The sequence below is a fragment of the Opisthocomus hoazin genome, chromosome 6 (assembly GCF_030867145.1).
Source record: "Opisthocomus hoazin isolate bOpiHoa1 chromosome 6, bOpiHoa1.hap1, whole genome shotgun sequence".
NCBI lineage: Eukaryota > Metazoa > Chordata > Aves > Opisthocomiformes > Opisthocomidae > Opisthocomus > Opisthocomus hoazin.
Genome location: NC_134419.1, coordinates 34,141,412 through 34,428,223, shown reverse-complemented (window position 1 = coordinate 34,428,223; position 286,812 = coordinate 34,141,412). Strand labels below are relative to the sequence as shown.

At 47.6% G+C, this 286,812-nt stretch overlaps 3 protein-coding genes across 8 annotated transcripts; 2 read left to right on the top strand and 1 right to left on the bottom strand.

The window, feature by feature from the left end:
* Nucleotides 1-12,336: 12,336 nt before the first annotated feature.
* Nucleotides 12,337-77,162, top strand: NIBAN1 (niban apoptosis regulator 1). Its single transcript, XM_075422714.1, has 14 exons — nucleotides 12,337-12,485; nucleotides 41,400-41,530; nucleotides 42,877-43,008; nucleotides 43,692-43,806; nucleotides 45,274-45,441; nucleotides 58,846-58,961; nucleotides 64,329-64,433; nucleotides 64,528-64,690; nucleotides 65,668-65,855; nucleotides 66,076-66,237; nucleotides 69,109-69,219; nucleotides 69,826-69,933; nucleotides 71,771-71,882; nucleotides 72,819-77,162. The coding sequence occupies exons 1-14, from the start codon at nucleotides 12,431-12,433 to the stop codon at nucleotides 74,528-74,530; spliced, it is 3,378 nt and encodes a 1,125-aa protein (XP_075278829.1). The 5' UTR covers nucleotides 12,337-12,430; the 3' UTR covers nucleotides 74,531-77,162.
* Nucleotides 77,163-77,623: 461 nt separating this feature from the next.
* Nucleotides 77,624-108,570, top strand: EDEM3 (ER degradation enhancing alpha-mannosidase like protein 3). Of its 3 annotated transcripts, XM_075422711.1 has the most exons (21): nucleotides 77,624-77,778; nucleotides 80,151-80,196; nucleotides 84,494-84,594; nucleotides 87,323-87,362; nucleotides 88,799-88,911; nucleotides 89,618-89,771; nucleotides 90,792-90,926; nucleotides 92,056-92,161; nucleotides 92,765-92,862; nucleotides 94,187-94,312; nucleotides 94,876-94,959; nucleotides 96,528-96,611; nucleotides 97,197-97,321; nucleotides 97,817-97,982; nucleotides 99,914-100,068; nucleotides 100,843-100,996; nucleotides 101,505-101,699; nucleotides 102,463-102,628; nucleotides 103,121-103,306; nucleotides 104,169-104,216; nucleotides 104,856-108,570. In XM_075422711.1, the coding sequence occupies exons 1-21, from the start codon at nucleotides 77,624-77,626 to the stop codon at nucleotides 105,260-105,262; spliced, it is 2,844 nt and encodes a 947-aa protein (XP_075278826.1). In that variant the 3' UTR covers nucleotides 105,263-108,570. The 3 variants fall into 3 exon arrangements, with proteins under 3 accessions (XP_075278826.1, XP_075278827.1, XP_075278828.1); XM_075422712.1 differs by lacking the exon at nucleotides 104,169-104,216; XM_075422713.1 differs by lacking the exons at nucleotides 77,624-77,778; nucleotides 80,151-80,196; nucleotides 87,323-87,362 and having other exon boundaries at nucleotides 84,506-84,594.
* A 3,996-nt stretch (nucleotides 108,571-112,566) lies between these two features.
* C6H1orf21 (chromosome 6 C1orf21 homolog) lies at nucleotides 112,567-221,734 on the bottom strand. 4 transcript variants are annotated; one of them, XM_075422707.1, is made up of 6 exons: nucleotides 221,619-221,734; nucleotides 172,862-173,067; nucleotides 152,352-152,446; nucleotides 124,845-124,921; nucleotides 121,956-122,016; nucleotides 112,567-113,329 (listed from the first exon to the last, which is right to left on the bottom strand). In XM_075422707.1, the coding sequence occupies exons 2-6, from the start codon at nucleotides 172,953-172,955 to the stop codon at nucleotides 113,291-113,293; spliced, it is 366 nt and encodes a 121-aa protein (XP_075278822.1). In that variant the 5' UTR covers nucleotides 172,956-173,067; nucleotides 221,619-221,734; the 3' UTR covers nucleotides 112,567-113,290. The 4 variants fall into 4 exon arrangements, with proteins under 4 accessions (XP_075278822.1, XP_075278823.1, XP_075278825.1 ...); XM_075422708.1 differs by lacking the exon at nucleotides 221,619-221,734 and adding an exon at nucleotides 216,681-216,736; XM_075422710.1 differs by lacking the exon at nucleotides 221,619-221,734 and adding an exon at nucleotides 203,281-203,299.
* Nucleotides 221,735-286,812: the final 65,078 nt, after the last annotated feature.

The following is a 286,812-nucleotide window of genomic DNA, read 5'->3' as shown; positions in this document are numbered from 1 at the left end:
ACCACGGAAGAGTGGGCATTGCTGGAAGCTTTGTGAGGTTCTTTGGTATGCTGTACAGAGCTGCCCACTGTGTTTCAGGACAGGGATGCTGAAGTAAATCATACAGCAGGCGGTTTCAATTCATGAAACTTTGTGGCTTCCTTCTCCTGCTACTTTCAGTGGTTTGTTTTGCAGAAGTCTAGCGGGTTGGTGTGCATCAGGAGTAGGGGAGGGAAAACCTAAATCCACAACACAAGTAGAGAAAGAGCTTTCACAAACTTCGAGGCTCAGCACGTCTCCTGATCCTAAACACCTCCCTCCGGCAGGAACAGTTGGAGCCACACTATCTTACTCACCCAGGAGATACAACATCTCATCGTGGGTTCGTCAGGCAAACATTGCAAGCGCAGTTTTAGGAGGCTTCACCCTGTCACTCAGCACTGGTCTAGGATGTCTATAGAAAAAAAAATCTGTGCCTAAAGAAGTCAGTGATATGGAGGTTTTGGACAATGAAGCTGTAGAGTACACACATGTTTCCACAAAGCAGCTGAAAACAAGTTTTTAATGTACTTGCCTGTGAGATGACTTACAGTGGTATTGGGTAGCCATTGATCAGAGAATAATCAAACAGGCCACCCTGCAGAAAGATTTTTCAAAGGCACCTGCAGAAAATGAATGGCCAGGATCTGTGAATTTTTGCCTAAAACAGGCATCTACTTCTCATCCCCAACCTACAAGTAAAAAGCCTTCTGAAATGTATAGATCAAATACAGCAAACATTGCAGCAGAGCATCAGCCAGAAGTCTGAGCATTCTCTGTGGTGTTCTCTAAGACATAATTTCTCCTCTTAGTTTCTTGCAGCTTTTTGATGATAAACTAGGGAAATAAGATAAAGAGAAGTCTTGGAACACTGAGTGGGGATGAGGAAGCAGTGTGAATGACTTGACAGAGTGTAAAAAAGACAACAGGGAGGAAGGAAACAGAAGAGAAAGTGATTTGGCAATCAGCCCCTGAGAGGAGGATGTAGAAACTGTGGTAATGAAGTGCTAGCCCCGTATTGTTTCCTATTATATGAATTCTTAAACTCCTCAGGGTTTGTGCCCCATTCCTTGCTTTTTGTGGGAGTCAGGACCATGGATTTTCAGCTCCAGATAGAGAGGTGTTCATTCTTTCTCACATCAGGGGAAGAGGACCCATGTGGGGAGCAAATTTTCTGTCTTGGAGCTGCTGTTTCAAATTGTTAAAATCTCTGCTGGATGACCAGAGAACCTGCCATCGGGAGGCAGAGGTCAAGTCACACCTCTCTGAACTTCCTCTGCTGCAGGCACAACAGCCCTTCTGTGCAAAACACTTGGATTCGGAACAGAGACACAAAATCTGTCTGCTTTTTCTTGCCTCTGCTGAGTGCAGGGACCATCACTGCTACCTGATGGCAGAGATGGAGGAGCGAGAAGGCTGAAGCGGGTGTGACGGCGGTGAGACTCGGATCAGCTGCAGCTGAACTCTGTGAGGGGCGAGGTGGAGGAGATAGAAAGATGATGTTGAGGAGGTAAATGCTTATAAATAAATTCTTATAAGTATCTTAAAGGTGGGTGTCAGGAGGACGGGGCCAGACTCTTTCCAGTGGTGCCCAGCGACAGGACAAGGGGCAACAGGCACAAACTGCAGCAGAGGAAGTTCCAGCTGAACATGAGGAGGAACTTCTTCCTTCTGAGGGTGACGGAGCCCTGGCCCAGGCTGCCCAGGGAGGCTGTGGAGTCTCCTTCTCTGGAGATATTCAAGCCCCGCCTGGACGCGGTGCTGTGCAGCCTGCTCTGGGTGACCCTGCTTGGGCAGGGGGTTGGGCTGGGTGACCCACAGAGGTCCCTGCCAACCCCTGACATTCTGTGATTCTGTGTGATTCTGTAAAGACACTAATATGCGTTCAGTGCGTTTTGTGGCAAGGGTAATTGCTGTCGATAAAGCAGAGACAGCCAGCAGAGAGCTGGCCCATGGTAAGCTGAGGATGCTAGGAGTAATTTTGCTTTGCAAAGAAAACGAATTTCCTGATAACTCCCCGTTAGCAAAGCGAAGGTTGCCTTTCAGAGTGTAAGGAGTGGCCACTACCTAGGTATCTGAAAATAGGGAGGTGAGGTTTGCTGGGTCGGGAGGGACCGCTGTAGGGAGAGCCCTTGCCGGAGGAGGAGGAGGAAGATGCTGTGGGAGAGTGTCTGTAGCCAGCACAGCCTACCCGAGTGGGCGTGCGGGAGAGGGCGCCAGATGGCCAGGAGTGACCCCGGGCCTGGTAACGGCTGGGTAACCTCGGAGGAGGGCGGCTAGTTCAAAGGCTGGGTTGAGGTTGTGTTTCATGTAGCCTCGGAGAGCTGGAGCGGACAACTGAGCACCCACGGCTGTGCTAATTAGTGCATTCAGCATCACTGCAACTGTCGGGATGTGAATATCGACCGAAAATCTGATTCCTGTCAGTCACGTCTGCAACTCCAGCCTTTGATCAGTGAGAAGTATAATCCTTGTTACTCCTCTATAATTAGATGTGTGAGAGCAAACGCGGTGGGAACTGTACAGCTTCCTTTGTTTTTATTGTGTCACACTGGTACTTCAATTACAGCCATGCGACACCGGCCTCTACAGTGAACTAGTTCCCTCTTAAAGTATACAATTCACTTACAAAGTCTCTAAATTGATGCATTTAGCATTGGCTGTCTGTGCTCCCAGATTATTGAATTAGACAACGGGTGATGAGGTTACAGTTTCAGCTCTGGTCATTTTCGGGCTGTAGCAGTACCAGGTGCCTGCGCTTCGCGGGCAGCAGAAACATTGAGGGAACAGGACTGCGGAGCACTGCTGGACAGGGTCTGCCGGCTCCTTTTGCAATGGCAAGCCCAGCATTTCCGTGAACTGCACGGAGCGGCAGGTACTGATACCCATCCTATGCTCAAACATAGCCTGCTGCCTAGAAACATCAGCACGCTTGGTGGACTTTTGCAGTCCTTCACCTAACTGTACAGGTTGCCACTTGATGCCAAACTGTCACTGGGCTCCCTTCAAATGCACGTATTCAAAGTTCTCTCCTGTTTCACTGCTGTGAAAGCCAACTGGCAAGAAGACCTTTGTGCACCACTACTGAAATTCTTCATAACACATCTCTGTGTCTTTCCACTGCTGCCTCCCTAGTAGCTGCTATTACAGTCCTGCTGAGCTAATGCGGTAGTCTTCCTCACCATCCCTTACAGAGACATCGAAACACAGCAGGCATAGCTGTCATTTGTGCAACTCGTTCTAGTGATAAATATCATCGATGGTGACCAGAGTTAAGGCTGGTACTTCATGTAGTTCATGTACATGAACTTCAGTTTATTTTTCCTTGTTTTCAGAGGATTTTCATTTTGCACAAGGCAAAACTCTGGAACGGCTGAAGATATCACTGGGCACCCAAAAGCTCTCTTTTTGCCGTTTATTGTTTTTGTCCATGCACTAACAATGCCATTAATCCCTTCGGCTGAGAGCCAGCAGCCAAGTGGCTAGCAGCGACAAAGAGAAGGAAGGAGGAGCAAGTGAGAGTTTGACCTCACAACCCTAGTTTAGATTGCTGGATCTTTTTAGTATTTCCTCTTGTTATTCTTTCAAGTATTTGGGGAAAGAGAAGGGAACCGTAGCCAAACCATTATGCATGCTTATTCCATAATCTAAACATTTTTATCGTCTCTTTTTTTTTGGCAGTTGTTTAAATAGCTATAGAAATATACCAGATAAATGGAGACTGGAGTCTAAAATTTTGCACGATTTTATTCTGGGCAGTGCGCCAAGTAACAGGTAATTTTTGGCAGGACTACAAGGTTAGTTTTGCGTACTGCTTTCAGTCTACAGCAGTGATGTGTGTGCACAAAATGAGGGTTGAATACAGGCCTTCAGGCAGTGGCTGGGACCTTTACAGCTCAATTATGCTATGTAGGCAAAGTCCTTAAAAACTGAATTTTAAAATGGGGTGGTGGCTGTTGTAGAACATTAATGCCCTCAGTTTCAACCTCCTGCCCACTTCTGTATCCCTTGGTTCTCTGCTACTTGATAAAGACCACCCAATTCTGTCCAGTGCTTGTGCAGGCTGTGCAAAGGGGACTGAAGACTTGGACAAAAGCTAGCATGCAGGTGGTACAGTTACTAAATATTCAGCATGCCATCAGAAGTGAAACAAGGCCACTGCTGTTTCTGCTGTTGTTATTTAGATGGGCAAGCACTCATTTGCGTATCTGAACACATCAAGAAAGAATGCATTAAGGCAAACAAATTGCTTCAAAGAGAAATTCTGTCTGGACAGAAGTAAAAAAATTTCACTGTGAGAACAATTAAGCACTGGAGTAGGCTGCCAGGGAAGTGGTATCATTTCTCTCACTGGCAATATTCAAGACTTGGCCTGGCAGAGCCATGGGTGACCAAATTCCATGGCCCTGCTTCCAGCAGAAGGTTGGGCCAGGTGGTCTCCAGAAGTCCCTTCCAGCCTAGATTTTTATGTGATCTATGATAATGCTTCTAGTCATCATGTTTCAGAGCTGGGATAACAGAAGAATGTTATTTTCTCTCATGTCAGGCAAATGAGGATTCCAGTGCCTACAGAAATACTAACTTTATTATGAAATAGTAAAGGAAGGAAAAGCAATAGTTGCACTTCACTTACAAACATGATTGCAACCAACTGGTCAAAACCAATCATCTGGTAAAGTTGAACTGTGTAGATAACCACGAGAATATAGGTTTCTGTTAAACATCTTCAAAAAAGTAATAAAATTATCTTTTCCTGCAGAGGGCTGCTTTACTGCAGTAAATATGCCAGTATGTTTAATGGCAGTACAGCAAAACTGCTGGACTTGCAGCTGATTACCAGTTAATTACATTTGCTTTCCTAAAGGACAATGAAAAACTCTGTGTCCAGATATTACTACCCAAATAAGTCTTGGTAACAATTAATTGCTAAGATTCTTGCTTCCTGCTTCACCGTAAGATGCCCGTTGCAACTTACACACCGATCAGCATTACTGGGGCAGATCCTGCGCCATTAACAAACACACCATGACACAGCGTGTACTGGAATGGGGGAACTGCCCACTGGACGTGCTGGTGCTGTCAGGTGGGTGATGTCCTTCTCTCGTCTGGGCAGATTCTTGTGTGACTGCAGATGAGCCAGAGAGGAGCGTGAGGCTAACAGGATTACGAGGATCAGCGGGTACCTCACCCACTGACACGATGAGTACATGGTGTCCTTTGTTGTGCAGGCTTGTCACGGCCTGGCTTTCCCATCTCGGAAGCTACGCTTGGATGGATGGGCTTACGCTCTGAGCATCGAAACTTAATGAACAGGAACACTTGTAAACATTTGGGATCCGTTTACTGGAAGTTAAAAACCTAGGAGTGCTAAGGTTTTTGTAAAATTATCTAGAAAGAAAACGAAGCAGACGAAACAACCACTTCTGAAGAGAGAGGGGAAAAAATATCAAAAATCCAAACTATTCAGCTTTCCTTTATGTATCTCCTTTTGAACTCTTTCAGCGTGCAAGATGGTTTAGCAAATCCCCTTTCAGTCACTACATATGCCTTCTTGGATAGGGTCCCGATGAGAAGCTTCTCCATGGAAAATGGAGACTTGGAACAGGAAGGCTGTGTTTAAACCCCGTGCTTAGTCCTAATGAATATACTCAGAATAAAAAGCAACCAAAACCATCTGTGCCAAGAAGCAAATCCAGATGTTGTAGGGATTTTGTCCTCTCCTTCATTAATCATGTCTGGAGGATCATTCAGCTCCTGCAGCATATGCCTGCTGTACTTCTGAAGGATAGCTAATAATACATGAACATCAGCTCACTTGGGAAGAAGGTTTCAGCCACATCTTTGTCAATCATATGCAAACAGAATTTCTTACTCCTCTAGGTAGAGTCACACTACAATTTACTTAATTAAGAAGAAAAAATGACAGGCCTAGTTTCTAGATTTTGGTGTCGTGCCTCACTAAAGCGTGTTCAAAGACAGTGGGATGCCTTGAGCCTTCCTCTGTTACCTGAGCTGAATCGCAGAGTCGTTTGGGATGGAAGGGACCTGTAAAGGCCAGCTAGTCCAACCCCCTGAAAGCCTTTAACGCTGCCTCCCACAAATCTCACCCTGTTAGCTCATTTCCACCACTTATGAAGGCTTTTTCTTTTTGTTTTCCCAGGTGGGTGTGGCTTCCCATTTGAGGCAGTAAAGAGTCAGTTGGTGACGGATGGATTTTTATCCTGGATTTTCTGCTGAGATCAACAGATTGAGCCCTGCCTTCTCGTTTGCTCTTCTGCAGCTGTGTGAGCACTAGGCAGTGGAAAGTGCAGTCAACTGTGGTTTCACTTACTGGTTTCTATAAGCCACCTCTGTTTCAAGGTGAGGGACCAAATCATTGTGTCTTGTTTGACAATGAGGAAGCTTGCTTCAACAATTAATTTGCAAAGGGCTGTACATTGCTTTGGCAAGAATGTCCTAACTAATGAAAATACAGCTTCTAATGGCAGCTGAGCAGGAATGATCAACTCCAGCTGTGTCATTTAATAGATTTCATAACCAAGTGACTAAACAGAGAAGGAAATGGCATTTGAATGTATCAAATATGGTTTATGTACTTAGTAAATAAGAAAAATTCAACATATATGATTTATTTTAATTTACATATATACAAAACCATGTAATTACTTGGCCACTGGGACAGGCAAATGGAGTATACAGCAGCTGGAGGCGATTCTCAGCTCTAGGATTCCTTAATTTATGGAAATAAAGAATTACGTCTTAAAGATTCTGAATTTCACATCCCTATTCAGAGTCTACATTCCTTTCCCAAATGCCCTTAGTCCCATGTCATGTCCTAACAGTCAGAGTTTCCTCCTTACCAATTCCCATTTGTCTTGGGTTTGCTACACCTCTTTATTTTCCTGTTCTTCTAGATCTGGCATTGCCCCTCCAACCTTCCAGAAGCAGACTCCAGCTTCAAAGAGTCACAAGGCTGACATCAAAAGAATAGGCTTCAAACAGCGTTCTCGTTAGGTTCCTGACATGGCAGGTGACAGGGCCAAGAGAAGACCAGGGGCACTTTTTACCACAGGGCTTGAAGAAAAATCATTTCAAAATTAAGGTAAGGCAAAGTCTCTTGTTCTTGTGCGGTTACTGTTTTCCGAGGATTTTTCTACTTGAGTACTCAATGGTGTGCAGAGTGTTTTCCCTTCTCCGCAGCCACTGTCTAGAGCTGTACTTGAGAGAATCTGTTTATTTGTAATAAATCGGTTTTAGAATCTTTTTTTAAAAAGCAGCCTTGAGATCCAAGTTGGTAATATGCTTGAAGCACTAAGAGCTTGTGTATTTTGTTATAAAGAGTATAACTTGCTTAGACTATATTTACAAGCTTTGTTTGTATTCCACGTTGAGCTGGGAACCTGAGACACACTGAAGGGTCCTTATGGATAGGAAAGAAAAGAACATACCTTCTCTCAAGTGTATACCATTAGCAGTGTTCTCCTGTCCTGATTTTTGAGAGGCAACTCTATTTAAGCAGCGTTCTTATGTTTTGCTTACCTAGAGTCTTTAAGGCTCAGCTGCCTAAATCCTCCCACTCAAGAATCTCAGGTGTCAAAAGAGAGAAAACCTTCTAGCCCTCGCTTACGGCGTAGCTTTCATGACCCCACCTCACTCTTTTTTCTTTGTTGTCAAAGAGGTTTTACCCCAAGTTTTCTACCTTTCCACAAAAAAAAATTATTTTTGAGGAACAAGATGTGTGATGTGTGCTGTTTGGATACCAAGGATGGAAATTCTAGATTTGTAGCAATGCTAACGTCTAGCTAAGCCTCGCCATGGACTAGGCATATATATATTTAGTAAATGTGTGTACAGAGCTACTGAACTCTGATGTGTCACCGTTAATGCATTATGGGAACGTTTCACTGCTGAAAAGATTCAAAATTCTCTCAGATTACGAATCAGATTTAATTCTGTGGACAAAATTGACATTTATGAATGATTTGGAACCAAGCAGGATAAAATGATGAACATTATTTATAATTTGTTATTTTATGAGCACTGGTATTCAATGCCTATTCAAACAAATGTCGAATGGCAAGAAAACATAATTGGCAAGAAAATGAGGGGTGAGGAAGGCAGCAAAGTCTCCTCCTGCATTACGCTGTGCACTCGGTGGCCTGATTGCATTTTGACCCATACCACCTTTTAAACCCTGTTCTTTCACAGAACCAGTGAAAGATAGAGATACAAATTATATAATTTTACCACCAAGATACCATTTGCTATTGAAATATGCCTTTTCCTTGCTTTTGCTCGCTTTCCCTCCTTTATGAGTAGTTCAGGCTGTCGTCCATACTTTCTGAAGTTAGAAAAATAAGGGGTTTGTCTGATTTCTTTCTTTGAATAATGACCAATAAACACCATTTTTAGCTCTTCCCTAGAACATAGCAGCACTTCATATACTGTATTCACATCATGCCTTTTCATTTCATCTTGATATAAGAAAGAATTTTTTTACAGTAAGAACAATCATTCGCTGGAACAGCCTCCCCAGGGACGTGGTGGAGTCTCCGCTGCTGGAGGTTTTCAAGATGCAATTGCACAGGGCGCTAGCGAGATCACCTCATCCAGGCTCCCTTTCCCATGAAAGGGTGCAGTGCTGCTTGCCGGGCTCTCAGAATTTGGGTAGCAGCTAAAGCACAACCAGCTCTTAACTTTTTTTAAGGCTGTTTTATCAAAATACTATTTTTGGCTCTCCAGCAAGAACAGTTGTGATTCTTTTCGAGAATCCTCCTCAGCTAGGTTTTAAGACTGCATTTTAACCTTTTGAAAATAAATATAACATTTTTCTGCGTTACTTAGATGGAAGGGATTCAGAATATATTTCAACCAACAGCCTGTCATGAGAAAAGGGCTGCTTTTATCTTCTAATATGTCTTCCCCGTACTACCTTCTGCAACCTGGTTTTGCCTTGCAGACAATAATGATTAACAGTTCCCTCTAGCAACAGGTAATTATTATTTATCCACGATGGTTTTATTGTATTTGCAGCTGTCTTTGTCAACAGCACCTTGTGATCCTGCTTACAGAATTCGGTGGTCTTAAAATGGCTGCTTTCACTTGGAGAAATCTTAGAAGGTAGTTTTGGATAATTACTTTTCTCTCCCAATGGGTTTCATACACTTAAATGATTTGGCTAGATAACAAGCTGTGTTTCTCAGGCAGCCAAGAAGGCTGTGGGAGAGTACACACAGGATGAACCCTGCGGTTCCCTCTAAAGCAAAGGGCGCAGCCAAGTGCTATTATGCAGCATGTCAAAGTAACTGGTTCCTTGGCATGTCTTATTTACCATTAGACAAGTGTTGGCACACAGGGGAAGCAGCCAACAGCATGGCAAAGGTTTTCTCAGTCCCTCTGAGGACACGTTTGCAGTTTGCCAGCCCTGTGGTGGCGTTAAGGACTGTGTGTTTGACGACCAGAAGGAGGCTTGTTACGACGGTATGCCCGTTTGCGCTCAGAATGGATCTCGTTGTCATGTCTGTGTCTGTGGCACACCAGGGTTACATTACGGTTCCCTCTGCAGGGAGATGATACAGAAAGGGTTGTGGAGACAACCTCCTTCTGCCCTCTGCGCAAAACAGAGTTGGAGGCTGAAACAAAACAAGGTGGTGTAGTGACTGCACACTGCACTTTTGGGTATGAGAGCTCCCAGTGCTTTCACGAGCTGGCTTGTGGGTCCACACCACGCGTGAAGCTTGGGCTCTGGTGATGTGAGAAACCACCTCTAGCCTGATGTCAGGCCACCACAAGTGAAGCCGCAGAGGCAGCGGAGACAGATCTTCATTCCTTTGTTGGGAGGAGCTGCTTCCCTGGTCCTGTTCACTCATGAATTCACTTTCTCTATGGCACGGAATTGCTCCATCGTGTTGTCCTGTAGGATATAATATAAAAGAAGTGGTTAGAGAAGGAACTCTTGGGGAGGGAAAAGGAAAAAAAAAATAATCCTCAGAGTTCAGGATTTCATAGGAGAAAAACTAGGGAAGTATTTGTTTTGCCTCCGGTAGTGTTTTTGTTTTGATACTATTACTTTATCTTTGATGGCTGCAGTGCGGCTCTGTTACATCAGACTGACACCTCGCACGGCCAGTTTCGTGTCTTAGAGAAGGATGGTCTTGTTGTTAAGCACATCAGAAATGGGATCATTTATATCTGTTCCTGACTTTGCTCACACTTCTCATGGTATCTTTTCAAGATGCTTAAGATGCAAACTTTGCCATGAAAATGCAGCATTTCCCTATCTTAAAAGGAGAATTGTGGTCTTTAATTAGCTAGCATTTGTGAAATGCTTGGGGATCTTGGGGATCAGGTATTACCGAAGTATAGAATGTTATAATTAAAAAAATTATTCAGTTCTCATTTTGTTTTTACCCTAGCTGTAATTAGACAAGGAGGTTTCCCGTTCAGTGTGCACACTGACATCTGTTCTCGGGTATAAAGCTCCTGGGATTTGGCACATTTTCATCTGCTAAATGATGAGACAGAATAGCAATCCAGTTTATGGCTCGTGAGTTTGCCGTAGCCTATCTCTGCGTGCTCCTGGAGATGACTCGCCTGTTACGTGTGACTGTACATTATGAAAGGCTTCTCAAGTACATTTGGTAACAGATACGCTACACTGAGCGCAGGCCAAATTCTCCTCTGGGTTAACGCCTTTAAAATGCACGGCAGTAAACAGTATTTCCTCACTGTTGTCTCCTCACGCAGCTCAAAGATGTGCAGCGAGCAAAGCACAGCATCCGCCTTTCCGCGAGCGAGTGCACAGCTCCCAGCAGAGCTCAGCACCCAGCTACGACGGTCATGGGGTCTGATGCATGTTTGACCTCTCGAAGTGCTGTTGATGTAGTATTGTCTGCTCAGCTGAGATGCCTACGGACTTGTGAAAGGCTGCGTTGGTGGTGCTGGGGATGAACCCCGCCTCCTCGGGGTAGTTAAAAACAATGCTCAGTTGCACTTTGGTACGACCAGCATGTGCCCGCAGAGGGTGAGTTGGTACTGCAGTTGCCTTCCATTGGCTTTCTTGAAGGAGGAGCTGTTTAGCACAATGCTGAACTTGATGTTACGTATCGTCTTCCATATTTCAGATCTGATGTGCGCTGGCAGCCCAGAGGGCCAACCGTGTCCTGGGCTGCATCAAGAGAAGCGTGGCCAGCAGGTGGAGAGAGGTGATTGTGCCCCTCTGCTCTGGTGAGACCTCACCTGGAGTACTGCGTTCAGCTCTGGAGCCCTCAGCACAAGAAGGACATGGACCTGTTGGAGCGGGTCCAAAGGAGGGCTACAAAAATGATCCGAGGGCTGGAGCACCTCTCCTATGAGGACAGGCTGAGACAGTTGGGCTTGTTCAGCCTGGAGAAGAGAAGGCTGCGGGGAGACCTGATTGCAGCCTTTCAGTACTTAAAGGGAGCCTATAGGAAAGATGGGGACGATCTTTTTAGTAGAGACAACAGTGACAGGACGAGGGGTAATGGTTTTAAACTAAAACAGGGTAGGTTTAGGCTGGATAGAAGGAAGAAATTCTTTACAATGAGGGTGGTGAAACACTGGAACGGGTTGCCCAGAGAGGTAGTGGAGGCCCCATCCCTGGAAACATTCAAGACCAGGTTGGACAGGGCTCTGAGCAACCTGATCTCGTTAGCGGTGTCCCTGCTCGCTGCGGGGGGGTTGGACTAGATGACCTCTAGGGGTCCCTTCCGACCCAAAACTTTCTATGATTCTATGATCAAGTTTTGTGTTGGTTTAAAAAGTTCGAAGATTCAATCCGAAAATTTTTAACCATCCTGTGATCAGCTGAGTGGCAAAGTATTAAGTGTACCCACCGCGCAGTTCACGGAACTTAGCAGTGTTAATGTCACAGCAAGTGACAGATGCGTACGAGCTCAGGGAGAAGTCCTGAAGTCGAAGATCCGTAACTTCCAGTCGCTGCGCATCCCCGGCGCCTCGGCGCAGCCCGTACTCCTTGCAGCTCGCCAGCGCTGTCCTGAACACGAGAGGCACCGTAACGCACGCTGCCCGCTCCCCGCCCGCCGCCCCCGCAGGGCAGACCCGCCAGCGCAGCGGAACCTGCCTCGGGGAGTCACGCAGGGGGCCAGCCCCCGCCGAAACCACTGTCCGGAGGCGGGGGGCGCGGGGCCGCTGCTCCCCGCCGCCTCACGCTGCCGCGCCGGGGAGCTGCGGGGCGGTGCCCTGCGCCGTGCAGGAGGCAGGCTCGGCCGCTGGGCAGCGGGGCGGGGCGGGGCGGGGCGGGGCCGGCGGGGGAAGCGGCCGCGGGGCCGGGCCGGGCCGGGCGGGAGCGCTCGGCAGCGGCGGCAGCAGGAGCAGCAGGAGCCGCAGCGGCAGCAGCAACAACAACAGGGGCAGCAGCAGCAGCAGCAGGATGGGGGGCTCTGCCTCCAGCCCGCTGGACGAGTCCAAGTGCGCCTACATCCGAGGTGGGGCTGCGCGGGGGGAGGCGGCTGCCCGCCCGGCCGGGGCTCCGGCGGCGCCGGCGGGGTTTCGAGCGGGCGAGGGTTCGCCGGCAGCGCCCGACCGGTGCCGGGAGCGGGTTGCGAGGCGCCGAAAAGCGGGCGGTGGAAGCGTCCCCGAGCGCGGAGCGGCGCGGCCGAAGGGGCCGGGGGGCTGCGGTCCCAGCGCCGCGGGGGCACCGGGTGTCGGGGCGAGACCCTGCGGCCCGGCTTGGGTTTGGTTTTCCCAAAGCCCGTTGCAGGCAGCGGAAAAGCTGCTAGGTCAGTGTTTAGGGAAAGTGTTCAAAGTTGTCTAGGAACAGTTTTTTGTCCCATTAAAACCTTAGGAGGGAGAAAACTAAAGAAAAATAATTGCTTTGAATTTACGCATATTAAGCTATGAAGGAAAAGAGCATCATTCTGAATTTCAGGGGGTATTTTTGTCATTTGAGTAGTTAAAAGATGAAATACATCTTGCTCTTGCCTGTCTACCTATGCTCCGTGTCAGCCAGGTAACAGGTAGAGTATTTACAAAGCAAATTTTAAGGCTAGAGACTTACAAGCAAACCAAAAGTTTGCATGTGAAAAGGAAGCCCTATTCCATTATATCGTGTATCGCACATCTGGAGCCTGCGAGCGTTCTAGCTGCTGGGGGCTGGGAGCTGAAGCTGGCGCTGGTGATCCAGGCCGTGGGGTGACTCCTGGGTGGTGCCCGCAGCCCAGCTTCGCCCGTTGCTCTGCTGGTTTGGGATTATTTTGTGGTGTAGAGGGAGGGCGAATGTTGAACCGCTCCTCTGTTAGGAGCCTTTTGAAATCACAGTGGATCATTCAAGAGATTCCCATTGTGGGGGGAGACGTCCAAATATTAAATGGCTTTCACCCAAAAAGCACTCGGCAAAGCTGCAGGCCTCGCATGTGGAGGTTTTTCTACAGTGTCTCCTCAGGATTGTCATTGTCTCCTGCCCTACTGAGGGTGGTTTCGGGTCCCATCAGAGCCATGTGGGTGCAATCCCCATGGATTTATTTTTTTAAATTACACTCATCCCCATGCTGCAGCCCAAATTGCACTTCCATGGTTCCGCATTTTGAGTTCTCTGGTTGTGAGTGCCTGAAAAGGCTGGTGTCTAATTAGTGCGAAAAAAAAAAAAGGAGGAGCTTCAGGGAGCTTAATAGCTTTTTCACAGCTGTGCAAGAGGAAATTGTTCAGGTCTTTGCCCTGGACATCATTTAGAACTGGGAACTCATGTCGGAGGGTTTGGAAATCCATATCTGTGAGGCTGGACTGGATGTATGTTATCTGAGGCTTCGCTGTCGCTCGAAGAGAGGGTGCTGTTGCCTTGCCAAGAGCTGCGCCGCTCTACAGGCACATCTCTGGTTTGCCTGTCACATCTTTGCAGAGGAAAGTGATGAAGCGAAATGATTGTGAAAAAAGAAATGAAAACATTGTGCTTGTCCCCTGGCTCAGGTCTGCTGTGCTTGGTGTGAGTGAGGATCCCTCACTCTGAACTCTTGCTTTGAAAAATAATTAATGAGGCACTTTGTATGGAGGCTGCCTGTAAATTAGTACTTCCAGAAGGAAAAGGAATCGGGAAGAGCATCGTAAATTGAAATAAAGGGTGGTCCAGCCAGCTTGTCAAACCTACTGCTCATGTTGAGGCTGGAGTTTGCAAGATTCAGACCTTGCTTATCTGTCTTACATGTCTTGGTCTGACGTATTTCCAGAGCGAACACCGTGGTGAGCCCTCCTCGTTCGAAGAGGAAGCGGGCTGAATCACTGATTCTGTAGATTGAATAAATGGCACATTTTTTAGCCAGCTTTGTAAAGGTTAGGCGGGTCTTACTGGGGGGCTGGCGGTTTGGGGTTTTTTTCCTCCAAAGGCGATGCAGGAGGGTCCTTAGTAAAAAGCGTAGGGAGATACTTGCTTTTTGACAGTAGAACTGTCAGTCCATAGTGCTTGAAGGAGACGGCTCTGGTGAGGGAGGAGGTCGTGAAACCGCAAGCTTGAGGACGCTGCCTCGCACGTCTTGCTCAGAGACTGCGGCCAGCGACATTCTCCGGACTTTGCGCATTTTGGAATGCTCACCCATATTGGCCCAAGTATCAGTGGACTCAAGACAGGAAATCCTGAGGGTTACTTCAAGTGAGGGTTTGGTCTAGATCATCTCTAGTGCTCTCTCCCAGCCAGCATTTCAGTAAACCCGTTAATATTTGCAATTTACGCATGCTGCTTTCGGCAATAGATTTTTGTATCTCCCTTAGCATAGCCTGGCAAAGTCTCATGCCCCCTCTCCATATCTGTGCAGCAGAAGCTTGCAGTGGTTGAACATTGACGTTCTTCGAGGTAGTTCCTGCCACGCTAACCTCACCCTGCAGCAGAGGAAACTGTTTGGGTGGGATGTCAGCGCTGCAGCATGCCAGGCTGAATGTGTTGCTGTATGGTTGTTGTTGTGATGGTGTAATTTGACTTCTTGTTGCTGTAACGGTAGCCTAATTAATCTGAAGCCCTGTCCCTGTGTTGTAAAGCCTTGTAGTTTATTTGGGCAACATTTAAGCTGCAGCACAATACAGTGAATGGAAACGAGGGACTGAGGGCTAAAGGGGGGGCTGCAGTCTTCAGCAATAAACTGATACAGTTTCTTCATCGCAATGTGTACGAATCTGCAGGTTTTCTGATTTCCAAAAGTCTGTTTGCTCCCATGGTTTGAGGGATGAGAGGAGAACAAAGCAAGGACAAAAATCATGTGATATGTAAAATTATGTAAAAAAAAAAATATGTAAAAACATACATGTAGGTGTCTATATAAACCAGCGAGGACATGGCCCTCAGCACAGGCACCCCTGGGTAGAGCCTGGGAGACGCTGTGCTCTGCGCTGTTCCCCGCAGGTGAATGAGCGTGAGCCTCGTCAGACTAGTTGGAGGAGTGGATCCCCGACGAAAGCATCCGACGCGGAGTCTCGGTTACTAAATGCAAAGGCTGTGATTTCCACCTAAACCCACTTCAACTTCTGTGCTTGTAAGGAAGAAGTGGTAGTACTGAACCAGCCCAATTGCAAATGGTTGAGTGTGCGCTTGTACATGGGGCAGTATCTGGAACCATACCTGAAAGTCAGCTAATACGATTATAGACACATTAATGTGTGTTTCCTGCAGCAAATAATGCCTAAGAAGAGACTGCGCGATGCCAATGTGTGAGTTTTCAGGTGGTCTTCACTCACCTGCCAGCGGTACGATAGACAGGAGGCTGTGTTTGAAATCGCAAGGGCAGGGATCATCCTCGTGGAGTCTGAATCAGGGACAGGTACTTCACAGCTGCCTGAAGACTTATTTGGGGATGGCAATGCTTTGCGAAACAATTTTTATGCTTGAAAGATGTCTGCATCGAAAATATATGTATGTATAGCATGAAGTTACATTTTGCAAGCCATCACACAGTGTTTTCTCTTTATCAAGTAGAAATTAGTGCAAATTGGTCATTACTGTAGAATGAAATTGTGAGTTAAATAGTGGAGACTCGATTTTCCTTAGCTCTGCCTGAAGGAAATGAATGTCAAAGTAAAGTGATAGAAAAATGAGAGTCAGCAGGGGCTCCTGCAAGCGCTGGGGAGAGCTTGTGTCCGCTGGGAGAAGGCTGGACAGGGGTGGAGGGTGCTTGGAGGAGGGTAGGAGGGCAGGTCGTGCTGGCAGGGAGGGAGGAGTGGGGCAGAAAGCCAGACCGCGTGCACCGCAATGTCACTAGTCTTGAAACCTTAGCTGTTTCAGAGGTGTCTTCTGTTCTGCAGAGCACGAGCTTGTTTTCTAAGCATACCTATGGAAAAATATTAATTTATATGAATATTTTATGAATATAATAATATTTATTCCATTAAATAAATGGAAAAATATTTTTTCCATTTACTTAATATCCTTAAGATATTTTAAATATAGACTTTATAAGCAGTAAAATTATTTAAAGCCCTCTGAAATTAAAATAAATTTTTATAGTAATTCCTCTAGGTTTTGGACTGAACCCTTAAAAAGGAGGAAACACTTGTGGAGGAGATAATCCTCCTATGCAGGATTTTAGTGGGACGACATGGGAATTATCCAGGATGTGAGTGAAATAGATGGGGTTTAAAAAATGGTAGTAACAATTAGGAGACTGGGAGTTGGTCATGTGAAAAGAGTTTATTAAAAAAATTCATGCTTTCAGTTTGATGAGGCATGGGCTAAACTTGTGACGGGAGGTGTTTGTTGCATGATTTGTCTAATGATATTTAATGAGTGTTACACCCACGAGGGAGCGGGACAGGGTGGTAGTGGGGAGTTAGAGACTCAGGGTGCAGTCACAAAATTGGGGAAAAAGATGAAAGTGCCTGTTAAAACAATTTAGTGGTATGCCCTGGAAGGCTGTGGTGGAGGTTTCAGGATTGCTGATAGAAAGTTTTTTGCTTTGGGTCTGTAATGTTAGACCAGAAGCAATCCAGGAAGCAGATCTCCCAGCGGGAAGAGGGGAGAGATAGCCCTGAGCGTCTTAATGATTTTCCATTTCTGTAATCTCAGCAGCACCAGTGGCAGGGGACCAAGCTCTGCTCTGTCACGTGTGGTCTGCTGGGACCAATTTTGTTAAAATTTGGAGAGGTGGAGAGATTTTAAGCACCCAGAACCAGGAATTTCAACAGGTGCATCTTCAGAAGAGTTCAGCATGCAAAAAAAAGAACTTCTTGTAAGGTGTTTTTGCTTATTAAGTTGCTCGGTGTGCTTGACCATATCCAGTCTGCCCATTTCTATAAAAGTAAAGCTGTTCAGAGGAGGAGGCTTTGTAATCGTTTGATTTTGATTTGTTTAAATGCAGTTTTTCTTCCTTCCCTCCCTTCTTTTCCACCTCTTTCCTCCCCGGGCAGATGGGACAGCCCAGCTGAGGGACGCAGCGATGGCACTGTGACGCTGCGGCACCCAGGGATGCACCCTGCGGGTTTCCTCATTGTTCAGGACTTTTTTTCTGAGCAGACCTTTCAGCGGTTCTTCTTTTCCTTTGGCAGTGAAAGCTATTACTGAAAGCCTGTAAGAAATTTGTTTCTTGTCATTTGTTTTGCCTGTGAATTTCAGTATGGCGCTAATTAAGACGGCATTTTTTTGCACAAGGATGAAACATTTTAGATGTGTTCCTACAAGATGCAGTGCACTTAGAAGAAACAGACTCCTCCTATTCTATAGAGTTTTAGAGACTGAAGAGAAGCCTGGTTTACCCTTTACTGAAGAGACAAGGAAGTCGGTCGCTAGCTTTACAGGAAACCATCTGACCAAATCCCATCGGTTGAATGGAGCTACGTCCTGCCGACTCGGAGTGAGGTACCCCAGTGCCTGATACAAGCCTGGGGTGAAATTCTTGCCAGCAGCCAGCCGGTGTGCACACAGCCGTGAGCAGGGTTGCTGGAGGATGGGAGAATAACTTGGAATTAGTTGTGGAAAAGTTGGCCTTTTTTGGACAGGCACTCAGACTGGATGTTGGATTTTCTGCTTTAAACTTCCACATAGCCCTTCTGGTTTTAATTTGGTGTAGGACTGCAAGTATAACAGAATTTTGTAAAGAGTCTGGCTGCATTTACTGCCTTTTCTCTCGGCCTGTTTCGAGCTGTGTCTTGCCATGTTTTGGAAATCCTTTCTCTACCTTTTCTGCAGGTGAGCGTGGCTGTGGCATCACACAGAGCAGGAGTAGGGTGTCTCCCTGGACTTAGCAGCACCTACTTTGTTGCTTTTGGAGGGCACTTTTCATTTTCACTTTCTGAGGTTTATGGTAAAAGCTGATGTGATTTTTCTGTGATTCCCAAAATCTCAGGAAGAGGCAGAGTAATATTTTCTTTTACAAACACGTATTGAATCCAGAATTCATGATTGTGGGTTAGCACTTAGCAAGTACTATCTAGTCCAGTCCAAAGAGGCATAAATACCCATGGAATGAAAAATGAAGTGAGATGGAGAGGAAATTCAAATTTCAGTATGGGTATGACTTTCTATTTTTCATTATATTCACCTTGCTAAGTGTCCAAGTTCTTGAAGACCTTAAGAAAGCAGATTTTGAAGAAAAATCCTTTTGGCTTTACTTGCTTTCTGGGAAATGTTAGTCCTCAGAGAGGTTGTTGCTGTTGGAGCCAGTGGCAGATTTTCATCCTGTAGTTTTAATAAATAGTGCCTGTCTGTGTTGGAAAGAAGAGGCAGCTTCTCTGTGGTTCTTATATTCTTCACTTCAGGGGGCCAGGCACTTTATCTTAGTTTTAGACTGAATGCAAGCAAAAGGCATCCAGGGACGTGATTGATAGGAAAGGTGTTTGCTGCCCAACTTGAAGAGAATTGATCGTACTTGGCAACTGCCAGGTTTCAGCTTCGGGAGATAAAGGCAGGAGATACCTGCTCTGTTCAGTTCCCATTGCTCATATAGTCCCATTTATTAACTGCTTTCCAAAGTACTGCTAGCGATTTTGGAAGTTTGCAGTCACGCTGTCTTGCAACAGGCATGGTCAAGGATTTCCCTAATTGAAGCGGGAGGTAAGATTTTATTCTTCAGTTTGTCAATAAAAGGATTGTCCATGATTGCATGCCGTTTACCTTCTGTAAATGGGTTGATGTTTTCATAAACCCAGAAGTCTCAGTTACCCGTTTTGTGGCATGGCCGTTTCTTCTGCCAAAGCGGCTGGGAAGCCAGGTCAGGCTCCTTGCCCACACAGCAGGATCATCTCGAGCTCCCTTACACCAAAGCAAACCACACTGCTAGCAGGAGAACTGACTTGAAAGATGATGTGCTACGTAACGCTCGCAACAGAGCCTTGCTTTGAAAACTGAAAGGTGGTTTCTTTCTGTGAAATAAGGTTGTTTTCGGGTAGTGCGAGTGAGGGGAAACCGCCGGGTGGTAGGGGAACCGATGTGGCATTTTTCATCTTTTTCTGCTGTCTGCATAGAAGAAACAACGTACAATGGTGAATTAAGCAGGGGTACCAATGAAAGAGCGTATTCTCAATAGAAAAAGTGAGAAATATGCTCACATTTGCACAAAAACCTGTGATTGTGATGCACATGGCAAGTGTGGAGTCTGCTGCTCTTTTGTAGTTGGTATTTTCCGAAACCTTGAAGATTGGATGTTCTTTAATTAGTGCAGCTTGGTCACAATTTATAAGACAGTCTTTGCATCTGATAGGAATTTTATTGATATGAAGGGGAGAAAAAGCAAGCTCTGAGATGATTAAAGCAGCTTTGTTGTTGCTGCCTTTGGGCAGTAGCAGCTGGAAAGCCAGTGTCTAGGTTGGGCAGGATGATGTTCATAAGCAGTGTGGTCATGGCTGCTTTTAAAGTAGAGCAGCATTCTTTGCTACAGCTTTTTCCTTTGTCTGTAATAAGCACGCTGTTCTCTTCGCACTTGAAGAGCAATTAAAAGTGGCTTCAAGTTTTTGAACATGCATGCAAGCGTTTTAGTTGCTTTTGCAGTCAAAGGACAGTGATGATGCAAAGTCAGCTCTTACATAAAAGCAAGATTAAAGCTTGTGGAAATGGCTCAAACTTGTATGAAGAAAGGGTTCACCTGTCTGGGTTTTCTAAAAACTTTATCCTGTATTTTTTTTATTAGTCCTACATATAAAAAAATAGTTTGGTGCTGATTCTATACTAATACGTCACTTGATACGCATAACCGAAGATTTTGGTGAATTATTTCCTCCAGGTATTTATATAGGCGTTAATTTTTTGAAATCATAAGCCTTTAATCTTCATGCTTCTGTGATATTAGTTAATACATTAGACACGAAGAGTTGCTCTTCCAATTTCAATGGTAATAAAGCTTTGAACCTATGTACCAGGCTGTTGTAGTGCTACCAAAATAATTATTTAGTTATTGCATCTGTTTTTTAAAACTCGGCAGATGTCATAGCTACTCCTAATATCAGGAAGTAGAAAACAAAGCAAGGCTGACTCTTGGGTTCTTCTGGTTAGATCATCAAAAAGTTAAAAGCAATACAGTTTTCAAAAATATGTAGATTGTTTTTATATGGTTGAAATTCTTCTATGAAATAAGGAATGGAATAGTTAATTTTCTAAATAAATTTTCTAATCCAAAAATAGTTACTAAAATAACTCCTTGATGTTGTCTGTGATGATCTTGATCCTCAGCCTGTTCCTCCGCCCTGCCCTGAGCAGCGTGGTTCCGAAGGAGTGTGTGGAAGCTGCAGAGGCTGTGGCCGGGGACGCCATGCTCGGTGCTTCCGTGCAGTCCCTGTGCGGTGCCAGCCCAGCCAAGGGTCTCGCCGGGGGTTTGCTGCTGCGTGTGTGGTGGCTGCAGTGCCGACAGGGCGAGCCGTCAGAGCGTGACCGTGGTGGTTGGCAGATGTTTGCCGCGGGCTGTTGCAGGTGTGGGGTCACGCTCGGGGATTTCGGAGCGTGCTGTGCCAGCCCTTTGGGTCAGAGCAGCATGCTCTCCTTTGGGACAACCTCAAACCAGGCCTGCCACCCCACTGCTTGACGGGCTGGCATAGTCGCAGCAATGGGGTGCAGCAATCCAGTCACTCCGGGTGGAAAATAGCAGCAGAGGTTTCTGGCTTGCTACCAGCTTTACATACCTTCCCAGGAGCGAGCCATGATCATAGCATAGCATAGAATCATAGCATGGTTTGGGTTGGAAAGGACCTTAAAGATCATCTGGTTCCAACCCCCTGCCATGAGCAGGGACATCTTCCACTAGACCAGGTTGCTCAGAGCTCCACCCAACCTGGCCTTGAAGAATGCTTGCTTTCTAAAATTCCCAAATGAGTTTTAGAGTCTTTGTTTTTGCTGACATTCTGCTTTTCAGATTCATGCAAGTGAGCTTGTCAGCTGATCTTCAGGTTGTGTTTGCTACATGTCATTGCTCAAACAGTGAACGGGGCGCATCCTCCCCGTTACGGTTTCTGGCCAGGCGGCATGCCGAGAGATGCCACCCACATCAGTGCCTAGCCTGTTTCTGAACGCTCCACTGATGACACCAGCAGCGGTGGTGCTTTTGCAAATGACAGTGGGCTTGTAAGGAGATCACTGGGAGCGGTGTGAGACAAGGAGGTCATAGCTCCCGAAAAATGCTGCTGTTTCTCCCAGGTTCTTTCTGTATTGTGCTGCTAAGGGCAATGGACGTTCTGACTGCGGCTCTCGTGCGTTGCAACAGGCAACTTGGAGAAAGGGGCAGCTGCGCCTGAATTGCACGTTAGATGTTGTGTGGGGGACGTGTTGGTCCTCACGAAGAGCGTTCGCGGTACAAACAGCGTCGGGCAATCTGTTCCTGGTTGGTTGCTGTTTAAGCAGGCAAAGGTCCAGAGAAACAAAGGCATGGGACCGGGGAGTGCAGGACCAGGCAGCCTGTGCCAACCCCTGGTGCCGGGCCAGGCCTCCCCAGCAGTGCCAGCTGCGCTGGGCTGATGTGTCCCAGCCAGGCAGAGGTGATGGCTGCGAGACGTGCTGCGGACCAGCTGCGCCTTTAAGCACTCACTGAATACTTTCACAGCCAACCTCAGGAAAAAATATTACAAAAACATCTGGGAGTTCCCAGGAAGGTTTATGTTCCCCAGGTCAAGGTAGCTGCAGGTTTTGCGGAGCTCGGAAGCCAGCCCTGTCCGTACGTACCATTTCTAAAAATCCCCTGCCTGCTGCTGGGGGGGCTCATTCGCTGGAGTAATGCCCTCCTGGATTTACTACTGGGTTTTAATTCTGTGTGCTTGGGATCCCAGCTAAAAAAAATTGCCCTCGTGTGCCGTATCTGGAGACTTACTGCCTCCAGGGAGCTTTTCCACACTCTTTTCAGAGATATACAGACATCATTGCTTCAAATTTGGGAAAGATGCCACCACTATCCCGCCAGTCTGCATCCAGCGGACACACCCCTGTCCTTTCAGCTAACAGGCTTCCACAGCCCCTCTCATCTCTTATCTCGGGAAGCAATTTTTAAAGCTTTGTGTGATATTTTCCTTCCGCTGCACAAAACCACTGTTGCTATTTGTGCTGTCATTCACTGCAGAGTTCTGTCGCGACGTTGATGACTGAAGACCTGATTCTTGAAGCAGCATTGGGGATGCTGAATATCTTAGGTGAACATTACCTAAAGACTGACTTGCTTTTATTGAACGTGATACGGAGGATCCTTGCATATTTTCACTTGATATTCCGTGTATTGCAGTGGTCACACTAGAGGAAAGGCAAGCTTGCATCATCCCCAGGCAAAGGTTTAATCGCCAGGTCTGTGCAAAGGAGAGAAGAAAAAAAAGAAAAGGCTGTTTTGCTCTTAGAGGTATCCTGTAAAGTAATATCATTGTCTGTAATGTAGTCTGCCAGACACTTTCCACTGTTTTCAGTTGTAAATGAGGCTTTGCCAGTCTTCAGCTACTCAGACTGAAGTTTCCATGCTGAGCGTCTGCCTCGAATTGCATTTTTGAGAAAACTGCAGCTAAAATGGCTGAGTTGTTGGGTTTTTGTTTTGTTTTGTTTTCCTGAGGATTAAGCTAAAGAAATGTGGTTTTCCTCACTTTGGATGTTCTGTTGAGCAGCTCAAGTGTATCCTGCATGAGGAGGAAAGGGCTTGGGGGCCGTAGAGCTGGAATAAGGGCAACCAGAGGCGAGTGGGAAGGGTTTCTAACCACTGCCAGCATTTACCTGCTGAACTAAATCCTGTTTTTTATCATGTTTGTTCTCTGTGCAGCCTAGCAAATAGCTGTGAATCCCACAGCTACCAGCAGCCTTTCACCCCTACAGACAAAGGCGAAGTCACAGGGCAAACACAGCTTTCTACCATAGAAGCTTGCTGTGTTAGCTGAAGAGGTCCATGGATCTGAAGCCCTGAGCTCACCGCTGATGCTCAGAGGAGGCCAGGGTGCAAAGGCAGCTTTTTGGTGTGTTTTTCTATTGGCTTCATTCAGTAGGAAGCCCCAGATTTGTTGTTCGGGTTTTATTTTTCACCTTCTGAGATTTCCTGTACATCCGCCAAGCTACAAAGTCCTGTGCAGACATCAATCAGCTGATCTTCCCGCTGAGCTACTGTGCTAGGTGGTGGTATTTTATTTCATATATGAGGAGTTGTGGCTATTAATTTGGGACTTGACAAACCTAGTGCTTAATTTTTGAGGGAATTGGCCATTTTAATTCTCTTTCCAGATTTCCAGCCAGGCTCTCGCTGTGTTCAGTTGTGGCTGTGGGTGCTCAGCCCTTCTGTAGACCAGAAAAAGGAGACAGGAGCCACCTGGGAGCTTCTCCCATATGTGACACGTATTGTGTCAAGCTTTACATTTTGTAGCAGACACAGAGACAGGATCTAGTTCTCTGGGGTGGCATTTACCTGCCTTAGATAGAGATCAAGTCAGGGACCTCTTCCACCGGACCAGGGTGCTCCAAGACCCGTCCAAGCTGGCCCTGAACACTGCCAAAGAGGGGGCAGCCAGAGCTTCTCTGGGCGACCTGGGCCAGTGTCCCATCACCCTTTAAAAGTGCTTCAAATGCACATGGAAGAGGGGACTGTCTGAATTAGAGACACAAGGAGACATGAGTTCTTGATTTTCAAATGCAGTCATGGTTGGTTAGTTATTTCTTAGTGTGTTTTACCAAGCGTGATCATTTGCAACGGGCTTTCCAGCTATGGCCAGGAAACAGGCAGTCAACTGAAATTTCCTTTACCCCTCTTGTGGCCCACAGTGAAGACCCTCATTTGCAGAAGACAAAATGATCACGTAATGAAATTGTGCTAGGAGCGCAGGTCTCTTAACCTGTCGTATTTTTAATGGAGAAGTAAGGGCTTACACTGAGACTATGCCATTTCCTACAAAGTGATGTTGAAAAAAAATTTTCCGAAACCAACCACTGCTGAAAAAAACAGAAGGAAAGCACACATGGTGAAGGCCTGCCCACCTCCTGTGCAGGCTGGAATTAGCAGAGAAGTTGTGTGCAGAGGAAGGAATGATGCACTGAAATGAAGCTGTAAACCCTTGGAAAAACCTATATGCAAAAGTAACGCAGCTGCTGGACTGTTCACGGGGAGTTGCGTCTTGTACAACCCGCAGAAGAACCCAGTCTCTGGCATTTCATGGATCAGACCTTTGAGGTGTCGCTTGGTATTATACCAAAGCGAGTGGTAGGTAGGTGCACATCTACCTGCTGTAGCTTCCTATACCTTGTATAGGAGTCTGGCTAAACAGGAGCAAAAAGTTGTTCCAGCATCTTTTGGTTTAAAAAAAAGGTAAACATATATCCCGTCTATATGTACTGCACAGGAGGATTTAATCCAGGGAAATCAACTTGATTAATCCAATTGTGTGCTCTGTGAAGGAGAGACATATATCCATTTGAATATGAAGCATGATAAATCATCTGTTTACCTCAAAAATCTGAAATTTTCTATCTGAAGCAGGATGGCAAGCTAGGTCAGTCTCCTTGTCCATCTATTCAGCCTGTGCTATAAATCAGACATTGCGATTTGAAGAGAGATCTTGAGCAGACTGGTGAAAGGCCACAGGACAGGCATCGCTCCCAGTTTCCGTGAGCTTTATTTGAGTCCGACCTATACGTGAAAGATATTTGAAACCCATGTCAAAGCCGTGATTCAGCCATCACAATGCATTTAATAGAAGAAATTGGTCTCTAGGAAGCTCAAAAAGTTTTTGAACTCTAGAACCAAATCATGTGCTGAGTAGAAAATGATGTTAATGGCTGCTTCCATCAACCTGTTGATCAAAACCAGGCTGAAGGAATGGGGAAGGATGTTGGTGTCTGTGTGGACCGGTGCGGGGTTTGAGCACCTCTCTCTCTCTGGATGCCGAAATCAAAGCATCTTGAAAACTTGAATCTGAATTAAGCCTTACTTGTAGATGTGTGATACCTCACCAGTCTGCTACATTGGCCACACTGCAGTTTTTGGGCCAGTATTAAGATTTGGCTCCGGTTTCTCTCATTCCTTTTTGAGGTAAGTATTTTAATTACGTGGCGGATGATTTCCTTAGGGAATGGTGTAGCGTGCATGCTTGGTTTCGTGGTACATAATTCCTGTGCTGCTGGAGGGACCATGGATATTTCTTCAGCACAGCAGTTCCTCTGCCAATTCGGCTGTCCTCAGTATGGGGTTTCCTCAGAAGCTGTAGAAGAAAGGTCCCCATGTTGTTAGACATAGTTCACCATTCTCTGCCAGAGCTTCAGTCCCTTCCTTCTGCTCTTGAGTCTCAACTGCTGTTAGCTGAGAGCAGGAGGGCCCAGCAGCAAGCTGCTTTTCAAATGATGTCCCATCAAACCCAAGGGAAGCGGTGGGGAGGAAGAGTGCCCGCAACAAAACCGAGGCCGTATTTGCTGTGAAACACACCCGAGATCTGCGACAAAAGAAGCTTCTATAGAAGACTTGGGAGATTGGGCATTTGGGACCTGATGTGTTTGTGATAATCCCATGGGAGCTGTGGCCAAGTAGTGGTGACAAGTCATAAACTGAAGCAGCACTGGGATTTGTTGGAGGATGAAGCTGGGTTCGAAGTGGATGAAGAAGGAAAGCACCGATCTGAATTTATTTCTGACTTCCCTTATGCATGGAAAGAACGTGAAGCTGCTCAGCACATCTCACACCAGAGTGGGGATGTCTAAAACTGATGCCACACTGAGATACAAGGGAGTTACCAATGTAAACAAACATACAGACACAGTGCGTTGGTAAGAGTAGCAAACACTAGGCGGTAATTTTGAGCGGGAGCTTGTGGTTTGTTAGTTATTTATCTTGCTACATGGTTTTTCCTTCGCGTGTCTTAAATATTTAGGCAGCAGGAAGTGTGGTCAGCTCGGGAGTTGCTGTTCTCTTGGCGCTGGCAGGTGTTAGTTTCGTCTGTGTAAACCGAAATCGGGCTTGCTTTGGAGGGTGCTCTGGCAGCCAGGGCTCGCAGGGTGTTGGGGCTGTACGGCGTAGGTGAACACCGGAGAAGTTTTTATTATTATCGTTTGCAAAAGAGCAATTTTTCAAAATAAAATCCAGCCCATCTGATAGCCGAGGTGTCAGTGTTCTGCTGTTGGAAGGGGCGCTGAACCAAGAATAAATTTAAAGCTGAATTTGAAGATGCCGTACAAAACATCAGGCTGCGTTTCTGTGAGCGTTAGGTATAGCAGTGCAGGCTGAATCGGTGCCAGGGATGTGAGTGTGCACAGCCCTGGGAGGATGTGAAAGCCACATTTCAGATGGGGCCCATCTCTCTATTCATAGCTTTAACTTCTTTTGGATGATGGAGACATCTGTAAAAAGTAAAACAGTCCCCTTTCCTTCCAGAAGAAGGCTATGAGTTTTCCAGCTGTTGGCTAAGACAGGTTTTCCTGTTGAAATAGCTTTTGTCTGATGTAAGTCAAAAACAATATGGTTATGGTAACTGAAAATATTTCTGTGTCGGTTCTGTCCCCTGTTAGTTTTAGTTGTAAATCCAAGTATTTCTGTTCATTGTTGCTTCTCATAGCAGCTGTTTGATTTTTAAAACCTTACGGAGTCTTCCAGTAAAGTGCACGCTGCTGATAAAATGCAGTATTGCTTATATTCTGCATTTTCTTTACTATATTGTGTGGCTAATTTTCTTTTATCATTGTAGTGGATTCTCACGATGACAAAACACGCTCTTGCTTTCCTTCCGAAGTCCTGTTGCTTGAATAATGCGAAAACAAGCCCATAACATTGATTCATGTGGTCCTTGGTTGCAACCAAAATAATATGGGCTGTGCCATGTATTTGTCAGCTGACGCCATTCTATATTCATAAAACACGCCTTGGGATCTTTTTAAGACCTGTAGAGTTTAAAGATTAGCTCATTAGACATCTCTCTGATGTGTAATTATTCCGGACTGTATAATATGTTAACCAGAAGATATGCAATTTATATACAGTAGGCGAGCAAAGAAGAATGTATGTTTAAAAAATGAGTTTTCCAGAGCAGTTTTGCAAAAGAGGCAGTTCTAATGCATTTAAAAGGCTTATTTTTATTTAAATCACTTAAAAAAAAAAGTACATATGTTGGCTAGTGAAGGAATTTCAGTTTTGTATCTTATGTGTTTCTTTATGTGCTATAATTCTGTATTTTCTTCTGATTTCAAGATACAGCATTTTACAGACTAGAGAAACCCTAGGAAACTAAGAGTTGAAAAAGCATGTTAGGATATCTGCTCAATCTTGAAGCCAGGGCTGCCTTATCTCCTCTGACTTGCTTTGCGTTGCTCTGTACTAGTCGTTCTTGAATGAGATAAGATCATAGAATCACAGAAGGCTTTGGAGGGGAAGGGACCTTTACAGGCCATCCAGTCCAACCTCCTGCCACCAGCAGGGCCATCTTCACCTGGATCAGGGTGCTCAGAGCCCCGTCCAACCTGGCCTGGAATGTTTCCAGGGATGGGGCATTGACCAACTGTTTTGAGCAACCTGCTCCAGTGTCTTACCACCCTCATGGTAAAAAATTTCTTCCTTCTATCCAGTCTAAATCTCCCTTCTTTTAGTTTAAAACCATTACTCCTTGTCCTGTGACAACAGGCCCTGCTAAAAAGCCTGTCCCTACAAAGACCTGATGCTTTCATGGTTTTCTTGCAGAAGGTTCTTCTGAAGCACACTAAGCAGACATTTTTAATACATCCAAGTCAAAATGGTAATTTTTAGAGCTTCAGCTGGCATTTAGACTTTCAGTGTGGCTTCAGAGGTGCTGAGCACCCACCTGGCACTGGGTATCCAGCAGTTCCAGGGACACGAGAAGTTGCCTCCCACTGGTGGCAGCAAAAGCCATTTTCCAAAAATGTCTGTGAATCTTCCACCACGTATGCTATCCTCTTAGCGACAGAGGCACTTCTGAAGTGAAACCATTACAGTACAAGGACCTGACCTCATTACTAATTCCAAAGAGTTGGTAATGAGCCTATCATCTCCTAGGCTCTGTATTTCTGTGGCTGTTAGCTAAGGCACACATTCTCAGAGGTACAAGCCTGCAAGCAAAATTCAGAATCAGTACGTTAAATCTGAGGCCCGTGTTTTGTTGTCCTGACCTCTGAATTTCTGAAACCTGCAAAGAAAACGTCATGACTCAATTTAAACCTTAACTTCTGGAGCCAGAAGGTTCAACCTGACTGGTGCATCTTTGCTACTCAAACTTGGTGTAAAGCAGAGACCATAAGACACACTTTTTCAACAGTCTCTGCCAGTGGCCATGGTTTTGCACTCAGAATTAGAAAGAATCCGTGAATCATATTGGCGGTTTTTGTGAATACAGTTTTCCAGAATTCTTGGCCCATTCTTATTCAATCATCCTTTTCACTGATCTGCTGTTTGGTTAACCCAGAGCCTGCCGGTTTGTGTGAAGCTGCTGGTCTTATGCAAAACCTGTAGTGAAACTGTTGGTGAAATAATTGCTCAGCGACGCTTGAAAGGGTAAATAGCGAAGGAGTAATATCCTGGGGTACAAAGCCGCTTTGCTGCTGCATAAATAGCATCTTATCAGAAGAGGTGATTGCACTGTGTAGTAGAGAAATGAAGAGGTCTGTTGGAGTAATGGTAAGGGATAGAAAAATCTCCAAAAGGGCACTGTGGATTCTAGAGCTCTTGGGGGTTTTTTGAAGCCACGCTGGATGCTGTTAGGGAAAATACTTTGTAGGAATTCAGTGCTCGCCCTGCACTTCATCAGGCTGGTGAATCCCATCAGCCTAAATGAAGCCAGAAAATGGATCTGTGCGGCTCTCCCTGCATTTGTTTCTCAGAAAGACACAGGCTGACTTTAGGCCGCCATCAAAGAATGCAAACACGTCTTGAAATTCAGTTGTAGTCAGTAAATGCAGACTGCCCTTGGAGGAATTTGCGTTTGGGTGGGATTCAAAATGAGCGTTACTCTGTTAGAGGCAGTTTGTGGATCTTGGCCGCTTACATGGGCTCATGGCAGATTTTTGCAGAGCAGCCCTGCAGAGGCTGAAGCGAAAACCAGACCCTCTCAAGGACTCTGCTTTGTCTCCTGCAGTTGCCTCACTGAGGAGCCTGGGGCAAGACCCGAAGAAAAACACATTGTGTGATTGTGACATTTCAAAGCAACACCGCAGAATGACAGTTGTTTATTATTCTCCCAAACCTGCTCTTGCTGCTGGAGACTGGCACGAAGAGAAACGCTTCATGTCCCCTTTTGCCAGAGAGGAGTGCCTTCAGCGTCCTCCCCAGCTGCAAGTTTGTCAGTGAGACGGCTGCCTGGCTGCCTCCCCGTGAGATGCGCGGCCACACCGCAGTGGAGTGGGTGCGAGCTAAATACTTTTACAGCAGCATTACTAATGGTTACTCCTGCATTTGGAGAATTAAAATGTAATCTGATATGCATAAATTTGCCAGATATCATGCATAAGCTATTTTCTTTTATTCTTATCAGCTCTTGCATGTTGCATTCTTAGGGATGCTTTTTTCTTAGTCCCCTAAAGAAAACATTTTACAAAACACAGAAAGATGAAGAATCTAAGCTTTGATATGGACAAACAAACCAGAGGACCACTTTATTCTGCAAAAATAGAGGAAGTGTCAGCATCCACGTTGACAGGAGCTCAGACTGGACTGATGGGGAGACCCATATGGAGACCCATGATGGAAAAACTGAGACTTAGAAAACTGGAGCTCCATGATTGATCGTACTAAGGCAAGAGCGATGAAAGCAAGCTGTTAAATGCAGTAATGGAGGTATTGCCACCATATATATAATAACAGGCCTTGAACATGTTCTGGTTACGCGTTGCCACAAGTCGTGGTGTGCAGGCAAGTACTTTTGGTAAGTCAGTACGTGGAGGTGCTGCTGAAGACCTCAAGGGACACAGGGTTACTGCAAACTGGCAGGAGAGCTCTCGCCAAACCATTGCCAAATAAATTCTCAGGAACAAATTTCCTCTTCTTAATAATAACCTGCCTGGCTGATTTTCTGGGCCCAGAAGCTCTCGTGATCCTACTGTACAAACACAACGCTGGAAGAAGGTGGTTTTGATTTGGTTTTTTCCTTTCAAGTTGTGTTGTGTTGTCACAAGCCCTTCTGATGTGAAAGATAAATGGAGAGGAAATGAGGCAACTTATACTTTTTTTTTTTCAAAAAGGAAGGAGCATTGAAACATTGAGGCGGAAGAGCCGAGCAGCCGAGGAGACTCAGACACACATTTAGCAAGAGAGACAATAGCTGACGGGTGCTTCTTCCCGGGAAGTCTTCTTAGACTTGGAAAAAACAAACACCAGCACTAACCCTGTTGTCTGCTCAGGGATGCTTTCATGAGCGCTTGAGGAACTGAAACGCATCCAGGCAGAAGAAGAGTAAAGTAGCACGCTTGGCGGACTGTCCGGTGGCTGGGCTGTAGCCCCTCAGAGCTTGGTGCTGCCGTGTAGAAGGGGGCTTTAGTGAACTCAGCTCCGTGGAGGAAGCCAGGCGACGTGGAGACCCCACCTGCGGAGCTGCCTGCCGCCACCTTCCCGTCACAGCCAGCGGCACCGTAGCTGCGCCCAGCTGGGAGGCAGTGGGGCTCTGAATTACAGCTGAAAATAGAAGCTTAAAAAAGAAAATAAATACTTCTTTTCAAGAGTTTGCTGGGACAAAGAGTAATTAGAGCTTAAACCCCAGCAGTTGTGCAGGAGGGACTGCAAGATAAAGGCCTTGTTTTGTATGTGTCCTCTGTTATATTTGCATCAAATTCTTTCTGAACACATTTCTTCTTTTTTCTTTTTTTCCTCAAATTCCCCGAACCTATGGCCTTGTGACGTGGGAGTATTTCTTCTGCCTCTGGTGATGTGCATTGCTGGCGCTGGCTGTAGGAAGAGCAGAGCTGGTGAAGGAGATGGCAGTCCTTCATCTCTGATACTGCTGTGACTGCAGAAACTTCGGGGTTGTTTTGCTTTTACTTGAACTCTTTTCAGGATAAAATTTATGAATTAATTCTGAGTTTGCTAGCCGAAGGCATACTTTTATTAGTCAGGTCCTAGCTTTAATTCAGAAGAATCAAAGGCATAGACTCTGTCAAGTAAGAAATGATTAATTAAGTTTAATGGGTCCTTTTAGCTTTGCAAAAAAAAACCACCCTAAAACGTTTGGATCACTTTGTTTCCTTCTTTTGCAGTGCTTTGGAAATACTGGGGTCTTGATTATGGCCTTGCTCAACTCTCGATGAGAGAAAAGAGGGAAGAGGTGGCCCCTGGCAGGCCTCCCACGGCGAGAAGGCCCAGGCAGCCAGAGGGCCATCTCCTGGCTGCTGTTTCCTTTTTCCCCTTGATTTTCTTTTCACGACCTCGTGCCTCAGTTTCCCTGCCTCTGCTGGTGGATCGTCCCTGGACTAAATTTAGCAGGGGCTCTTGGAGCCGTCGCATGGGTTTCGCAAGGGAAGGGAAGACGAGACCTCCTGCGCGCCATTGCAGTCAGTTCTGTTTCCTTTGCCCCGTTTTGCAGCTGGCAGCGGGTGGAAGGCTGCGTCCTGTCCCAAACCGGGGCTGTCGGGCGGTAGCAGCCGCTGCAGTAGAGCCCGAGTAAAGCCTAAGTGAGAAAACCAGACATACTCGTGCAGACCAGGATTGTTTGGAAGGGCGAGAGGAGGCTCAGTCGAGGTCTCCGTTTTCAGCCGAGCATCAGCATGTCTTCTCGCCGTCGTGTCAAACCAGCCATTTTGAACCCTTGATGCAGGCAGGTGATGCTCTGGCACTGCGGTAGTGAGCGGTGTTCTGCCGCGTTGCGGAGCTGCAGCTTCACTTCCCCATCTGCAATATTCACAGGAAAAGAGACCATTTTACACGGGGTTTGGTGAGCAGATTCATGTGAGAATTATATGCTTTTTTGTAGACTCTTCGCCTTAATTGATGCTTTTTTGCAGCTGTGGGAAGGAACCTCCTTCCCCACAGGATGAGGCACCAACGCTTCCTCCTGTCTGTTCTGTAGAATTAAAAATTCGGTGAGTGGTGTGGTTTTGCTGGCTGGGAGATACTATGATCCGCAGAGAAGTAGAGAAGGGTTTGTTTGTGAAAGGGCAGACTCTTATTCGCATGAGTGTAGACTCTTCAATGATTGGAAGTATTTCTTGCAAAGTGTGAAAGCAATAATTTTTTAATGCAATCATTTTTTAAATCCATTTATTTCTAACAATTTAGCAAACCTGTTTAAGGATATCATCTTATTTTTTCTGAAAGTGAGGACAGATTATCAGCGAGGAGAATTTGTCTAGTTTGGCTTAGCTAAGGCATAGAGAGATTAAGCATGTATTAGAAAAATCATTTAGAAATACCACAGCTAAGAAACATTCATCTACTGATTCATTTTCCCTGCTGAAGACCTCTAGTCCGCACTGGCTGCTGTTCTGCAGCTGCTGGGTGTGCGTATGCATGGCTGATATGATGGAAATATTTTTTCAGTATGTTTAATACACATGCAAAACAGGCTACTCCAAGTCAAGAGTGAATAATTCTGGCTGCACTAGGGCAAGCACACAGACTGTCTGCTGGGAGCAGGACGCTGCACCCTGCAGCGTGGTGCTGCGAAACCACCTTTTTGTCTTGTAGGTTGGGTCACCCTGAACAATCCCTACTGGAGCGTCTGTATTGCCGACACAGTCTGTGTGGCGTCACCACGCTTTGAAGCAATAAAATACATGATATACTAAAGGGGTTTTGAAAGTGATGCTTCACTCAAACTTCTCGGTTTTATAAAGTGAGTCCTCCCATCCTCTCCCCAACAATGTTTTGCTGTGACAACATTTCCTTGCATTCGTCTTGCAGTATTATGGCACGAAATTAATGAGAACCTGAAGCAAATGACTAAAAATGCACTACAAGGAAATATTTTCCCATTTTTGTTGTCCGAGCTTAATGTAAAGTGGGAGGTGGGGTAAAAAAATTCCTTAGAATGTGAATTGCATTTTACAATGTTCCTCTTACTGTAATATAAAGTTTCCGTAGAAGCTTAATTAAATATATTTTTTAATTTGCTCGCCCTTTTTTTAAAAAAGGGGAAAAGCAATACAATGGATTTTTGGTTTTCACAGAGAGTTGTCTCTTTGTCCACATAAAGACCTACGTTGTCTGCTACATCTAATAGGGATAAACAATTCTGTCTCTTTTGCTGTGTGAAATACACATCTGTTATTTTTTTCCCCTCTGCTTAATAAAGTTTGCAGCACAAATATCACTGTGGTTTTGACTTAAAAGAACTTCCTGGGATGCTGTAGCAGAGAGGCGATTTTAAAAATATGTATTTACCAAGAAAGCAACATGTCAAAAGACCACAAGAGGAGGTTGCCTGAGAGACTGCGAGAGCAAAAGGCTTTTTCAAGCTCATAGGCTGGCAATGGGAAGGAAGATGTCTCTGAGGCTGCTCCTCTAATGTACCCGTTCTGCACTTTGGAGGTGGGTGAGAACAGTTCGTTTGTCCAGCTGTGCGTCCCATCATTTCGTTGTCTGGCCTGTGCCTTTGTGGAGGTTCTGGAAGAGATCCTCTGAGCACCTTTCACTACTTGGGCATCCTTTTGGTTCAAGCCTCCCATTTAAGCCATCGACTTTTCAGTTTCCATCTTCTCTCCGGTCTGCAGAGGGTAAAAAGTTTTATTGGAGGGCTGCGGATGTCCCTGGTATGAGGAGATGAAAAAGTGATCTGCCAAATGTCGGGCACCTTCCCGGGGAGAAGATGCATGCGTTCCCTCCAGTCCCCCTCCGGGCATCCTTCTGCGGCTGCTGCCCTGCAGAGGACCAAGGGAAGGCCGTGCGGGCACAAGCTAAGAAAAATAGATGAAGCTGGGAAACAGTCCCAGCTGGCGTACCAGTAACATGGGTATGGCCTTGGGCTACAGACCAGTGCTTCGGAAATCTGACTGGTGCTACCTGTTTGAGTTTAAATCTGTGCATTTGCCCAGTTGGTACCCTTTTCCATCTTGTGGGGTTTGTGTGTTTGTTGAAGAGAAATGGAATAAAATATTACCACGGGATAACGGCCTTCTGCTACAGTGCTTAAAAAGTGATGCCTTCATGGGAAACGCGGTCCTCTGAGAAGTCCATCTGGGCTGACTTGCACCAGACTGGTGGTGAAAGGAGTTATAAGGCAGAGAGAATAAAGAGAACTTTAAGACTAACGGAAGATAATCTTGGGATAAATGAGGCCCTGCATAGAAAGATGTCTGTGTATACTCACAGCTATGTCCAATGCCGTAGAAGTCTTTGCCTAGTTTTGTAATAAAGCTGTCTCGTATGGCATGATTTTGGCAAAATAATAAAGAAAAAAGAAATGAGCAAAAACATCTTGTGGATCTACATGAGCACACTCCAGGAACTGCACAGAATTAATCTTGTGCAGGTGTATCTGTGGAAATATATATTAGTCAGAAAAACCTTCAACTAGTGGCGTGAAGGTGGTTATTTCTGTTAGCTGTGTCTCTGACGTGAGAATGGTTTTGGTGATTGTGTCTTGTGGGTGGTCGGGCAGCAAAGTAACTGCCTGCAACGCCTGTCACCTGCAAGGGCGGGAAGAGAGAATACATCATCCTGATTTAAAGGGTGATGTGGCATTGGCTTACATTTTTTGAAAGCTGTTTGAATGTTCCCAAGAAACATTCTTGTACGACCTACTGTGATGGGTAATGTGATGCTGAGGTCCGGACTGGAGAAAACTGCTCGAGACGCGCTCGGTGTCCGTTTCCCCATTACTGGCTCAGCCTGGGGTTCATGGAGCTGAAGAAAAACTCCAGACTTGAAAACCATTGCCCTTCACCGAAGGAGCTTAATACAGAGCGTATTTTAGCTTCTTGTGGCCCCCAGGAACGCGTTTGGGTTCATTTGTTTTATTAGATCCCTAGTTCTTCTGGTGCCGTGAAATAAGCTTATAAATAAAGAATTGTCAGACCTTATTCTTGTTGAATTTGACTGTAAGTAATTGTTTCTGGACAGGGTGTTGCTGCTTCTAACCCCATTACCAATAAAGGATAAATTTCAGCAGCCTTAAGGATAAGCTTGTCTGACACGGTGTTAATCAAACCCCTGGCTCATGTTGGGCTGGTTTCTGCTTGATTAACCACAAGCTTTGGCCTTTATGTAATTCGTGATTATTGTGGGGTTTTTTTTTAATCTGACAAGTGCAAAGGCAACTCGTGAAGTCTTGTTTCTCCTCTCAGCAATGATTCGGCGGTGGGAGTCTTGCAGGGGTGCTGGCTGGTGGCCCCCGCTGTTCGATACACGACCGTCTGGTCTCACCGGTTGCAATTCAGGCATTTTAAGGTTAAAACTGAAATTGTTCCCAGTGTTTTCCCCATCCCCTGCCCCAGCCCTGCTGCAAGCAGTTTCCTGAGGCTTGCTGCCTCTCCCCTCTGCAGTGGTGGTGGGGTGGCTGGGGCAGGACCCGTCTCTGGCCGGAGGGGCTGTCTGTCCATGCCCCCAGCACCAGAGGGGACGCGTGTGTGGGAGGAGGTGTGCAGGGGCTGGAGGGTGCGGGGTCCTGGGCTGGCACGTGTCCATGCAGCGCGTGGTCTACCTGATGGAGGCTCCTTCTCCTGCAGGTGGGGACGAGACCTGTGCCTGTGGCTTCGCAGGCGCGGACTGGTGCTAAGATACGTTTTCCTGGGCATTGCCATCTTAAGAGCAGCTGGTCTCAAATAAAATACCGGGCAACCTGTCGTGCCATGGGAGGGAATTGCGTGCCTCTTGCGAAGGACCTAGCGTGGAAATGGCGTGACTGCAATTGAGGGATCCTCCGGAGAGCTTCAGCTTATAGCAAGGCGTGGAAGATGCACTGTTAGGATAATGAGGGTTAGCTGTAGGTCAAAGCTGTGATAGCCCTGTCTCTGCGTTTCCCAAGAAGATTTTTCTTGATCCCAGTCTGCGAGGGAAGGGGAAAGGAAGCCCAGCTGGAGCAAGGAGTTTCTGAGTTTGACCCAAGAGATGGTCTGTGTTTAAGCAGGATTAGTGCTCTGTATTTTGTTCTGCATTTTTTAATAATGAGGCAGTATTAAAACAGCAGGATCCATAGTAAATTACAAAAACAAGCCCTATTTTTCCAGTGCATGAGGTCTGCGTCACTCAGGTCTGTCTGCTCCCTCTGAAATACAAGATGCTTATGAAGTTGCCTGAGAAGAACATTATAGGTATATAAACCCATTGAAATCTAGGGGATGACTGTGCAGCTCATTGTAAAATTTGGCCTCGTGTAGCGAGCACTTGAGGAAGAGCTAAGTACTCGAGTAATATTGTAGAAAGGGAGGTCTGCAGGGCTGGAATGGAGCCTGTTAGTTTTGACTCCTCCTTTGCTGTGGATCAAGTTTACGTGAACTTATAGACGTGTTTGCTTACCTTGCTCTGCGAGAGAAGCTTTGCTTCTGGTGGAGCACAAATTCCACATCCGTGGTCTCAACTGGCAAACTTGCTAAGAAATGTCTTTTTTTTTTTTCAAAACACAGCTTTAACCTTCCCACTCTTCCCACTTGTTTGGAGTGCTGGGTGTACTGGCGTTCAGCATGCACAATGCTTATTGTTTCTTTTAGGTTTTATTCTGTCTAGGGTTTGCTTTGATACAGCAGATCATCTACTTTTTTTACAGTTCATGTCCCTCAGGGCACAAAGTGTATTTTCCAAAGGGCTTAAATGGTTTAAGAAGAAAAATCTGCCAGATCTCCAAGGAGATTTATATCTACTGATTGTGGCGTTTTTTGCAAATCCAATTCAAAAGGTGCTGAGTGCAAGCAATTGTGCTGTGAAGAGGTCATCTTGCTACCCTTGGAAGGGTCATCTTACTACCAAACACCAATACTTAAGTGAAATAACAACTTCTATGTCAAGTTCTTACCTCTTTCTCTTCCTCACTTCCAAATGGCTGAAGTCCGGTGAGTGTGAGCAACCTCTCTCTTGTATGCCAGGCAAAGAGTGAGTTACTGTTTTCTGACCTTTTTTTGTCTGATTTTTCCATTTGGCAACACATTGCTGGGAGCAGAGGAGCGTGGCACGGCGAGCTAGTCGGGCTGTGCGTGGCTGTCCCATGGGGCTGAAAGCCAGCGGCTACGCCAGGAGAAATTCATGGCAGAGCTTGCCAAAGAGTGCCCTTATTTTTTAAAGTTGCATGGCAGTTTATTTCAATAAAAGTAGTGAAACCCAAAACGAAAAGCCAGGTATCTGAGGACGTGCTGCAGGTCTGATGACTGGGAGTTACATACAAGTGTCCAGCATGGGTGATGCACTGTGAAGAAGGTCAAAGGCAGTGGAGAAGCAGGAAGAAACAAATTTGGGGGGAGACTCCTGATTTTTGGTGGGGCAACTGGCAGATGTTTCTTGTTTCTCCATACAATGATATTTGGTTTGAGTCTTAAAAATGTATCATAACTTGTGCTAAACTTCTGTGATCAAGGGCAAGGGTGGTTCTGTGGAACAGGAGATGCATGATGAAGCATTTTAAAAGTTTATTCTACAGCAGGATCTAAACCCTCGGGAGAGAGTGTGGACCCTTGCCGTGTTAATTTGACGGGAATCCTTCCACCTCCATCGCTGTCGTCTTTTGCTGTGGGTAATGTGGGTCGCATGCAGGCTTCTGCTGGAGCTGATTACACTCCGTATTCCGCTAGGATAAACGTCCATCTGGCTGCTGGGTTCCAAGTCATGTTTGTACGGGCTGGAGCGGCGCCGTTGCCAGACCAGCCGAGTGGGGAAGCTGGCCTTGCTTCGTATAAACAGCTCTGATGAAGCAAGCCACGCTAAATTTGGAAAAAAGATTAGGGGAACCCATTTCTCAACCGCCCTGGAGTATTTTATCTCCAATTGCCTCTTGTTATCGTTTCATGGGAAGAGTTTCTATTACTCGTGACTGTTTCCATCATGTTTATTTTCAGATAGCATATTTTTATCTTCTGTAAACCAAAAGACTTTAAAGATCCCTTGGCGAACAATGGATCAAGGGTCCGTCCGCTTCTCTTCCCACCCGCAGGTAGCGTTGCAGTTCCTGCTGAGCCAAGCAGTGCAGGGCCGGGCCGTCGTGTAGTGCCACTCACAATCTCTGCAAAAACCCCTTCTAATTTTAAGAGAGGGTAGGACTTTTAATACGGAAACCCTTTGCTACGAGTAGTGCAAAGACTGGAATAAACAGCACGAAACGTTTACTGCTCAATTTGTGTTTTGGTTGATCGTAGATATATCCTGCACATAGAAATCACATTAATGTCGTATTTCTCACTTATGTGTTATGAATTGCATAGTTCCTTCCTTTTTGGTCATCATACTTTAAGCTGGTCTAAGAAATGTCGACACTGAAGAATCACACTTCTGAGCCACTTTAGCCATAATTGAAAGACTTTGCCAAAATTGCAGGCATTTCCTGCGATTGTTGGGGGTTTTTTCCCAACACCAGAATTTTGTTCTTTGTCCCACTTCCTCTGCAGGTTGTTACTGCAGGATACAGGCAGCAGTGGAGTGAGGTGCAATGTCCCAGAGCCCTCTGTAACAGGCCACTGGGAGCTGGAAGAGAGAAAAACACGGTGGCAAACAGGGCAAAGCCTGAGCAGGAAACTGCACCGGGGCTGGGGCCAACAACATCCTACGGCTGGCTGGGACCAGAAGGGAAAATAATGCTGTCAAGAAGGTTGTGGGAAGCTTTGTCCTTATTTGGAGAATAAGTTTATGCCTTTGCCCAAAGCAGGCTGGTTTTTTAAAGGCTGTCGGATGGGCATGGATTTTCTGCTTCAGCAGCGCCCGTATCCTGCTATTACACACGAGCACATTTTATAGTTAGTAGGTCTCAAAACACCTGGTCTCTTAAAACTGGGGGGTTGGAGTCCAGATTGTCACGTGGTGCTCTCCCACAAGTGAATCTGGGAAAAACTTACCTACCTGAGAACTTGCCTCCAGCTGAGCCATCTCCATGCAGCGGGCAGGGCTCAGCGGGGCAGAAGGCTTGTAGGGGAAAGGGCAGGAGCGGGGCAGAAGGGCCTTGCCGTTCAGCCGAAGGCAGCGATCCCGCTGATGCTGGAGAAGGAGAGCTGGCTGCACAGGAGCAGCTGGAGTGAAAGGTCGTGTCGATATTGGCCCTGAACTTGAGACATGCGGCAAATTCCATGCATCGAACTGAAAATAAAATTGCAGAAGCAGAGGAGGTGATGGAGCTTTTTCTTTTGCATCTGCATCCATGTAACTACAGCGATGTAATTATCAGCAATTTATGGAGTTGTTGAATACTGCGGCTATCTGAATCGATGACTTACCTCTGACAGCCTGGTAATGCCCCACAGTAGGAACAAATCGGAGCTGGGCCTGAAATCAGCATCTTACAAAATCCTTGTATGCCCATCTCTGCGAATTCCTTCGCAGACTAGCTATTTTTCCATGGCAGTCTCAGCCCCACAGGTTTGGTTTTTTTAGATGGAAACAAAGTCGCCACAAGTGGTAAATCTTGGACCATAGCATCTTCTGTGCCAGAGCATCCTATGCACTTTCTCCCGTAAAATCCGATGCGCTTCCTCTCAGAAGATCCATGGCTTTTCTCTTTCTTTAACCGTATTTAAAATTAGTTAAGATAAAAAAAAGGCATGAACATTCTGTGATTCTGGGAACTGCGCTGACATTTAAACCCCACTTTTTAGTGAGAAATGGCAATAAAATCAGTAGTACTGCAGGAAGTTTTGCATGGTTACTGTAGAAAGACTATGCTGATACACTTGAAACAGCAAATCCTTCGAGATCGCTCTCTGATTTCATCACAGCTGCTGCAGACTCACGGCCTGCTGTGTGAAATACAGAAACATCATGAAAACTCCCAGTGAATCCCTTTTGGTGGTGGTGCTGGTGGGTGGCTGGGAGGAGACTGCGGATCGGGGAGCATCAGCGGAGGATGGAGGTGGCTCAGCTTTTCCCGGGCTTCCGCGGTGCTGCTTGCTGGCTGCCCTGGATGGCCCTTCGGCAGTGCTGAATGCCAGCCCTGGTTCAGGAGCCCGTGTATGTGAAAGGCTTCAAGAAATCACAGTTTGGGAACCACCATTTTTTTGTCTTGCACAGAAAAATTGATTTTTTTTCTTTCCCCCCAAGCAGAACAGAATAAAATTTTGAAAGCATCAGAATTTCTAGAGGTGTGAAATTCTGTTTCTCTGTTGTATGTTCAGGAGAAAACCTTTGTCGTGGGGCTCCTTAACACAAGGAAGGAGGGGATCTCTCCAGCATCCAGGGCAGTCGGGATGCTAGCGAGATCATAGTGCAGGTTTTGGTTTTCACATTGCCGCAGACTCTTTGAGTCACTTACATGCACATGGCTTTAACTTCTAGCTTCACTTCCCTGTTAGTAAAGCATTACTATTTCTTTGATAGAGTTAATTGCCTGTAAATTGCTTTAAGATTCCCAGAAATGAGACTGTCAGTGTGTTTATTGCTGTTATTGCTACTGATGAGATCTTGATCACACCAAGACAATACAAGATTAGTGTTTATTGCTGCATGACCGAGTATCTGTTTACATTAAAACAAAGAAGAGACTGCAGTGCCCAAGCCTGGAAAACATCCTTTGTAGGAGCTTTGAGTCAGCTTTAAAATGATTATGTGATAAAATTGGCTAAACACTAGCCAGTATCACTTGTGTATACGTTTCTTTGACAAATTATCCGCTCTGGAACACCCACTGCTCTGTGGCAATATGTCCTAGGGAGAGGCAGATAGCATCTTTTCTTCGAGAAATGGATTTGGGGAGTGTTTTGCCCACTCCTAGAAGGAAAAACAGTGTCCAAAACCCAGTGTTTTCTCTGTATTGTTAAGACTTGCACAAATTCCCTCTGTGCTGGGGTTATCACAGCAGCTGACTGCATCTCCGAGGGTTTCCTGAGCTGCTGTGCAGCAAGCGGCCGTTGGTGCGCTTGGGCAATATTTTGGGTCACTGGTAATAACTGCTTTGGTTCCGCATTACAGTTTCTGAACTGATGTACATTAAGTACAATTAAATCTCTGTTTCTGCTTCAGGAAAAACAGAGGCTGTCATCAAAAACTTCAGCCCGCACTACACACGCCAGTACGCAGTGGCTTTCTGCAAGCATGTGCAGGAGGAGCTGGAGCAGCGCCGGGATTCCCAGTCCCGCTTCCTGAAAACCAAGGTAGGAGGGCACGTAAGCCCTTCCCCATCCTCTGGCTGCTGTACAGCTCTGCTCTCCTGCATGAAATAATTGAGACATTGCACATTCAGTAGTCGTAATGTATGAAAAACATGATCTGTAAGTGTATTGGCTGGAGACTGGGCTCAGTTTCCTTGTTTTTACCAGCGCTGAATGCCCTAAAGTGAAGTTAATAGGTGGTACTGATACTCAAAGCTTATAAAAGTCAAACCCAAAGTATTTTTAAAGTTAATTAAATGTTTCCTTATATACAAGCACAGTACAGAACTGTTCGTTCAGCTTCTTATGTTGGATAGTTGAATACATAATAAACGTGTAACCAGGACATTTTACAAATGCACTTGCCTATATCTAACCCAAGTGTATGCAATAGATCTGCAAGTGTAGCTGTTTGATTTGGTTCAGTTAGGTTTTAGGTGGAAAAGTTGCATTAGGGTGCAGGTTTAAATTTTGTTTTTGAAAATTCATCTTTGCTTTGGTCATGTCTGATTGTCTCATCCTAGCATGAGAAGAACCATGACACAAATTGCTGGTACAAAGCATGCATTTCATCAAGGTAGAGTTGGACGCTTGCACAAAACTAGTTGGTTCCTGGTGATTGTGAGGTTTGGCAAGAATATTAGGACAGCAATTATACATTCAGGGCAGAAATTAATGTAGGAGACCTAATTAACCCTTTCAGCCATGGCTACAGGGTTCCAGAAAGATGATGGCAATAATCCCCTTATGAAGTGACCTGCAGAGAGCTGATTTTTATTAGAGGAGGAGAGACAAAAAGAGAGACAAAAGTCTCTTGATTGGAGGAGAACGCAGAGGACCAGCCTTCAATATTAAGAAGATACAAATCTAAGTTCAGCTGTATTGGAAATCACGGGTTTCCAATGGTCTTGAAATGAGTAGGGTAAAGCAATGAGGTGGGGTGTAAAAGGTGGGATGATAGAAGAGCCATGTCTTTCAGGAGGCTGCATATCAGTTACAGGAGCACAGCTGAAGAAGTGTTACAAAGAAATGGGAAATCATTTACTATTTTAGAATAAAACTCTTTGCTGGGTCAATGAAATGTTTTCATTGATGTATGTAGCAGAAAATGGGAGGTAGTGAACCACCAGTTGTCTTTTTTTCAGCAAGCCAACTGAAAGGTGAATAAGAGATCTGGAAGCATTTGTGGAAGGCAGAGCTCTTCTGCTGCCTCCTCACCTCAGGCTATAAGAATTTGATTGTGCATGTAGTATCTGCCTTCACAGCAGCCTTATGGAAATGTAGAAATAAAAGCTTAGAAATGGTCAGTAATCCAGAGTAATTTCAAATCTCAAAAATTGTCTTTGTAGCCCCTGGTGGAAGCTGCGACGGTCTTATACGAAGCAGAGCTGCTGCATTTTGCGGAGGATCTGAAGAAGTGGAAGGACAGATATGTCGTTATCAAAAACAACTACACTGTGGATTGCTTCGAGACTAAAGAGGTAAATGCTTCCTCCTCTTACATTCTTCTACGCTCCCAAAGAAGCCAATACCAAGTGAATTTGCCACTGCTGCCGCCCTTCTTTTAGCAATACTAGACAAAACGTTGTCCTCGGCATGGCAGCCCCAGCCTTGCAGAGCTGGCTGGAAGCTCCATGGGGATGGCCGAGGGTACAGCCAAGCGCCTTGCGTTGGCCGTGTGTGTCTGCAAGAGCTAGCAAATCATCTTAACAGCACTTTGAACCTTCCTTTGACTATTACAGAGCACTTCGTATCTGTATGTCATTGTAAGACGTCCCCGTGTTTCTACAGTTGGACTTTAAGTGGCATTTTTGGGGACTACGGTGGAGTTTTTTATTTGGCAGCTGCCATAGTCAAACTAGTCCTGGCTGACAAATCAGACAAATAGGGCTTAGGAGAAAACCCCATCCTCTTCCCCTCACTTCTGTCCCTGACTCTTCACCGTGGCTGATAAGCACTGAGAGCACATTTTTTAAGAAGTTTTTTTACATTTAACCGTGTTTTAGATTTGACGTGTCTAGGGAATATATCCAGAATTCAGTCTGACAAAAGACTTTTCCCTTTGGGGAATATCCCCGTGCACTAGCTTTGTCAATGAGTTGTGTATTTTCTGTTTTCCCTCTCCCTAAATCTCGATTTGACTCCCTCTCTCTTGATTTTCCAGGCCTACCAGAAAGGAGCCAGCCCTAAATACCACATTATTCCTGCAGGAGGCAAAGTACTGACTTCAGAAGAAGATTACAATTTGCTGTCTGATAAACATTTTCCAGATCCTGTTGGTAAGCCCTGCTCAAAGCTGGACTGCCAGACCCCAGGCTCTGTTCCTTATGCAGAGCTCTTCTCAGCAGGCTTTTGGGCCGGACTTTAAAACGGGGCAGCAGAAGATGCATGTAGCCCTTTTTCGAAGCCAAAGCACAGCTCCAGAGTGGACATACACAGAAAATGCTATAAGCTAACACTTAGAGACGTGCAGGCTCCCTTTTATTTTTCCAGCATCCCGGCACAAAGCTGCTGGAAGCTATGCAGGAGCAGGGCAGGAACCACACCACCATTGTTCCCGGGCTTTGTTAATATTCCTGGTTTATTTGTTTCCATTTTTAGATGCCAGCTGCCTGTGTTGACTCACAGTTGATAATAAGTCCCACAGAGAGGGCAGGAAGGTTGCTGCTGCTGAATTTGTTGTTTCTGGGATGGGAAATCTCCATGAAGATGGAGAAAATTCAGGCTTTAAGGGAGCGGATCTCATGTTGCAGAGTCAGATTTGGAAAACTGGGTGCCATGTAAGGAAAGAGATAAGGGCAACACGTAGGCAAGGATTTTTTTTAAAGTCCTGTCTCATACTACTTAAAGTTCTGACTGCTGGGATGTGTCCTCCCTATACCCCTTTCCCCTGGCATCTGGGGATCAGAGCATGGCATGGGGTAACAGTGCCTGGAGGTGTCCTCCATGTCAGCACAGCTCTGCAGGAGCCGGGCCTGAGCGGCGTGCAGCAGCCCCAGGCTGCGTGCAGGCTTCCCATGGCTCTGTCTTCACAAAGAATGGCTCAGATTTTTATGGCCCTTATCCCCTTCTGTGCGATGCTGAAGACCCTCTGAGATGAACCTGCTGTGGCTGGGCTCTCGATGTGTGGCACCGAGACGAGATCGGGTTTGGTCATACATCAACAGCGTTGTACAGCATCCACTGCGCACAGTGACTCGGGGCAGGGGAGAACTGGAGGTACTTCATGCTTTCTTTGCTTCACCTTCACGGGCTTGAAGCGGCAGTTCGTAAGGCCATCTTGCAGTTGGGTTTGGAAACCCTGGAGACAGGGAAACCGCTGCTGTTCATTTCTATATGGAAGACCATATGCTCCTATATGGTGTCTATGTGGAAGAGACCTGAGCTGCCCACTAACTTACTTATTTGCGTTGAAAATCTTTTCCTTAGCAGCTACAATCCAATGAAATAGTTTCTGTGAAACTTTACCACACATGTAGTTTATGGCCACGTTGACTACAAAGCAAGAGGACATCAAGTTGCTGTCGTATCATGTAGAGAGGTGGCTGGTGCCTGCTGAGTTTGCCCATCCCAGCTGTGCCCTCCTGCCCTCTGTGCCCAACAGCTTGGATCTAGGAGGAGGCTTGATTTTTTCATGTCTCATGCTTCCCTTCTAGCAAAGGTCTGTTGTTTTAGTGGTCTGTCATGGCAGAGGAAAAGAGCCAAGACATCTGCAGATTTCAAATGGAGATGTGTTTTTTTTGTAGGGTCGAGTGAGAAGGAGGTCGCTCAAGCCTTCGTTCAGCTGCCGAGGGAGTTCCCAGTGTACCTGTGGCAGCCCTTCGCCCGACACAGCTACTATTGCTTCCCGGAGCCAGAAGCTCAGAGGCAGTTCAGCGCTGTGCTGGGGGACTGTGTGAGACACTCAAACCACGGTGAGTGCAGAAGGGGCCTCTTCCTCTATGTCATTCACCCCGGGGAAGATTTAAATAGCTATTACAGTAGAAAAGCTGCAGAAAAATGCAAGTCACTTATGAAAGATGCTTGGCTTTCAGTGCCTTGAGGAAGGCATTAGCATACCCCTTCTTGCTTTGCTGGGAGTGAAGTTAGGTGGGATTTGAGCTGCAGGGCAGCAAAGCTTGGGTAGAAAACATGGGAATGGCTTTGAAAGTGGTGTTCTCCTCTCTGTCAGCTCATCTAAATCCAGTATCTTGATACAAAATCATGTGAGATGTTTACTGAATACAGCATGGCAAACTGCCACTGTGTTTGCAAGCTTGACAAGTGTGTCATAGCTAGAGTAGACCAGGTCTGTACAATGTGGAGGGAGCGCAGTCTCCCAGTACATTTCTGTGATGTTACACATATGTCACCAAGGGTCAAACATGTGATGCTTGCTGTGGGTGTTTAGATGGCAGCTCAAGCCCCCAGCCATGGTTAAGGCTTGTAGGTGGGATGCGAATGGTGTGTAAGACACGGTATTGATTGTTTGCACAAGGGTAGATTTTAAGTCTCACTTTCTGAGCATGTTCAGCTAGAAAAATTTAAAAAAAGCAAACTTGTGACTTGCTAGGGTTATAAAACCAACCTTACTCCCATGAAATTGGAAGAACATTTATTTCTTCAGAAAAAGAAATGCTTTCCTGTTTTTCAGATGGCTTTTCCCTTTTTCCATCAAGCTGACCTGGTTTCCCTGCTGGTGTCCAGGCTCTTCCATGCCTTTAGTGTCACTTTCGAGTCCCATCTGCTCCTGCTGCCCATGGTGGGAGATGGGAACACTCAGGAGCTTCTCCAGCAATCTCAGCTACTTGGGCCTGTAGCTTGTGCTTGTGGAGACATGAGAGTGCGCTGTGTGAACAGTGACTTTTGCTTACAGAAGTGGCTCCCAATGTTTTTTTTAGCTGTCGCTTTTGTCTCCTGGCCATCAGCTTCAGCCCATTGCCCGCAGACAGCTGTCTCACACTGTCCTCCCTGGATCCTTCTCACCTTCCACCTCTGTTCCCTTGCCTCCACTGCCAGAGGCATTCCTGGTCTCCTTTAGGACTCCATTCCCATGCCAAAAACACACTCATTACTGTATTTGTAGGCAGTTCCCTGAGATGTGCAGTTATTCACGTGGTGCTCGGTGGTGGTTGGTGGCAGGTGCCGAAGCTCACCAGGTGGGGTACACTCCCCTGACGCTCGGTGGTGTCCCTTTCCAGCTCGTTCCCCAGCTCGTGCTGGAGGGGGTGAGACGCAGCATGCCCTTCTAGCTCTGACAGACTCGTACAAACCGGAGGAAGCAGCTCCGATACAAATCTCTGTAGGTGTGGAGAGGCTGAGGGCTAAAACACCCTGGTAAGCAAATACCCAGTCCCGGGGACTGTGAAGACTGTTTCATGGCTAGATTAACATAGGCTGGAGGCATCAGTCGAGATGGAAAACACCTTCACTTGCATTTCCAAGTAGCTGAAGTCTCAGTACATATTCCCTGTAGAGCTGCCAGAGGAACCCTAATTCCCATAGCGTGCCCGAGGGCAAAGCCTGCCTCTGATTTTTGGTTCTGATTAGCCTGGTTTTAGCCGCAGTGATCCTATAGTATGAAAGCGCTCTGGACTTTGGAAAGCCACCCCTTTGCTCCTCACCAGGGTTTGGTAAGGAGATGGGGATACAGTCAAGTTTTCCTGGCGCTGTCAGTCTTCCATGAGTTGAAGCCTGTTCATTAGGTTTGGGGTTTTTCATTTCTCTCTTCTGGAGCAAGTGTAACAGGCTTGACAAAGCTTTTGGCAGCCTTTTTTTTTCTGAAAGTTCAGCACATCACTCTAGGGGCCAATTGTGAATTGGCAGAAGTTGGGAGTGGATGACCTAATAGGTCTTTTCCATCTCCAATGCCTGCAAGTCTGTGTTTTATTATATTTCATATGGCTCAGCTATTGCTCATTTAGGCATCTGTTCCAGGATTTATCCCTCTCAGCTGTTTCTGCGGTCAAGTGTTTATCTGACAAAAGATGCTTAGTGACACCGGAGTGCCTTCACCAAGGCTTGTCCTTACTATCACATTATTTCTGCTCAGCAGACTGATTGGCAGATAAAGACAGTCTGGGTTAAGACCTGCTGTTACACCAATGAAAATGAGTGGGTTTTTACAGCTAGGGAAACGGGAGCCCGTATTTTCTGGATTTCTTGGAGTTACACCATCTCCTAGAAACCGAGGTGCTGCAAGCGGAAAAATGATCACTGACAAGCACCCCCGTAACCTAAACTCTGCCCTCGGGATGAACTTCTTTAGGGTTTTTTTCCAGGGATTTCGTATTGATTTATATTCATTCTCTCATGACTGAAAGATGTTACTTTATTAATACTTCTTAAAGTCTTGTTTGCAGTCAATTGTGCCTACAAAAAACAGGTGTCTGAAGAATCCAACAAAGTTATGGGTGTGTGCAGCAATACTACAGCTAATAAGGCTCATGATAGAAAAATTGGCTGCATGTTCTTTCAATGAAAAATTGAAAAGAGAGAAGAAATGTGAAAAATCCTTTGAGTTCCGTTGTGGAATATATTTTAGTGGGATAAGGAGCAGCGGCCAAGGCAGCATTCACCCCACTTCTTCTAAAAAGTGCTGAGTTCACTTTTGCCAGGGCAGATTTGGCAAGGGCAGGAGAAGGGCAGATGTGATGTCTGACCAGAAGGTGCCTTTCGGTCTTCTCTATAATCTGCCACTTCTGATGAGGAACGTATGGCCCTGGGCTTTCGCCCAAAGCTTGGAGGAGTTTTCAGCTGCAGTCTGTTTTCTCCCAGGAAGCAGGGTTAGATGCTGGCTGAACCGAAAGCTGGAGTGAACCCGCGCGTGGCCTGCGATGGGAGCCGCCTTGGCACTCAGCGGTTCCCTCTCTGCAGAGTCGTCCCTCTGCTGTAAATAACCGGTCCAGCCCGTCTCGCTGGGTTTTCTGGTCAGAACTCTGGTCAGGAGAATACTTACAAAAGCGTTTGGATTTAGTGATCGCGGCTTGCAAATAGGATTCAGATGTGCGGGTTGCGGGTTCTCCTCCCCTCCCCAAATGTTCCTGTTGTGTTTGTCCTTTATACTGATTGATAAGGGTTTGCAGTTCGAAGGGACAGTGATTCCTTCATTGTCAATGGAGCATGTAGATCTTTTGAACCCTTCTTGAGTACAGTTCAAATAAAGCACATTTAAAACCTTTAAAGTGAACGTCAGCCAATCCAGACCTGACTGGTCATGGCTTTAAAAATATCCTAGCACAACCGGATGCGTACGCCGAGATTCTCTGAATTACCCTCACTCTGAAAGTCAACAGACTGATTAGTCTGCGTACAGAAAGCGTCCCAGCTCAGTGACTCATCTGGGCAGCTCCCGCTCTTTGCTCTTTGCAGGTTGGTGTTCTTGGTGCCACAGGATTTGAGGAGGAGATCAAATCCTTTTGGGGTTTTAAGCTGTGAGGTTGTGTGATTAAGGACTAATTAATGAAAACACAAGAGCCCAGGGAGCAGCAGAGGAGCCCCGACAAACTGATGGGTGCAGAGGGGACCCCCACCCGGCTCCATCCCCAGTTTCTTAGTGCAATGGAGAGAACTGCGCACCTCAAATTTTGGGGCAAATTTACTTCTGAAGTGTCCACCTAACCGCCAGTGGGGAAGCGCTGTCATCCCAGAATGGCAATAATGAGAAGAATGCTGAAAATACTCACAGGGCTCTCATATTTCCCATTCCTCAGTCTTTAATCCTTTACGTTTGTATGCCCTGAAAATCAGACTGAAGTTTCTTCTGAACGCCTATTCAATTTTTTGTTATTTTAAGGGGTCTGCTCATTTCCTGTATGAGGTTACCAGCTACTGGGTTTCACTTGGTGTTTGCTATTAAATGGGAAGAAGCCTGACCACTTGGTGCTGGGATAGAGGGAAGCTGCATGATGAGAAGGAAACTATAACTAGCTAATTCTGGGAGACACGGAGTTTCACTTCGTGATTTTATTTTCTTTCATCTGGTTTGATTTCATATCCTTATCTTGATAATTACCCTCATGGCACAGGAAGCTAAGGGACTTTCAAAACCATATCCTGTCATCTCCAATTTCACCATAAATAACAAAAAAAAATAATCAGAGAAATAAATAGATTAAAGAAGTTCAGTAAAGAAATGCATTAGGCAAGAGAGAAATACAAAATGTACTTTCAAGCTCATGCAGGGCATTCTGTCACAGCTTGGCTACGTCAGGACAACTAGGACGCTTTCAGATTTCTTTTCTCCATCTCTGGCTTTGAGGGTTGCCATTAGCTGTGCCCACGTTTCCTTTTTCAGCTCTGAAGTTTAGCTGGCAGGTGTTTTTCTCATCATTATTTCTAGCTTTCTTGTTACATATATATAGTACATGTAGGGTTTACTGACTCTTGGACTATAATTCGAAATAGTTACTGAAGTGCTGCTAAAGGCTGAGAAGATGACATTAAATACTCCAGCTGAAGGATCTGTATCTCCGTAAACAGAGCAAACCAGCTGTCACGAGTCCAAACAGGGCTTGGGAAAGATGTGTTAGTCTTCGTGTTGCGAACAGGGCGGCGTTTCTTCTCCGGAGAGGCCAGCTGAAGCCAAGGGTTTTCTTGTTGCCTTTTTCAGATGATGTGCGGAAGGACCAATTAAAGTAGAACTAAGGAGGAAATTGCTTTTTTTGACACTAAAGAAAAACGTCCTTCTGTGCTGGGATGAAAGCAAGACCTTTCTGAAGGTTTGCCTGGTAATTTGGGGTGGAAAAAGGTGCGAATGAAGACAGAGCATTCAGCCCATTGCCTGCCTGACTCAAACCTGGGCCTTGTCTTGCCTTCTCTCACTGCAGCTGCAGCACTTTGGTTAATTAAATCACGTTATGCTTAATAAGACCAGATCTCCTGTATGCCACCTGAGTGACTGAGACCATGGCTGGTCTTTCACCAGACAGGAGGTATCTGATTTCCAAATGGACTTTTCAAAACTGATGTGCAAACTTCCATAGAAATGTGAATTCTGTCGTAACTTTCAAAACCATTTTGCTATAAATATCTTTGATGAGGCCTGTAGGATGCTACAAACCCCATAAAACATTTCAGGACACAATTTAGGCTTTTTTAAAAGAATATTTTGCTTAAAATAAGGCTATTTTTCCTCTTTGTGGAATGTTTTTGTTCTGCAACACAAGTTCCTTCACTCAGCGTGGCTTTTGCTATTCCAGTAAGCCTGCTTGCCTGTTCTGTAGTTAGGATTTTCAGTCTGTAGGAGGTATATTCATTCTGAAACACTGAGGTGATTAACGTGCTAAAATCCTAATTGCGATTACGTTCTTCCTGCCTCTGTCACCTCCACATTCTGGGCTGATTCTCCTTTCCTTACATATCACAAAGCGTGGGCTGGTACAGAAGAGGCACGGCCTTATGCCCACCACCCGGGCCAGTTTAGGAGCTGCGAAGATACTCATTTGTGCTGGTGTAAGGTTGTATTCGAGCTCCAGCTTCAAAGTTCAGTGGCAGAAAAAGCCTCAGCTGCACCAGAAATGCAGTAGATGGTTTGGAAAATGCTTGGAGATTGTTGGAGATGAGCGATGTTGTGATTCTTCATGTGTGTTTATACAGTGCGCTCGTGTTTTAGGCTATGTGACATGAAGCTGCTGGTAATGTGTGAAACCCAGCAGAGGTAATGTGTCTTTAATACAGGCATTGCGTGCTGCAAAACAAGTAGTTAAACCCGCTGAATGTTGGTTTGGTGGTCTCGGAGGGAACTTGCACTGCAAAATTTTATTTGCTATAAATACAGCGTATTATTGCAGGGTTGTATCCTGTTTGGAAATGACCTCATCTAGCTTCTGTTAGTGGTTAGCAGCTTTATACCACATGATCTGTGAATAATATGATAGTACATTGCTCTCAGGAGAACATCAGAGCTGTCAGGTTGATACTTCTCAGACCCAGGGCATTATACTTCACTTTGTTCTCGATTTGGATAATAATATGACAGAACTCTGTGTTATAAAAGTAAACAGTGTGTCCTTTTATTCAGAGGATCATTTCTAGAGGTGCTGTAGCTGCGTTACAAGCCCTGGACAAACTATTCTTTCCTGAGGTCCAGTTCCCAAGCTCTCCTCATCTCCTCAGGTTCAAGCAGATGGATTCACTTTCATTTTCTTACCTGCGGTCCCCTTTGGGTTGGGACCATTTGCTTATTTTTTGGAGACAGGAATTTTCAGAACCTCATTTTTTGGAGTTGACAGCCACGGCCTTTCTTGGCACTTTTCTGTAGTATCTTACAAGCAACAGCTCTTCAAATGTCCCGGGAGCTCAGGTGGTCCCTTTCTGCCTTCTGACAGGGTGGTGACCGATGGTCTTGCCCTGTCTCAGCCGTTCTCTGTGTCCTGTCCATCATCCCCCGTGTGATGATGTTACTCGTACACCTCACAGTGGAAAGCTGCTCATCGTTAAGCAGAACCTACACGAGCCACAGACAGTAGTCACCGCGGTCCCTACCCACAGCAAATACATCCCAGGCTGGCGTTACCAGAAACGCTAGAGAAAAGGCGAGGGCAGGAAACCTGTGCTGCGAGGGTCACTCTTAGAAAGGGAAATTGTTGACAATTTGTCATGCTGATTGATATTTATTTGATGGGCAACCCCTAACTGTGGTGTTGGGACATTGGCAGAACGATTCCTTAACTGTAGGAATGTCTCTTACTCCCTGACGGTCTCCAGCTGCCTACAGCCCAAATCCTGCAGCAGCTGGCAGCTTGCTTTGAAGCACCAGCGCAAGAGGTGGAAACGTCCTGTGTATTTAGATGGCTAACGCACCTTTCGAAAATAGCAGCCTTTTCCTTCAGCAGCCTCCCTCTGGTTTGGGGTTGTGCATTTTCTTTTTTACCAGCTTTTCTTTGAAAAGAACTAAATTAAGAAAAAAAAATCTAATGAGATTTTTTTTTTTAATTAAAGAGCATGTTTAATGGGAAGTAGAAGAAAAACAATAATCTAAATATATTTGTAAGAAATAGATGCCAAGGTGAGCGGGCGATCAGTTGGAAGGAGAAGAAAATTGGGAAGAATGTCATTTGCACTTCTTAGCATGACATCTATTCTACTGAGGGTAGCAGTGTCCAGTGGAAATAAGAAGTGGTGGAAGCACCATCTTTTGAGACTGCTAAAACCAAATATCAGACCCTTAAAATTCCAAGTATTTTTCAGCCTAATCCGCCTCCTACTATCTATTTGTAGCATCACAAGAAGGAAGGCCCTCCACCCATATCTGTACAGAGATTTTCTTGACCCAGGAAAATGCTATATAAGGTGATCAGCAAGAAAGAGCTACAAAACGGACGTTTTGGCACTGCCTTCACCTGAGCCAGCTTTCCACCAAATAGATGAGGAAGCAAGGCAATGTTATTTTGAGATGATGTAAAGTTAAATGCAGTTTGTACTAATTTATCATGTGTGACAAACATTCTTCCCATCAGTGAAAGGCCACCAAACTCGGCTCCTTGGTCATCTTGACTTCCTTGCAGTGACTGTCCTCCTGCCTTCCCCTCTCCTTAACCAAAGGCAGCCTGTAGATTTGAGGAGGTATTCATGGCCCCGCTGTCTGGTAGGAGGGAGCTGAAAAGTACATCAGTTTGTTAGTGACTCGTGTTGGGAAGAGACATTTGAGCAAAGCTGCGGTTTCTGAGGAGCGTAGGCAAGAGCCAGGCAAGGTGGCCTTCGTACCTATGGGCCTTTATGGGATCGCCTCTTACAAATACATGGCCATCGCTGGATGCCAGATTGATAGCAATTATCGTTACCTGCAGGAAGAATTCAGGGACCGTGTGGACATGAATATTCGCTGAATGCAGAACCTCTCACCAAACTGTACGCAGCTCTCCAGCTCGGGAACGTGTTATGTCGATGTGAGTGCTGCAGGAAACAGATGAAGCTGGGGTGGATAGCTTCCGAGTTTTGGTAGTCAGATGATGGGCGTTATGTCAGAATCAGCATTTCTTTAATTAAAACCCATGCTCTGTGAGGTCAGGCTTCTGGATTCTGTTTTAACACTTGTTCATCTATGTCTTTGGGCCCCAGCCTTTTGCAAAACATCAGCCAAAAAGCTTAGATTACACACAGTGGTTTAGCTCTCTTTGGTAAAGCACTTTGTCCACAGTCCATATACCCCTTTGCTATTATTAACAGTAAAAGTAACGAATTGATTGTAATAAAAGCTGATATGGGAGAAGGACATTTACGGGATTGCAATAGGGGCACTCAGTTTGTTTTGGAGAATGACATATTCAGTTTTAGCACATCATAAAACATCCTGACTGCAGTTTCTTGGCTCTCCGAAAAGTTTAACGTGGTAATGCTGCCACTGCTGCTGCGTCCAAAAATCAGCGAGTCCCAGTTTGCCAAGACACAGAAGGGAGCTGTGAAGCACTGGTGTCTCCGCAGAGCAAACCACCCCATCACTTCTGGGAGGTGGAAAATCCTCACTGTCTGGTTATCACATCGGACTGGAGTCCCACTGGGAGCTGGCAAGCATTTCCCTACTCTTCCTGAACGCAGACTTTTCCATGAGGTTGCGTGAGCGGGACAGAAATGAGCTCTGCTGCTACTCAGATGAAGACTTTGCTTGTTGCCTTTGCATTTTTGAAGGGGATAAGCGATACGCCATCTGTCTTCAAACACCTATCGGCATTCCTGTCGTTTAGTGACTGTGTTAGCCTCCTCTTTCACGCTGCAATAATGGGTTTGAATAGCTTCATTAATGACAATTATTGTTCAAAGGGGCACACAGTTTAATCTGGATATTAAAATACTCACTTTTTAACAGCTAGCCTGGCAGGTTAGGGTATGTCATGTTAGAGAGGGACCTCCCTTCAACTGTACTTAAGAAAAATCAGCGTCTAAGCAACTAAACGTCAGCTGGTTTGGAGCTTTCGGTTACAAAGCACAGCAAGAGACCCGACGCAGCAGTCTGCAGTGCATACAGATACAGAATTTGAACGAGAATGTTCAAATACAGATTTCATATTATCTGGATTTGCTGAAAATCCACAATTTTGGCTAGAGGCAGTGAGGTCTGCAGCACTCATCCTCTCTGGTAGCGAGGCCTATTTATAGAAGTTTTTACATAGAGATCTTCAGTATTTTGACTGATGTAAGACAGGTCAGTCTATGGCTACGGATAGGATCAAATTCACCAGGGCAATTAATTTCCACTGCTGTCTTTAGACACACACAAGAAGTGTTAGCGAGTCAGAAAAATTGTTCTGCTAGCCTTTCCCGAGGAGCTTTTAAACAACGTGTCAGCGACACATCCATCTCCAGACAGCTGTCCTGCCGTGGGTGGGAGAGCACACGGGAACTGGGGACTGGAGATTGCCTTGCCACTCACCCATACGACCAGGCGTTCATCTGCCGAGTGAGGAGAAGGAGCCGCAGCGCATACCCTGGAGCACCTCGTTGGGAGACTGCGGGTCCCACAGCGGGCGAAACATCAGATGCAGCTGAAACTGGGAACAGGACGCTCTAAGTTAACACTTCTGCAGCTGGTGCGACTGCGCTCAATGGGTGTCAAGTAGCGTGCTCCCCTGTGAATCATTTTGATGAGTTAAGGTTTGTGGGGCTTTTTTTAGAGGGATTTAAACGGTTTATACCCATCAAGAAAGCTCTTTCCTACAGACACCTTTCTGCAGTGCTGAACAAACTCAGCTGTGCCTTTGAGACGTGCAAATTTGGGGAGATTTGTGAAGTCATGGTGTTCCCAGATGTCCTTCAGTCTTTTAAAAGGAGCTTTATGGCGGTTATTCTGTCAGTGAACTGCTTTTATGTTGTTTACAAAAGGAATCTTTGGTTAGCAATATCTTAGCCATTACTAAAATTAGGCTCCACACTTGGATATGTAAAGATAGAGTCTCAAGGTGAGTCTTCTTATTTTAAAATTAAACAGAATTTTGTTTTGCTCTCCACAAATAAGCCGATGGTATGTTCATTAGCAGCTGGAGAAGCTGCTTGGGTAATTTTCCAAGTGCAGACCAGCCTGGATTAAGCACGAAGCGTCAGTCTGGGTACCTGCACAGCCTCACCGGCCTTTTGCTGGAGGACACTCGGTAAGCTTTGTGTGGGAGTTGAATAGGGACGACTTACAGCCACCCCTAACTTGTTCCAGTCCACAAGCAGCGGGGACCAACACGTCACTCACAATAGGTGCCAGCCAGAGCTGTTGAAGGGGAAGCCCCTGCGAGGGCTTTCGAGAGAGTAAGCACACGTCGTCCTTTCTGCTGATGAGGAATCGTTCCTGATACCACTGGGGTTTACCACCTGCCCTGCTTGCAGCTGCAGCGTCTGCTTCCATCTTCCACGCACCATCCTCTCTCTTGCACGCAAGCGGGGCTACCCCAACAGATTATTCTTTGTTTTCCTTGCTTTGCTGTGGCATAATGGAGCTGGCTGCCAAGCTAGCTGCAGTCCTCTAGCCTAGATCTGATTTATGGAAGCCCTGGCTCTTCCCTGCTGAAATCTTGGAGGACGTGCGCCGCAGTGCCTTTCGGCTTGGGTACAATTCCCCTTTCTTGAGCCGTATCCCATGAATGTGCGTCTTTCTCGTGTGCCTCGCCAACAGCTTCTGCCCAGCCCAAGGCTGGATGGATCTAGTTGTTCAGTGCCTTATCGCTGATGCAATCTTTTCCTCCTATGGAAAGTGAGAATAAAATTGCCTAAATTAAGCAATTGTAGTAGCCTTGAAGGATAAAGCTTCCTTTCTGCTTTGAGCTGTTTTTGTAGTAAGACTGCCATAATTGTGCTTTTCTCTTGTGTTTACTGGCATAGGAAAGAATGTGTGATTGGGATTTTGTGGTATTAAGAGCTCGTTACTTTTCCCATGAACTATCTAAATGAATCACTCTTGCATTTTTAGCACCTTCTTCCCAGTTCTCTACAGGGTAGGGGACAGTCAGAACAGAAAGAAAATACTCCCTTGAGAATGGAGTTTAAAACTTGATGATCTTAGAGAGGAGACTCTTGACAGCACTGGCACATCATCGTCTCTGCAGGTCCAAGGTCCAGCCCTTTGGATGGTCTGTGCTCCCTTTTGGGTAGGAGGGAGCACAGCTGTGAAGAAGCAAAACATGTGAGTCACGATCGGGGGGCTGCGGGAGCTGCAGTTCTCCCTTCCTCCAGCCAAGCCCGGCCCTCTCCTCGTCAAAATATTCAGTGTTTAATTTTGAGAGTCCGAAAGCTTTCGGATGCAATGCTCCGGCAGCTTTTCAGGTGGAACATTTTCATTAAAGCTGCCATCAGAGGACGTTCTTCTCTTGGCAGTGAACAGCCCGACTTACAACTCTTCTACTGATATTTTAGCATCCTGTTGTGACTTGCTATTAAAAATGCTATAAATCATGGAGGTAACAGTGAAGGAATGGTTGGGATTTTACCTGGCTGGTTTTCTCATGTTTGATCATCGTGTGAGCTTGAAGAAATTGTGTGAATTCTCTGGACTTCCAAATACCTCCAAAACAGGGACAGTATCTATAGAGTGGCACTGTGAGAGTGTTTGCTGCGCCTCGGTATGTACAACATACCTTGCTGAAGTAATTATTACTTCCAAGGAAACTCTGAAAGAGCCTGTTCTGACATTTGGGCTTTGAGCAGATCCAAAACCTCAATGCCTGCCACACAGATGAAACCTGTACAGCGCTGTGTTCCAGCAGTAGCCAGGGTCAAGCACTGATGAAATTAATTGTAGGTTTCTGTAGCTTGCTTTTTTTTGGTGTAAAGCGCATAGACAAAACATCGCAGGCGTTACTGGAGAGTTAATCCTTTGTGTTTCCCATAATTTGTATAATCCCTGTGCTGCCCTTGGCAAGTCTCCTGTAAAGCTTCTCTCTTTAGAAGTTTGATGAACAAGTCAAAAAAAGTGCCTTGCTTGACAGGCAAGGCTTGAGAATTTACTCTTTGATGCTTTGCATAACAATTGTTTATACATACCAGTATCTTTTAAAACCAGCATACTTACCTTTGAGAGGATTAACATTCTCCTTCTTCCCTTTTTTCTTCCTAACATGTGCACAAGAGGACTTCAGCTGATCAAGGCTGCAAGCAGATAACCTTGGAGAGGGGACAATAAACCATCTTGGCTTTGTTTTTCCTTTACGATAATAATGCTTACAATAATCTCAAAGCTCTGTTTCGTAGCAGAGACACAGCACTTGAATTCCTGAAGTATTTCAGCAGTGGTTTTTCTCACTCAGGTTTGTCAAGCAGCCTAATTGCTCTAGGGAGCTTTTCCACGTTTGGAGGCAGAGGGACTGTTTCTCCCCAAATCATGACAAACTAGTTCTGCCGTGTGACTGCTCTTGCAGTCTTAATTGATTGTGTTTTTGTGTGCTGTCCTATGAAGGAGACTGTTGGCTGCAACTGTCTTGAAAGCCTTTAGCAGTTTGGAAACAACAAAGTGCCTGAGATGTGATTTCTGTTGCGCGACTGGTTCTCCGGAGTTGGGGAGAGCAGACTAGCTCAGCCACTTCTCAGGTTTTTCCGTTCTGTGGCCTTATTTGTACAACGGAGTGTCCCCAGGCTACCACATTGTTCTTGGGAAGAGCTACCATCCAGCAGCAGTAGCTGTGGACGATACCCAGATACTCCGGAGCTGTGGTTAAACATTCCTGAAATATTTAGGGAAAGCAGCAAGATTTTGTCAGAAGTTTCTGTGCTTAATTGGGATGAGCACGGTGCTTGCTTTATCTAGGTCTGTTTTATTGTATGTCCGTGAAAAATCATGTTGATCATCAACTCCTTAATAAAACAAAGGAAATAAAGATTTTTGGGGAGTGTTAACTCGGGATTTAGCGATTTATCAAGGGCGTACAACATGCTGCGGTCAGCTGACTATCGGTATCTTCAATTCTTAATCTTATCTTAAATTACAGCAGCAGAAGCTCCCAACTCTTGGCCCTGGTACGTGCTGTCAAAGTCTTCCCACGTACCATCTTACATTGCTCATGGGTGTAAAGGCAAGGGATGAGCTTTCATGTGTTAATGACTGCCTTGTCAAACTCTACCACGGACAAGCCATGCTTCCATAAAGCTCTTACCTTATCGTGTGCTCCATAGTAACATTTGCTGGTGTTGGTTTAACTTCTCAACTTGGACAGGATGGCTTGTGACGGTTCAAATGTGCAATGTGAACATTATGACTCTAGAGCTTAATGAAAGCCCAAGGTCTTCAGACACTCGGGTTTAATAAATGGTTTAAAAATGTTACCGCTGGATGGCCAGGGAACAGGAATATGCATCAGAACAGGATAGTTATTTTTTTAAAGGTTATTTATGGGTAAATCTCTTGTGTTACTTTTTGTTTTCTGTAGATTTTCTCAAGCAGACCACGTATGAAGTCGAGGCGTTCTTAGAAGCCATTCAGTTCTTCCGGCAGGAGAAAGGCCACTATGGGACGTGGGAAATGATAACCGGCAATGAAAAAGAGGTAAAAAAAAAAATCTTCCTGATTTTTTTTTTGTCTTTGGACTTGGCATCTCTGAGGATAGTGAAGGTTGTAAATCCTGTTTTGAAAAAATGGCATTTTTAAAAAGAAAATCAAGTAGGTAGAAATACCTGAGATTTCAAGATACTTCTTAGTGACAAGTGACATTTCTTTTTTAATAAAACCCCTTTTGAGTTTTTTACTAAAAAGTGCAAGAAAACATGCTTTAACTAAAGTTGTTGTGTTTTGCTGGAATGTAGGGATAGCCACATTTCCACGAAAGGCTGATACATCTACTTCAATTTTATGCCACGGGGTCAGTTGGTGAATAAATGCTGTGTCTAAAGGCGCTTGCTAACGCCTTGCCACACCACATTTGCTGCTCTTTATAGTTTTGGTAAGTCAAGGGGACCCAAAGCGACACCCACCAAACTCAGAACGCACAGTGTGTACGCAGCAGATACTCGCTGCCAGCTGCGCTGGGCTGTGCTCTGTTTTTATGTCTTTCACAACAGCTATTTTGCAGGTAAGAGAGATTTTTTTTTCTTCTGTTGCTATTACCTCTGCTACTATGCCCATCGTTTGTCCTCTGATGCCTTTGAATTCCATCGTAGGAGATCAGGCTTTACGAAGAACCACATAGCAGCTAAACAGAAATTTTGAAGAATCTCTTCATTTTGCTTTTCCCCGTTCTTTGGGAATGGAGCTTTTAGTCCTGAGTGGGTAAACTAGCAGACCTACTTATTGTGCCAGGCTTCTGAAACCGTCTTGCTTAGTAACAGTCACACTGAAACACCAAAAATGTGCGTGCTTCAGTTCTCCAGAAGCGAGACGCTAAGCTCGGGGTCTGGGGCCATATTTGGGCACCCGAGTGAGCAGCTTTGGAGCACTGACAGTAGCTGAAGTGACTGCACCAGTGCCTCTGGCATCGCTCCAGATGTCTTTTAGTGCAATTGAGACATTATTTGGGCCCTGATTTATAATTTTTTTTCCAAAGCACTGAGCACTCAGCAGCAAATATTTACTTGAGTACCAGCTGCTGGGTGTTTTCCTTGATGAAATCTTGTCTTCCCTTTGGGAAAATGGAAAAAAGCCTGATGGAGAGTTCACGATCCAGGGTTTTGTTTTAAGACACCAGATTATTCTTTTAGGAGAAGTCTGCATTTGAAATGCTGAAAAACGTGGAAACTGGAGAAGGATCTACAAACAGTGTCTTTCCCAGTGCCATCCTGTCAGGGATTGAAGTTTCCTGCTAATAGCTGGTAATAAATTCCTTAATGTAAGGAGTTCCATCCTTCCAGTGGAGGGAGCGAGGGTTTTTCTCTTCTCCCCTCCTCCCTCAAGTTTTGGAGCTATTATAGTGCTAGTTTTCATTTTATGTTTTATTTTTCCTGTAGCTTGCCAACTACTTACTCATAACCCATATACCTCAAGAGAACTGTAATCAGAAGACATCCAGACTAGTTACACTATTATCTTCTTAGTAATAATTCATTCTGTAAGTATAGTGTGTTCTCATGCCTGCTTTGACCAAATATAATAATTATTTTAGGCAAATAGCCAAGCTAAGTGAATGGTTTGGAACAAGCAAGCTACAATTTGTTGCTGCAAAAATCTCTGCAGAATGCCAATAAATGTACTCGCTGACATTCATTTGTAACGACAGTCCCTGCAGCATTAGCTCACGCCGTTCTGCCTCAGCACTGCAACATGCGTGAATGTAAGCAATACCCAGTCACTTGGCTGAAGACCTACGAATTTTTTTGGTGTCATAAAAGCTCCTTTTCCTGGTTGTGTTTTTGCTCTTTTTAATTTTTAATGTTTTGTTGCTAACAAAGGATAAATTAAATTGTAGATGGTATTTCTGGAGGTAAGGGCTAAACCCAGGAACTTTTTGACGCTTGTTACAAGCAGCAGTACAGCCCCATAGCGAGAGCACTGCAGCACACCAGTGATACACAGGCATGACTCCATCGATCGGTACTACATGACTGTAGAAGTAACATATTGGTAAATCAAGGATGGCTGAATAAGGGATTAAAAAACCCCAACCCCCTGCAGGGCACCTTTCGGTACAGAAATAGAAAGCCAGTCCAGCATTTCTAAAACTGTTTCCAGAGAGCTCAGGTTCCTTGGAATATCTTTGACCCGTTGTCACATTTATTATTTGGTCTGTGGTGCTCCAGTTTGGGTTATTCATGAGAATTTTTTTAAGTGACTCATTAGTTTAGGACCTGAATTAGTCCATTGGTTTTGATGGGTGTTTGAGTCAGCATAGCTGAATTTGAGTGGTGCTGTGGCATAATCAGTAAGTACTTCAGTTATATGAAACAACAGTCATAGGGTATTGCATATTACAGGTATGTCAATGAGTAGGGTATCTTGTGTTGTATTTCTGCAGGGGCCCAGGAGGTACTCCATGTCACACGAAGTGGCATGCAGTCGGAGCCCTTTCTTACTTTTATCCACTGAAATTCCTGCGGTTCCCCATCACGTTCGTGGTGCGTGATTAAAACCCTCTTAGGCAGCGGTATACGTGTGGTTGAATGTCACGAAGCCCTGCCATTCCAAGCATAATAAAAATGTAAGGTTGGGCCATGTTTTTGCCCTCTGTAATGGCTCAGCCAGCAGCTGGGTGCATCAGGGCAGTGAGCCTTGAATGAGGACTTTGCTGGGCTCTTGTTGGAGCAAGGAAAAGAGCTGGGTTCAAAACCACATCGCTTAGCAAAAACTCTGTTCATGCTCCACTGGAGAGGAAGGAGGACTGCGTACTTTGTCTGTGAGACTCTGCTGAAACTGTTGAGCAAGCTAGTAATCCTTCACCCAGAGCAAATGAGAAATGTGCAGAACCTTAAGATGCGTTTCATTTTGGCTGCTTTTTTATAGGATTACTATGTCTCTCTGTGGTTTGCAGGATATCCACTGCACTTCAAAGCTTTCAAGAGGCTGTGGACAATCTCGTATATGCTATACAGTTGGGACAGATAAAAGCCTCGATGAAAGGGTTACGTGCCGCTCTGTACCGCACATGCGTGATAGTATTGTCTCAGTCATCATAAATTGGCAGCTGTGCATCTATAACTGTGGGCCAGGGCAAACGTACCTGGGCAAGATCTATGCACAGAAAATGAACATGTCCAGAAATAAAAGATCTCCCTCCCTCCTCTGAATCACGAGGATGACTAATGACTGAACCAGATATGGGACTGAGGTACTTAGTTCAAAATCAAGGTGCTTTAAGTAGAGAAATTCAAGAATCTAGCATACATCCCCAGTGCGGATAAATGCCTCCGTAGGAAATGTGTTCAGAGACCTGGGACACAAAGGAATAGAAATAGGGAAGGTCCCGTGACAAACTGCCGTCCTCTGCTTGCATATTTTGCCTTGTTGGCCAACAGCAAGAGGAAAGCACAGGAGGAAGAGAGGTTTTGCAGCTTTCTCAGGCCAGAGATACGGTGTCCATAAATAAAAAATGGAGAGGAAAACCTAGGCTCTCAAAACCAGATGTGTGCCTGTAACTCTGTGTATTTATTGCCAGTTCGGAACAGTGGGATGGGCAAAGAAGAAGTTGTAGTTCAAATCTAGGCAGAGGAGGTGCAAAGCCTGACAGAGTGGGTGATTCTGAAGAAATCTGCTGAAGTGGGTGCCAGTGAATGAAACCAGGAATCCGTCTCGCACCGTTTCAGTCTTTCTGTACTGAAGAAGCCAGACTTTGATGCTTCTTCTGTACAAAGCTGGGCTGTGCTATGAAGAGAACCACAGAACCAGAGAATAATGTAGTTAAAAGGGAATCTCTGGAGGTTATCTGGCCCAGTCCCCCACTCAAAGCAGAGCCAACTTTAGGGGCTTTGTGCAGTTGAGTTCTGAAGATATCCAAGGTTGGAGATTGCATGACTTGTTCCCATGGCTGCCCCCATGGTGAAAAATATTTCTTAATACCTGATTACTATTTCCCTTGTTACTACTTGTAGCTGTTGTCTTCTTCCTTTCCCTGTGCACTTCCAAGAAAAGTCTGGCTCTGTCTGCCCAACATCCTCCATTATGTAGTTGTCGACAGCTGTAAGGTCTCCCCTGAGCCTTGTCTTCTTAAGGCTGAGCAAATCCAGTTCCCTCCACCTCACATGCCATGTGCTTCGTCCCCTGGCTATCTTGGTGTCCTCTGCTTGACACACTCGAGTGTGTCAAGATCTGTCTTGTGCTGGGAGCCCCAAGCTGGACACCACTCCAGATGCAGTCTGACAAGTGCTGAACAGAGGGGAACGGTGTCCTCCCTCGTCCTGCTGTTGCCTTTTGCTGCGAGGGCACCCTGCAGAACAATTTGAATTTATTGTCCACCAGGACGCTCAAGTCCTTTTGTGCAAAACTGCTTTCCAGCCAGTTGTTGCCAGCCTGTACTGGTGCACAAGGTTGTTCCATCCCAGATGCTGGACTACACATTTGCTTTTCCTGAACTTCGTGAGGTTTTTGCTGACCCATTTCTTCAGCCCATCTAGGTCCCTCTGAATAGCAGCCTTGCCTGCCAGCGGATTGACCACTCCCCGGGATGGGTATCATCTGTATGCCCAGTCTGAGTTCTTTGCTTTCTAATTGGAACCATCCGCAAGACCGAACTGCAGTTAGATGCTGCGATCAGAAGGGTGATGCATCTCTTCCACAACCACTGAACCCTGTTTCAAAGTGAAAACATTCTTGAGGGAGGAAAGTACTCAGTATCAATTTAGAAAAACACAGAAATGATAGACCGACAATATACTTACAGAAATAATAAAAGAATGGAGTGATGATACCGTTTCCTCAGTTTTCCTACATTCCATCACGAATGCTTGATGTGTAGAAGTCCAGATCCACGTTGGCACAGTCGTATATTTCTTTTTTTGGCCAATTGTCTTCCTATCAAACCATCCTATGTCTGATGACTCACTAGGACAATTTTTCCTCGATGATACCTCCTGTGGGAGGGCGTGAGTGTCCCAGAGCAAGGTCAGTTTGGGGAAGCAGCAGTCAGAAAAACAACTTTTCAAATGTTTTTGAGCCACTCGGTTGATATCAAACATTTTAGCTCCATTGATTTTCACATGGCAATTTCATAATAGCATGCAGTAAATTTTAACGGGCATCTTAGTTTGTCTGTTGTCAATCGTTGCATGGTCTCTCAACATCTTTGAGTGAAAAATGCTTCAGATGAAATGCATGGAGTTTCCCTCAGCCATACCTCATATTTTAAATGCAATCCTCCTGGCAACCTGGGATGGCTAAGCCATTGTATTTTTGGGGTTGCCTGTGTTTACACATCATTCTGTGATGCGAGTGCTCAGTTTTCATATGAAGAACAGTGTGTGAACAGGTCATTTTAATCTTCTGGCCGTATAGATCCTGAGCAACCTTGTGATGGAGGAGCTCCTGCCTAACCTGCAGACAATGATCCTGCCCAAAATGAAAGGGAAGAGGAATGACAGGAAGCGAGCCTGGTTTGGTGTAAGTACTGATATTTGCAAAGTAGTTGTTGCTCACAGCAGTTGTCTGTGTGTGCTGATTCTGATCTATGCTTCTTAATATAATTTGGGTTTAGATTGTAGAAGAAACTTATGGCTTAGTCCAGCAGCAGGTGTCAGAAGGATTAAGTACCTTGAAAGAAGAATGCAGAGATTTTGCAAAAACTCTTGAAGGAACCATTCGCTCAGACATGGATCAGATTCTGAACTCCAAGAACTTCTTAGCTGGAAAAATCAAAGGTTAGTGGAGGAACAGTTGTGTTTTGGAGAAATTTTCTAAATGTTTCACATTGTGTTGCTCAAATTACCAGATGTCATTGTTTTGAAATCCTCATGTTTTGAAAAATCCAACTGGAGACACTAATTTTCAGAAAACAAATGCTTTGAGCTTCTGCTGCCTTTGATGGGAACTGATGCCTGGCTGCTGTGTCTATGAAAATACCGGGTCTTCTCAAGTTGGAGCTAGAGCTGACAGGTTTTGAGTATCCAGATTAGAGTTGCTCATTCTGCTTTCATTTTCACTCGGACAGCCTTATGTAATGAAGATACAGGTCACATTAGCATAAATAAAAGTGTAGTGGTTTTGACCTGATGTCTAGGAATGCACCACAAAACCAGGTTCTGGTTATGTGACAAATTCATAGACTACCAAAGAATACTTAATCCAAAGGGCTTCTCAGGTGGTTTTAAACTAACGTGAAGTAATTATAATTTTTCTATGAATATAAAAATGAGTGTAAAAAGCAGGCAAAATATTAGTTGATGTTGCTTAAGCTAGCAAATAAGTAAATAGTTGACAATTTAGGAGCTGTTTTAATAAAACTCAGGATGTCCTGTTGATATTCTTACATACCAGAGTAGGATGCTTTCAGTGAACTACAGAGTACCGAGTTCAGATAACTCCTTACAAAGTCACTGTGGCCACGCTCTGTGCAGACCTCCGGTGTGTATCAGTAGTGACCGCTGCCCTTTCCTCTGCTCTCATGGTGTCCCCAGGCTGCTAGCGTTTGGCTAGGTGGGGCATGGGAAGAGATGTTTCATTGTCACTCATAAAACTATAAGCTCCTTTGATTGCCCTCATCATCTTTGCGGAGGTGTGACTCCAGCAAAAAATACGGAGTAATTTAATGAATTGTAAAATAGATCAATCCAGATTACTTTTTTCACTGTATCTCTTAGTAGCCTACATGCAACCGTTGTATTGTCTGCCGCTCCAGCCACTGTTTCTGAGCCTGCCCAGAAGTGCTGCACAGAAAATATCCAGCCATTTCTCGCATCCATATTGGAGGAGCTCATGGGTCCAGTGAGTTCTGGATTCACTGAAGTCCGCTCACTTTTTGATAAAGAAGTTAATGAAATCATCCAGGACTTCCAGAAGACAAATGATATGACGAAGCTAAAGGAGGTAAGGCAAAAACATCTCTGGAGCCTTTTACGTTAGCACGAGGACGAGCAGTGTTTGCTTTCCCAGGCGGTAGTATGGTAGCACTTGGTTTTGTCATTTAGAAAGCCTTGCATGAGTGTAGATACCAGAATTTGGTGTAGGGCCACTGTTACATTCTCTACTAAAAACTCACCTCTGGTTGCTTTCTCTCAAAACCTGTTCTTCCTCTACTGGAATGCAGAACATAGATCAGCTTATGAACCTGCCATTCAACTCTGTGAAAATGGAGCCCTGCTATCTGAAAGTGAACCTCCTCCAGGAGCTCCTTCAAGACCTCAAGAGTCGCTTCAAGGTCTATCACATTGATTTTGTGATTCAGAGGACGCAGAACTTCATGCAAGAGGTACTGTAAGATCCAGTTTTTCCTTCTGGGAGAACAGGTTAGGTTTATCCTTCTAATCTGCTTCAGAGTAATCTTGATAAAAAGCTGCGCAAGAGTCCCAGAATTTCTCTCAATCAAAGTACATTTAACCAAATCTAAAAAAAACCCACAGCTAGAAGCTGTTTCACATTTATATTTGTGAGGTTGCCTTTGTGTGAGTCTTTCAGTAAGGCCCAACAATTCTGGATGGATCATCTCTTCCCCTGAACCTTGACTTTCTGAATTCTCAGTGGCTCAGCCCCTGAGAAAGTTGTGCTTGTGCCAATGGGGTGGCTAAAATCTACTTGATTTCCATTCTCAAGGGTTGATTTTTCAGGAAGGGTCTTAAATATGTTTTAGCAAAATAGAATGTCTCCTCCTTGGTAGTTTATTTTCTCATGAATATAAAGTAAGACAATTAATGTTAGCAACTAGCAATTACTTGGACACAGACGATGTCTCAGGATGTAGCTGCATGTAGGTGCTTTCGCCAGCCTCACTTCTCATGGGAACGGCTGAAGTGACTACATCATTTCAGATGAAAAAGCAACTCCACCTCTTTTTCCCCTCTAGTGTATATTGGTATAGCCTATAATTTTGCTTTGCTTTTATTTCTTCTGAATGCCTGGCCAGAAATCTGTTAGGAGCTGGCCAGTAGACTTCTGTGGATTGCCAGATCACAAGGCAGATTTGGCCTTGTAGCTCTGTGTTGAATCCTGTGATTTTAATCCGTAGGTGAGAAACTCAGTAATCTAGTTGGTAATCTTGTGAAACGGAGCTGGGCCAGTTCTGCGGAGTGGGAGCTATGAGTGTGGCAGGGAGGCTCTAGCACAGAGCTGGAGTAGCACAGTGCTTTTTCCTCAAAGCAGCTCGTCTAAGTACAGCCATGGTCAGCAGCCAAAGAATTACTGAGAAATAAAATTCTGATTTCATGTCTGGGTCTTTCAGGGGGGACCATTCCAAAATGCTGCCAGATAAAATGTCTTTCAGTAAGTGAAGACCATGAGTCAAGACAAAGAAGTAGACAGAAAATATATCCCATGCAAACCAAGTGTGGTGGGGTTTTTTTTCTGAACAGAACATGAGTTCAAATTCACAATAAATAAATTAAAGCACAAGTTGTTCTAAAAATGCTGTTCTTGCTTCTCTCCCTTTAAAAGGCTGGTATTTTTCTCATAAAAATAGTAAGTAGTTTCACTTTGTGTCCCTGGCCATTTGTTTTATTAACGAGTAAGGTCAGAGATGTCTGCGCTGGCGTAGTCTGAAGGTAAAAGCAGCGTTTGGCTGCGCTCTGGCTGGGGCAGAGGCTGGAGCAGGGCTCCTTGGCTTGGGAGCTTGGCATCCTCTGGTGGCCAGGCTTGGGAGGTTGGGGAGCACACTGCTCGGCTGGCATAAACACGGCGGCCTCAGCACCTGCACCAGAACGATGCCAGTTTGTGGCCTGCTTCAAATACAAATTGCAAAAAGCGAGTAGTTCATCTTTTAATTAGCCTCAGGCTTAACTCTGCGCTGATCCTGTGTTCTTCTTGTACCCAAGGTCTTGCAGTGCATGAGCCTTTAATGTACGGCCTTCTGGTGCACGCACAAATTGAGTAAACCTCCATCTTCTCCACCTCCACTTATAAATACAGTCTGCATAGTCCAGTCCTACATGATCTGCAAAGCCACTTACAAAGGCAGCCTTCAACATTTGTCACTGCGTATTTTCATTCATGAAAATACTACTAGCCTAGGAGGAATGAAAAGTGTGCCTCACCCATAAGTGTGTATGTACTCATTTGCAAACTACAAGAAGTCCTGTGTAGCGTAGGGCTGTCTGTGTGCATCGACGGGATGGCCCCATGTCACGTGAAGGCACACCCGGCCGTCGGGACAGCCTCCCTGTCGATGTCCCTGTGCTTCTCCAGTAAGAATATATTACCATTTGAATGGAAACACTTAGCTAAAGAAGGCAAAACCTCATTCAGCAGATGTACTTACCACTGTTTTTCTGAAATACCTTTTCAGAGTAGGGGGTTTAATATTTTTAATGAATCTCTGGATAACCTGAAAATATGGCAAGTGCCAGCCTAACATAATTCTGCGAGAAATTATTGCACTCTGTGTGATTTTTGCTGATAATTATTTGTATTATAAGGAAAGCTACTGATTAATTACTTTTAAAATAAATTATCTGCAGTATTAATGATTAAGACTATTAGAATCTGGTAGGAGTCAATGGGAGTCTTATTTATTAGGGATAATAAGTTTCGTCTATGGCCTTTATATACTGATGATCAATTCTACTTTTTGTCTTTGTCACCGTCAGTTTGGATGGTGACATGAAATTAAATCTGTACAAGAAGGATATGATAGCATAATAATGATACTGAGGCTTCGTTTTCTGTATTTATTGCGACATTTCTGTGCATGTTAGCCTTCAGAGTACTAAAATACAGAGTATCAGCAGAAAATTTTTGGACCATATCACTGAATCTGCTCCGAGTAAGTTTGCTGACACAATGGTTGGTTTAGTTGCAGTAGCAGATTTCCTAGTATTGACCTGCCTGTAAATGCAAGATAGAAATTGAGGTAGTTTCATCTGCTTATTCTCCTGCATTAGATAATCTTCTTTTTGGTTTCCTTTTCCAAAACTGAGTGTTGCCATCTAAACTAAACAAGGCTTTTCCTCCCCTTCCACAATCATTGAAAGTACTTGAAATATGTATTGATTTTAGGCTCGTTATTCTTTCTCCGTTTCACCTCCAAAAATACAATTTAAGTTAATTTCAGTTATCATTTGTCATGCTTCTTTACACATGTAGGAATTTTATGTTTCTGGTCTTTAACAGATTTTTTAATTATTGTTCTTAGCTGATGGAAAATGCAGTTTATACTTTCGAGCAGCTGTTCTCTCCAAGTCGCCAGGCAGACTCTGCGAAAGTTGCAACAACCATTGAGAAAGTCAAGCTGAGAGTACTGAAGGTCAGTGTTGCAGCATTTGTGCAGGAAGACCTGGGGTTCTGCCTGTTCAGAAACTGAGAATATATTTTATGTGAATTTATCTCAGTATTTGAAAGAAGATGTCCCTTACCATCCAGCGGGAAATACTGCTTCGGTGGCACTTAGCAAAGCTGCTCGCTTACGGGGGTAAAACCTAGTTCTGCACAGACAGTTGTAAAAGTATTTACATGTGCAGCCCTTTTAACTGCAATTGAATCAGCTGGAGATGATGCTGTGGATCTGAGTAAATCATTTTTTATTAGCTTTATAATTAGCCTGCCCCTAGAATTCATTACTCTCAGAAGAGGCAGTGCTGAGGTACCCAGAGAGAGCAGGCAGGGGGACGTTTCTAGCGTAGGCAGAAAAAAACTGAAGGGAAAGAGATCCCAGAAAACCAGATTTTAGAGAATTTTTGTAAAAGCTGGAATAACTTGCATGGGAATTCAAACCCCTGAGTGCGCCCATGATGTGGTATCCTTTGGGATTCACCCATCACCAGTTACAGGTTAACAGGAACCAGTTCTTCTGTGAGTGATTAATAACCCCATACACATTTGGGCTTGTTTCTCTTTTTGTCTCTTTTGACAGCAATATGATTATGACAGCAGCACTATCCGGAAGAAGATATTTCAAGAAGCACTGGTACAGATTACATTGCCCACAATGCAGAAGACACTGGCTTCAGCGTGCAAACCGGTAGGTTTCTGTGGTTAAAAAAACCCCCAATAATAAAAAGCAGGGAAGGATTAACACCTTAGCATTAAGCCCTCAACTCTGTGAAGCTGTTTCCTCTCGGAAGTCGTGCAGATTGGCTGCCGGCTCGGCCAAGTGACGCTTTGATTTGCCAGTTGATGGACTGGGTAGATGGGGAGCATAAGGAGGATTTCAGGACACAGGGAAACTGTATACACAGCTTGCCTTCTCAGAGCTAGTTGCACACCTTTGCCCATCCCCGTTTCATTTCTAGCCTGGAGATCGGAAGTCCCCTCGAACAGGACTCCTCTTGACAGTCACGACTGTAGGTTGTGAGCTTGTCGTCGTGTTCAGCAGCCCTGCCGCAGGCTGAAGTCCAGTCCGTGGGAGAGAGCACTTTCCTCTTCAGCAGCACCCCGCGGGAGGCACGGCAATGACCATACACAGCCGCTGCTGCTGACCTCCTGCAGAGCCCAACGCCTGCTTGGGCAGCAGGAGCAGCATGCAGACAGGCCGTGCGCTTGCTGTCAGGGATTTTAAATGGAAGCAATTGCGTGAACAGTCGGGAAACAAACATACAGAGACCATCGCTGTTGCCCTTAATCGTACGGGTAGGTTAGCACTCAGCAGATGGGGCTACCAGCGTTTCGTGGAGATGGTATCAGCGTGGCTGTGTCAGCGGCCTGTTGGAATGCTGTTCACCCTGCCTCAAAACAAATAGTCTGTGCCCTGCTTGAAGCCCGTGCATACCCTCTTGCATTTTCACTGGACCTGCTGGAGGGTGACTGCCCTAAGCCATGCCAGCCACTCTGCCCTTTTGTTTCCATTGATGTTCATCAGTTCCGGGAGGCTGTCAGCTCTCACCCACGGTGTGCTGCTCTTGCGGATCCTCTCCACCTTGTTTCAGTTTCAAAAACAAGTTTAAACCCAAGTGTTTTGCCAAGTTATGCTTTCAAGTCTTTGAGTATGGATTATTAAAACTTACAGCTTCCAAAAATATATTTAAAATCACTCTCTTTTGTATGTCACTCTGCTTTCTTTACCATCCCCTCTTGTAGATTGTGAGCAGGGCCTTTGGGATAGGGTGTCTATGCACAGGGGCAAGCATTTCATCACCTTCAATATATGGAGAGAGGGTGGAGTCCCACGTCATGTCTCTGTCATACAGGACAGAGGAAGTAGTGGTGGTGCAAACTCCCTACAACCCCTTTCTGTTTGTGTTTGTGCCTCTGCAGGAATGAGCCACCAGCTCTGGAAGCTCATGTGTGGCACAGCTGACGTGCCCAGTCAAGTCTTGACCTCCTACTTGAGAACCACCAGATATTTGTCTGTAGACACCTTGTTGAGAAGTGGGCAGAGGTCATTTAATTTACTTTTTATAGACCACCAAGCAGGTGCCTAGTGATAATGACTGAATTTTTGTCTAAAAAGCCTCTTGCATATCAATCAGTAAGCTAAAAATGTTACTAGAAAAACAAAATGTTATTAGAAAAACAAAACCAAACCCTCTATCTCCCCTGCTCACCGTCGATTTGCCTCCTTGGACAAACAGTGAGGCATTTCCTCACCAGCTACTTACTTCAGAATTGTTTATTATAGTGCAGATGGCAATGATCTATAGTGCTTTTAAATGTAATTGTAGTGCACAAATACTGTTTGATAAGTGCATAATAAATTGTGAACGTACATAGTTCATTAGTCATAGTTAAACAGTTCACCTCCAGAGCCAGCAAGGAGCATTGCAAGACCTGCTAGGTGGCATCTCCAGGGTGCTCTGCTGAAGAAGGACTCTCAGAATCTCTCATTTTTATGTATCTGTTCTTTCTTTGTTTCTGCGCAGGAGCTGCAGAAATACGAGCAGTTCATTTTTGCTGACTACACTAGCGTGATCCAAGTAGAGAATGTGTATGAGGAGATTTTATATCAGATGCTGCTTGAAGAAGCCCTGAAAGGTGAGAACATTCTTGAGGTGACAGTAATAAACTTTTGGCTGTTGGCCAGCGAGCTCTTGCTTCAGCAGTTCCCAGAGCCCTCACCTGGTTGTTTCAGACCCAGGTCCCGCTTTCCCGAAGGCTGGTGGTTGTGGTGCTGCAGAGTTTGGATTCAGCTCACGAAAGATGCGTGGCAAGCCCTGAAGTCTGAATGACGGGGCAGCTGTACTAAACCTGGGAAACTCCCAAGTGATAGCTTGGCACAAGTGTATTTCCAACAAAACGTAATTAAGCCAGCTTCATTTTACCTTGATTCCCTGGGCCAAGAAGTGAAATTATGCTCATTTGCAAAGACTTTGTGATACAGTGAAAGTTGATTTCCTCAAATTAAATGTACTGCCAGGTGCAGTTTCCAGGACATCACTGATGCCAGTGCAGTACTCCCTGCAAAGCCCTCTGCTTTGGTGTCAGAAAACAAAACTATTCTTGATGGCGTATATAGATAGGTAAAATACTTGTACCTCTCTGGATCTGTCTGTCTGTCTATACCCTAAATAAAAGACAAGCTTCAGTATTGCACAGTAGGTTTTAATAGCTCCTCTTTGGCACTCCTGTTCAAAAATGTCAGTGTAATAGTTAATGAAACGAGCACGCTTTTATTCATATATTCAGTGTAAATGCTTGTGCACTGAAACATTACCTTTGTGCATTGCGGGTCCTCTGGCAGTTTTCCATTACAGCAATGCCTAGGTCAATATTGAAGCTCCATTGTTCAGAACAGATAAAATCCTTGCTCCCCCAAAGAAACGTAAACTTAAAAAGCATGTTGAAAATGAAAATTACTATTGTCTGTAATATCAAAATGTATGGCATTAGAAACTCGGGAAAAACGGTGTACCTTCTTCAAGGTACTCTCTCAGTCTTTCCAAAACAGTTTGATCTTTCTGTTTTACGTAGTGATAAAAGAAGCTGCCATTATGAAGAAGCACAACCTCTTTGAAGATAACTTGAATTTGCCCTGTGAAAGCGTGTCCAGCTTAACGGACCTGAAGACCCCTTCGGGATCAGCACAAACCACTCCTGCGAAGAAGCCTTCCACCACCCGAGCTGAGACGTCAGACACGGAAACTCAAAGTGACGAAACGCTCATTGTGACAGAAAAAATTTCTTGGGAGAAGGGTGCTGATGGTAGAAAGTCATCGGACAAAGAGGCTGTCACTTTTGTTAATCTGGCTGGCGATCAGGCAAGCAAAAGTGAGGAAGTGGTCATTACAGACATCAGTGTAACACCGGAATCCCTTCCAGCTGCCCTTACAAAACAAGGAGTTGCAGAGGAAAAAATTGTTCTGGAGAATGACGACATGGTGAAAGCCGAGTGTGTAGTGAGCACTGAGAGAGAGCTTAAGACACAGCAAGAAGCTGTGGAGGAAGAAGTAGCTCCTGGAACTGAAACTGCAGTGAAAGATTTTGGAGCCAGCACTAAAAAAGCACCTAAGGTACGCGAAGGAGCAGTGGAAGAAAAGGTAACTTCGGAGAGTCAAAGGGCAACGGATGCTGCATTTGTCGGTGGCACTGAAAGAGAAAGCAATGCACAGGCAGAAGCTGCTGAGATCAAGCTGACTTCCCCACATGATAACGTAGCAGAAGCAGAGATTTTAGGGAATGCAGAGAAGAAAATTGAGGTAGAAAAAGAATTATCTCAGAGTGAAAATGGAGTAGGAACAGGGTTTGAAAAGGATAGTAAAAAAGACAGCAATGGCCAAGGAGCGAGTACTGAGAACAAGGTTATTTCCCAGGATGAAAACACGGGGAAAGGAGGGTTTGGGGATAATCCTGAAAAAGCAAGCAAGTCAGAAGAAGAGAGTTGTAAATCCCCTGATGATGTGAATGAGATAAGGAATTTGCTGATGGTAACGGTGGAGATACCAGCAGATACTGCAGCTGAGAACATAAAGCACATTTGTGAAGGTGAGATCTTAAAGTTGCAGGAGCACAACAAAGGGAGAGACGAGTTGAGCGAGATGGCTGCGGCAGAAATTCCAGTGAGCCAGACGACGATGAATAAAGATGCAGCAGAATGCACGGAGTTCAGGCAGGACCGACCATCTTTGTCCAGTGTGGGGACAGGTGGTCCGAATTTAGAGAATGTGTCCAAGGGGGCCTGCAACTTGTCACGAGCAGAGTGGCTGGTGGAGAGCTCAGATACACCCCAGGAGGCAAAGGCAGAGGTGGATGTCGAGCAAAGCGTTCGTTACACAGGTGTGGGAGGCTGCCAGGGTGATCGACCGCAGCCAGAGGAACAAGAGTCTGATGGCAAAACGCTAGATGGGGAGGAAGGAGAAGCAGGGAGCAGCCCCGCCGTCCTGGTGGAGGTAGGGACTGAGAGCTTTTTCCATAACCCTGCTGAAAAGGCAAACACAATGCAAGTGCCCATTTCGGATACAGAAAACCTGAGAACAGGACTGCTAGACGTGCCAGTTTCGTCCGTGCCAGAGCAGGGCGAGGTTAGCGCCGTAGAGCTCACAGGAGATACAGAGCCTGGTGAGGGTGAAGGGAAGCCAGAAGATGAATCAGCTTTGCCCATGGAAATAAAAAGCACAGAAGTAAAAGGTAATTTCACAGAAGAAAACAGAGAAGATACTGATGCACAGCGAAACTCTGAAGAGTAAGAAGCGTTTTTCAGCCCAGCCCTGCAGGACTGATTTACTCCAGTAATCCCTGTTTAATTGCAAACAGCGACTTGGGCCAGGGCTAGAGGAAATGGGCTTTGTTGTGGTGTTACCAGCTCCTGCAGTTTTCGCACTGATCCCTTCCTGCAGGATGGGTGATTGGCTTCTTTTCAGTTAAAGCCCTCACTGGTTAAAACCAGGTTGCTGTCAGGGAGCCACGTCTTTCACTTAAAATTTGCTACCTTTTATGGTTATAGAAAAAGTCTGAGAACGTGACCACTGAATGCTTCAAAAGCAACTCACCCCCAACTACAAAGTTATTTTAACAACTTAATTGTTCTTAGGTGTTTTAGCAGGGGAGTAGCTCATGATTTTTATATGCATGGATTTGACAAGTACTGCTATGATTCTTAGGTGGTTGGTACATACATCGCTATTTGAGGATGCTTTTAGTATTTGCATGCAGTGACGGGAAACAAATACAACTTTTAGTACTTAAACAGAACCAAATAGTTAGTTTAGTAGGTTGCTCAAAAGCCACACTCTATGCAAACTCTGCAAACTGATTACTTAATTAGTTTTAACTTTTGACGGATATTAAAGACAAGCAAGTATTCTGATTTATTTTTCTCTTATTGCTATATTTAAAATGTGGAAAATACGGGAGCAGGTTTCTCAGTCCCACTCTGCACTTCTGGGTTATTTAGCCTTCCAGAGCACTTTATGGCTATTTTATGTTGTTTTATTTTATGGAAGGGAAGGATGAGAATGTTTACAGTAACTATAACCATTAGGCGGCATCTCTCTGTTTTACTTCCCACCATAAAATACATTCACTTACAGCTATCTAATGCAGAATATTAAAAGTCCTGCCATTCCCGTTCGTACTGACTCAGGTTACCCAGTTCTGTAGGCCTTTTTAGGTGCAGAAGCTATACCATAAATTGCAATTGTTGTGAAGTGTCAGTATCATTGCACACAAGTTCTAATACAGATGTGAACTGAAGCAAAAAGGAGCCGAGGGTTATTCACCTGTGCTTAGATTTTGGAGGGCAGAACCGCATTTCACAAGCAGTTATTAAAATGAGACCCATTGCTTTCATAGCCAGCAAGTTACCATCCGTATCAAGGCATGATCTATGCGCAGAGTTGCTTATATGCATCATTGGCATGCACAATTTACAGACTGCACAGAAAAGCTTGGAAATTAAAAATAGTGTTTTAATAAATTGAGCTCTAGAGATCAAGACCTCACTTTAGAGGTCAGCGTAAGGCACCTTAAAAATTTGGCCTGGCCTTTCAGACTGTTTCTGAATAAATACAGTACAGTACAGGGTAGCAAAGATTCATGATAAATACAGTAAGGACTGCAGGATTTACTCCCCTAAAGTCACGGGAAGAAGTAACGATGTCCTGAGAGCATCATACTTGTTGGCATTTAACCAACTGTGTACAGTCTATTATTTAATGCTATCAAAATATGCTATAATACTAACAAGAGAATTGACACTAGAGGAACAGGCAAATATTAACTGCTTAAGGAACGTTGTTGAGTAACTGGACCAACTGCAATGTCACTATTGTGAAATAAATACAACTCGTGTTTATTCCAGAAGCCGTGCTATGGTCTAAACACATTGAGGTCAAAGAGGTTTTCCTTGTGAAAGTACTTTCGACTCGTTTCCCCCTGGTATTTCTGCAAAAATACTAATTTGTAAACACACAAACCCACTGTCAGCCAGTTTTTTTACAAATCATTAGCTATTTCACTGTCAGCTTATTTTTTTTTTGTTGGTTTACAAATCATTAGTTATTTCTAATTGGTACTGAATGTTAACGGACTGCAGATTTGTAGTGCATGCTTTCCAGCTGAGCAGCAGCAGCCTCCTGCAGCCACGCTGAGATGAGGGGCCGTGACGTGTTTCAGCAGGGTGTTTTGTGCGGCAGAGGACTTGCGAGGCAGCAATGGCTACCATCTGTGGACAGCGCTGCGGTCTCCTACGAACGCTGCTTACGGCCAGTTCGGACTGGGTACCTCTGTGCAGAAAGTATTTAGCCATTGTAGTCAGTTTTGAGTTATTTCTGTGGCAGGCTCAGATGTGAGTAGTGTTTTCCAGCGATATTAAAGAATCGAGTTGCTGAATACAGATGCTCAGCGCATTTGTCTTCCAGAAGCAGGATGGGGAAGAACGGGGAAGATTTAGCCTGTACGTCGCCTTGTTCTGCAGTGTAAATTGGAGTCCCTCACGGCTAGGGGCTTGATTCTTTGCCTCTGTGGACGCTGGGATGCGTGCGAATGGATGGAGCGTAGCGTTTTCCCTGCCTTTCACCAGCCGCGGGCAGCGCTCGGCGATCCGTAGCCTTATAGGGACCCCTGACCCAAAGCGGGAGCCCGCCCCAGTCAGTAATTTTTGTCACCTCCGTGGAGTTTCCTACGCGAACCTGGAGCGAACGATTGCCCTTGTGAAGCGGGAGCGGTCACACACCGCCGGGGGGTCGCGGGTTCGGGGCCCGCGGAGCCGCCGTTCGTCCTTCCCGGGGCCGCCCGTTGTTCACGGACGGGACGCGAGACGCGTTGTGCCTTGCTGATCACCTTGTAAAAACGCCTGTCGTGACAATAAAAGCAGCTCTTCCCTTCCAGCGCTGGGAGCCCGCCTCTGTCTGCGCGGTAATGCGGCCAACGGCGCCCCCACCTCGCCTCAGGGAGCGCGAGCGCCAGCGCCCGTCCCTTCCCGCCCGGGCATGCCGGGAGTTGTAGTCCGTCGCCCCAGCGCCTGCGCGCCGCCCTGGCCCCGCCCCTCTGCCCACGCCCCTTTGACCACGTCGCCCTCTCGCCCACCGCCCCGCCGCCGTCACGTGGCCTGCCCGCCTTTCCCGCCTCCCCGCCTGCTCCGCCATTGGCCCGGCGGGGCGGCGCGTGCGGGGGGAACCCGGAAGCGGCGGCGCGAGGCGGTTACCTTGGCTACGCCACAGGAAAGCGCGGGGCCGGGCCGGGCCCTTCCGCCTGCGCGTCGGCGCCGGGGCGGCGGGAGGCGAGCGGGATGGGCCGGGGCCCGGGCTGGGCCTAGCGGCAGCGGGCAGGCGGCCGCGGCCATGAGCGGAGCTGCGGGCGGCCCGGGCGGCGGCCGGGGGCCCCGCTGGAGGAGGCCGTGGAAGCTGCTGGCCCTCGGCCTGCTCTCCGCCTCCTCCGTGCTGGCGGCCGCCCCGGGCGCGGGGGCCATGAGCCGGGAGGAGAAGCGCCGGCTGGGGTGAGCGCCGCCGCGGCGGGACGGGCCGGGAGGAGGGGGTGAGCGGCGGCGGCGGGGCCCGGGCCGAGCCCGGCGCCGTGCTGGGGCTGGGGGATCCGTGCTGCCGCCGGGCCGGGCCTGAGGACTGCGAGCGTGCCCCGCCGCGGGACCTCCTGCCCCCCCCGGTCCCGGCTGGGGACCCGGGAGCTCCGCCTGGCAGGGCCCGTGGTTGTGGGTAAGAGCGACCAGAGGTGACCCGTGGCTGTGGCTCCGGAGCGGGCGAGCGGGCGGGAGCCGTGACACATGGTGAACGTCCACGCGTGCTCCTGCTGCCTCCCCGTGCGTGGGGTGGGCTGCCTCGGGCCCGGCCGCTGCCGGTACGGCTGCCAGGTGAAGGGTGGAGATGGCGGTGTAGGTGGCAACGTGTGGCACCGCACGGAGCGGGAGCTCCTGAGGCAAATCTGATCAGGCGTTCAGCTCTGGAGCCCCCAGGGTAGGAAGGACATGGATGTGTTGGAGCGGGGCCAGAGGAGGCCACAGAGATGATCCGAGGGCTGGAGCACCTCTCTTCCGAGGACAGGCTGAGGGAGCTGGGGCTGTTCAGCCTGGAGAAGAGAAGGCTCTGGGGTGACCTTAGAGCAGTGCCAGTGCCTGGAGGGGCCGACAGGAAGAATGGAGAGGGGCTTTTCACAAGGGTGTGTAGTGATAGGACAAGGGGGAAAGGCTCTAAACTAAAAGAGGGCATATTTAGATTAGAGATTAGGAAGAAATTCTTCACTGTGAGGGTGGTGAAACACTGGCCCGGGTTGCCCAGAGAAGCTGTGGTTGCCCCCTCCCTGGCAGTGCTCAAGGCCAGGTTGGGTGGAGCTCTGAGCAACCTGGGCTGGTGGAAGATGTCCCTGCTCACGGCAGGGGTTTGGAACCAGGTGAGCTTTAAGGTCCCTTCCAACCCAAACCATTCTGTGGTTCTATATCATGATGTGGGCATACAACCGGGGTGGTTTCATCATCCTGCTCTTCCCAGCTGGGCAGCTGCGCAGAATCGCGATGCGAGAAGTCTGCTGGAGAAACGCTCTGCATACTCTCGTGGCTGTTACTCGTTAGATAGAAATTGATATTTAACTCTGGTGATGTTTAGTTGCTGAGGTTTTCCATCTTGGGTTCTCAGGCTACCCCGTGTATAGAACGTTTCCTCGTGTGACTACAGAAGGAGTCTGAATTTCATCCATCAATTGGGTTTGAAGTTTTTCTGTTCGTGACTTGCACCCGCTGATGCCCCAGGCACAGGCAGCAACGTCTCGCCACGGTTTGTGTCTGGGGGCACCGAGCTGGGTCGTTGCTGAATAACGGCAGATAACCCATGTGTTCGTGCAACAGCGAGATGGTGTCAGTCACGGGAATGCTGCAGGAAATGCCCTGTAAATGTGAGTGCGTGTAGAGAAGTAGAAGCCCTTGGAAGCTTTATGCCACATCACTGAGAGCAGCATTCACCTGGACGCGGCGCTTGCGTGCCAGAGTCTGGGGTTTTGTCTGCTGCAGTGGAGCCCAGCCCTGCAGACTGGGGGTGGGCTGTGAAGTACAGGAGAAAAGCACCGAACTCTGCTCTGTTGATGACTTAACCCATTTGATGAGCTAAAACTACTTCTTGAATTTCCGAGTCATGGAACTGAATCAGATATTTAGAATGTAACTGTGCTGTTCTTGTCTCTGTTATGTTCAGTCTTAGCAGCAGAGACTGTGAATTACGGTGACGGCAGCTTAGAAATCAGCGTGCTCTTTTGCCTTGCAGTGCTCCTCAGTAGAACAGCAAGGGTTGGAAGTAGCTCTGCCTCTCAAAAAAACCCCAGTGCTTTTTTATATGGTAGCATTTCTCACCCTGACAGCTTTTCAAACATGTAAAAGAAGTATATCTACAAGGGTTTTCTGTAGTAGTTGCCTGCCAAGACTCCTAATGGAAGGAAGAGGTGCACCTCGTAACTTGTGGGCCTTTCTGAACCATGGGCACGAATTCATGCTGTGTCAGTTGGTTTTAGTAGTGGTGATTACAAGCAGGGCATAATTCTATTTGCCATTTTTCACTGAGCATGGAATGTGTCCCAGTTCTAGCTTGGATGTGTGGGTCATGTCTACAGCCGTTTGAGGGGAAGCACAGGAGGCTGAAAGAGATCCCCAAACACTTAATTTCACCTTAGCTGAAGAAAGACTGTCTCCTTTCTGCAGTGAATGAAAGTAGCTGAACTAGGAAATAATATTAGGCTATATTTCTTTTACGTGAGTACAGTACATTAGTAGAGGACCTGTTACTGATACTCGGATATTGAAGTGTCACGCAACTTGCCGTTAAAGGCCATGGTGAGGCAGACCACTAATGCTTTTTCTTTTTTCTTTTTTAGAAACCAAGTGCTAGAAATGTTTGATCATGCGTACAGCAATTATATGGTAAGTAAAATACTCGTTTGTTGAATTTTTTCGGAGTTGTTATTGCTGACCTGGGACAGAAAGCAACGTACAGTACATGATGTTCTATAGAAGTAGCAGGGGGGTAGGGGTGAAAACAAAGCTAAAATAAGTGAGAGCACCTGTATAGCCTTTAAAAAGAAATGAACAAGTGTTACGTTCGGGAAGAGCAGTGTCAGGAGGGTTATGATGGCTTTCGGAATGGTAGCTAGCAATTGCTGGTGGTAACTCTGTGCCTGGTCTTTCGCAAACCAGTTTGTCTGGCATCACTCTGTGAGCGTTTTTCACCTTTGAAGGATTTGGCTGGAAATTTCAGACTCCTAAAAACACTAGGACAAGGAAGCTAAAGAAGGTCTGTCTGTAGTCGCCAGATTCTGGAGAATACAAACTGCTGGTACTCATTTTGTAGGTAAAAACGATGTGCAGTATTTCTTCTGCGGTAAGATTCGTTAGCTGCGGTTTGGTAGCTCTTTTACCAACAGACACTGTAGAACAAAAAGGGGACCTGGTGTCATCGCTACTCGTTGTTGCCTCTTCTGAGTGCGTGACTGTCGTGTGACAGGGAGCCGTGCTCACTGTGGTTTCTTTGGACGCGACCTGTGATTTTCTGTGCAGATGTCTTCATGTCTGGGGTATGTGAGCCATTCTGCGCTCTGATCAACCTTGAAATATGTCAGCTTAGCTTAGATGTGTTTAAGGAATTACTTAGAGTGGACTGACTTTCCTCAAGTAATAATTACTTTTGAATATACTATAAGTAATAAGCTTCTGAGGAGAAACTGTAAACATGAAGAAGATAACTATGAAAGGTGCATTCTTACGGAGTTTATGTTAAAACCTTTTTGTATGTTCTTTGTGGCTGTTGCAGAAACCTCTCTCTCTTAAGTTGCACCAGTTCCTGTGGGACCAACTGCTTTCCCTCGGCAGCATCTTGCTACGTGCCCCAGTTTCTGTATTATGGTTTAACGCTGTGATACGTAATACAAACTGAAAAGCGTGAGAGTGACAGGTTTATACAGTACATGAGAGTTATAGAATTAATGGCTGGAAAGCCAAGCAAGGGTAGTTTCAAAGCGGATGTTGTTTTTCCTTTGTAACATTAGCTTTTGCTTTTGGCACCTTAGCAGTTTAACAAACGTCAGACTTTCTGGTGAGAATATGTAGCTGGCTACCTGGGACCTGGTTCCATGAACAAGGCTGGAGTGGGGTTTCCCGTGGCATTCTGCAGTGAAAACTGTTACGTATTCGGCAAAATTGGATAAAAAGTTATACGCTGTTACAAAGGAGCTGTGCTCCTGCTGTTACTTGTGCTAACTTGGAAACTCATAGGTGTCTTGCGACATCTGAAGCAAGAAAAGTCTGGATGAAAGAGCAGAATGACTTCAGCTATCCTGGAAACTTTGAAGCCAGAAGGATATTTACTTGCCACGTACGCAGGAGCACTAAACAAACAGAAATACGAGTTCTTTGTTTAAAGCTGAAGAAAAGATTATGGTATCGGACTTGATTCTGACAGCAAGAGAATTAAATGGTTTTGCAGCTGCTGTTGAAACGGCCAGCTGAAAAGTTTTGATTTTTCTGTTTCTATTCATATGTGTTTTAGCCTTGCGTATTTAGAAGACTGAAAATTCACGTTTGCATGCAAGGGGGAAACTCCCTTGTCTTTTTTTCAGTTGTTGACAGGAGCTTTGAGTAAAAAACCTGCTGGTTTTTTCAGTCCTTCAACAATATTTGCAATAATCAGGATTTTTTTTTTTCTTCTTGACTGTCAGAAAGAATGCGTGACGGTATCAGTCCCTAGGCCAGCAGGTATTTACAGCACTAGTAGCAATGCGCCTTTTTTCATTGTTCAAGTACTCTGCTGCCCTGAATTTACAGTCCTGACACCAGGCAATGGGATCATCTGTTCAATCAGAATGTGTAGAGATTCCGGAGTGTCTCGTGAGCTCCGGTTGTATAATGTTTTCCAGAAGGATGCTGTTGTAACATTTGTGCCGTGGTTAACGGCTCTTGCTACCTTCCTTTGAGGTTACTTGAAAGGGGCCAAGTTACGAGTTGGGAAACCACTTGACCCAGTGGCCTGTCCTGCTCTGGACAGAGAATAAGTGGACTTTTGTTGTTCAAGATGCTTCTAGTTCCTTGTGATTTTGTAAGACCAAAAGTCTGTTTTCTCCAGAATTTTTGTCACCTTATTTTCCTCCGTAATTTAAGCCAGAGATCTTATTTTTGACATTGGTTTTGTCATGTACTTCTTTAATCTCTTTTTCTGAATACTTTGCACGGATATTCAGAAACGTCTGAGCCGTATTAAAATGATCTAGATTCAGGCTTTTGTAGTTATGGAGAACAAAGAGTCGTGCAAAGACCAAAATACTTGGGAGGGTGGTAGACTGGGAAATAAACCATCAGTTTCAAAAGAAGTTGCTGCAAAAGCTGTTTGTTTATAGAAGAATGTTCTTTCTTTTCCTCTCTATTTCATGTTTGAATACAGATTATTTTTTGTACCATATATTTGGAAAGACTTTGAATGTGTTTACTTGCAGTTTCTGTGCAGCAACTGAACTTTTTTATCCTGCCACATGTCCGTTCTCCACTAAAAATAAAATTGGAGGGCGCAGTACAGCAGGCAGCTTCCTGCTGAAATCGAGAGAGAAGCTCTATCCCGAGTCACTTACGTTGGACCGCTGACGGAGAGGCGCTTCATTCATGTTCGCTGAAACTGGGTGCTTTGAAGATTCGTCTTTAGAATGCCAGTGGCCACCCTGAAAATTTTTCAGTAAACCTATTGTGCAGTGATGAAATTCAAATTCACATCCGTTTCGTTTGATATTCCATTTTGGTGGTAGTTTAAACCTACAAGACTTGTGTTGGCTGGAGTGGGGACAGGAACAGGTGTTTTATTCGGTGTGCTTGACTTAGGCACCGGTGCCACTTCTGTTGTTTCTGCCTGACTGATGAGAAATCATGTTACAGTACAGCTTGCTTTGCAGGGTGCTTTTGCTAGAAATATGGAAAGTAACCGTCGCTTTGCAAAAAAAACGATAGCAATGTCTCTCTTTAAAAAGTTATATTTGTGAAAGGCTCAGTCTTGGTAAGCATTTTTTTGTTAATGTTATTTTTTGTTATGCCTTGTGTAGCGATTCACCAATTTATTTTACCTGTGTGAATTCTCTTACCTGTCACTGGTTGTGACCCTGAGTCACCTGTGTTCTTCTGGAAATGTTTCCAAAGTGAGTTTAAAATCTAATTTCTCCACGAAGCATCCACCACTTGATAATGCCGGCATTAGTTTTAGGTTTTAAACTCATCTTTGAGATGGTAACTTCCGCCTAAGAAACATAATGGGAAGTGTCATGTGCGCCGTGTTGCAGAAGGCACACAATTAACTGTGGAAGTTAATTAGTGGGGGTTTTTCAGATGTGCCGTTGGTTGTTCCAGACTTCTCTTGGAGATTGGAGAGAGAGAGGAGGAGAAAGAGCTGCTGTTGCTCTGTCCACAGCTCAGTCCTATCCAGCCACCCGGCTGGAACGCAGCTGGGCAGGAGAGGACCTGGGGTCCTGGTGGGCACCAGGGTGGCCTGGAGCCCACAGTGTGACCCTGGACTGCTTTAGGCAAAACATCGCCAGCAGGTCGAGGGAGGGGGTCCTTCCCCGCTGCTCAGCTCTGGTGGGGCCACACCTGGACCACTGCATCCAGTTCCAGCCTCCCCAGTACAAGAGAGGTGTAAACACACTGTGCAGAGCCCAGCGAAGGGCCGCAAAGATGGTGGAGAAGCTGGAGCTCTTTCCTGGGGGGGACAGGCTGAGAGAGCTGGGGCTGCTCAGCTTGGAGCAGAGAAGGCTCCAGGGTATCTTACCCATGTAGATAAAAACCTGAAGTAAGGCTGTAAAGAGGACGGGGACAGGCTTTTCTTAGCGGTGTCCGGTGACAGGACCAGAGGCAACGGGCCCAGACTGAAACATCAGGAAGCTCTTTTTCACCATGACAGTGACCAAGCACTGGCACAGGTTGCTCAGAGCAGTTCTGGAGTCTCCATACTTGGAGAGACTCAAAAGTTGTCTGGATGCAGTTCTGGACAACTGGGTCTAGGTGGCCCTGCTTGAGCAGAGGGGCTGGACAAGAAGACCTTCAGAAGTCTCTTCCCACCTCAGAGAGTCTGCCGTTGTCATGCAGTTTTTGTGATGTACGGGGTAATTGGGCTTCCTTGTAACGGGCTCTGAGGGTTTGCTGAAACGGCTGAAACTGTGATGACTTACTCCTGTGTCTTGTTTCCCCACAGGAGCACGCGTATCCAGCTGATGAGCTCATGCCTTTAACTTGTCGTGGACGAGTACGGGGTCAGGAACCGAGTCGAGGGGATGTGGATGATGCCCTGGGAAAGTCAGTGTTTGAAATGGTTACTGTCTCATGTAAACATCTAGGAGTCTAAGTACAATTTGCAGCCCATAAAACTTGTTTCTTCAGTTGACATGTCCAGAAACTTACATTTGTTGAAAAAGATGCTGTGGGTGCAGACAAATCCATAATTTGTCTCGTAAGTTCCCTTATAGGGGTGGGAGAGAAGCTATTGGAAAGAAAGCTCTAATTGTGAGCTTCTTGCAAGTTAGGCAGAAAGACATTTATTATTTCCTCCCATGATGTTAACTGATGTGAAATCGTACCTCACTTGGAAACAGAGGGTTGACCTGAGTGAGATCCAAAGATAGGGGTTTTTAAATCATTCTCCAAGTATTTTCCATAGGAAAGCCTTCCAAATGTGAGCTGTCATTTATGGTATTAGTAAGCTTGACAACTAAATAGGGGTTATAAGCTGCACAGACCAGTAAACCTATCCGTTACGCTGGCCTTAAGGGATATTTAAAATGCTTTCTTATTTTGTTTTTCAGTAGAAAGCTCTCTGGAAACATAATTAGTCAAGTGATTATCATGTGCGTGGTAGCCTGAGGCTTCTGCCAAAGTATAAAGCGTTATATCAGACATGGAAATTCTTCATATTTTTCCTTTTAAGACAGCTTATAATACAAAATACTGATCCTTTGGCTGGCAAAATGTAGATTTAAGGCCTTGTTTTTCTCCATCTTAAATCGAACAATCAAAGACAAAGTTGAATTGTTCTAAATGTGTTTGTAATCAATTTTTTTGTTCCACAAGGTATGTTGTCTGTATGTGTGCTGTTTGGTTGTAGAGCAAATACTTAGTAACAAACAGGTCCGGGTTTGTTTTTTTTTTTTTAATAGGTATAACTCCTTAGTGTCCCTAAGCAGAATAGTGTTAATTGAAGCTGGAGTCCTAGTCTTAAATACTACTTCTAATTCACTCTGTGACATTGAGCATGTAATTTTGGTTATTTTTTGTTATGTAAAAGATTTCCTTAGTCTAGAGATTCCTATGTAAGCCTGCTGCCATGGAGGTGTTGAGAGATGTGGCTGATGAGAAAGAACCATCAAGAAAATGTGTTTTTAACCCTGGTCGTGCATTCTTTTTAATAACCTTTTTTTACGTAGTAGCATACTATCATTTGAGTAGAAATACCTTTCAGCCCCCTAGGTGCATTGAACAGTGTGTTTTTTTCTTTTCTGTTCCTAGCAATCAGCTATATTGTTATTATTTATCAGATTTCTTATATAACGCTCTCTCTTGCCAGCTGGCTTGTCGGTCCTGTTCCGTGCAAGCCTTTGCGCTCACCAGATGCCGGGGCGAGACGGCGTGGTCGGTGCCGTTGCCCTGGAAGGCGAGGGAGCACGCTTGCCCACCAGCCTGCTCGAGGGCTGTGGTGTGGGAAAGGCTGTCTGTGTGCTATGCAGGTGTGCGTAGCCACTAGTCAATCTCTCTCTCTTGTAGAATGACACTCACTGAAAGCCATTGTATCTTTACAAATTAAAGAATATCATAATATATGACCACTTAATTAGGATTTTAATTGCTCGCCATGCACCGTCACATGTTGCCTACAGGGTCTCAAACATGGCACATTTGCTTAAATTCTTGATGCTTGTTCTGCAGTAGGCAGTTGTAAGTTCTGCAGTAGGCAGTTGTAACTCTTTCCAAAGTTTCCAATTTTAATACCAACAGATTCTGTAAGTTCTACTCTCTGCGTGGTATGTGTTTCTCAATATAAGAGCAATTTTGTCGGGTTAGGCCAAAGGTCCGCTCCACTTGGTATGCACTAGAGCAAGCCTAGAGAAGACTACATGAACAGGACGAGCCTTATTGTGATTCTCCTGTTTCACGCAGTAGGTATCTGACTTGATGTTCTTTTTTTTACGGAGTAAGTAGTTCTTTAAGTCTGCTGCTTGCTAGTGCTGAAGGGCACCAGGTGAAATTACTGTGAGAAACTGCGAGCAGCAGATTCTCATCGCTTCCTTCATGCCACGGGCAATTTTAAAGTTTTCGTATAATGACACTTTGGCTGTGCAGGCTGAAGAGCGCTGGTCTGGTCACTGGGTCCGAGGACAGAAGCTGCTGCGTACCTTCAGCCCCCCCCGCCCTATGTCGTACCTTTTCCTCATCTGTTCTGTCCCACTGAGAAGCTCCGTAACCAAATAACAGCATGCTCTGTAGTCTTTTACCAGGACTCGAACACTGAGTTGGATTGCAGCAAATTGCAGCTTTTTCTGAAGTAGGCGATTAGAACAGTTTCTGAGAGGAGAAGTTTTGCTTGGAATGATTTTTCATCTTCCTAAATAAACGTTTTTGTTATCACGCTGAGTAAGGCAGCATACTTCATGAGGAGGAAAAAAAAAAAAAAGGAAAGAGAAAACGATACTGGAAACGGACTTTGAACCATTCCGTTGGATCTTGTAGTAGATTTGTTTGGAGACTAGAAATAAAAACTTTATTTGCTTCCGAGAACTTTGAAAGCTTTGCAGTAATTAAAGGTAGCTTTGTAATCATGGCTTGTTTCCGTCAGCTCCTGTTCTGGTCAGTAACAAGGGGAAGAAACGTAGCAGGGTGTTTTGATATTAAACACATTGTATACAACGAATTTTTTAGCACCTGATTATCTGTGAGGATTTAGTTTCTTCCATGGTATTGGTTACTATTTAAAATAATTTCATTTCTACACATAGAAGTTTACAGTAAATCTGTTTTAAACTTTGTTTCATAGATTTTCACTGACCTTGATTGATACCTTGGACACTCTTGTGGTAGGTGTTATCTATTGATAAACTTTGATAAAACAAAAAAACTGCCTTCTGCTGTTCAGAGCTGTGTTTAGATTGCTGCTTCGTTAAATGACAGATAAAAGCCAGTAATCTGTCTTCACCTTTGATCTCTGGGCACCTGTTCCAAGTGGCTGTTGCTCGTGAGAGCTTCCAAGGGCTGCGTTGGTGGTGTTTGGGGTGTGCTGCAGAAAGAGCTAGACCGGTTCCTTTGCATTTCATGGATGCTTTCCTACCTTGCTTTTCTTGGGCTCTAACTTAACACAAATATATGAGTTGGCTTCCCATTATAGTCTAAAGCCGCATGCTGACTTATAGGTGAACATCTCCTAATACTTACTGAATTATTTATGTTTTTAAATTGTATGTACATGTTTCATGGATGAATTTGTATGCCCATAAATATACGTTAAAGAAAAACGCAACCCTGGGCATGTTTGCCAGGAAATGTTGCCAAACTTATGTTCCATCTCTTGTTAAAGGACTCCAATCATTAATAAATTACTTCTTGTTAGATTTTAATCCCTCCGACATGTTTTGTCATCATAAAATATTTTGTCATCATAAAACAGAGTTTGGAAATCAGGAATTCTTGGCCATTCATGTCTCCAGGTAAACAAATCTAAATGGTTTTGAAAGTCCTGGCAGTGCTAATTAGGTATGTGAATAATGTAACGCCCTTCTTATGGTGTGCTGCAAGATGGCCCCTGGCTCTCTTGAGTCGGGGCCGCAAACGGTGAAAACGTGGAACCTGGAACTCCCAGTCTCTCTCAGACACTCGGATTATTGTGGTTTGTTTATTGTCTTCTTGTTTTAGAGCAGGATTAGCACCTGTGGAATTTAAAGACACTCACGGTAACAAATTGGATAAGTCACAAAGATTCTCAAAGACTGATGGAACTAAAAGAAAGTCAGTGTGAAAGAAAATCTGTAGGAAGTGCCTGGGCTGTTCGTCGGGCACAAGGAGAAAACTGTTGGGAGGAGGAAGGCTGCTGGAAGGATTCACGGACCTTGGGATGCGGCTCCTTAGTCCCTGGATAGGAGGCTTGGGAAGTGGGAGACACGGGCAGGCCAGGCTTTGCTGCTCTGCCAGCACAGATACAGCCTGCAGCCCACCGAGCCCTGCCGCGCTGCCACTGGGGCGCGGGAGCAGGGGAGGGAGCACACAAATAAACCCCTGGGTAATAGTTTGGGTACATTCTCAGTGACTGTATTCTTTGCGCACAGCTTTTATTCTCTCTCTTGTGTCTCGTGAGATAAACAGTAATACCAGTGTCTGTTAGCGCTGTGTCAGAGCTTGCCCCTGCGGGACCAGGATGGCAGTCTGAGGCATGTTAAATGCTTTTAGTTCATTGCACTTGTTCTTCTACACATGAGTGTGACTGTTGGAACCTAAAAATCTTCGTACCTTTGTATTCCAGGTGTTAAATAAAACCAAAGAGTTTGAAGAGGCTGTAAAAAAAGTAATAAAGGATGTTAATTTAGATAACGACATAGTTGTATCTGTCTTTGAAACCAACATAAGAGTCCTTGGGTGAGTAACTTTTGTGTTTTCAAAACTCTTAAATATGTATTTTGCTGCTAAATGTCGTTAAGATATAGCTCTCTGTGCTATTTCTTCTTGTGTAAAACAGCTGTGCCTTTGTCACTTAGTGTAGCTCAGCACCTGCCCTAAGAAGGGTTTTGAAATGCTGGGCAGGAACCGAAGCAGTGGCACTGAATCAATCTGACCCCATCGCACTGCCGCAGGCCTGGTTTTTTTTTGATTAAAAAAAATTGTGCATGCGGACGTAGCAGTGTTTTTCTTAATGGAAACTGCCTTACAAATTACCCTGTTCAATACTTGATTTAACAGATGGAACATTTTGATACTTAGGGTAATAGATTGTTCCAGGTTGGAGGGGACCTCTGGAGGTCTCGGCTCCGGCTTGCTGCTCACAGCGGGAGCGGAGCAGGTGAGCCTTACGCTCTTACGGGCCGTTTAGAGACATTGGTTGTTCTTCTTGAATAACTGTATCAATGGATCAGTGATTCCCCTGTGGTTTAGGACTGAGTTCTGAACAGTGAGAATTGCTTCCAAAATACCGCTGGCTCGCCTTGATTGTGACTGGAGTCGCATCTGCTCAGCATTTCTGAACACAGCGTAGTGATTCACATGGTGGTCTGAATCGTGGAGATTGCTGCATTGCCGCTGAGATGAGAATACCTACTGAGATGTGGTTTATTTCTCTTGTGTTTAGAGGTCTCCTGGGTGGGCATTCGGTGGCCATTATGCTGAAAGAAAAAGGTGAATATATGCAGTGGTACAACGGTGAACTGCTGCACATGGCAAAGGAGCTGGGCTACAAGCTTTTACCTGCTTTTAACACCACTAGTGGTCTCCCTTACCCAAGAGTAAGTGCGCTGGTTTCTGCAATTCATAATTACTTCTGTAAGCAGAATTTTTGTTGTTTTGTTTTTTATCTGGGTTTCTAGAATCACTTCTATATTAAGTGCATAAACACTCAAAAGCTGATACATTGCTCATTTGTAATGCATGCTACCTAGTATTTTAAAATACAGTTTTAGGCGCTCTGAATCCCTACATTTCTAGCTCTGAAAATACTCATGTACACTGTTGTGCGTAAATAGTAATAGCGGAAACCTTGTCTAAACACTCCTGTCTTGCTCCCTGCTACGATAGGTACCACCAAGTAGCTGAGGAGAATAATTTTTGTTTTGCTACAAATCTCTCAGTGAAAGATCAGCTTGCAAGCATATGCTTGTGAATTTAGTGCAAAACTGATTAATATTCATGGTCTACATCCATCTTTTTGAGAGGGTAAAGGTAGCTGTAATCTAAAAAGATTCACTTAATGTAAAATGTTTCATCACATTCAAATAAAGCATGGTACGTATTCTTTGAATGACAGAAAAATATTCCCTGTGTGTATCACCCACTGAGTTTGTGACAAGTAGCTTTAATGGGAAACTTTTCCCCTAAGTTAAAAATACAGGCTCAGTAAACTGACATTTTTCTAGTGACAAGTTTTTAAGCCAAGATGTTGAGGGTCTTTTCCCCGAGTACTGGGGAGCTCCCGAGTCCCTCCTGGCTTGCTGGTACGTGCCTTGCTGGCATTAGGTTGGCAGGGCGGTGTTCCTCCGTTGCAGTGTCCGGTGAACCAGGCAGCTGGTGTTTGGGCCGGTTCTGGCTTTGGAGGGCTGAGGGTGCTGCTGGGTAACCTTACGCGCGTGTTGGAGTTGACGGTGGGTGGTGAAGCAGAACAAAACTGAGGGGGGCTGGGTGTTCTTTTTTCTTGCCTTAGATTATAGATTATAGAGCATAGATTATATAGTTGCTCTGCAGACCTATCACGGGAGCGTTGGTTCTTTCGGCTAGTAAAAATAAAGATGATAATCTCTGTTTTTCTCTAGGTTAACTTAAAATTTGGTGTAAGACATCCAGAAGCACGAACAGGAACAGAAACCGATACCTGTACAGCTTGTGCAGGTACCTTGATCCTTGAGTTTGCAGCTTTAAGCCGATTCACAGGAACAGCTGTATTTGAGGTTTGCTTTCCATGATCTCTTATTTTTTGGGTTAGGTATTCATTGGCATTCTGTTACATTTCTCTAATTTTGGAAAAACAATTTTGAGTTAATGAAATGGGTGCATGTCTTAGCTGTTCTGCACAAAAAAGTTTTGTGCAGATTTGTTGTGTTTGCGGGCTTTTCTCTAAATATTAATGCGATTTGAAAAAACCACAGGAAGCAATTTTGTTTGAAAGTAGTTACAGTAATGCAGAAGTAAACAAGATAAATATACTGAAGAGTAGCTAAAGGATAATGCTTTTGGGGGGGTAGAGGGGTCAGGACTAGTGAGAAGAAAAGTGAGATACTTGGTCCTTAAAAAAAATAAACCCCCCTGCACTCGTATAGTCCCACTGAACATGTACAAGACCTAGCTAAGGGTTTATTGTCAGCAGAAAGCTAGATGAAAAAGCTTGCAGGTGTGGCTTCTTTGATCTGATACAAAAAAAAAAAGGCAAGCTCTTTTTCAGGTCAGAATTTTTTAAAATCTTCCAGTACGGGCCTGGTGTTTCATTTCGTGCCGTGGAACCCATTGGAAGCATAGCCAGGCCTGTGCTGTGTATGTTGGCAAAACTTGCCTCCTAAAATCCCACCCATGCCTTTGGTGATTTAAAGCCGTTTTTGCTGGGTGGGTTGTTACCTGCAAGTTAATTTTGTGTGTGTAGAGAATGTCTGAAACTTGCGTACCAGTGAACAGGGGCTGCTGCTCCACCTTGAGACGCCTGAGAAGACGCAGCGGTTTTGATTCTAAGGAAGCTCTATTTTATGAAAGATTTTAATTAGGTTCCAGTATCCTGTCTGTCTGCACAATTTTAGAGTAGGAGATGCATGCAGAAGGATGTTTGACTTGCCTGAGACCGTACAGTGTAATGGCAAGTGGTTGTGTAGTCAAGCACCGTTCTTTCTCATCAGCAACTGAGTGACTGTATGCTGTGGGCTCAAATCATACGATTCAAGTGTATGTAATGTAATACTGAGTTTTAAAATTGTTAGATCTGAAACATCTTATTCCTTCATAGCAACTTAAATTTCAGTAAACAAAAGAATAACAGTCTTTGCTATCTGGGTTCGTCTTGTTTCCTTTAATGAGCATTTTTTGTGATTGCAGGAATATGCACGGAAAGCGCTTGATTTTATTTGGGAAAAGAGACAGCGCAGCAGCAACTTAGTGGGTGTTACTATTAATATTCACACTGGAGACTGGGTCCGCAAAGGTGCGTGGCGTTCTGACGCGGAATTGATGACCGCAAGTGGTTTTGAGCAAGGAAAAAATCTTGACATCCCCTCCTTCCACCACACTTACTTGGACTATTTAAAAGCATTAATGGGGTGGGCAAGAGGAGTTACAGAAGTTCAGCGCAGAGAAGCCTGCGACAACGAAGCCTGGCTTTGCTCTGAAAGGCTGTTTTGGTAGGGAACCTAGTTTTTTTCACTGGAAAGAAAGAGTCCTCTGATTCCCTTTAATCCTGAGAGGGGAATGCATTGGGATAAATTTTCAGAGATTCTACTATAAATACATAGGGAAAATATAAATAGGACTGTGGTTATTTATGGCAGCCAGTAGAAATATTTTCATATGAGAAAAGTGAAACAACTGGCTTCAATGCCTGTCTGTTTATTATTACGTGCACTGATATTGCAAAGCCTTTGGCGTAGCCGTACAGTATTGTGTCTCTGCATGCATCTGTGCCTCAATTCTAGTGATAGGAGGCTTTTCCTTTTGCTGAAAGAGGCTTTAAAATCAAAATGAAACCGAGTGAAAATACCCTTGCAGTTACTTAAAGTGAAACCACCTTTTCTTTTACTGCTGTTTCCAGATAGTGGAGTTGGAGCAGGGATAGATTCATACTATGAATATTTATTAAAAGCCTATGTCTTGCTGGGAGATGACAGTTTTCTGGAAAGATTTAACACGGTAAGTGAACACCTTGCTCAGGTTTGTGCCTTCTGTAAGACAAATTGAAGGCTAATTGTGTTGTCAGCCAGCTGTTAGCCTGAGACGCCTAGGAAGAGATCTGTAGCAGAATTCCTGTGACTTCTGATGTGCCTAGTGCCAGCTCTCTTTAATATGTGCTTTTGCTGATCTTGGGTGAGCTGTCATCCGAGCGGCTGGTTTAACCCCATCCAGTGAAAATCGGAATCTTCTGAACCTTTTTCCATGTTTCCAGTACGGCAGAAGCTGTACTTCAAGATCACCTTGGAGAGCATAATACTGCAAATGTTTCTGTGAAACAACATAAGGGCCTCTTGTTACAAACTGGGGTACAATTTCTTTCCGTCCTGCAGCAGCCAAAAAGATCTGAAAATCACAGTCGGGGTCTTGCATTGCGCTGCAGATCCTAAGGCCCAGTATACACTGAAGTATACTTTCAAGCTGAAAAGCATGCTTAGATTACTAAATTTGTAAGATTATTAAGCAACTTTGTCAGCATCATTATTCTCTCACAGAAGTATCCTTTCTTTTGAAAATAATAATATCCCATAAGAACACTTTGTATCATAAAATAATTTTATATTGCATAGCATGATTTTATGTCATAAGCAGTATTAAAATAGGAATAATTCAGTAGCTAAAGGCCTGTTGCAACACTTTAAGTGTGATAATTATTTCATACTCCTAACCTGCAGCCACCATTATTATATTTTGCCTCAATTGTGTCTATTAACTGTCTCCTGTCAATTTGGCTCATGTGCTCGTGACTGCTTCAGCACACAAGAAGGGCTGTTGTCTTGGGGGGTGTAGGACTGGAAGACAGCAGTTGAGAAGTGAGCTAGTGGCTTTTAAAGTTCTTCTGAGCAATCAAGCCCAGCTGCTGCTTGGTTTTTTTATACCTCCTATTCCCCTTCTCCTCCTGAGATGCATTTACTTTAGAATTCGCTTATTCAGAGAAAGCAATTTCAGCTTCGTTTAGCATATGCTTAAAGACTCGGCCAAAACAAATGTGCCTGAACTGTGCTAGCTACTTGTTTAGCACATGACTGCTGAATATGCTGTTGTGTCTGTGTATTACTCGGAAATGTGACATGTGTTGCGTGTGTAATACTGTGGAGCTTTTCAGTATTTACTGTGCTTTTTAGTTTGCAAAACTAGAGGCTACTGTGTGTTGCCAAATGTAATAATGATGCGGAGGGTAGTACTGGTTCTTCTGTTGAAATAAAATACCGTAGTCTGGTGATCTATATCTGCTTTATAAAATGTATTGATGTTATAACATCGTGATTTTTCTGATGTTTGTCAGCACTACGATGCCATAATGAGATACATTAGCCAACCACCTCTGCTTCTTGATGTTCATATTCATAAACCAATGCTAAATGCTAGGACATGGATGGATTCTTTGCTGGCTTTCTTCCCTGGATTGCAGGTAAGGTTTAAAACCCCTGTACAGATGATTTTAATAACAAGTAAACGATTAAATATGAATCTATAATTGGCAAGACAAACTCAGTAATTTGATTTTCAAAAACACTGACTGAGGATTGCCATACTCACTCCTGTCACTCCAGTGCTGCGATGCACGTTCACGTGCATTTCTGGCTGTGGTGAGTATCAAGAAAAGTATGTCTGTATGATTTGCTTCCTTCACTCTAGTCATCAATGACTGGTAGTCTAGTGACAAGTTTTCTAGTTTGTCTGCCCTTTATGTCTTCAAGACAAACTAAATCACATTTCCACCACAGTTCTCTGTAAATAATCGAGATCCTTTTTCTACATAGGCAGTAGTCTTAATGAGGTCGCTGATTTTGCTTAGAAAGCTCTTATGGAACATCTGTGGCTTACACTGAAAGGGGTTAATATTTACCGTATGTATCTGCTGGGAGTGTAGAAATTGGTCTGTAGCTTTACTTGAACACAGTGAGTGTGCCCAACTTTGAATATTATTCCTATGCATGGTGAATTAATGTTAATTTTATTATTGGATTCTAGGTGTTGAAGGGCGATATCAGACCTGCTATTGAAACTCACGAGATGCTCTATCAGGTTATAAAAAAGCATAACTTTCTTCCGGAGGTAAGGTAGTAATGTTTTGATCGTGTGAACTGATTCTTACCTCAGTTTGAGCAGTCTCAGATGCCCATTTGAAAATAGTAGGTATATGTGTCATGAAGGCCAAAGGCGCATTTCCACAGCGTGCTGATGTGACTTGCAGTTCTGTATGTATGGCAGCTGGGTTTTGGAGATGAAATATTTTTCCTTCAGTTACGCTGTAATTAACGCAATAATAGGAAGCTCCTGCTAATAATTGCTTAGACTTCATATTTCAGCCTTTCAGAACTGACCTTGACTCATTTCAGTATGCAAAACTTGTGTAAGCACATGCAGTCGTAGCATTAATGCTATTACATCACTGAGCAGATAAGGATCACAGCATCATTATTAACCCAGGGAGGGAAACTGAAGGCTGAACTGTTCTGAGAGAACGTGCTGAAATTCTGCATAATGCCCTTGGAAGCAGGTACACAAACTCACCTGCAGGTACTGAAAGTGCAGTCCTTGAGCAAGTTCATTCTGCGCTGTAAAGCTTGTGTAGCTGCTGAAGTGAGTCTCTGTGTTGTGGTGACCCAGAAGAGGTGCGAAAGCTTCTGACTCCTTTTGTCATTTTGGCTTTCCGCTGGTGTCAGCTTATTTCTGTCAGAGAACATTTTAATTAACATCACATTCGCCTGATGTGGAAATGGAGACCAAAGAAGGCTCTCTAAGCACTGGAATGACTTTTTCTGAGTGCTTTTAAAATGGTATGATTTGGCTCCTTAGGATTTCTTCCGGTTGTTTTTTCAGTGCTTTGTACTTAGGAAGGAAACTGTGAACGATCAGTTGGTTGTATTTAAGCCAATATGCCACCCCCTTCAGCAAAGACTTGGTTTAAACCCTAGTGTGAACTAGTAGTGAATGTGAGCCATCGCAGAAGTGGCTTTTGCCAGTGCATGTTAGGAGTGAGTACATAGACACAGGAAATTTTTAGGAAGCTGACTTCTAGTCTGTGGTATTTCTTTTGTCAGGAGCAGCTGCTTACGATCTGTCAGTCTGAAGTGGCAGTTTAATGCACTGGAAGTGTCCAGTGTGTTTGCAAAAATGGGATTTGTCAAAGCTCAGGTGGTCCCTACGCAGTGGCCCTGCTCCGGGCGGCTTCGGCTGGCTGGCAGCAGCCCCGCGTGCTGGCGCTGACAGAGCGGCTGGGGCTGCGTCCCGCCGCCTGGGTCCGGAGCACAGGTTTTTGTCCAGCACCTCTCGCCAGCGCTGCGCTTGCCGGGCACGTGTCAGGGGGCTGGGTGGTGTCCAGGCTCCTGCACAGGCTCGAATCTCGCTCCCACCAAGGGGGCTGGAGCACTGGTGTCGGTTTTGGCCTCAAATGTGCGAACTGGACAGGAGTTCTTACAGCCTCCGGAGACTGGTGTTGGGCCTTCAGTCCTCCGTGGCTGTGTAATAGTAATAATAACAATAGTAATTGTAAATAAAATAATAAATAAAATAGACAAAAATAAACAGCTGTTCTAATACAGTTAACATAAGATCCAAAATAAACCTATGCTTGGTTTTTATTCTTGCATTTATTTTTGTCTGTTCTTTCTCTTCCTCAGGCATTCACCACAGACTTTAGAGTTCACTGGGCTCAGCATCCTTTGAGGCCGGAGTTTGCCGAAAGCACTTACTTCTTGTATAAGGTGAGATCGCTTTCGTTCCTCTGACTGCTGGTCACTTTGTCTAGCACCTAGAATTTTGCTGGTGTTTTATTTCAGTACAGAATGAGTAGCCTATCTCCAGCTTATTTCGTCTACTGGAGCCAGTTCTGTATATCAACAAGATGAAAGTACTGGTTATCAAAAATAATGTTCTAAAAATTTAGTTTTATTCGATGCCTAGAATCAGAAACAAAGAAAACTGTTAAGTGACACAGGCCCGTATTTTTAAAGATATTTAGGTTTGCTGATCTCTCTTAAAGAGATTTCAGAAACTAAGAACAAAAGCCACGTGTACCTTGCCGAGAAGAGCAGTGCTGAAGTGTCTTGCGTTTCTGTAAGTATTTCCGTGTGCTTATCTGCGTATCTGTAAAAGGTAGTGCAGTGGCATCTCAGGAGTTTCTCCTGTGGCTGTTTAGCACTATTAGTAAATCAGACTTCACTGGTGGCTGAGACGGTATGGAATCAATAACTTAGTATTAGGAAAAGGGAAGCTGCTAATTGTGCAGTAAGTCTAAGTGCAGCTGTATATTTGATTTGGGGGTTGGTTTGTTTGTTTTTCTTCGATAGGCTACTGGAGACCCTTACTATCTAGAAGTAGGAAAAACACTCATTGAAAACTTGAACAAGTATGCAAGAGTCCCCTGTGGGTTTGCTGCCATGAAGGATGTTCGTACAGGAAGTCATGAAGACAGGTAAAACGTCTGCAGTAATTTTTTTCGTAAAAAGATTATGGAAAAAGAAATCTAGTTACCCTGTTCATATAATTGAATTAATTGACTTCTGAGTAGCTGTCTGTCTTCAGTTTGATAACCAAGTCTTAAATTACCTGTTTGTCATAGTGTATAAACCCCTTCAATAGTTTTACAGTTTGTTATGTAAGAATATTTTTGGTTTAATAACATTTTGTCTCAGAGCAACAGATGAATTACTTTCAAACAAAATATACTTCAAATCTAGAAGCTTGTAAAGAGGTTGATTTGTTTTTTCTATAATGCTGGTTTGTACTGAACATGCTGAATCATTTCCCTCCAAACACAGTTTCTTCCAACTGGAAGGAATGCTGATGGAATTAAGTTTGACAATAATAGTCACGAAGTCTTCAGAGATGGAGCAAGATGAATATTTGTTTACTGATGTTTCAGAAAAAAGGGGATCTGACTAAAGGACATCCATTTTTTTTTCCCTAGAATGGACTCTTTCTTTCTGGCTGAGATGTTTAAATACCTTTACCTGCTGTTTGCCGATAAGGAAGACATGGTTTTCGACATTGAAGATTATATCTTCACTACAGAAGCTCATCTGTTGCCACTGTGGCTTTCCACTGCAAACCAAACCATCTCTAAAAAAAATACAGTGAGTAACAGTTCAAATTTAAATTGGTTTTAATGGTGATTTGAAGCAGTTCCTCTATTTTATGAGAAGAAATGGAAGAAAAATAGGGAAGAATCATAGTTTGAAGAAGTACACCAGTCTTAACACTTCATTTAATATGAACTGTTTAATCATAATAACAGTGACAGTCACATGAATATGAATAATGTTTCCATGACTGGATTCTGCACCGCTGAGTCTTGAGAAAAAAGCTGTGGAATATTAGCAATATTTAGAAAGAAAATCATTCCCCATCTCTGTATAAATTTGAAAATAGCACGCTGTGATATTTTTATCTTCATCTTTATTTCCTGTTATTTTTTCTAAAACATTTGCGACAACGTGCCAAAAGTTTTTTTTGCTTATTTTACTACAGGAATCCTTGGCAAATTTTGAAAGTTGTTTTTTTTTTTTTTTTTGAGACTGCTACAATATCGGTTTGACAAGATACAGCTGTAGCTTTTGGGATATTTAATTGCTTTAGTCCATGCAATAGGCATCTATTGTGTAAATGTGAGAACATTTATGGGTTTATAAATTACTTAACCTTCCAAAATAACCTATAGTAATACAACTGTGCCGTGAAGCATCATAAATACTCATCTCTTTTTTTTTTGTTTTGGGCTCCATAAGGTGATATAATTAATGTTTAAGGCAATAATACTACTGACAAGCAAAAAAAATGCATGAGAAAGTGGAGAGAGAGGTGTCTGGGGCATGGGGGATGTAAATTCCCTTATGTTAGGGTGCCTCTACTGTTGCCCTTTACTATGTGTTTTACAATAATGCCTGGATCAGAGGAGAATGCTCACGCTGTGTGTCGAGCCATGTGTCCTGGAGAAGTCTTAAAACTGAGTAGAAAGCACCCTGGTTTATGGACTGTGGCATTAGACGGTGAAAAGTGTTTAGCTGCTTGCTGTTAATGTCTGACATTGGTCATGCATTTAACAGAGGGTTGGTTTCTCGTGATCCTTGGTGATGGAGATCCTGCACCCTCTCTGAAGGCTCTTCCTTCAGCATTTGTGATCGTTTGAGTTTTGGAAATGGAGACTATGCTTTTTAAACTGTGCGAGCAGTTCTCTGAAGGGTCTGAAGGAGCCTTTTATCTAAGTTTCGTTCCCAGTGTGAGAAGCTGAGACTTTTGAGACAGACAGGATTCCCGCAGCTGATGCTGTGTGGAGTGCTGGCCTGACCTAGGTAGTTCTCTTCTTGTAGAGAGCAGCAAATGTTAATAAAAGGCCGATAGAGAAGGTAGAGTAAATTGTTCAAATGCTGTTTTCTTAAGCTCTTTAAGTCAAAGCTGCTAACGTGCATAATACAAGTAAGAAAGATCCATTGAAAATGGTGTCAACAAAATGTGTTAAATGGCTAAAAGGCTGTGAAGAGGAGTGTGCTGCTCCTGCATGGAATTTATCTGATGGGGGAAAACAATTGATAAGAAAAAATGGAACGTGTAAATTATTTTTCATATAAACACAGTGCTAGTAAGCTGAAGTGTCTGTGAGATAGTTGGTAGTAGGGACCCACCATCCTGTTTGTATTTATTCTTATAAACAGGAAAAGTCGTGTCTTACTACGCTGATGCTTGCAATAGTGCTTGCAGGGCCTTCTTCAGCTATGGGACTGCTGTTTGTCACGCTGAGAGCATAGGTACTTGAAAGTGTTTATTCCAGTGAACTAATAGCCTTTTAGGCCTTCTATTTAAAGGCTCCCTAACAATCTCGATTTTTAATTAGCTAATATGTTGCAAACGGTTGGGGTTTTTTTTCAAGTAGGTTGTGGGACACTTATTGCATTCAGCTGGTCCGTGCCCCGAGCACACAGACTGCTGAAGGGTAGGTCTGTCTGTTGTTGATCTTCGTATAAAAATGTAACCTGCATTTGTAATAGGTGATCTGTTCCTTTCATCTTAGACTACAGAATACACGGAGCTGGATGACAGCAACTTTGACTGGACCTGTCCCAACACCCAGATTCTGTTCCCGAACGACCCTATGTTTGCTCAGAGTATTCGTGAACCTTTGAAAAACGTGGTGGATAAGAGCTGTCCTAGGGGTATTTCCAGAGCGTAAGATGAATATTTTTCTGTCTTTTGTTAGTGTAGGAGTGAGCGGAATAGTCTGTTATGCATGGAAGGCGAAATGTGAGGTGCAGGGGAGGTTGCTCTGTTTTTCGTGTTCCTTTTGGAGTGGATAGTCTCGCTACAGGGAGAAATCCGTTAGGTTTTCTCTGGCATCATTAGCAAGACTTAGTTTATTTCCAGCAGGAATTAGTGAGTCAAAACAAAAGGAGCTTAATGGGCCACATACTCCAAGTGGGAACTGTAGCCCAGGTATTAGAGGAAATATATCTCTCTGGTTTGTAAAATTAATTTCTGTTGTCTCTTGAACAGTTCTGCAACTCTTCTTTGTAGTAAGCGAATCATGCTACCTTACGTAACTTCACCTCTTTTGAAGGGTTTTGTACAGTCTGTTAAGGCTGAGGAAGTTTGTCCTTCTGGCAACCTCTTCGATATTAAACTTCAAGAGTAAAACTGAGTAGCAACTGTATGAGCAAAACTGGTTTTAGTCAGTCTTACCATAATGCAGGTTACTTAGAAATGAGAGACAGCATATGGTGGTTTTGTTATCAACGTTGCCTGTGCTTTTTTGCACTATAAAATTATTGATAATATCAACGACTTTTGAAAAAGATAATTTGACTGAGAAGTTGTGTTCTAGTGAAGCTTCTGCTCACCAGTATTCCAAAGGATTCTAATTGTGTAGTGGTAGGAATAATGTGAGAGTTGTGTTCCGAGAATAGCCTGTTTTTTAAAGCTTTGGTCTCCAATATCTTTTGGCAGAGAAGAGAGTTTGGGAAGCGGACCAAAACCACCACTGAGAGCCAGAGATTTCATGGCCAGTAACCCTGAACACTTGGAGATACTGAAGAAGATGGGAGTCAGTTTGATTCATCTGAAAGATGGAAGAGTACAATTAGTACAGCATGCAGTGCAAGTAAGAGCTGCCAGTACTCCTTTTGAAACCTTTCAGTAAAATCCTGCTAGCGGTGATATTTGGCACTTTGAGGTTCCAGAGGGACAGCCAGACTGTGGAAGAGGGGACACAGGAGCTGGATACACAACTACATTTAGCGGGCTGGTGTTTGTTAATATTTTGCCTCAGCAACACTTTTAACTAATCTTCCATTAAATTAAATGGAGGCTGTTGATGTCAGTGATGTAGCTAACAGCATCGGATCTGAAAACACTACCGTTCGGTGTCAGATACTTCCATTGGTTTAGGAAGTCTGGATGTTTTTATGGTTTTAGTCTTTGGTGTGATGGAGACGCTAAAAGGTTAACTTCCTTACTGGAAATGATTGGAAGAGTGCCAGTGAGCATCCACTCTGTATTTTAAAATCTTTGTAGCAGTGGTCCAAGCAAACAGAACTTCAACTTTTTTTTTTTTTCCAAGTTTCTCAAACGTATAAGAAGAAACTGTTCATCATTTCTTTACTACTCAGGCAGCAAGCTCACTTGATGCTGAAGATGGCTTACGGTTCATGCAGGAGATGATTGAACTCTCCAGTCAGCAGCAGAAAGAGCAACAGCTACCTCCTCGTGCTGTTCAAATTGTTTCGCATCCGTTCTTCGGCAGGGTGGTCTTGACTGCTGGACCAGCACAATTTGGGATGGACTTGTCCAAACACAAAGCAGGGGTATGTAAGATGCCTATGTCATCTGCTCCTAGCTTTCTGTTACTTTCCTTATTGCATAAGCCTAAGTTTTAGCAGTACTGATGCTGTTTCAGGGTGGCCAGTGAGAGGGTGGTCAACTAATTGCAGTGATTAAAGTGCCAGGGAGCAGCAGTGCCAGTCTTTTAGATGGGTGGCTTGTCGGTCTGTAGCCTGTGCTCTGCACCTGAGCCGTCAGTCATGATGTAGGATTTAAAATGCATACACAGTGCGATTTGTGAAAGAAATTTGCGTAATCTGCAGTGCATATCTTGAGAGATGTTAGTTTAAGGGAGGGTTTTCATGCCATGTCAGCCATGAATTTGCAGAAGCCCTTTTAGAGTTAGAGCAGGCTATTCTTGTGCTAGCTTTTATAAAAGGTGGTATCTGGATGGAAGAAGAAAACATCACAGAGGCAGTGGTCCCTGTTGGAAGCAGTAGGAAAACCTAATGACTTCGGTTGGGTGAGGTGCAGCCCAGAAGAGGAGTTCCAGATTAGCAGTTCACAGAACAGCAGTTTCCAGAGATAATGGTTCAAAGGTGTAGACAAAATCCACAGAGTATGAGAATTAGGTTTTCACTCTGTCGTTTTCACTCCAGCTTCAGGGTACAGATTGGCTGCACTGGCAGAAGACAACACCAAATGCATTAGATCAACTGAAGAACTGAAAAGGCGTAGGAATCTTTTGCAAGCTGGAACCTGGTGCTATAATTCTCTCTTTCCGTTTGCTTTTGTTTCTCCAAACAGACAAGAGGATTTGTTGCAACCATTAAGCCATATAATGGATGCTCAGAGATCACTAATCCTGAGGCAGTGAAAGAAAAAATTGCTCTGATGCAGAGAGGCCAATGTATGTTTGCTGAAAAGGCACGAAACATTCAAAAAGCTGGAGCAATAGGAGGCATTGTTATTGGTAAATAAAACGTTAAAGTTCTTTGTGTAAGCTGTATTTTACAGATTTGAAGATCCTAGAAAGCTGACAAGGAGCTGTTAGACTCTGAGATGACAGTACTCCAACACAGAAATTGTGCTTTCAGAAGATTAAGGAGAGTGTTGGTTCTGTCTGGTTCTGCACAGAAAGTGGAGCTAAAGGAATGGGGATGGGTGATTGTCAGTGTTTTTGCAGATTAAAAGTTGTTAACTTTAAGGATCACTGAGTGTTGGAATAGTGCTATCTACCAACTGCTGAGGAAGACCTGAGACAGAAATGAAAAGCGTCAAGGAAAGCCAGTACACAAGTTGGCTTGTTGGCCTTTTGCTTTCTACCCCTGCCTTGCTCTTTTCTGCCTGGGATCCTCTTAACAGCCCGGGCAGTGGCGAGCTGCTCAGTGTCTGCCGTGGTCCGGAGGCATCGTCTGTGTAGCTAACAGGAGGTTTGCTTGCTTCTCCTTTTGTGCCTGGCTAGATGACAACGAGGGAAGCAGCAGCGACACAGCTCCGCTCTTCCAAATGGCCGGCGATGGGAAGAACACAGACGATATCACGATTCCCATGCTCTTCCTCTTCAACAAGGAAGGCAGCATTATACTGGATGCCATCCGGGAGTACGAGGCTGTGGAGGTGCTCCTTTCCGATAAAGCAAAAGACAGAGGTAAGATCAGAGGGATTTACACAAACTCAGCTTCCGTCCGTGCCGCGGCACAGTGTGAAACGTGCAGCGATGATTTCTTCACTCCCTGAAGGTGCCGGAGCATTATTTGGTAGTTCTGGTTTTCTGTTTGACATCGGGGTTAGTTTTTTCAGAAGAAAGCCATTATCTGAGATGTGTCATTATCTGCTCCCCCCCCAAGTTAGCATTAGCATCCAGAAATGCTGTTGGGAAGTTAAAACTCTTTGCCTAATGAGGAAATACAGCCCTTTGGATTCCTTTGGAACCCCTTTTGTCATGACCCGCTTTGAAGTAGCGTGAGAAGTAGCGTCAGGGTTTGCAGTGCCCTGCATTGGAAGGGCCTCTCTCTCATCCAGCTCCCCAGTGACGTTCCTGGGACCCAGAAGGAAAGAGGCGGCCATTAGAAGTGTTTTGCCTATCTAAGGAGAAGTGGTTATCACGAGAAATCAGGCTGCTGACCTCAGATGTTTTGCAGCTTTTCTTGTGTAGTACAAGAAAATTGCAATCTAATATATTCCCCATTAAAATGCTGGCATGTGGCAGAAAATTCTAGGTTTTCCTTTCGTAAGGCTTCCTCGTAGCGCTGCTTTGTCCAGGCAGAGCACGTGAGAACAAGTCTCTCTGGTAAACCAGGGACAGCATTAATTTTCTGCACGCTTGCAAAGCTGATATGCCGAAAGCCACAGCATTGTTTCTTCCTAGCTGCTTACAGATTCCTCCTGTTTCTAACTGCGGTTGAGATGCTCTAGCAAAATGCTAAACACAAAAGATAGCTCTGCATTTGAGAGTTTGTAATGCCTATCTGCTTCTTCCTCCCTCCTCGTGCTTCCGTTTGGAATCCCAGCAACAATCTTTAAAGGTAAAATGATTCCAAACTACATTATTGATAGCAGTAAGTATCCCGTGTTAAAAATGGCGTATGCAGTTAAACTCCCTAGAAATCTTGCAATATTGGTGTCCTGTGTACTGGCTGTAGACACCCGGCTGCGCAGAAGTCGGCGTGGTTAGATGGGACAGCCCTTGTAAAGCTAAACGGGTGCTTCAGCTACGGCTGTTAGGGGCTTTGAGGGGGGATGTGGTGAGCGAGGCTTTGGCTTTGGCGCTCTCTCGAATTCGCGGTGCAGTAAACTCACAGAACTCCATCGGACTCCCACTTGCTTGGATGTAGGATCCTGGTGCAGCTGGGAGGGCGTGGAAATCCGGTGTGGAAGTTCAGTGTGCGCAGTGGGGGTTTGCGTAAGGCTAAAGGGTGGCAACTAGCACTGACCCAGAAGTCGCTGTTCGAATCTGACGAACCTAAACTAGTCTCGGTGTATTGTTTGCCCTCGTTTAAAATGTGTTTAAATGTCTTCCCTTGCCTCCCTCTGTAAAATATGCCCCCTAATAACAGTAAATTATGGTGTCAATGGACAGTCTGCGCTTCCTTTTGGGAATAAGGCCAAGGGAAGTGACCTTGCTTTTGAAATATGTCATAAAATGCTGCCTTTGTAGTTATTTTTTCCAAAACTTTTTTTTTTCTCCCCTCTCAAAGACTTGGAAATGGAGAATATGGACCAGAAATTGCCTGAAAACGACTCGCATCAAGAGAATTCAGAAGAAGCTACTGCAGCATCTCAGGATGCTGGTGCGGTCAGCGAGGAGCCTGAAGAAGGAGGACGTTCTGATGCTTCTCACCCCGATCCTTTATCTGCTGCTCACACGGACAGTGAGAGCGTTCCCATCTCAAATCAGGATTCCTACGTCCCCGGAACCGATGGGGCTGGTGCTCCGGAGCCAGCGTGTACGCAAGGGGACGGCCAGCCTCAGGAACAAAAGACCGAGACGGAGTCAAATTCCAAAGTGAACTGGGATAACAAAGTCCAACCTATGGAATCCATACTAGCAGACTGGAATGAAGATATAGAAGCATTTGAAATGATGGAAAAGGATGAGCTATGACTTGTAATAATAACTTATTTGTTAGTAAACAAATGGAGGACTCTTTGGGTAGAAGTGAGGCCCTGCTATCCGAGACCTAGACAACATGTTCAGTATTGCGATGAGCAACCAGGCTTCACCTGGCGATCACTGTCGAAATCCAGCACGCGCTCTGTGCGTTCTCGTAGTTGTTCCTGTTTGAAAATGGGCATGTGCAATGGAAGCCTTGCTCTGGCTCCACTGCTTGGTGCTGTAACCCAGGAGGCTCATTCAGGGAACGGGGCCGACTTCTGCCTTCCAGGCTCCGAGAGGCCTCTGGAAAGCACAAGTTGAGCGCAGTGGGGTGGGTGAACCACGTGGCGGTTACCGGTGGGAGCCCTGGGAGGCAGCAGGGCAGCCACTGTTCTGGTGGGAGCAGCAGTGCAGTTTCACTTTCCCACTGAGCTGAAAGCCTTCGTTGATCGCAGCAGGTGAAGCTAGGTTTCTGGTGGTTGTGTCTTTGAGGCACGGCTAGAAGTGGTTCGATTTTGCCCTGACATCTCGTACTGAGACGTAGTAGTGTTGCTCATCGCTCCTTCCATCCGTTGCCATGAAGAACGACCACGATGACACGCGAGCTTTCCCTTCTGCTCCCCTTTGAACTAGAGAAGCTGTATAAACCAAAGGCAGCGCGTACTCTGTAAGCAGGTTCCCTCGAGGAGACTCCGGAGAGCCTCGGGGTCTCCCGATAAAGGTGTACGGCGTGCTGGGAGAGTCGGGCTCCAGGCCAAGGTGAAGCGGCAGAGGTTGAGTTACAGGTATTTCCTTTGGCCTGCCAGGCTGAAAAACTCCATCTACCCCGAGATACGGAATTGAGACGGGCAATATTCTCCGAAAGGACACTAAGCAGAGCTAGATCCGCTAGAACAAAACTCTTTCCTTTTTCTACCAGTTTGACTTCTAACAGCTTGACTTTGTCATTCTTTTTATATGCAACTTCTGTACATGTGATGCTTAAGGCGGTGAGGCCAGTGCCAGCAGCGAAGCGCAGCAGCTTTGGCTGCTGGGGCCGGAGCTCAGAGTGCGAGCAGTGGTGGGAGCGGCGGGGGTGACGGGTACGTTGCTCTGGGCCCCGGGCCTGTGGCGCAGGTAAGCGAGAGTCCTGGTTTGCTATCCCTTGCGTGAAAAACGTTCTCTAAAGAAAAAGGGGGATGTTTCAACAAGAGACTGTCCAAAGAAACTGCCAAAAACTAATTAACTTGATTTATATACACTGCTTTTAGTGAGTTGCGGTTCGAAGAGTTGTTTTATATTAAAGAGTAAATTAACACTGCCTATATGCTGCACCAGGCTAAAAATGAAGGTTTATGTTCATCTTCACAACGGAATGAAAAAAAAGCCCCAATCTGAGTCACACCTTTCATTTAGCTGGTGGAATTCTGCATGCTGAATATGCAACTGTTAGTTAGCCATACTGTATTTATTTGCGTGTGCTCCTGTACCGTACGAATGCGAAATCCCAGGCGAATGTGGTGTGCGTGCGTACGTAGGGACACCAAGCGCTTTCAGGAGCAGCGAAAAGCAGAGGGACCTTCTGAGAGTGTGACGGTTGGTCGGACTGCTGTCCTCAGAGCGAGCCACGACTCTGTATCACCAGAGGAGGAGGTCATCTGGAGGAGGAGCTGAAGTGGTAGCGGGGCAGTGAAAAAGTGTCCTTTTCAGTAAATGAGCTTTGCCATGTGCTTATGGTTCCTTTGCCTGCGTGGAGGGCAGGGCTTGGAGCGGCCGGGGCGTTCAGCTGAGGGGCTTTGCACTCGTGTTTTGGCACATGAGATTCTTTGTGTAAGGAGTTTGCTCCTGGGAGCCCTTGAAGTGTCCTTGGTCGCTTGGAGCCCCGGTGCGCACCCGCGTGATGCTGCGCTCCCCTGGCAGCGCCCGGGCTGGACGCGACGCGGCTGGTGCCGTCGGCTGCAGGGTCTGGCATGGGTCTGAGGGCTCCCCCGGCAGCTCCTCCGGTCTGGCAGCGCTCCGTGCCGTGGCAGCAGCAGCTTCGTCCTGCGCTCCTCCCCGCGGACGGCATCGTCATGCTCGCCGGCGCTTCGGGTGGAAGCGGAATTGTTTTTGTGGCTCCTGAGGCTGTGATGGTAAGGCTGTCAGTACAGCAACGAAAGGTTTCCTTTTTTTACTTGCAGAAAATCGAGGCCTAGATATAAAATTTTAATAAAAGATTAACTTTCCTCGCCACCACCCCCTCATTTTTATGTAACCGCTTTTTCCCCCTCTATTGATAAGGCAGCAGAGGTTGGCTGTCCCCTGACGGAATGAGCCAGCGGTCCCCGACTCCGCAGGGCTGTGAGGCATTGTGGCGCGGCGGCCTGCCTTGGGGACCTGCCGCCTCCCTCCTTTGGGGTCCGTCGCTGTGGTTTCAGTTCGTTCCGCTTCACCTTTGAGACCTTCATGAGAGCCATGGCATTGTTCACCGAACCTGGGAAAGAGGGCTGAACTGGGGGGAGCAGTTTTATTCAGGTTATTTTCACTTTGTGTTTCCTTAGGAGGAAGTGGGCTTTAATTTAACCTTTTCATATCATTCTGAAAATAACTCGGATTTCTGTCGCTGTCGTCTTAACAAGCAAAAGGAATGTATTCATCAGAAAAACAGACAGTTGTGGGAGGGGAGGGAGTGTTGCTCCCGGCCTCTCGGCAGTCCGCTGCCTGGGGAACGCTGCTCCTGCACCGCTCGCCGGTGGTCGGCTCTTCCCCGTGTTCGCGTGCTGGTGCGGCACCGAGCACGGACGCGTTCAGCAGTCGCAGCTGGAGCCACCGCTGGCTCCACGCCACCGAACTCGGATCAGCCAATCAATGTCTCATTTGATCTTAGAGGAATCGATTGTTTACATTTATTGTTTCTTAATGAAGTTTCAGAGCTGGCCCAGCGTTGGTTCCCCTCCTCCTGCCGGCGTACTTGGAGGCGCAGCGGCAGGCAGGCGCCAGTCCGTGTGTGGCGAGAGGGTGAAAACGGGACATCTTATGCAAAGGCATCAGTCAGAACACAGAAAAACAACCAACATTCTGTGAATGAAATATTGTATGTTCAGATTTTATAAGATTTTTTTTTTTTTAGCCAGCCCAATTTACAGCCGTATATTTTCTTATGAAAGAAGTCTGATACCAGGTGCTGTAACACTCTTGTTGGGTTTTACTCTCCGGTGATAACATACAATATTTTGTAGGGCAACTATGTACTGTGATGTAAAAGTCTGGGCTAAACTGTATATAATCTGTGTACATAATTGTGTACTTGATTATAATGCTGATTGTAAAGATTTAATAAAATGTAAATATCCTGGTCAGGCTGTGCTGGAGTGACCCTCATCTCTGAGCTGCCCCGCCAGCCGTCTTGGCCCTGATTTTTGGCAAGGCTTCTGGTCATCACGCTTCCAGCTGGAACGGGCCCTATAAAATACTGCCTGGGAAAGTTCACCCAAACCATTAAACCCCAGTGCGGGCGAATTTGTCTTCATTAAGCGCCCAGCGGAGGGCACAGCGTGCTGGCGTGGCACCGGGGCTGCTCCTGTTGCCGTCATTGCAGCCAAAATGGCGTGAAAAATAAAGTGTGTGGAGCCCTCGGTGCTTTCAGGGAGTGCCGGGAGCACCCTGGGACGGCTCGGGTGCCTGGCGGCTGTGGCACCAGGGTAGCCATGATGGCAGCAGTGCAGGGCGGAGAGTGGGAACACAGACACAAACCCTGTTTCATCCTTAAAAATACCCCAAAACCCTCCCAGAGCATTTCTCGGCCTTGGCACCCTTGGATGGGTGCTGCCATCGGAGCGAGCGCCGGCTGGGAAGGAGTCGCTGGGCTCGGAGGTTCGCATAGGGAGACGCGGAGCAGCAGCGTGGGCGAGAAGAAACGATGGGAAATTGGGAGCTGGAGGCCCTGAATCTGCCGAGTTTTCGGCTCTCCCTACTCCTCGCAGGCGGCGGGGTGGTGACGGCGCGTGGTGAGCAGCAGAGACACGCGTGAGCCTCCTTGCCACGGCAAAAGCCGTTGCCCCATCTCTCCTCTGGCCCAGCGTTCCTCACGCTCGTGTTGAAGAAAATCAGCAAAGGCGGCTTGGGAAGACATAAGGAAAAAAAGGCAGGAACGGGCCAAAAGGTGTTTCCGACACAGGCCGGCTCTCATGGCCACTTTATGTAACCGAGCACGTGGCTTTGCACGTTTCTTTTCGGGCTCAACACGGGCTTTCTGCTTGCCAGGCAGGGAGCAGCTCTGCTAAACGCTGTCAATCTTTGCCACGCTGGCGTTACAGCAGCATAAAAAATGACAGAGCTGCTATTTCGGGCAGCAGCTCTCTCCGACTCAGTGAATAAACGCGGCTCCGTATGACTCACTCTGGGGGATTATTAATAGACACAAAAGCAGAATGCCAAAAACCCGAGAATATCACCCAGTTCCCACACGTAGCTTTCTAGTTTCTTGCAGCAGTTGCACTTGAGAACTTTTTGTTAAAAAAAAAAATAATTTGATTTTATAGATATAAATATAATATAAATTATCTAAATATAAATATAATATATAAAATGTATATATTTTTACATGTATTATATATATTATAGATATAATTTTATATATATATATATAGGGGGAAGAAATTTTCTATTCAGCTCACACCTTGAAGGCTTGGAGGGGGTAAAGTTGGTCTGCAGTGATGGAGGGTGCTCCCTTCTCCGGGTGTGCAGGGTCCCATGCTCCAGCCCTGCGCTGCGCCCAGGGCTGACACCCGGTCAGGGCACCACCTCCTGCCAACAGACCCGTTAAGGCAAGGCGGCCACTATTAACAAAGCCTGAAATAAAAGCTCGGGTCTCCCGATTTAAACAGAAAGCAGCCGGGATGGCCGAGCAGCAGGGAGGAACCGAGCCCTTCCGTGAGGGAAGACATCACCCGCTTCTCCTTTTGCTAAATCAGCCATCGGCAGCAACCAGCAGGCGAGGCACAAGACTCCAGCCTGGAGCTCATCCCACCACGGGGCTGGCTGCTTCCCTCAGCCAACTTTTTGCTAATTAGGGTGAACGTTATCGCTGGGGTCCTTGCACCATCCTGGCCCCGCTGCCACGCTCTATAAATAGAGTCAGCTTTGATAACGCGGGCAAGGCTTTGGGGAAAAAAATGCCACTTCTCCCCTAAAATGTTCCGTGGTGTTCGGGACACTGCCATGGGTGCAGGGACCAGCTGTCCGTAAGGATGGTGTTATAGCTGGCTTCTACCAAGCAGGTTCACAGTCCCACAGATGCTGCTGCTGCTGCTGATGATGGAAAAGATGATGCTGATGGTGATGACTGTGCCATCGTCAGGCTCAAAGCAAACATTTACCTGGATGTCAAAGACATGAACGCTTTAATTCCTGAGACCCTGCAGGTCTAGCGTGTCAGCCAAGCCCATCTGGAGCTGAGTCATCGCTAACTACAAAACCAAAGGGAGAGGTAATTGCTGTTTTACAGCCTTGATAAAACTGAAACAGCTGAGAACCGGATACTTATCTTCCGTCTACTTTTCATATGATGACGACAGTGTCTTCAGAGCTTAAACGCATCTCTGGTTCTTCATCTACCCATTCACTCTTGCCTTATAATTTGGTGCCACCATCATCGGCAAGGAATAAAAGAAAAAAAAATATTAAAACTAATGGGCGGCTGAAAAAACATCCATGTACAAGGAGGCTGGTGTGCTGAAGGACCACGCCGTGTCTGTAACTGGGTTTGTATGGGGACATTTGTACACGAGGCATTCAGCGTCTAGAAAATGAACCACGTTTCAGAAGGATGGCCCCGATTCCATCACTCTCCTACTACCTGTGAAAGCTTTATAAAGCACTTCTGAGAGAAGGATTTGCGGGATCAAGCCCCAGGACTCTATTAATTAAAGTGTTTAAATAATTGAAATGCAGTCTCTTGACTCGCCTCAGCATGGCTACCTGCTCAAGGGCTGCCATAAATCATAGAAAAAGTCCTATGCAAGAGGCCAGAGTTATTAACTTGAAGTCGTCCTAGGAGATCAAATGGCTCTGCTGCACTGAGAGATGCCAACAGCCCCAAGAAGGACGACGTGACAGGAGTAAGGTGGCGAAACCTCATCTCCAGGAAGGTCGTCTGGCTCAGGAAGAGCTGCATGGCCAAAGCAGCTGCCCAAATGCAGTGAGGAGTTAGGAATCCAAACTGGCTCGCAATTTTTGACCACCAACAGGACAAAGATGCACGTGGTGAAACCTGCTGTATATGACTCTGTCACTGAGCTGTCATATGGAAAGCCACTGAAGCCTGGCAGCGCTTGAGTTATCCCAATCCTGCGCTACAGCAACCAGGCAGCTCGACCTGAGGTTGGCAGGAGACCGGGGGACAGGTTGCAGAAAGAAGACAACAGCTTGATGCCGCAGCCTCGCAAGGGCTGCTTGGAGAGCTGCTCTTGCTGGAGGTGTTCCCAGCCAGTCCCACATAAATAAGAGTGACTCCCTCCTTGGGGGAGTCCTCCTGACCCTACGGCCCCATCCGCTGCCTGAAAGCCAAAGGAAAACCCAGCGCAGCGAAGGAAGCGTCAGGAAATTGCGCTTTTTTTTGGACATATTCTACGTATGGGACCACCACGGCAGGGAAGAAAAATCTTCTGGCATGGCCTGTCCAGCCCAGCTCAGAGTGAGCCCTGGAGGGAATCTCTTTAGTCAGGAAATTCCCTTGTGTTTCGGAGCATTCCAGAAGTCACAGGTGATTTCTGAGGGACGAAACCCTTTGAAGGGATCTGATTTTCAGACGGCCCCGTGGACGATGGCCAACGCTGAAGGGCTTTGGGCCGAGTGCCCCGCACCACATCGGCAAGAGCTGCGATCAATGCAGCCTCATGGTGTGCTCCATGCCGATCACGCACATCACAGCAACGACATCAGCACAACACAGACACCCACGTCCCGGCAAAGCCTCTCCACGGGACGCAGCGCAAGCCTGGCCCTCATACGGTGTCAAAGCAGGAAGGAATATTGGCACCGGCAACAACCTCCTTCGAAATAATAAATACAAAAGGTGCATTCTTTTTTCCTTACTTTTTTTTTCTCTGTGTGTTTTTTTTTTTTTTTTACTCATGACAGCATTTGTTAAAAATATTGCATCTGCTTTTGAGAAGGTGATATTGAAGGTAATTCCAATATAATATGGAAAAATCTACTCTACAAGACAGGCGACAGACACCCCAGCTGCTTTCAGGGCTTAGAGCCCCAGGCTCACTAACGCGGGGGGCTGCTTTGGCCTTCCTCCTCCCCAGACTCTTCCAACCTGGCGTTGTAGGAATGGTAAAAGACAAGAATACATAAAAACAGTAAAATGTTTATTTTCTTAGAAAAAAAGAGATTCAAAATGATTGTGATCACACTCATTCGTGCTCAGCAAAGCCAATACCGCAAGCTTAGTCCTTGATTAAGATACCTATTAAATGAAACGCTTTCTCCTCTCAAAATACAAATTCCTGCTCCTGCATCACTTCCAGGGGTTCAGTGATAGCATGCTTGTAATGAGTAACAGCTTCTCAGCTTCTCCTCAGCAGAGAAACAAGGCCTGCCATGGCAAAAACATCCCACCTCCAAAGCTCGAAATCACCAGCATTAACAAGCACTCCGGCCCGAGCGCGGACGGACAGACAGCTTAGGGGTGTTTCTCAGAGGCTCGAACGTTCACTTATGGAAGCTTGGTATAACACTACCTCGTCGGATAGAGAACGGGCCAGAAGCCTCAATAAAATCAATAACGTCTTTCGGATTAACTTTAAGGATTTGCTGCGTATCTGGACACAGAAAGAAGTGAGAAGTTGCAACGAGTTTTAACTAGCAGCAACGAAAACAGTTCCTGACGAGTTCTGAGCAATATTCCTCATCTGTTCATTAAGAAACACGGTAACTGAATGGAGCATATAATGTGGAAATGATCTTCTTCTGGTATGTAGTGCTGCTCGCTCTAGAAGACTTCCAAAAGGTCCCGACGGGGTTGTCGTCTATTTACACAGAAGGACTCCTGGTGCGGGGGCAGGGTTGGCACTATGTGACGTCCTCCTCTTCTGAACAATAATCGCGGCCCTGCCGGGAGAAAAGCCAGACAGTTTGTACAGGACCACAACACCGTCAAGCAAGGGAGCGCTCGCTGAGGACACACGTCAGTTCTCCAGACTTCGGAGATTTAAGTTGGGTGGAAACCTGAAAAAATAGGGAACAGAGTTTGCGCAACTCCCCCAGCCATTTCTGGAAGGTTTGGATGAACCAGGACAGGAGGCCCTTCCCTTTCTGTCACTGTTCATCGCATAAATTTCATCCCTCATGTTGAATTCCTGGAGGGGTTTCCAACAAATCATGTCACACCACCATTCTGTGCAAAGCCACGCCTTGCCGGACACAACCCTGCAGAGCCGCTGCGAGAACATCATCTCCCAGGTGAAAGCCACAAAGCTCGCAATCCTACGAGCAACGCAGGTCAGCTGCCAGGAACAAGAACACCTCAGCTGACCACAGGATCACAGAACGTTGGGGGTTGGCAGGGACATCTGCGGGTCACCTGGTCCAACCCCCTGCCAAAGCAGGGTCACCTACAGCAGGCATGACCCTCAGGAAGGTCTGGAGAAGACGTGCCCCGTCCCTCCCCAGCCGACGGGACCCGCTGCCCTCATTTCTCTGAGCAGAAAGAGCCGGAGCTGCGCCTCGGGCCACCCAAGACGTCGGGCGTGCAGCAAGGGTCCTGAGCGAGGTGTCGAAAATCTCAGCCCTGGGCTATTTCCCACCACTCCCGTGGGCATCACCCGAGCGCTCGCGTGGGAAACCCCAGCAGCCAAGCACAGGGCCGGCGACGGAGAAGAAGAAAAGGCAAAACAGGAGAGTCTCAGAGCTGCAATAAAGTGGGACAGCTTGACAGCACCCCGTAAGCCAACGAGCAGCGGCAAATGGGGGGAAGCTCTGCTCAGTCCAGGGGCTGCCCCACAAACCGAACCGGGTCACTGTCCTGTCTGGGGAGAGGGGAGGGGGAACGAAAAAAACTGAAAAAAGAAAAGGGAGAGCTGTTTCTCGATGCGGTGGGCGGTGTATTGGGGATGCGCAGCTCGGGTACGCGACAGGAACAAAGGCTCCAAAATATCCCTGCAATTAAAATCCCACTGACGAGGCCGGGACTGCAGAGCTCGCTCTGCTGGAGCATCTCCGTGCGGACCGAAGTGACGGCGGGGGGGTTTCTGGGAGCAGACGCTGTCCGGAAGGCAAAGCAGCACGCAGGGAAGGTGCCAACCCCCCCCTCCCCAACCAGCACCCTGGGTGGAAAGGGAGGATGCAGGATTGCCAGCTCAGCCCTGTGCCCGGCTGCCAGGGAAACCGGCTCCCGTGTCCAGAGCAGGCGCCGGCAGGGAGCACCCAGCTCATTGCCGGAATGCACGGGCACCCCTTAACGGCCCTGAGTAACGCCGGCGACCACGCAAGTCCTAATGACGGAGAGTGTCAGCAAACCACGTCGAGGAGGACGAGCACAGGAACACGCGCACCCACGTCCAGGTACCCCCGACAAATCCCGTCTTCCCCCCCCGCAGTTTCAAAAGCCAACTTTCGATTTTTGTAACTGTCCACAGAAACACCTTGGCGGATAATTAAAAAAAAGCAGCCTTATGCTCCTTCCCTGCTGCTGGTACCCCAGCCAGCAGGGCTCATCTCCCCGCTCTCGCCCCTCGCCGCATCGAGAAAGCGCTGCCGTCCCCCTGCCCCGACCAGGGCACGCACCACGGCTGACGACGTCCTTACAGAGAGGGGGAAAGGAAAAAGGAAAAACGGAAAAAGCAGTGAGAGGAGCAGCCCTTTCCCCCCTTGGCGCGGGTGCCAGGCCACGCCACAGCCCTCCCGGCTCAGCGGCCCTCTGTGCGGCCGGCGGGCTGGCTGAGGATGAGGAGGCAGCGCGGGAGATGCCACTTCCACCACAGCTTGGCAGCAGCATCCACCACCGCAGCCTGGGTGAAGGGAGGAGGAGGAGGAGGAGGAGGAAGAGGAGGCAGCCAGGCCGGGAGCGGGGAACGAGCCGCCCCAAGCAGCCCTTTCTTCTGCGACGATGAAAGGCTGGCAGGACACAGTGGCCCCTTTCAGCGGCGACGCTGGGAACCGCTCGCCGGGCGCGGCGGTGGGAACCCTTTTCACCGCCCTGGTTTTGTTCACAGCGCTCGCAGAAAGGGTGGGAAGAAAACGCCGGGAGGCGGCACGAAACCATGGCATACCGTGCTAATTTTTTGTCCGTTTTTTATTCTGTTCGAGAAAAATCAATGGAGTCATTAAGAGCAATCCACTTCGCTAATGAGTTTCAGCCTAACAACTCCTCCCTTGCGTGCGCTTTGGTTAGTGACCCCCCTGTTTCTAAGGGCTCTCTTTAAATCTGGCACAAGGGGCTGCATTGTGTCCCCCCCTGCTCCATGCCCAGTTTTACCAACGAGGGATGGGCCGCCTTGCCGCCGGGCACCTCTCCCATGGCCTCCAACAACAACCCGGTGGTCCCAGCCCGGCCCCAGGCCTGCGGCTTGGCAGGGGAACCCCCGCAAACCCACCCCGTCCCCAGTGCCGCCGCTCAAGACCACGCCGCGACGTCTCACTGAGGGCGGCAGCAGGAACGCGGGGCTGCGGGTTCCGGGCATCCTCCGGCTGCAGGCAAGCGCGCAGCGAGGCACCTGCACAGGCTGTGATGTTTAATCACAGAATCACAGAATCCCAGCATGGCAGGGGTTGGCAGGGACCTCTGTGGGTCACCCAGCCCAACCCCCTGCCCAAGCAGGGTCACCCACAGCAGGCTGCACAGCACCGCGTCCAGGCAGGTCTGGAATATCTCCAGAGAAGGAGACTCCACAGCCTCCCTGGGCAGCCTGGGCCAGGGCTCCGTCACCCTCAGAGGGAAGAAGTTCTTCCTTGTGTTCAGCTGGAACTTCCTCTGCTTCAGTTTGTGCCCGTCGCCCCTTGTCCTGTTGCTGGGCACCACTGGAAAGAGTCTGGCCCCGTCCTCCTGACCCCCACCCTGCAGATATTTAGAGGCATTTCTAAGGTTCCCTCTCAGCCTTCTCTTCTCCAGGCTGAACAAGCCCAGCTCCCTCAGCCTCTCCTCGTAGGAGAGATGCTCCAGTCCCCTCACCATCCTGGTAGCCCTCCGCTGGACTCTTTCCAGTAGCTCCTCATCTTTCTTGAACTGGGGAGCCCAGAACTGGACACAGCACTGCAGATGGGGCCTCACTGGGGCAGAGTAGAGGGGCAGGAGAACCTCCCTGGACCTGCTGGCCACACTCCTCTCGATGCACCCCAGGATGCCACTGGCCTTCTTGGCAACCAGGGCACGCTGCTGGCTCATGGTTGACCTGTCGTCCACCAGGAGGCCCAGGTCCCTCTCCACAGAGCTGCTCTGCAGCAGGTCCGCCCCAGCCTGTATTGGTGCCTGGGGTTGTTCCTCCTCAGGTGCAGGACCATGCCCTTGCCCTTGTATTTTTTTCCATAACCATGTTTGCACTGTGATTATTCTGTACAAACCACGGCAGCCACGTAGCAAGCAGCTCATGATGATGGGACCGGCGATGGTTTCCTCACCTGGATGGTTTTTTGGTGGTTTTTTTTCAAGCCACAAAGCCAGAGATGCTTCTCTTCCAGGGTTACACTCCCCAGATATAATCCTAGAAATCGCTTGCCAACTGCTCAGTTACACCTCAGCCTTGGTATTTTTCCCTGCAGTGAGACGGCTGCCCACGCACCGTGCCACAGCCTACAGCAATAATATATAAAGGAGAGGATGGATAATTTCTGACGATCGCTTTACTGCTCCGTACATAGGGTTCAGAGAAAGCAGCCGTTTTTCAGACCATTTTCCATCGTAGCCATCACTGAGACGTTTTTGCTAGCAAGTGCTAAATGGTGTAAATTTTCCACATTCCACTCTTCATACGCCACAGCTTTTAATTTTGCTTTTATTTCGTATTTTCATGGAAGCTTCGGTGGGACGAGGCCTCTTGCAGCTTGAGGACTGAGGCTGCCAGGACCGTGCCCAGGGTGAATGCCCCGCTCCAAGCCGCCCCGTTCCATCAACGGGGTTTCCGCTTAGGGGGTGAGGTGGAGTTGGCGCGTGGTCCGGCACGGTCCGGGGCCAGACAAAGGTGAGATGGAGGGGAGAAAGAAAAAAAAAGACTGGAGAAATTTTAGAAGAGACGTGGTAATTCTTCCGCTGTGTTTCACGGCAACTCTTTGTGAATCCATACACGATATCTGAATTTGTCCCTGCGCTGTTAGGTTAGAGAGAACACAAGTAACTAATTTATTTGCCTGAATATCCATACGAATGGCCTAATTTTGCTCTGGTTTCTCACTGCAGCCAGCAGAACACACCGGGTGTCACGCAGACAGGGATGCTGTTAGCGGGACGCGTGTCTGCCTTCGTCGGAGATGGCATTGAACCCCCAAGCTGACCTCAGCGTGGGAAGCGCGGTGACTCGCCTGTCCCGGCTCGGCTGGTGGGCCCGCTCCTCCTCGCCTGGGCGGCACGCAGCAGAGCTCCAATTTATCCAGCAGCTGCTGTGCTTGCTTCGGTTTTGTGTCAGCCGCCCTCCAGCTCCTCCTCGGGCTTCCAAAGTTGTATTTCTGCCTTAGTTTCTCAGCTCAAGCAAATCACTTGCACCTCTGACCCCCCCATCTTTCTAATTTGCTCTGCTCGAGCTTAATTGCTGCCATTACAGAATCACAGAATAGTAGGGGTTGGAAGGGACCTCTGTGGGTCATCTAGTCCAACCCCCTGCCAAAGCAGGGTCACCTACAGTAGGCTGTAGAGGACAACCTGTTGCTCCTCCTCTGCTGGAATATATTTACGCGACTTCAGGCAAGCCCGATTTTCAGTAAGTGATGATCATGCCGTCACCAGGTGAGCTGCCCCCCCACCACTGCCTGTCTCGGCTCCGTTTTCCTCCTGGACTCTCTGCACGCGCCTGCCTTTCTGTCTCTGAAAGCAGAGCCACGACTCTGCTCGCAGCGAGCTCAGCGAGGGCGGAACCCCAAGGGCTGCTCGCAGAGGTCAGGAGCGCTTCCGAGCCAGCCTTGGCCACGACTCCCGGGCCTCGTGCTGCTCACAGGGGGCTCGGTCCTTCCGGGCTCCCCAGTTCAAGAGAGATGAGGAGCTACTGGAGAGAGTCCAGCGGAGGGCTACAAGGATGATGAGGGGACTGAAGCATCTCTCCTACAAGGAGAGGCTGAAGGAGCTGGGCTTGTTCAGCCTGGAGAAGAGAAGGCTGAGAGGGGGACCTAATACATACTTACAAATATCTGAAGGGTGGGTGTCAGGAGGATGGGGCCAGACTCTTTCCAGTGGTGCCCAGGGACAGGACAAGGGGCAACGGGCACAAACTGAAGCAGAGGAAGCTCCAGCTGAACCCGAGGAAGAACTTCTTCCCTCTGAGGGTGACGGAGCCCTGGCCCAGGCTGCCCAGGGAGGCTGTGGAGTCTCCTTTTCTGGAGATATTCAAGCCCCGCCTGGACACGGTGCTGTGCAGCCTGCTGTGGGTGACCCTGCTTCGGCAGGGGGTTGGGCTGGGTGACCCACAGAGGGCCCTGCCAACCCCTGCCATGCTGGGATTCCGTGATTCTGTGATTTTCCTCTGCCCTCCTGGCACGATGCACATCCAGCCTTGGTGCTGGGCAGAAGCCGTGCTCCCCGCTGCCGCCACGCCGGCATCCCCGCATCCCAAACCCACCCCACAGCTGCGCTGCCGTTTGTACGACCTTCTCATCCCTGTCAGGATGCACGCTGCCGCACCACGGAAACACCGTCGCACGCAGCGCTCCGTGGTCAGACACACACACACAAATATAACGTGTAACCGCTGCTCCCTGCACTGTGGAGTGCCGAACCCGACCCAGCCACTCCCAGGCTCCCCCCTAACTTTATATCCCTGGCTTCTCATCAGGTTTGAGGTTTTTTTTTTTTGGCTCAAACTCTGGTGCCTCCAAAACGACTGGGTTGACTCTACCAGAACCAACGTCTAACCCTACAGGCGGGGCTGGCTCTCATGCTCTCAGCCAGCCCCGGCTCAGCGCTCTGTGCCGAGCCTTCGCTGCAGTGCTTCTTCCTTCCAGCAAACCCTCTGAACTGATTTACCACAACCACACAGGCAAGCTCAGCTCCAGCTCTCCGAGCGGGAGACAGGAGCAGATGTCTCCGTCCGAATGCTACCGGATTTTGGTAGCCAGGAGCTCCATGCGTTGGGGTTGACGTTCCGGTTTCTGCCTTTGGGTGGCATTTGCAGAAGGCACTTCAGCTCCGCTGCGCCTGCACGGGCAGGCAGGAGCACACGTTGGGTACCGGCAGGGGCTAGACTTGTAAAGAAATTCTCCAGACCATTTCATTAAGGCTTTTTTTTGATCTCCAGGATTCATAAATACTTCACATTTCCACTCGCTAAAACACCAGCCTGCCTTCTTTCCATTTCACTCCTTGACAGCAGGGATTTCCTTTTAGCCAGCCTCCCCATCCACTCAATCCTTTCGCTGAGCCCGAAACACCCGTTTAATTCTCCTCTCTAACTCGCAGCATCCACCTCAGAGGAGTTGTTACTCATTTTGTTAGACGACCTAACGCCCCTTGGGGTTCCACCGCAAGCTGAGGGAGGTTTGGCTTCCGACTGCAGCGTTTCTGCAGACACAGCCCAGGGACTCAGGGATGGGCAGCGTGTCTCCACCACAAGCCCAACGCTACGCACGGCCACAGGTACCAAGTGACCAGTACCACACGGTTTGGGGTCTTCACCAACCACAGGCAATGCCCCCCCACCTCTGCAGACTACTTCAGCCATAGCTGGTGAGCTGCTCACTGATTTCATTCTATTAATTGCTTGAATGCTGCCCTCCGTTTCCCTGGAGGAGGGACTCAAAACGCTATGTAGGGATCAAACCAAATCCCTCATATTTTCCCACCTTTTTGGCACTTGTGGCAGATATCTAGAAAAACAATGTATCGCGGGCAAAGATTAGTTAGAAATCCCAAAAATTCTCTTAGGAAGACTATTTCCTCAGGCACAGGAGGTCCCCGGAGAACGCAAATCCCATGTTCAGCTGGGCATTAGCCCCTGGCAGCCTCATCGACTGCCAGCAGCCTGAAATGCGCCGGAGCTTTCTCCCTCTGACCAATAAAACTGTGTATCTCCCCCAAACAAGCAATCTCCTGATCTGGAAGATAAATCAGCACAAGAGCCCTGGAGAACACCTGCAAGCATCCGAGAGGATGATCCCAACAGCGAGGAGACATGGTCAACTGCAGCTCAGTGTGGCAGCTGGTGAGCAAACAGTGTCACTGTCCTGAAACAGACCTCGAAAACCAAACCTCACCTCAGTTCATCATCAGATACAGCCATCAGACGGCCTGCTCTGTAGATAAGACAGATCTTTGGACAACCCATTTCAGTGGAGATTCTGTGTTTGGCATTATGGAAGGTGATGGTGTCCAAGAAAAGCATCTAAATATTCAAAGGGTGAATGTATTTATTCAAAGGAGATGTAGCTATATTACGGGTATGTAGAAATTCTATTTTTAAATGCACATAGGTTAGGTAAAATCCTACTCTTGGGAAATACTGGTATAGAAACACTCTTCTTGGGAACCTACAAACTCCTCCTCGCTTCTACTCTTCCCCTTTATCTAACTTTTTGCTTTCAAGAATTTTTTTTTTTTTTTTTTTTTTAATTAGTGTAATTTGTTGCTTGGGACAAATAAGAGATTCACCCGCTGTAGCACTCCCAACTCCCAAGGCCAGGAGCGTCGGCAAAACCAGCTGAAATTCAGAGACATCCAAGGAAAATTCCCCTCCTACTCTGCAACCCAACACTACAATTTGGGAGTACAAATTACTTTATTCCAGCTGGGGAAGCAAATATTTAATATGTGGTATTAAATAAGAGACACCATTCCAACATATGAAGTGTAAAGAGCATCTTGGTGAGCAAACATCAGCTCAACGTACAAGCAAAGGCTGAGATCTAGACTTGACCCAAACAGCCACTTAATTCCTCAAGGTTCCCATCCACGCTGCGGTACAATTATTCACTACTATCTCGCAAAGGAGCTGGGAATCTCATTTAAAAGACTTGAGAGACACACGAAAGCTGCCGTCAAGACAATGAGATATGTGAAGAACCGTTCACCCTCTTCTTCAAAACATCTCCAGCACCATTGCTCTACTTGGCGTAGGTCTCGGGGTTATAGCCAGGTTATAACCTGTGGAGCCAGGAGCTATTTTGAAGAGATTCAGCAAGAAATAAGAAGGAAATCTCAGATTACCACTGGCATTAAGGTTCCAGCTGTCTGCCACAGAGATTAAATGAAAGATCAAATCACTCAGGGCATAAACCCCCACTTTGCTCTTGTGCTTCACCCAGTAGCCCACGTCTATCCTGAAGGTTTGCGTTAATTAGTCATTCAGCCTCGCCTGGTGATGTTTCCACAGAAGAAAGGTTTCTTTCCAGTACCTCCTGCAACCTCTTTACCTTTTTGGTCTTCTTCGCACTGGAGCTACCTAACCAATGAGTGGTCAGGGGGATCTCGGATCAGAGTCCCTCCAAGGACGGGAGAACGGGGACTGCTGCAGCAGACAGCGTCCGGCTGTCCTCCCCACCGAGCTGGGAAAGCCCCGTGCCCACCCCCTGCGCGGAAACGTACGTTTGCTTTGGTGTTTCTTACCTTTTCAATTTTTTCATCAAGCATTCTGAAGAATTCTTGTTGGCTTTCGGAGATGTGCATGCTGAAAGGCAAAGCAAGAGTATCAGTACCGACGGGACTTCTTCCGTCTTAAACACCAGTGCTGCTCTTCAGAGCTCTGAGGGACCCGGCTCTAAGTTTTTACCACTGCGAAAAATAAATCACTTTATACAATGACCACAACGACAACTTTTTAAGCTTTTTTTGGGGGGAGGGGTTTGGTTTGCCCACAGAAAAATTCTTGCGTTTGGTTCTGCGTACGCATGCGACACTTGGGACAGCGAGAGCCCGCTCCGTGTCGAGACGGAGGGTCTTCCCAGACCGCCGACCTCAGCAGCACAGGAGGAGATGTTGAAGCCTCGCAGGGGGTGATCTGCCTGCCGTGCCACAGCCGGGCTCTGCGCTCCGTGCCCGGGCACGTCCACCAGCCCAGGCCATCCTTCCCCTCCCCGACACGTGGTCCTCGCTGCTCCCTCCGCAGAGCCCGCAGACCGTCCCCTGCGGTGAACGCCGCAGCTCCGAGAGGCTCAGGGCCAGCGACACCATTTTGCGTTAGTGCAGAAGGCTGAAAAACACCATCTTTACGTCTTAAAATGCTGATGGTGGCACAAGACAACAGGTCCCTCACCAAGGGGGACCTGCAAGCTCGAAATACAGGAGGGTCGGACGCAGAGGAAAGGACGAGGGGACAGAGACGGGGATGCACAGCAGACCGTACTCGGGGTGCGTCTGCTTTGTTTATCTTCGGCGGTGGTGAGCGACTCCTTCCCTGAACCCCGATATCCCCCCGGGAAGGGAAGCTGGAGCAACCTCCGGACCAGGGATGCGCACACGGGCCCACGCGGGGCTGGAGAAAAGCGCCCGGGACTCATGGCAGGATGAAAAAAAGTGCGAAAAAGGAAGGATGGGAGACTGGTGCCAGTGTTCCCAGTGATGCCAGGCGGTTAGGAGGACACACGGCTCTTGGAGGTTTTTCTCTGACACTAAAACCTGATTTACGTTGCTGCATTCCCGCTCCAGACTCCTCTTCCTCGGCGTGATCCCTTCAGCTGCAATGAGTTCATCCTCCTCCCAAGCGCCCAGCAACACCCTGCGCTTCCCCACAAAGCTCGGCATTCACGCTGCGCTTGCTATCAGGATGGATGTACACAATGATGTGCTTATGCTGGACATAAAAGCAGGCTCAGTTCAGACGAGGAGGTCTCAGAAGTGGCATGAAAACCTCAAGCTGGTGATTCAGGAGGGGGAACAATTTGCCTTTCAGTGGCTGTGGGAGTTTCTGTCCCCAGGTGTCTGCCTCAGCCCTCAGGTTCCCACCTCCACCCGAGATGGGGAAAAGACGCTCGTGTGGGGCAGTCGACCCCATCACCTTCCTATTCAGGTGTCTTGGAGAGGGACTTTCAGGCAGACCAGCCCGTTCTGGGTAGGTAAGCACTGGAAGCATACTCTGTCCTTTGCAGCAGCACAGATCCAGTTCCTAACGAAGTGAGATGATGCTGTAGCGACTCACCCCAGCCATAACTTGGAAAGAAACCAAAGGAAGGGGGGTGAGGGGCAAGAAGTATTGTGTTGCCTTGGGCAAACAGTGGAGGTTTCACCCAACCACCCAAGGTTATGCTCTGTAGCTCTCTGAGCAGTTTCCTTCTTTTCACAGGACCCTGACAGAAACATTTACCTCTGCCAGTGCAATGTCTTTAGGCTTTCTGGTGAGTGAAGGTCAGTTCTGGTTTCTGCAGGGACTTTTAAAATCAGATTTTGATGAAAGGACAGACACCCAACCCCACACCAACCCCTCAGATGCACCAGAAGAGATGCCCCCCTCAAAGAAATAGCCTTTCTGCAGCCCAGGGTGATTCACCTCCTGTTAAAGCATCTCCAACCCGTCACTAACCCTGCTGGGAAGGACCACGCCACAGTAATGAAGTCCAGCTTTGCTGAAGGGTGATTTTACCTCCACCTCCCTACTGCGACCTTCTTTGCAATTACACCTGAAGTGCTCGATTTTTCCTTTTCAAAGGAGGCTGAATCATACTGTCAGTTGATTAGGAAATTACTGAAGTTTCCCGACTCGAAACCGCGCACAACGCACTTGGCATGCAGCAAGCTTAGGTTAGTAAGTGCCCCAAAGGCACGGCACAAAGAACCGCATTTCCGCTGCTGTTCAAAATCCAGCAGGAAAGCTTTATCGCTACAAACCCCATATATAGCTCCATGTAATCTCTTCTTTTCAATCCAATTAGTGATTAGAATGTAACGGTGATTTAGATAAGGAATGAGTTACTAATATCAATAACCGGCTCTGTCACAGGAGTTAAATATTCCAGGGCGTATGTAACACCGACTGATCTCAGCCAGGGCACAGCACAGAACAGCGAGCAAAGGATGGAGACGCTCTCACCTACAACACAACCCTCATTTGAAGAAACAGCTTGACCGTTTTACACGGAAGAAGTTTACCACTCCTAATCCCAGGCAGCAGAGCTGCTAACTTATGCCAAGAGCTAGCAAACACTTCCCTGGGACCTTAACCGATAGTGTTCAGGAACACTAGGGCATATATAATTTTCTTTACGTGTAAGTTGTACGGAAAGCTGAGAAATAAGACAGCCTGGTACTCCTATAAGGCAGGGCAAGACACATTGGGCACATTTTTAAGTGCTGCACCACGGCTGCGCAAAGGAGAGGACGCTGCAGGGGTGTCAGCACAAGTGCTGCCCGGCTGTGTCGTCGGTCTCGGGACACCGGTGACCTGACCGGTTTTCTTTTAATTTGGTAAGGTTTTTGCTAGGCAATAACTGGGAATCTCACAGATACGGTTTAATTCTGTGCTTATTTGTATTACAATTACAAAAAGAAAAAAATTGAACTTACTTTGCTCTGGGTTGATGTACTAATCCTGGGACTTCTTTATTAGATTTAAGTCTTGCGTTTGAACTGGCACTTTTTTCCTGAAACACACAAAAACCACACAACAGAGACACCATCAGTACTCCTGAAGCACACAAAGCACGACAGGCACTTGTCATCACGGTGTCACACGCTGCTGGGTCCAGGCTCTTCCCCCTGTACAACCAAATGACCAAAGTTCATCAAAAACGGAATTAAAGGCAACACAACTGATGCAGTGACCCCGGGCGGGCAACTTTTAAATGTCTGGTGGCCTGGGGGATTGCCTCCAGGTCACCGGGTGACATCTGGCCAGGACATGCAGCAAAGGAACACTGTGCTGGCCAATAACTCTCCAGCGGTCCACGGAAAACGGGGTGTGCAGCTGCAGCTGGGCTCCTCGCAGAGCCATATCGACGGCACCACCAACGGGCATCTCTAACGGAGCAAGAAAGGCCCCAGAGTCACCCCAGACCTGTAGGTTTGCTCAGAGCAGAGGTGAGAAATATTAGCATCACGTGGAAAACTGTCTGTGGGAGAAAGCGTGCACTGAACGAGCCAGCGAGAAGCGCAGCAACGGCAGCCTCGACCTGCTCAGTCAGCAGATGGGACACCAGGGGCCCAGCAAAGCAAACCAGAGTATGTTCATAGACGAGAACACGACCGTGTCCTCCGTGGAGAACCAGAGCCACTAAAAACATCTTAAATAAGTGGTGGGGAGGGAGAAGAGTTCAGTCAAGAGCCAGCGTTTCAAGGTGACATCTTGTCCTCCTGCCAGAAGCTTCTATAAACCAAAGCTTAGTGCACACACACGTATCTACTGCCTGCAAAAAGAAGGATACGGCCCCTTCCAGCTCATCCCAGCGCTGCGTGGTAGGGAAAGCTGCTGGTGCAGATGGAAGAGCTGAGTCAAATCTTCCAGCTCACCCGCTCCACAAACCCATCTGAATTTCTCAGGCACGTCATGCCCATGACAATTTAAGAAATGTAAACCCAAGAATTAGCGCTTTTGTGGGTAATTTTGGTGGTTTTGTTTTGTCTTATTTAGTCTTTGAATGTCTGAATCACACAACACGATTTTTAAGAGGGCTACTAAATCGCTGAATTTAAAAAATAGAGTCTGTCTAGCAGTTAATATTTTAATGAATAATTCTACAAGGGCTGTAAACATCAACTGCCTCAGCATATTTAACACTGTTTAATGCATATCTTCCAATCCTCCTAAACAGAAAACGATGTCTCGCATGAAAATGACAGTGAGAGAGAAACAAGCCTTTCTCCCAAGCCTTCACCAGCGTCTCTGTGTGCTTGTTGCATCCCGCCAGCCCCTGCCTGCCCATGATGTCAAGCCAAAGCAGCAGAACAGAAGCCGAAACCACTTACTTTCAAGGCATCTTCTAATTTTAAGTGTTAGCTGGGGATGACTACGCACATGCACGTTGCGTGTGCGGTAACACACACGTGCATGGTCATACAACTCCTACGAGTCGCTGTATGACTCGTACAACTCTCAAGCAAACTCATACAACTGCCAAGCAAAACACAAAGAGAGGGACAGGTCTCACGGGGCAGACACCAAACCCAGAAATCAGCTAAATCCCAACCTCACGCGCCAGGTGAGCCTTTACCCTCACACCTGCTCCACCAGTTTGCCACAGCAGAGGCAGAAACGGGGAGTGGTGAACGCTGCACAGCTGGGACGGCACATCTGGATGGTCCAGTGGTGGGCACGTTCTGCAGCCAGAGCACCTCCTGCCCGCCCGCTGCAATACAAGGTGCACTCAGGGCTATCTTCTGTCTCTGCGTACCGTCACCCTGGAGGCACAGACCACCAAAAAAACCGCTGCAAATCCACTGCCTCGATTAAACGGGAAGGGAAGCTCCAATTTCCAGCTCCTGCGTCGGGAGCTGTGACAAATCACGGCGGCGCAAACCCGGCTTTCCACCCCTCCGCTGGTGGTTTGGCGTCGGGGCAGCATCATCAGCAGCTGGAACCAGCACAAATCCCAGCCGAAAGAAACTCCTGTCACTTAGGAACAAACAGAAAGGCACCAGGAAAAGATACGCTGCCTTCTCTCTGTGGGTCTCCAAGCAATATTTAGAATATTAACTGACTCCCACAGGAAGACAGAAATACAATTCCAGTTTACTTGACTTCAAGATCCCAAAATTTACTCTTTCCCTCCTATTGCTGCTGGTAATTAACACACTTCAGTCACCTATTGCTTACAATTCTTCCATTTAATCAGAGCATGCCACCTTCTCCATCTGTTTCTCAGCAGGAACGAAGGGAAAAAGAGGAGTTAAGAGAAAAAGAAAACCCAAGCAGGCCTCGAATTGGCTCGTTGCTTTGTTTATAGCTACTATTTGCAGCAGATATTTCATTACACTGACTGAAATATTGGCCTTGACAAAAATAGATATTAAAAAATAATTCTTCCAGATACAAACAAATGGAATATTTTTTCCCCCATCACTTTGAAGACAAACTGATTCATCAGAACGTAACGGTTTGGATTCTAATATCAGGCTTACAAAGTGACCCGAGAGGCTTTCAGGTCGCACGACTGCTCTTCCAGGCTGGTGTGGCTCCGGCTGCCGGGTCCCTTCTCTCGGTCTAACCTCATTTTCTCCTCTAGCTAACACTGAACGAGTTGCCGTGCATCAGCAGAACCGCAACTCATACCAGGGTCCCAGTCTGTTGCAAACAGAAATGAAGGTGCAAAAGTTTGGTTTTAATCTAGCTCTGCTCGTAAGCGTTATTTAAAGGAGATGCACTAAACGATGTCTTGCGCCGCAGGCTTCGCAGCAAACCCTGCAGGATGCTGCACTCGGATAGCGGCGTTAGCTCCTCTGCAGTAAAAAGGCCAACAGTGGACATTTTACTCCCCTTTATTTTGCAATTAATCATTATCAAGGTAAAGCTGTCATCCAGTCGGGGTGATTTCATTTGATAGAGTCGTTAATTATTGTTCATTCCTCCATAAAGAATGCACCGGATCAGAATTTCGGGGCACTGACAGATGGCAGTGACTCTGCTGCCAGATGCTACCAACGCTGCAACCGCCCCTCCCGCCACCGTCATTACATCTCTGTCAGCGTTCCCCTCGGTATTTCCCCTCTTACCAACCCGCTTCCAGAGACACACGAGCTTCACGCGAGGTGTTCTGCTTCTCTCCATCAGATTGCGCAGACGGGCTCAGGTTCGCTGCTGACAGCCCTTGTCTCAGCTCTCTCACCCCTCACGGCTCACCAGAGACGGGCCGATCTTTGAGAGGTGCTTCCAGAAGTGCTCACATATTTTATAAAGAGACTATACATTATTATATGCATTTTTTTAATTGATTAAATTGGTCAGGAAGAAATCAATTAAAGATTGTAGCAGCAATTCTACTACCGAATCTAATGGCTAATCTTCATTAACTTACAGTCCCATTTTGGTCTTTAACAACAATTAAACAAATATACAACCAAATTGGGGGAAAAACTCATAAAACAGTAAAACTCAGTGTAAGTAAAACAGGGTTTTTAGTTTCAAGGCTGGTTTTTGTTTTATTTGGAAAAGGCTGAAGCATCCAACCTGCAGCTGTATCTTGGAGCCGCCGGCGCTTGAAGGAGGCACATTCCCCCAAACCAGTACCATTTCTAAGATGAATTTGTCTGTGTGGATTTGCTACTAAAATATATTGAAGTGGATAGAAACATCCAGGGTCTCTCCAGATCGTGAACACATTTTACTCAATATTGGTAGTTTACAGCTATTCAAATATTTATAAAATAATATTCCTGATTTCTATCAGGATAACACTCCTCTTCAAAGGAGCCCACAGTGCCTTTCCGACTGCTTTTTGGAGCCAGGTAATTCATCATTAAAATCATTTAGGGGGAAAAATGAAGTATTTATCTTTTTTCTATTCCATAAACTACTCTTTAAAATAATTGTATTTGGAAAGCAGGGAACCAAATGCACCAGTTCGAAATGGCATCAAAGACGAGATGTAAAATTTCTGTCTGCCAGCACAGCACTTCTCATCCCCCTCGGTTACGAGGACCAGCTTCCGGTAACAGCTGTACACGGACTGTCTTCATGGACCAAGGCGATCAAGAGAGAAGTACTGGCCTATGAGCTTTTACTCGAGTCTCCTCGCTGCCTGCATACATCAGCGTTAATTTTTTGCATTATCATTTGGCAGGAAGAGAGCCTCTTTCTCCTTTCTCTAGCTACCTGGAAGCAAAACCACCTGGAAATGGGATTCAGGAGAACTTTACCACAAGGGGCCACACCGAGCGTTGAAAAACCTCAGATGCTGGGCAAAGAAAATTCTTCTTGGATCCAATTTTGTCAGAGGAATCCCATTAGCCCTGCCGTAACGTGTATCTGCCTACACGCGGTGCTGTCAGAGCCGCGTCTAGGGCACGGCACATGGGACAGTGCTAACACACAGAGTCCACCCTCCTCCTCCTCCTCCTCTCGGGATCCTATGCATGGCATGACGGGTGATGGAAACCACGGACCCATCTGCCACGGAGGTGGGTGTCTGCACAGGCTGAGCTCTGGAAACCAGGCAGGAGAGGGGCTCCGTTTGCACACACCGAGCACTGGACACTGCTCCAGATGCACACCGGCTCCAAAATATACACCGGACCCAAAAGCCAGGGCCCAGCAATGAATGGTGATGATGGTGTCTCCCCTTGTAGAGTCTGCAGGTACGCTGGCTGCTGGCCTTCATCTGCAAACTGCAAGCTGGAGTAGACCGTGTTTATTACACATAGAATCATAGAATCATAGAAAGTTCTGGGTCAGAAGGGACCCCTAGAGGTCATCTAGTCCAACCCCCCCACAGCGAGCAGGGACACCGCTAACTAGATCAGGTTGCTCAGAGCCCTGTCCAACCTGGCCTTGAATGTTTCCTGGGATGGGGCCTCCACTACCTCTCTGGGCAACCCGTTCCAGTGTTTCACCATCCTCATTGTAAAGAATTTCCTCCTTCTATCCAGCCTAAACCTACCCTGTTTTAGTTTAAAACCATTACCTCTCGTCCTGTCACATTTCTCATTACATACAATCAGTTCCATAAAGTGCACCAAGGTCCTCCAAGGTGTCCGGACAACAAGAGTGTCCCATTAACCCAGTGTTCACAGGGGATTTTGCAGGATACACATGAGATGCTTCTTCCCTCTTGTTCAAATGTGGAGACTTGCAAAGGATGGAACAACAAAGCAAAGCAGTGAAAGAAAAAGTCCTTCTGGGATTGTGGTTTACAATTAAGAGAAGCGGAAAAATTAATTAGAAAATACGGCGCAAACGAAGACGCACTGTTAAGCCAGATGTAAAGAGAATAAAATGGTAGCAAGAAATTTTGATCGAGAGAATCCCGAGAAGTGAGATGACAGAAACCCGAGAGGAGTGCTACTCAAGGAGACAAACCTAGCTGCAGCAGGAAGGTCTGGGGCGTTCACAGCCCACAGGGACGAGTCTCCGGAACGAAGCGACGCCATAAATACGACAGCTATCTCCGTGCATTCCACTAACACGCAGGCATTCTCGCACCCATTACTCCCACGGTGTGTTTCCAGTTCCCACGGACTGGCATACTGGGAAGGACCTCCGAAGGCAGGGAACGCCAGCCGGCCCCCGCGGCACGCTCCCGCGGACGGGCCCTGCCACCTAACCGCGCTTCCCGCGGAGCTGGGCAGCTGCTCAAGGGGAAAAACCCATCTTAATGCATGTTCCCAACGCACAAGAACTCCCTGCAATAAGCTCTCCTCCTCCCAGCACTGTCCAAGGCTCAAATCCTCAGATTTTTGTTAGATTTGCACTTATGTAAATGCCATCGCTGGAAGGTATTTTCCATGTCTGTATTTTGCTCCTCTCAATGTCTGTTTTATTTGTATCAATTCTTACATTTGCAGAAGGTGTAAGATTTAAGACCCAAGAGAATGAAGTTCTTGTTCTTGCTACACGGCAATTATCAGCAAGCGTGGGCAAAATGTACATTTTAAAGGACATAAGAGTTTGAATCTTATTAAATATGACATATGCACTATGACACACATGAGAAGCATTATCCCTGCAGGAGGAGCCTTAAATCTGATTTGTGTATCTTTGTACCTTCTTTCCATTGTTTTGGTTGGCTGTTACTTTCGAATAGTAGAAAAAATGATTATTATTTGACAAGGAATCTAGCAGCCTGCTCACTTGCGGAGTTTCCAGCCCTCAGACGTGTAAGCACGGGCTTTGTCGGGATTCTCCAAACAAATCTGTCTGAGAGCAACGCCGACAATAGATACGACACACACCAAAACAAAGGACAATCGTAAACGGTTTAAAAATGTTACAAGCCATTTAAATCAGTAACGGAGGCTGGGTTTCTAAGCATTTCTCTCCCCTAAGTTTCCCTAGAGCAGACGAAGAAGCGTGTCTCCTCAGTGTCAGCAAAAAGAGGCACCAAGAGGTAAATATATTCCATCAAGGATGAACAAAAATATCTTCAGATGCTCAAGATGCTGCAGATTAGAGGAAGATATTTGAGCCAATGCTGGGTGAAGAACGAACTTAAAATCCAATTACAGGCCTAGAAATACCGAGGTCCAACACGTATTTGAGTCCCAACCTGACTGGGGGCCTGACCTGCCATTTACTGCCCGCTCTGCCTTCACTGTGTCCGTCGTTCCGCCTTCTGCATCACCTCTTCCCAAACCACCCCTCACAGGTGGGAGAGGACATGCAAAAGACTCAAAACAAGCCCTGCCCACATTTTCCAGCCAACCTTTTCTCCAGGAAAAGGTCCGTTCCAGCTGAGCACAGCTGCTGTGCATCAAGCCCCGCAGCGGCGCGGCCAGGAGACAGGCCAGCAGCGGGATATGGCGTCTGCTCCCCGGGGAGGGACTGGCCAGGGGAAGGGTCTCCTCCGCTGTGCACCATCAGCTGGCCACGGATGGATCCTCCACTCACCCACACAATTTCCACGGCTCCGCGATCAGAACGCGAAACAGCGTTGTGAAACTCGGCAAGGTGAGTGTCCCGAAAGCTTCACTGGGCACCGACCACCACTAAAGGAAGAGATTTCAAGGTATCACCCAACCGCATCACCCGAGGGCGCGGATCCAAACCACTTCAACAGATCCCAGTCTAACCTGTTCTCCGAACTCCTGCCCTGCAGGTTTTCTCACCAGCCTGGCTTTCATTTTGCCACTTCCCTAAAAGCTCAAACGTTTTCCCTACCACCCAAGTTTAAATCCTCGCCCCATGTCTTCTTGCACCTCACAGTGGGCACAGAGAACACCCAACTGTCACGCCTTTAAAGCAGCCTTTCATACACCGGGTGACTTGCGTTTCCTTCTGTATTTTTAGGCCAAACAAATCAATTCCTTCCATCTTCCATTACAGCTCACATTTGCTAAGACTCCTATTCTTACCGCTCCCCTCTGGGCTCCTGCCCATGTGCCTACGTCTTTCCTACCGAGCACGCTTCCAATTTCAGCCACAGTATTTAAAGCCCTGCTGAAGTCAGGATGCGTCACATGCATTGCCGTATTTAAGAGCAAAAGAAGCTCCGGTTTTTAATGCTGGAACCAGTGAGATTCACCTACCATCTTCAGAGCTGGCATGTCTCTGCCCGCAGCAGTCCCATCTGAGACCCGCAAGCTAACGGACGGAAGCTGCACGTGGCTCTACCAACTATTTTTACTGTCGAGCTTTCCCTCACAAAGAAAAGCACATTTATTTTGAAAAGCAGGTGAGTCCAAAGCCTTCCAAACCAGGGGCAGCTCTGGTTCAAATCTCCCCCCCGTCTGCCAGCCCTCTTCGAACGTACTCATTTTGTTACTGCAAACCATCATCACCGCTGAAATGTCATTAAGTTTTCTTACCACGTACACAGGGGACATCTGTACGCTGTGCATTCAGACTTCAAGAAAACGAGGTAAATCAATGCTGAAGCAGAAAGAAGTTGAGCTCAGCTTCTCCAACGGGGACCTAAAATTTGTGGTACTGTACTTGAGATTTCTCTCAAGCCAAAAAGCTGGTGGGGATGATCTGTCTTCCTGACTCAAACCTTTGATTATTTAACAAAGTAATTACTTGGTGCTAAGAGAATTATGAGAAAGTAAATTATCTGCGCGTTCCATGACTCACAGCCCAACAACAGGCCGTCCTAAATCAACAAAAATCACATGCACCAAGCAAAACAGGCATTCTTCAGTAATTCCAATTTTGCTCTCTCTAACCAAAGCCAGCTTTCAAGTCCGCGAGTTGGTCTCCAGCCATTTGCAGATACTAAGTCTTAACACACACCCTGCTTTCTTTTCAAGTCAGGTGAGTGCGAGGGGAAGAAAGGCACCTCTAAAATTTAACAGGGTTGTCCCATCACAGGAATGTTCAGAAAACGGTAGACCAGCACATTACTACCAAGAGGTGCGGCACTGCCAGCCATCAGAGCTTTCCGCCTGAGCCAGAAGCACACTTGGATGCACGGCCATAGGCACGGTACTTACAACGAGGAGAAAGCTGGAGCTTAGCATGGAAATACTGTCTCATTCTTCACCGCAGCGTTGCAGTATTAGCATTCGATTACTTCCCTACACTTAATTAACTCCTTGTTTAATCTTGATGTGGTAATGAGAACTTTAATTCAAACCATATACCACATCAGTGATCCTAACAGCAAAAACAGACTTTATGAAAGTCACCAAAGCCCCATAATCCCTCTGCCTTTTTATAACACCATGAGCCATATGAAAGCACAGCAGCTGCAACAGGCCAAGAATCTTCCCTGATCGCTGCTAAGAACATGAACAAATAAAATCCATTTTGAAATCAAAATCGGTAAGTTGTGATTAATATTCCTCACTTGTTGATCTCTCTGGCAAAACAAAGCGCAGCAAAGATGGAGCGCTGCGGGCTCTCTGCAGATCCTACACCTATGTTCAACCAAAAACCATGTTAGGGCTTTTGTTCTGCCAAAACTTTCAGCTTTTGAACAACCCATAGCAGAGACCCACGATACGTGTTCCTGCCTTGGCCTTCCTCTCACCCACCTTCTGTAGACTGTTAGACACAGACTAGAGACCTAGCAAGGCCTAGAACATCGAGACCTACCAAGGAGCACACTTGACCTTCAGGCAGGTTTATCAACTCTATCGGTAACACCAACAAATGGATGGTCTAACTTTCATGGAGACAACTGGAAACACTGTGCTTGGCACTTAGCAGCCAAATCTGACAATGCTTACCCAAAACTTCTCAAGCTGAAGGATTGCACAAGCAGTTTTGAAACCAACCGAGGCACGAACTGTGGGTCAGGGTTACTTTTTCCCCTACCAGTCAAATGAGGCACTGCTCTCATTCCCTGACTCTGTTCATGAAAAGCGCAGCCTCCCACACCATGGAGGCTATGGGATGGGACGTGATGGAGCATGGCCCTAAAGAACCATGTGCTTAAATTAACCGTCAGCAGTTTTCCTGGTGTAAACTTCAACTAGGGCACACATTCCTCCTGGATCTGCAATGTACCTAAGGGCTTGTTTCACCTCACGGAGGTGCCTAAATCCCCCTTAGGTCAGCGGTGCACATGCCCATAACGCTGCTCTCCTGAATCACGGCCTGCACGACTCTTCCAGCAGAAGACCGTATGTGCTGAAGACTAATTTTGCAGCTATTAAACACCGCAACGACAACGAATGGCTTTATGTTGGAAGGACTCTCTCCGATACTGCCATGCATGTGTAAAACATCTGGGTACGGCATCCAGGGAAAGCACGCCGAAGGGGAAGACGGGCGAACAACCAGCCACAGGAACAGCATGGAGGCCAGCTCAAGAAGCCTGTGCCACATATGGATAAAATTGATGCAATAACCTTCACCGGAGAAAGGAAGGGCAAACACCAGATGGGGGAACACAAGAGGAACACACATTTTATGATGTTTAAACCTCACTTCAACCAACAGCGATCAACTGAGTGTAATGAACAGAAGGAAATATGCTCCTTTCAGCCAAGGCTCCTCTACTCATTTCTTCCAAACGAAAGCCGGGCAGTCACACATTGCCCTGAACTTGCAGCTATAAATAAGCTGGTGGTAACACTGCACCATCCTATTAATGTTACGGGACCATTAAATCCTTTCTGCTACTATGTATAGGGCTTGCTCCTTTGCCCCAGCAAATGCAACGGCCTCGCTGTGCTCCGCTTACAGGTGTACTTGCCTCAAACCTGTGAGCTCCTGCGCCCACGGTCTCTCTTCCCCAGCCCACCTATGGACTCTCCTGCTGCTCAGCCAGCAGCATCTGTGATTACACCAACCTCCGACTGAGATGGTGCACAGCTATGTCCCCTGATCAATCTTCATGTGATAACGAGAACTTCAATTCATATCATATACCAATGCTTCTGAAAGGGTGCGTTAAGCAACTCGTTAACTGGCTGGTGGGTGCAGAGAACGCTCAGGATGTTGTCAAGGCTTATCTGGGAAGACAAACACTTAGATGATTAGGTGGTCTCCTCCTAATCCTCAAATCCAGGGTTTAGTTTAAGCCTCAAATTCCTGGAGCTTAAAATCACTTTCAATTAATATTAGCCACGCTGCTGCGAGCTTCTGGCCTCCCAGACCCCTCCGGGGACCCCAGGGAGCTGCACAGCAGCCCCCATGGACATTCAGCATGCGCTCTCCTGGACCCATCAGAAACTCTGGTCAACACTGACAACACAATGTGTGTTCAGAGAATATTTTTCAATATCGAAAGGTGTTTACTTACCTCTTGGTAGGTCCCTCTCTCATTAAGAGCGCGGTTTCACACGCCATTTATGGCCATTTGACTGAGGTCTGCTACTAAAGGGTGCCAGCCATGCACTTTTGGTATGCACCTTCTGCCAGAACCAGGACTTGTCTGGCTCCATAAGCAGTCCTATTCACAGAATCACAGAACCCCAGCATGGCAGGGGTTGGCAGGGACCTCTGTGGGTCACCCAGCCCAACCCCCTGCCCAAGCAGGGTCACCCACAGCAGGCTGCACAGCACCGCGTCCAGGCGGGGCTTGAATATCTCCAGAGAAGGAGACTCCACAGCCTCCCTGGGCAGCCTGGGCCAGGGCTCCGTCACCCTCAGAGGGAAGAAGTTCTTCCTCATCTTCAGCTGGAACTTCCTCTGCTCCAGTTTGTGCCCGTTGCCCCTTGTCCTGTCGCTGGGCACCACTGGAAAGAGTCTGGCCCCGCCCTCCTGACCCCCACCCTGCAGATATTCAGAAGCATTTCTATGGTCCCCTCTCAGCCTTCTCTTCTCCAGGCTGAACAAGCCCAGCTCCCTCAGCCTTTCCTCATAGGAGAGATGCTCCAGTCCCCTCCTCATCCTCGTAGCCCTCTGCTGGACTCTCTCCAGCAGCTCCTCATCTTTCTTGAACTGGGGAGCCCAGAACTGGACACAGTTCACTCACTGGTTTGCCTCAAAATAAAACTTCAAGTCTTTTTCGCAGGGTTCATTTGCACCAATCGATTCAAACGGCCGTGCAGCCTGCCGAGTGCCAAAGCACCAGGAAACTTCTCCCCTCTCTTGGTTTTCCCCGCACAGCCCACCTCCTCGGAAAGCTGCACAGTCAGTGCTCTCCCCTGCTCCCACTCTCACCTCGACAGCCTTTAGTTACCTCTGTGGGAACACTACTGTGAGCAGGAACAACGATGTCTCTGCTGCAGTCGATTCCTGGCTTTGCACTCACACGTGAGCCTTCTCTTTCCCTTTTCTCCTACCTTAGCAAAGACTCCAAACTACGCAGCGTGTGCCTTTGCAGGATTATAAACAGTGCCCATGGACACGGCTGCAAAGAAGGTTCCAGAGGAGAAACCACACTTATCGGGAGTACGTCCTACCTCCCAGATGTTCAGTACATTGGACTTCCCGAATGAATTATGAAAGCAAATTCCCCAGCGTAATTATGTTGCTGAAGGACAAAAGGATTTTTCAGATGTTTTGTTTAAAACTATTTAACATCTAAGTACTGGTTAAAACATTTTAGAATGACTGTCTATTTATCACAAAGCCCAGAACACAGTGAATAATTTCAAGACAAGAAAAATAATGTAATAACAACTAACATGATTTAATTCTACATGCTGTGCTCTGCTTCTTGTTATATTTGGTCTGAGCTATCAGCCTACTGTAAAAACCAGCCAAGAATTCCTCAAGCCCTGCCAGAGCTAGAAATACTGGCCAGAAATATCTGTCATATCATGGCTCGGTTTCCAAAAAGTAAGATGCTGGACTTCCACGGCCAGGAAAATACAAGGTGCAAAGGACAATAACAAATGGACTGCTTTAACATTGCTGGAATGCATCAGATCAAATGAATCCAAGTGCTCTTCATCCCGTAGGACTGCGGCATGACAAATACACTTCATTTAGATCCTGAGTCCCCATGAATCAAGCCAGTCTGGAAGATTCAGCCACGCCACTGCTGGATGTTATTCAATTAGCATGAGGCAACGATTTCCAGCCCTCCGCAACCGAGGCAGCCTTCTCCTTCCGCGAGCCACATGGCTTTACCTTGGATTAAATTTATTGATTTTTCCACTGTGCATAAGTAACAGCAGCGTCAGGCAATTTCAGATGAGCTCACCAACCACATTATTAATGGACTTTGCTAATTTTTTCAAAACACTCATAAAATACAAACCACTGGTGTCGTATCACTAGGTGTAACAGCAGAGCCAGCTTCTGCAGTACATATATCTCCATGAAAAATGCGCTGACACAGTCGTGCCCTTCAGAAGTTTGGGCTTTACATTTACCTACTGTAGGGTACAGTATCTTCAGACACAGCCAGTCCCACGGATTTCAGCGAGCTTACCTGTTGAGTAAGCCTTGCTCCCAGGAGCAGAACACCAGGAGGAACGACTCTCTCCAAAGAAACCGTACCTCTTTGCTGTTCTACTCAGGACTCAGACCCTCACTAATTCTAGTCATGGTAAGATCCTGTGTATAAACCTAACAAATTAGGAAAAAAATTAGGAACAAACCCTAATTCTCCATCTTGGATCAGGAAAAAACTCAGGAGCAAAACCTAATTCTTCATCCTGGATCAGTCGCAGGCATGCAGATGCCCAGGCGCATGTTTTTCACCCACCTTACTTTCATGCAGCAGCAACGCTCACCCATCCAAATAGCATATTTACCTATTTACAGTGAAAACATGCCCTGAAAACTGCCTCTGACTGGAATCAGGAAGGTTCTTCGGATGGGTTCAAAGGTAAATGTATTGGAGGTACTGATTCTGAAAGAAACAGAAAGCAGGATTTTTGTCTTTTTTAGAGGAGAAGATGCGGAGCCCCTTTTTCAAGCTTGTTTTGGCATCGTATGAAGTTCACTACTTACAGGACTGTGCTATTTGATCAGACTGCATCTGAGCTGTCACTAATACGACAGCATTATATAACGAGGGCATTCAATGCTCTTCATTCTGCAGCAAGGAAACTTGCTCCCAAAATTCACCCTTTGGCTTTTAATTACACTTCACAATCTAAGTATGCATTTTAAAGTAAGCATCCTTTCTGTAGTATCAGTACTTTTACAGAAAACCTTTACATGGGAAAAATGTTTTAAACTAACAGTACTTGAAACTTTTACTTGTTAAAAAACCCACCAACTGCTATTTCTGTAAATACCATATTTCAGTTCTACTGGTTGCAGTGAGCATACGACACACCTTGATTTTCGTAAGGCTTTTGTCACCATCTCTCTTGGCATTTTCATAAAGAAGTTAGGAAAACCAAGTCTGTTATTCTAGACCCACAAGACAAAAGCACTCTAGGATCCGTGCAAAGCTGGTTGGGAAGCCACACAGAAGGTAGTCTACAGTGATTCTGCTGAACGGGATCTAGAAGCTTGCGGAACACGAGCCATCAATATCACGCTCTTGCAGAAAAGCCCAGCATCATACTGATGCATGTAGCCAGTGTAATGGGCTGCAGAGTACGTGACCTTCCTCAGCTATGTGCACCAAGAAGGTCTTGAAGAACCACAAGAACAACTACAGTTTCACAAAGCATGACCATCAAGAAAGCACTTCACGAACTAGAGCTGCTCAACCTCAAAGATGACAGAAGTGAGACACAATAAACTTCTGGTCTCCACACCTACAATGACCCCAGCCACCACGACGATACAAATCGACCATTAACTTGGAAGTCAGAATGGCATTGCTGTTCACCATTTCACTGCCCAACATTTGGATGGTAGTATTCAACTGAAGCCCTTGCTTCGCAACCCAAATACACCTTCCCTTTCCTGACAGCTATGGATCTTACTCCTAGTCCACTCCCATCACTTTGTTCTTGACAACTTCTTATCCACGTGAGGCCATGAGCTTGAGGCAAGGGCAGAATAATTATCTGGTATCTCCCACCCCACTGCGAAGTTCCTCTGAACTCAATCACGAAGAACCTCTGGCAGCTCACAATTTGCCAGCAAGATACACCAAAGTAATAAGCCATTTCACATTCTGCTTTTGAAGACAAGCTATTAAATTCACATACTGTACTACTTTAATCAAGAATAGTTAATTAAGCTGTTCTCTTGATAGGAATTTTTATCATTCTGCACCAGCCACACATCCCTTTTACAGGACTCAGACTGGGGCCATGATGCAGGTTTGTAACGTGCCTTTCCAAATTAAGCTGTCACCATCTGTGAACTCAAGACGGACCCAGTACACAGTCTCGCCGGTAACTGGGGCAAGCCTGGGGACACTGAGGACGGGAGGGGGAGTGATGCTGGAGCACCACTTCACAGCAGGGTTTCAGCAGAAAGCGGAATCACAAATCCCCCCGTGGTTCGTCATCCAACATGACACAAGAGATTTTGTTCCTATTTTAGTCTTTGTGTTTGCATCACTTAAATTTCCTTAAGTGAACTCAGCTTTATGCTCTACGCCATCATCATAAAATCTGTTCAATAACTTTCATTTGCATAGTAGTCATCAGCATACATAATGCAGGAGTCATAAGTACAGGCCATAAAACTCGGGAGATCTGTAGTGTCAGATTATTAAAACCATTAACATACGATATGAATCCAAGTCTAAATTTATTACAAGCAAAAATCCCCAAAGATTTTCTATTATGTTAACGGAGCTCAAGGACGGGCTAATGCAATGCTTTTCTAGAAAAAAAACTTCAAACACGGGAGCCACAGGAACAAGATTTGAATCTCTTCGGTTTTAAAGCACTCACAGAAGTAAGATCACTCCCTCCCCCCTAAAAAAAAAGACATCACTATTTGGCTATGTGACTTAATCACAATAAAAGAGTCTTATGAAGTAAAGAAGTGAACAAAATGAAAACTTGGCCAAGTTCTCCAGACTGGTGCAGGGATCCTTAACCAGGCATGCTCTGATATTACGCCGTGAGAATCCGCTAAGATTCGCCCCCAGGAAAATCAGAAGCCCAGCAGAGACGCAGAGGAGACGTGCCAGCTCATTTAGCCTTTCGTGATGGTACACCATCAGGTCAAACCAAGCCTGCCACCTACCCACTTGACCTTTTTTATTTAGGTTCACCTACTGGAAGCGTTGATGTGAACCGGCTATTTTCACACTCCCATTTTTACTGAGCCAAGCTCTGCTTCATTCTGTCCTCTAAGGAAATGCAGCCACAGCATTAAAAATGTTCAGATTTAGTAAGCGCATGCCTGAAAGCTCAGGCTACAGGCTCAGAGGCGAGGGCTCGGCACAGCAAACCACGGGGTGGCTGAACACGGGACCACTGGATCCCCATCTCCAATCAAGGCTCCATGGAGCTGCCCTGGAAAAGCCCCTGGGAAGGAAGACAACAAAGTGCATAAGGGCACTTCGTGAGGCACTTATTTTTCAAATGGAGATTGGAAAATAATCCCCAGTGAGTTTTATTTAAGCAAAAAATCCAGTACAGCCAGAAGAACAGCTTCCAGGACACAACCAAGCCCACGAGGAATACGCAAGTCCACTTGACGAGCCTTTGAACTGGCTGGCAGCTCTGGGGCCTTTTATGTGTTTTTCCCATTTCACAGTTAGATTTGTTTAGATAAACTCCTAAATATGATTATTTACATAGCTAGATAGAATGCTGTATTTAGGGATTTTAAGCAGAGGAAAATTCTTTCATGCTAATCGTAAAATGAAAGCATGCCAAACGTTAACTAAAGAAACATGTTCTAACACCGAGAAACTTTTATAATTAATCCTCAGCTTAGATGATCTCAGAACGAGTTATGACTCTAATTAACGTCAGCTGAGAAATGGCTCATGTTTCTGCAACCGCTGAACCTAGACACCGGGTAACAGACAAGCTGTACCCTCTCCATCCCATGACCAACCTCTGGATAAGCCCTGACCCACCGCAGCGGGTCCGAAAATGCTTCTCAGCGTTAATGACCGCCCTTCGCAGGCACAGGCGAACGAACGGACCCCGTCGGGGCAGGGCAGGGGGAACCCCCTCCAAACTCCACCTCTTTACGATGATGAAGACAACGCATTGCCCAAACCTTTTTTTTTGGGTGGGGGGGCGCTTTTGTAGAAGAGCACCGGGGCTATTCTTCGAGGAGGTATGCAGCGCGCAGGCTGCGGCTAGCGAAGGCTTGGCCGGTGGCCAGCCCCTGCCGGGTTCGCTGCAAGGCTGAGCAATGCCTTTAGCTCGGGAAAAGATTTCTGCTCGCCTGGGTTTTTTTTTAAAAAAAAAAAAGAGAGGATGCAGCAAACTCTCTACGCCACCCGCTAAGAACAATCTGTACTTTGGGAAGACGTGCCACTGTCTCCTGGCATCTGCCGCCGCCGCTTGCCGAAGCCCTATTCCACTGCTGAACGCCTTCTCTAGGCAGGAAGCGAGCGCAAATGCTGCTTCGGAGACAGCGTTCCCATCCAGACGCTCATCTTTGGAAAACCTGGGCAGGAGGGGGTGACTTGGAGAGCTGGGAGAGCTCCAGAAGCAACGAATCCCACAAATACAGCAGATGCTAAACTTGTGCATCCCTCGTGAAGAATAAAGCACGTTTTGGCCTTGACTCTCTCTTAGAGACGATGAAGCAGCCTGAAGCCAGTTATTCCAGAGTGGTACTCGTCACCTGAATGGGTGGAGGATCTCCTCTGCTTGGCTCAGGTTTGCTTGCCATGGCCACGTGCTCTCCAAGCCTACGAAGGGAGGGCGATCCGGCAGCACCTCACCGGCACAAGGACAGCATTGCCAGCATCTCTTCCACCCTCAAATCATACCCTGCCTTCCATCAAGCCTGCAGTTTGGAAACTTACCCCCAGTTCGCTCCCCTGGAAGTACACAGATTTAGGAATAAAAGTGCTGCTTTGGATGACCTTTTGGGGAAGAACTGGTAACATGAGCCCCTTTGTTCTGTGTTTGCAGCCGCTTCTGATTCCCAGCCACTGCCTTCAGGTGCTGCTGCAATGCAAACTGCATTTAAATCTATACATACACACACACAAATATAATATTATTACATTATTAAAAAGCGCTGGGTTTGTGTTCCCATGCACAGACTCTCTGGCAGCTTGTTTATTTTCTTTAAAGCCGCCTGCCTTTGATGCTATCCCGTGGAAAGATTGCACACCAGATACAGCGGTGAGCAGGAGCATGCAGCCAGTGCGCTCCGCGCAGATCAAGTGTGGGAGATGAAAGCGGAGCACCGGAGAGCTGCATCTGAACTCCAATAGTTTTTCTTGCAGGAGTGTGGTTAAAGTTAAAAAAAAAAGGGGTTTCTTCCTGGTGAGAACAAAGCTGAGACTGTTTGGTAAGCTGCATATTAGCTCAGTCCAGTGCTACTTTGCTATCAGTGCTCCACATTAAAAATATTCATGTACACAGGCAATTTATTTTGTAATGTACCTACACGTAACTCCAAACTGCATCATCCTCCATACGCACAAGAGCCTGAATTATCTGAGCAGCGTTTTCCTAATATCAAAGTGTTTGCCTTTACAAGCACAGATGTATTTTCATAGGGTTTTTTTTTTCCTCCCTGAATTTGTTTCTCTTTTTTACTTAAAAACACCCTGGATCCTTAAAAATTATACTCTTATATTGACTCTCCTTCTCCCTGTCCAGTTTTCTGCCCCTCACTCCACCAGCTGAAATGCAGCAATCCCTTACCCCCACGCACCGAGCCTCTCCGGTGCCCGCGGAGCGGCTGGCCTCGGCTCTCCACCACGGCGCAGGGGAACAACCGAAGCCAAACAGCAAAATCATAGAGGGGAAAACAAAAATCAAGGCGAGCCCCTTCCAGCCCGGGCTTGAGCACATGTGGTACAGATGAAAAGATACGCTTGTCGTTTTATCCTGAGGGGTGGCTGAGGCTTTCATTGTTAACCGGAGGCAGCTACCTGATCTGGGGAATTTCACACGGACTAGCCGGAGCTGGCAGCGATGCCGAAAGCACCGGCAGTGCCCCATGGCTGCGCGGAGAGCAAGTTCCCTGCCGCAGCGCCAAGGTGAGCCCCAGACGTTCGCACAGTCCCAGCTCCAGCCTCCATCCCTCTCCTTTAAACAGGAGCAGAAACTGGGACCTTCAGCTTTGGAAGATTAAAAATTGTTTGTGCTGACTCTGTTTGGCAAGCGCCTCATCAATGCTCCAGGCATCTTAGATCAATGAATAAATCATTGAAAATGCTTCTCTTCCAGAAACAGAAAAAAAAATTCAATTTCACTTAATATAAAAAAAAATCGCGAAAACTTTACATTTATGTCCCCCCCCTTCCCCTTCACAGGTCTATCATGCTCCCAGTTCCTTTTTTCGGGAGAGTTTGTATGGGCATCAGCAATGCCTCCAGAACCCCAGGAGCACAGCAGCCTGCCCCATGCCCATGCGCAGGTGACACGGCCCCACGTTCATCCACCACCAGGAATAAATCCCGCGCCTTGGCTCACTCATCCCTCCTCTCCTCCCCGCGGATCGTCCCCCGGAGCCCCCCACGGCGCCTGCCCCAGCACCAGCAGAGCCCCTCGGCGAGAGGACCAGACCGGGCTGAGGAACGCCGTTCCCTTCCCAACGGTCCCAACATGCACAGCAGCCAGAGAGCCAACGGGCGAGCACCCTCGGAGCTCTTGAGGAGACCTGGGTTTGCCAAGCCCCTCACCCGGAGCGCGCAGGTGTTGAGGCTAAGGAGCTAAAGGAGCTGGTTAATACAGCTAACGAGCTTCCCCAGCAGCTGTCTCCAGTTGTCTTCAACGTTCTCTACAGAAGACATCGTTAAACCAGGACGTCTTCTGCCCGCACGTGGCCCAGACGCCACTTCACTGCAGCACTGCCCCAGCAAGCCCAAGCTGGTAAAATGCCAGCGTAGCCCAGCCTCTGCAGAGACCCCTCGTTTCCCTGCAAGAATTAAAGAACAACTTCTAAAATCCACTTTAAAATGTCCACTGCAATTTTAAGTGATTTTGTACACAGCACAATTACTTTCTCCAGGGTGGATTTTAAGTATTTACCAGCTTTGTTCGCATACTGTGATGAAGCACAACCAAAACACCAAGCAAGCAAACGCAAAACAACCGTGGCAGCAATGAAAAAGCACAGACTCGTTAAGGCGGGAAAAGACCTTGAAGATCACCAAGTCTAACCGTCAAAGATGTTCCTGCTCCGTAACCATGCGAGCATACCATTGCCTGTCAGGTGGGAAACCTACCAAAAGCAGCGCCTATTGAAAGAGGAAAATCAGATTTCACGCTCGTTCGGTACAATAGGTATTGTCTTTCTGAAAATTAATCAAATCATTAGTGCTCTCCCGCTACAGCTTTTATTCCTGCGAGTACTCCTCACACTTGGAGCTTCTACTCTACGTTGCTTCTAAAAGTACTTGTTTTTCATTTCTTACCAAATAACCAAGAAGATGGGGGGAAAAAAAACACACTAAAAATAATTTAGGTGGTGAAGAAAGTCTTGTATGGGTTGGATAGTGGAAAAAACCCACCACGTTTATGTAAAAAAGGGGACAAAACGCAAGCGTTTCAAAACAATAATAGTGCCAAAGGGACTGGGAGCTCCTGGTTTCATAACCTTGGAGCAGAGGAGCAATGGGGCTTTTCACAGAACAGCGGCAAATTCAAAACTGCAAACGTTCGTCTGAAGAAGTACGTTAGAAAACTCTACCCTTGTGTTTCAAACCATGGCAACTCTAGATCACACAGCGTGCTGCTGTCACGTGCTGTTAACGGCAACCGAGCAGACCCGCCTCTTGGAATCTCCGCACCAGTACGGCCAGTGAGACCATCCAGGTACAGGGCGAAGACAGACCCAGGACCTGACCCATCTGCTGCAGGACGCCATGGGGTCTGACCACCGCAGTCCCTCTGGCATTAAACTGGGAGAGATCACACAAAATCACCCTCTGGTGACCCTCCCAACACACCTGGAAAGAGACACCAAGACCAAGTCCCCATCTACATCAGCAAGGCCTAGGATGGTCATTTAGCTCCCGCTTGCTTGCAGCGGCCGCTAGCGCAGGTTCCTCTGTGCTGGACCACACTCACCCCAGCAGCTTGGCTGGCCACAGAAGATGCCACCTTTCTTCCCTGTCACTCCAGAAGACGTGTTAGATGCCAGCACGGATGCGGACGTCTCCTTTGCACTACGGAGCTGCCAAGTGCCACCTGGATTGCTGCGTCTGAGCTCAAACCAGCTGCCACCAACCTCAGAAGACAGAACAAGCAACCTCCTCCCTCAAAACACGAACGAAACCCATCCTTCCATAACGGTCAGTCCTCACCTTTAAATTCAATGTCCGAGTCCATACAAAGCCATCGTCATTCACCGTAAGCAAGCTGAGCTCCCAGCTACCAGGACCCACTCCAAAGACGCGTTGCTCTGCAAACAGGCCAGGTGATCAAAGTCTTGGCGCTGGCCAAAGCAACACTGGGGAAAGGGAGGAGAGAAGCAAGCGTCCGTCGCAGGACCCCAACCCCTGCGGAGCGTTCAACCCCAGAAGCTGAGTGCTGGAGGTCTTCCACACACGGCAGCCAACAGTTCATCTGACGGGCTTCAAGTCCACCTCCTCTAACCGGTCTTTAAAGACATCACTTAGGGAAGTTCACTAAAGAGGGCACTTTTTCCTGACTTGCTAAAAATATTTCTTAATAGTACCCACTTCTTTTCTAGATTTTAAAAAATTAAATACTAGAGGAAAAATTAATACTTCTTCTACCAAAACCATTTTTAATGGAATCCAGAAGAAAAAGAATATTAATACTCAGGGCAATGATTTACTTTGATGTCTATATAATACGCAGTGACCTATAAGTGGAATGAGCTAAAACTGTCATAAATTCATTATGAGAAACCGTTCTTTGAAGAATATCACTGCAAATTTCACATGAAATGGGCAATATGGAAATAAGCTAATTGCACGGCGTTATTAAAATAACTGGCTCTATTAACAATATCCTTGCCGTGCGCTTCTGTTTCAGCTTCCAACGCATTTCTTGCAGAAACATTGGAGGGGCTGGTCCACGAAAATCAAAATGCTGTAACTGCTCGGTACTGACAGTGATAGGGCAGTGTTCATTTAGGATCTCAGCCTTTTGGGGGAAAATAAAAATTCCAAAGGGCTATTTTAGAATTTTAATTTCCCTGGGAAATATAAACGGGAACCTGGGAGTACGTGCAGCACAACATGCACCGATCCGGGCCCTACAGCGAGGACCAGAGGAAAGGATCTTCAACTATTTACTCTCGGGGGAACTTCTTCGGTACCATCTAACGGCAGTGAAAAGCCAGATTCCTCTCCAGTGAGCGGAGCCCGCCGTCTGCCTCTCCCGCTCCAAGCAGCTCTGCCTCAAGGGCACGACGCCCGTATCCCCACAGTGTTCACAGATGCCACCTCCCGTAGCCCAACAGGAACCTATTTAAATATTTCTATTCTACACAGTATATTCCCTTTCACTTCTTACATTTTATATAGCTATTACAGCTGTTTCATTGCTCACTTTCTGCTAGGCTTTTAATTTCGTACGCTTTGTCTATCAGACACTACTGTCTACTTTTAAAACAGCCCCGCGGATGCCGGTAACCGGTGTGGAACACGGAGCAACGGGCACCGGGGGTTTGCAACGCTCAGCGTCGGAGCTGAACAGCAAACGAAGCCCCGCAGCCGGGCCGAGCAGCCTGAGACACAGCCAGGAAACCACAGCACGCACGAGCCCGAAAAAAACTGCATTTGCAGGGAAGCGGAGTGGAAATTTATACACATTGGGGGGAAATCAAAAGCAAAACATTGTGTTATTAAAGGCGGAGCGAGAGACAGCAAGAGCAACAGGGAGAGGCAATTTTCTTCCGCTCCAGCAGGAATTCATCTCAAGCTCTAACGTGCAATCTCCCTCCGCAGCATCGGGACGAAACGGAGCATCATGCTCAGTTGTTTTGAGGGTTTGGATAACGAAGCATAAAAATCCCAATAAGTGGCCTTTTGCGCCAACGCAGACCAGAAAAAAGATCTCTATTCGTAAAAGTTACACAAACATCAAACAACTGAACTGCAATAAATCACAAGTTAAGCACCCAACGCAAAACCCGCAGCTTTGGGTGTCTGCTGTTTCCACAGGGATCTGTGCTACTCCGTCTCGGAGCCCATCCAGCCTGCCGAGGCAACGCGAAGCTGCACGAATATGCCACATCTTCCCATTCCACCTTTTCTGGCAAGAAAATCTTACAACGGAAAGCGTTAGCGCTGAGAGAGCATGGAAATGAGGACAATTAAAGTCATCCTCTTCTGAATGTTAACTAGGCTGTTACGACTGTACTCTGTGTATTTAATACTGGTGTAGAGCTAAACAGCGAGTCCTTTCCAAGCAACACGTTAATAGATCCTTAGAAATGGTCCAACGTGTTATTTATTCCAGCCATACCTCCTTGCAGAAGGTACGTTTCAGAATAGATTTAGCCTCCTAGAACAGTAATACTGCCTGTCTTTCAGCGTTCTAGATTTCCGAAGTAACAAAACCAGGCGTGTGACACCTGTGCTTTGCTTTTTCTGCTATTTAGGGCCAGAAAACCCCAATCACATCTGCTGTGTGGTAAACTCCAAGTTGGTAAAACTCTTTGTTGATCGCAAGCCCCTTCAGCACTGAAACCAGTACTGAATTACCAACCCTCAGTCCCCCCCAAAAGACAGGGGAACGCAGGGGAGCTCACCTCTGCCCCAACGGGCTCCTGCTGTGCCGCTGTGGGATCCACGGGGCGTTGAGGTTGAGTTTTCACGCGTGGGGGTCCAGCGCCTCGGCTCTGCCCGAGCCAACAGCCCCGCCACAGCCCAACCCGTCTGCCTGCCCACCGCGCCGGCCCAGCACCCCGATACACCGTCGCAGCCAGCCCTTCCGCTTCCGAACACGCAAATAACCATCACAGCCGCTGCTTCAGCTCCGGGAATAACCCCACATGGCTGAGCTTCTACGCACAATCACATCTCATCTGAAAATTAGCACAATTTCCAAGGGTTTATATACATATATGTAAAATATATATATATAAAAATATATATAATATATATTTTATATATAGTCCAAGACTGATTAAAAAACATATATAGTCTTGAAAACCAGTACAAATGATTCCTTTCTCTCACCTGTCTACTAATCCTTCACAGATCTGCCTCGTATGTCCCTGTCTCAGCTGAGCAGCGACCGAAGCGCGTGGTGCCGAGTGCCAGCAGGCAGCGTAACCCCAGGTCCCCAGCACCCAGCCCTGCCCGCAGCTGACACGGATGCGTGACCGGCAGCTCAGGACCCTCCCCACCCGCTGCAGCGCGTCCGGCTGCGCTCTGGGAACAGGGATGCCCAGGCGGGATGCTCAGGAAGACGCTGGGAGCTGATGCACCAGGAATGAAACCAGGACCAGAGAGATCCCAGCGGCAAGTGGAGAACCAGATAAACAACCTGGGTGAAGACGTGAGTCAGGCCAATAGATAGGAGGGAACAGCAGGAAAACAATAACCGACTGTGGCAGAGTCTGAAACAAGCTTGGCTGTCCTATCTTTTCTTATTTTCTGTCCCCCTGCCTCTGTCAAGAGCCTACGTTTTAATTCAAGGAGGCCTTTGATTCTGCCAGAAAATGTCTTCACTTGGAGCATCTTCTGCTTCCCCGGCGTACAGCCCTAGCACCGCCACTCCCACTCTCAACACCCCGTAGGAGTATTTTTGCTTTACCACGCCAGCTTTGCTCACGTTCTGAGCCCTGTGCGAGCCCCAGGCTGCAGCCGAGAAGGTGGCAACTCACTGACAGAGCCTCACCTCTCCCAGGGATGCCCACGCCTGTACCGGCCACCTCCAGCTCTCTTTGAGCAGAACGAAAGCCAGAGACCCTGACCACAGGGCCCCAGTGCGAAAGGACAATTTGCCTGGTGTCTGCCATGTCCCCCATTCTCTTCATCTACTGGCATGACCTTTTTTTTTTCCTCCCCTGACTCAGATATATTGCAACACCAACGGCAGAGATGGCACCGCATCAAAGAGCCTACGTTATAAGGGAGGCGGTTTTATTCTCACTTGAGCAGAGATTTTTTTTTTTTAAGCAGGACTTCAAAATATCTTTAAAAAGTAACAGTGCTGATAATGGGGTTGAAAAATTCGCTGGCATCCGAATAACACAGTTCCAGCACAAGTACCAGGGGATACGGTAACCCCCACGGCAGCGGTTCCCCGGGACGCGCCTGCGATGACGCTCCGATCATACATCCCCTCGGGGCCGCGGCCCTGAGCGAGCAGCCCTGTGACGAGGAAGGAACGCGGGATTAAGAAACAAGGGAGGAGCGAAAAAGGCCAGCCGATTCCCCCACTGCCTTTTCTTGTTCCTGCGATTCCTGTTGCCTGGAAATGGCTGATGAGAAGATGGGATTATGGAAGCGCTTGCCAACTTTTCACACGTTGAGAAAACTAAAGCCTGAGTGATGGGCAGCTCAACCCGTCTCCTACGCAGCGAACTGCAACGCGCTTACCGAGGAGAACTCCAACAGCGAAACCCCTTTAAAAAACCCCAGGAGTGAGGAGGACCTGACAATTCCCAGGATTAAAAAGCTGCATACATTACAGACAGCGTAATCTCCTTATAGGCAGATGAGGACAAGGAAAAAGGAGCCTTTTTGGTGTGCAAGGTGGTTTTTGTTTTGACGTATATACAGCTCGTCTGACTGACAACTTTCCTGCCCAACTGTCTTTCTTCTTCTCCCAACGGATATGATAGAGCAGGGAGCTATACCAGCCCTCCAACTCTATATTAAGTTATATTTTCCAACAAAACCACTGCTCTCATCAAACATGCCCCATCAATAACAAAATAATAAGCACTGTGCTGTAGAAATGTCTCTTCCGAAATTTAATCAGGCTAACCCTTAGGTGCTACAAGAAAGCAGGCACTAATAAAAGTGCCAAGTATCTCTCTCTAGCTTTGAGTACGGCTTCAGCGGCTGTGTCACCTCAGCAGAGCTAATCTTTCACGAACTCTTCCTCGTTGTCATTCAAGTGGCATCTCACCTTCTGCAAATATTCCAATTTAACTACAGCCGAAGCCTAGTTTAAAACTTAACCTGCTAGACTTCTGCTTTTTAATAAAGAAAAAAAAAAAAAAAGCTGAGTATGTGCTCATTTTTCCTTTTTCTCTGTTTACCAACAAAGTGCTGGGGTCTCTAAAATGAGAAAAAAAATTCTTGCAGTCACACTTCTTCTGGAGTCCTGTGTCCAGTTCTGGGCTCCCCAGTTCAAGAAAGATGAGGAGCTACTGGAGAGAGTCCAGTGGTGGGCTACCAGGATGATGAGGGGACTGGAGCATCTCTCCTACGAGGAAAGGCTGAGGGAGCTGGGCTTGTTCAGCCTGGAGAAGAGAAGGCTGAGAGGGGACCTTAGAAATGCCGATAAATATCTGCAGGGTGGGGGTCAGGAGGACGGGGCCAGACTCTTTCCAGTGGTGCCCAGCAACAGGGCAAGGGGCAACGGGCACAAACTGAAGCAGAGGAAGCTCCAGCTGAACCCGAGGAAGAACTTCTTCCCTCTGAGGGTGACGGAGCCCTGGCCCAGGCTGCCCAGGGAGGCTGTGGAGTCTCCTTCTCTGGAGATATTCAAGCCCCGCCTGGACGCGGTCCTGTGCAGCCTGCTCTGGGTGACCCTGCTTGGGCAGAGGGTTGGGCTGGGTGACCCACAGAGGTCCCTGCCAACCCCTGACATTCTGTGATTCTTCCAGTTCAAAACAAACGCGCTTGCGTTGGCGATACAGCTGAACGCGCCGCAGCCCCTGCTAGCAAAGGTGACGGTCTCCGCAATGCTTCCAAGGCCCTCGAAAAATCCAAAATCCTGCTGCAAGCTGCAGTTGTGCCGTCCACCGGAGCATCAGCAACGCAAAATTGCAGGCGGCAAATGTCCAGTGCGGGGACGGCGGCAGAAATGGGGCTGTGCGCTGCTCTGCCACCGTGCGAGCTACGAGGCCAGGACAGCAAACCGAAGCCTGCTGTTCACGACAGGAATGCAGGCGTAGCTGTGTAATGCAGGTACATGTGTCTAGAAAAAGGAATATAAAGTCTCCAGGTTGCCCGGAGCTCGCTCACATCTTCAGAAAAAGAAAAAATCTCACACAGTGGATTTTTGTACAGCCGCCCAACGACAGCAAAAGGCAGATCCTCCGCTGGTGATACTGGTTTTGGTTCCACTGAAACCTGCTGATGCTGTTCCCCCTTTGGTCTTACTGACGGAAGGAAAAAAACCCCAACCCCACATGAAGAAAAGCTACAATGAATGAGTGGAATGAGATGTGAAATTTTGCGCCCGACTATTATAATTGTGGGATGTCTTGAAAAATTTAAACCAGGCAAAGCCCCAGTCAGCCAATTAGAGAATCTACGTTCCTTCAGCTTTAGAAGAGAAGAAACGACTTCTCAGAACTGCCAGAAGTGACTCAACCGTGATTTTTAAGCTGCTGCAACAGCATCCTAGTTATTGGAAGTAGTACTAAGGGTTTACCTGCGATTTCCTCCCCGTAAGTGGAACTACGAGCCGGCAAGGTGCTCAAATCAGGGAGAAAGCAACACACAGAAAAGGACTCTTGAGACTGCTGTGTTACGAACGTGTTGCTTTTTCTATTCCAAACTGCCTTCCCAGTGAATTTTAAAATACGTAAAACCTGAAAGCACAGAGCAAATCATATTTACAGGAGCAGGTCACTTTCTTGCTGGCAGCGCACTACTGGTTTACTCCACCTCGTTTGCAGTGCAGACACCGATGTTTCCGAGAGAGCGCGTTCGGCTCTGCAAAGGAGGTGAGCGAGCACAACCGCGGCAACCCTGGCTCCGCGACCACGCAGAGCCTAATTCAGAAAGACAAGCAGGAGAAAGTGATACTTTGCACCTTCCACGTGAGCTTCGCCGAGCCTCGTGCCACGTTCGAGAGAATCCTCTGGCCGCGTGTAAGCCGTAGCCGGGATGCGCTGCGCGGTGCACACGTCATTACAAAAGCAGAGCCACATCATTTCATTAGAGAAGCGAGAAGTTCAATCCTTACCAAGTTTTCTTGGTTCCTGGCTGCTATTTTCTGATCATCTTCTCCCCCATTTTTCATGTATTTGACCTCTTCCACTGGTTTGATCCTATACTCATCTGAGCACCAAGGAAAAAAAGAAAAAGAAAAAAAAAAGAAAAAAAATTTTGAACCAGTGTAGTTCAGCAGCTGGGGAAAAAAAACAAACTAAAACCAAAACAGCTGACTAGACAAGACCCTAATTCAGCAAAGCAACTAAAAGTTACATGTATATCGTTTCAAAGACTCAAATGTGACTGATACCAAGGAAGTTTTTTTTCTGACTGAAGCTCCAGTAAGAATTTCCAGTTCTGGCTTCCCGACCTTGTCCAGCAGCTCTCTGCTCCAGCACAGCCCCGGCACCCGAATGGGGGGTGTTCAGCAGGTGCTCCTCTACCCCAGACCCCGAGTTTTCTGTATAACCTGTTCAACACAAACAAGTCCTTTGCTCCTGCGTCCTCCCAGGAGTTTTACTCTCAGTGGGCAACCAGGCAATGTGCAGCAGTTACTACAGACAGCAGTCTGCTTGTGGATGCTCCTGGCATTGAAAATGCTTTTTTTGAAAAGCAACGCTGAGGGAGGACATTGAAAATACAAGTTAAAATCCAGGGAAAAAAGAAAGCCACACCAAAAACCACCGCTTTTTTTTAAAGAAAATTTGGTTTTCCTGCACTGTTGTAACGGGGCTAAAGGAAAAGGTGAACAGCCCACAGCCAGCCAGCCAGCGACTTCCGCGGAAGAGGCCCCATTCTGAGCACCCTCCTCTCCCCGCTCCTCCCACCGCGACCGTTTTTCCTGCACGTGAATGCTACCCAGATGGGAATCCAGCGTGGAAACAAGGAATACGCAAAGTAAGCTCCCTGGTTTGCCCTTCATATTTATCAGCGAGGCGTTTCAGCCCTTCAAACCATGCACTCCCAGCTCCAGCGCCAGCAGGGCAATGTTCTCTGCCACACACGTGCTGCCCCACAGTGAGCAGCCTCACCCCCAGCCTGACTAAAGAGATCTGTTTCTTTGGCAGGACAAGGTGGGATTTGGGGAAAAGCAATTCTTCTCTCTGCCCCGTGCATCCAGCCCTTGCAGTCCCACCACTGCCTCTTCCCAGCCACTCCGCACGCCGGTTATCTTTGTAGCAAGTGAAGCTATCGGAAAAACACCCAGAGTCCTGCACCCTTGCTCCTCCCGCCAGGATCCGTCCTGCAGAAGGGAAATGTTACTCCACCTATGTCGAAAATGTGAACACAAAATGAAAGGAGACGCAGTACGCTGCGAATAAAAGGCAAAATCTGGGCAAACGTCAAGAAACCGCACAAACTGTGTTCTTTGTCTTTGGGTTGTCAAGCAATTTATCTCCATTGCTAAGAGAAAAAACAAAACACAAATGGGTTATTCTGGGTTACTGAATTGTTAAAAAAAAAAAATCCAAATTATTGAGAAAGAAGCTTGCCTTCAGAAAACTATTAGCCACAGAGTTTATAAGTTAAATAAGCCTAACTTGAAAAACAATCATTTTTTTTAAACACAGCATGGTTTTCCATTTGCCCTAGTCCGTATCTATAGGCTTTTTTTATTATAGAGCTTAATTAAAACTGTGAATTTATCAAAGAGAAGCATCAGAGATGCAGAGTCTCAAAACAGATGGAAGAATTTAAGAGACTTATTATTAGATCAGTAAACGTGAACAACAACTCTGATTCTTTTTCTCTTTTAAATCTAATTTAGCTAGTCTGGAGGTGACAATTCATAAAACGAGAGAGGCTGAACAGAACCGAGCCTGAGAATTCAAAGCACTTGATTGACTGCAGTATCTAACTTACATTTCTCTCACTGCTTTGGTGATCTCTGTTGTGATTAGCAATAAAACCCACACGCAGAAAAAGCACAAAACTCCCACAATGGCATGTGCAGATTTGAATAGGAAAAGAGATGAGAAAGAAAATAGCACAAAGGAAGCTTGCCCAGCCCGCAGCCAGCTCCCATGAACTCGACTAGAGAGGCACGTTCACAGAATCACAGAATCACAGAATCACAGAATAGTAGGGGTTGGAAGGGACCTCTGTGGGTCATCTAGTCCAACCCCCCCGCCGAAGCAGGGTCACCTACAGCAGGCTGCACAGGACCTTGTCCAGGCGGGTCTTGAATATCTCCAGAGAAGGAGACTCCACAACCTCCCTGGGCAGCCTGTTCCAGTGCTCCGTCACCCTCAGAGGGAAGAAGTTCCTCCTCATGTTCAGACGGAACTTCCTGTGCCTCAGTTTGTGCCCATTGCCCCTTGTCCTGTCACTGGGCACCACTGAAAAGAGCTTGGCCCCATCCTCCTGACACCCACCCTTCAGATATTTGTAGGCATTTATAAGGTCCCCTCGCAGCCTTCTCTTCTTCAGGCTGAACAAGCCCAGTTCCCTCAACCTCTCCTCGTAGGGGAGATGCTCCAGTCCCCTCACCATCCTTGTAGCCCTCCGCTGGACTCTCTCCAGTAGCTCTTCATCCTTCTTGAACTGGGGAGCCCAGAACTGGACACAGTACTCCAGATGAGGCCTCACCAGGGCAGTGTAGAGGGGAAGGAGAACCTCCCTTGTCCTGCTGGCCACACTCTTCTTGATGCACCCCAGGATCCCATTGGCCTTCTTGGCAGCCAGGGCACACTGCTGGCTCATAGTTAACCTGTCGTCCACCAGGACACCCAGGTCCCTCTCCGCAGAGCTGCTCTCCAGCAGGTCCACCCCAAGCCTGTACTGGTGCATGAGGTTGTTCCTCCCCAGGTGCAGGACCCTGCACTTGCCCTTGTTGAACCTCATCAGGTTCCTCTCTGCCCAGCTCTCCAGCCTATCCAGGTCACGCTCAATGGCAGCACAGCCTTCCGGTGTATCTACCACACCTCCCAGTTTGGTGTCGTCAGCAAACTTGCTGAGGGTACATTCTAACTCTTCATCCAGGTCGTTGATGAAGAAGTTAAACAAGACTGGGCCCAGTACTGACCCCTGAGGGACACCACTTGTCACCAGCCTCCAACTAGACTCAGCGCCGCTGATGACAACCCTCTGAGTTCTGCCATTCAGCCAGTTCTCTATCCACTTCACTGACCACTCATCCAGCCCACACTTCCTCAGCTTCCCCAGGAGGATATCCTGGGAGACTGTGTCGAAAGCCTTGCTGAAGTCAAGGTAGATAACATCCACAGCTCTCCCTTCGTCTACCCAGCCAGTCATGTCATCGTAGAAAGCTATCAGATTGGTCAGGCATGATTTCCCCTTGGTGAATCCATGCTGACTACTCCTGATAACCTTCTTTTCTTCCACTTGCTTCATGATGGCCTCCAGGATAAGCTGCTCCATCACCTTTCCAGGGATGGAGGTGAGGCTGACCGGCCTGTAGTTCCCTGGGTCCTCCTTCTTGCCCTTTTTGAAGATTGGAGTGACATTGGCCTTTCTCCAGTCCTCGGGCACCTCTCCTGTCTTCCAGGACCTCTCAAAGATGATGGAGAGTGGCTCAGCAATGACATCCGCCAGCTCCCTCAGCACTCGTGGGTGCATTCCATCGGGGCCCATGGATTTGTGGACATCCAGATCGCTTAAGCGATCCCTCACACAGTCCTCCTCGACCAAGGGAAAGTCGTCCTCTCTGTAGGCTTCCTCTCTTACCTCCGGGGCCTGGGATTCCTGAGGGCCAGTCTTAGCACTGAAGACTGAAGCAAAGAAGGCATTCATTAGCTCTGCCTTCTCCGCATCCTCCGTCACCAGGACACCCGCCTCATTCAGCAGCGGCCCCACATTGTCCCTAGCCTTCCTTTTGCTGCTGATGTAGTTGAAGAAGCCCTTCTTGTTGTTTTTGACATCCCTTGCCAGCTTCAATTCCAGGTGAGCCTTGGCCTTCCTCGTCGCATCCCTGCATGCTCTCACTACGTTTCTGTACTCTTCCCAAGTGGCCTGTCCCTCTTTCCACATGCCATGCACCTTTCTCTTCTGCCTGATCTCCGCTAGAAGCTCCTTGTTTAACCATGCAGGTCTCCTGCCTCCTTTGCTAAATTTCTTTCTCAGGGGGATGCATTGCTCCTGTGCATGGAAGAAGTGTTGTTTAAAAAGCGACCAGCACTCATGGACCCCCCTGCCTTCGAGAGCCCTGGCCCACGGGATTCCTCCCAGTAGCTCCTTGAAGAGGCCAAAGTCAGCCCTCCTGAGGTCCAGGGTTTTGATCCTGCTTATCGCCCTGCTTCCTCCACGCAGGATCCTGAACTCGACCATTTCATGGTCACTGCAGCCGAGTCTACCTCCAACCTTCACGTCCTCCACCAGTCCCTCCTTGTTTGTTAACACAAGGTCCAGCAGCGCGCCTTTCCTTGTTGGTTCCTCCACCACTTGCATCAGAAAGTTATCATCGATGCTCTGTAGGAACCTCCTGGATTGCACCTGCCTAGCTGTATGGTCTTCCCAGCTGATGTCAGGGTGGTTGAAGTCCCCCATGAGAACCAGAGCCTGTGACTGTGAGGCTGCTTGCAGCTGCCTGTAGAAGGCTTCATCAACCTCCTCCTCCTGGTCGGGTGGCCTGTAGTATACACCCACTGTAATGTCACCCGTGTGAGCCTGTCCCTTAATTCTAACCCACAAGCTTTCAACTCCTTCTTCACTTGCCCCCAGGCCAAGCTCAATGCATTCCAGTTGCTGCCTCACATATAGAGCAACTCCCCCACCTCTCCTTGTTGGTCTGTCTTTCCTAAAGAGTCTGTAGCCATCTATGACAGCATGCCAGTCATGCGAGTTGTCCCACCACGTTTCTGTGATGGCGACCAAGTCGTAGCCGTCCTGCTGTATAATGGCTTCCAGCTCCTCCTGTTTATTGGCCATACTACGTGCATTGGTGTAAACACACTTGAGCTGGGCTGTCAATCTCACCCCTGGCCTTGGCACTCTAAGCCTAGGCTCATCCCTAGTGAGCTGGGCAATATCCCCTTCCCCCTTCAAACCTAGTTTAAAGCCCTCTCAATGAGCCCCGCCAGCTCGTGGCCAAGAATTCTTTTCCCCCTTTGTGATAGCTGAACTCCACTTGTTGCCAGCAGGCCCGGTGCTGTGTATACCTCCCCATGATCAAAAAAGCCAAAATTTGACCGATGGCACCAGTCCCTGAGCCACCTGTTAACCAGGTGAGTTTTCCTGCCCCTTTCAGTGCTGTCCCCTGCCACTGATGGGATGGAGGAAAACACCACCTGCGCCCCTGATCCCTCAACCAGTCGCCCCAGTGCCCTGAAGTCCCTTTTGATGGCCTTGGCACTTCTTTCTGCTACCTCGTCTCCGCCAACCTGCATTACCAAGAGGGGGTAGTAATCAGAAGGCCGCACCAGACCAGGGAGTTTCTTCGCAACATCCCTAACCCGGGCCCCAGGGAGGCAGCAGACTTCCCTGTGGGATGGGTCCGGTCGGCAGATCGGGCCCTCTGTTCCCCTCAGAAGGGAATCACCTATGACAATGACCCTCCTTTTTTTCTTAGTTGAGGCAGTTCAGCCCAGTCTTGCACAAAACGAGAAAGGTATGGAGGTCCTGACGCTCGGTGGCAAAAATAACCTCTGAAACGTGTCTCCTGCTTGCTCCAAGAGATTAATTGTGATCGAACACGGAGCGCACGCCCGGGCAGCAGACCACCCTGTGCAGATCACATGGAAGGGATGCTTTCCTGGGAGACAGCGTCCCTTGGAGCAAGTGGACCAGCGCACTGACGAGCCCATCCTTGATCATCAGTGTAATCAGATTTATATGTGAAAGTTTGATACAGTTCAAAAGGATGGAGACAAGATAGGAAGGATGGTTTTCGTTGGAAACTTCATTCCATATTTCTTCTCTAACTGATTGTCAGAGTGCTGCCAGGCGTCGCTGTTCAGGTGTCCAAGCTGAGGCCTTGCTGGTACCTGCCTTCCCAATATGCATCATCACCACCACGACAACAGTCTTGTAATTACTGCACCACTACTACTTCCAAATTTGTGCTGCTTTTACCAGGTGAATAGAATAGACTATTTCAGCTGGAAAGGACCTCCAGTGATCGTTTCGTCCAACTGTCTGACCAGTGACCAGAAGGCCTCCTGTCCCTCACAAGAGTCCACAACACCTCCCAGTTTGGCATCATCAGCAAACTTGCTAACAGTGCTTTCAACTCCTGCATCCAGATCGCTGATCAACGTATTGAACAGGACTGGCCCTCGCAGAACAACGCTGGTGACCAGTCGCCAGCCAGATGTAGCCCCATCCACTACAACCCTTTGAGCCCTGTCCTTCAGCCAGTTCTTCACACAGCGCACCGTGAGCACGCTCACCCCACAGCTGGACAGCTTGTCCAGAAGGATGCTGGGAGGGATGGTACCAAAACCTTCACTAAGAACCAGCAAAACTACATCCACCGCCTTCCTGTCACCCACTGGGCGGGTGACCCAGTCACAGAAGGATATGGAATCAGTTAAACAGAACTTTCCTTTGGTGAACCCACGCTGACCGTGCCTGATGACTGCATTACTCTTTAAATGCCTTTTGACAGTACCCAGTATAATCTTCTCCCTAATTTTCCCAGGGACAGAGGTTACCAGGTCTGTAGCTCCCTGGGTCTTCCCTCACACCCTTTCTGCAGAGTGGAGTAACACTGGCTAGCTTCCAGTCAGCAGGGACCTCCCCAGACTCCCAAGACCTTTGGCAGACGGTTGAGAGGGGTCCAGCCATAACATCCACCAGCTCCTTCAGTGCTCCAGGATGAATCCCATCAGGCCCCACGGACTCACGAGCATTCAGCTGATACAGCTGGTCCCTTACAACTTCAGTGTCCACAAACAGAAAGTCACCATTCCCACATGCGTGGTCCTCAGACCTGGTCAGAGGACCAGGCAGCCCGGAGGCAAAACCTGCATTGAATGCCTCCGCTTCTTCTTCATCCATATTATTCAGGTGACCATCTTCAACAAGCATTGGTCCAATGTTTTCTTCAGACCTCCCGTTGCTATTAATTTCAGTGGAGAACTACCTGAATTGTGTAGGGTTCATAAAGAGAATACATGTTAGAGAACCCATGGACAGTCGGGCCAGGCGAGGGTAAGGACTGCGACGTGGGCACAGGACATCAAAGGAACACTCGAGCTGCTCAGGCAGCCTGGTCCCACTCTTAGTGGTTGTGTCCATTCCTAGGCTACGGTTCCTTTCCAGCTTCAGCTCCACATGAGTCTTTTTAGAGATCATCATCAACCAAAGTTCTCAAAACTGTAATTTTAAATTCATGTTGAACAGGAGAAATTTTGCTTGCTGTTCTCCCTCCGACATTTACAGCACTCTGACACCAACTGCACCCTGCACATCCATGTGGAAGTCCCCCTCTTTTGTTTCTTTTTACCTTGGATCAAGCTAAGCTATAAAACCTCTTCAGCTTTACAGGCCTGTCACAAGGCCATTCAAGCAGAAGAGACCTGGCATGAGAAATGCAGAACAACTCCTGCAAACAAGGGCACTGGTCAATATTTAGCGTGTTCCCAGCCAAGCCTGTTGACTGCAATGAGCGGCTGACCAGAAGGGCAACCACAGGGTGCAAAGGAGGAGAAGGGGGCAGCCAGCAGCTTAGCTAGGGAGGACATCGCCAGCCGGTGTAACGGAGAATAAACGAGTCTGATCTTCACATCTTGCTCTTCACAGGTCAGACAACATTCATTATTTCAACTATACTAAACATAGCAATTAAATTCAAATAATTATTTGGAGAATACAGGTCTTGCACTGTATTATGTTCTTATTAGGAGGACACAACTATATATAGACATTTTTGACTAGGTGAAGATAACACTTCTATAGATACAATATTTGTAAGATAAGGTGTTGAGAAACCACAAATTCTGAGCTATTTATGAGATTGTTCTTGTTCTAAAGTTACTGCCAGGATGAAAGCGTTGCAGATGCAAAAGAATGGATGTTTAAGCCACAGACAAACCTTGAAGTGTGTCATGGGGTGTATGGTCATCAACGGCTTCAAGTGAATACGAAAATGAGATGGAAGACCAGTTGGAGAATGGGCCTTTGATGCCTTCCCTAAAGCTGGTACCTTCAGGTAGTTGCAGAAACTGCTACCCAGGTTTTGCTTGGTAAGGTAAGAGTGCACCTGGAACTGAAAAAGTAAAGGTTGCTAAATCCACCTTTTGATTTTTCTGCTAAAGTAAATACACCATTTTGAGATGTATTGGTTCTGAGCAATCAAAAATGATCCCAGAGAAATCCTGAAATGCTAATTAGGCCCTACTCGATCTCAATCAAGTCTGACAGTCAACAAGACCTAAAACCCTAAGAAGGTCAGGATAAAGGAAATTATACAAAGTTCTACAAATATTTACCTTGCTCTATCTTGCTCAAGAGTAATACCTTTCTTCTTTATCCCTAAATACAATCTTACATCAAAAATGAACAGAACTGAAACACCTTTATGCTTCTTTCCTGCGCAAAACTAAAAATCAAGTAGTGAATACGCTAAACATTTCAGGACACTGTCACTCAGAGTGGGGTGCATCTTATACAAAGAGACACATCTTTATGCTCTTTCACCTGTAAAAGTAAAAATAAAGTGCTGCCTTCCATGGCGTGGTCTATTATATAAAAAGAGGCAATTTCCAACAACTCAGATGGGGAAGGAGTGGCTTTGCAGGACTGCCACACCAAACACCGAGTTGAAGAAGAGCAGCCCAACTGAACCGAAAGCAAAACAACACAAAGGGACCACAAATCAAAGACAGAAATACTGTTGAGCACAACACCCACCGCAAAACCCATCGCAGGATATGAACCAGAAAGCAGTACCGCCTCTGCCATGAAACTCTTGGGAAGGGCAAGGGAGGAAGGAGTTTGAAGTTGAATACGCCACAAAATTTCCCAGTAGGCTTATCTTCTGAATGAAGGTCTCCATCTGGAAACAGATAATTCTACTCAAACATGTCACCCAGGTGCCATGGCAACGTGACAAAGAAAAACAGCACTCATTAATAATGATTTCAGTGATAAATGAGCATATCAGTTTATAATATTGGAACAATTACTAGAGGAGGGGGAAAAAAGAAAACTGTGGCTGTTCCTAAGAGAAAAATTTGTTCGGCACTTCCAGACGTTGCTGTAAGTGCCATTACCACAGCAACATCAGTAATGACGCTATTTCTCGCTCAGTTAAAAAAAAACACCACCACAAAAAAACAGAACTCCATTAAAAATATCTGGACTCACTGTGACCTTTGGAGAATCTCTTGTTAAACATCAAGTCTTAAAAAAATTGAAAAAATGCTGATTTACACTGCATTCCCATTTCAGACATCTAAGGACGAACAGATTTGGCTCTGCTGTCATCGACAGGGACGATGGGTGAGCCTCTTTTCTCTATTTTTAGTGACGTATCAAGTAGCAGACAGGAGGTAAGTGGCACTTCAGTCCCACCACCGAGAACAAAGCTTCTCACCACACCTTCGTTTTCCTGTGCTTCGGGTTTATTCGTCAGTATTTCTTGCCTTCATATTGAAGGACAGGCCAAGATTTATCCTTCATCCGTAATAAAAGACACGTCTATTCTGTAAAATGCAAGCTTTTTGTCTAACAAATTTCTCTGTACCATACTTCTTTCTGCCAGGTGCAGAAACTGCTCCTACTGCTGTGATCACGAGAAATGCCACGGATCAAAGATTCACGCGCTCTCCTCTCTCCAAGACTTGAAAGCTCAAAGCTATATTTAGATAAAAGACTGAAAAGCTCTTTCTAAAAATACTTGCTAAAAATCTTGGGAGATTTTGATGCAACTTAACCGAAACACGTAACAGGAGGTGAGCCGCTTAGACGCTAAACACAAAACCTTCCAACCATCACCTACAGTGCCACTGCAAAGGAGGAACACTGAGCTCCACAGCTACACTGGCAGGACGAGCAGTGGTGGGCCCAACTCTAGAAAGAGCCAGGCTAGACATCAGGAAAACATCACTAACCGCAAGGACAGTCAAGGAGTAGAATTAGATTGCTTGGGTGGTTGCGGTTTCCATCATTAGAGGTCTTTAAAAAGTCATCAGCCTTGAGTGCCACAGGTTGAAGTCCACCCTGCCTTGGAGCACAAGAGGGATAGGCTGAGCTCTGCAGATTATTCCAGCTCAGTTACTGCATGTGGGTATCGACTGCCTGGACACCAGCAGAAGCTAAGCCAATGATCCAAAAATTAAAAAAAAAAGCCAACTGTTAGAGAAAGAAATTGCAAAAAACCTGTAAATGAATGTTTCTCTAACCAAATACCAGGTAATGGAGGATATCTCAGTTATCTTCTTAGCTCCAGCTTCCAGCACTCTAAGCAAGCAGCATCTACGTGGTTGTTTTGATTCTACACAGTTACTTCGACTCTGACTTCATTGCTGAGATTCGCAGCTGCGGGGGCGGATTTCCGATCCACCTGGATGTGGGTGGAGAGTGAAATTTTATCGGCAATCAACCAGCGTTCCTCTATCGCCAACCCTCAGAGCTATCAACTCCTAGGCAATTCTCAATCTTGGTGACCACGTTGTTTTTACTAACGTGAACTAAATGGAAAAAACAGCTTAGGAAATGAGCCGACCTATTTTTCTCAAAGGACGATCCGAAAATCCTCGCTCAGAGTTCCCAGACGAAGTTGCATGACCTTAACCCAATCTCCAACACAGCGGACGCCACCAGATACTACACAGAGTGCAGATGCACGAACAGCACACCAATTCTGCTGACAAAACATAAATCATCTGACGGAAAAGCTGCTTAAAAATCTGAACGCACTACACAGATAGCAGCACATCTGGAACGACCACCCTCAAGTATTTTTTCCTCCTCCACAATCCTCACCCGTGTTCACCAGGAATGCTAACTACCGCTTCTGCATGAGGCCAATGTGACTGCTAGGGTTGTTTTTTTGGGGGGGAAAGAAAGGAGACCGAGACATTCAGCAAAACAAAAACCAGACCCTATGTGGAGGATTCGTGCAGCACTGGAAGGACACTCGCCCTAAAGCTAGGCAAGATAGGGGTAGCTCTTTTCTAAGCTGTCGAGCAAGTCCTACTACAGCCCCACGTCACACCCTGTGCTTTATAAAATATGAAGTCCCTCACGGGTGATGGCTACTTGAAACTAAACTGGAATTCAGCAGATTCCCTTGTACTTTATCAGTCTACCCCCTTCCAGGCCTGTATCATGACAGCTTTCAACAGTGTTCCTCTGGGACTGACAGGTTTGACAGGAGCGCGTCGCCACTAACGTTCATGGACATCATCTTGATCTTCGCTGCTGTGAGAGCACAAAAGCGCCTGGTGCCATATTAACCCATCCCTCCTCAGGATGTCAGGAGCTTCCAGTGTTGCAAACTGCTTGTGGCTCTTGATCCTCTCCATCTCTCCAGTTCCAATGCTTGCTATGCTGCTGCTCACCACCTGCCTCAGTTCATGCATCTCGGGTTTTCTGACCTCTTTTCTCCTCCCATCTAATAAAGTGGCAGATGATGATGAAGCCATAATTTAGCTCCCTGGCTTCTATAAGTTTAATTTTCAAAGGTGCTACACGACTTGCAGAGACACACCACTGTGTGCAGCACATGAGCAGCTGAATCAAGGAGGTCATCACTTGGTTCCTTCTACTACTTGGTTTCCTCTTGGCCAGAAACTTCCCAAGGCTACGTGACATTTGGACTAAGGCATAGTCTAAGTACTACAAAAAACACAGTGGTACGCATAATTTTCTGTCACGTTCTGCATAAAGGATGGTGTTAACCAGCCTTGCACCAGGGGCACAGTGCCTACAGTGGACCTGCTAGGTCTGCCTTAGTGGTAGGTCAGAGGAGCACTTCAGCAGAAGGAAAAAAAAGAAAATTAAAAAAAAAAAAAATACAGGTGTGCAACCAACAGAGTTAATTTGTGGGAAGTAATTTTTCCATAAATATTTCTGCTTCATACGCAACCTCTGTATCAACACCATGTGGAAAACAACTGACAGCTCACCATGGTTTGCACAACCGGCGTCCTCGCAAGCTGGTCATTGCCCCGGGTCTGCAGACTGAGTGGGGAGGACAGGTCACCGGCCAGGGTGTAACCTCAAGCTTCTCCTGCTCTAGCTCAGACTTCCTCCATGCTCCTCCGGGTTAAACCTCTTTAAGTGAAGTATGGGAAGATGGATGAACAAGTGCAAGATACTGAGTACCCAAAACCACTCGAAAAACAATTCAAGGGGACAAGGGGGCTCACGGTTATGCATGTGTGTGGTCGGGGGAGGACTGGACATCTTAACCCCCCTGGAATCCATGAAGGAAGGCCAAGCTTCGCTGCCGCTCTGCTCCATCACGGCTCCCTGAGAAGGAGCTCAGGGATCCTCTGGCCAACTTCACCAGCCAAACCCTCTGGCCCGGTACACTCTGCCAGCGGCTGGTTCAATCATGGCAAAATGTACCACAACCTCAGAGGCCATTTCATTACCGCAGGAAAGGACACCAAAAGCCTCTCCTGAACTGCCCCAGAAGTGCTCTGGGAAAACAAAAAAAAGCATCATTATCACTCCACACCCCCAAAATTACAAATACATGACGTACTCAGTTTCCTTGTCAATGAAAAAGCCAATTCCTCTTTACTTAACAATGATGCCACTCTCCATCAGTCAGCTATTAAATGAGATTGTCGCCCAGCAATGTACGGCTTGAAATGGGTCTCCACAATCTTTCTGGCATAGCAGCTTTCTTCTAGTAATATGAGTCTATCGAATTCTCACTGCTCATGTACCTCAAAGAATATTTGTAAATCAACAGCCATTTCCTTTTTATTAATTGCATTACAAAAGGGATAGAATAATTATCCAGGCCCAGTAACACACTGGAGATTCATGATGAGCACAAACGTCTCCTGGCCGCTGGTATTTCCGTAGATCAAGAGGGGAGAGGGGGGACACTAATGAAAACCTGATTTATAAAATACAGCACCCATTTCCAGATGCAAAAGACACAAACGTTAATTACATTACGTTACTTACAGGCCATCCGAAGAGCTACAAAATTAACCTATCGGAAAGATTAATATTTCTCTCTGGCTACGATCTTCAGAGTTAGTTTGTCGTCTCTGAAGGATGCCTACTTCCCCAGGCAGCACCCACATTTTCACCTGAAGCCCTGAAAGCAAATGCCTCACACCCACGTGGTGCCGACGGAGATGCATCGTTCCAGCAATCAATGCTAACGACGGGAACACCCTCGGAATCTCCCAGAACTGGAGCGACACCGGGCAGCGAGGTGCCCAGCTCACAGCCCCGGCCAGGCACAGGGGATGGCTGATCCAGCCTCATCTCCAGCGGCTCCTTACCGCGCTCCCTGGATGGACCCTGCTCCTGCTCCAGGAGAGACGCAGGCCCATCACACCTTCCACTAAAGGCTCTTCTCATGGCCCTTCTACATCTCCACATACATTTACTTGCTGGAGCGGGATGAAGAGTTTGTTCTGCTGCTGCTCTCCGAGCAAACCCACAGCCCAGGACAGCTTCTCCCCGATGCTGCCAAAGCAGCGCCTTTTCCACAAGAGCTGCAGCAGACCAGCCACTTCTACTCACAAAAGGTGAAAATACAGAGTTTTTACTCACGTGGAGAACACTTTCTTTATACATCTCCAGACATCACCTGAGGGTGGGGTTTGATTTTGGTTTGGTTTTTTTTGAAAAGAAAACAACCCTGTTGCTTCCTTATGGGAATAAAATAGTAAATTATTGACTTACCAAGGGTGTTGTCAGAATGACACAAATACACTATAAACCTAGATAACAAACGTGATTTTATTACATTTCCCACATGACTGTAAGCGGAAAGGTTTTTTGGTTCTGTTCTTCTCTCTGACTTCCTGAGACCCATCTTTAGGACTGGCCCATGTTTACTCAGATAAGAAGAAGGCTATCACCAAACTGGGTTGGAACTGAGTGGATAAAAACAAGGCTGTTGTTAAACTAAGGAAATATCATTTCAATTGAACTAAAAAAGCGAGGAAAACCACAGTGCAGTGGCTGCACAGGACCGCATCCAGGTGGGTCTTGAATATCTCCAGAGAAGGAGACTCCACAACCTCCCTGGGCAGCCTGGGCCAGGGCTCCGTCACCCTCAGAGGGAAGAAGTTCTTCCTCATCTTCAGCTGGAACTTCCTCTGCTTCAGTTTGTGCCCGTTGCCCCTTGTCCTGTCGCTGGGCACCACTGGAAAGAGTCTGGCCCCGTCCTCCTGACCCCCACCCTGCAGATATTTATAGGCATTTCTAAGGTCCCCTCTCAGCCTTCTCTTCTCCAGGCTGAACAAGCCCAGCTCCCTCAGCCTCTCCTCGTAGGAGAGATGCTCCAGTCCCCTCATCATCCTCGTAGCCCTCCGCTGGGCTCTTTCCAGTAGCTCCTCATCTTTCTTGAACTGGGGAGCCCAGAACTGGACACAATACTGCAGATGGGGCCTCACTAGGGCTGAATAGAGGGGGAGGAGAACCTCCCTCGACCTGCTGGCCACACTCCTCTTGATGCACCCCAGGATCCCATTGGCCTTCTTGGCACCCAGGGCACACTGCTGGCTCCTGGTCAGCCTGTCGTCCACAAGAAGCGTCGACACAGGAGAAAACTGTTGAATAAAACAAGTGAGGCAGAGCAGAGACAAGGGCACGCACGTCTCCCAGTGTTCTGACCTCAAGTCCCTCGCACATCTCCTTACTGTCTGTCTCTACAGCAAGGGTGGGTATGCAACACAAGCCAGGAGAGCTGTGAAGATCCTTCACCAGCTGCAGTGTCATCAATCAGACACTACACGCATCGATCAGATTTCCAGTCTCATCACCATACCTCAACACTAAAGATTTCCTTTTCTTGCATCCTCCAGCCGAGATAAGTTCGTTTACAAACTACCGCGCTGTGCATCCAGCTTTGTTCAGACGGGTTCACAACCGGAGCTGCTGTTAGTAACAAAACTCCTACCTGGCAACTGCAGCGCGGATATTCCCAATTCGCCAGAAGATTCTTACCTGCCGTGTTTACTCTCACTTTTGAAAAGCACCCAAGGGCTCCATGAAAACATCTGGGTTAGCTTCTCAGAGTAGTAAACAGATTCTAAAATAGGTGGGTTTTTTACCCCACAACAAATCACTTTACCAGTTATTTTCTTACACAAAAAATTACGTCAATAACCTTCTCCCCACACGAGCATCCCATGACTTTTTAAAAAAGCACAAATAGAATTAATCTACAAGAGATGTTATTATTAAAACATCTGCTGAAATCAACAACGCCCAAGGCTCCATCATGGCATTTTGTTCTTCACTGGTATTTACATTATTATCATTCTTATGCATTGCTCTGGAAATCAGCTTTGAAGAGGAATGATGAATTAATGAAGATTTATTATGGCTATCCTTATTAGAGGGATTTTAAAGTCATTAGAGACCAACAAGACATAATAATCACATTACATTCAATCTTCTTTAGAACATCTCCTTCGATAGGCCTGCTAACTCAATTATTTAAATATATATTACAGCAAAATGCATCACGCCTTCCACAGTCTGGGACAAGGTGGAAAATTTTAGGTTTTGTTTTCAGTTAACCAGAATTTGTTCTTACAGAATTCATGGATTTCATGGCAGGTTTCTCGGTTTTAAACGCCAGGAGTTGCAAATTCAGAGTGAACACCTGGCCCAATGTTCCTGCTCGACTGAAAAGCAGGTTAAAACCGGGGAGGCAATCAGGCACTGGAGCACAACCTTCACCTGCTGTGACCTCTAAAAGTAAAAATAAAGTTAAAAAATCCTCACAGAAATGGTAAGTCAAAAAGTCAATAGACTTGGCTTCAACCCATGCCACCACGGAGAGAAGGAAGAATGGGGACAATCTTTTTAGTAGAGACAGCAGTGACAGGACGAGGGGTAATGGTTTTAAACTAAAACAGGGTAGGTTTAGGCTGGATAGAAGGAAGAAATTCTTTACAATGAGGGTGGTGAAACACTGGAACGGGTTGCCCAGAGAGGTAGTGGAGGCCCCATCCCTGGAAACATTCAAGACCAGGTTGGACAGGGCTCTGAGCAACCTGATCTAGTTAGCGGTGTCCCTGCTCGCTGCGGGGGGGTCGGACTAGATGACCTGTAGGGGTCCCTTCTGACCCAAAACTTTCTATGATTCTATGATTCTAGGAAGCATCTGGAGGCTTTGAGGAGGAACAGCAGCGGAACTGCACCACTCCGAGCAGTTCAGAAAACCGGCTCTGGAGTCGGAGAGACGCCTACAGCCAAGCAAAAACTCCCGGTTGGGAAAAAACCATCCACACACTGCATACCTGGAAATTCTCTCCTTTTCTTCTAAGGCAGGGTGGATGAACCCTGCTTCAAGCGCCACAACCCCTGCAGGAAGCTTTGGGAATCTCCAGCGGTCTTCTAGCGGGGTTATCTGCCGAGGGCTCGGAGCCCGGGCTGCGGCAGAGGCACGTGGCTCACGGCGGCGACAGCAAGGCGAGGGCAGAGCCGGGGCCCGCAGCTCCCGCCCGGCCGCTGAGGGGAGAGGGGACGTGCTGAGGGGCTGGAAGCGCACTCAGAGCAACAGGAGTCTAGTTTGCCAACGCAGTCATGACGCCGCTCTGCCGACTTCTGCCACGTGAATGGAGAGTGGCTGTTAGCCGAGGCAGGGAGAGCACGGCGCTGCACAGGAATCCCTTGGGTCCTTCCCACCCCTCCTTTACTCACGAAGCCCTGCGCCATGAGCTTACCCCAGCATGGAGACACAGCCATTCACACGATCCCGAGACCACCTCGACGCCTTCCTCAGTTCAGATGACTATGGTATTGTACCACACGTACAGCAGACTTCTTCCCCAGCAAGAATCCATGCTTAACCACCACCAGACAGGTCTCCTCTCCTCCCCCAGCACTCCCACCATAGTCACAGCTCTTTTCCATCAGCTACAAGAGGGAACCTCACAACCCCAGGCTGTCACCGGCCCCCTCCTCTGCCCTCTGAAGCTCCCATCACTGCTCAGCCTTGCCGGCAGGCCAGCATCACCAGTTCTTGGTGTCCAGCTGGAAAGCCAGTGCAATGGTAACCATCACCCCCCAGTTCACTCCTCGGTAGCTCCACTCGCTGCTCGTGGAGCTGCCTTCGTAGCAGTGGAGTGAAACAGGAAAGCTCTTGAGCACCAGAGAAGACAAATCACAGAAAATCACATGAACGACAGCACTTATTTGTGGAGAAAGGGTGGTGGGTGGGAAGGCGCAGGGTTTTTCAGCTGTGTGGCTAATGCTCACAACCACGCACCACAAAAATCCCGAAGTGGCAGAAAACCTCAGCAGCCTAAGGCAAAGGTAAGAGTAAAATTTGCTGGAACCAAATAAAGTATTTTCGCACCACCCCTCACTCAAAATGACCTATTTAATGCAAAAGCAAGATGGAAAGTACAATCCTTACTGCTTATGCTTTCTGCCTGCAACCTGTCTGGGGCTGCTGTCCAAGTTAGAAAGCAGAGTGCCGTTCCCATCTCGGGTGTCAGGCAAACAGCAAGGGGCAACACGCCGTGAGCCGCGTCTCTCTGATCACATCAGCTGCCCAGGGAAGGCAGCACCAGCACTGAGGTATTTTCCTTTCATTCTGCCATTGCTGTTCCAAGCCCTGCAGGATTTTCTCCACTTGTGAAACATCTGAGGCGATACGGGCTACTCCAGCCACGAAGGTTGTACCTGCTAGTCCTGCACAGGTGCTGTACCTTGGCTTAGTCCCCAGATGGGAACGCAGCAAGTGTTCACCATCCGTGAACATCGTCATTTATGGATACTAACATTCTCGGGATGTTATCAGTGCTATCACTACACCAGCCACCTTCCAACCCCACTTGTCATGTCCATTTCTTTTGCTTTGCTGCCACCTTCCCCAAAACCTCTTATCAGTTGCCTCTGATTGCCTTTCCATCACCTTCTTGCTCCTCATGACCCATCTGACTTCCCTGCCACTCACCTTGGTCTAGCTCTGCCTAGTCACTCTGCAGCTAATTTTCAGTCTCTGCAGGCTGCCGAGAGACTCAGCTCTCGGCCACCGGCTGGGCAAGGCGCTTCTGTCCCTTCCCAGCAACAAGCAAGGAGACATTCAGCAGCTCTTGGCACCTGGAGCTGGACGAGGGAACACAGGATGGAATTGCTGCAGTGCTTTTTCTCCTTTCTTGGACTCTGTGGATCCTCCTGTATCTCTGGAAATTTATTCTGCTGTGATTTGTCATCCTGGCTGGGATCGCCTGTTCAAACCTAGCATGACTACGCTCTCTCCCTGCAGGGAGCTGATGGCCAGCAGCCCTCTGATACAGCATGGACTTCCTCCGTGACGACTTACAACTCGCAGAATATGTTACATGGAATTAGCTGGGGACTAACAACATGAAAGTTCAATAGAAAATGAAGCAGGCAGAATACTCTGAGGTTTCAGATCAAACTCACAAGAAACAACACATTACGGTCTCCAACGCGGAAGAAGAGGGAGCAGCAATAGTACTCAGTCTCCGATGCAAGAGCTCGAAGCATTTGGCAAGTCCAGAAGCTTGTTAAGCAGGATAACAAATACAATATTAAGGTGTATTTTTCTTGCCTCTCTTTTTTCTATTCAAAGTTTGGGTTCAGGAACTATGCAAGGCACTGGACATACGAAGCAAGTGGCTTCCTGCTTCTGGGCATCCAAGCATCGTGTCCATCATCTGTAAGTCCCCAAAGGACAGCAGTGAAGCCAGGTACGCTCCAGCTCACCTTCTTCATACACCCAATTCCGGATCTGGAGGCTGGCCCTCAGCAGCAAGGGAAAATCATGGCTGTTGTGCTTGTTCTGGTTACCACTCAACAAGCTGTTGAAGTCACAGACTCCAGCTCTTCACTAAAAAAGCGCCAGTCGCTGAACTTTAGCAATGACAAACCGCATGTGCCAGGCAATGGTTAACAGCAGGCAGGACTTCTGCTGTTGACGGGCTTCTGTAAAATAGGGAGCGATTAACAGCGCTCAGATGGATCCCAGAATAGCCAAATGACACCGCTGACACCAGTCCAGCTCCATAAAGCAGGAGCCCTTTAAAATCCCTTTGGTCTTCTTGATCCTCTGCCTCCAGAAGTCACTTTGGGTTTCTTGCCATTAAAATCATGATATTTAATATGCAGTTTAAAAAAAGGCAAAAAGACACATATTGCCAAAATCCCTCCCTCCCTAATTATCAGCTAAAATATAAACCCAAATTCCTTTGGGAAACTAACAGAGCTTTCAGTTTATGACAGCACTTAAAACCTGTTTTAAAAAAAAAGCAACATACTGCACTCGCAGCTCCAGCCCCAGCATCCCGCGGGTTCGTGAAGGAGCGCACAGGGGGAAACAACCCGTCGCCGAGGCCGGGCGTTTGCTGAACAACTGCTCCCCTCCCACTCACGCCTCTCGGTATCCTTACTCTGGGAGCCGCCGTTCGGAGCAAGCGAGCCCCCAGAAAGGCTGAAAATGTGAAATATCCTTGCTTTTCAAAAGAAGGGGAGATATTTTTTGCTGCTAGATGTGTCATCCCTACTTCTACACAAACAATTGCTATAAAAACCACCGGAGAAGAGAAGTTTGGCATCTTGGGTAGCAACGCACCTATTCTAAGAATAACAGACCCAAGTTAGGAGAACAGAATAGAATAACAGGCCCATGTTAGCTTATTTACAGCTGACTTCACTTTCAGATAGGTATTTGCACAGATCTAGAAATCTTGTTCCTGAACAGTTCTCCAGATAATCCCAAACATTTAAAAAAAATGAATTTTTATTAAAAAAAAAAAATAATGAAGCGGGCATATACTAACTACTTAGCATATACTAACAGAATCTGAGGGGAAAAAAAAATCATGACGCTGATTATGCATTTTATTTCCTACCGCTTTGTCTTTCCCGATGCACAAGCGCCTGTGAGGAGACCCGGATCACAGACCAGTCTTCCCGCCCTGTGAAACAGATGTTTCCATCCCACCTTCAGAGCTCCCCAGCACTGCTGAATCCCTCGCAGAAGGTTGTTTCTCATCTCATTGTACCTTCAAATTCTGTTTGCTACAGGATTTCAGAACTCGTATTTTATTGATTTAGAGGACAACAATATCAAGGAATTATTTTTCTTACTGAGTAGATTTTTACTTTTAGGAAATGAGTCTCCTATTCTGGCACCTAATGACAATTCTATACACACACACACATATATAAGGGGGTTGTGCAACTGGTTCTCTTTAAGCTATTCCAGGATGTGAGGAGTTACAGACAGTGCAGTACTCTATACGAATCAGAACGTCCATTTTCCACTAAGGATTTCACCCCACCTTTATTTCAGCTCTCATGGTACTATCCCTTGCAAGGGCCAACTGCACTATCGCAGTGATTTATTTTAACGTGCGTTTCCCTTTGTATTTTGTGGAAGGATAAGGCTCCCAAATATACCTCCCCGAACATCCACGATGCTGGAGAAAGATGCAATCCTGCGACACTTACCACCAAACACATCTCCGTTCTGGTAGTTTTTCCCCTTCTGAGTTTCCTCTTCGTTTTGAACAGTAGAAACATGCTTGGCGGAGGCACAGCCCATAGCTTCATTCAGACAGCTCCAGCTGGACCGAACCACAGATCATGTCTAGAGACGCGTGCTCATTGTCTGGCAAATAATCCACCCTCCTGCTTGGCTGTCAGGTCGCTTTTACCTAGGGATGGCAAAAGAGAGAGAAAAGTATTGAGAAAAGGGAACCTCTACATGTGGAGCTTCAAGAAGTCAAAGAACGGGGTTCGGGAAGAGGAGTACAAGAGCACGGGCTGTCTCCATTGTCGCAGGTCGCTAAAACCGTGTTCAACAGCCACCTGATGCGGGTAGATCACGACACAGGCGGATCACAGAATCCCAGAATGTTCGGGGTTGGCAGGGACCTCTGTGGGTCACCCAGTCCAGGCCCCTGCCGAAGCAGGGTCACCCACAGCAGGCTGCACAGCACCACGTCCAGCCGGGTCTGGAATATCTCCAGAGAAGGAGACTCCACAGCCTCCCTGGGCAGCCTGGGCCAGGGCTCCGTCATCCTCAGAGGGAAGAAGTTCTTCCTCATCTTCCGCTGGAACTTCCTCTGCTCCAGTTTGTGCCCATTGCCCCTTGTCCTGTCACTGGGCACCACTGGAAAGAGTCTGGCCCCGTCCTCCTGACACCCACCCTGCAGATATTTATATATTTATAAAGATCGATCCTGCCTTGGGGCCGGAACGCAGCAGCTGAACCCAACGTCTCTTCCAGCCCTGTTCTTCAATCCGCTGCTGGAAGCAAGCAACACGCGCACAGACACGCTTCCCACCCACTCAGCTATTCCCACAGAACACGGGGTTTTTTTTGGAGAGAGGATCAGAAACCAGCAGTATCTGCTCCTCCTGTTCCTTTTACCAATCCACCCATCAAGCCAGATTTCTTACAAAGTGTTTTAGTGATTAAGAGCTGCTAATTGCAAGCGTTCAGATGAAATAACCCCCCTAAATCAATTAAAGATCTTCTCTTCGTAGATGTGAAAGGCGACAGCCAGCTGTATTATCTTTTTTCTACGTGTTCATTACTCTACTGAATCCATAAAACCTCCACTCCTCAGAATGGGAACTATCCCCATTTTCAGATGGAATTACGCTCCCCGAACGATCCAGATGTCACATAAAACAAAAGGGGGAAGAAAAAGCTAATTCATAGCTGCAATATTTTGTGTAAAAAAAAAAATAGTTAAAAAACCTGAACTGTTTAATTGCTAAATGGTTCTGCACTTGAACACAAACAACTTCAGCCTTCGGTGAGATGACCCTGCTTGCCTTTCCACCAGCCAAACCTTTCGGAAGGGGAGAAGAGCTCGAGAAAAATGAGCACCAGCCCTTTTTGCCAAGTTGTTTAGTTCAGCTACAGCATATCATAAACATAATTTCTTCCCTCATTACTTCTGGGCACCTACTTTGAAAGGATACAGCCCATCCTACCCCCGGCTGACCACAAGAGCTCTACTGACAGCAGCGGGCGGGCGCTCGTACCCAGGAGGTACCCGCACCCACCCCACCCGGAGCGTACAACCCTACAGACACTCCTCGGGGCTGCGTTCCCCTCCGCCCCGGCAGCACCACGGCACCCCAGGACACGCTCATGGGAGGGATTCCCCTGCCCGTCCCCAGCGCCGCAGAAGCGAGGACGCGGCCGACTGGGCCGAAGGTGATCCTCTGCGAGGAGCGCGGGTTCTGAGATGGGCGGCTCTCACCACGACACGGGAAGGACTCTGCGTGCAAAACCCCCCCTCACGTCCCCTCACAGCCCCGCTCCCACCTCGCTCGGCACAGAAAAGGGCTTTTCTCCGCTGTAACGCGCTCGATCCCTGCTCCAAGCAGCTCCAAGGTGAAGGTTCCAGCTGACGGTGCGCCTTCACCTGTCTCCAGACGGCACGGCACAGCAGTATCTGAAAAAACGACGACTAAAACTTGGATTATGGAGGCAATTTCTCCTGGTGCCAATAAATTGGGCTGAGAAAACTACTCCAAAATGACCTCCAGCATAAATCTAACACACGTTTCCAGGCTTGTTTCTTGGACTACTGCTAACATCGTGCAGCGAGACAGATGACCCTGCGACACGGATACCCAGCGCAACCCAGACTTAGCAGAGGATTTAGAGCGAACAAAAAGAAGGGAGCGAGAGAAAAGCAGCACTAATTTTACAAGAGATGAAATGCGAGATACGCGAGCCCGCAACGCTCTCCAGCCTGGCACCAGCCCCAGCCTCGGGGAAACTTCTCTTGCCTGCGCAGTGAAGCCCACAGCGCCGAGGCTGGGGCATCGCTCGGAGACGAGGGGCCGGTCCTCATCCAGCGGGATGCCTGCGGAGCGTCCCAAGGATGGGAAACGTGGCACTTCGGACGGCAGCGGAGCAACACACCCACTCCACCTCCTGCCCCGCTTCCCCACCGATATAATTTTCCCTTTTGTCTTCCCGAGCTTTTTGGGGGCACACGGATTTTTAGAAGCCAAAAATAAAAAGGCTCAGAAAACCTCCAGCCATTTGCAGTTCATGTTCACCACCCACCCTCATTAATTATCAGGATTTGAGAGGCAATTTGCAAGCTCCGATCTGCAAAAAGCTGGTGAGAAAAATCTCCCGGGCAGATCAAAAGTGTCTACACCACCCCCGAATTAAACGCGGCAGGTTTAAGATTAACATCTTACACGTGGGTCAAAAGAAGACTGCAGACACTCTCCGATGCTGTACTTCGTCCCCTAAGTTTCTTCTGAGCTAAAAAACGGGGAGCTCAATTCTCAGAATAAAAACCACCAGTGGAAACCTTAGGCAATGTGGGTTTTTTTTTTTGCAGCCTGTCTATCTTGTGCTTTTTCTTTTACCAGCTCTTTCAGCACTTCATTCCTCCACTGGTCGTCCCCTCACCTCTTATTTCTGACGGCCGCATCCCAGCCCGCGTCCTTGACAAAACACCTTTTGCTTCCACAGCTGAAAACCAAACACCCAACAGCGAATGGAGGATTTCCAGCGTTTGCTGACAAGCGTATGTTCCTTCTTCTGTTACCACAGGTGTATTTGTTGTCACCTTTATTGCACTGAGATAACCAGACTTTCACCATCCTCAGGCTGCAGATACACCAAAAAGTTTCCTTCCATGCTGACCACGCAGGAAATCAGGTTAAAGGTTCACAAAGCTCAGGAGATGAAAGCAACGAGCTTCTTGCAACCATGAAAAAGCCCTAAGCTACAAAGAGAAACCACCCCGGCTTTTCCTATGGTACAACCCAGTCCAGGCAGAACCCAAGGATTTAACTTGGTGCTTAATTACGCTTATTTCCTCTAAGAAATAGGCTTGTTTGGCTTCCACTTGATTTTTTTTTCCCCCAAAAGAAGAAGTCAGCTACGTCTTCTGAATTTGCCCTCCATGAGGGCCGTCGGAGGTTAGCATCCGGCAGCCCCCCACTGCAATATCCCTCTTCATCAGTGACTTCTGCCAGAAAAGATGGCTTTTGTGGTTTTTTTTTTCACAGCCAAAAAGCATTTTTGAGCCAAAAAGAATGAACTTTTGTCTTTGAAGTGAGCCAATGGCCTAAGGGGAGGAGAAAAAAAAATAATAATAAAAAAAATCACGTACGCTCTCTTTCTCCTTCAAATTGTTCAAACCAGCATCGCTGGTGAATCGCACAGTTCTACTGAACATTAACCCACCGACTTGCTACATGGACAGGGCAAGGTGATGGCAGAACGCAAGCTGCAGACACCCTGGAGTAGCACCTGGGAGCGGCAGCAGGGGAGAAAGGGAAGCCGAAGTGACCGGCGATGCTCTGCTCCTCTGAACCCACAGGTAGCACACGCTCCCCTCCGCCTACCGACAGCCACGAAACCAGGCGCTTCCTCCCCTCTAGGAACTGTCTCCGTGATGCAAAATGTCTGTGTCTATTACCACACTCCAGCATCGCCCTCCTGGAATCACGCTGCTCCGGCCAGTCGGGTGAATGCCGCGGCAACCTCGCTGAAAGGGCAAAGAACGAGCGCGATGCCGTGAGATCGATGACGCACAGGGGAACGCTGAGCAGGCGCACCATGCTTCCACAGCATTTTCCTCCAGCTGCCCTAAAAATACCTTCGACAAGCTAACCCAGCCCAGATACCCCGTAGGGTGGCGGAACTGCCGTTTGCACGTATCCTCTCCCGGGAAGCCATGGCTCAGCTGAAATCAGATTTTCAGCATTTACTTTCCAAAGAGCAAACCAGAATTCTGCAGCCTGATGGCGAAAGGGACCCGACAGCAAAACCACTGCAGCTGGCCTACCGAGTTTTTGCCAGCAGGGAGGGCCTGCTTGGAATTAATGCTGCCAGTTCGCATCATCAGGTTATTCGTCCTGTTACAGGACAGACTTTGCCCTGCTGAGGCTTATCATACCTTTTTTTATCAGCAAAATTAGCCTCTTACTTTCTTTCCTCTCGTCTGCAATCAGCCCTTCTGCTGACCCCACGCTTGTTTTTTGACATATTAAAGGACCAAGTGATTTCCAAACAGAATAGCTCTCGACAGCACCACGGTACTTTTCGGGAGCATGCTCTCCTTACTCAGTCTCGTAAGTAGAAATACCACCAGCGAGGCCCTGCGAAGAGACTTCACACATTACTCTGTAAAATACAAATGAGGAAGGGAAGGGGAATGGCACCGCGATCTTCCTCTTCATTCACACGGGGTGGAGGCGATGTAGCACCAGTGTGAAAGGCCCAGCAACCCCGGAGCAAGGTACGTCAGTCACAGGACCTGCCATTTGTCCTGTTGCCAAAGAACATTAATTAAGCTTTATTCTGGTGGGGGTTTTTTCTTTTTGTTTTTTTTTTTTTTTTTTTTTTAAAAACCTCAAATACTTGAGGAGCAGTGACAGGAAGATTACCGCCATCGTTACAGCACGCAGTTCTAGCATCTAATTACTTCTTTTGTTCCTCTTTCTAGGAGAAATTATAGATGAAATACTGAAGACAGATGAGACTTTACAAGACCACGGGCTGGCACTACTGTAGGGCTTTTTCCCTTGCACGCGGAGGAAAACCGCACTAGCGATGGCGTGGTTCTGGTGAGAAAGCAAAGTTTTCACACCACGCATTTCCCCTGGACAGCCTCTGGCAAACCGGCAGCAGTGCCACGGCTTCTCTTCACCACAGCGAGTGCTGCTACCCACCCAGAACTTCTGAAGACCCGGGACATTTATCCTACATGCTTTCCCTTTGCAGAAAAACAAGCACTTCTCATTAAAAATAAGATTACATGACAATCAGCTAAAAATACCTTAAATATTCCTGCTTCTGTATAAGGGATCGCTACAGCTGTCACGAGGACGTTACAGACTTGCGACAGAGATCTCCACAACACACAAAAAAAGTGTTCAGACGTGTGTTTGCTGCCGAACGCTTTTCAGAGCTGGTGGGTCACACAGCACCTCTGCCCACTGCCCAGGACTTCTCTGTCGGGTCACAGCCAGCGCTAGATGATTGGAAACCCAACAGAAACCAGCACGAGGGACCTGATTAAAGGCAACAAGACCCCTTCCGCTGACTTCAGCTGACTCGAGATCGCCTCCAAAAACCCCAATCTCCTGGCAGAAAGATTGTTCTGTGATTTATTTCCACAGGGATTTTGGAAACACCGTGCTGGTGCTCACAGCTCAGCCGGGCACACTGCTGTGATGGGAGATACCAGGCAGGAGGACAGCAGAGCCACGTTCAGTTCTCCTCAGTCCACGACCTTCCTGTATACCTGAGCACAACCTCCAGCACTCACCGTCACGGGTAGGGTGCCCAAGGACCTCTGCAGTATAAAGAAAGGCAATAACAAGCTCTCCTATTTAATTTTATTTCTGCCTTCGTGGTTTAAGAGCAAGCTATGGTTTAGCAAGCAAGACATGGCGAAAGGCCCCGAGGTACAGGCACAGTGATTTACACAGTGTTTGTACACATCTAAGTACAGGTCTGAGCATCATCTCCCTTTCGAGAACTCACTCCCCTTGCTTCGCCTTACTAAAAATAATTCAAAGATGCAACCACTACACTTAGCCAACCAACCTCAGCATTTAGAATTCAGCTGAAATAAAGTGATGTAGCAGCTGTAGTCATGCCCCCAACCAAACCATTTGCTTTGGAGGAAAACCTTGCGAGAGAATTGCCACACTGTGAACAAGCAGCTTTGCCCTCCTGAACTCCTCCTGCCCTCTTCCCACCAGCGATGGGGGATGCACACACTGACTTTGGCCTGGAGTCGAACTCTTTTCAGGACTGCCTCTCTCCAAAAAAAAGCAGCGGCTCAACAAGCCTCTCCTGCAGACACTAAGCACATACTTCTTTGTTTCAACAGCAAAAGCATCACGTATCTAATACCACATTGGTGCTATCAAACTTGGAGACCGGGACTTTTTAGACTTGGGGGTCTAATCTCTATTCTTTGTTCTTCCACACTTGTATTTCCTTCCCAAACTACTTCCTTGTCTTTCTCATGTGCCACCATGACGGTGGAAACAATGGCACCGAGATGGGTCTGCCAGGTACCTCCAGCTGTGCGAGACGCAACCTCTCCGCTCCGCGTGGCGACGACCAGCATCTTTCAAAACCCTGTAAGAGCATCTTTCGCACCATTGTAGCACAGATCCAGCACAGCTACGCTCCCCAGGAGAGGGCCCTGCAGACTCCCCAAGCGCCAGGGTGCACGCAGGAGTCTCCACCCCTGCTCTTCAGCCCATCCGACCCCAGTGCCACGTGCCCAAGGTGGCGGTGGCAGCGCAAAGCGATGCTGGAAGAGCAGAGATGAACTCTTAGAGCAAAACTCCTTCAAGAAAGCACACCGAGAGCACCGGAGCCATGCCACTCGGCTCTGCGGGGCGGGAGGGAGGAAGAGGAGCAGGGCTGACCCACCACCCGCTGCTGCAGTGAGGAGGCAGAGAAACCCCCCCATCACAGGAGGAGGACTGGAACAAGACCAATCGACACAAGATGAGATGCCGGTTCCAAGGGAAGGGGGCTGGTGATTTAATCTCCTATGACCAAGTCCATTTAATCCCCATGACTGTTTCAACTGCACCCCATACCTACAAACAACCAGGGCACCTCTGGCCAAAACAACCCAAAACTAAATAAAAATTGCCAATCCAACTTGCACAACCCAAAAGCAACCAGGTGACCTCCAAGGTTTACTTTGGGTGCCACGGAAAACGCAAGGTCTCCTTGCAGCAACAAGGAGAGCTTGCTCCAACAGCAAGGGCTGGACACATCTCAGCACGTTCACCAGTCAATGAGACAGGAGCGGTCAGATGGCAGCACCGATCACTGAACACCTGAGGTGCACAGTGACACACGCGTTGCGTGAAGGCCTTCCAAACGAGCTGGGCAAACACCCACCACTGCTGAAGGGCCCTCTCAGGTACATCATCTTGCCATCAATAGGCAACCACAACTTTAAGACTTCTACTGCAGTCTTGTTTCAGGCAAAGTGAGAAAACAGTTCCCATAGACTGTGAGCATTTTTTTTTTAAGCATAAGGGTTTTTAATGCAATTATCTGCAACTAAGGCTGTGAGGGGACCTAATAAATGCTTATAAATATCTGCAGGATGGGTGTCAGAAGGACAGGGCCAGACTCTTTTCAGTGGTGCCCAGCGACAGGACAAGGGGCAACGGGCACAAACTGCAGCAGAGGAAGTTCCAGCTGAACATGAGGAAGAACTTCTTCCCTCTGAGGGTGACAGAGCCCTGGCCCAGGCTGCCCAGGGAGGTTGTGGAGTCTCCTTCTCTGGAGATATTCAAGCCCTGCCTGGACGCGGTGCTGTGCAGCCTGCTCTGGGTGACCCTGCTTCGGCAGGGGCCTGGACTGGGTGACCCACAGAGGTCCCTGCCAACCCCAAACATTCTGTGATTCTGTGATTCCTCTTCAGACCCACTGATCTACCCTAACCGCTCTACAATAAAAAGCCCCCCAAGCAGCTGACGGGGAAAATCCTTGAAAACATACAAAACCGAAATGACAGACCCCACCAGCTCCCCCCATCCCCAGCTGCATCACCGAATGACGACCACCAACACAGCAATAATTAACCCATCTCCCCAAACGATCCCCTGCAACCACACAGCATGGGATTACCCCACCTTCCCCGGGGAACCGCTGGCGGGCCCTGCAGCCTGCTCTAGAACACCCGAATGAGGGGGCAGCCGCAAGCTGGCAGGGGGCTGCGGGACATCTCCGCAGCGACCCAGAGCCCGCGATCTGTCCCCCCCAGGCCTTTTTCACCCCACGAGCTGCGGCAGGAGCCGCTTCGCGTGCCACTTCGGTTGAAATGGAAACCAAACAGCTCAGCTACGCAGCAGCCAAGGGGGCGAGCTGCCGGGACCCGCTGCTAACGTGTCAGCAAGGGAGCATTTGCCATCTGCACCTCTGCTGTTCCTGGGCAATTAAAGCGTGATATAATTTAAAGGGGCCTCCTTTCTTCGGAGATGAGGTACAGGAGGGAATCTTTCTTCACTAACTCGTTAACGCTTCAAAGGACAAAATAAGCGCAGAGATGCTGCTCGAAGCCACGGGAGGTGGCTCGTCGGGGCGGGCGAGGAGTAATCCCAGCCCAGGCACCCATCCCCGCACACGGCTGACACGGCAGCTACCATCCAGCCAAAAAACACCCATTAAAATTAACAATAAAAGCGAACACCGTGGCTCATTTCACTCTTGCCTTTTGCAAACATCTGCTTAGGGTTCAGCATTTCTACCGGGGATTTTGTCACGCAGTCAGGGCATTTCCCACCAGCAGTCCTATGTGGATGGCATTAACAGGAACGAAAGCGATGCACGCTGCAACTCATGTTCCCACCTGCTGAGCAGGGCTCCTCCCCAGGATCCAGGAGGAGAAAACAGGGCTTTTGGTGCTGAAGGCCACAGCACCCGAACGTTTGTGTTGGTACGGTTTGATCCGGGAGCCCGAGGCAATCTCCCAACTGACACCGTACCCCATCGCGCAGGTTATCCCCCGGAAACCGGAGCTGAGGGGGCAGCTGAGAAAGCAGGCTCTACTCGGGAACAGCAGAGCTTCAGCAGCCTCCGACCAAGACCAGGCAGCTGAAAAAACACAGGCGAGCGAGGAGGTGGGCCACAGGGAGGAAAAGCGACGCGTCACCGCTCCTGTAAAACCTGTTGTGATCCATCCCCTGCTTTGATCGCATCTCCCCGCCCAGCGCGGGTGCTTCCGGACATCCACGCCGCAGGCTCAGCGCCTGCAAAAAAACCATTTCCTCACTCCAGTCCCTCAACACAGGCTTAGGAGCTTACCCGACTCACAGCCTTGGGTAGAGGCTTTTTCCTTTTTTTTTCTTTTTTAAAGTAAAAATATTTGAACATTATATTTTCCATTTTTATACTCTCCATCAATGCTGACAGAGTGAGTAATGGAGAGTTTTCCTTTCAATGGTGAATGGATATGTGCGTAACCAAGCCTGGACACTCAAAAACCAGGCTGGAACATGGTTTAGATCCTACGCTATAAATAAATGAGTAGCAGGCTAGCCAAAACCCAATTGGAATATTTTCAGTTCGTATTAACACAGCGATAACTCCCAGACAACCAGCCAGGGCGGAGCTGGACCTGCGGCACGGGAGCAGGGAATGCTGCAGATCTCTCCTCCCAGCGACGCTGCTGCTGCGGTGCCCAACTGCGCTGGCTTACAACAAGGAGCCGTCAAGGCGGCAACACACCCCATCAGAAGGGTAAAACCCCAGAAACCACCTTCTGTCTTCTTTAAATTACTTGCGTCTTATTCAGGCTGTCGGTGCTTTGACCCACAGCGTAGGGATCTATTTGTACTAAAAAAAACAAATGGTGTTTAGAACCAATTTTATATAAAACAATGTAAATCTTTCAAATTAGAAGTTTCAGGGGAAAACCACATCAAGCATAGCTTTCTATTTCACGGTGTAAATTTTTTCCAGGTACCACCTGAATTTATTTAAACCAAACACCACGTGGAATAATAATAACGAAGCAATTCTTGGTAGAAAGAGGTTGAAGAATCACTCCTCCAACATTGACACCTCGCCCACGAATCCCAGCTCAGCAGAACCCCGCAGAGCTGAAGCGACGGGCAGTTAGGTCAAGGACACAGCGTCCTTTTGGAAAAGCCTCTTGTTCTTTGGGGGCTGTTCCCCACCGGCCGCTCATGGCGGAGCATCAGCTGCGTATCATCGTCCCCAAGCCCGACCCACGCTGACCCACCGTCAGAGCGCTTGCTGCCTGCTTCCAAGCAGAGGTCGGCCAGTTGAGCAAGCGCCCCGGCTCACGGTCGCCGTCAGCAGAGGCTACCGCTCCCAGCTGCCCGTCCCGTCCCCTCTTTGCGGGGCTCTTGCACATGCCTTTACGTCTCTTGAGGAACAGTGAAAATTATAAACTGATCAATGCTGTACACCATCAAGAACTGGAACTGAGGACCGGAAACCATCCAGAAGTATTTCTAGTCCTGTTCCCGACTCCCTCCACGCAGCACACAGAAGGAGCAGGGGGTCACACATCCGTCTAGCTGTGGGACCGTCAAGTTTCGAAAGTCGGGGAGAAGAATTGCTGGCTTGAGGTCCCGGGGTTGTGAAGAGTGTATAGCCGAGCACGAACAAGCTGGAGGAAATAATCCTGCGAGAAAGCGGCAAATGACATGTTCTCCCACGCCCCCTCACAGCCGCTTGGCCACACAGCTGAGCTCTCACCCTGATTTTCTGCCAAACCAATACAATGGGGGGGGGAAAAACTAGCTGACAATATTACAACCTCACAGGAGTCAAAGCAAGGAGAGAAACCCATACAGAGCAGGGAAAAAAAACAATATACATTCTGCTCAACTGTAGAAGCAGAGAAGAAATGTGTAATAAATAATTGAAAAAGGTTCCAAATACCATTGAATCCAATCAGGAGGAACTGAAGTGTAATAGGAATATTTTTTAAGACTTGTGCTGCTGAAGCTCTGCAGACACTCACCCAGGAAGAGAAAACTGATGGGAAGAAAAGTTGATGCAACACTATTCAATTTGCAGATGTGGAACATAATAATACGGGTCCCCTGAAGAAGACAGAAATATGGATTACAAAAGTTTGAGAAGACTTGGAAAAGCAAGAAGGATGTTAGTACTTACGTCGTCTGGCTGGCTTCGAGGAGGAGCTGAGCAGGTAATGGCTCCGAGAATGCCAAAGCATCACCCAGGCTAGCTCTCCACTGGCCCACACCGGGCCTCTCATTCATATCCAAGGGCAGAGGACTACAGCCACAGACGTCGGAATTTCACCCACTGCACCATTTTTATCATCTCGAGACCAAAAAGACAATCCTGATTCAAAAGCATTTTCCAATTTCTTCTGCTGCGCTCCAAGGAGGCCTCCTTTCTCATGGGCACAACTTCAGGTGGCCCTCCAGGAGCTATTGCGACTCCTTCTCCTTCTGCTCACAATGACCCCTCCTTGCAATTACTGCCTTATTCAAATGCTTAAATATTGCTCCTTCTCCAACCCAATGTCCACTGCACGAAGACCTTTGGGGCCTTAGTTATTACATACTGTCACTAGCACAAGGGGCCAAGGAACAACGCATACCTCTCCATGCTACCCACACAGACACAAACAACTGCTAAAGCCATCTTGAGCCTTCAAACTGCAAATATTTTGACCTACTGCTGCTATTTGTGCAGAAACTACATGAAAACCATCCCATTTCAACAGTGCTTACACTCAGCAGCACAGCATCATTTCAGGTTTGTTGACAGCCTCTCCACAAGGACGTCATATGGTTGTATCATCTTCCCTAGGGATGTATCTTCAAGCCTTTAGACCTGGCATGTTTGTTACTCTAAGAAGTAACGTAGCGTTCGTTAAACTTGATTTGTATCTTTGCTCCTTCCGTATTTTGTTGTTCTTTCCCTCCTCACGTCCAGCAAGGCCTAACTGCAATAACTCGTTGAGTTGAGTGGTCTCCATCTCCAGTTCTGCAGGTTCACCGTGCCCAGCCGGGTCAGGTCCCGCAGGACCATTCCACCGACCAGGGTCCGCAACTCCCTGCGACAGTGAAACTCCAAAGCAGCTACACGCGAAGCTCAACAGCAGCCAACCAACAGCTGTACAATGTTAAGCTCGTTGGGCCCTTCACTCCCACATTTAGCTTTTTGCACATGAAAATAGCAGCTGCTTTCCTGACAGTAAATTCTGCAATATCTTCATAGCCTTCCTGTCCCCCCTTCTAGCTTCGAGCGTGAGACGGATTTCTTCTTAAAATTAGAAAAAGAAAGAAGTTTATGAACTCTAACAGCACGCAGGCTCTATTGGATATGCTTTTATTAGGTTAGGAAAGCAATACTGAGACTAAATTCAAAAAACACTGAATTTAATTATGCGGGGGGCGGAGGAAAATGGGGGAGTCAAACTGTTGCTAATTGTAGTACTTCTCCAAAAGCTAACACTCACAATTAGAGTTTACCAGAAGCTCAAAAGACACAAACCCGTTCCCATCAGAGCAAAGCAGGACAAAGCAAAGCACCTGAAGACGCTCTCTTGCTGGGGTGCAGAGCTGACAGCCAGCCAGCCACCAACTTCAAACACGAAATCTGATTTTAGACGACTATGAAAAAATCCTTCAGCCCGCGGGACGGACAGAAACCTTACCCACGGCTTCTGCAAATCCCAGGCAAGCTCGGCAAGCCGACCTCAGCTGCTCAGCCCTTTGCAGGAGACATGGTCAGAGACGTACAGCCCACCCGCCTCCCGTCTGCCAAGTCTTCCGGAGGCAAAAATCACTGCAAATTTTATTAATGATTTTTTTTTATATAATTTTTTTCCCCTTTCTTTTTTTTTTCTTTAAAGTAAGGTAGCACCAAGAAAATTTTTAAGTAACATACACAAGCCCTCTCCAGCTGTCTCATTTTGGCCTCCCCTTTTGCAACGCTAAAAAATACATAACAAAACCACGCTTCTTTATTTTTCTTTTTTCCCCCTAAACAACGTGACTGCACCACACAAACCCAGCTTTTAAACAGTGCAGCTGTGTGGCCCCAAGTACAAACCAGGGCTGTTCAAGGTCCCGCAATGTACCTTGCTCCCAAGCCCGGGAAGGTGGATGGTCACGGCTGAGCAAGGAGCCCGGAACTGGAAATTGGTTTAATATTATTAGTAAGAAAAACCATATAACCGAGTGCGGTTCCCTAGAACAGCAATTAACTCAGAACGACGTAACTGTGACTGCTGGCATCATTTACAGCACCTGTAAATGTTATATTGCCAGACAACTGATAAAACCGTCTCGGGAAGATTGGCTTCCAGAGCTACGGGCACCAAAACACCATAAAGCCTTCAGTCGGTGTTACTGTGTTTTTCCACCCCCATGTTATACGCAAATTCTGCGCAACCGAATTATGATACTGTAGCTGAGCACTCACCAATTATATTTTAAACAGACTATTTAAAGGTGCCTACATCCCACTGCAAAAAATGTCACTGGGATAGAGACAGTGGGAAAGCGTCAACCCCAAGAGCTAATAACAGGATTCTTCTCTCTCCACCTTCTTTCTCTTCACTCGTACTTTTTATAATTCAAAAATTACATGACAAATAGCCACTGTTTTGTCATCTACGCTGAATCATTAACTACGTATGTCAGTGCTCATAAATAAACCGTACTTCATCAAGGTGAAGTTCGGCTGTTCGAAACTCCAGAGACTAAATCCGGAACGCCAACGTGAGAGCTTGCAGCGAAAAAAGAGCCAGGACAGAGACGGTGGTTCTGCTTCGCCGAGGCTTTGAGCAGAGCGACGGGGAGAGGAGAGCTGCTCTGCGTGTCCGCACCGACACGGAGAATCCTCTTAGCGACCGTCATCTGCTCGGAAGACCAACAAGTTTTAAAATATATGGGAATAAAAACTAAAATTTGCTATGTTTTCCTTTGGGTTTCCCCCCCCCCCCCTTCCCTTTGCTCAAAGAGAAGCCACTTCTAAATTCTCAGGTTTCCAAATAACGCTGCAAAGCTTAAAACCAAAAAATAAAAAAAAGAATAAAATCAGGACAATTTTTTCCTTTCCGATAAACAGCTTGCCATGAAGCCACGCTGCCTCGCCACATCCCTTCGCCGTGCAATAAAGCCCGAGGCTTTCGCAGCTCGGAGATGGCCATCGCACCCCGGCAGCGGCGTCTCGACACGCCGAGCCCCCCAGCACTGCGGAGCCGGAGCAGAAGCGCCTTCGCTGCTCGTAGGGCAAGGCAAGCGTGGCTTGAACCCTGCCCTGTGAGCTCACGGGTAAACCAAGCGGTGCCAGAAGCCATTCCGATAAGGAATGGGGTGAAATCAGCTCTGTGTTACCAATTCCACCCGGCCTCGCAGCAACGCTATGGACTTCTCGGCGGCTCACCCGGGTGGCAGAGATGCTCTCGGGTCCCCCAGAACACCGGGGAAGGAGAGAAACGCCACGGCAATGAGGGAAGAAGCTGCTTAGCAACTCTCTTCTTCTGACAGAAATTAAAAGTGTAAGGGGGAAGGAGTCCCACATAGAAACCGTGCTTTCTACCAGGTCCTCAGCGAATGCGAATCACGCCGCTGGGATGACTTTCAAAGGGGTAAGTCAGCCCGTGCCGGCTGCGGCACAGCCATCAACAGCGACCCAAGGAAGACACAAAGCAGCAAAAGACCTGGGGAAAAAAGCCTTGACCACCTTCAGGCTCTGTATCGCAGGCACACACAGCAACTGCTTGGATTTCATTACCCGAACGCCAACAACCCCCCCGAAGCATCCGAAAAAGAGAGATTCCGAGCGAGCAGCACCGGAGACCAAGCTCTACACGCAGCCAAGCTGCAGGACGCGCAGCAGCAGCTCCTCGGGCGCCCGCCAGCCGGCACGCACAGACGGTACCAGCTGGATCGGAAGCAACCAGCAGCTCGGTTTCTCCTCTCTTTTTAGGCAACAAAAAGATCTTGCACAGGCCTTCGAATCCAGAGGTCAAATGATAACGGTAAGCGAAAACGCGACGAGGAGGAATGATGTGGGTGCTCACACAGCCCAGGGTCTGAAGCTGGGCTGACCACCAGCTTTGCATCTTCAGGCAACCCCCTGCCCCGGTACGCACGGATCCCCAAGATTGACTCCACACAACCAAGGAGTAACTTGATGCAAACAAGCCTTTCTGTGGATATGCTGGTTTAAAAAAGAAAATAAAAGTATTGATTTTTGCTATTATTTGACACAGCAGATCAATCGGCATGTGACCAACGCATTTCAGTCTATAACGCAACTGATAAAAGGGCAACGGAACATCAATCTTCGTTTAAGGCTGCTTAAGTGCCTTACGAGGCAAAAAAAGAAAAGGCTCTGATTTTACGGAAGCCAAAGTACAGATTCAGAGGAGGACATTAACGGACCTTCTACCTGCATATAAAAACCAAGCCTGGTATTTCGGAGCACAGCAGACTTTTTCAGAAGGAGGGGAGCAGTTAATCCGATTTTTACATGATAAAATACACCGTTTTTGTATTTTCGCCGTGGCACTCGGCTTTCCTCAGCGGTTTGCGAGTGAAAAGCCAGCCCAGCCCCCGAGCCCCAGGGATCTGACTCCCCGCGAGCGGCCGCGCACCCTCGCAGAATAGCAATGACGCACGGTGGCACATCTGGGAATCGAACCGAGGGTCTCCGGAACGGGCGAGCAGATTGCAGGCAGGAACCTCACTGGCAGCAGGAACAAACTGTGTTTATTCTAGCAAATCGAACGGTATACATAGAATAAATGCACTGCCCTGATCGGGTCTCGCCCGTCGGGCAGCTGGTAGCTCATGGGTACATTACAGGCAGTGTTTGAGGCACGGAGCATGCCCATGACATTTTCCTACTCTCCAGTTTGCAAGAACAATAAATGTTGGATTTACCTGGGAAAAATAGTCTATGCTCCACCCTAGCCTGATAGCAGGTGGAACGGGAAGCGCTCTGGAACAATCTTGAAAATGAGAGATCAATCAGCTTTACAAGTTGTTTGAAATCAGAACTAAGGATAGTGTTTGCAAACAACTAGAGAAACACGTTAAATCAAAAAAATTTTAAACCAGCTTCAGCCGTGGAAGTCATCGTGCTCAGTTTCTCTGGCTAAAGAAAACGTCACCATTATCCGAACGGTGAACAGCTAGTGACAGCGTCTCGGAGGGACTTCACCGCAGAACCCTGGCAGCGGCTTGGAAGGAACCACAGCGAGTCGCCCGGTCTGGCACAGGGGGAAGAAGAGAAGGGAAAAGAAGAAGAAGGAGATCTTCCCAAGGGCAAGATGACCCTCAAAAGTCTTCCTTGAACATCAACACAAGGAAACGACTCCTCCAGGAAAGGTCCAGAGCAAGAGCCTCGCGCAGGACAGCCGAGCGGTCCCACAGCCTGCCTGCCTTCGTTTAGTCTGCATTAATCACAGAATCACAGAATCAAAGAATGGTGGGGGTTGGAAGGGACCTCTGTGGGTCACCCAGCCCAACCCCCTGCCCAAGCAGGGTCACCCACAGCAGGCTGCACAGCACCGCATCCAGCCGGGTCTTGAATATCTCCAGAGAAGGAGACTCCACAACCTCCCTGGGCAGCCTGGGCCAGGGCTCTGTCACCCTCAGAGGGAAGAAGTTCTTCCTCATCTTCCGCTGGAACTTCCTCTGCTTCAGTTTGTGCCCGTTGCCCCTTGTCCTGTCGCTGGGCACCACTGGAAAGAGTCTGGCCCCGTCCTCCTGACACCCACCCTTGAGATATTTATGGGCATTTATTAGGTCCCCTCGCAGCCTTCTCTTCTTCAGGCTGAGCAAGCCCAGCTCCCTCAGCCTTTCCTCATAGCAGAGATGCTCCAGTCCCCTCATCATCCTCGTAGCCCTTTGCTGGACTCTCTCCAGGAGCTCCTCATCTTTCTTGAACTGGGGAGCCCACAACTGGACGCAGTACTGCAGATGGGGCCTCACTAGGGCAGTGTAGAGGAGAAGGAGAACCTCCCTCGACCTCCTCCTAATGCATCCCAGCATCCCACTAGCTTTCTTGGCAGCCAGGGCAAAAATTCCCCTCCAATCACGCAGTGATAAACTTCAGTACTGAAAAAAACCCCCAAACCCCACATCAGCATTCTCCATTAAATACAGAGATGGGCTAAACCACGTCTCCAGAAAAGAATGGCCAAGGAAGAGCTATACAGGATGGGTGGCAATCACCATGCAAATTAATCAAGACTAGAGAAAACTGCAGAATCCCAAGGGGCCACGGAAAAGCCAGACAATTAAGCCGCCGGATAGTGGAATAAACTTATCTTGACAAGCACAAGGTAACGCAGATTAGAAGGAATAATGCACAACTGCGACCCAGGCTTTAGCGCAGACAGCTCCATTACAATGCATCGTTGGGATTTGGCAAACACTCTGAAAATGTGACAAAAAATAACCCATAAAGGTATGACAGCACTGTAGTATCTCATTTCTTGCCTTCATTTCATTGTTTATCTTAGGACATTCTGCATACTCAATTGAAAAACAAAAAAAAACCCTAAATCAAAACAGCAAAAAGGTTAATTTGCACCAATTTGTACAGCAAGATAAGATATAACGGATACCCAAGCATTTTTTTTCTGGTGATCAGGATTCTCGCTCGCATTCATCCTCAAACATGCTTTGTTTATACACACGAACAGCCAACTGGTCTCACCACCAGCAGGCTTCACCCCGACACGCTGCAACTCGGCAGACCTCTCACAATTTCTCAAAATTTCTAAAAAGCCCTCTCGAAGGCATAGCACCATTTCACAGCGAGTTTTAGGCGGTGGAAAACACTTGGAAGAGCTGTCACTCTGTGGCATAATAATATGCAAGACAGGGCTTGCATCTGATGCCTGTCTCTTGCACAATCTCTGACGAAAAACGCCTGAGCACCTTGTTGCCGTGCTCTACCAGACCCACGAGCTGCAGCTCCTCTTTCCCAGCTTCTACAGCCCGGGGTACCTCGCTCACCAAGACTCCTTCTTCATGCTGAGCATGAGAGACTCCACATGCGCCCTCAGACGCACTCCTTCCGAGGGAAGGATCTGTATTCTCTGACGACAACGCAGGCAGCTTATGCTACCAGACAGTTCCTTGCTAACATCCCTTCATTAAGTCTTCAACTCCACGCTAAGCTTCCCATTCCACGAGTTGTCAATAGATGTTTTCCCTGTAAATAGGCATCATGTTTGGGATGTGAAGGCTCAATCAAAATAATGGAGCAAGGACTGAAAATCAAGCCTGACTCCTATACGTTTACTCCCATTTGCCTAGACGCAAGGCAACATATTCTTCCGCCTTGGATCACCTTCTGTTGGTCCCACACACCTAGCCCATACATTTCCACTTCTCTAACAGTAAGAGTTAGCTGAATTTCCTATTTTCAAGGAGTATTTTGGACTGGCTTTTTAGCCTAGAAAACTTCTGGAGCAACGCTCTGGATCAACTTTTTTGTTTTCCCTTAGACGTTTTCTGGAAGTTCATTAAATGTTTCGTAAATGGTCCTGCCTGCTGGAGGTAAAAGCCCAGCCACCTTCAGCTTCCCTAGACGCCTCCGCGCTGGGTTCAGAGAGAAAAATTTGTATCTTCCAACTCCCCGAAGCAAAACCAGGCAAACCTCGTACAAGCCGTGAACGAACGACTGGGCAGAAGCTGTGCTAGAGACCACCACGCTCCGCAGCACGGGCTGCAACACCATGACTCAGGCGGTGCGTTTTCAGGCATCTCTGAATGCGTGCTCGTGTCCTCCTCTACACCCTTCCCTTCGACACGAAAATGGCTCAAAGGTGTATGCGTGTACATATATACACAAAAATAATACGCGTGCACACACATGTGCATGTATATCTGTGTGCATACACCCACACCCACATCCTATAAAGCCAAACAAAGTGTTTCGAAGGCACAAATACACACAACTCTATTTCAAAAACAGGATTCCAGCAGTGCCAGTCCTCACCTCCTCTCCTTCTCTCCTGGTGCCAGGCTCACCCAGCAGAACCAGGTTTCCCAGCGCTCGGTGCCAGAGCTTCTGCCAGCTGGTTCAGAGGGCAGCAAACACCTCTTGTCCTCTCAAACACCAAAATCGCTTTCCAGAGGCAAGCCTTAAAGCCATTTTTCTGTTAGTTCTCCCAACAGTGTTTTTTAAAATAATTTTCCAAAGTGTTGCAAATGCTTCCTAATACTATAAAAGCTATGTTTATTTATTGCCTTTCACTTCGCCCTCAAGTGACCGTGGTTAATAGTAACCCCAATGAGACCACCTCCCTCCCTAATTAATGATACCGTATGGCACTTCTAAACGAGAGTCAGTGGGATACTCTGAAATGGCTGCGCCCTATTCGGGTTACGCTCGCCACGCTGTTTTTAAACTGGAGATTAAAAATATGAAGTATTGTTAATATATTTAGCAGGCTGGCAAGACCTGTCTTGCAATAGAGCAAGTATCTGTGGTTGCAGCTAATAATAATAACACGGGTTTTAATTAAAACAGCTGTCCAGTAGCATCCGTTTGGCATCTGCTATGAAGAATGCTACTTTTAGCACTGTATTGCTTGGAAGTTTGTTTTTCTTTAAAAAACAAAGCATTTGTTCTGCCCTGGCAACATTCTTCTTATGGCAAACCAACCTGTTCACGCTGTAGACTACCAACGATTTTAAGGAGAAGCACAAAGTAAACACGCTGAGAAACCGGCAGTCAAGAACCATTTCCCAGACCGTTTCAGACACCTCTAATAGCCTTACCCAACTGTAGGCTGCTACTGTTAGAGCTTCACATTACAGTGGATAGAAAAAACATACATGAAAAATAAAATCTAAAAAAAATGTGCTCATGCCATTCATAAATCTTATCTATCCTGTCCCTTGCAGAAAATAAACGAACTCACAGTCACTTCTAGCAAAAGAGCGGGAGAGTGGTTCAACTTCAAATCTTAAAATAGGTATTAAAGGTTTTTGCGTGTTTGTTTTTACCCCTGCCTCAAATTTTCCTCTCATCTGCTGAGCAGAATCTTGTTTTCTTGCTTTGGGTAACAAAGAACACGTGGAGTTTGATGGGATGTTCTCGCACGATTCTCTCTGCACCTAAAAATATTTGGCTCCCAGTACACAAATCTTACAATCTTGAATGTCTTTGCTTTAGTCCGTACCATCAACAGCCCTTCCGACAGGTGAAGAAATACTCACCAAGGAACTCCTCGATTCCTACCCGCGGACGGAGAGCTGCAGCTACTCAGACCGTACAACCCTACTGGAAGCCGATTATTTGCAAAATTGGGTTTTACCAACCAGAAATGTCACGGTAACTCGTCTCCTTTCATCGGGTACAGTACCAACGTATGCCTAGGACAGGATGCTGACTTGGGGACGTACAACAAAGACCAAGCGCAACTGCACCACTGCATGAGATTAAATCAAACCACTGATCTCTCGTGCCCACCGAACCCGCCCCGGCTTATCTCCCACGCCATCGCCCGAGGAGCAGAGCGGTCATACGGCGATCAGAGCTCTCCACCAGCCGACGACATCCACACCGCTTCGGAAGCACTTGAAGGAGACATGCTAACAGTAGATTGACGGTTTTGATAACCTTTTGAGACAGTTCCTATTCTTTACTTGAGCATTTCTTTTGCTTGATGCTCTTTTATCATTTGGTTTCAAATTTAAAATAGCTCTGGCCTGAGAGAATGCTTCTGCAAAGCCATAGCTCAGCGGACAGACGAACCCCGAGTCTGTTCACCGCGATTCTTGCGTTGCTCATGACCATCACCAGAAGAGATGCTACAAGCACGTTACAGTCTTTATACTGTAAATACCAATTTGAGTTGTGTAAATGGCCAACACAAATCAGTCCTTCTCTGAGATACCGATGTCGTTGGCTTACAAAATCTATCTCCTTCTAAATACCACTAATGTCTTCTCTCTTATTTCACATTCGATTTTTCTCCAGGCACCTGAAAATCCCCTTCTTGGTGTCTCTGCTGCCTTTCTCACCGCAGCTTTCGTCACGATCAAACTGTTCTCCTAGGAGCATCCTCACAGGGACGTGGCGAGAGACGAACCACAGCACGGGTTATTACACAGTGGACTTTCTCTGAAAGCCTGCACACCCTGTAAAAATCACCCTCTTCTAACACCACACTGGGGAGAGAAGAATGCCATTAGGACTTAAGGATTCCCCTTACAGAGAATTGTATTATATTAGCCAAAAATACTTTAAATGTTTCACCACAGGTGAAGAAAAACCTTGCCTGCATTGGTGATCCTCCGACCTCGTGACACAAGACTCGTCTCCTTGTGATGCCACCCGAAGCAGCGCTGGCCCCTACGAACGGCGGCACTGTAAATCCTCGGCGTCAATAAAGGTGCTTCAACATGAAGCTCGGTCTGCAGGTGATGGCCTGGGTTGTCAAACAGATGGCCTTTCATCTCCTTGAGCCACAAAAGAGGTCTGCTCTGAGGTCAAGATGAACCTTCACACCTCTCTGAAATGGCTCACACAAGCCGGAGTGGAGGACCGCACAGGCGGAGCAGGACTGGGAGCAGTATTAATCCTACGTGACCCTTCTCCCATCAAAACACGGCTCCTCTGCGCATCCTTAACAGCACCAAAATTGACCATGCAAAAATGGAAATCTGCACTAATCCCTTGGATCAAAGAGAAGCTTAAAGCTTGAGGGATTTGACTGCCCTGGGAATGATGTTCTTACAGAACTGTATACGTTAGATCCTTTCGCTTATGACTTTTTTAAAAATGGCATTTTAAAAAAATAGTACGCTAGGTTTGTCCTTTAAAATGGCAATATGCTGCACTTGAAGTCTGATGTTTTTATACAAATTATATAATTAGTACTTGGACAAAAAGATCAAGAAAAATTTGTAGCTGTTTTCATTGTATAAGCTCAAATATAATTTCTAAGAAAAAGCTGGGTTTCTGCCAAGAAAAAAGCTTGTAGTAGAAATTCTTCTGGGGAATAGTCTCACGTCCTGTTCAGCTTGTAAAATCCCAAGTGTTCTTGCAGGTGAGCAAAGAGCAGGGGAGCAGCTGTTAAAGGTCTCAACGCTATTGCAAGGCAAACAACAAACCATAATAATAAAAGCAAACTTCAGCAGACTAAGTAAAATACATTTTAGCATAGTATCTTAAAAAATTATACCTACTAGGCATCACGGCAGCACAGTTTATCCATTGGGCTTTATAAATCATCTCGTGTGAGCCAAGAGGTATGAGATTATATAGCCAACAACTACCATGAACATAACAACCAAGTTGGTTATCGCTGCCAACATGTATGGGGCACAACATTTTAATGCAATAAGAAAACCCTTCTGGAAATAACAACGCTCTCAGAGCTGATATAGTCAGCTGTGACTCTGCAAAGATTACTGGTCTGGCCGATACAAAGATATAACTGCATCTGAGGCATGCAAGAATTTTTCAGCACATTATCCATTTTTAAAAATAATTTGAGTTTCAGGAAAATAGCCAAAACAAAAACAACTCCCCCCTTCTTTGCAAAACATTTGTACCCTCAACTGTCGAGCCAGAGGCACTCAAGCTGTGAAAAGTAAACACGTAACAGGAAGGCAGACCAGAGAATAAAGGCTCTGGACAGACAATGATAAATTGAAATTGCAAATTCAAAGTCTTCTCAAACTCCCGAAGCTACCTCAAAAGCTGGGGTACGAGCCCATTCAGGAACCGCGACGGCAGCATTCGGATTCTAGACACGAGCAAGAAGTCTTCACTGCCAGCAGTAATGGGGTTTGGCGAACAAAAGGAGAGGGAGGAAGATAATGCTAACTTTATAACTTAAAAAAAAAAAATTGGGGAGTTCAGTATTTCCTGTATCCCAAATGTATGTCTTGAAGTACCAGACGCTATAAAAATGAGGTAACAGGAAAGTAATACAGCTTATTAATCTAATTACTAGCATCTCAAACATTTATTTGGCAAAGGAAACAGTAAGGGATACACAGAATCAACAGCAATTTTCTCCAACTTCTAAAAAACCAAAATACGGCCTAAACCACACAAACACCCATTACTCCACTCTTACTCACCTGATCAAGGATTATCTTAGCTCTCGGCCTCACCCAAAACGTCACTGTGACAGTGACTGCATAACTAAACCCTCCCGAGCACCCACACCCCCATCCCAATGCCAGGCGTGATGTCCTACTGGGCTTCCTTCCCGACAGAAGCGCTTTAATTCTCACGAGTCAACCAACATGCCCACTGAAGCAGCTCTCCCTCGGAGAAACATTCAAACGAGCTCTTCTAGTAAATTAAAAAATACATCTGCCTGCAGCTGTTTAACACGCGTTTGAGTTGCCCTTACGACAGGGCATCCCTGCAGTATTCCGAGGGAGCGTGTTCCTATACTGGTCAATTATTTCCTTGCTCAAGAAGGAGCAGACCTCTGAGTTGAAGGTGAACTATTTTTGACATACAGAAACAGCGTATGAAGATATTTTGGACACCGCTCCTATCACTAATGACAATATTACGCTTATACGTCTCCTACAAGTGTGGATTTCGGTGAAGACAAATGACCGCAGGCTGCAAAAGCACGCTTAAGAATGGATGCTGCTGTAATTCAGCGACGTTAAACTCCAAGTGAGGAGAAAACTCTGCCAATCTCAATTCTGTGGTCTGCCTTGCACCATCTTCAGAACGACACAAGCATTTTACGGCAGGGCACTCCTGTTCGAAAGCTGACCTGGACCAGCAGAAGGTCTGCGCTCCCCTGGCAGGGCTCGCGAGGGCACCCCGCCTCTTCTCCCTTCTGTTCCAGAACCACACGGCAGTTTGGGCCAAGACGATGAGTTTTCTCAAGACGACGAGGACGCCTTCCTTGGTGAGAGGTGGGAAGACCTCCTCCTGGATCCCTTCCTTATACACTTTTTTAAACCAGCGAGTTCAGTTTCACGAGCCGTAGGTGACTCCAGAGGAAGCCGCACAGCGATGGGCTTCCAGGTGGCAATGGCGCATTTATCAGCCTCCGTGGGGACTTCCCAATACCAGGCCAGGCGGGATCACGGATTCATGCTCCAAGCGTCCTGTCTCTTGCATAAACAAGACCGGTCACCGTGAAGCAGCTGTGCCACAGGGCTGGAATCGAGACCATCAAACACAGAGCACAGCAGCGCCAACGAGGAACAGCTTGGGAAAACTGCGCCCGAGACTGGGATGGGGACAGGCAGCCAAGGGCACGGAAACCAGCCAGCAACAGAGCAGTCTGCTCTGCCCTGGGTCAGGAAGAGAAAGGCAGTGTGATGTTCACAGAGCACAATCTGAACACGACTAGGAGGAAAGAAAATGTTGTGTTGTTTCCAATCAGAAGGAAAAAAAAAAAGTCAAAGCAGCCAACTATCACTGCTTGGGTAGGCTTCCAGTCCCCAAAAGCAAATTAAAGTCTTCCCCTTTCGTGTGTGTGTGTTTTGTTTATAAGTAAGGGAAGGAAGACACTTCCTTGAAAAAAATCAAGTAAAAATAACATATATATACACTTCTCTCGCTGTCAGCCTTTACTGTCATCCACCCATGACAACCAGCGTATAATTCAAATGCACCGGCAATAAGAGACGACATTTCATTTCAACACAGCAGACAGCAACCTGAGAAAGCACTGCCGGGCAGGTCAATGCTGCCTGAAATTAAAGCAGCTCCTTCGCCAGCCTCTGTGCAGATGTGCAGGGCAACAGGCTGCCTTCCGCGGCCCTCCGTCCCGGCGGGACCGCCACCCACACAATTACTAAGCAAGCGACCGAGAGCCGCGTCCAGTTGTTCAGGCTCCCAGCGCTGCGAGGGCTGCGCCCGCAAACGCCTGCAGAAACCAGAACTCCGGTGCTTGCTTCATCCCTGGGCTCCAAAGGAGGAGTTTCAGATGACAGCATAAGAGACCGATAATGGGAAGCGAGAAGTTGTTGGGGTATAATTCAAATGTGAAGCCGTTAATTAAATATGCAAAGTACCTCCAGAAGCAGCAACAGATAGACAAAGAACCCAAATTCTGTGTCTATTGTAAACACGTGTGAACATGGAGAATCAATATATCTACCTTCCAAAACGGGCTTTCGCTTTCTAATCCCTTGTCTACAGATGTCAGATTCGCCTCCTTCTTCAACACGTGTTCTGCGAAGGACGCCTCTGCGAGATTCCGACAAGGAGTAAATATTTCAGCGTTTAGCAAAAGAAAGGGGGAAAATTGTTTGTTGTGCAAGTTTTCTCGAAGTCCTCAGAACCCAGAAAACAGCTTTGATCCTGGTTAATACCGAGGATTTACCAGCACGTAAGCAGACAGAGCTCCTTGTTGCCGAACAGGCAGCAGAGAGCTCTGACAAGCTCCAAGCAGCTCTAGGCACCGCTCACAGGGGCTCCGGTAAGACAGGTGAAAGATGGGAGGAGCGGAGTGGTATAAAGCCGTTTGTGTAGCAGAGGAGCGCGCGCTGCATTCGGTTTTGTTCTTACTGGAATATCTATAGCAGACAGGAGCAGCATGGGAAAGAATCCCACTGTGCTGGACACTGTGTAAACATGGAGCAAGAGCAGTCTCCTCCAAAAAGCCTGTCCTGAAAATCCAGAATAGAAGATAAACAAATACTAGCACAAGGTCAAACAGAAGACAGTTTGCAACTCCTATTAAAACTGATTTTCCTTCTGTTGAACCCACCAGAGAACTCCAAAAAGGCTGAACGACACACGCCGTGACGATGACCACCCAGTCCCTACAAAGTGCTGCTCAGTTCGGGCACCAGGACCGGCACGTGGAAGATGGAGGGTACCGCGATTCCCATTTCACACACGCACAGCCAGGCAACTACACATCACTGCAGCAGGTTCCAGACTAAAATAGCTCAGCCTCCAGCCCCTCGGCGCAGTGAATCACCCGCAGCTCGAAAGGCGGCTGTATAAAAGCCACCACAGTCAGCTGAGGGCTACGCAGCCAGCACGCAGCATCGGCACAAGGGACCGGGCCCACAGCCGAGACGGGTGCTCGACACCGTGGGGCTCCTGGCAGGAGCAGTTTGATGGGGGTAAGCCTGTTCTGGGGGGAGTTTTATGGGGAAAAGGGAGGTGCAAACAGATCAGGATGAATCTCATCTATCCAACCTGACAAGGAGAGACACGCAGTGATTGACTCCATGTGTAATAAACACAACTGCTGAGAGTCTAGACAGGCTTTCAGTGCCTAAATATCAAATTATACGAAACATGCTGGAGGGGACTTGCAGCAACCTCTAATTTGAAGATGCTACCTGAAGTTGAAAAGCAAGGCAGCGATACCCTCCCCGACTCCCGCCCCAAACAGCTTCTGCTGATTTGCCTAGCCAGACAGATCAGATAAACCCTGCGGTTCATAAACACCTTTCAAGTTTATTCTCAATAGGTAAACTGAGAAAAACTATGGGTTTGGGGTTTTTCCCCTGAAGAAAAAGCGCGTGAGGGAGAGAAGAGAGTCCCTTTCCCCACGGAACCTAGCCATCCCTACTGGGACTCAGGATGAGCTACAACACCGCGTTGTGCCCAGCATCACCACTGTCCTGCCCAGCGCACACTGGGTGGCTGGGTTTTTTTTCCCCGGAGAACAACATGAAAATAGTTTCCCACTGTGTTGTCTCCAAACATTTTTGCCTAAACTATTAAAACGCAAAGTTAACCGCTCCCGCCGCCACCCTTCCGCTCCGTAAGCACTTCACATGCAGCACACCCGAAACATCGACCCTTCATCACCTGTCTAGTTCTGGAAACGTTCGGCAAGGACCAGTACTGCGGCTGAACTCCTCCCGTGCCTTGTGACGGGTAACAAAACCAGCAGGCACACACGCTCCACAAACCGAAAGCCGCGGGGGTCTCAGGCGGGGGTTTGACTGCTGGGTGAAGCGACCCACAGCACGCACGCAGCTCACCCTGAACGCAGGGAGCAGAGCTGCAGAGGGATGACCAGAGTCACATCCAGAAAACTCAGACTGTAAGAACGAGAGGGGCTTCCTCTCCGATCCTTCCTCTCAGGTGTGTACGATAAATCACCAGGGTTTCTCTGCTTGACACCAAGCCATCAGGTGCAACCCGCCTGCCTCACCACAAGCCACCTCCTTCTGCCCACACATCGGCGATGCTCCAGCCACGACACAAGGGAAGTCGGGGATGGGGAAGAAATTAAATACTTGCCCGCACAGCCTGCTCTTTGGGTCGATTCACTCTGAAAACTCGCTTTCCCCCCCTCTTTCCTTTCTCTCCTCCAGAAGAGCAGACTTGGACATTGCAGGTGTTAGCAGACCCAGCTGGAAACACTGGAATTGCTCCAGGAGGTTCCCCGATGGAGAGACACCAGCGCGACAGTGAGTTTTTAAAAATGGGAATCAGCAAACCTGAATTTCACTAACAAAAGTTAGTATTTAAAGCAACTTCATACTTTCCATCTCCTTCTCAGAATAGTACCGGTCTTCTTTTTGGCCAAAGCTCTTCAACAAACACCCTCCAACCACAACCAATTTGAGGGCTCACAGCTAGGCGCGTGCCAAGAGGTTCTGGTGAAAGACGACCAAAGCCACCAGCGAAGGCCTCTGGACCAGCAGCAAAACGGTCAGCACGCCACAAGTACCTCCACAGAGTCCCTTCATCACCCTGGGCCAAAAGCAGCATTGGGTGTTTATTTTATGAGGAGCAAGTTCATTTATCTTAAGTGTGTCTGACATCGCCATCACTCAGCGTCAGATTGCCGTCCTCCAGCTCTGGTCTCCTCCCCTCCTTCGGGCTTCCAGTAAAATTAGACCTTGAATTAAGCTTCCAGTAAACTAATTACAGTTGGCAGGTATTTTTCAACACTGATTTGGAAGCCAAGAAACCAAAGCAAAACAAAACAAAATCAAATCAAGTATTACTCAACTTTTCTCAGAAACAACTTGCTCTGTAGATGAAGTGTTTTCACTGGTGGATGGTTTTGCTCTACCACTATTTTACGAGCTCTATGAACTTCACAAAAGCACCGACCGGATATCTTTTTCTGAAGATAAAACATGGAAAAAGTATCCCAAGTCCTTCGAAACAACAACCAAAGAATGACGACAGAGAGAAAAAGACCTGCTCAAAAACAATGGGCATTTTTTGTGGAGAAAACAATGAAAACCAAAAGGAAAGCAAAAAGTAACAACGATCTCATCCTTTTCCAAAGCACATCTTCCAGTGGCCGCTGTGGGAAGAGGACAGGCCTTGGAGGCTTTCTTCACATCCACAGTTTGAGAAGAAAAGTCCCCCTGTCTCAGAGTCCTGGCCAAGAGTAGGACACCAGGGGCCGGACAGGAAAATACTTGATTTGTCTCCAACCTCCTCGGACAGTCTTCTCCATAAGGACACGGCCAAAATCGTGACTCACAGTTTCTGCACTGAGTAGGAGACGCTTATTGACACTCGTGTAACGTACATCCTCCGCTAGGCAAACCAAACCATCCTCTCCAGCTTCACTGGCAGCGATTTTGTTAAAGCGAGCTCCCTTGCCATCGGTCAGTAACCACTAAATCATGTCGATCTCCATGTAAATACAGCTTTCTCTTGATAAAAAAAGCACTTTTTGCAAAGCCAGAGGATACACTGTTCCTAAGAAATCATTTCATTGCTTCCCATACATTTACCGTAATTCCCAATGGTGCATTTCTTTTTGCTAGAAAATGTTTCTTGTTTAGGACATATTCTATCATTTTGATACGTCAAACCGCAGTCGAACCCAACACTTCACCCTAATTTCTTCCACGCTGCTTCTAAAACGAGCCCGGCCTGTACCACTGTGCCGATCTTTCGGCAGTCTGCTGCGCGGGGCCAGACCAACACCCCAAGGCAGCAGGGACTGATGCTGAGGGGTTTTACTGCCAGTCCCTTCGGTTAAACACCCTCCTTTCTCGTGCACTGCCCCTGGGATCTCGCCACCCCGTACTCCACCACGCGCTCTGAAGGCTCGGAGACACGGCTGCCCAGATCCCCTCATCCGGCTCGTCCTTGCTTGGGGACAAGCACGTAAAACCACCACGCTTGCAGCGAACCGGCCTGGAGCAGAACCCCCTGGGGATGTCTCCCTTTCAACAGGAATTGCTGGACTACAGTTACTTCTCACCCAGACAACCTTTGCCAAAAGTTTTGGAGCTTTGCCCTCAAAGGGAAGGGGTTCTAATTAAAATGGGAAACCAGAAAACAGCAGAAAAAAAACCATGCGATAGCCCCGTCTCTGTTTCCTCAGATCCTTAACCAAAGCTGAGATGGACCAAGGCACCCTCCTCCCCCCAGCCTTCCCAGCGCCCTCATTAACCACAGTGCTCTTGATCTATAGTTTGACTCATTTGAACACGAAGAGCCAAAGGACACCGCTGGTTCTTGGCATCACGCTGCTCCTGGAGAAGAAAAACGCCAATCCCACGCGGAAGAGTCCAAGCGCGTCTGCGCTGACTGCCCGGCCCCTATGCGCAGGAGCCCGCGCGAGGGGGCATGGACCACGAGTCCCCCAGGCCCTCGGGACAGTGCCTTCCCTCCGCCGCAGAGCCTAAAGCGCAACTGTCGTTCACATCCCATGTTACACTTTGCCATATAACACAGCTCTATTTTTCTAGCAATTCTACGGGGGGATATTATGAAAAAAAAAAAAAAAAAATCACTCGATCAACTTTCACAATATCTGGGGAATGAAACAATAATAAAAAAAAAAAATAGGGTTGAAGGAAAAAGCAGCAGCCTTCACACGTGGAATCACAACACAGAGGAGCCAGAGTCCTTCACTGGATCTCCATGAAGGCTCCATCACCACCCTCACTCCTTTCTGCACGCAGGGGACAAGCCAACAAACCCCTCGGATACGCGAGTCCACACACACTGCGTCAGCATTCGCTCAAATGCCAGCACCAGGACCCAGCCAGCAAAATGGGCACTCTTTGTACTTCATCGCATTAAGAAAAAATCTCATAGAAAGAGGTCACAGAAAAACTCAACAAGAGAGAAAACGCAATTTTCTGAAGTATTTCAAGTCAGTTCACCTCCGGTTTGTTCCTTCCCAGAAGCCCGGCTGCCGTCCGAGCCCCGTTTCCTCCTGGCATCGCTAACCCAGCAGTTGCTGTATTCCCACCCCTTCGCATTCCCCCTTCCTGTTTTTGTGCTCGTTGCTGCCTCAGAGGACGACGAGGAGGGGCAGGAGGCAAATCCAGCCGGGAGCCCTCGGCTTTCTGAGCGCCGATCTTTCATTTCCAGGTCAATTGCTAAAGAGGCGACGCACAGAAAGGAGAGCGCGACGTCCTAACAGCCCCCGAGCTTTCAAAACCAACGATCCCATCCACCCAGGGAAAAAAAAGCCACAGCCTCCACGTCTTGCTCCGGTCGTACCTACCATTTCTTCCTCGTCCCGCACGCTCTCAATAACACAGGTTGGGGAACAAGAAGTCAACAAGATCTGACTGCAAACGTCTTCTGCCAGCCCAACTCTCACAATCGCCCAAGGGCTGAAGACCCTCAGCTGCTTTAAGCAATAACTGAACAGGACACTGCATTTCGGAGGCGGCTCCGAGACCTTTGCCAGGGTTTTTTTTTTCCCCGCATACACAGAGGGAAGTGGCTGGATCATCCTGGAGATGAGTCACTACCGAACAACAGAGCAAACTCCCACCAAATGCTGTGGGGTTCATGTTTAACATCCTCCAGCTCCTTTTTTGGAGTATTTGGCAAGGCTCTGGCGAACGCTCCTCCTGCAGAAACTGAGCAGCGATTTTATTTGTCAGGAAAATAAATCTCAAAGTGCTTAAATATTCATTTCAGCCTCCACTTCTCTTCTCCTTCTGCTTCCAAGTTTGCTCCTTCCCAAGGCTGACAAAGGAGAAAGGAAAGTCACCGCGAGCAGCGCAGCCGCCGAAAACACCACCGGGATGGGTTTCCAAAGCTCCAGACCGCAGGAGATGCTTGGGCAGATTGGCTGCCGTAGATGCTTCAAGCGTATGAAGCTCGCCCCAGAGAAAGGGCTCGAATGTTGAGGTTGGCTTTCACTTCGGAAGGGTTCGGCAGCAAGATCTCTTGGCTGAAGGCCAATTAACACGCGTAAAAGGCGGGGGGGAAGTTAAAGTTAAGGGTAGGCGACTCTTTGGTGCAGGAGGCAAAGCAACAGGAGCCTGCAGAAACCAAAGCGAAGCCCGGCGCTGAGTGCTGCCAGGGTCTACCTGCCCTGTACCACCCACCCGCCTCTCCAGAGCCCTACACACACCCGTACCCGCTTCCGCCAGCGCAGACACCACCATGACCCCCGTGATCCAGCTCTCCTAAACCACCAGTTAGCCCGGAGCACGCAGCAGGCACCAAACCGGGAACCGGAGGCGGCAGCTCTGCCCGTCACCAGCACTGGTCTTGGGGACGTCAGGGGACCTGGGCTCTCCTTCAGGCAGCCGGCCGGCCCGGCAATGCGCCCTCCTGCACCTCCACACACACTGCTCTTCTTGAACAGCTACGACAAACCTAATTACTGATACTGCAAATATACCTTCGGTTATCACGTATACCTTATGCTACGGACACCTATCGTGCCGTTGATTAGAGCTACTGCTCAGAAGCATGCGTATTTATATTCTCACTGCTCTCACACCTGCACAGAGCATACACTGTCTTCTGCATCAGCAGATGTTGTGACTGTGTAGCGTTAGGAGGGACCTGGCAATCGCAGCGACCGACGTTTCGCACAAACCATCTCCCCCACAGGATTTTGCACTGCCCCGCGGTAACATGCGAGCCGCAGACAGTCGCCTGCAGCCACGAACCTGCACCCGAGCGCAGCCAGTCATCCGCCGCTGCCTCCGACGCCCAGCCGAGCACCGCTCCGCATTGCTGCCGAGTGATACGCAGTATTGTCTGGGATGAAAAAACCTGTGTGCATACACACACATATACAGATAACCACACAGGGCATTCAACTCACTTAAAACAGAACTCACGCAAGCAGAACCTTTCTTACAGGTGTCTTCTTACATGTTTGCATTTGTATTTTGTTCCGTATTTTTGCTTGTATTCGCACAAAATTAATAAAAATACATTCTACTTAGCTTGTAAAGCAATCACTTATAAAAAAAACTGATGTGAACTTGTCTGAATGACATAAAACACAGCAAAGGCACAGCAGAGCTCCAGCCGCGCAGCAGACTCCCGCGTGCTCAGCGGCACAAAGGCCTGCCGGAATCCGCAGTCCCCAGGCGTGATTTTGCCATATAAACTGGAAGCTAACCTCAGCCCGCTCTAGTGGCCACCAAAGCTGAGGTGGGGACCCTGCAGGACGGTGCGCGGTGACAGGCTGCGGGGCTCTCGCTCCTCTTGAGGCACAGAGGCACTTGGGCTGGCCGGACGTTACAAACCCTTCCTGCCTAAAGAGCTGCTGGCTAATCACTCTGTCTGCTCTCCTCGGCTAAGGGAGGAATCTGACGGAGAACAGAAGACACTGTTAATGTACTGTAAAGATTAAATACGCAGGGAAAAAAGCAGTATTCTGATTTGCAGTGCTGAAGGTGAGGAACCCCCTTCTCCTTCCCCTCTACACTGCCCTAGTGACGCCCCATCTGCAGTGCTGTGTCCAGTTCTGGGCTCCCCAGTTCAAGAGAGATGAGGAGCTACTGGAGAGAGTCCAGCGGAGGGCTACAAGGATGGTGAGGGGACTGGAGCATCTCTCCTACAAGGAAAGGCTGAGGGAGCTGGGCTTGTTCAGCCTGGAGAAGAGAAGGCTGAGAGGGGACCTAATATATACTTACAAATATCTGCAGGGTGGGTGTCAGAAGGACGGGGCCAGACTCTTTCCAGTGGTGCCCAGTGACAGGACAAGGGGCAACGGGCACAAACTGGAGCATGGGAAGTTCCATCTGAACATGAGGAAGAACTTCTTCCCTCTGAGGGTGACGGAGCCTGGCACAGGCTGCCCAGGGAGGCTGTGGAGTCTCCTTCTCTGGAGATATTCAAGACCCGGCTGGACGCGGTGCTGTGCAGCCTGCTCTGGGTGACCCTGCTTGGGCAGGGGGTTGGGCTGGGTGACCCACAGAGGTCCCTGCCAACCCCGAACATTCTGGGATTCTGTGAAACACAGGTGGAAGTGCTACTTGCAGACCTTGGGGGGGAAAAAGTGCAGGCTTAAAAGAGTGACCAACTCTAAAAAGTAAGTTCGTTTTTCTGCTGGCTTAAGAGAGTCTAAAAATAAAGTTTGTTACCACCACAAATCATTAACTGTCTGCACATGAAAATGAGCTTTCCCACTCGCAAGCGTTCACAGTATCAACATGCAAGGAGCAAGCGCTCTCGCACACTGCTCGAAATCCGCATTTCACTTCGACCGTCAGCCCCTTAGCGATGAGAATCCGTCACTCCTCGGCGACGACAAACACACCGGCACTTCTTTTCGCACTCATCTGAGAGGAAGACGAGAAAACCCTGTAAAAGAAATGAAACATAGGCACCCCCCCCTTGCAACCCAACAGAACAGTTGCTCCTTTTCATGAACGGGGGAAATACTTTGCAATTTCACTGAGCTTTTCCTCGTGCATCACCATGTGTTGCATCGAGACGGTTTACATTTTTACACCATTTCATATATGGGAGACCAAAGGACACGTAGCACAGCACAGGCAACGGAAGGCTCCACCTTTCCAGCCCTCTGCTCCTCTAAGCGTGGCAGAAGTACGCCTTTTTTTTTGTTGTTTTTTAATTTGACAGCAAATTTTCATTGTATTCCTCCACTTTCCAGAACTGTTGTTATCGAACCAGCCCAGCTGGGGATGTACAGAAACAAGTAAAGAGGCGATTCCTTCTCCAGGAAGCCTGCAGTCCTCCCGGCCCCCCAGGCCGTTCTACACAGACCCCACAAGTCCACACAAGACTTTCAAGCTGAGCTGACGACGCAGAGCTATTCTCAGGAACCACATCGGGTCGGACCAAAGGTCCATTTCACCCTGCACCCAACAGAAACCGACAGTGGATACCTGGGAAAGGGTGTAGGAATACAGACCAAGCACGCAGGGAAAGCACCACGTCACGCCCTCTCCTACCCCGACCCAAGCACGGGGAAAATGTTTTCCTCTTTGATTCAAGAGGTAATTAAGGCTGTACCACACTCAACGCAGCAAGTCAACACGGACCGATCGTCCTGGCACGGGATGGTCTCTCTGGCTCTCCTGCCAGCGTAGCCCCTTTAGAATCACAGAATCGCTAAGGCTGGAAAATCACACAGAATCACAGCATGGCAGGGGTTGGCAGGGACCTCTGTGGGTCACCCAGACCAACCCCCTGCCGAAGCAGGGTCACCCACAGCAGGCTGCACAGGACCGCATCCAGCCGGGTCTTGAATATCTCCAGAGAAGGAGACTCCACAACCTCCCTGGGCAGCCTGGGCCAGGGCTCCATCACCCTCAGAGGGAAGAAGTTCTTCCTCATCTTCAGCTGGAGCTTCCTCTGCTTCAGTTTGTGCCTGTTGCCCCTTGTCCTGTTGCTGGGCACCACTGGAAAGAGTCTGGCCCTGTCCTCCTGACACCCACCCTGCAGATATTTATCGGCATTTCTAAGGTCCCCTCTCAGCCTTCTCTTCTCCAGGCTGAACAAGCCCAGCTCCCTCAGCCTCTCCTCGTAGGAGAGATGCTCCAGTCACCATCCTCGTAGCCCTCTAAGATCAAGTCCAACCGCCAACCCATCACCACCACGCCTGCTAAACCATGTCCCGAAGTGCCACATCTACATGGTGTTTGAACACCTTCCCCCCTTCCCCAGCCACACCATGTTGCTCCCCTCTACCTTGTGCGATCTGGGGAGCCAGCCTCCCCGCCGAGGGGTCACGACTGTGTCCTGAGCTCCTGCGGAGCCTCCCTGCACCAGCATAACACAGTTAGTAATGCGGCAAGGGGAAATTTAAGAAAGGCAAATCAAAAGTGGGCAATGGCGTTACTGCTGACGAGAGGAAGCTCCATAATAAAATCATTCTGACTTGCAACTGAAGTCAACCAAGGCACTTCTTTACAGGTGGGGCTTTTTCAAGTTTAAGCTTTTAGCATTTTATATATTTAAAATGCTTAAAAATGTTAAACCAGTAAGGACGACACCCATGACGCAGCTTTATGTTGCCCAGGACTTTGCCGGTACTCCCCACACAACCCTCGCAGCTGGGGCACGAGGCTGCGCTGCAGCAGGCACCGCGCTTTACCTCCAGCGCGTCTGCTGGCCTGCAAGACAACTCCCATCCTTTGGTGTCCTGCCAAGCACCCTGCCAGCGCGCCAACACAAGTGGCAACATGAAACCCAGCGGAAATTCGTGCTGGTTTGGGTTTGGCTGGTCTGCTGCACAACGCGAGGCCGTCAGAGCGGTGGGCACAAAACAAATGCAAACAGCCCTCGATCCCACGAAGCGGGCAGGACCCTGAACCAGTAAAAGCCACGGCAACCCGGAGAGCGGACATATTCCCACAGCCAGCATCTGCAGGGTCGGCCGCTGCCCTCTCTCTCCCCACCTTATGTCAGAGCCACCACAGAACCACAGAATCACAGAATGTTGGGGGTTGGAAGGGACCTCTGTGGGTCACCCAGCCCAACCCCCTGCTGAAGCAGGGTCACCCACAGCAGGCTGCACAGGACTGCGTCCAGGCGGGGCTTGAATATCTCCAGAGAAGGAGACTCCACAGCCTCCCTGGGCAGCCTGGGCCAGGGCTCCGTCACCCTCAGAGGGAAGAAGTTCTTCCTTGTGTTCAGCTGGAACTTCCTCTGCTTCAGTTTGTGCCCGTTGCCCCTTGTCCTGTCGCTGGGCACCACTGGAAAGAGTCTGGCCCCGTCCTCCTGACACCCTCCCTGCAGATATTTGTAAGTATATATTAGGTCCCCACGACCCTACAGGTCCTCCCAGAGAGCCCACCCAGGGTCAGCAGGCACAGGCTCATCTACAAAACCCTTGGCTTCCCTGCAAAGACAGACTCCTGATTAGCTATAGGTAAGATCCCACAATGAAATGGATTTTAATCAATTATGGCATCTTTTTTCTTGCTGCTGTTGCTTTTCCTTTTGTGCACTTGTCTATTTGCCTGTCTTGCAGTTTCCAATGCCGGCGTACAAACCAGCATTGCTGGGAATCAGGGAGCTAGCACAAGTGACGGCTGTTTTGCCATAACACCAGTTCTCTATGTGGTTTGTGGCAGAAAGAGAGAAGGTTTGCGGAACAAACAACGGGTGCAGCCAGAGATCAGAAGAAACACTGCTCCTAAGTGGAATATTAACATTTCCACTGGAAAAGACAACAAGAAGAATCAGTGCAGTGCACTAAGCAAAATCACTGCAGTTCACAACTGGAATATGCTCTGTGGAGCGGCACCTGGGAGTGCTGGGGGACGACAGGTTAACCATGAGCCAGCAGCGTGCACTGGCTGCCAGGAAGGCCAATGGGATCCTGGGGTGCAGCAAGAGGACTGTGGCCAGCAGGTCGAGGGAGGTTCTCCTCCCCCTCTGCTCTGCCCTGGTGAGGCCCCATCTGCAGTATTGTGTCCAGTTCTGGGCTCCCCAGTTCAAGAGAGATGAGGAGCTACTGGAGAGAGTCCAGCGGAGGGCTACGAGGATGATGAGGGGACTGGAGCATCTTTCCTACGAGAAGAGGCTGAGGGAGCTGGGCTTGTTCAGCCTGGAGAAGAGAAGGCTGAGAGGGGACCTTAGAAATGCCGATAAATATCTGCAGGGTGGGTGTCAGGAGGACAGGGCCAGACTCTTTCCAGTGGTGCCCAGCGACAGGCACAAACTGAAGCAGAGGAAGTTCCAGCTGAAGATGAGGAAGAACTTCTTCCCTCTGAGGGTGACGGAGCCCTGGAACAGGCTGTCCAGAGGGGCTGTGGAGTCTCCTTCTCTGGAGATATTCCAGACCCGGCTGGACGCGGTCCTGTGCAGCCTGCTGTGGGTGACCCTGCTTCGGCAGGGGGTTGGGCTGGGTGATCCACAGAGGTCCCTTCCAACCCTGACCATTCTGTGATACCACCCTGGGACGGTACTGACCCAGAAACACCACGCCCAAGCTCTGCTCCTGCCCCAGTCAAAGCCAGAAAGACCCGTTCCCATCTTACCCGGCCCTTTCCGAAGCCTGTGATTATGGCTTTAATGCTGAAGTCACCGAGAATCCTTCTTCTACGGCATTTAACAGTATTAAAAATCATTGTGCCTCTAAACATTCACAAGTGAAACCCTCACCTGGCTAAGCTCAACGGCCAAATTCTCCGTGACTTCAGCAGCACCCAGTTTTGGTCCCAGGGTGCTGAACGCCAGCACACACAGGGGCTAAACCAAATCCGCCTTGATATTTACCCAATTTTGCTATCCGTAAACAAATTAACACAGCCACAATATCTGATTGTCCTTCTGCCTTCCCTGACCAGTGACTCAGAGCTGCTTGTTTCTAGTGATTAGCGATTAAACCTGCAATCAGTCAGCACTGTCTTCACCCAGCAGCAGTGGGGAGAGCACAGCTACAAAAGCTGTCCGGAAAAGGCAACGGACACCCCAACCCCAGGGCTGAACCGGCAGCATCAGTACTTGTCACAGACAGCAATAGGAAATACTCTTCTTCGTAACTATGATCTTAAAAACAGTATTTGAAAAGCAAATCTATTATGAGAACAGAATGAAGCTACTGAGGTTCGAGTTCATCAAGGGATTCAGAAAAATAATCCAGATTTCACTCTGTTTAAAAAAAAAAAAATCAAAAATAACTTTTCACAGCCTAGAAAGGGATCTGCTTTCACTTTTCCGATAACAGGGCACAAACCAGACTGGCGTCCCGCCACACTGTGCACCACACAGATACCGGCACAGCCGCAAAGAGCCCAAACGGGCAACTCCAGTCGCGGCAGCCCCGCGGGCTCCCCGCAGAAAGGGCTGTGGTCTCCCTGCTCCCACCCCGCGGCACCACTCATGGCACCTCGAAACCCTCTGCTCTCGCGGCAGTATCTGCAAGCACCCTTACCACGTGCTGTGAAGCTGATTTTCTGGTGCAAGCTTGTTCTGCTTTATACTTTTTCCCCCCATTCCCTAAAACTTTCATTGCGGGCACTCACTTTATCTGAGCCTCCCCAGTACAGATCTATAACGAAGCCGCAAATGGGGTAAAAACCCTGAGAACCGCTCAAGCCAGCTGCGCGCAGCACCCAGCGTGTGCTCCTAACTCTCCAGGCAAGTACAGAAAACAGCACCTTAGACTGCTATCATTTTCACCAATTTTAAACCCCGTCCCAGCATCCCCCAACGTCCCCCCGGTGAGTAACCAGACGACGGAGCTGACTCGACGTGCTGGCTAACGACCAGGGAGGAACACTGAGGTAGAGTCCCAAGCACCAAGAGGCGTCCCTTACCTTCAGGGAGAAAGTCGCTCCCGTCTCCTGTTTTCCACCTCTTCTTTGCCATTCAAAGCGAGATACGCAACCAGCCGCGTGGTCTGACGATACGGAAAGGACCCTGTGTCTCCTCCAACGCTGGTTTTTTCCCCCTCAGCTCCGAGACCGGACCAGCATTCCCACAGACAGCACCTCAGCTCAGCGTGCACTTTGAAAACCTTGCTGATACCGAGCCTAACGCACGGAGCTTGACTCCACCGGCACAGAAGCAGCAGACCATGAAGCTCACACACTGCTTTTTTTTCCCTTTTTACACCCAAGCACCCTCAGCGTTTCCAAAGCAATAAAATCGTTTCAATAAAAAGCACATTTCAGGTACATTCATGAGATGTGGCAGGAGCTGGCAGCAGGTAAAGAGAAAGAATGGAAGATTCAAGGTAGGGAAGAGAGGAATGGGACCACGAACGCCCGGGAAAGCACAGAGGTCACCAGCCTACTCCTTGAGAGAGTCTGTCGGCAAACGGGACAGTGCGATTCACCAGGTGACAACCACCGCGGCAAAGCCAAGAACCCAGGGCCACCTCCATTCCTACTTGCGGCTCCTATTCCCAAGGATATTCAGCCTCACGGCCAAGATCAAACGCCGGGCTGACCTCACACGCTCAGGAAGCAGGTATTTTGCCGGGGATCGTTCCCTTGGCGTGGTTAGTTCAGCTGGGATCTCCTGTCCCACCTCTCCCTCTCACCAGGAGCACAGTGAAACCCACCTCCCGCTGACGAGAGCCCACGCCTCGGGAAGCGGCTGACACTGGCTATGGCCAGCAACAGCCTGTCAGTCGCCTTTTCAACGCATACGCTGACGCAGAAACACCCTAGAAAAGAGAGCGGCTTCTTCTGCATCTGGTTTCAGGCAAAAAAAACACAGGAACACAACAATTATCCCGGTATTTGCCCTCTGCTACAAAGAAAAGAGCTGTGATGGGAAGCAACAGCAAGCGGGTTCTTCATGTGCGTTCCCAGGCTAGCAGCAGCTCCTGGAACGCCGGGCGGAGGAGACAGGCGGCGGTGCTGCCGTCAGGACGCTGCCCTCCATTGCATTGCTAGGACCATGCATACATCTGAGGGCTTCATTCCAAAGCCAGGCATTTAGACCGGGGTGGTGGGGGTTTCTTTTGCACCTTGGGGTATCTTTCGGAGGGCAGGCGGGAGGGGAAAGCCAGCAGCACAACAACCACTTGCCTTCCTTGTCATAATCCTAACAACAGGAGTAAAGAAGTTCCTTCTCACTTACTGCAGCCAACGTAAACCCTGGAAAAACAAAAGTCCTCGACCTGTCGCACTTAGTGAACATTCTCAGAGAGCCTCACCTTCTTCTCTGTGGTCTCCTCCAGCCCCGCGCTGCCGCCCGACCTGTTCTGCCGACAGAGCAAGGCCAGGGCAGGGCTTGGACCAGTTTTTCACCCGGCAGCAGCAGCACTGCGTGCTGATTCCGCCACATTCGCTATTGCTCCAACCTCGGAAGGCCAAACCCCTCCCTGACTCCATCGGGACGGCATCCCAGCCCGCGGCACAGGGCTCTGTGCCGGCTCACGCCCTCGGCAGCCCACGGGTGGGAAGGGAGCCGGACGGGTGGCCACTGGCTGCCGCCACGGAGCTGCGGGGAATCACCACCGCTCTGGAGCGACGAGGGGCGACGGAGTCATCCTCCGTCCCGACGCCAGCCCAGGAGCGCAGCCACCTATGGCACCCGGCTTCGGGCCGTGCCCGCCACCCAAAAAGTGCTTCCAAGCCAAATCCTGCAGCCACCACCCAAAGCCGAAACGCTTTATTTACACTCGGCAAGAATTCACGTGCGGTTTTGACACTGCTCTGAGCAACCAGCCCTTGAATTACTTGCTTAGCAAAGGCGCCTGCGTAACAACATGAGTTACGCCAAGCACGCAATGTTTTCTGACCCGCGCAGAAGCTAATAATTTGCGTTTTATGGAACCACTTTGCGTAGACAACCCACCTTCATGGCCAACAGCACACTGCACAAGAATTAATAACCGAAAAGCAGTCGTCAGCACTGTTATTTGTGCTACAGGTAACTTGCACACCTCGTTAAATTGTAGCATTAAAATTCTAACGACGTTCTGGAAAGCTGTTCTCTTCGCGAGTCTCTTCTTCAGGCACGAGCTCGCAGAACATCAAGCAACGGTGGAGGAAGCACACGATGGCTACCCACAGGCTCCGGGAAAGACCGGGCACAAAACCCCCATCCCCAAGTCGTCGGCCTGATCCCCCTCGGCTGCAGCAGGGACATGGACCTCAGGAACCCTCCCTCCCTTCCTCTGGCCAGTCGCTTGACCGGGCTTCTCCCACCGATTTCTGCCCCAGCGCCAGATTAACCCTACTGCCTCCAGTCCCCACACATCTGAGAAGCTCCGGCTTTTTCTCCTCTCTACTCACTGGCTTTTACACTCTTTCTGTTGCAGCACCCAAGCATTTGCTGCGGACAAATAACGGCTCGGAGACTAACGCAGAAGCGTAAAGGCAAACAAAAAGTGTATCACGAAGCCTGGGATTTTCACAGTCTCGGGGAAATTAGGTCCCTCAAATCCCACTACGACTCAGCGAAGAGTCAACTGCGTAATTTTCCATTACGCTTGTAAAAATCCCCAAATAAATACACAACGAAACGTCGCTTCACAAGGCTGAGCATTTGTTATTCTCCTAAATGCTGTTACTAAGCCTGAGGCCTCTTAGTCCATTTTTTTCTTTTTTTTTATTTAAGGAAATACTCTCCCTCTTGCCAAAACGTCAAAGATGCAGCACGCTAGTTACAGGAAAATCCACCTCAGAGTCAGCTCCCGTCGTCGGGGCAGAACAACAAACCAACCCCGCACCCGGAGCTGACAATCGCCCCGATCCGCCCAGCAGCGTCGTGTCACCCCGAGCCCGAGCCCGGCTGCTCGAGTTGGGGACGACGGTCGCCGCCACCATCCTCACTCAGGGCTGTGCCGCAGCCCCCGGCGCACAATCTGCTCCAGCACAGCCACGCTGGCTGCTGCCATGTGCAAAGCTTTCCTGGCACGGTTCCGCAGCCTGGCACGGGGAGAGCTGGGGCAGCCAGGGGCTGGTTTCTCTCCCTACCGACGCCTGCAGGTGTCATTCACGCAGCTCTCCCAAACAAAACATTGCCACCATGACAGCAAACACCCCCAAACCCAATTTGTTTGGGGGTTAATTAGCATCCTCCGCTGCAACGGTGAAGACAAAAGAAAGAAGCGCTCCCCTCCTCCCACGAGCATCAGGACTTCTTTATCTCAAAGATGTACCTTATCTGGCATGACCAAGGGAGAACGGATACAGCTTCCTCTTATTTTTTATTTTAAACAGGAAAAACAACAGAATTTATCTCAGAAGCTTGCTCACTGGGAGGGTTTGATTTCCATTTCAGTAGCACTGCCCAGACGCTCCTAAATGATAGGCTCCCACACCCAAGAACTAGGTAGTAATTTAAAAACATCAATCATAAGGAAAAACAACTACGTCCATAAGAACTCTGAGTGGTAAAAAGAACAGAGACAGTACTAGAAAACCCTGGCTAGCTTTTCCTTCACGCGCTAATAAAACAAGTTCCTGAAGTACTTCTCCTGTACGCACTCCTGCGGCGGGCGCAGGGGAGAGCTCCCAGATCCGCTCCCCGGGATTCAGCCCGGCTTGTTCCGCAGCTCCAGCTCCGCTCTTTCAGATTCCTGCAGAACAAAGGCTCCGAAGAGCAAACTGAGCCTCCGGGCACCCACCAGCCCGCAGCGACCGCGCAGACGTAACCAGCACAACCACCCTGGAAGCGAAGGAGCGGTGCCCTGTCCTTCAGCATCACGCGGCTGGCCACGCTCAGCAGCCCAGACCACGTCTTTAAATACAGGGCAGCTTCTCAGCGACGGCGTGCCGTGTAAAGCCAGCTGCAACACAAACCCGAGCTCCGGCGCATTTCGTCAGCACGGTTATCGCCCGTCGGCTGCATCCGCTTTCAGACGCAGCCGAGACGAACAGGCCCATAGACAAAAATCAAGTGGCAGGATCCAAACCGGGTATTGCCAGAAGAGAGAAACATCTTAGTCATCCCTCAAAGTTGAAGCTGAAATGGGCTTGCAGCCCATTAGAAGCCCTTAAAAAGACAGCATTTGTTTTGTGTTACCAGCTGACTCTTCCCTCCGACTGTTTTCTAGCAGAGACATGCAAATATCCGATATTCAGAACTTTAACAGGAATTCTCCAAGTAGAAAGGTGAACTCCAGCAAGCCCTCTTCCTCCAGGAATGGCTCACCAAGACTGGCACGCCGTCTTGGAAACCTGCTGAGTTCACAGACAACGCCGCTGCCATCCTCAGAAGGGCAAGGAGAGCAACATGCTCCTTCCTCTGTGTCGTCTTCCTCCTAAAGCACCCTCCCTGCCAGCACCTGAACTGCACAGGCTCCACAAATCTAATCAGCCACGACTCTAAAACGCAGAGGTCGGTCTGTCAAACATGCGTGATCACGTCTGAGCTGTTTTGCTTTTACTGATAAAAACTTGGGATGGGACGAGATAAAAATCCTAAGGAGAAAAGTCTAACAGGCGAGTCCTTGCCCTCACCTGAGAGAGAGCTCTCATCGTGTGGATAAACTCCCACATTGGGCAACCTGGATCAACTTCTCCTCGTTTATTATCAAAGCACAAGTTCACCAAGCTCCTTTTACGTGCGGAGGTACGAGATGATTCCAGCCACGTATCGCTTCACGGAGTCACAGCGGTGAGGCTTTGGTATTTATAGACAGGTCCAGGGCTACAATTTTGTTTAGCAACGACATCGTTACGGCCTCAACGCCCAACACACCCTTTTGGGAAAATGCCCGCCTGCATATATAGATCCTGGAAAGTTTTTCCTCTTAAATACATAGTTCAAGTGAACTCACTTTTTGTCTTTTCCCAAACTTGATGGATAAGTTGGATAAGATGGATAGATAGAGTCTATTACTCTCTGTTGGAGATAGAGACAGGAGAAAAACAAACGGAGCCACTTCCATAGCAAGAGGAAGGACTCTGATGCGATCCCGATGCCTTGAGACATGCTCACTGGTTTGGGGGGTTTTTATCAGCAACAGCAATCTGCTCTCAAAAACGGGGCCTCAGTTTTGCTAAGCACATGCCGCACATTAAGAGATAAATCTCCACAAACAACTTCCAAACACAGACAGACAGTGCTCCACAAAAGAGAAAGAACGGTTTTCCCCGGATTCAGATAACAAATTAAGAGCTCACAATCATTTAAATATCTGTTTCTCCAAGCCCCTAATCCGGAGCCCTGCCGGCTCCGAGGACTCTGAGCCCTGCTGCTGAGGACTGGATTGATATTCCAGTGAAGTCACTTGGCGCTGGCGTCCCCCCGCTCCAGACTCACCCTCCTTCGACGCGCGCGACAGCAGGCACGCAGGCCGGGGATGCTGTGGGACAAACACGCTGTGGCGGAGATCTCCGTCTGCAGGCGCTGGTGCTGTGGGCAGCATCGTTATGTAAGTGTCTCCATTTCAAACACAACCCGAAAGCGTTTGTCTGGTCACTCGCTACTATCATCCCACCCATAAACCAGTCAGCTGAAATTCCACCCACTTTGATCATAAGTTTACAGGCTTAAGGGCGGAACAACAGTAAAAAAAGACAAGATTAAGATTTTCTGTTTGCTTTCAAAACGTGAAAATTTTACCCATATTCACCAACAGGATTTCAGAAGATGCCATAACAATAAAGTAATCACCAACCTTTGGAGGGCTTCTCTGCAGACACCAGTGTAACTGCCGTTACCACCCATAGCAAAGCCCGGTGCCACAGCCTCCGCAACCCAGATGGCCCCTGCCACCCACACAGACTCCTGGACCACCACCATAAAAGCAAATACACAGCCAAAAAGGTCCTCCCTCCCTGCCACACGAAGGAAAAGGGGGATTTCAACCATGACTTTTTAACACCCACCTATTCCTGAAACGATCCGGGACGGCGTGTTGAAAACTAACCTAAAGCACAGTTCGGGGATGAGTCACTGACTTTACTGCACGATGCTGCCCTTACCGGAGACCGCACTTCTTAACTTCAAGCTCTCTGATACAATTTTTCAATTCTGTTCCCCGCATCCTTCCGCATCCCCTAAAACGCTGTGCCCAATTCCCTGCAAAGATTTCCTCTGGCAAAAACTTCAAACGCCAGAGCCGCTCCTTGGCACACAGCAGCTCCTGTGCAGACTGAGCCATTCCGAACCAAGGCTTACTGCAACCCACCCACAGGACGTACGGCTGCAGAAATCGCATCCCTGCTCCTGTTTGAAGGTTTTTTTGTGTGCCATCACCTAAAGATGACAGCCGTAATGCTGTGTGTCTACAACAGGCGACTGTAAACAGGACTGGGAGCACACCTTACTGCAAACACACAGCAGTTACCTTTATATACATTCTAAGACCGGTTAACGTCCCCACACACAGTACTCTTCCATGTAAAAATCTAAAAAATAAAAATCTCCTTCCAGAATTCCGAAAAAATCCACAGGGCAGGCACTTCAAATGGCAAGTCACAATACAAATAAAATAAAATCCTTTTCAGAGTGCACAACCACACCAGAAGTTCGCCGCCGCAGGACACCGCGAACTCTAACGCCATAAAGGTTTTCAAAACCAATCGGACATTTTTCGGAGAAGACGATCCACCAGCAGCCACCAAACACGGCAGCCTCGATGGAACTGCCGGCCCAGCGCTTCCCCAGAGCGATGGCTGCTGGAACGGCTCACCAGGAGGAGGAGAACCCTGCGGTTACAGCTTTCCAACCCACCTGAGAGCGGTCCCACCAGAAGAGATACCGAGCAAACAGATCTCTAGCCTGAGCGAGAATAGCTGCTTTTATTCAGTCCACAAAGTTGAAGGCGACAAGACATCAACCTGCTATCAAATCAGAGCTGCAGCAGACTAGCAGCAGTATGAGAAGCAGTCTTCAAATTGCCACTCCTCATCGCATTTCACGCCGCCTCCTCTCTGAACGTCCAGCAATAACACGGCCTGAACAGCGTTACCTGTTCCCCAAAGCACCCCTCTCGATTCCAGCCCACCCAAGAGGCACTGGCGTACATCCAGTCACGAATACGCTGCGCAGCACAAAGACCAGCCGGGACCACGGCCAGACAGATTCGCATGTGCCTCTGAAACCCCTTCGCAACTGCATGCCTGCTTGCAGGTGGTAAGCAAATAAGTAATAATAATAATAACCCTTTCCGGAGTGTTTTTGAAGGCCTATCCAAAGCGCAGTCCTGTTCACCGCCTTCCGCTGAGGGAGGGCAGAGCAGCACCCTGGTGGTACCTCACCTTTCCCTGACGGAGGGGAAGGCTGGGAGGGCTCAGGCTCCACGCCAACACGCAGGGCCCCGGAAAACCGACTGCCAGCAGTCAGCAATCCCTCCCTCAGAATCACAGAACGTTCGGGGTTGACAGGGACCTCTGTGGGTCACACAGTCCAACCCCCCACCGAAACAGGGTCACCCAGAGCAGGCTGCACTGCACCGCGTCCTCCCCCCAAACACTTTACGCCGTCGCGTACCCTAATAACAGTGGGCATAGTTCACACTACGGCATTTTATATATATATATATTTTCATACATATACATGGACCTCGCCACGGCAGAGGTCCCTGTCGGAATGCCAGGAAACACCCCCTCCGCTCCCCGCATCCCAGGCGCCCGCCTTCCCCGCTCTCGCCTCGCTGCCGACGCGGCGCACACGCCATCGCCTCCTCTGCCAGCAGACGCAGGGAGACGAGCCTTAAAAACCTCTCCCGCAGCAGCGTGGCTTCCACACCACCACCAAGAAACAGCCAACTAATCACGGGCCGGAGGAGTGGCTGCCAGCTTTGGCAAACGTGTTCGGAATTGAATAAAATCAAGAAAAATATATGAAAAGCTTCCAGCTGAGCGCTGGTCATCTCCCCCGAGCCCGCACCGGTGCTGCAGTCAGCACGGAGCCCGCACAGCACCCCAGGCGCGACCGGGCTGCGCACGACAACGTCTGCCGAGGCCTTCGCTTGTCAGCTAAACGCAGCCGAAAGGAAGTTTGCCCACGCACGCGGGCAGCACCCCAGGCGCCGCAGCAGCTCCGGGAGCACACACAATCAATAGCGTAAGTGCGAGATAATCCCGAGAAGCTTACCAAAAATTTATTTATGATGTTACTCTGTCCACTCGTCGTGTTTCTGTCTAATATTGGCAACATGCTAACCGCAGCGCTTCTCCGATGTAAACAGCTGCCCTAATCCACTTTGTTTTTTATATATAAATATATTTATCTCTCTCTCATTTGTTTACTCGAAGTCGAATGATCATTTCAACCTTTGTTAATCCGATTGCATAACAAACTACAGCAGCCTTAAATAACCACGCTGCTCTCTCCAGTGCAGATTAGTTGGAACCACTCATTTCAGCACCCCGCTCCTTTTCAACAACACAACGGAGCAGACGATGGAGGAAGCAGAAAATCGCAGCGCCCGGCCACCGCTTTCGCAGCCGACTACTGTACGGGACCCATCGCAGCGGGGAGACGCGGTGTAATAACTTCGCACCCGGCACGGGCTGCGAGCGCACGGCAAAGCGAGCTGTTTTCCACCACTGAGCTGTTTTCCACTGCTGAGCAGCGTTGCACAATCTGAGCACGTTCTGCTGGATCTTATTCACCACTCCAGTGCAGGCTGTTAGGCAAACTCCACAGCGTGGATTTTCAAAACAAGTAATTGCACGTATATAAACAAAGGGCGTAATTTACCCGGCAGATCCCACCAAAGCTTATCTACTGCATGACATCACACCCATAAATTACAGCCCAAAGCCCCGGTGCCAACGTGCCCCTGCCCTCCCGCCCTGAAACGCAGCTGATTCGCGTCGCACGCTGCCCACCCACGCCTGCCCCCTTGGAAACCAACACGCGCGAAGCCCCTCCCCAGACTCAGCAGTATTTAAAGATTCTCCAGACGACGGGAAGATGTATAATTATTATTGTATTGCACCATCAAAGCCTCCAACAACCCCAGCTGCCTCGCCATCCAACGCCTAAGATAATGTAAGGCTGAACGGCACCCAGCAGTACCAGCACGCTCCAAAGGGCAAACACCTCCCGCCCCCGGACTCGGGAGATCTTCAGGAACACGCAGCCTCACGGCTGTTACCAAACAGCGCGTCAGAAAAATAAACCCAAAACACACGTCTTGCTTTGAACAGGCTCAGGAGCAGAATTCTTCCACTGAAATCTGACCAGCCGGGGCACAGGAAAGGCGCAGGGCAAACCGGACACGGTGAGGAACACGCTTCGGCACCGCTCAGTTTCAGCTCACCAGTCCATGGTCACCTCACGAGAAATCACCAGGTGGTATCGGGGGCTAACGCGGAACTGCCCATCGATCGCGGCCGGCGTTCTACGGCACAGCAAAATTCGCCCTCAACCGATACCCGCGGCTCAGCCTCGCACCAGCAAACGGCTCTCTGACCAAACCACGCATCTGAACGCCTCCGTATAGGAAAGCAAGCTCGGGATCTCTGCTCTGGGCACGCCGAGCCCGCAGCCGCCCACAGATCCGCAGCGACCACCCCGGCGTCCCCACAACCTGCCCGCGCCGAGGGACAACGGACACGGCAGAGAGGAGCTCTGCCGAGCCCCGGCCGGCTCTGCTGCATCTCCGGTGATGGAGATTCATGGTTTCTCCATCCATCCATCCCCGGATTCACCGTCTCTCATCCACCCATGCCCGGATCCTCCGTTCCTCCATCCATCCATCCGTCCATCGCCGGAGCCACCATCGCCGCGCGCGGGGAGCATGACATCACGGCCGCGCAGGCACAGCCTGACAGCCACAGCGAACCGGGTGACGGTGTCGGTGCCCCCCGCCCGAGGGGCACCTGGCGCGGCAGCACGCCCGCTGCCCGACCCCTCCGAGAGAACATATAGAGATATCCATACATATAACCATATATAAACCTTGCCACAGAGAGCCCTGCAGCGACTCGTTCCTCCCCCGAGGCCAGCAGACCCGCAGCCTCCCGCAAACGGAGGGGAAGGCAGCCAGACCCCCCCCCCCCACCCCCGGCCCCGGCCCGCACCCCGAACCGCACCGCAGCCGCCCCCCCCCCGCCCCCGCAGCCGCTCCCCGCTCCCCGCACAAAGCCCGGCGGCGGCGGGGAGGGGGGGGCGCCAGACGGAGCGATGAGGGGGGAGAGGCCGCGCGGCGGCGGGGGACGCGGTGGCGGGCACGGCCCTGAGGGCCCCCCCTCGGTCCCCAGGCCGGCAGACCCGCGGAGCCCCCCCCCGGGGGCCGCTCACCTCCTCTGGGCGCGGCGCGGGGCCCGGGGCCCGGGCTGGAGCGGACGGGGCAGCGCGGGGCAGCGGGCGGCTCCAGCCCGGGGTGCGGGAGGCGGCGGCGGACGGGGAGCAGAGCGGAGCGGAGCGGCCTCTCCGGGGAGCCGGGGTGGGGCGGGGCGGGGGGCGGGGCCTGCCCTCACGGCGGGGGGGCGGGCAGAGACGGAGGGGGCGTGGCCCCGCCGCACGCCCCGCCCCGCCCTCCGCTGGGGCCCGCCCGGGGGGATGCGGGGCCGGGGGCTGCGGGGCCCGGCTGCGGCCCTGCCCATCCTGGCGCGGCTCGGACGCGGGGCCGGTGCGGGGGCCGCGGGGCTCTCCCGCCGGTGCCGGTGGGATGGGTGCTGAGGGAGACGCTGAGAAAGGAGCTCGTGGCCTTAATTAAAGCGCGTGGTCTCCCAACCCCGCAGCTCATCAGCGTTAAACCCGCGCCCACTGGCTCGCCTGGTCTCCGAGGCAGCTGCCGGCAGGGATAGCGCTGCATCATTTTGAAAGCCGTGCTGGAAACCCTCAAAACCCTTCCCCACTCGCCGGCTTGTCCGTCTCGGCCGAGCGTGAGGGACGAGGCCGCGGTGATTAGCGGCGCTGCGGTTGTTAATTACCCCACCCAACTCTGGGGTGCGGGGACAGGTGTGCTGCGTCACCGCGCCGCCTCGGTTGGTGTGCAGTGCGTGGGCGAGCAGCTGGGTGCCCTCAAAGGGCAACGGTGGGCACGGGGAGGCTCCCACTCACTCTCCGAAGAGCCCGCACCCACCTCCCTGGGTGGGCTGTCTGCTCCGTGGAGCCGGGAGGCTCCGTGCCCGCTGCGGAGCATCTCCAGCATCCATGGTCATTGAGCATCCCCACCGCTGCAGAGCGTCTCCAGCATCCACGGTCATCAAGCATCCCCACCGCTGCAGACCGTCTCCAGCATCCACGGTCATCGAGCATCCACACCGCTGCGGAGCATCTCCAGCATCCACGGTCATTGAGCATCCGCAGCAGCTCTCGGGCAGGGGGTGGGAGGACAGCAGACGCCTTGGTGAGGTCAGAGCTGTGACGACACAGACCCCTGTGCCTTTGGCATCCTCCTCCCGCCCAGCAATGGGACAGCAGCGTGGTTCTCCACCCCACGGAGGAGAGGTTTTCCCCAAGGACACGATACACAGCGGCTTTATTGCCACACGTGCCCAAATTTTCACAAGCAAACCTGTGTGTTCGTATTCACAGAGGCGTATTTTTTTCGTGCAAATGACTGTTGACTGAAAAAAAATGGAGGCTGCGGGGAAGCTGCTTCGAAGACCAGGTCACAAAACCGTTTTCAGATTGCTTCTGTCGGGAAGTGCCACCATGTGAACTGGAAAGGCTCCAGCAAGCCTGCACTCTTTTCATCGCTTACAGGTTTAGTATCCTTCAATAATCCAGGAAGATTTGTTTTCATCTAAGGATATTTTTCCTTCACCATTGTGAAAATGTTAAAGAACAGTTTCTTTGCGAAATCCTGGGCAAGATCCCATTCGCAGCCGTTCCTACCTTCATCTTTCTAACAACCTGATTATTTTTCTCCGCGTTGGAAATCACTACCAGAAAGGTGGTCACAAACGGCATCAGGAGATTCCAAACGAGGAAATATTTCCAGCTCTAGGCTGATGACTTTGAACTCAGCCAACTTTGTTTTCCCCCCCTTTCACTGCCGCAAGCCCGGTACTGTTTCCAACGGCACGTGGAGCTTTTACAGCGAAAAACATACGATTGCTGTGCCGCCAGAAACTGCGTTTCCAATAAAAACGACCAGCACGGAGCAAACATATTTTGTTCGGGCTCCACAAACAAACCTCCCGGACATTTTCCTTGCAATGTGTGCAGCTAGTTAGCATTCATAATGTAATCATTTACACGTAAATCCACCTCTTTATGCACAAGTTTGTTGATCAGGTTTTTGTCTACTGCTCTCGCTGGTGACTTCCTGACACTTTCATGAAGCTCTGCGTTTCAGAAATGGGAGAAATTAAGAGAAGTCATGGCTCAGTTTACAGAGAAATAGGTGAAGTTACTGCACATTTTTCCCAATTAAAGTGAGTTTGGAAGGAAAACTAAAAAGCTGTACAAACTGTTGCCAGGAACAGTTTAAAGAGTCTGATTAATCAGAGTCATCTAGACCCTGCCTGGGAGATGCTAACATCAACTCCACACTGACAAATTCATTTTCCCTTTAAGAATAACAGCTCCAAAACCTCAAACTGTTTCCTAAACGTGCTGATACTCAAAGGTCTTTGTAAACATGATCTCTGGGGTTGGAGAACACAGTCGCTGTGGTGGCAGGGGTGACGAAGCCGTCCCTCCACCCCGGAGGACCGGAGGAGAACGGAGCCAGGCTCGCCTGGACCAGATAGGTGCCGCTGGTTAACGAAGGGAGGGCACAGAGAGGCACCCGCTCTGTCGATTCCGTTTCCTCCCATGGATTTTCCGTGTCCTGTAAAATGTGCAGACTCCACGTACCAAAAGTGTTTACAAGGTGGCAAACTTGCCGAGGTGGGTTTGATGCTGTAAATCGGTGAGCGGCTCTCGGAGCTGTTCTGCTGCTCGACAAGCAAGGCAGGAGCAGACGTGTGAAGTTCCCGGCTCCTTTTCAGTGGTGCATTAACATCAAAGCCTCACTTTACATATGTAAATGATTACAAATTAGCGGATGTTTGTTTTGCACAGTCTGGCCCTGCTCGTTCCGTTCACTATCATCATTAAAATGAACATGCTGTTAATCTGCAATAAAGAAAAAAATGGATCTCAAATTCTTGGCGTATTAGAGAAAGCATTTTAACCAATAAATAGTTATCTTACAATAAATAATGCTCTTGGAAACATGAACTGCTCTCATTCACCTTGCTGAGCAATATACCTCTTCAGAGGGCAAAAAGGAGTCCGAAATATTTTAAAAAATTCATCTGCATTACTTGAAGCTGCATGATTCTCCTGAATTTTCTTTTTCTCATTTTTCTCATCCCAGAACAGGGCCTGCATTCAAAACCTGGGATAGAAAGCAAGTCCAGCTGCAGGAGAAACCTGCAGGCACCCCCGGGAATTTTCAGAAAATCTTGACGGATCCCAGTTCTATATGCGATGTTTGTTTGTTTACTCTTCTGATTAAATGATTCTCTTTCTACCTGGGCTCGCAATTAGGCAAGATAAGACAAAATAGACAGATGAGCTCTCAGATAAGCCAGTCACATTTTGGATGCTGTATAAACAATGATAGAAGATCAGAGCATCCAGTTCTGAGGTCCTGGTTCCAGATTAATGACTCAGCAAAGCTGCCTATTCATTTCAGGCAGAGGCACGGGGAGGAAAGGGTAAGCAGGAAGTGGAGTTTTCAGTTGTTCAACAATTTGGGTGCAACACTGATACCGCTAAAGTCAATACGTTGAGTTTCTTAGCCTAAAATACGTTTTGCGGTGGGATGGGAGCTGTAGGCCATGTGTCCATACTATAAGATAAACCAACCAAGATCGACTTGACTGGCGTTCCTGGAGGCACCCTGTGTCAGAACCCCCCACCATTTGCTAGACGATTGCCCTAACGAGGCCATACACGATCTGAAACCACAGGAAATCAGTGACAACCAAGGACTGGATACTGTGGTCCCATTCGTGTCGCCAGCAAACGATCCCTCTGACTGTCGTGGTGCAGAACTGGACCCAAAGCACGTGCTGAGTTACGCTCATCACTGGGTTAGCAGCAAAAAGCCGGGAACATTTTTATCTCGTCTGCACGTATTTCTCAGTACAGTTAGGCTAACATGACTTTCTTTAAGCCTCTTAAGCTTTAACACAGCTCATTTTGACGCTGAATTATGTAGCTCACCCTTAGGTGAGCAGCTCTACCCCCTCCTCTGGCAAGGTGGCCATCTCCTGCTGGGAGCGTGGAGGGACACGGCTCGCGAGGGACTTCTCCTGGCTCAGGTGTTTGCAAAGCACAGATCCACGCCCACTCCTCACCTCCATCAGGAATATACACAGTTTTAGGTTACAGCCCAGTTTTAAGTTAAGTTAGAAGAAGGGAGAATGTCCCACGCGGTGACCCCCTGTACACCAGTACTGAGGAGTCTGCACTGCCAGCTCATAACAGGCTCCCAGTGACTACAGACCACGTCCATTTGGACGTGCTGTTGTGGCAAATGCCTCAAAGGAAGCTGCCCAGACCTTGGCTTCAGTGAGAAGGGTTACTGGGCAGCCATCCTTTACACAGGGTACTTTACGTTGAATTTTGCTGTCTGGATGTTTGGGGAAGGGTTGGGTTGGTGTGATGGGAGAGAAGAGTTGCTGTGTAATGGTTCCTTGGCAGGACAGCTGTGATATACAATGATAGCAGTTTACTGGTTACGATGAGATCTTAACTGCCAATGTTGAATACTACATTAGGAGATAAGCATTATTAAATAAAATAAAATTATTAAATTAAATCAGTCTTTCAGGGGGGACGCCCTGAAAAATACCATTTGCAAGAACACCAAGCAAAAACTGGTGGCTACAACAGTAATGAAGAATTAGGGGATCTTTCATGTATTTTAATATACCAGAAAAAAAAAAAAAACAAACCACGTTCCAAGTTCATAACCAGTCGAAGGAGTGCTTTGAGCAGTAAAACCTGGCATGGGTGAAGTCGTCATCTGTGTTCTACCCAAGCCATTTATCAGCACTGCAGCAAGGCACTGTGCACCATGTGCAAAGTTAATTCTGAACACAGCTTTTATTAGATCAAGGTCTTGGGTCTCAAGATCTCAGATGGGCAAAAAATGATTCAGTAAAGGAGCCAAAAGCACAGAGCGGACACGAGAAGGAAAGCTACAAGCCATTGCTGAGAGGCCGTGATTTAGCTGCTAGCACAGCTTCCTCCTCTTCCTGCGCTGGGAGGGAGCATTGAAAAGAAGTAGATAAATGGATTTCTCTGCATCACTTCTCAGACCAGAAAGGAGAAGACACTGACTTGGGAAGATCGCTGTACGTGTGCAATTGAAGGTCTGTTTCATTGTGCAATGTTGTGTGTTATTCCCTTTTAATTTCCAACCTGAGGAAATAAAGAAAAAATATTCTTTGTTATTATGCCGCTGTTATGGCAGAGAATTTAATTGCATTCAAATCAAGGCAAAGTTATGATTCCCTTAGAAATTGTAACTTGGTCCAAAACACTGAGCTCTTTTGGAGCAATTGTTGCTACACACCTTTACAAAAAACATTAAGCTGACAGAAAGTGTGTATTACAGCTGAGAAGGGAACTATTACTTCGAATTTCACAACCTGTGTGGATATGTGATTAATCACAAGTGCATTTTTATTGTAATTTTTATACATAGGTTATGATATGGAGCTGTAGGGTAGAATTTGTCTGCCTCACCCTCAGCATCTCAGAGTTAGATGGCTGTGCTATATAGTCATCCGTGGCTCCTTTTAAAGTCAGAAGAAGAAAATAATCAGTGGAGAGAAATAAGGACCTCCAAAGGCTGATTTATCTGAAGACGAAATGAATGGCCTTCCGAAGGCTTGTGTTTTCCCGGGATAACTAGCACGAGCACAGGCACCTGAGTTCTGCTGTCTAAACCATGTGAGGTGAATCCATCCTCAGGGGGCAATTCAACAGCCCTTACGAAGGCAATCATTCCATCGTCATTTCTGGGAGCTTTCCCTCAATAAACATGTAAAAAGTTTTGCCTTACTTGCTTGCCTACTTCGTTAGTGTCTATTTATCCTTCCTCCTCCCGAACTGACACTGTTCAACCCGGGGAGAAGTGGAAATACTACTACCTCGGCAGTGATTGCTCAAAAAAAGGTGTTTTCAATTCATTATCAAAACAAACTTGCTTGCTTCCTACGCTGCTCAAAAGTTTCTGTCTCGGAGGAAGAAGAAAAAAAGGTAGTAGAAAGAAAGATGTTCCTTCCAAAAAGGCAGGGGGGATACTGTCAGCAGTCTTATCTGAATCATTTCTGTAGCTTAGAGGCTAAGAGAGGACTTGGGAAAGCAATGGGAGGAATTAAACAGCAGATATCTGAGAGTACACTTTGGAAAAATCTACAAGAAAGTTGTAATAGACACTCATGGCGATTCAAAACTGGAAATCGCTTAGGAGTTCACTCTAGGTAAGTTTAGTTTGGTTTGAGGCCAAGTCAGAATTAATGTTTGCATTGAACTGTGTTAGAATATGACACATAGTTTGCGTGTTATTTACACATGTTTAAGCAGAATGAAAAATGGGCTTTCCATCATTTTGAGCTAATGTCCAAACAATGGAGACTGTTTTGGATCTAGAAATTCAGATTCAATGTCCAGCTCAAAAATTTATACATCCCAGTGAGAGGTCATGGTGGGGCTCATCTTTGGTTAAAAATGGCATGAAAGCATTCTGGCCTCTCAAACCAGTGAAGGGCAGTATCAAAAAGTAGTTCTGGGGTATTTGTTTTCAAAAAATTCAATTATATTGCTTTTTTTGAAGTCCAAAGACCTCTGTGAAGAGGGGTGGGTGCCCAGTCTTCTCACCAGCTTCTGCTGTTGCTGAACAAGGACGGGTGAGGGGAAGGCCAAGGCAGGTCCACAGGCGGATGTGGGGAAGGTTGAATGTCTTGCCCAGCCCCCCCTGACTCTGTTTTGGTATAACCTGTCTCTGAAAGACCATGCAGAAGATCTACTGGTGTCCCTCATTCTCGTGCAGGACGCCAAATGGATCGACTGGGGTGCCCATCTCCTGCCATGCCCCATCACAAAAAAAGTCCAAATTTGGACCTCTGCGAGGAGGAGAGATGCAAGACCGCATGTGGGGCAGCTTGTGCTGTTCACAGCGGAAAGAGAGTGTATACCCAGAGTAATGTCTGTCTCCAGTGGCCGTGAGGAACAGAAGGGAATCTGACCTTAGGAAACCAAAACAGAGACAGGCATTTCTGCCACAACCTAAACCTGTGACAGCGGACGTTACTGTAGGTCTGCAAAACCAGCTGAAGGTCACTGGCAGCTTCCTTAAATTGCTGAGCCACCGCGGAGGCAGCAGTCAGGCTCAGGACTATGTGAAGCGTGCGGTATTAATACTCACCCAGGTGATCAAGCTAAATCTGGAGATGATGCAGCCTGTTCTGGGCCGAGGGTAGGAGATGAAAGCCTTACCGACAGTGATTCAGGAGAAGAAAGGAGAGCTGCAACCTTTCTGCATTAGCTCCCACACCTGCAGCCTGCTGCCGGTGGGATGGGGTGCTCCGGGCTTCAAGGAACACAGAGACATCTCCCCTAAGGTGAGTACTGCCCTGGGAGCCTGAAGAAACTAGAAGCCGAGTTAAATATTAACCTACCTCCGAGCAGTGTAGCAGTGTACATTTTTACGGCGTGCTACGCCTGAGACGGTGCGAACATCGTGCCCGTGTCCGCGTATGTCTGTGCTCTGCGGAGCAGGGAGAGGCAAAGGACTGCCAGTCTCTGAAGGCTGCTGTGACTGAGGGCCAGGTGCAATGCTAAAGAAAAGCCCAGATTGAAAGAAAATGCTTCAAAGATGCTTAAACAAGCGTCTGTTAACGTTCGGAGGTGGAGCTTTTAATCCGGAGTTCAAAACCGCTCGTTTTTCCTCGTCTGTGCGACGGTAAAGGGAGATTTCCCAGCTCTGCGCAGCTACGATGAAGATACACAAGGCGTTCTTTCCTCCCTCCGTTGCCGTGGGGCTGTGCTCTCCCCCGTGAAGCTGCTGTCAGCCGTTCAAGGTGTGGAGCAAACCCCAACCTCCAGCTTGCACCATTTGTGACTTCTGTTGTTGACCAGAAAGGGGAAGGTAGTTCTCAGTACCGACATCCATCCAGCAAAGCCTTTCAGAAATGAAAGAACACTGTGCCATCAGCTTTGTTCAAAACCTTCCTCACAGTCCCTGCTCGTCCCCATAACTCTTTTCCTCTTCTTCCTGATCTGAAGAATCTGATTAAACCTGAAATGTGAGGATTAGCTGCAAGCAGCATGTCTGAAGGTGTTCTTCAGTGGTGGGCCTGCGCCGGTCGCTCAGCCGTGCTGTGGTGTGGTCTGCACGGACACCCCCTCCATCCTCTCTCCCTCTTGCCCTCTCTTCACATGCCTGCTTTACGCCAACCTACTCCACGGCAGGCTTTGAGGTGCCTGGAGGAGCCAGAGCAAATGCGTCGTTAGCTTGCTTCATGTGATGAAGGTGAAGGGAAAAGGCTGACCTGTTTGTACTCCGTAGCATACGCCAACACTTGTGACTCTGGCTGCAGGTGGATCAGTTAAGTGAACAAAAACCAAGAGTAACTAAGAGACTGAGCAGATCCCAGTTATCAAGGAGGAGAGGATGAGTGTTTTTCTGTTTTCCATTTCAATGAGGACCAAATCGGCCTCCTAAATGCCGATAACTGGGGAACGAGACTACTCAACTCATCTCTCCAGCCACCTGCGCTCCTGTACTTCCTTTCAGAAAACCGCTACCTCCATTATTCTTATTCCACTTAACTGGATTAAGTGTTATCTAAGTGTTATCTATTTTTCTATGCTGTGACCAGAAGGCAGACGGAAAGCCGTACGTAAGCTCGTTATATATTTGTGTGTGCAACTAAAGAAGCACTGGAGGAGGTTCGCCTTTGCCCAGCTCCATGGTGTCGGACAGAGAGAAATTTAGCCCAGTAACTTATGAGCCTGCTTGGGAACGTCCCCTCTCCTGCCATGCTCTGAAGGTTGTGTTTCTACAGTTCAAAACAGGATCAGGGCTTCTCCAAATGCAATTAGCCACTTGCAAATGACAAGGAGCCTTCTCCCTGCTCAGCGTGGTAGGGACTGTGAGGTGCGGATCAGCTTCAGGGTCCCACTCGCGCGGTGCACGAGGCTGGTTTGCGAACGGCGTCGACCGCAGCGACTCAGTTTCTCAGTCCCCGGTGAAACGGGAATAAATACTTCTTGGTTCCTCACCCCAATGGTGCAAAGTTTTATTGTGCTGTGTTTGAGCAGCACTTTGAAGATACAAATCCCTAGCATTACGATTTGTTTCAACATGCGCGTCCTGCTAGTAAAGTGCCATGTGAAAGTCCATTTCTCATCTCAGCCACAGTGGTATTAAGAATAATGCAAACGATTCAGAAATGTGTGTGGTTCAGAGCCTATAGAAGATACCAGATGTAAGCGAAGCCAACAACAAACCTCTGTGTACTCCAAAGCAGTATTACAAAAGACTCCCGTAACAATTTATGCAGAATATTATTTGTGTTGTAGGAGAAGCGTTCAGTATCCTCTCCGGCAGAAAATCGCATGTAAATCACAAAATCTTTTCCAAGATGTTCTATGAATACATAAACCTTGTGGGCTAGGAGAGGAGTTAAACCTTGTGGGCTAGGAGAGGAATTGGAGACTGTTACTCAATCTGCCCTGCAGCAGACCGGGAAAGTAGATCTGCTGCTGAAAGAGAAACCATTTTCCAGGATTTATAGACTGTAAATATTTTATTTACCCTCCCAAGAAGGAGTCCATACTCGTAGCAAAGAATGTGTACAAAATGTGTGCAGGGTTGGGTCCTATTCAATTTGGTGTGGCTGTGGAAATAAATTAAAGCGTCCCTGGAAGCCAAGAGAGCTCAGGTGTCTTTCGGTCCCATCCCACTCATCCCAGGGAGGTCCCGTGAGGTTTCTCAGGCGCATCTGTCCTGGGAGCATTGCAATGTTCTCCCACGCCTGTGACTGCACGAAGAGCTTTTCCGACCTTAGCTCTGAGCTGAGAAACTACACATGAAGCAGGAATACAGAGCATTTTGTACCATTTTCAATTCACAAGCTGGTGTCCAGCATAAACGGCAAGCTGTTTCTGCTTTCAGCTTTCTTCTAGCTGGGTCTAATCTAGCTGAGATACAGCAGATCACCTTCAAACGCTCTGTGCGCTCTCAGCAATGCGTAAGGATAATGAACAGTGGGGTTTTTTGGTATGTGCATTCTCCAAGTCTCATTAGAGGTAGCACTAATATTTACTTGTTTGCATTTCAAACGAAAGGGAGTCTACTTAATAACATCAGCGCTTTGGTCAATATTGGCACAGTCCAAGCGCCAAGAGGAGAGCTGGATGATGTTTTCATTAACCTCAGCACTCTCTACGGCGCTGCAGTTTTTCTCGTGAGGCTGTGTTTTCTGTCACCGTAGTGCGCCCAGGGCTGCAGAAGAACAACGGTTAGTAGGGCTGTCCACTAAAATCTCAGGCTGGTTCATGCATGAGGTTCTAAAAATGCCTCCAAGCTTTACTCTTCATCACCATCACCCCTGTCCCAGAAACCAGCTTGCCTGTGCACGGTCCGTTAAACGTCTTCTCTCTTCTGAGGTTGAGCCCCATAAATCCTCAACTCCATATAGGAGACCTCTTTTTTTGCCCCTTACCTGCCACACCAGCCCTGTCTGTGGAGCAGCTGATACTTGCTCATCAGCATCTGCTTGGTGCGACTGTAACTTTCCCTTCCTAAGATGCAGTTAGCTGGGGAGGGAAACGCAATACATTTCTTCGTTCATTGATACCCTTGTGAAAGCACGCTACGGATTATGTTACTTCTATAGATTTCTGTGGCAGTCATCACAGTATTTTGCAGGTTGAAGGGGATTTGTTCTTAAATGAGCTCCGAGGGGAAGTGTACCAATTCCCATGTTAGAGATGGAAAAGCTGAGGCAGGGGAGCAAGATGAGTGGGAGGGGAAATCCCATATGCCGGAGAACGGATTAATCCAGGGTACAGGAAACACGGGAGATGACTCAATTGCAGATGCTAAGCAGGCTGGAAGGCAAGCGAAAGCTGGCCTGAAATCTGGATGGATGCAAGAGAGAGAGGAACTGTATTTTCTGAATTTACTCTCAAGAAAGTACCTGTACATATGCAGCCAAAAGGAAAACTAGTACTTGGGCTGGGCTAGCATTTATCTGTTGGAAAACAAGGAGACTGTGAATTACAAGGTCATCGCTACTTGGCTGGAGCGCACTGGTGGGTAGCCTGCTTGCAGCAGAGCTGCCTGCTTACAGGGAGTCGGAATTCAAGCCTCTGAGCAAAACATCCTCTCTTGGATCAATAGTTCTGTTCACAGCAGAGGTTGCAAGACAGGGTCATGAGAAAGAACTTGTTATTTTGCTACTGAAAATACTCTGCTTCTAGCCAGTAACCATTGCTGCTTTCAGCCTACTGTGTACTACTGTGATTAAACCATCATTATTGCTCTGTTACTTGACATATTTTAATGTTTTTTATCTTTAAAACTGATGGCAAAATAGTCCTCCAGCACGCTCCTAATAGTTCTTATCATTCAGGTTTTTTGCACAGTGATACAACGGCAGCGATTTAAGTGCTGAGAACTACAGAAGCAATTAGACAGAATCACAGAATCACAGAATAGTAGGGGTTGGAAGGGACCTCTGTGGGTCATCTAGTCCAACCCTCCTGCCGAAGCAGGGTCACCTACAGCAAGCTGCACAGGACCTTGTCCAGGCGGGTCTTGAATATCTCCAGAGAAGGAGACTCCACAACCTCCCTGGGCAGCCTGGGCCAGAACTCTGTCACCCTCAGAGGGAAGAAGTTCTTCCTCATGTTCAGACGGAACTTCCTGTGCCTCAGTTTGTGCCCATTGCCCCTTGTCCTGTCACTGGGCACCACTGAAAAGAGCTTGGCCCCATCCTCCTGACACCCACCCTTCAGATATTTGTAAGCATTTATTAGGTCCCCTCGCAGCCTTCTCTTCTTCAGGCCGAACAAGCCCAGTTCCCTCAACCTCTCCTCGTAGGGGAGATGTTCCAGTCCCCTCATCATCCTCGTAGCCCTCCGCTGGACTCTCTCCAGTAGCTCTTCATCTTTCTTGAACTGGGGAGCCCAGAACTGGACACAGTACTCTAGATGAGGCCTCACTAGGGCAGTGTAGAGGGGAAGGAGAACCTCCCTCGTCCTGCTGGCCACACTCTTCTTGATGCACCCCAGGATCCCATTGGCTTTCTTGGCAGCCAGGGCACACTGCTGGCTCATGGTTAACCTGTCGTCCACCAGGACACCCAGGTCCCTCTCCGCAGAGCTGCTCTCCAGCAGGTCCACCCCAAGCCTGTACTGGTGCATGAGGTTGTTCCTCCCCAGGTGCAGGACCCTGCATTTGGCTTTGTTGAACCTCATCAGGTTCCTCTCTGCCCAGCTTTCCAGCCTATCCAGGTCACGCTGAATGGCAGCACAGCCTTCTGGTGTATCTACCACACCTCCCAGTTTGGTGTCATCAGCAAACTTGCAGCGGGTACATTCTAACTCTTCATCCAGGTCGTTGATGAAGAAGTTAAACAAGACTGGGCCCAGTACTGACCCCTGGGGGACACCACTTGTTACCAGCCTCCAACTAGACTCAGAGCCGCTGATGACAACCCTCTGAGTTCTGCCATTCAGCCAGTTCTCTATCCACTTCACTGACCACTCATCCAGCCCACACTTCCTCAGCTTCCCTAGGAGGATATCATGGGCGACTGTGTCGAAAGCCTTGCTGAAGTCGAGGTAGACAACATCCACGGCTCTCCCTTCGTCTACCCAGCCAGTCATGTCATCGTAGAAAGCTATCAGATTGGTCAGGCATGATTTCCCCGTGGTGAATCCATGCTGACTACTCCTGATAACCTTCTTTTCTTCCACTTGCTTGATGATGGCCTCCAGGATAAGCTGCTCCATCACCTTTCCCGGGATGGAGGTGAGGCTGACCGGCCTGTAGTTCCCTGGGTCCTCCTTCTTGCCCTTTTTGAAGATTGGAGTGACATTGGCCTTTCTCCAGTCCTCGGGCACCTCTCCTGTCCTCCAGGACCTCTCAAAGATGATGGAGAGTGGCTCAGCAATGACATCCGCCAGCTCCCTCAGCACTCGTGGGTGCGTTCCATCGGGGCCCATGGATTTGTGGACATCCAGATCACTTAAGCGATCCCTCACACAGGATTCCTATGAATTTAGTAAAGTTAATCTACACTGGATCAAGTCCATAATTCATTTAAGATAGTTTCTCACTTGTCAAGTAATTCCCAAACAAATAATTCCCAAGAAGATGTTTTCCCCTCTTAACTCCAAACGTTGTATTCAACCTCACAAACACACTTCTACCTCTGCATCCTCTGATGGTCCTGCTCGGTTCTTTGGAGAATATGCACACTGGTGTCAGTAGTGAAAAAACTATGTCTAAACCCCAGAGCAACTTGTGTCTTAGTGAAAGGATGAAAATTCCCCGTCAGCAATGAGTTAACTCGGCAACTATGATCTCGCCGGGATCAGGATTTCATCGTGCTCTTGATAAAGAAATATTGTACCGCAAGAGTAAAACTCCAGGTTTGTATCTTCCGACAGCAGAGGAGGTCACCTGTGCCTTCCTTTTAGCTGCTGACGGGGCAAACACCTCAGTGCAGAGAAGTACCCGAAGGTACAGTGACTCTACAGGAATGAGCCAAGCTGAGTGAAATGTGAGCCAGTATGTTTTCCGTGGGGACATTTCAGACAGCTCCTATTTCTATGTGGGCTACAGATTGCGAGCAGATATAGCTTCGCAGTAGCTTTTCTGCTCTTTGCCTGAATTGCAGAGCGCGGAGCAGAAGGCAAGTGTAAATCATCAGGACATGGGATCTCCATCATCTGACTCTGGAAAGCATCTATAGCTTATTTTCAGGTCGAGGTTTGCAGGGAAGGTTGGTTGATTGACTTGAAGAATCTTATCAACCTTGTGATAGATCTAAACCAGGTCATTTTTGTGCCTAAGGTGGCTGCATGTGTTTCTGGAGCTCACATTTGTACACATCTTGGTGCTGCAATGTGCTGCTGTTGCTTTTTCTGCTAAAAATGACAAGGAGGAACGCTTGCCTGCCTCGTCCTTGTGGTGCTGTACCTCTACTGGGCCAGCCCAGATGTCTCCTGAGCGCTCTCAGTTATTGTCCTACACATGCCCTGGCATCTCTCGTGTCCACGGCCCAGAATGTGGATTGAAATGTGCTGTTTAAGTAAATGCAGAGGTTCTACTTGATGTGAAGCAACTGGTCCTTTCTGGTTCTCGCAGCGTCCTGACAGAGGCATTTACCGATTTTATTAACAAAAATAACCCTCCCCTTTTGGAGTCAGTTTTAATTTGCCTCAGCCCTGTCCCAAGATTTCCTTTGGATGCCAGTGGGAGTTGAAAGAAACTTCTAGACGTAAAGAACCAGTAAAAGAGAGGTGAAATGTAGCTCTAAAGAAGGTCATATTTTAGATGAAAGGCATCCTTCAAAGAACTGAGCATCCCTCTTTGAAACCTGATGATGGGAGAAATTGATGCAAAGATAAATATTTTGTTTGCAAAGGAAAGATGGACTGGCAGACATACACATTTTGAGACATGAAGAAAGAATCTCTTCACAAAATTACATATGGAATTAGCTTTATTGCTTCAGCCTGCAAAACAAGTCTTGAATGACGTTACAAATGTCCTGGTGTGTTTGCAGTCCCTCACTAAGCTACCTGTTGGATGAATTGCAAGTCTGCCACCAAAATGGAATGTTTCCATGCAGTTTAGTTCCTTTAGTCCTACCAACTATCGCTTTTTAATACAATGCTGCAGCAAAGAGAACTTGGGTCAGTGAAAATGCCCTTTTGCTGGTAACTCTGCGTTCCGAAGCTCGGCTTGTGGACAGGAGGATTGTCTGCAGATAGAAGAGAAAATGCAACTGGTAGTTTGACCTGTTGTTGAATGTAGTGGAGAGGTGATATGAGAAGTGGTATTCTGGAACAGCAAAACGACGCAGCGGGCATCAAAGCAGATAGCGCTGGAAGCGCCTCTGCTGCATCTGGGGTACAGCTCTGGGTGAGTTCAGTGCACAGACAGGGAAGGACGGCTCAGTCTGCTCTGGGGAGAGGCGGCAGCTACACAGCAGGGACAGTCTGTGCCAGCCGCCACAGCCAGCCACGAGCGCTGAGCGTGGAGAGGGCAGTGCTGCGACCGAGCTGCCCACCACGGCGGAGGTGATGGGACCCCGCTGTCGGCTCTCCCTCTGCCCCAAGAAGGCAAGGCTGGCTGGCCGAGGAGGCTGCAGCAGCAGCGGCGGCAGCTCCCCGGAAACCCCAGGCGGGATTTTTACTTTCTGAGAGCAAAACTGCGCCAGAGTTATGGCCTCGTAGGAAGTCCAGTGAATATAGACCCAGTCATCAACCAGAAAATCAGATCTGGGGAGGAAGTGTGGTGAAGGTCAAAGCAGAAGGACACTACATAAATTCAAAGTACACCCAGTCCAACTATAAATAAGTAAACTCCTTTGGGGCAAATGAGAGGAGACTTATAAATCTTCTCTTGATAAACAGAAAAGAACTGGTATATTAGGAAGAATATATTTGAAGCAGCTTAATGTTACTGAGGGATGTGCCGGCTTAATCATATTCCTTAACAACTCTTTGCAAAGCCAGATAGATAGAGAAGGAAGAAAGAGACCAGGTTTTATGCTCTGAGAAAAAGCAAAGAACAAAAAAAATGCTGTGGAAAGAGGAGGAACAATTTGGACATAAACAGAGCCCTGTACCAGGTACGCAGGATCTTCATCTTCGGTCTGGTTTGTGTGTATTTCATGCTCTCAGACTTCCTATCTGATAACGTCGAAAGGGATATGTATTCTAGACAACTACCTCATCAGAGCGCAGATTTGTTGTGTGGAAAGCCGGCTGTTTGCGATGACATGTAAGAATGCTGTAGCTAAAAAGCGTTAAAATAGCTACAGCTTGTGGCGCATGTTAATACAGAGGGAGCCGACAGGAGCGCGCTCTGCAAGGAGCTGTGCGTGCTTCCAGGGGGCTGGAATTTCTTGCTTGGTTTTCTTTGTTAACCAAAAAATGTGCTATGTTAAAGGCGTGATTTTGCATTTTACACAGTGTTATTTTCCCTGTCGAAAAACTGGAGAGTAAACTCTTCCATTTTCACTAACATTTTTGGGTGTTTTCTGACACTGGAATCCTCTTCGTTGCCCTCCCTCTGTCTCACTTTGGAAGGTGGCTGTTGGGGGTTGGGGTGGGGAGGGGGTTGCTCAAAGCTCTTCCACAACGTCATGAGTAAGTTAAAAATTGTCTTTTTAAAATCCCATACAAATAATAGGTATTTCTGATTTAACTCTCAAATGTGAAATAACTGTTCATTTCCAAATTTCCGAGTGTCTCCCACTGCAGAAATGTGAGAGTGGCAGCTCTTAACATCATGGACCAGCATTTCAGAAGGGTTTAATTTTGTTAGAGGAGGAATCTTTCAAATTATAGGTGGCAAAGCTAGTAATTTGCTGATTTATACTGGGTAGATATATATGTATCACTCAGGTATTAGAAGAGGAAAGAGCTGAAGCATCCCCTGTGGCAGGCAGAGATACAGCTAACTTGCTTTATTTTCTGTTCTCTCAGGATATGGAAGAAGATGATATTGTGGCAAAGAGCAGCGAGTTGAATGCGTGTGACCATCAGGAGCTTGCCAAAAGCCTCTCGGAGACATGTTTAGTCCTGTTAATTCTTGTGATCACATCGAGTTATCCATCTTTTATCAGTTCCGATGGCTCTCCTTCTGGGGACAGCCCGTCTTTCAGCTGACGTTTGATGTGTGCTGTGCTAGCATTGCCGCGTCCCTGACAACCAAGGAAGGGTACAGGAGATTAGATGAAGCGTCAGAAAGATGTTGCTGCAGTTCCGCTTGTCAGCAGTGAAGGCCAGGCTGGTGACCACAACTGAAAAAAACCCTGAAGACTCAGGAGAAGAAGAGAACTGCAAGGCGAGAGGATCAGCCTCAGCTGGAGCTCCCTTTCGTTCCACAGCACAGTGCTGATGTGTTGCACCGGCAAGACTCTCCGTCCCTCTAAAAAAGGAGGTCTGTGCCTCCAGCTTAAAGAGACGTAGATGATGAAATATGCCGTGACGTGAGGAGCGTGCTCCGTAGCTCCTGGCTAGCCGGGGCATTGACTGAACTAATTTCCTCCTCCCTTTCGCAGGAGATCGGCAGAGGGGAAACAGCAGCGACTTGCTGGGACCGGGGGGGGGATGCGTCCCAGGGCGGGCAGCGCTTCCTGGGGTGTGGGGTAGGGCTGGCGTCGGATTCTGCCGGGGACGTTGACATCCCTTGCATCAGCTTACCTTACTTTCTGGCTACACGCATTGACCCCTGAAAATACAACCCTGCTGATCGCGACTGCTCTTGCTGCAGTCGTTGAACTCCTTCGTATTGAACCCAAAGCAGCTGTCTCCTGGAACTGTATCATTTTCTGTAATTGATTTTTTAAATATACTGGACTTCCATACAATGACTGCAGGCCTTTGAGCAAGGCCATCAGGAAATTAAAATGAGACATAGCCTTGGCAGTTTCTAGGACACAAGTAAGGTATACAGACAATTGAGCAGATTAGAGAGAAATATAATTTTGTTTGCAGTGGAAAAATGCTAAGGAGGAAATTGTGAGGGCTGAGCAAACCACTACAGAAATGACTGTACCTTCTAGATCCAGCTATGGTTGGATTTTTTCCTTTTGATTGTACGTATCTTTCAGATAAAAAGAAGAAAATAATTTTCTACTATGAGGATGGAGAGATACTGGCATAGGCTGCCCAGGAGGTTGTAAAACCCCCATCTTTGGAGATACCCAGAATTTGACTGGAAATGGTCCCAAGCAACCTGCTGTAACCAGACCTGCCTCGGTGAGGAGGCTGGAGTAGATGACCTCCGGAGGTCCCTTCCAACCCACGTGATTCTATGCCAGCAGTAATGCGATCTTTTTCATTTGCCTATCAAATACTAGTAGAGATGGATCTCTTCAATGTTTATTGGTATTACTTGCTACTAGAACACTTCAAAAGGTCTCAGCAAGATCCCTTTCCATATTATGTTTATTATTGTCTTAAAATGAGAGAAAATACTGCTATACTGGTTCAATATCAGCTAGGTGAGTAGATACACAGACAGGTACCTGCTGAAAGCCTTGATGGGAGCAGTTGCACATACAGCCACGGCCCGAGGAGCCGTCAGGAGAGCGGTAACAGCCACTCCGATTTCAGCCCCCAGCTAAATTCTGAAACGCTGACCTGCCAGGAGATGATGTTAATTTGTTTAGGGGTGTGTCATCATATCGTATAGAGCAAACACGTGGACGCACCGTGTCAGAGGGACGTGGTAGGGCATGGTGGATGACGTGTACCTACAGCGTGTGGATGGCTTCACGCTGGAGGAGGGGAAGGTGATGAGCGCTTAGCCCCGCTCAGCGTTGCCATGCAGGACAGGATGTGAAGAAGGATATGTTCCTCACTCAAAACAATGGGAGGCTTTTTTTTTTTTATCTAGTCATAATATAATTATAGAGATTGTAATTTGGCTGCAAAACCTGGGCTATCCTGTCTACAAAGGTGAAGTGAGCCAAGTTACTGAACCTTGGTCCCTGGAAGTGTCTTTGCGTCTTTACAAATTCTGTGGCTGCCCAGTCCCTTTTTGAAGGATGCCTTCATGATTAAGCTGCAAAGTTACCTGAATTTCTTAAAACTTTATCTACTTCTGCTTGCATTGCTGTTAAGCCGAAAGTCAAACAGGAGTGACAGCTCAGATGTGAGTGAAGGGCCAAAGGAAAATGATGTAGAGATCTCATTTGACAAGGCCACTTCAGACAAAAGAAATGTTAAACAAATAGCCGTACACAATGGGAAACGGTGAACTTCTGCTGAACCTTGCTGGTGGCTGGGTGCCAAAGGAAAGTTTGAAGCTACGCGTATGTTCTCTTTTGGAAATCTCTCTGGTTTTAAAGTCCAGCATTTGTATACCATTTTAAATGGAAAATGAAGAGTGTTTGTTCACCTTTCCAGGGTATGATAGCTGATAGAAGCTAAAATGTCTGCCCAGAACTCCTATGCTTCACAAAGTGAAAATCCTGCGTACCGGTAATTATTCAGATGATACAAACCTAGGACATATTAAGCCATGAACGATAAATAGGTGAGACTAGATGATTTTGCAACATAAAATCAAAGAAAATGGAAACATTTAGGTGTATCACCTCAGATGAGTGTTGCTTTTGGACTGCAGTCTGCTGCCACAAGCACTAAAAGCGGTCGTGGTCTGGGTGGCCCTTCAGAATTGTCTACTTGGCTAGGCAATGCAAAGCAAGAGCTGTGGGTAGAGGCAATGCCTTTTCTTAGGGTAGATGGAGTTAGAAGAAGCTTTCTGGCTTTCACCACCACAAGTCCTTCAATTTTTCAAAAAAAAAAAAGCTTTTTCTCTGCCTACTATAAACTAAATCCTGGCCCGGAATATGAACACTGCGGGTCAGGAACAGGTTTAACATCCAACTACCTTGTCATTACTTTCTGATATCCCAGATTTTTTTTTTTTTGGCCATTACAGAAAAGCTGCAGTCTAATATTTTAAATATTCTGATCATTGCTATCTGCAGTAACAGCAAAGAACAAATTACTAAAGGCATTGATCTCATAAAGTAAAATTAACTATTTGAAATGGAAAGCTGCCATTACACCAATTAAAGTTGCAGAAAATGCAGCTCACTGTTTGAGGCAAAAGAAAGACAGTCTGAGCCAAGTCGCTTGAAAGTGTGTGCTGGTCATCATCCTTTTAACTCAAGATGGGTCTGAGCTTTAAATCTGAGATTCAAAGGCAAGCGTCCTGAGAGGCTGGAAGGTGCTTAGGTGCAGGTTTCCATCCCATCCCAACCTCCATCTTTAGTAAGAACATTGCATTCTCCTGGTGGAAGAAGCAGGGATACTGCAAAAGGCTTAGAGCTTTGAGTCAAAGATGCTTCTAGCCATAGTATGCTGGAGAAGTTCACGGATTTGCTGGAATTATAACCTGTTTCTCCCCATACCTCTTCTAGGATGCCTACAAGATGCTTGGCCATGACTAGAGCTCAGGAGCCCTCAAACCACGGCTTAGTGTGCTAGTGAAGACAGACTAACTCTACCTGCATGCTTCCCAGTCCTGCCAAGCTTTTAGATAATCAGGTCTTCAGAGTGAGTTTTCTGGTTGAGATCCTGAGGAGCTGCCACAAACCCAGCTACAGGTCAAAATTTTGCTGGCGAACTTGCTGGGTTTGACCTGTTCTGCTCGGAAAAATATTTCTGCTCTCCTCACCTGGCACAGGTTCCTGAAGTGAAGAAGGGTGGCCCATGACTTGGTTGCACCGGTGGCTTTAGGGGATGCTGTTGCATTATGGGACAGGGCTGGCTCGTTAGGCTACGCCAGTGCAAATCCTTCTATGTGAAATGCCTCTGAGATCCCTAAGGGATTTAATGTCAAACTAATAGAAATACCGATTATACAAAATTGGCCTGACCAGTAGTTTGTCTTCCAAGGAGATGCTGGTTAAAACTTCATCGTCAGATAGCAAGAGGAGCAGGTAGGGTCAGTCCTTCTCATTAAATCCTCCTTCGCAGAGGTGTTTTGACCCCCAGGAGTCGTAAAAACAAACCATGAAGCAGCCCAGCCTTTCACGTGGGCCAGACTGCAGCGAGTGGGGGTATTTTAATATAAGATATACCCAAGTCCACAGACTCCTTGCAAGATAATTGCCCACCTCCCATGCTTCAGCTGACACGAGCTGAATGCTGTCCAGTGCAGTAACGTACTCAGGGCTGTTTTAAGGAACTAATTACAAACATTTCACAACTTGGTTTGCGAAGTGCAGTCTCTTCCCTTGGTTTGCCAAGTGCAGCGGAATGTGAGCTGTATTGATGCTGAAGCAGGAAGAGCCGTGAACAACTCATCCAGCTTTCTGTCCCTTTTCTCTGCAAAAACACTAATCTATGGTGCAAAACTTACTGCAGCAGATAAGCTAAATACTGTTTTCCTGCATGAGAGCCCATTACTTAGGTGCTGTCCTACTGTGATTAATGAGCATGGGCTCTTCCGCTCCCTGGCCTCTCTGCCATTTACTGTGCTAAACATGCTCAGATAAAAGTAAAAAGCTTTGAGGTTGTTTTCTAGCTGCTAGCTTTAAATTTAGTCAAATTAACGTGCTGCTTCTCAGGCACCTTCTCCATTACAAAGATTGTATCTGCCGCATCAGTCCTACCTGCTCCAGCCCATTAGCTTCAGCGCTGTTGAGAAGGTTCAGGGCAGGAGAAAATCCAGCTTGAGATCTCCTGGCTGCCAACTGTTGCTGCTGAGTGTGCTGGGACAAGAAGAGAAAGTTGTGAAAGTCTCCGTTTTCTTCTCCTCAGGCAGAAAACAACCATAAATTCACACGGATCACACCTGTTGAATCAGAGAGCCCAAAATTACATCAGAATCACTTAAAACACAGATTTAAGACAACCAGTTTACTAATCGTCTCCCAGAAAGTGAGGAGAAACAAAAAAGCTTCAAATTAAAAGAAGGACTATTATGGATTCCTACCAAAATAACCAAAAAAATCCACAAAGCCTGTTTCATGAGGCCTGGATTCCTGCATGCTGTCTCACGTTACCACACCTCTTGCACTGCCATAGCCCGTAGTCCACCAAAGCTCTTACAGTACACAACCACAGGGCCTCCAGAGGCTAAGCTCTCCGCAAAACAGCTTCAGCTCTCCTCTTCTCAGCTCTTGGATCTTTTCTTTCACGAGTTCCACTCTCATGTCACCTTTGGTGACCACACAACCTCATGTCTCTTCTTTTCCTTCAGAGTCACCCAGCTAGAGGACAGCACAAGCCGTTCCCCGGAGCTTCGTTAGTTAGTTGGTGAGTGCATCCATGGTCAGCAGTGTCTGCTGAAGGCAGTATCTAGGAGGTAAGTTCTCCCTGCCTTTCCCTCTGCAGCAGCATCCATAACATCACTTTTCTCTATGCGCTTCTCTATTTTTATGACATTTAGAAGACTATAGTTTTTTTAAGATCTTTGCTGCAGCTTGCTAGCTGGCTTGGGTTAAAGCCGATCACGGTCTGATCCGAACAGCCTTGTTTCCACAGGAAACCAGGCGAAAAGACTTCTCCTCACCTGCACTTGGAAGCTGCCAGTTTGACAAGCTGCCAGAGCCTGCCTGACAAAGCAAGACCTCTCCGTGCTTCCTCCTGCAATTACTTTCCCATGGAACCTAAAGGTGAACTGCCAGGCCATTGATGTCCCTGCAAACAAGGTATTGGCAGCGGTGGCAGGAGCTCTCTGTGGGGATGAAGTGCCTGGGAACAGCATATGCTGGCTGCTCGTTATGCCGATCGGGTACTAACTGGTCCCTAAACGATGAGGAGTTACTGAAGTGAGCCACAGGCCGTTTGACTTATTTTCGTGAGTTGCTCTGAAAAAGTCACCCACTCAAAAGTTAGACAGGGCATATCACAACTGTATTTCAGCTTTGGCTCCCTTGCAAGTTCCTCCAGCTTTTAAATGGAACCTTTGCTTTAATCCGTAGAGGAGCACTTAATGTCAAGTCAACACGATAGCCTGCTTCGTCCTCGTTATTCAGTGCCTGGTCCCGTTCCTCTGTTTACAGCATAGGCTTGAAAGGCTGATGTGAGACGCAGCTATTCATTCCTGCACGTGCTGGTGAGTGGCATGGCTTGGTCTGCTGCCTCGCGCTGCTCTGGCGTCAGCCCTGACCACCCCTACCACGCTGGGGACCAGCACTGTGACCGTCCTGTGGACAGAACCATTCGCCAGCTCTGAGAAAGGTCTTGTATGAAACCCCAACAGTAGTGGACTTTCCACCACTGGGACTGTCGGGTCACCCTTTGCCTTCCTGCGGGCTCTGTCTCACTCCACAGCAAAGGGGCAAGGTCCCATGGGACACAGTTTCCATCCTTACGGAGACCTTTCGACCTGCAAGCGGACAGAGAGCACATCATCCCGTGCACCACACAAAATGCCACACGTGGGGGCTGGAGAAACAGGCCAGCAGGAACCGCACGAGGTCCAGCAAAGGGAAGTGTAAAGTCCTGCCCCTGGGGAGGAACAGCCCCAGGTACCAGTACATGCTGGGGGCCAGCTGGCTGGAAAGCAGCTTGGCAGAAATCCTTCCATGGCTTCCACATCCCGGCTGAGGTCTCCTTGTTGAGCCCCGATGAGCAGAGAAAATGGGCTATGTGCCTGCCCTGTGCCCCCCACCAGAAACACTGTGGCAGGTCTAACTGTGTGGATGTGTGCGGATAACCGGGTAGTGTGGATAGTTTGGATGCTACAACAATAATTTCAAGAGCTTGGCATGAAATTTGTTGTGCTGTGGAAGGGACTCAGGCTTCTGTTCAAGGGAAGCAAATGGAAACCGACAGGAGCTTGTGCATGATCTGATTCACAGCCTTCTGCTTGTACCTTCTACCTCGAAGTCATTTGCCTGTTTTAATCCATCAAGAGATGGGATCAGGGCCGTGCACCATTTTTTCCATGATGCCTGTCTGGGGCAGTGAAGTCACAACAATATTTTTTAGCTGTAGAAACAGAACAGGTTAACTGTGCCCAGAACTGCTGGGAGATTGATTGCTCAATGTCTACAGAAGTCCACAAAATGCTGAGGTTTCAACATTTTCGTATCAAAAGCAGGGACAGTGAGAGCATGATGGAAATGGCTGGAGAACCTGGCTGTTGTCAGACCCCGGTACAGAATGCGATTGAAGATATTTCTGTAGATCTCAGTATGCTCTTGCAACCCTCTTTGCAGGAAACTTCCTCATCAGCAGAGGTGCTCCAGGAGCAGGATGGAGCAGAAGAGTGTCCCACCATCAATTTGCATCTGCCCGAATGCACAATTTCAATAGTTCTTGTTAGCCAAAACCTCACTCAGTAGGAGAGATTTTCAAACTGCAGCAATGAATTGATTAAAGCTACACATCGTGTTAACGAACAGGGTTTATTCCTGACACGATGAAGAAGGATGCGCGTGCGGAGCCGGCTTTTGCCTCTTCCCTTTACCCTGTGGAAGTGGTTAACCAGCAGGGAAGGCAGAAATCACATTTTCAGGTGGCAGCTCCCCACAGCCGGGGCAGGCAGCGTGTGCTGGCAGAACAAGGAGCGGGCAGGGCACGTTGAAGGGGCCGGTGGCAATGGGGACCCTCTGCAGCAGTAACTGGCAGGGGAGAGGCTTTCTCATGAATTATTCAGAGCTGTCAGCTAGAAGCCAGTCTAGGGCGAGATGAGACCGCAGCATTTGTTTCTGTTTAGTTTAGACAGAGGCAAAATTAATTGTAAATTAGTTTTCACTGTCCATGCACAAACACAGCTCCTCTGGTATGTCAAGACTTCCAACTTTATCATCCGCTGATACCCTCTCATCAAAAAAAACCTTGAAAAATTAGTGACCAAAATACCATAATATGAATATTACTTGTTGCCGTAGTCTGCGTGCACAAAAATGCTTTGCAGTTCACATCCTATTCTTTCCTGCTTCACTAATTTTTGAATCTGTTCAGGGAGAACAAATTACATGGTCAAAAAATACACTTGGTGGGTTTCATGGCTTAGCCAGAGAAGTCTGCGCTCGAAACACGGCACTTCATCCATGAGGCTGTCCTGGTAAGCAACAATTGTAAAAAAGCTCTGGGGGAAGCAGCTGGCTTGATTTTTATCTTGGTTTTCCAAATTGTGCATCTAAGTCATGTTTCTAAGTTTCCCCTCCATAGAGAAAGGCAAAAGTTTAATTGGCTTTTCCCTCTCGAGCTGCTTCAGCCACAAAACTTTCCACTGGCGGAACAAATTCCTTCCAAACGCCAGTGAGCAGCCTCCAACCCAACAGGCTCATCTGCAGCCCCACAGGGGAACCTCGCCTCGCGGCCGGACCTTTGGCTGCTGCATTTTAGCCTGGTGGCAACTGGGGGAAGGAGTATTTATTTCCCCTGTTCCTCTGGGAGTTTTAGAGCCATCACTGCTATTTACAAGCTGACGAAGCTCGGCATGATGCGGGTACGTACTTCTTGGGTTTTTCCACTTGCTCTGGGTGCCTGAGGCACTGCAGTTATGTCGTACATCTGCCCAGCATGGCAAGTGCTTCTTCATGAGAAAAAGAAAGGGAAAAAAGTGTCCCCAAGTTTCGGAGTCCTTGGGACAGATTTGAGCTGCGCGACTATAACTTTAGCAACTAAAATTACACCATGGGACTTAGTCTGGAGATGAGCAAAGAATATAGCTCATGCTTCTTGTTCGTTAGATAATATGATCCCTTTTGCTGGATGAAAACTGGAAACGGGGCCCGGCTGTTCCTAGGGATGATGGCCAGCGGCTGGGCTGCAGGAGGTGTTTGTCTGCAGAGGCGCTTGCTGGACTCAGTTGGAGGAGAAGGTGGACAGGGTGTCCTCAGTCTCAATCCGTGTCATTGCTATCTCTTTCCCTCAACCATTTCCCAGTGACTCGCATGATCTGCTGCTTTGGGTTTTCAGCTGAGGTCGTATTCAGTCAGGGTTTACAGCTGGATAAGGATGATAACGCCAAAACCAGGTTTACCAAACCAGGATCTACCTTCTAATTTCATTGTCAGTTGTTCCAGCATTCAGGCCACTTCAACTGTCCAAACAGCATGTCTGATTAGAGAGACGAAAATAGCCTTCTGGGGAGTGTTGGCTTGCGGTGGCATCTGAGCCATACTTGCCCTCCTGCTCACGGTAACCTCAGCTCAGCACCCCTTCACTTTGGTAGGCTTCATGCCAGCTTCCCGGCAGAAGGGGTTCAGCCTCAGCCCAGCTAGAGCCGTGCAGGGCCAAAGGGAGAGCAGAGCGGAGCAGGAATACCAAAACAGCGTGAAAGTCTGCTTTCCTTTCAGCACAAAGATGGCTCCCATCATGGCTAATTGTAGCAGTCGTGTCCGCCAAGAGACATCAGAACGGACCGTGCTGCAGGTAAAGGGCTGAAGCAATGGCTCGACCCGTTACCAGGAGCAGCTCCTTGGATCAGTGGAAGATCTGGAATATCTGGACGTGTGACCAGTGCCATTTTCTAGGAGAGCCTCTGAGTCGCTCGCAGACTTCACATCTCCATTCCCCCAGGGTTTCTGGAAACAAATGGCAAGTATTTTGCTCCTGATGTTTTTAGCGTTCACATGCCAGGAACTGACAGGAAAGACTGAGCACGCTATTTCAATCTTTTTTTAAATTTTTTTTTTTAAATGTCATGGACACTTTGTCTACAGCAGGGCAATGACTCAGGACACGAGAGGAATATTGTTTCCCAGCCTGCTGGAAGCAGCGTATCGGAGCCCAGGGCGGTGCCAGCGCATTGATGGTGACGAGCTGCGAGGAGCCTCGGACGCGGCCAGGCTCCCCCAGCCCTGCCAGCACCACTCAGCATCCTGACCTTATGTTCTAGTTCGAGGGCAAAAGGGCCTATTTTTTCCTTTCTGTTAATTTTAAAGAGATAAATATAGCCAGTGAAGTGACCTCCTACTCCTGTGGAAATCTTTAAGTTTAAAGCTGAACATGTGAAATGTAGCAGTAGCTCTTTTTTATTTACAGGCTGCTCATTGTTTTGCTTAGCATGAGGTTATGTTGTGTGCCTTCAAACGCGGTTAATTAGCACAAGGTCAGCTGGCATTGCAAAACAATGACCGGCGTCTTTCTTTTGCTAAAAACTGTTTTCTAAGGAAAAAAAATGTTACTGTCAGCAAATAAAGAGTGTCCGATGTTGAAACATGATTGCATATAGGCTTGAATAAGGCCTCCCAAATGCATGTTTTTGTTTGAACAGACAGCCACGTAATTCTGGATCTGTTGGACTTGCCGGGGCTCGGGTCTGGATTTCAACCTGACTCTGATCTAACTCCCAGCCCTGCACGTTTATCACCCAGGACATGAGCTGCAGGCAGCAACAGGAGATGGTCATCTATAAGGAAGAAATTATGTTTCCTGTAACAGCAGCTCTGAGGAGGACCCAAACGAGCCGCGCTGACCAAAAATAGGCTGTGCTATAAAATTGGCTCGAAATTGAGACCCTTCCTAGAACTGTCCAAAGCTTTTTATTTTCCCCATGGCGCCTACAGGACTGACAGGACACGTGTTCATTAGTCTGCAGGAGGTTATTGCAGTGAATAATAATGGATGTGACAGCAACCCTGAGGTAACTCAGTGACACTGAAGCTGCTTCCCTGTTCTCCCATGTTTGGCTTTAGTCTTCTCTGATTTCTGCCTTCTGCCACACACACACGAATGGAAATAAAAAATGACTGGGACACTACTTTATGACAAAAATAATGAAAATTAAACTATAAGCTAGACTGTTGTTTAGGAAAGACTTTGCTTAAGGGTCAGGGAAAGGAGCACAGTTACCGAGCCTACTTGGAGAGCCAAGGTCTTTCCCAAACCTCAGCCAAAAAAGGCTGTGAGAGCATGCACATGTGCTGCACAAAGGTGTTGGCAACTCCTCTCAGGAAAGTTACAATGACGTTTTTGGGTGAAATTAAACTAGTAGAGACCACCAGATCACAGAATCCTTGAGGCTGAAGATATCTCCAGGTAGCTCTGGAGATGTCCATCCAACCATCCTGCTTGGAGCAGGACCAGCTGGAGCAGGTTGCCCAGGACTACATCCAGTCAGCGCTTGAATTTCTCCAAGGTTGGAGACTCCACAGCCTCTCCTGACAGCCTGTTGCCTTCTTCATCCACCTTCACAGCAAACAAGTTTTTGTTATGTTTAGGTGGAATTTCACATATTTCAGTTTGTGCCTGTTGCCTTTCGTCCTGGCACTGAGAAGAGCCCAGCTCCATCTTTGCCCCTTTCAATCTATTTTCAGGTCGGATGGAGACAGGTGAAGTATCCTCACTGAAGATGAACCTGAAGGTTGGACCTGAAGAGGATTTATGTGGTGAACCAAAGTTTAGTTTCTAAAATGGGACCTGTAACTATCCTTTGGTTGCACTGAAGTGCACAGCTTTTTCTTCTGGTACGCAAATGCCGCTAGTTCATGCAAGTGAAAAGGCAGTTTTGCTGCCGAAGGGCTGCATGCTGACCCTCTGGGCTCCCTCCTGCGAATTGCACGGGAGGTGATATCACCACAGTGATATGCCAAAGCTTTAGGTCTCATCTGTGGCTCCACGAGAGCCTTGATCCCCAGCTTTTCCATCAGAGGGAAGCACAAAAGCCTGTCTGCCAGATCATATGAAATACTGGAACTGGCAAACCGAAATCTACTTGTTTCCCCTGGAAAAAGCAAGAGCAGCTTTACCTGAGTTTGGAATCATCCCAAAGCTGCTGCAGGCGGAGGTGATCCCAGGCTGCGGCTGGAGACGGGAGGTCCCTGGCCCTCCTCCAAGGGCTAGCAGCCCCTCTTCAACCAGAACAAGAGGATCTGGGGAAGTGGGAGCGCTCCGTACCCCGCGGAGCTGTCAGCACAGCCTTGGCACGCCTCGAGGAGGCACAGAAATGTGCGAGGGGAGACGGCAGAAACCAGAGCTATGCCAGGACTCCTGCCAGAGATTGGATGGAAGCAGTCGGGGCTGCTGGCTCTTACCAGGCTGAGCCCACGAAGGGCCTGCACGTCTTAGTAAATGCCTGCAGCGGCAGCGCCGAGCATGGGCAACGATGTGGGAGGGGAACTAGAGTCTTTTTGACGGTACCTGATAGAGGACTGATGCTAGGTTGCAAATGTGTCGTCATGCAAAGCTCGAAGCAAATGCCTGCTGACATACAGTGTCCTGCTACCTCTGGACAGGAACCGTCCATCCGTCACCCTCTGAGACGTGGCTGTGCAGGATGAAGGGGTGCTCCTGGTGAAGGAGGCTGGACCAGCTGCGTGCTGCTTGCTTCACGTTGGCGCTTTCACACAGGGCACCTGGGTGAGAAAGAAAAAAGGGACACAGAAAGCTCAGTTTGTATGAATTTTGCATGGATCCCTGTGTTCAGAGTCGCAGTCCTGTTTATTCTGGACTTTCATTTCTCTGGGAAGAAAAACATTTGGTTCTGAGATAGCATTGAGTAACACTTTATCTCCTGGGTGGTTGTTTTTTCTTTGACACGGGAGGCGGGTCTGTACTCAGAAGTGACATGCCTTCTTATAAACATAGATTGACGTTCCATATGTTATGGAAAATGTTCCCTCAGCTATGATACGCAGAAAGCACAGTACGCAATTCCTGCTAGACCACTAGCAGAAGTGATCATCTGAGTCATCACAACATCAATCTTAGAGCAAAGGCCGGAGGGTTTGGTTCCCAAGCCGAAGCATTGGGGCCCTGTCTTCCAGCTGGGTGTAACGAGGTACACCTTCCCAGGGCTGAGTAGCAGCCTCCTGTCGTGCAGATCCAGCTTCTGAGTAGGCTTATCTTTGAAACAGGCTCCACAATGAACCGTCATTACTAAACAGACACAGAAAACATGAAGGGTTGAGTGCTTGTGGTGAAACAGGGTGTAAGACAGTCAATATGAAGCAGCCCTTCCAGAAGGGCTCTTTGGTAAGGTGAGAAGTTCAAAGCCATAATCTGCTTGGAGGGGGTTCTCCATGTGAACCTGAGGACTTTGCTGAGTGGTTGCAGACCGAAACCGTCTCTGCAAGTAAACGTGCTCTACTTACCCTGATGGGGTAGGCCCTGGATGGACACGAGTTCAAGCACAACTCGAGCTCGGGTACCAAGTGCCCTGCTCTGAATTCTGTTTTTGTGGGGCCACTGAGTGCCAGAAGTATGAGCAAACTGGTTACAGAGCCTGGGAATTAAATGGAGTCAGACCATCACTTTGATTTCCGAGAGGGGAAAAGGTTTAGGGGCTGCACCCAGTTTTATGTAGTTTTTGAATCTTTCTATGGAAAAATAAATTCAAAGTGTGGAGTTGGGCTTGTTCAGGTTTTTAATTTGAGTCACATTCCAGGCCAATTGTAGTCTTGAAAAGTCTTTCCCCTCATCTACATTAAAGGCTGAATGTACAAGTTGTTTCTAAAAATACTTGGTATTTTCAAATAAATTAACTGATTAACTTTTGAATTAGCAGTCAAAACCTGTTAAGCAGTGTCATTGTCCGGTACAACTATCCACCCACTGCATTTTAAATGTTGACTCTAGATGGGTACCACAGGTCCTTTTAAAATGCACAGCATGCTACGAGATCCAAAAAGTTCAGATAGGTTTGAGATTGCTGTTTTTGTCACCTGGAGACAGAAACTAAGCACTAAACGTACCAGCTTGGGATGTACCAAAGTAGATCTGTACCAGAAAAATATGTTACTTGCTTCTATGACAACATTGGAGACATACAAGAATACAAGACACTATGCATCCCACACACTAAAGAGATGAAACTACCTGCTCTCCTGAAGTGACCATAAAGCTTTCTCATCAGCTCCAGGACTCAAAGGCTTAATGCTCCTTACCGGGATGTTTGCATGACTGAGATGTCTTGGTGCAGAGCATCACCCGGTCTGCTGTAACTTCTGCTGCAGACTGACATCTCCCACCGTGACCCTCAATAGGGGCTTGTGAGTTGATGGGAGCTGTGGTGATTGCAATCTGAATTTTAAGAGCCTTCGAGCATAGGGATGCTGGGAGGAAGGACATGAAGGCTGTTGGCAGCCCTGTCTTGTGCTGTCCTAGCTATACGGGGAATAAGGCAATCCCCCACTCTGCAAACAAGAATATCCTCCATCAGTGCCCTGGTTCAGACACTACCTCTGCCAAAGGTGGTCCTAAGAGCAAGGTCCAACTGCTCGACTTCCCCACCTGGAAGTCGAGAGTTTTTTTTTTTTTTCTTCTTTTTTTCCCCCATCAGGGGGCTTTAAAGATAAACTGGCTTGCCTGAACCTTGCTTACTGTAAAAACAGCAGAAGGGTGAGCAGAGCATGAGGTAGGACTTGTAAGACTTTGGTGTCTGCAAAAACTGTCTGTATTTTTCTGACCTTGGCAGGTGGTCTCAGCATCAGGTCAGGGAGGGAAAATGCCGCATTTGCCTTGACAGCACAGACCCCAGGCCCCCTAAATCCTCAGCCACCTTGGGGTTTCCCACCCTGAGGGGCTTGTGGCAGATGTGACCAGCTGAGACAGCAGGAGACGAGCGAGGACCCTGGGCTGCCAGCACCAGGAAACTGAGCCGGGGTGCCGAGGGCAAATCGGGCTCACGGTGCGGCGGGGCAGCCCCGAGCCAGCACCAGCTGGGACCCCACGCTCACCTGCCCATGGGCCTGGGCGATCACCCGAGGCCCAGGGAGCTGCTGGGGGCCACAGGCTGCCCCCTGCTCAGCTCAGGGCTTGGGACAGCCTCGGAACGGCAGGAGGCTGCCCCGGGAGAGGGCGAGGGCACGGGCTGGGGGCTGAGGCCTGTCCCCGTGCAAGGCAGCAAGGCCCGGAGAGCGCAGCAGCGGGCCCCAAAGCCCCGCGGTCACCCGTAGCGGCAGGCCCAGGCTGAGGTCGGTGCAGAGGGGCAGGTAGCGAGGCAGGAGCACAGCCCTGACAGAGCTTGGCCATGGCCTGGGGCTTCCAGACAGGCCGCTGTGTGGGCCGGGGTGTGGTGGTCAGGGCAGCCGAGGCCTGTTAATGTCCTCAGTCCCAGCTGGGGAGGGGCGGCTCACTCAGGTGTGACTCCAGGTGTGACTAACTGGACCCCTAACCCACACCCACCCCACACAGGTGGTGCCAGTGGGAATCAAAGATGGAGTCCCATAAGTAAGAGACGCTGCCTGACTGGGAGCTGTCTGGTCAGGTCAAAGGTCTGTGAGCTGTCTGCCACCTTGAAGGGGACTGTGAGTGTGTGGCTGTGTGGGCTGCTCAGTGTCCTCTGCTGCTGCCTGCCGGGAGTTCTCAGCATGGGAGGTGTGAAGGTAACTCGCTCGGTTGGTTCTCTGCTGAGTCGGTGTTGTGAAGTGGAGGGTTAGTTTGCTGTCGCTGTATATCTTCTCCTTAGTTCTCTGCTTCCGGCTCTGCTTGAGTCGGCGGGAGCAGTGGGAGCAACTTGCTTATTAATGGCAGAGTGTAATTGTGAGCTTGGCATCTGGTGGATCAGAGGAGATGAAATCACTTGTGTTCCTGCCTGCACAAGGCTAGCAGGGATGCAGAGGAGGCAGTGTTAATTAAAACCAACTGCCATAGATCATAAAGTGGTCTTATCAGCTTGCAGGTGCAGCATGCTGTGCTCTGGAGAGGGCCGGGGCTGTGGGAGATGGAGACAGCCCCCAGCAGGAATTGTAACAATGAATGCGATACCCACTGCAAAGCAAACCTATCGACCCTGCTTCTTGCTTTCTCTCCTGAGAAAGTAACCCCCCTAGACCCGGTCTGCTCCATGATGTTGGCACTGTACAACGTGGGTGAGCCCCTGCTTCTGGGACCACGCCGCGAGGCTGGTGGGGTTTGTCCCGCGACCACAGCACGTGGCTCAGGGTGTGGGGAGTCCTGGAGGCACAGCTGCTCCCAGCCCAGCATGGAGGTGGGTCTGAACCTCCTCCCGACTCCTGTCGCTCACGCACGGAGCGACCTTGGGTGTTCGGAGTGGTGCGGAAGCATCACACACAGAGTACGGAGCATACTGTGCTGTGATGGTACTGAAAGATGGTATCCAGTCACATCAGCCAATATGTATAAATCACTCTTTTAATAAGTGAAGTGGCACGTTAAAGCTTTTGGCTTTCTGTGTGCTTCAGGCCAAGGCGGGCTGAAGGTCTATCTTCCGCTCCTGAGCGTGGGTTTGCGTCGCTGGGGTCTGACCTGATGATCAGCAGAGCTCAAACTGGGAATATGCCTTTGCTTTTCATTAGAGATTTGAATTTGCTGCAAACAGCTAGATGTATTATTCATGAATATCTCCTGTAGAAGTCACAGACCAGCTTTTCCTGGACCACATTCAATGAGAGTTCCATGTAGTGTGGCTGTGGGGTTGAAAGGCTTGCGTGCAACTTCTTTCAGCTGTGCGCAAAGAGACTCATGAAAGTCCCAGTCCACAAGAGACTACAGAATTACGAAGTTTGCTACCTCCAAGAATTTGAAAATCATGAGTCAGGCCTCAGTCATAATTTTTTTTTTTAGATACAAAGAAACCTCAGGGTCTGTATTTGCTCACTGGCTTCTGAACGTTGAGTTCTTGTTCTCAAACACTCACGCCCTCATGGCTGGGGAAAGAAATCTACTTCTAAATGAAAAGCCAAATTCTCTTGCAATAGCAGCCTTATAGCAGCTGATCTTTAACTACAGATTTCTTAATGTTTCTGGGGTGAACTGAACGCTCTTACAGTCTAATGCTACCACCTAACATGGACCTTCTCCTTACGAGGGTGTGTGTGTGTACTGCAGGTTATCAGCACTGATGTTAGGAACCAGTAGCCAGTTTTACAAAACCTCCTAAACTGAGCTTTCCAAAGCACATCAGAGGGAATAGCTGCATCAATGTGTCTGAATAACTGCTGTGAAAAACGAGGTGTCTTGCCTCCTGCTTGTTCAGGAGGAGCCAGACCTCGCGCAGTCTGTGCCGGCAGCAGGGGCAGAGTGGCTGGCAAAGCATGGAGGTGTCCTCTGCTCTTGCTTTGGGATGACACGAAGCAGCTATTTTAATCCTAGCTCTGAACTGCTGCCAGGCTTTATTTAAAAATTATAGATATATAAAGGAAGGCAAGCATGCAAGTCATGAGAAACTTCCGGGTACATTTTAGCCATGTGAATAATGCTGCATGTGTTTCCATTTATCCTTCTCTTCTCCGGTCCCCAAACCTAATACTTTGGACTGATCTCTTCACGCTGCCAGAAGCATGGTGGCAAGCACACCGAGTGCAAGTGCCCAGGGACTGTGCTTTGCTGTGGTGTTCAGGTGTTGGATCAGCTGTATCGCAGAAAAGCAGGTGCCAGCAAACATAGAGGACCCAAAACTTCAAATGTAGTAAAGTTTCTTAACAGAAACCAACAGCTACCTGGCTTGTGTTCTCCCTTTCACCCTGGAAGACAACAAGAGTGGAAGAATTTATTCAAAGTTCATCCATTTCTGTGAAACACTGTCCTTAAAGTTCAGAGAATCATAGACTCACAGAATGGTTTGGGTTGGAAGGGACCTTAAAAAAAAATCTCGTTCTGCCCCCCTAGCTGTGGGCAGGGACATCTTCCACTAGACCAGAGTGCTCCAAGCCCTGTCCAACCTGGCCTTGAGCACTGCCAGGGAGGGGGCAGCCACAGCTTCTCTGGGCAACCTGGGCCAGGGCCTCACCACACTCAGAGTGAATAATTTCTTTCTAATATCTAATTTAAATCTACCCTCTTTCAGTTTAAAGCCATTACCCCTTGTCCTATCACTCCATGCCCTTCCCAAAATTCCCTTTCCAGCTCTCTTGTAGGCCCCTTCAGGTACTGGGAGGCTTCAACAAGGTCTCCCCGCAGCCTTCTCTTCCCCAGGCTGAACAGCCACAGCTCTCCCAGCCTTTCTTCACAGCAGAGGGGTTCTAGCCCTTGGATCATTGCTGGGGCCTCCTCTGGACCCGCTTGAGCAGGTCTATGTCCTTCTTATGGCGAGGGCCCCGGAGCTGAACACAGTAAAGTCCTTAATTGTGGAAAATTTTGGGTTGCCAAGTGCCTGCTGGAGAAGCTATGTTGTACTTGTCTAGACCTGATGTTGGATCAAGTTCATCAGCTGCCACAGTTGCATTTAACTATCCGACAATTCACCTGCTTTAAAGTGACTCTCACTTGCTACTAAGTGTTTTGTTTCAAAGCTGCTCTCTTGAAACCAGGTCCCTGTTTGCAAAGAAATGGTGCATCTTCAAACCAATGTGAGCTGTGCTTCCCCTGTGCTCACCTGGGTTTGGAGGTCAGTCCCCGAGTCTCAGGTTTCACCGAAAACATTCAGTACAGCTTTGCTGACAACCTTTTCACCTTAACAGTTAATCTTTCCTGCTGGCAACCGTTACTGTTTATCTGTCCAAACTGAATGTCCCTTTCTGGGGCACATCCCTGCTAGGAGAACCTGGTGGGATGAGGACAGCTGTCTCTAAAACAGAACTGCATCTCTGCACCAAAGGCTCATCGGGCTTAACCGTCCAATGCAGCAGTCATGTTGCCAAAGACCAGGAGCTGCATTTACCTTTTCCCAGAGGTAAACACCCCCAGCATTCAGCTTTAGCATTCCACAGTGCTGAAATAGCCTTAGGAAGAGGATCAGGGTGTGAGGATTGGGAGTGCCACCTCTTCCAGAGCTGGCCTGGGTGTTGCAGCTCAGGGCTTGTAAAAACTCAGCATGGCAGCACATTGCCTGCTCTCCAAATTTTCAGGCACCTTTCGGGAAGGATTAAGTAAAGGTGGTGTGTGACAACAGCATCATCGCTGGGCTGTGGGGTTGTGAGCAGCCAAGAGGTGCAGGATTAGTGCCTGAGGGAAGCTTTCATCTGGAAAGCCAAGCGCTGACTCAAGCAGCTGTAATGGCTTTGTGCACTGACCTCCCATTGTTGCTGACAGCACGCATTCAGCGTGGCTGGAGGTGCTCCTTCAAGTGGGAGATGTTCCATTCCTGCTCAGGGCAAGCATGAGAAGAGACAGAGAAAGGACAAGGAGGTGAGGAAGAAGAATGGATGCTCTGTTAGCCTGTCCTGAAGTGCTAGAAAGTTTAAAATAAAATTGTATGAGCTTCATGAGGACTCAGGAGATTCAGGTAGGGCACATTATCTGGGATGAAAGCTCTCCCAGCTCTCATTTGCTACGGTGGAGGCTGGACTCTTGGATATCCAGAGCTCTTGAGCTGCTGTAGTCAGACAGCAGGCTGAGTCATTGGTTACTGACTCTTAAAAGTGCTCTGCCTTTCCTTCATTGCCTCTGCTCATGTGCCTGGCTGCTTCACAGGCATCTTCAGGACCTTTGGGATGAGCAGGGACATTTATACTGCCCAAGTTCTCTCCAGTGTAGTTACAGTTGATTTCTGATTCAAAAGTGGGGTCTGTTTTTTGTTTTCTGGTTTTGGAGGAGGTTTGTTTCTTTGCTTGTTTTTCCTCAGTAAAGGAGCCAAACTTCTCATTTCTGTAAGAAGACAGCTTCTTCAATAAGAGGACGATCATTAAGATGGTTTCAGAGGTGCTGGGGTTCCTTGCTCGCTGATAATGGCTCATCTGGCCAATGTTTAGCCTGTGGTGCTTGAGACTTCCTGCTCGAGCATCAGTGGGAGTCACGTTTGTGCAACTCATCATGAAGAATGGTTTTGATACTGCTCAAGATGTGGGTGGTTTTTTTTCCTCTCAACGCTTGTATGATATCAAATGCTCTGGGGGCATCTAAAATGGCACAGATCTGTGTATGCAATGTGTTTCTTGAAACATGATCACTCTGAGCTCTTTTGGGGAGAAATGAAATGTGCCTGTTAGTCACCTCTTAGGGGAGTGAATGCTGAAGCTGTCCCATGGTTTCACCTCTGGAAAGGAGGTGGAGAGCTGGCAATGGGAATCTAACAGAGCTGTAACTGGCTGTGATGGCACTGGAGGAGCTGAAGATTAGAAAGTAGTAAGGACTGGTGTTCATAAAGATGTTTTCTAGTACATTTTTACCCAATGTAGACAACTGTTAAATGCTTCAGCACTGAAATAGTCCATACTTGAGGTTAGAGGTAGAAATACACCAGGAAACATCTATGTGCAGTCAAGTTTTAAGAAACCCCACAGTAATCGACATGAGGTTAACGGAGCAAACTGGAATCCAAAATGGACTTGCAGCTATCATTTCTACTTCTTCAAATGAAAAATTTTGACTCTCCAGTGGGAAGGCAGACCTTTCCCATAGGTGAGTATGAGCGAGAAAGAAATAAAATTAAGTGTTCTCCTGTGACATTATCCTGCTGACATTAAGAAAACAAAACATATATTTTTACCATCTGCTCAGGACTTTATTTCAAAGACCACCCCACTTTCAGTGCTGGAAGATCCTAACTTCTTCCAGCTTAAAATAATAATCATAATTTGTGACAGCCCTGTTCACTTGCGCAATGTAGCGAAACAGCTCCTATCTCATCCCAGGTGGTGAGAAGCATGGCTGGTGGTTTTACCTAATGCAAGGTGTAGTCCCAGTAAAGCGCTAAACCTCCCAACGCTCAAATTGCAAGGCAGATAGTAGAGGTGCTACACTAGTGGAAATCAGAGTTGGAGGAGGGTCTGTTTTGGGGGGGACTGGAAATCTGTTGAGGTCATGGTCTATTCCTCCCCCCATCAGGCTTGGTCCTTCAGCGTGGGATTTGGAGACAAGGGAGGTCTGGTGCTACTTCCCTCCGTGGAGTCACAGCTTATTGCTCAGTTTCTGATGGTCAACAAGTGATATTGCTTTTATTCAGGCTTTTTAAATGTCTACATATCTCTAGGTTTGGTATGCAAAGTATTCTGTGTATGTATATTTTAATTTTTTCTTCGCAACCTCTTTCTGTCTTTGACCTTTGAAGGGTTGTAAAATGAATCTATGTTTATAAGAGTGCTGAGCCAGTGTGGAGACACCTGGGTTTTGTTACCTTTTGTTTTTTAAGGGACCTTCAGCAAGTTGCTTAGTTTCTTTTGACCTTTCTTTATTCCTTGGCTTAAACAGTTGGTGAAGGTAAAAAAAGAAAAAATGCTGTAAGAGACTCAATAGTACTATAAATTGTGACTGAAAAATGAATTACTTTGTGATAATAGATTATTAGCATAGTGGGAATGTCTCCTAGAAACTTAATGCAGGATATCAAACCCATAGTATATTCGAAATGTACTTAAAATTGGAAGGTTTTATTCATGCAGAACTTTTAAATGACTCCTAAAACTAATAAATGCTGGCTGGCTGCGTATGGGGGGGCCGCAGAGACTTGCCTGGAATTTCTGTGAATTTCCTTGGAGATCGTGTGACGTTCATGAGGCAGTAAGTCCTGAATCAAGTATTTCTGATGATAAACAGCACGTTTGTCTTGATGCATTTGTGACCAATGCAATCACGCTATTCTTCTGCTAAAGATAAATCTAGAGTAGGGCAAAGCAATGATGTCATGCTCTGATTAAGGACCTGGACAACAGGCTGCGAAGGGCAGAGGACAGCCTGTTCTGCCGAGCAGGGCTTGCTGTGTCCCCGCACTTGGACAGGGCTTGCATAGCCTGGTGACACAGGTTATAAATGTCCACAGGTCTGCCTAGGCACTGGGTTTACTAGTTGTAAACAAGTCTTCAAATTCACGTGGCACAAGCTTGGATATCCCTTAAGCGACTCTTTCAGATTGGGAAATCATTGTTTTACGTGTGGTGGTGTCCTATGAACCATCTCATCTCACTTCTGCTTGCAGGGGGACGCTGAGCCATCCTTGGGGCAGTGAGCTCCAGCCCTGATGGGGCCCGTCTGAAGCTGGCTTTTAAGAAAAAATAGCCAGGTCTTTCAGATCCAGTTGCAGAAATAGATGTTTCCCGTGTATGCGCTGAGCAGAGCTAGAAGGATGCCATCAGACGCTGACTATTCATTACTGGACCTTTGCTTTGCTGGCACAGAAATTAGAGATGCCCGAGAACAATCTCAGCTTTATTTCTACCTGCTGCGCACAAATCATTTCAGAGAGAGCTCAGACCTGTGTTTGTGTAACAAAACACTGTGCTGCCCATGTTTGGTGTGAAAACCACGCTGGATGTCCCAGCTGCACAGCCTGGGCAACTGTGCTGTGCCATAGGGACTGCAAAACATGAGCCACTTGTCACCTCGGCCTCCGAAATTCCATCTGAAGAGATGGCTGCATGTATTAAAGATGCTGATTAGGCCTCCAAATAAATTTTTATGCAGATGGTGAACAGCGCCGCTAATTACTAATACATGGAAAGCTGTATGGGTGTCGATACAGACTTCAGAGAGCCGTTTGAGGCAGATGTTTTATTCCTAGTGGACTCATTTGCCCTGTAGGCTTTTGGTGTAAGGACTCTGTTTGTTCAGAGGCTCCCAGTGAGGTTTTTAATGTCAGTATTGATTAGGAACATAGAAGGTGTCTTTGATGTATGCGTGAAGGGATGCTCTGTTTGTGATACCCTCTAAAGAGTCAAACAATTATTTCCCACCTGTGGTCAAACAGAACATTAGAGCAACACAATACTAAAATCATAATATGACCCCAGTGCTTAATTACATTTTCTTCAAATGGATCCCGAATTACAGAGCCATCTACCTTTTTGTGGTCCAGAAGTCATAACTATTGCATTATTTTATTCTAACTTATCTATACCGGCTTTGTGGTCTGTTTGTGTGTGAATGGTCCCCTCTGGTGCAAAAATCTCACCTGTAAGCAAATAAATGAAAGGACCATTAACAGCAAACCATCCTATGGGTATTTAGTTAAAGAACATTTGCAATATTCAAATAAAAAAGTAAATGGGTTGGAAAATTCTCTGAAAACTGGATTACCTTAACTTTACTGGCATCAGTCAGCTCTGGAGTTAATAAATCAAACTCTTGCCAGCTAAAGTATCTCATCAGGAGTGTCAGTAGCTAAGGTACAAGGTTGTTCTTTGTCAGAAGCTTGATGTATGTGCGTGATGGGAATGAACTGATGACTTTGGACTCATCAGGCGTCAGAATTCCTCTCTGGAGAGCCAGTTCCATCTGTTTTCCCATCTCTGCCTTGTCTCTGTACTCGGTTATGTGACTTCCACTTGAGAACATTTCCTCTGAATATTGTTCATAAATATTTCCAAGAAACCAACAAACTATTGTTTGGCTTCTGTCTTCTTTTTTGTCGTCTTTTTTTCTTTTACTGGACAATTTTTCAGTGGGGAACATTACTGCTGTTGGTCTTTTCAGCAGGTTGGGAGGGTGGGGTTATTGTTTCTGGGTTTGGGCAGTTTGTTTAGATGGCTGTTGGCTTTGTTGTTGTTGTCTTTCCCCTCCATTTCTGGCAGTCGAGGGAAGTGGGTGGTTCTCTGTTATGCTTTTTTGGCCATTTGTGAATTGTTTATACAGGCAGGCTTTTGTTGGGGTAAGGTTTTCTCTGGGTTTTGGTGTTTGTTTTGTAGGGTTTCTTACACCTCAGGGCGATTTTTTTTCTGTTCAGTTTTTGTTATTCTGAAGTTCATCCTCCTCTTGGTGGTTGCCAAGTGGCTTCTGTGGCTGGTAGCTTCTGTAGCTGTTTCTTGACGTTCTGATCTACAACACAAATAATGCTTTGCCCGTTGGTTCCAGACTGCCCACTGCTCAGGGGGAATGAGGCTCAGACTTGCTTTGCTCCTTGAGAAAATCAGAGCAAGTCCACATTTCTGGGCAGCACGGCTTGATGGTATCCAAATAATGCCTCTGACGTTTATTTCCTGAAGTGCTGATCCTAAAACGCATTAAAGAACCAAAACAAAATAAATAAAACCAAGCACATTTCTCCATTTCACTCTGAGGGTGACGGAGCCCTGGCCCAGGCTGCCCAGGGAGGTTGTGGAGTCTCCTTCTCTGGAGATCTTCAAGACCCGCCTGGATGCAGTCCTGTGCAGCCTTCTCTGGGTGACCCTGCTTCAGCAGGGGCTTGGACTGGGTGACCCACCCTGCCAACCCCTAACGTTCTGTGATTTGCTCTACATTGCTACAGGTGGTTACACTGGATATCTTGTCCGCCTGCCTTAGCCAATTCCCAAAAAAGGCCACCCCCAGAAAGTGTTTTATCCTTAAAACATCCGTTTGAATAGGTTCCTTCCTTTTTTCTCCCCCTGCCCTCCCAAATGTAGTGGGGGTCTCCAGCGCAATAAGCCAACTTAAAAAGGATTGAACAAAGTTTACAGCTGGTGGAAAAAATGGTTGAAACTAGAGTATTCTGGATTTTTCTTTGAACAAAATTTAAATTTGGAAGTGAGAGTGTTAGGGTGGGATTTTCCCCTCTTTCTTTTTCATTCCTCCCTCATTCACTTAGGGTTATGAGAGGCAGGGTACTCTACCTGCCTTGCTTTCTTCCCCCTCCGTCTTCCTCATTGCACCTTGAAGATTTGGTAGGTGAAGACCTGGAAGGTAATGGTATGGCCTAAAAGAGTACAGCTTTTGCAAGTCTGAAAGAAGCAGTACCACCTCTCTTGCCTCACCTTCATCCTTGAACTTCCAAGTACAGGAAAACTTGTCCTAGCTTTCTCAACAAAAAACCTGACCTGGAAGTACCAGGCTGATTTAAACCCGAGCTGCTCTGCAGCTGGTTTAGCAACTCTGTCAAGGGCTGCAATTCCCCATTGAACTCTCCTGCTGGGTGGAGGCTGCTCTGAGTTTCCCAACAGCTCTGTAAGCTTAGACTCCGAAAGTCAATATTACAGCTGGTCACAGGCTCTAACAGGAACCTTCTGGGCAATAAAGGATTTTTTTTGCAGCAGCAGTGATACCTTAGTTGATAAAAACATTTTTATCCATGTTTATCAGTCATAAGTCAGATAAATGTGACACGGTGGGGTCTGCTGGGCTTAGCCAAATCAAGGTTTCAGCCTGCCAGTGCCTCAGTTTCGATTCTTTACAGCTTTAAACTCACTTAGATGGTTTATCTCCTATTCATTTATATCTAATGTATCTATATCTGATATCTTTATATCTTTCTGGACTGATTGTCAAAGCAAACCGAGGGTCTCTTCACATCACTAGCAGCAGTTCTTACTGAACTGAAGATTAATTACTTTTTCATTTGATCGCATTTCTGTCTACACCTGTGATATCTTATGGTAGGAGGGGATTTCTAACCTAATGTTAAGAGACTTGTGTGAAAGCCAAAAAAGAGGGTTGATTCAGCACTGTCTTAAACAAGGAAAGGTCGTCTGCGTCCCCACGGATCAGAAGGGGACATCGGCTCTGAGCAGCTTCGAGGGATGAACCTCTGTGTCCTCACTCCAGGAAAACTGGCCTCGTAGCGTGAAGGATTGCAACGAGCAACTCGCTGCTTCTGCCACGTGCTGCAAGGCAGGGCCGAGGGAGCAGACCTGTCCTCCCGGGGGGGGTTTGCCAGCCCCCGGCTGGCTGTAGTGGACCTGGAAGCTCGGGGACTTTGTTCATTGAAGAAGCTGCTCAATAGCACCATGGTACTAAAACTCACTGAAATTTAAAATTTAGAACTAGCAAGAATTCTTTCATTTCTAAAGGGAGCAGGGAGAAGCCTGGGGTGTGGTGTTGGAGAGCAGATGAGGTGGCACTGTTACATTAAATTATTTTTTCTTGCATTATGTAGAAGTTGAAGGCTTTACATTAAATCCAGTGTATCGTAACACATTGCAGATACATGTTCTTGGGTATAACCTTAATAAATCTAAATATGAGGCCAGTATGATTTGGAAGAGCCCCCAGAACTTGGACAAAAGCAGGGCTTGAAAACAAAGCTACCAAGAATTGAAAAGAAGAGGCTATGGGCTCATGTGGTTCAGGACCTTGAGTCTGATTCCCGCCTTGCAAGCTGGGCTCCTTTGCTTACCCACACTGAGATCTACCAGCTGGGAAGAGACACAGACTTTTCTTTTCTCTGGTATTTATCAAGTCCTTTTTTTGCTCTCCTAAAATACATTTTAAAAAAGTAAAAATGAGCAGGCAGTTACTTCAACACCTCCATAAAAAGATGTAGAAATATTATAAGCTAATTTCACTCCTGTCTCCTTAAAGGGAAAGAGATAGTCTGCGGTATAAATATGCGATTAAAAATAGTAGCAATTAGAGAGTCTCAAGGAGCGAGACAGGAGTTTGCTGCGAGGTAGAGCTGGTTTCCCTTTTGTCTGTGCTTCTAATTTGAAACCTTTGACGTTGGGATCTAAACTTAACACTTGATGCTCAACTCTGGTTTTGTCATGCAAGTGAAATGTTGTGGGCCAGACTGCTGCAAACTCAGATCTGCTTCAGGCCTCCACTGTATGCCGGTGGTGCAAGGATATCCACATCTGCAAAGCCCTGTATGCACACAACAGTGAATGCTTTTGCATGAATGGCTTCGTTTAATCACGAAGGAAGGATAAAAGTACCTCTTCTGCCTATAGATGCCCGTGTGCATGCAAAGAAGAGACATCAGCAGGTTGGAAAGGTGTTTTCAAGCAGAGCCATTCCAGTTATGGGCATTGCAATGTTGAAGGACACAGTGGAGGGTCTGAACATCCCTCTGCCCAAATCAATCCCCGTTGCAACTCAGCGCAGGGGAGCAGATTGACAGTGGTCTCTTGGTGTGGTGTTAAAGGATGGAGGGAGGAAACCAAAGTGATGGAAGATGCCCAGCGCAGCGCTCGGGAGAGCAAATCACACACAGGGAGGGCTGTGTCTGTGACACTAACCTCCGTTCTGGGTTCAGTAACCAGATGTCGGGTTCATTCGGAGGAGTGTGGTAGCCTTTTCCCAGCACCGTAACCTGGATTGGTGCAGTTTGGGAAGGTTTGTGCGAAAGCGTAAAAATCGGTACTGTTTTATGTAGCTATGGTGGCTCTTTCTGAACATGGAGCCAAGGCCTGGGAGGCAGGGATTTTTCTAATTTTATCAGAAAGATTCATATTGAGTGGGGCTGGTGCTAGGCTGCACCTTGGCCAAGCCTGGCCGATCCAGCTGTGTGCCCGCAGAAACCCTTCTCCAGCCTTTGCGGGGTTGGGGGGTTCTGTTATTTCTCTGGCTTCACCTGTGCTACTCAGAGGCACAGACCACAGACCAGGGCCTGGTGACCAGTCGTGAGCACTTTTCTCATTACTCTCCATTATTTTTGATATATCCTAGTCACGTTTCTAGTCTATTCTTGACATATTGTTAGTAAAACCAGAAGGTTAAGGGCTGGCTAGAGAGGCAGCAGCAGCAAGGCTACATCTTGAGGAGTGCTTTCCGTTTGGGGATCAAAGCTCGATGCGAAGCATGAAGGTGCCCAGAGATTTTAAGCAGTCTCTCCCATCTGCAACTGGCAATTATATTGGGCACAAAGCAGGATCTTGTACCCCTGACACATCGCTTCAGCTCTGCGGCAGAGTCTTGAGCATGACTAAAGAACTGCTGGTATCAGACTTGTGTCTAGACACTACTGGCTTTTCTGCGTTAGTCATCGTCCACTCAGATCCAGTCTAACAATAGGAATGTTCAATGTGTGCCTCAAGTACTTGGATGACCCTGGACATGTGTATAACTTTGCTCGCAAGTGGTTGGATGAATAAGAACCAGACAGCCTAGATCCCTCTTTACCTGGGAAAACCCTGTGTGAATTTTGCTTGCCTCTGAACAGTGCAAATTAAGTGGAATTTAGAAGTGATTAGGCGTTGGAGTGCAGCTGGCTTCTCAAACAGCTATTTCATTATACCCATCCCCTACCCTGTGGGCAAATGAATGCTGACTCAACCCTCTGAGCAACCCATGAGTCCATGTCTGTTATCATCATCTGTCTTTTCTTAACTTCTGCTGTTAGCATCTGTGCTTGTCCCACAATAAGATAGCGATCTCCTTGGGGCAGGGAGTAGAAGTCACCCAGAAAAGCTTAATTACCCCAAACAATGTTTTAGTTGCTCTCAAAGGGATTTTGGATTTCATGGCTCATGTTGGATGATGCTATGGCTCAGGGGAATGGCTCTACCAACCAGATTGTGTGTCTGGGTTGAAGACAGCACCTACAACAATGCTGAGCTCTAGCACTGCTCCTCACCAGCAACAGGTCTGCAGACAATGTCCTGCACCCTCTTGGAAGGAAGAAGAGTCAGCGATGCTGCGGTGGACAGAGAGGATACAGGAGAGCAACCCAACAGCAAATGGGTCACTGAAATGCTCCTGAGTGCCAACAGAGCCAAGGTGAGCTGCCAGTGTTCCCTGGTCTGCAAGTCTTCTCGGGTGTTGACAACACAATGCTGCAGCTCCTTCTGTGCTTGTAGAGTAGACATGGGAACAAAGCAACTTTGCATGCTCCTGTTTCCTCTGGTTGTCCTTATTTCCACTTGTAGGGTGGCCAATCTTTACAAACAAATGTAGGAGGCAGGCCCCTGAGGCTGGGTCATGCAGGGTGACCCCAAGCATGGGTAATGACCATGGAAAGAGTTGACTGTACTCAGCTCCTGCTGGGAGCTGGGAGCAAGCTTATTCCCAGGGCTGCAGCCTGGGTGGGGGTCACAGAAGACAGCACAAACCCTCTGCCCCAAGCAAAGCCCAAAGCAGCGTGCTGACTAATCTTGCTGGCATGCCATGACAGACCCAGTTAAACCAGGACATCTGGGCATGTCAGTGATTCCCCAGTCACACTGTACTGGAGTCCTGTCTCTTCTCTGGTGCTGCTGGGGACTTTGCTCCTAGCCTTGGAGAAATTATGATCCAGCCTCTTGTTTAAAAGCTTAGAAGTAGTGTATATATCTCCTGTTGTCTTGTTTTCTAGAGGGTGGTGTTTAACTGGCCATGAGGTAGGCTAGAAAGCTTGTGAGGTTTTTCCTAACTGTTGGTCAAAAGCCAATTGAGGAGAATTGAATTTTTATTCAAAGCAGTGTCCAGTCTTCTGCGTGGCATCAGACCAGAAAGTATGAAGAGGCAACACAGTCTGAGGTCTGAGGCATGAGAGATGTCTGGAAACAGGGGCCTAATCCTTGACACTACCACCAGTCTGCTTTTTGCTAGAGGCCTCCTACGTCTCCACTTCGCAGCCTGTAAAATGCAGAACTGCCCCAAACAATGCTTTTACCCATGCTCACACACCCTCTAACGCTACTTGCTCCAAGAGCACTTACAGTTTTTTCCCTGACTCTTTGCAATTCCCGTGCTTTGTATGCATCTCCTCCAGGCCTTTAGCTGAAAGCACAGCAACATCTCCTGGAACGGGGTGGCTATTGCAAGTTCAGTTGTCAAAGTGCCGTCCTTAAATCCCGATCAATTCACTCGGTTCGAGAGACTCCAGATTTGTTCTCGTTGTGCAGGTACCAGGGATGGTCCAGGGGTAGCCTGTGTCCAGCACATCTCCTCACCTTTGTGAGGAGGAGGAAGGGACCAGCTATTGGAAACTGCCTGTTCATTATTCAGGTGTTCCTCAGGAGAATTTATCACACCTAATGAGGCAGACCACCATGTTAGGTGATGCATTTAGAGGGAAATCAGGGAAAGAGAGCTGGACTGGTGATGCCACACCAAAGGAGACAGGAGGGATTCACCCCACCAAGTGTGTGAGCTGCCAAATGTCTCGATTTAATTACCAAGGACCTGGTCTCCTGTAAGGAAAAGCAGCTGGTGATGTGGGCCATGGGTACCCTTGAAAATGAAACAAGAAGCCACCCTGGTACACACAAACTCTCGGGACAGAGCCAAGCTGGATGGCAGCCCAAGCCGACCTGCATGTTCCCTCCCTTCTGCTTCTTACAGAAAAAGGTGGAAAATACTGGAAGGGAACTGTTGCTCACATGGCTTAGAGCAAACCGAAGTCCTGGTTGTCATATGAGACTCACACATTAAAGTGGAGGACAGTGGGTGAGGAAAGTGGGGCGCTACCCACCTGACTGGAGTGGACTCTGGCTTAGGAGGAAGGATTTTTCCACTTGTGTAGTGCATCTGTCGTTTTGCAATGTCTCTTGTTGTCATGGAAAACATCTTTTTTCCCTGGAATTACCTGAAGCAAGCTGAAGACTTTGACTGCTTGCTTCATGGTATGGCTTCACCCATCATACGCTGGTCACTGGTGATTTCATGTGCTGTAAATGGTCCAGCCAGCCCACTGACAGTCTTCACTTTTCTTCCACCCTGACCTTATCAGAGGAGCTGCGTTAGCCATGGCAGCTACTGTTGAAGATTTACTAAAAAAACTCTCACTCAAAACTGGAGATTTTCCCTGTTGAATTAGACTGGCACTCCTCCTGCTGTGATATCCCTTCAGCTGCAATGACTAGGGCGAGGTATGTCCCAAATAAACATGTCCAGCAGCAGCATCAGTGGGCAACACGTACAGAACTTCCCACCAATTCCCGGTTAATTGAGGATAAGCAAACTCCTGAAGCAGGAGGTGCCAAATCTTTACATCACCTGTACCATTTAGGGTTTTGCTGGACAACTTGGCCAACCCAGGTGTTAGAGGGGCAGCAGGTGGCCTTTCATGAGACTTCAGGTGGCCAATCCAATACGGGGGTTTATGAACGGGTGGCAAAGCTGGTGTTCACGTTGTGATGGTCTGACGATGGAATTCATCATGCTGTGAATGAGCAAATCTTTCTTCCTATGTAGCATCTGAGGGGTGGGGAAAATCATCGTTGCTTTCCAGCTTTCTGGAGTCTTCTCCTTTCTCTTCTCCTTCAAATAGAAAGAAAGGCAACAAAACCAAAAGTGTTATTCTTGGAAACTTTTATTTTGCTTTTCTGCTGAAATTCCAAGATATACATGTCACCATAAAGGCATTGACTTGGCCCAGGTTGGGCAGCTCAAAGTTCCTTGACCAAGGCTTCACAGCTTGAGTTTCTTGCTGCTTCTGTGCCTGCTGTGCTCTGGGCAAGGGAAGAGAGGGCTATGGCTTATCTAAACATAGCAGCGCTTTTTTTGGAAGCAGACATCTTTCTCCTTATTCTAACACTTAACTGACAGGATCACACTGAAGGAAAATGTAAGAACTGGGATGGGGAAAGCGAGGGTGGACATGAATGTAGATTTCTTGTCTGGTGCCATACAAAGGGGCTGCTTGTACTACAGCAAGCCCAGCAGCATTCGCAGCCAAATTATATGCTTAACTTTAACTGTTGTTCTTGTTGCATCTTGACTTGCTAATTAGTATTTTAAGCACATGGAAAATAGTTTGGACGTATTCCTTCAGCTTTCACACACGTCTCCATCGCTATTGCTGTTCCTTCCTCCTGCCCCGTGCCATCACCTAAGTAACATGGTTTCTGCTTCCAGATGGGTTGAATTCTTTAAAGCAGGAGGAAAAAAACAATCTTCTCTGCTTATTCATGCACAGACCGCTCTTATTTGCATGAGAAGAGATCAGACTGTGGAGCAGCACTCCCTAAAGGCTGGGGAGAAGGGAACTTGCGTTCACAGGCAGGGAATAATGAGGCACAAACATAGATAAGCTGAATTTTTTTTTGTTCTGCAGCTACCTTGGGTTTTTATACCCCATTTGCAGCACTCAAACTGCTCTGCGCAGCTGATACGCGGAAACTGTGGGCTGGGAACACCACTGGCAATCTCAGTTGGATTTCAGCAGGCAATCGCCTTGGTGACGTACGCCACGGTTGGTACAATGCAGAGGAGGGCATCCTGAATGACTGGATTTAAAAAATAGCCACGGATTTCTGAATGAACACAGCGACCGGTGCGTTGTCATGTGGCAGCCTGCTAAATCTGGTACAGCAGTAACGCGGGCGGGCAGGGACAAAGGCACAGCCATGGGGAGGGACCTGTTGGACCCGAACATTGGCCGAGGAGTTTGTTGAATTGCCCCCACAAGCAGGTGAACTTTGAATTACAGTGACAGGGACTGTTAAATGATGCTTTTTTTGAAAGTAGTATCTGGCAGTTGTACAAAGGACCAAAAAAACCCCGTATTTCACAGATCTCCTTTTATTTTTTTGAATGTACCTTTCTGTTAGTATGCAGATAGTAACTGTTAAAACCCATTTTCTGTGGCAGCAGTGTTCGAAGCACACAGTCACCCTGGCTGCTATTTCTGAATGATGTTTGGGAGGTTCTGCAAATGGAGGAACAAATACATTTTTGTATGTGCACAATTCTGGATACTTAGTACACAGAGGCACTTCCCAAACATTTTGTGAGAACAAAAAGCCCTTTCCCTGGCTGTTTGCAGATGACTTGCAAAGAATAAGTGAGAGGTTCAAGCATGGCTGAACCGAGCATCTGCCAAGAATGCCAATAAATGGTCTCAAACCCTGCTTTTTCCACCAGCTCTGCTTCGGAAGATGCAGAAATGAGATGTGTCGCGGGCTTGTGCTGTCCATCAAAGCAATGGTGAGAAGGAAACCTTGTCTCATTTCCATTCTCCCGCCTTGCTCTTTGGAAGTTGATTCTTTAAGTGTTATCATTGCTGAAAGCTTTTCAGCATTCAGGTTCCTGCCATGATCTCATGGGCTTTGATGAGCTTTTTTTTGAGCTGAAAGGAGGTTTTTGTGAACAATGAAGTGAAGATTATCACTTGCATCTGTATGCCATGTGCACTGGGATGTGTCAATCCGTATGATAAATAATGCACGTATCAGCACCTTTGATTTTCCCAGTATTGATTTTCATCTCTTGCGTGTCCTCAGTGGGGCAAAGTCTGACTTTCCAAGGCTCTCCCACATTCATCTTCCGTAGCAATAAAGTACTGTGATGAAGAACACAGGATTTCTTCCAAAGCCAGGCTGGCCCCAAATCCCTGAGTTGCCAATGTCTGCATCCAAAAGACATGAAAACAAAGTTACCTGTCAGGTGTCCTGACATTCCCTGTCATCAGAGCTAATTAGATAATGCCCCCATTAGGCCATTCAAAGCCATAAAAAGATGTTTTAAATCAGAGAAACATTATGCTTCAATATAAGCAGTGGCTTTTTGTAGGCTCGTTTTACTTTTCCTTGTTTGTTCATGAATTGGGAATTTCTTGCGTCCTGTTCAGAAGGTGTTTGGGACTTTTCTTTCTTTGCAGGTGGTGTTACTGAGCCAGCAGCAATACTTGGCTCAGACTTTACAGCGGGCAAGCTAAGTACTCAAATGTTGTTTAAAACAAAATCAAAGTAAAAATGCACCCTTCTTACGGAGGTGGTTCTGCACAGCTGGTGTAGCATATGTGGAAGCCCTTGACAATGCTACGAAGCTTTTACAGGGCTCATTAGACTCGACCTCCCTTTGTGTTGCGTTGTCAGCCTGTGGAGAGAAGCTCCCTCAAACTCATGCTAACACTGACGTGGTAGAGATGTCTTCCTGCTCCTGAAATACAGTTTTGGCCTGCTCCAGGCTTCAGCTTTGCTATAGTGGCAATTGTCGCGGAGGATGAACTGGACTCGACATGACGATCAATGTGATCAGGTACAAGCCGTTTATTAGCCCCAGATAGCTCACATTTATATTCCTTATTACGTACGTGGTGATCTCCTGTTGGCAATAATCAAATTAAATCACATAGCAACTTGATTATGATTGGTGTACATTACTTGTTCACGCGCTGTGCTTGTGGCCTTCTTGCAGGCAGCAAGATCCTGTTCAGTATCCGGGAGTTGTTTTTCTTTGCATTTTATTTCCTTGTTTATACCACTGTTTGTCCTCTAGATGCCCTTGCGGCCTTATGCTAAGGCTCTGTGGCCTTAGGCTAAGGCTTCATGGCCTCATAGAGAAATGCTGGATTTCTCACATGTCCCCGGTCCTTTAATGCTTCATCCTCCACAGGCAATGGCATCCTGAAGGGAGGGTGAATCAATGGTGACTGCTTTCTCTAACACATAGCTGTGCATCAGTGTCTGAAGTAAAATACATATCTTTGCCGTCAGATGTCAGGTACGATTTAATTTTTTGACTGTAGCTTGCTCTGGGGTGTCAGAGTTCCCACTGAACTGTCCACTAGAAAAAAAAGAAAGAAGTGGTTGTTGTACTCGGCTGCCTTGACATAACAAGGGAGAGGAATAATGAAAATCTTAAATTTGAATCCTTACTGTAAGAGGTACTTTTTAAAACAACTCGATTCATTCTACATCAGCTCCTAGCTTCACCGTGAATTTCCTAGGATACAGAAGCTGACTAAATTTGGCCAAACCTGGTGTCAATTGGGTGGGAATGGGTGCCACATCAACCTCTGTCCAGCACAGAACAGGGACGTCTTGGGGGCAGATCCAAAGCGGGCGTTGTTCTGCCTTTTGTGGGCGGCTTTGGGGACGTGACTCTTGTTTGTCCCAGTGCATGGTAAATAACCAAGAAGTAGGTTGTTATGAAAACTCTGAGGAGCTTGAGACAAGGTAAGCACCTTTCCAGACTGAAAGGTCAAGTGGTGATGAAATAACCTAGGGCACAGGCTCATGAGGCCAACTTCAGCTTGCTCATGGGTAGAATTCACTGGGCTGTGGGTAGACAAACCTTTGTCATTGGTTGCATTTAATTCATGGACTCTTCTGTAATTCGGTACCAGCAAAAGGAGGATTTCTGACCTGAAAACCTGCTAGGGCTCCTCTCTGTTTTCTTGGAGGCAGTTTGCCCTCCTGCCTTCAGGGAGGCTGTGCTTCCATGCGTGACAGCTTGTGTCTACTGCTTGTAGACGTGGTTACCACTATAATCAGACTTCTTCAGGAAGGTGTGCATGTATTCAGGGTGTGATTTTTGAGCTGATAGAGGATGGCTGGGTTAGACTGAACAAAAAACCTGTTCACGTGATGTAAGTTCATGCCATCCATTCTTTGGATCAAAAGACTCATTGCAAAACTGCATAATAATGAATTAGTAGAGACCTAAGGGGACTCAGAAGTCAACTGTTTGACAGCAGTGGTCTGGTTGCCCGTTTTTCTGACAGTTTCCCTGTCAGGCCTTATTACACAGCCACTTCCAAGTCTGAGGATGACAAAATGGATTAGCATATCCAAGCTAGAAGATGTTGAAAGCAGCCATCTTTCATCTGCTAAGTATCCCCTTTCGGAGCTGTTCCCATCCTGATGGCTGCAAGGGCCTGTTGAAGGCCACACAGCTTTCTGCGGAAGGACCAACATCCAGTCATGGCATCCCACAGCTGAGAAAGGTACGTGCCACTTTGAGCTCTTATCCCGGGATTGTCATCTCTGCTGGGTTTCTGCTCATGACCTTGCAGCCCACAAGCTGTACGGCTGGAGATAAGCAGCTTGGAAGTGCTCTAGGGCTCACGTATTCCCAACCATGAAGACATGAATAACTCATAGTGCACTGCAGTGCATTAATCAGCAAAGGATGTGGAGGCTGTTGGAGGTGGAGGAAAGGTGCTCCACAGGCTTGAAATACTGCTGGATTGCAGCCATGGTCCCACTGAAGTCAATAGGAGCTGGCTCGTCATACTGTTAGATTTTTTCTTAGATAAGTCTCAGATGAACCCTAAAAAAAATGGATATTCATGCTCAGAGAATCAATTTTTATGTGTGAAAATCTAATCTTGGAAAACAGTCACGTTCGATGGCAGCGCTGTGGGTTTGTAATAAGGGCTGAGCAGCCCCACTGCATGTGTCAGTGGTGCCTCAGACCTGCCGGTTTTACGGTTCTTGGGGCAAAACCAGCTTAGGTCAGCAAGATGTCAGCACCCACAAATCTAAGAATAGAGATTGGGAGCATGAGGTCATAAGTGCATTCATGTTTAACACAGTCTCTCTGCTGACCACCACCATGGCTGGTGTTTCTGCTGCGACCTGACGTGCGTTTGGAGGCTCGTGAGCTATGAGACAAGTAATTCGCTGCGGGGTGCTCCGCACGTGTGATCCCTGCGTGCTGGCAGCCATCGGGGTAGAAATGTGTTTGTTAAAGGGCTGAATTTGACTTTTGCGTCAATGCCTCACATCTTCCCGCACCGCCGGTGCAGATATGCCAATACGGTGTTGTAATGACAAAGTCATCCGGATGATGTCTAACACTTGCCTGTGAGAATGCTTCTTGATACTGCTATACACAGCACCTCCGCAGGGATCGAACATCGTGGAAGATGCATTTCTATCCACTTGAACAATCAGGCTTGTTCCAGCACTGAGAGTAATAGTCACTTTTCTGGACAGAATTGACGTTATAAATGAGTTGTTGGTTAATTTGCTTTTTTAACACCATTGATCCGATAGCTATGTCCTTAAGCAGCAGTGCATGAATATAAACTACCCAGAAGTAAAATTATAACTCATTTAGATGCAGAGCACAGCATTCTTATCGCCAGACTTTCAATCGCGCCAGGAGTTTCAGGGTTACTCATGCAAAAATAGATTGTCTGCTTGAGTGAACATACGAGGGCTGTTCATCAGCATCTTACGCAGAAGCGTAAGTGCTCGCTGCCGTGAGCTGGGGAGCAGGTTAGGAAAATCTGTCTTTTCTGAGCTGTACGAACCCATCTCACAGAGAACTCCTCCTGACGATGCCAAGTGTTAGCTCCATCTCCCATCAGCAGTGCTGGCTCGGCTTGGTCGGACCCTCACCCTGCTCCAACAAGACAGATCCAGAAGACTTCCAGATTTGCTGCTTGTTTATAAAGTCATCCAGCAAATGTATAGCTAGTTTAACATTTCGTAGAGGACACTAAAATAGCGCAAGTTTTAGCACTCGTAGTAGCAGGACCGTGCTGACAAGCCATGAAGATGCTGGGCTTCAGCTCAGTGGGTTTCCGTCTCTAAAAGCCTCTTCTCCAAGATGTGGGCAGCTCTATTTGGTTACACCAGCTGCCATTCCCACCCCAGTCTTACGGAAAGGCAACCTCTCCCTATGCAGGCATTGCAGGCAGCTACTCTTAGAAGAGCTTCTGGGCAAAAACTGAAGGAAAGTGGGTAAAAAGTGCATGAATATCCCTCGCAGGGGGAGCAGCCGAGCAAAAACCAAGGAGCTTGAACAGTGAAACGGTGAGAAACAAGCCAAGAGCCTGTGTTGTGAAGCTGCTGCAGCAGATAGCAGACCTGTAACATAGCCTTGGGTCTTTTTCCTTAAAGAGCTCGCCTCGGTCTCCAATGCAGAGCATGATGAGACCTTTTCTCACCTTTCTGTGACAAGTTACAAATGGAGGTGAAGATTATTAAACTTGGCCACTCATGTCTACTTGAGGAATAAAAAACCCCTTTGGAAACAAATTATTTCATGTAAGGAAGACAGTCCAACCTTCTTCTTTCCCAGGGCCTTGGTTAAATAAATGCTTTTCTCTAGGTAAAAAAATTAACTTTTTACAGTAAAATCTGTCAGCCAGAAATCACTTCCAGTGGGCAAGCCACTGAGTGGCCATAACAAAACATCCCCAGCTACTCAAGTATGCTTTTTTTTTGCTTATTAAAGGTCTGCTTTTGATATAAATAACCCCTCTCTCATCTATACCTGTGTGCATTTATGCACACCCACACACATATATATATGAATATAGGACTATTTATTCCTAAAACCTAAAGCAGCTTTTAAATCATGTGACAAGATGTAAATATTCATCTCCCAGGCTCATACCCATGGCTGAAATATCAGATTCTGCTCCCATCGGTGTGGCTGTGAATACCGAAATGCACCTGGCTTGGAGCTGGTGCTCGGTCTATCACATGGCAAGTGAGGGATGTATAGATCTTTTTGTTGTTGCTTGATGTTTCCTTGGGAGCTGAGAATTGGAAGAATAAGATTTCTACTCCAAAGGTACGTGCCCAGAGCACCAGGCCTTTAATTATGCAAAGAACTGGAGCCGGCTTCCTCCTGCCTTTTCAGATAAGTGGTTTCACCAAGAGATTACAGTGAGCAGAATTTGGCACCTGGCTCCATTGGCACGAAGGGGATTTTTTTTGCCCACGCAGACTCCTGCCATGGAAATTTGTGCTTATCTGAGGATCCACCCAAGTGGATCCAGTTGCCATGTCAGCAGATTAGCGCCGACAAAAGACCAGCAACCCTGGGCGGAGACAGAGCATCTCCCAAAGCCTGTGAGCTGAATTGTAAGGATGCTATTTGTCCTCTTCATCCCACCTGGGAAAAAAGTTGGCTCAAGCCCTGTTTCGCTCCAGTCCCTCCAGCTGCGGGAGCTGGAAAGGCAGTGAGCAAGCCCTCCTACTCCTCCTCCAGAGCTGGGTGTTGCTGGAGGCTGTTTTACTGAGGACAAACTGGTTATGTGTGTGCAAGTGATACCTGGGCCATGGCAAATTGCAGACACCCTCAGAAATTCAGCAGGCTCTCTAATACCGAGCTGGTAGCCTCAGAATAAATTTCACTGTCTGATAACTAGACAAAAATAGAGACTTACTTTCTTCCTTTGCAGTCGTGCAGTGGCTGGCTGTAGCAGGGTAGCTGGTAATCAAGACAAGGGGACCTTACCCATGGAGAAGCAGGACAGGGCTGCCTCCAGACACAGGCAGCTCCCGCTCTTGATCAGTTTCGTATCCAGAGGGCTGAATTTAGCTGAAATCAGATCTATTAAAAGTGTCTTTTAAGTTCCTATGGATACAGTGAGTCACTGCACTTGCCTGAAATGCACAGAATATGTCTTTGGAGACTTTGGGACAAGCAAACCCTAGTAGTAGAAACTTGGGTGGAGGCTTTGGAAATTGCCTCAGTCTTGGGTTAATGCTACTAATTGAAGTGAACGCTACAGATAATACAGACTTCAAGGGGAGCAGTTACCCCAAGGGTAAATCTTACAGAGAACTAGGATACTTTCTCTGTATTTCAGTGTTTACATGGAGGAAAGACTTCATAGCTGCGTATTTACTGTGACTTTACGGGAGACAGTGACATCTGAAGAAACATATGCAGGCTTTCTTCTCCAAAGAGAAAATTGGATAGAGACAAAAATGACCTAAATAAACATTGGAAGATCATAGGAAACTATTCCTTGGAGGCAGAGAGGAGGAATATATACATACAGATAAGGGCTGTGTGCAAAAGTTGAGTATTGTCCTTTGGGGAATTTCAGTGCATCAAAGGAGCCTGATATCAATCCTGGAATAACATCAGAAGAAACGTTGTCTGAGGAGAAGTAGTGGAAGGGGTGAAAGAAATTTATCTGGGCAGGGGAAGGTACACTGGACTCTCCGGTGTTACGTTCTGAGGTGGTTTCTGGCTTTTCCATGTTTTACTCACCGGGCTCAAGAGAGCACGACTTCTCTCTGCTCAGACACTCGTGAGCAATGGAGAGATGGATGAGCAGGCTTTGTGGTGGAGCCAGGAAATTGGACAGTAATTTATGGGGTCTGTATGGGCTCAATTCTCTACTACAAGCATAGACTAAGGGACCTACGCTTTTGTCTGCTCTGTTCCTGTGTTGGAGCGGTTTACTGCCATCAGCCCACTGTGACAAAAACCCAAAAACTGGGGAGAAACGAGCATATCAATGGGGCTTCTCCAGACAGCACGACCTGCTAGCTCCCTGGAGAAGATCTGGGCTGTCAACACACGTGGTAGAGAGGGATGTGTTCCACCTTTCTGCACCCAGGAGTGTGTACTGTCTATTTTAAGTTTCTAAATTAATATTTTAGCTGCTTTGTAGCTGAATCATTAGGCTTTGTGGACATCTTTAACCATGAAGATAGCAGGTGATATGTGCGGGCTCTGCGTGGTTTGCCTGAGATCCCAGCTGGGAGAGCAGCCCTGACCCAAGCACAGAAATCCCAAGTGCGGCTACACCAGACCAGGGAATTGGTTGTCTGCCGCATGCAAGCTGGTCGTGGGGATACTGGAAAACGCTGGACCCAAGGGGTATTCTCCCTGTGGTCGGTCTATGTATGTGCCCAGGGCCCTGCAAGGAATAGGAGACAACAGAAATGGTCATAAACCCAGAGGATCATTTAGGAGGAAAAAATACATCGAAGCAAAGAAGTGATGGAATTTGGGAATACATAAGGAGTACGTGCACCACGGAGCACTGATTTCAGAGCGCAATTGAAATTAATATCATGTCAGTTTGGGGGCAGAATTTAGGGTTTATTGTGAAAAAGAAAGAAAAATCCAGGGCAGAATTTGCTTGTTTCTCCTCATCTCCATTTTTTTACTGCAGGTAAACCAGATTACAAGAGGGAACATGCAGCTTCTGAAACTGTTGCAAGCCATCAACCGCTGGAAGCCAGTGATCCACTTCTGGCTGAATCGTGGCAGCAAGAGGACAGTATCCTGAGCACAGTGCTGGTCCTCTTGAGCACATTCCCGTGTGAAAACAGTGTTAGAACTAAACACAGCTTCAAGACAGTGCTGCGTTAAAGAGATCATCTTCAGAGGCACCCATGTGCTTTATATGTGAATGAGTTCATGCTGCAAGTTACAAAGAGTGAATTAGCTTTTAAAAATAGAGTGGTGCTCCTGAATTCGGCTTGGTTGCTTCTCCCCTTCAGCTTGGCTGGATGCTAATGGCGCGTCAGGCGGTGGCTTGTTCGTGCGTGCCGGCCCTGTCAGTCCAAGAGGGCTCAGAGTAACCACTGAGCTGTATTTTTAGCTTCAGGTTCCTCCGGTTCTCGTGCCCGAGCCTGACAGCACCGCTGTGTTTGCATACTTTGGGTGAGTCACTCGGTTGTACGGGCTGAGCTACCCTGCTGTGGGCCAGCGGTTTGGCTTCAAAAAGTTGGAAGCAGTGAGAGAATCTGCCCTGCATGGATTTTTCTTTCTTTGAGTCCAAAAAGCCCCCAAATTCTGTCCCGATGTTGATATGCTGCGATACCCCTTTCATTCATGCTCACTGGCATACATCCTCTGCAGATATGCAGAAAAAACCCAGTGTTTGGATGGCAAGGGCGTTTGAGTGGCCCAAAGTGTTTGGATAGTCTTTTTTTGTGCAACTGCAGCTCCTAGTTGGCCAACCCACCTCACTGAGCATCTCCAAAAATCTCCATCTCATTCTTCAATTCCATCACTTGTGCTTGGCATAGCGAATATTTAGGAATATTAAGCAATACCTCTGACAGTGAGAGTCAGCCGTCACAGCTTGGAAGACCAGGTTCAGCCCTGAGATGCTCTTTCAGGTAGCTGCTGCCTGTAGAACACCGAGAAAGCGAAGAACAAGCTTACCTTGAACAAAATGTACATGAGAGAGGCTCTCCTGGATACTCTGCTTATCTGGCTGGAGCCTGTTGACTGCAAATTCAAAGAGATATGAGGTTATTCTCGGGCCAAGGAGATGTTGAGCTGAAGAGAAACCCTGCAAGGACCACACTGGACCCCAGAAGTGTATTTGTGTTTTCAACATCACTTTTCTCCTCTTCCTCTCTCGGCTTTGTTTGCTGCAGCTGCTTGTGGGAGTCCCACAAGGCCTGAGTCTGCCAGGGCATTCCCCAATACCATCCCACCACAAAGCCTGTGAAAGGCTTTGCACAAATGTCGTGAAAAGAAATGAGAGATTTAGATACCTTTTACAGCCTGAGAGACCAGCTGAGCATGTTGCGATGCTCTGTCTTTCAGGGCTGTGTTAGGCTGACACATCGCATGTGTATAAAAGGGCTCTTCACGCTGAAGAAAATACAGTAAAAGTCCATTGCTGAGTTACTACCTGGGGAGAAAGCCGCAAAACTGCCTTTGCTGCAAGGGGGTAAGGTGCCTGGAGGGAGGCAGGTGCCTCCACGCTTCCCTGGGGGAAATGGTCCCAGTCCCTCTTGACCACCTGCCAGCGGTCCCAGGGCTGCAGTAAGCAGTCGTCATCTTTCCAGGGGACAGTGCTGCCAGTGGGCAGTTTTTAAGGCGTTTAAGAAATAACCCTGTGCAGCCCAAAACTTTCAGTCTGCTTAGAAAAAACTCCGAATAGCTGTGTGAATGATTTTTGTACGGATATTCCCCTGCTGGATTTATTTGCTGTTGTTTCCCCATCGCCTTATTGTGCTTTTTATATACTATCTCCGTGTTTATGTGCTACCTCCCTGCAACCCCACGTGAGCAGAAAGCAACTGCTGCAATGGCATGCGACCCGACCTCAAGCCCCGTAGTGCCCTGGCCCATGCCGGCAGCGTCCCACCGGGCAGCTGGAGCAGGGATGGCCTCAGGGAAGATGCCAAGTGGAAGGCAAACCTTTCCACAACTGATTGCAATGGGGGGAAGCAGGCAAGGAGGAGGAAAACTTCCCAGGTGCTACGGGAGAAGGGGGAATGGCTGCGGGATGCGCTACGGTAGGGAAAAGGGAAGGGGTGGTGTGTTGGCATCGCCCGGCACCGGCATGCCAAGCTGTGCCTAGGACAGGAGGAATCACTGCAGTCCCTGGGCAGCAGCACAGGTGCGATCACCCATGCATGCAGTGAAAATGCAGCTCCTGCTTCCTGGTGCTGGCGCAGATCGGGGGCGGCTTGGCCTCTTCCCCGGGAAACGGCATTTACAAAAATAGAAAGCTGGAAATGCCACCGCGCGGCAGCTAAATATAGCCCCACGGGCAGCCGAGCCCTGGCGACAGAGGCAGCGAAGGGGGATGCTGGGGTGCCCGCCAGCGGCGTGGGGTGGAGGGAAAGGTGGCGGAGGCTTTGCCGGGAGGACATCAGCTGCGAGCGTGAGATGCACAAGCGAGGGAGTTGCTCGGAGATGAAACCCTGGATCGGTATGAAAAGTGAACTACAGAATGTCCCAGCTTCCCATGAAAATCATTTTTTCTTCCTTAATGCTTTATGCAATGTGATTAGGAGTACTAGTTGTTCCCGGGTTTTATTCCCCAAGACAAACATATGTAGTGAAATATTAAACTTTTGCCAAGTTAGACTCTTTTTTGCCAGCCCTGATGTGGGGAAGCAACACCACATCCCAGAGGAAGGCTTCCTCTGGCTTCACGCAGTAAATGCTGGTTGATGCCGGGGGCACACCGGGACTTGCCGGGGCCAGGATGCTGCTGCAGATGGGTCTGCTTACCAGGAAACCAGGCTGGTGCGTGGTTGGGCTGCTTTTCTATAGGGCGGATAATTTTGCCATCCTTGGTATTTTTTCCCCCAAATAAAACTAGCTTACAGTGTTATGTCTGCCAAACGCAGGTTTTGGGGCTAGTTCCCCAAAGGCACAGAAGTGGAGCAGGTGGGTGCAGTGTGACCCCCCCAAAGACACCGGTGGTGGAGCTGGGGCTGGGGCTCACCATTTTTGCTGGCCATCAGCTGTGGTGGCTGTAAGAGCGGCGATGGCTCCCCAAGCGAGGTCCATCTCGGGGGGGTATCATGCTGCAAGGGGGATTTTGGGCCTGTTACAGGAAGCTCCGGGGTTACAAAGTCTGGCACTGACAGATCCCAGAATTCAGGCTGCCCACGCATCCTGGGCTTGATCTTCTTGCAGAGAAGTATTAAAACACTCTTTTATTGTAGGTTTCAATACTACTTTTTTCTGTTCAGTAAATGGGGAGTTACTCAACAGTCCTTCTTATCCTCCTCATCGGCATGTTCCTTGATACGTTATTAATCACAGCGTGTCCCGACGCAGCGCTGAATGCAGAAGCCTTTGGGCTGTTTCACCAAAACAGCAAAACGATGCACAAGCATTAGTGAGCTGCAAGCGTTGTACTCCTATATAATTAGATGAGGAAATTAGACAGGGGTGATGCTGCTCCCTTTTTTACAGCCAGAGATCTGAGGAACAGAGATTAAGGCCGTAAGTGTCTATTAATTTCCAGTGCTCAGTTTTAGATAACGAGAGCTTAACTTTTTAATTTAATTTCATTTAATTGCTCATGACTAGCAATTCAACTGCTGCTCACTGGTTCAGCCTGCTGTGGAAGCAATAGCTGCACCAAAAACTCTCCACACCTTGAAGTAAACTTCCTTTTAGGGGATGGAACTGGGATTTAAGGAGGAAAAAGGACCTGTTCACCACTCCCATGTGTTCCCACTGCTTTGGGATGCAGTATGGTTCTTCTGAAGACTGGCAGGTCGTTATATCTGCCTTGAAATAAATTCAACACAGCAGTAAAGCCCATTATAACCTTATTTTAAAATCTTTTTTTATTTTTTTTGCATCTCCGAGACAAATCACGTGCATTAAGCAATGTAAAGTTAGCTACAGGTTAAGATCTCCTGGAGGGGGCTTGGCACTGCTCCCCGACACTCGGGGTTTCTGGGATGGGGAGTTGGGCTCTGGCTGAGCGTTATCTCTCTCAGTGCTTGGCACCTCAGCCCAGCAAACTGGCAAAAACATCTATTTCTTTTTCACGGGATTGTTTTTCTGCCAATGTATTCAAATCTTGTTGTGTTTTTCCAACACCTTTCCAGCTCTGCTAGTTTTCTGCTGGATTTTCTGTACCCTTCTCAAATGGTGGCCGCTCCAGGATTTGCCTGCATGGTTTTTCTTGAGTCTGTTATTGCTTTGGATCCAAAAGATCCCTCATCAACGCTAAATCACCTTATAATGTCCCAGTGGGGTAAATGCCACTCACTTTCCTCTTTCCTTCCATCAGACTTGCCCAGGGTAGTGCCCACGCGAGGGCACAGGCAAGGCGAGCAGAGAGCAGCTTTTCGCAGTAAGCTGGAGCAGAAGTAAAACAGCATATCCCAAACCCCAGCCTCCCTCCAAATAAATTGTACCTTCAGACATCTGCGACTGGATTCGACTTCTGAGCCTTGGACTCGCCTCTGGTGGTGATGTGCATTGCTTTGATGTACATCTTTATACATCTCTACGTGTCTATAGAAACCCTCTTCTTTAATACCTCCTACAGCAGCAAGCTGTTTCTCTTTTCCCAGAGTCTCCAGATGGTGCTGAAATCTTCAGAGCTTTGGGGCTTTATTTGTTTGTTTATTTTTAGATAACTTCCCACACTTGGGTCCTAATCAGATACCTCAGTCTTTCCATTTACCAACCAATCTCACTTTTAGCTCCGTTTTTGCGCTCGCTGCCAGCCCCCTTCCCAAGCGGGTCTGCAATGAATCGTCAGAGTTTATTATTAGCGTTGGTGCTGAAGTTCACTTTCTAAACCTCTGTTGTTCTTCCCCTTCCCAAAATGATCTGCAATCTCAGTTATTTGCTTACATCCACACTGAATCGAGACTGAGTTTTCCGAGGAGGCTTGGCTCTCAAAAAATAAAAGAGAGAAGCACTGATCTCCTGTGCTGCTGGAAGAGTAGTGCAGAAATACATGGATTTCTCACTCTTTTTAGGCTCCTTCTTTTTGGTTTGTTTGTTTGTGTATAGTCTTAAAAAATTCCTCATAACCTCGTATCGTTGAATCTCATTTGGGTCTCTGGAAATAAGCTGATCTCACCTCTGCACTGGTCGGGGGGCTGGGGTGGGTTGGAGTCCCAGCCCTGACCCCGGCTGCCTTGCAGCTCCTCCCAGCGCAGCTGAGAAGAAGAGTTTTCCTCAAAACCTCCTTCTCGTGACGATGCCCTTTGGGTTTGCAACGGATCTTCCTTTTTCTTACGGAGTGGTTAAAAAGAGGCAAGAACTCACAACCCCTCATCTTTTAGTAGTCTGATTTGGCTTGCTGAAGCTACATTCCTGATTTTTTTCACATGCCCCGTTAAAGCTTCTGCCGTGCTTGCAGTCACATCACCTCCTTTGGGATACACAATAATAATACATAACAATAAACACCTCAGTTGCACGTCGTCCCCCAAACTTTCTCAAAGGTTGTTTCTGCAGCCTAATAACCAGTTCCTCCAGTTAGCCCTGGTTTTCCTCGCGTAATTTTTGGCTTGCGAGCTGACGTTCAGTTTGTGCTGCTCCTACTTTAATTTCCTTCTTACTGATGCTGCTCATTTAGGGGAAGCTAGCCACCTACAGACGGTAAGCTGATTTTTGCTCCCTGTTTGCAATGCTCAGGGTTCAGGGTCCAAGCCGTGGCACCACACTGATGAGAATCAGGTGATGAGGGGATGTCTGTCCCCCTGGGAGGTCTCCAAGGATGAAAACCAGCACTTCAAGGCTGTGCGGATGCTCAGGCTGTACCCAACCCTCCCTGGGGTCCTGGCACCCAGAGGAGCCTGGCTCTGGGCTGGGTGATGCTGGGTGACGGAGGACACTCGGGCAGCGGCACAGTTTTCCCAGAGAGCTTGTACCATCTCCATCCTCGGAGGTCTTCCAGACCCAACTGTTTCAAGCCCTGAGCAGCCTGGTCTGACATCAGAGCTGAGGGACTTTGAGCATGAGGTTGGACAGGGACCTCCTGAGGTCCCCTCCAGGCTGAGTGGTTTTGTTATGCTACAGACCCGTTACCTGGCCAGTCTGACAGGTCATGACAGAACTTACAGCCGTCAGATGGAAAGTATTCAGAGGAAATTTGATTTTTACAGTTCATGGGATGGCTCCCACGAGAGAGCTGCAACCTCTGGCAACACTCTCCTGTGCAAGCTGCAGCCCCAGCTGTCTGTAGCGCTGGCTTTCTCCCAGATGAGACAAAAAACCCCTGTAGAGTTAGTGAGGGTTTTTTCCCCCGTTTTTGTTCTTTAATGAGCCTCTGTGGAGAGAGCATTGGATGGGTGCTGCAGACGAAGAGGGGCAGTAGCAGAAAAGGGCTCCATCCGTTGCTCTGCTCTGCTTTTCTGTTGGATTTGTTCAAAGTTTCTGGTCTTCTCCCCCGTACTCTTCCTAGGGTGCCCAAGCTGCCCTACATTAGCAGCAGGATTCTTCTCTTGTGTTGCTAAAAACCTGTGATTTTGTGGAACGGGAGCGAAATCTTTCTTTCACACGTGCCAGCAAAACTCATCTCCCTGAAGCCAGCAACAGAAGCTGCAACGCCTGCACAGCACAGTGCAAACACCCTTCCTCCACCCCAGCACTCCTTTCTATCGACCCACTAGAACAAAACGATTTCACCAAATAATAAATGTTGAAAAGGCCCGTCCCTGCGGACTCACAACAAAGGCGAGAAAAATGCTGGGCTAATTATTATCTTCCTTTCCTCACAGAGGCCTTTTGGTGAGGCTGTAGCAATTAAAGATGGTGCTGGGGAACAAGGCAGATGGGAATTGGTCTGACTTGGGGAAATCACCACCCAGAGGTTTTGGGGGTTTTGTGCTGCTATGTAAATTGCCTTTGCTTGGCTTGAACTCTTTTAACTGAACGCATTACTTTGACAACACATTTTAATAGCTAGTTTTTAAAAAATACTCTTTAAAAATGTTTCCAGCTGGTTCTGATCCTAGGCTGTGTTTTTTATCCCGGTGGTCTTGAAACCAAATTCCTGGACGCAGACGCTCTCCTGACCCCCTTTCTCAGCTCCCCCAGCAAACCTCCCTTGCCAGTCAGGTAGAGCTCCGACCGAGAGGTGCACGCCAAGAGGGCGAATCGCTTGCCTGGTTGTCCGTACACTCCGGTCATTTCCCTTCCTGTGAAAGCAAACCCGTAATCCCGGCGTAACACCCACGCCGTACGAAGCAGCCTGCATGCTGCAGGAACGGTTTTCTCTCGCTCTCGCCATGGTGAAAAAGGTCTCTGTGTGTAGTCTTCCTGGTAGGCATCTTCTCCTCCTCCGGTGGCACGAGGGGCTGGCTGAGCGTTGGCCAACCTGACGTCCCTCGCTACGGCGTTATCCAACGCCTGTGCTTCCATTTCCACAAGGACTGGGTTTGATTGAATGGTGAAGAAACCTTCCAGCATGTGCAGCCTCCTATCTAAGGACTCTTTCTGATCCCCACAGCAGCTCCTTCACACGTCTCTTGTGGGAGGGATGCAGCATTGCCCAGCCTGGCTAACGGGACAGGGATGCCCAGCATGGCATGGGGTATCCTGGAGACAGGGCAGGTGCCTTATTTGGTGCTGGTACCTACTGGATGACACATCTGCGCTGGAAATACTTTGCCTGAGAGGTCCTAGAAATTGCATTTGTCTCTTCACGGCCATGTTACTTGGTGGCATTTCAGCAAGAGTGGCTAATATGTTCGGAGCCCTCTTTCCACAAGCCCTAACCAGTCAGCCCAAGTCTACAGCACCAACTCTGTACCTGGGCATGCACGGCTGCGGGCTGGGCAGAGGTGTTTCCCCTGGCTCTCAGCGCCATTTGCTCCCTCTCACATGACACTCTGTTCCTCTTTCATATTTTTTGCTGCCTTGGCACTTCATTGACTTTGTGCTTGTGTGTAGTCTGACACCATCAATTAAAACGGCGAACCACAACAGGCCCACGATCAATCCTTGAACAAACCCATGAGTAACCGCCTTCCACCCTGATTCTTCCTTTGATACGTGCAACTCGTGATTGCTTTCCCAAACAGGTTCTCATCTATCACACGATCTCATGTCCAAACCCATTTTGCCAGCAGTTACGATCGCTCTCTGGATCTGTTTGCTTCAGCAAGAGCTTGGGCAGAGCATCAGCTGAGCCCATCCCTGCTCAGGACAGTGATCATTAGAAATGCCTAACTAGTAGCAAATGGATTCTCAGGAAAAGAAGTGATATGTTTAATGCCAGAGTTCAAGTGATTTAATACTTCTACTTTTAATTTTGCTTTTTCAGTAAATCTAATTTTCCTGGAAGAATGAGCACTTTCTCTTTTGCTCTACTCCTTTCTGCACAACGTACCATATTTTTAAGCACAGCAAGTATTTCTAGTCCCTCTTGGCCACTTCTTTTATATGATACTATATTATTTATATTACATTATGTTCTTTTATATTAGATATGAACTTTTATGGCTAGCTTCAAGCTGGATTTTTCCCTCTGGATATTTATTCTATGCTTTCAAAAGATGTAGGTACGGCTCTAGAAGGTGGCCTGCAAGGCTCTGTGCAGGAGGCGGGCAGCTGGGATTAAGCATCATGCTGGGGTCAACTTCCTAAAGCAGCACATATAATTTTATATCTTATAAGGGGGAATTAAATGGGAAAGAATGAGGACTGGGGCGGGTTTCGAGAAACCCGATGTGCTGGCTGTTTAGTTAGAGGATAGCACAGCTTCTAATATATGCAGACAGACACGGCGAAGCGCGCCGGCCAGCTAAAAGGCTCTTTTGTGGTGTTTTGCTGTAAAGCTTGGCAAGGCTGCCCTTGCTTC

Coding starts and splice junctions, on each gene's coding strand:
- NIBAN1 (XM_075422714.1), top strand. CDS start 12,431: ATGGGGGGCTCTGCCTCCAGCCCGCTGGACGAGTCCAAGTGCGCCTAC. Junction 12,486..41,399: donor CAAGTGCGCCTACATCCGAG/GTGGGGCTGCGC, acceptor TTTCTGCTTCAG/GAAAAACAGAGGCTGTCATC. Junction 64,434..64,527: donor GGAAGCGAGCCTGGTTTGGT/GTAAGTACTGAT, acceptor ATTTGGGTTTAG/ATTGTAGAAGAAACTTATGG.
- EDEM3 (XM_075422711.1), top strand. CDS start 77,624: ATGAGCGGAGCTGCGGGCGGCCCGGGCGGCGGCCGGGGGCCCCGCTGG. Junction 80,197..84,493: donor ATGCGTACAGCAATTATATG/GTAAGTAAAATA, acceptor GTTTCCCCACAG/GAGCACGCGTATCCAGCTGA. Junction 94,960..96,527: donor AGCATAACTTTCTTCCGGAG/GTAAGGTAGTAA, acceptor TCTCTTCCTCAG/GCATTCACCACAGACTTTAG.
- C6H1orf21 (XM_075422707.1), bottom strand. CDS start 172,955: ATGGGCTGTGCCTCCGCCAAGCATGTTTCTACTGTTCAAAACGAAGAG. Junction 152,447..172,861: donor GAACGGAGATGTGTTTGGTG/GTAAGTGTCGCA, acceptor CTTGGTGCTCAG/ATGAGTATAGGATCAAACCA. Junction 124,922..152,351: donor CCAGGAACCAAGAAAACTTG/GTAAGGATTGAA, acceptor TGTGTGTTTCAG/GAAAAAAGTGCCAGTTCAAA.